Source organism: Pseudopipra pipra, chromosome 18 (genome assembly GCF_036250125.1).
Source record: "Pseudopipra pipra isolate bDixPip1 chromosome 18, bDixPip1.hap1, whole genome shotgun sequence".
Lineage (NCBI taxonomy): Eukaryota > Metazoa > Chordata > Aves > Passeriformes > Pipridae > Pseudopipra > Pseudopipra pipra.
Genome location: NC_087566.1, coordinates 9,254,239 through 9,534,075, shown reverse-complemented (window position 1 = coordinate 9,534,075; position 279,837 = coordinate 9,254,239). Strand labels below are relative to the sequence as shown.

The window sequence follows — 279,837 nt, the reverse complement described above, 5'->3', positions numbered from 1 at the left end:
CCAGAAGGTGCGGGCGGGGGTCGCGGGGACGCGGCGGGGCAGCGCTGCCCCCGCAGAACGCAGCCGGTCCGGGGGGAGCCCCCCCCGCCGCCCAAACCCCCCGCAGCCGCCGGGAAAACAAAGAGGGAGCCGGGATGCCGGGGGGAGCGGGCGGGGCACGGCCCGGGCGGGCCGATGCTGCCTTAGCGTCGCTGAGGGTTTGGGCGTGTTGTTGTTTTGTGTTTCCTTCCCTCCTGGAAGTTTCCTCCCTCCTTCCCATTCTCCTCCTCTTCCCCAGCATTTCCTTCCCCTTGTGTCTCCCCGATTAGGATTCCTGCTCCATCCCCTGTCCTGACGAGAGGGTAGTGCTGCTTCCTGCTAGGCCAGGAAAGGTCACTGACAAGAATACACTTTCCTCTCCGGAGCTGGGAATGATTTAGCACTCTAGTTTTCCTGGCACGCGCATTGGGTAGGCAAGTCATGGGAGAGAGATGGAGGACCAAGTGATTTCAGGGCAGTGTTAGAGCTGGAGAGTGAGGAAGAGCACTCTCCCAAATTCCTGCTCCATCCTCTGATGGCAAGATGTCCCTTGGCTTGTTCTGGGGAGGTCACAGTGTTCCCCGACCCCACTCCCATGAAAGCCCAAGGTGGAGATCATTTCCCATATCCTGTTACCCTCCTGTGGCAGGACAGCACACTCCAGTCACTGCAGTGGCAGATCCAATCTTTAAACCATCGGGATAACTGATTTAAAGGAATGGTTCTTCCAGTGACTGTGCTAAATCATCACTGCTGCCTCATGCCATTCCTGCTCCCACACATGGAATCAGAGTGAGCAGGAGACAGAATTTCTGGAAGAGAGACCCCAAACTTCAAGATTTACCTTTAATTTAAATAAATTCAATTTTTATGTTTTTAAATGAGTAATCTAGGGGTCTTTCACTTAGCATGTGGAAAATCCAGGATAATCCCTGCAACATTTTGCAGAGGAAGTTTTTAGGGCAATGTCTCTGAAAAGGATGGTGAAAGATCTTTAATGTACAAAGCCTTGATAAGCCTCCAGAGTATGAAGGAAGGAGGTCTGGAGAACAGATAAAGTGTGTTGGATATTTCCCAAATGCTGCAGAGTGAAGTGGATACTGAACTGACCCATTGTACAAGTTGTTCTGTGTAGATGTTTCTGAAGTTCTTGTAAGTGTTAAAAAGTTTCCTAAATGTGTCAGCTGATCTCCCTGCAGTCAAACACCTCTGCTCTGGCAGCTTCTCTGAGTCCTGAAGGGGCTCAGGGAGTGTTCAGACAATCCACGTGAAACTTTGGTGGAACCGTATTTTAACAACAAAATAAAGTACAAGATACATACATGTATTTTTTTAATCAACTTGATTCCCAGTGCACCAGGTCCCTGTAGAACTGTGGTGTGGCATCATCTCTGTTCCAGTGTGAGGGTTTGCAGAGTCTTTCACAGGGCAGGTGCTGATAAAGCGCAAAAAGTCAGACTGGGAAATAGTTCTGGCCCAAAAGCCTCAAAACCCCCTACCCAGACAAGCTTTTAGTGACCCTTGCAAGCATCAGTTTATGAGATTTTAGCACTTAAACTTTAAGTGTAGATCTGTTTTGCCTATAAACCTGGCTTAGCACCCCCTGCCTGGGGTTCCCTGAGCTGGCACCAATTGTAGATTTGCCTTCTCTGGCTGGTACTTCCACTAATGAGGAGTCAGAAGTTAATCTCTGCTCCAATTCACTGGGCTCTGCAGTAACAATAAAATAACAAAGTTTGCCTGGGCAAACCTTAGGATAGCTGTGTGTTTACAGTGCAGCCACACCTAAATGATACAAGTTTAGATATTTTGGGGGGTTGCGAGCATTCTGGCTTGGTTTTATCTGTATTCTCATATCTGATGAATGTGCTGTTTTACTGCTAAATTAGGTCACTGCGTTATTTTAGCTCCAGAGTTGTAACAGGCAGCATCACTGTAAATAGTGCAGGTGTTTGGCAATATCAGTTTCATTACAGATGTGCTTTTTTCTCAAGATAGTTTTAAGCAAAATAGGTGATTAATGACATTTTCTTTCCTTTTTAATAGTTAAACCTGCACAGCTTACCACACCTTTATGTAACTCATTGTCTCTTTGCCATACAGTGTTTTCCGCAGAAATTTTAGCAGCAACACAGTAATAAATGCCAGGATAAAATGGCATTTGGACCCAAAAGTCACCAGGAACACGACTTCCCATTATCAGAGCATACAGTCAAAGCAGAGAGCTGTCCTTTAATCTCTCAGCAGAGCTTATTTTAGCCTGGAGCTGTGCTTGGCTGGGTTGTTGTCTGAATGTGTTTTGTTGTTAGGTAGGAAAGGGGCCTGTGGATGGATGTGAGAGTCAGCAGTGACTCAGCCTGGCTCCAGGGATTTGCATGGAGCTTTCTGTTTGGAGCACATACGTGAACACGGAGCAGGGAATGCCCCCCACTGCAGGAGTGGGAAATACAGAGAAGCTTTTGGAACAAGCAAAGCTCTAAATACAACTGTTTTCCTTGAGGACTTTATACTTTTTGTCCTAATTTGACCTTTGTGAGGATTGGTGACAGCTGCTCTTGACACGGAGTGTCCCGACAAATGGGAGCTGTTTTGCCCGGCCCCACAGCCGCTAACACAGATGCCACTCAGACATTCCAGAGGGAACCATTTGCATAGGAAGCACCACGGTTTGGGCTTGTGTTTACCACGTGGATCAGGAGCTCTGGCCTTGCTGCACTGGATCACACACGTTAATTTACACTTGTGTTTCATAACAGAAATTTAGAGCAGAGACGCTGCTGGGTCTAACCCTGACTGCCTGATCCTCACTCTGGGGTGGGTTTGGGGCATTTGGAACAGCTTTGCAGCTGCTTCCTCGGGTGCAGGAGGGAATTGTTGCTCGTGTTTGGTTGTCTAACACAGCACCTCCTTAATCTGGTCCTCACAGCAGAACAGGGCACTAAGGAGCCATCCTCTGGGTAACTTGCACGGCACAAATGTTTGCACCAGGAATGATCTCCTCGTGTGTTTACATTCAGCATATCCCAAAAGGGCACTTGGATGATTCGTTTCCTCATGGTGGCATTAGAAAAGCGGGTGTCTTCTAAGAAACTCAAAGTAGCCTTATTTAATTGTTTTCCATAGGAATCATAGTAGGATTGTTACTGTAAATAGTCCAGTCAAAGACTCTTAACATGCTTTAAAATGTGAATGTGTTGTCCTGGTCTACCCTATAGGAATTAGAACTGGTGGAGGATGTCTGGAGAGGGGAAGCACAGGACCTTCTTACCCAAATTGCACAGCTGCAGGAGGAGAATAAACAGCTGATGACAAACTTGTCTCACAAAGACATTAATTTCACAGAAGAGGAATTTCAGAAGCATGAAGGCAAGTTTGACACTTCAAATTCAATACTTGCTTTGTTATAAAAAGCAATACCTTATCAAAATATTTTGACTGGATATTCTAGTGTGGTTTTTTCCCTTGTAGATTAATGCAGGTCTGGGGTTTGGAGTCTTGTTTGTTTGTTTATTTGGTTTTTTTACCTGAATAGAAAAATCTCTGAATACATGATGACACTGAAGACATGATAAGAGGCAAAGGTACGAGGGAAAGAAAAGCCTGAACAACTTTTTGTTTATCTGAGAAGCATCTCTGAAAGTAAAGTCTAGATACACTTTTTGGTCTATCACTTTTTAGTTCTCATTTTGCAAAAAACACTCTTAAGCCCTGTTTATGTTTTTTCATACAAACAGAATAATCCATTCAGTGTGTTTATTTCACACCATCATGGACAGAAACAAGTGCAACTGTTGATCCATTCAGGAGAACTGTTGGTAAATCAAGATTTCTTTTTCTGAACTGTATCAGTCCCTGTATGGAGATATTCTAGGAGAAATCACTATATTCTGCTAGAAGAGGAGACACTGGTTTTACTTGGTTTACCTGCTTTTAGGCTTTCCTCACTTTTTGGGGACTTACAGCCAATTAAAATAAGTGAAGAGATTTGTAGTCCAGGGAGTGGGTGAATCCTGAAGAGCTGAAACAACCCATTTGAGGGCACCTTCCTTGCAGCAGAAGGAAGTACAAGACATACCTGCAAGTGCAGCAACTGAAAAAATTGCCAGGCTCAGCTCCCACCTACAGCTCAGCCAACAGCTCTTTCCCAGGAGCAGAGGAACAGATTCCCATTTGCTCCACTGTTCCCAGCACAGAATTCGAGATCCCAAGTCCATTCCATGATGTCCTGGGTGTGAGTGCAAAGTGACAGGCCAGTCTGAAAACAGAGCACCCAGCTGAGCCACTGCAGCTCTCCAGTAAAGCTTTAGGAACAAAGGGATATCCTTTTCCAGACACCAGAGGCTGGGATTAAGTGGAGCTTTGCTGTAGGAGGATGGCAGTGTCCCACACTGTGGAAGCTGCACTTGCTGTCGCCCCGAGGCTGAGCACTGCACTGCTCACCTGCCCTGGGGAGAGCATAATGAAACCTTCAAAAAGCAAAAATTGTTAAACCTCTCAAGATGACCACTTTTGAAAACCAAATGCAGTGCTTTCAATTTAGGAGTCAGCGAGTGGCAAAGAAGCAGCTCAGCATCAGGCTTTTAAACTCCCGTTTAAAATTCAGAATGGCAGCAGTGAGTCATGGGCCGTGGAGACTGACATCTCGTTATAAAGAACCAGCTTCCCCTTTCTTTTCTTTTCTTTTTTTTTTTTTTCTTCTTTTTCCCTTCCAGGGGCTATCTAGCTCACTGCAGCTCATGTACTTGCATTTAAATATAGCCATACTCCTCACATCCAGCCAGCCAAGCAAATGCCAGACGTGCTTTTCATGTTATTTTTACTGTGTCAACTCAAGTATAACAACACAAACAAAACCCATAAGCCCATTCCAGACTTCAGATTCTGGGATCACTGATATTCTTCAACCAAAATCATCAGTTTAAGTCAAATCACATTAATTTATATCAGCCTGATCTTATTATTGGGATCTATCATAACAAACCCAACTGGTTTGCTTTTAGAAAATGTTGTCATTAATGAGCAGGGACAGATTTGTCTCAAATGACTTGTTTGGATAGTGTCAGCAAGCAGTCCTGCTGCTCTTTTGCAGTCTCCATCCTGTGATGCCTCCAGAGAGGCAGGTTTTCAAGCTGAATACTGTGTTAGCTGCTGCTCTGCCCAGACTCTGGTGTTCTCACCTCCGCATGGTTTAGTATTGTGATCATGTCTCCCCTCAGCACTGGCCCCAGGGATCAGCAGCTCCTGCTTACTCACCACACATTTTTCTGGCACAAGCAACAGAGGCCACTGATTTGGGTGTGCATGATCCAAACAGTCTGAGCAGAGCAGGGTTCCTGTGAAAGGACCTGTGGCACAACACAAACCACACAGGAGGGGTTAAAGATGACTCTGTAACAGCCATTAATGCGACTCCTCCCAAGCTCAAGCTGGGCACTGCCTGATGGTGCTGACTGAGTGGAATATCCCAGGAAAATGCCACAAGCAAACTTGATCCAAGTGTGTCAGACAGGACGAGCAGGCTGTGTGTCAGTGCAGCAGGGAGCTGCTGTCTCAGCCTGGCTGTGGTATGGGACAGGCAGCAGTTGTGTGACCCTCCTGTGCTGCAGAACCTACAATTCCCTTCAGAGGTGGAGTTGAACTTGTTCCAAGTATTCAGGTGGTGGTACAGTGTGCCACAAGCCCTCCCTGGCACTTTGGCCTGTCGTGAGAGATGTGTGAACACAACACTAAACAGATCCCTAAGCATAAAGGATGGGGTTTTTTTTCCTTTTTTTTTTCCCCCCAGTTTCTTTTCTTTTTTCCTTTGGTGTTCCCCTCCTGGCTGCTTTCCTTTCTCCTGCTGGAACAATGCTGTGATCACAGCAATCCACAGGAAGCTGCTCATAGGATGTGCCTGGGGAAGCTGGCTGGGTGTGCCATTTAAGATCTTGCAGTTATTAGAATTTGAATCATTTAGAGATAATTATTTTACATTTAGGGCATTTAGTGATTTCCCTGTCCTCCTTCCCAGTGCCTGAGGAAATGGAAGGAGATGTGACTGTTTCGCAAACGCTTCCCACCTTTCCTTTCCCCTCCTCTTGAAATAAAAATCATAGCAATTTGTGCACACAGTTGAAGTTTTTTAGGTTCACCAAGTGTTAGGGAGAAAAATGAGCCCAGTGGGAGGAAAAGTAGTCAGCACTGAAATGGTACTTTATTCTTTAAATAGCACCTGCTATCTAGAGATCTAAAGCACCTCACAAGTTCTTATGAATAGAGCTGCACTCACTAGTCCTGCCTCCTTCTGGGTGAAACCACCAGTCTAAAGTGTCACTGCAGTTCCTCCACTTCAAGGCAAAGTTTGGGGATTTTTTTGTTTTTAAATAGAGCTGATGTTTCAGGCCCCAGGCCTGAGACTGGCAGCACTGGGTGGATCCAGGAACCTGCAGTGAGTTTTGGGGACACAGTGATGTGTCAGACCTGTGTGTGACAGGAGAGTTAAGTAGCAGGATGTCCTTGTCCTCCCTGGTGGGTATGAGCTGGTAACACAGCAGAGAATCAAAATTACCCTTCAAAGAAGTAGAACCCAGAGCACAGGGATGATAAGGACCATGGTCCAGAAATAGAGCAGGAAAATGCACCACAGAATTAAAAGAGATGAGAATGTAACACTAGAATGAGAACACCATGTCACTGACTGTTCTTGTCTGGGGTTTGACAGGAACATGCCCTGTGAACCAAATTCCCAGCCAGCCATGACCACCAGTCCTTTTCCCAGCAGGGCAGTTCCCTGTTCTCTGCAGTTCCACAGCCTGGTCCTTTGGCAGTGAGGGATCAGAGCTGCTGTATCCCATTTCCCTGGTACACACAGGAGCCCACAGCTGCTGCAGGAGAGCACAGCCACCAGTTACTCCCTCTCTGAGGTTTGTCCTGCCCTGCTGTGTTATCCATCAGTTCTCACTGTAGCTGACCTGTGAGCTGGAGTTCCTACAGGCATGCAGCCAAATTCTTTTACGGACCAACTCTGAATTTCTCTGATGAGGGAAGAACAAAACCAGAAAGTCTGAGCTGATGTTAGAAAGTAGAGACCTGCCTGGCTGCATGCATTTGATGCACAAAGAGCATATTTCTGATGTGGGAACTGCTTTACTATATTAAAAAGGAAGAGGCTTTCCAGCCACACCAGAGTGGAGAGTGAATTATCACCAGCCACAGTTCATAAATGGAAGAAGATGAGGACCTACATAATAAAATACTTTGCCAAAGATAACAGAATTAGCAGCAGCCCCTGGATTTGAGTTCCTGCTTGGGCTGGGCTTTGGCCAGAGCAGACAGACACTGCCCTGGTCACAGGGTTTCATCTTCCAAGGATGTTGTGCAGCGTGACTTTATGTGATAATTTAGGACTGTCAGACCACACGTCTCTGTGTCACTGTCAGGGAAGGCCAGAGCAGGGGATTCATCATCTCACCAAGTTAAATCCTCTGCTCTGTGTCTGCCCCAAGAGCCCATCACTGCAGTGCCAGATCCCAGTTATCTCCATAATGGCACATGGAAGAATGCTTCCTGTTTTGTGGTTTCTGACAATTCCTAATGATTCACTGGTCAGATTTCAGGTTAATCTAACCCTTTATTTACTTTCAGACAGGATAAGTGTTGGATTCTTGGCAATGTTCAGAACATCTTTCACTAGTGAAATCCCATGTAGTATTTTTCTCTCAAGTACAGTTATTCTAAAAATGAATCATTACACAATAGGATAGTGGCAAAACATGAGGATAAAATATGTGAGCATAATTCAGATTAAAGTTCTGTTCTGGATTCGAGGGGGGTACTCTCTGAAGGTCCTGCTTTCACCCAACACAACACTGAGTTTCAACAAAAAAATCATTCTAGTCCAGTGCTCCTCAGCTGATTTAGATCCAGACACTATCCACGACAGTGACTGTTGTTTACATCTTGCTGAGGATCCAGACCATCTTTTTTACAATTTTCACAAGGGCTTGGCCAGCTGATTCCACGGATTTTCACACAGATAACTAAGCTCCCTGAGGCATAATGTGAACATTGATGTAAAACTACTGAGGCAGCAACATGCAGCAGTGGCACTTCACTGTTACAAATGTTTCTGAGGACTGTCAGTTCCTTTTTTAAGGAGTTTCTGTGCAGTGGCTTTATGGAGTGGATTGTGTTATCTGTGTTCTCTGTTACCCTTGAAGTAACCTTTAAAGCATCTTCCAGCAGCTCTGTAATTTTACCAGCAGGCAACTGCCAGAGTCTTTACCTAAATATCTCTCACTGCTATTGTTCTCAGCCTCAGCAGCTTCTAAATGTCCTTGGTTTGTTTTCTGTGTTTGTTTTTTAACCAGGGATGTCAGAGAGAGAGCGGCAAGTCATGAAGAAACTGAAGGAAGTGGTTGATAAACAGAGGGATGAAATCAGGGCAAAGGACCGGGAACTCGGACTTAAAAATGAGGATGTAGAGGCTGTAAGTGGCTCTTGGCCTTCCTATTTCTCTTCTTTCTCACCCATGCTTCCATAGCCTGGTTTCAAGTTCGAAGTTAATGTAAAAGTATAAGCAATGCCAGATTCTTAGTCCTGCAGCTGAAGTGTCCAGCAGAGCTCTGCAGTGCCCAGAATGGTCAGGCAGGATGGGCTGCAGGGCACACACACCGCTGTGTCCTGGGCCAGACACTTGGCATGGGAACAGGGCAGGTAATTTTCTCTGGCTGCTTGAATGTCTCTCAGCTTTGGCAGTGCAAACTCAGCACCCTGTGCCTCACCCAGGGATCCCTGCTGTGGGTGAGTGGGCTGCTGTCTGTTTTGCATATTCTGTCTGCAGAGGTGGCAGCAGGGACTCCACACACACATTCCCACTGCAGGGATGCTGTGTGGATTACCTCTGCATGGGAAGGGGCTGGGAGGAAAGGGCCTGAGCTCAGCCCACTGCTGCCAGCAGTGACCTTCTGTTCCAGGTTTAGTCTCAGATGAATCACAGACTCCACGGTGACTCCGGGATCACACGACATCTTGGCACTTTCTGTGTCAGGAGGAATGACCTCCTCACCCATATTTTGCTTCCCATCCTCACACTGCCTCATCTCCTTAGACCACGGGACTTTTCTGCCCTAGTGAGGGCCAGGCCTAGGTGATCTCTGCTCTGCTCAAGTGCCTCCTGCAGGTGCTGCAGCCCTTGGAACTGGGGCTGTCCATACACACCCAGCAGGTCACATCCTGCCCTGGGAGGGCCCCAGAGCTCAAAGCAAGGGACTTGTCACCTGAATACTAGGGATTCCTCTACCTTGTCTCTTCTGCTCTGGGTTAAGATTTGATCCAGAATTCCATAAGCCACCCTATCCTTCAACCTGGCTTTTTTTGAAACTATAAGAAGTGATGGATTTGCTTTTAGCTGGAGAATTCCCTGTCCTGTGGGAAAAATGCCTCTTTCCTCTAGAAACCAATTAAATTTGGGTGACTGAAGCTGTAGCAGGTAATTAGATATTAACAAACTAATCTGGAGCTGAGGAGAATCTTCCAGATTAAATCCAACCCACTATTTCTCTAACATGATGTTTGGGACTTGGCCACCACAGCTGATGGCTGAGGGGACACTGACCTCTTGCACTGATGTTTTACAGCTTCAGCAGCAACAGAACAGGTTAATGAAGATTAACCACGACCTGCGGCACCGGATCACGGTGGTGGAGGCTCAGGGGAAGGCCCTGATCGAGCAGAAGGTGGAGTTGGAAGCGTATCTGCAAACCAAGGAGCAGGAGATGGGCAGCCTGAGGGCAGAGCTGGGGAAGCTCCGAGAGAAACTGCAGGGTGAGGACAGCCAGGAGAGCCAGAATGGGGAGGAAGTGAAGGTAAGGGGCACTTTAAATCACTTTTAAACTGGCTTTTAAAAAGCTTTGGACTCCATACAAAGTACCTCTTTGGATAAAGATAAATGGGATTGATACCCACCAGAGGCAGTGGTGGGACTTGAGGACAGCACTTTGTGTTCAGGTGTGACATGAGCTATGTCACTCACTGCACTGTGCAGGAAAGACCCTGTCGGGGTGGATGATGATCCAGTGGAACAAACCCCTCTTTCCTAAAGGAGGGAACCAGTCCTGCAGAAGGCAGAGTGGCAGCACAAGTCAGCAGTGAGGGAACAGCTCTCCACTTAGACTTGGCTACTCATCCTACATCCTTTGGGTCACACACTAGAGAACAGAGTTTGCCAGATATCAGAACAAATCTTTGCTTCAAAAGAGGGTGTGAAACACCCACTTCACTGGTAGTGGGCAGAATATACATCAAGAAGCAGAGGCAGAGGCTGTGGGGTACCTTGGTCCCCCCTGGAATGTGAGAGCCAGCGTTGTGTTAACATGTCTCTGCTGAATTGGCCAAGCACTGCATTAATGATGAAAGGGGTTATTTCATTGCTGTTAATTCAGCCAGGACACCCAGCTTCGTAAATGGGGCTGGGGAGCCCAGGCCTGGAGCCAGCAGGAGTGAAAGTGTCCTCAGTGTCTGGAGAGAAAGGATTCATTCTTCACCTCTCCCCAGCTCATCAGTTCCATGGCAATGGCAACTCCTCTAATTAGAGCCGTTCCCGCTCCCTTTGCCAGGACAGTGCTCAGACAGGAATTGCAGTGGCAAGCAGAAAGCTGGAATAGCTGCATGTTCCTGAATGGACATTGCTTGTTGGCTTCAGTCAAGGACATTTGTGTTGGCTACAGGCTGCTCAGTCTCTGCTGATTTGAGCAAAATCTAGCAAAAATAGCTTATTTGGGCAATGGTGTGGGGCAAATATACAACCAAAACAAGACACATCAGCTCAGACCATAACCTAGGGAGTGAAGAGGAGGAAAAGCGTTTGGGTAAAGCTCTTGTTAGGTTGCATCAATCTTTATTCCCTGTAGTGTGTGCAAAGGTATGTGTTTGGATGAAACAGTGCCCAAGTGAGCATCTCTCTGCTGCCTCATCCCTGCAGGACAGGGACTGCAGTCCTGCTCTGGGAATTCCCATTGCACCAACCTGAGCCAGGTTCCACCTGAAACCACAGATAAGCAGATGGCAAAACTGCTTCACAAACACAACCTTAAAAGAGGGTGGGATCAGGCTTAAAAAAATGGACTGTTTAGGAATTTCAGTCCTTAGCTCCTCAAATTTCCAGCTTGTATCCCACACAGGAGCTCGGAGACTCTGATCTCTGCATCCTGCAAGGAGAGCTGGTGTCTGACCTGGCAGCTCTGATTTCCTGTGCTGGCCTCTATCAGTCCTTGCAAAAAGCAGCACATTTCAAATGGACTTTGCTACATTTCAAATGCACTTCTGTGGAACAGAGTGTCCTGCATTTATCTGTATTGTTATAAATCCTGCAGCATTTCTAATCTAAAGGCTTGGAGCTGCTCTTCAGCATCTCAGTTCCAAGCACCCTTGTCATTAACTGGTCCTCCGCTCTCTGTGCAGCCACTGAGTGGAACAACAGCAGAGGACCTGAGTGATGGTGTCCTGTGTGCTGTGCTTACACAGACCACGTTTTCACAAGCAGTTTGTGCCACAGAGTTCTGAGCAAGTGCTAGAGGGGACAGGAAGCAGCCCCAGAGGCCTGGGAATCCAGACATGTGCCTAGAGAGCAAGGGCTGGCTTGTTGGGAACCCCAGAAACTCAGTGGGGGGAGATAAAATTCCTTCAAGCTCCCAGTGAACTCTTCTTGGAGGACAAGAAGAGACAAGGTTACAGGTGTGTAACCCCCTCATCTGCAGCTTTCTTCCACTTTGTATCCAGATCTGGTGCTAACACCATTCCTGCTTTTTAAATGAAGGCATTAGAGGGATATAAACTTAAACCTCCACATGTTTACGTCCAAAGGAGCCATCTCTTTGAGGGAGGAGCTGGAAGGAACTGTATGACCTTTGCTATGTTTTTTTTTTTTCAGTGTTTATGTAAAAGGCTGATGTTTGATTTACCTCATTTGTTAAAAGAATGAATTCTTAAAACTGGCTTGTTTATCAAGCATTGGACATTTTCAGTGGACTTTCTGGCAGGAATTTCTCCACAGAAAAGCTTTATCACCTCTAAGGTGGCTCAGATTGGACTCTGTGTCCAGGCCTGCCTGTCTCACCTGTCCCATGTGCCCAGGGAAAAACAAAGGGATCAGATCCCTGAGCTGTTCTTGCTGAAAGTCTTTAACATGAAAAACAAATTCCTGGTACACTTTTTTTTCCTTCTTCCAATTTCTGGATTTAATAGGGCTGAAAGGAAGAAGCTGGGAATATTCTGATAAATACTTCAGACTCCTCCAACCTGCACTCACATGATGAATTTAAAGCCCATGTTTCACTCCCCAGGCAGAACCAAACAATGATGACTGTCTGTCAGAGTCAGAAAAGATGGCACTGGACTTAAAAGATCCGAATCGGCCGAGGTTCACCTTGCAGGAGCTCCGGGATGTCCTTCACGAGAGGAATGAATTGAAATCCAGAGTGTTTTTACTTCAAGAGGAGCTTTTATATTACAAAAGGTAGGTCAGATCCCCTCTCCTGTTGCATGAAATGCACAGGGGAGCCATAGGGCAGGTCTGGAAACAATAAATGTGCTCTGAAATAGTGTCCAACAAGCTCTAGTTTCTGCAAAGGCTTAGGTAGTGATTGCAGGGATATGGCTTTGGTTTGGTCCTGGTACCTCAAATTTGGGAAAAACCATGTCCTTCCCTAACTCTCAGGTTTTCCCTGAACCTTAGAAAGATTACAAACATTTAATCCTTTTGAACTTCAAATATGAGGATAAGAGTGGGTCTATAATGAAAATAATAGATGTTTTATTCAATCCATTCCTCTTCTCCCTCTCTTTGTGACAATGGGAAGAAAATATTGAACAAAGAGCCAGTTCTAGATGCTGTTCCTTTTTGAAGAGAAAAATCTTCAGTTGAATGAGTTTTGAACAGATCCTTTTGCATTCCTTCATCCCCAGTACCACCTCAGATTGAATTGTAGACCTTAAAGTGGCTTGGAAGGAGAACATTAATTATCTTTTCTTTCTTTCAAGTGAGGAAATGGAAGAAGAAACTAGACCTCCTCAACCTCCCCCCATAATTCAGTCAAAACCCTCAACTCAACCTGAATCTGGAATCAAACGACTGTAAGTAGCATATTTTCTATGGATACTGGGTATAGTCTGCAAATACTGAATGTTTCTTATGGGTAGGACAATTTTAAAGACTTTAAAAATTAAGATAACCACATTCCTACTGTATATGGGAGAGACATTGAAGGAGCACTTGGCTTTGGCCAAAACTTGTGCCTGGATCTGGGACAACTTTCAGTCTGGGATTATATTTCCCTGTGACCTCACTGTGCCCATTTCCCTGTTGATCAAAGTCTTTAGACCCTGATTTGCATTGTGGGAGCAGCACAAAAACCTTCTGTTTGCTGAGCAAATTCACTGCTGGAGAGGATGTACAAAAGAACCCCACCTTCTTCTGATGTGTTTCATGTTGCTGTCTGAAACTAAAGCTCACTGCCAGAGGTGTGCAGTTACCAGTGCATCACTCCATTAGGAAATCACAGGGTTAACTAATCCATTTGTCTGTGGAAACTCCCTCCTGTACATTTATTTATTCCAGATTAAGTCTTCCACCCTTATAGCAAACAACTCTTTGAATTTTTGTGCCACGGAAGCTTAACTTTTTTAACAGCATAAATGACTTTGGAACGGGCATTTGATTCCACATAAGAAGCTCTTCCATCCTGTCCCCAGTCCTTGTTCAGTAACACCAGCAGCCCTGTGAGAATAAGTTCCACTGGAAGATCTGGACTGACCCAAAACACCATGAAGTCAGGAGGGCACTGTTGATTATTTTCAGTAGACTCCAACTTCTGCCTGTGCTCAGAGAACCCTTCCTCTCACATGACTGGGAAATACACTTTGAGTTTGGACTTCAGTTTTCATTCTGCAACTGTGATGGTATAAAAATAGTAACTTTGTGACACAAGATCTCCACTGGAAAGCTTCTCTTTCCTTTTACATTTATTTTAGTACTTTTTAAAGCTGGGAATGGCTGCTTTCAGCTCATGCAGTTTGTGTTTGATTTGAAATGCTGCCTTTGATGAAGCAAAGGCAGCATAAAAATGTAAATAGAGGCTGTAAGACAGAGCCCATGTTGGTGAGAAATTAGCTTTGACTCTGCCTAAGTTGAAATGACTTCTTTTAGCTGTCATGCTCTCTGCTCTCTCTCTCTTTAGCCATGATATTAAATAAGGGAAGAGAAAACTGTCTACCTGAGTAATCTGAAGGGTGATAGTAGTTTTCATGTTTGTCTTATTCTTGCAGCCTGTCTGGACAGGATTTGTCTGGTGTGGGTTTATTTTCTTCCCTCTCCCCTCTCTGTGTGTTGTCAACAGTGTCCTTGTTAGATGGGCTTTAAAAAGACAGGAAATGTCACTGCTGGGAAAAGCAAAGAACCCAAATGTAGCATCTCTCCTGTCCTGTCGTGTCCTATCCTGTCCTGTCTGAACCCCTCCTGCCCCACTGCAGTCCCTGCCTGCTGGTCCAGAGCTCCCTTCTCCCTCTCCCACCAGGTTACCTATGGATGCCTGGGGAACAAACACACTGGCACAGAAACTCTCTGCACCTAAAGTTGTGATGAAAACTTGGAGTGCTGCTGTCTTTGTGCAGAGTGCCTTCACAGAGCAAAGTGGGGTTGTTTTTCCCTCTGTTTCAGACTTTTCTTCCTGATTAAAGCTGAAGTACAAAACCAGGAGGCCCTGTTGGTCGTCTCATGGGAAGTTTTATCCTTACCTGTGCAATGTGCCCTTTTTCCCTTCACCACACAGTGTCTGAGGAAAGGAGCCACGTGTAAATGCAGCCTGTGCCATCCAGGATGTGCTCAGGTGATTCTCTGTAAAGAAAGGAAACCACAAGTTACAGAAATCAGCATTTTTTCTGTGTTGGCTCGTTTGGGGCAAACTCTGAGTTCTATCTCCAAGTGACTTCTACATTTGTCTCTCCCCCATCACATGACAGTTTTAATGAAATAATGTAACCAGGAGGCTTTACTGAGGAGGAAAAGTCCAAGGCTTAAAAATGCTCCCTCTGTTTGGAGCAGAAAACGTCCTTTTGTTTTCTCCTTAAGGCTACGTGCTTATCTGTCACTGATGTCATGCCTCAAACTGCCAGGAGTTTTCTCCCTATTCTCATACTCTACAAAAGCTGGTGTGTGTATGTGTGTGTGTGTGTCAGTTTTGCAGCTCAGGATGTGCCACATGGCATAAAAATAGAAATCCTGGCTGCTGCCAGTGATCCAATGGTGTTTGCTCGTTTGGTTTTGGTTTTAACCTCAGAATAGGAGTTAGGGATTGTTGGGGAGAGCTGCTTTTGGTCACAAGTGAAATGTCTCTCATGATTTCAACCTAATCTTTAATTGACATTAGTCCACAGTTCAAAAAATTATTTGGCACAAGGGAGAACCTGTGAGGAGAATCCTTAGGAAGGCAGAGGGTGTTGCAGGTACGGTGGAGGTGTGTTGGCAGGGGGGTGTGGGGCTGGCTGGGCACAGAGCTCTCAGCTCTCTCAGCCTCTCAGCTGCATGGATTGTCTAATGCTCAGTAAGTGCTGAACCCTCACAAAGAGCCAGTCTTGCTGTGAGCAGCTCCCCAGTGTCCCTGCCAGGGCAGTTGCAGGGTCTCCCTTCAGCATCCAGTGCCTGCAGTTGGCATCTTCCTGCATGTGAAGCAGTGCAGGTTCCTTTGGAACAGACACACAGGCCCTTTAACCACTGGGATTCTCAGGGGGTTATTTCAACATTTCACCTGCAATGTTGGTTTTTAACTTGAAACTATCAACTGTAATTTCTGTAAACTCTTTTAACAGTGATGCTGGTCCTCTAACCCTGTTTTCCTGCGAACACCCAGTAGTCACAGCAGAGTTTTGTATTCCTTAACATGCACCTTCATCCTCCATTTCATTGTGTCTGTGCCTGTTTGTCTCTTGGGAAACGAAACGTGCACTCTGCTCTGCATTGCTGGAGGTGGTAACACCCTGATGGAATCCAAGCCAGGTTGCAGGCTGCCTCACACCAGAAAAGTGGTATCTTTTAAAAATCCAAAAGCAATTGGAACTGTTACCATGGCTGGTCTTTCTAAAGGAGAGTTTTCCCTGAGGAAGAGCTGTCTTGGGTGATGCAGATCCGCCTCTCCCTGTCACGTGTCCTGTGTTGTAATTCCAAGTAACCCTATGTATCATGTTTGCCTTTTCTTTTTAATGGAATGCTTTTCTTTCCCTTGCTCCAGTCTCACCTCTTCTGTGTCTGTACTTTCCTGACCAGGATCTTTACAGCCATAATGCCCATGGTAGCAGCTGGATTGATTCCAGACGATCCCACATTGCAGCCCATAAGAAGACTTGTGTCCCTTGTAGGAATTTTTTTTTAAAATGCTTGGTACTGTGGTTTCCTCCTGCATGACCCCCTGTTAACACTCACTGCTGGTTGCATTCTCCTGGCTGCCTGTGGGATCCCAGAGGATCCAAGTGCCCATCAGAATGACCAGTCAGTCCTCGACTCATCACAGTCCCCAACTCATCCTCAATATTGACATTTTATCCCCTTTTGCCTTAATGTTACCATGCTAAACCAACCAGTATTCCTTGGAAAATTGGTGCAATATGCAGTTTTAACCAGCATCTGTTAATTCTGCTTCCTAAGCGTGGCTACTCCCAGTTCTCACCAATGCCTTTTAAGAAACTCATTGCTAATGATTTGTTACAGTTAGTTGGAGTTACAGAATGGAGTGGCTGATTTCTACATTAATTTCCAGTGTTAATTACAGGCTGTTGCTTCCATGTCTTTCTATCTATGCCCTGTATATTTTGTCTTCAATTATGTATTTTGGAATAGAGTGTACACTCCATAACCCATTCTGTCATCCAGTTCTTGGCTCTCCCTGGAAGATGTACTGAGAATTGTTAATGCAAAGTCTCTTTGCCTTAGAACTGCTGCTTTAGTGATCTTTATATTTACAGCAGTACCCCAGTATTCAAATTCCCTTCCTCTCCACACAGACAGGCTTTTCCCAAACATCCTCCATGAGAATTTTCTAGGCATAAACACAATTGTCATTGTTTCAGGAGGAATTTAAAAAGCTGAACCCTTTAGGGATCCTACAAACATATTTTTCTCTTGCTTAATTTCATGATAAAGTGAAAAATTGCTGAACTCTGACATTTAAGACTTGCTGCATAAACACAGCAGTTCTTTGTGTGGCCTTCCAGACAGTGACCCTGCCCAGGAGCACACGTGTTCAGCACAAAGCCTTGGTCACTAAAAGCTTCTTCTATCAGCTGGAAGTGGCTCTGTCCCTGAAAAGACATTCCATATGTGTGTGAATTCATGGGCTCCTGGGATGGAGGTGGTAGAAAAGTATGAGGTTAATTAAGTGCCACAGACTTCCTTCACTATTAAGGCTGCACATTTGAAGCCAGGAAATGCAAAAGTTCAGGTCCTGCTGGCAACATTAATTGTCTGGCATTGCACTCGTGGGGTGTTTTGTATCACTTTCTTGTCAGCAAATAATTCTTCCTAACATTCTCAATAATTATCATCACGCTTACCTGCACATACTACAGGGTATTTTTCAGGAAAGCTGCCTTAAACCTCACCCAACACAAATCCAGCCTCCTGTGTGACTGGAGACATGGAAGGCAGAATTCCCTGGTCTGCACAAGGCAGCTGGGATGGGTGGGATCGTGGTGCTGAGAGGGATGGAAGAGAGAGTGGGAGGAGGGAGAACGCTGAGGATGGTGGGGCATGAACTCAGGCTCAGGTTTATGCCCTGACCAATATTCCACCACCTGCCAAAGCTGAGTTTATATTTGCACAGTCCCTGCCTGTGGAAGCATTTAGGAGTTCCTGACCTGGATCACTGTACCTGTGTTACACTTGGTACAGTGCAGCCAAAACAATCTTTGCCCCCTGAAAGCAAAAGGATGCTCAGCCAAGTCAGTCCTTTGGGAGCTGGAACCACAACTTTTGCATTTCTCAGCAGACCCAAACACTGCACTAACACCCCTTGTGCTGAACTCACAGCAAACATTGACTTTGCCTAATCAAGTAACTTCATCCCATACAAATAAAACAATACTAAGGATTTTCCCAACTGTATTTTTAGCTGGCAGTTTGTTGTTGTATGAAGTGGCTGTTGGTTCATGTACGTCATTCTCTGAGAGCACCAGGCCGTGGGACAGGGAATGACGTGCACACTCAGGTGCATTTCTTTAGCCTTCATCCTGCAAACCTTTGTGCACATTGGTGCCCTTATTCCTTTATTTTTGCAGGAATCAAGTCTATGTATCAAAATCTGTGCACTGGGAAAAAAAAATGTGAAGACTTATTTTCTTATGAATAAGATCCTTTGACACCCTTCAAAAAAATTTCTATGCACAAATACACAGATTTAATGCAAAGATACCACTTTACTTATGCCAAGGAACTAACCTGTATCGTGTTGCTTCGTTACCTGAGGGCTGGGGAGGGGGGATGTACATCTGAATGGTACCTGCACCTTGTAGAGTCAACAGCATTTAGAGCTTATCTGAAGCTTCCTCAGCCAAACTGCTCGAGATTGCAATGACTCCACTCCTAACAACATCCTGACTGCGCTCCTGCGGGCTGCTCTGCCTTGAGTTTGTGCAGATGCAACAGATTTTTTTGCTCTGTGTTTGGTTGTGTATCTGGGGGGGTGTGTTGGAAGTGCTTTCAGGATGGTAACCAGTCTCCTTTCTTTTCTGTCCTCTCCCCTGCTGGAAGGTTTAGTTTCTTCTCTCGCGACAAGAAACGTTTGCAGGCGTCGCAGAAAAATGTCCACTTCCAGGGAACTTTTGGAGAATGGTCAAATTCAAGTAGGGATGACTCCTACATGGAACAAGGCCAGGAAGCCCTGCAGCACCTGTGACTGAAGCCCTGAGGTGTCCTGTTTGCTGCAGTAGATCCGACAGAGTCGTGACAAGAAGCTCCTGTAAAGCACCGCGGCAGCTCGTCACTGGTTTTGCCTCGCACACCTCGGGGTTGTTCCAGACCCTCCCAAAGGGATCCCTCGCTGTTCACTTGGGGACTGTTTGCTGCAAACAGAGCCCAAGCTTTGTAGTAACAGTTGCTGCCACCCTGGGACGTGGAAGCTTCTAGATGACTTGTTTTGTGCTGAATAACAAGTCCACGGTCTTGTTCTTGCATTAACTACAGTAACACAAGCTTCTTTAAACCAAAAAAGGACCCGTGCCATTATTAGAAGTTTGTTTGCAGTGTACAGTATCTAGTACAGGGCAAAGACTCTTCCACCCTGTTTGTTAACACTATTGGTTGTTTGCTTTTTATTTCTGTGAGAATTTTTTCAAGAGGGACACGACAGCTGGACACCCTCCGTGGCAGCCCAGAGCTCTGCTGTGTCCTGTCAGTGCCGCTGGCATCGGCATCCTGCGGAGGAACCCCTTGGAAACCCACCTGGCACAGTGAGAAACTGGAGTAGCCTTGAGAGGGACAGTGAGTGTACATTTCCCCTGTGCTTATAGTGCCTAAAGCATGAAGAACCCTTGTATGAGGTGAGCGTGCCTTGTGTTTTGCCATGAGTTCTGCAGTATTAGTGGAATACAAATTGCTTACAGGGAGGAATCCTAACTCTTGGATTTTTTCCTTCTTACTGGGGACTTCCCCCCAGAGTAGCAGGCAGCTGCTGGAAAGGAATTAGAGCTTTCCCACAGAGAGGTTTTTAATTAAGTCACACTCCATTTTCCTGTCTAGGTAAAACTGCCCAACTTGAGAGGGACACACGTCCTCAGCTGGCTGACACGAGCTGTTAAACTGACCTAGAGATGGCCCCAACTGCAAACTAAACACTAAACTCTGTGGGAGCAGAGCAATGAATTCTGTGTGCAGGCTGCTCCCCTGGTGTTGGCTCATGTCTGGGCAGCCCGTGTTACTGGGCTTAACTTGCCAGCCCAGCCCAACTGCCAGGGGCTGGGATTTAATCTGCTCTGCAGTCGGATTGTGAGAGCCCGGGTCTGACCGAGGTCAGACCTACAACACTAAAACCCCACAGAGCATAACTGCTGTGTCCAGCCCATGTCAGAGCATCCCCCCTGCACCACACACTCCACAGGCACCCCCCAGGTGGGAGAGGGCGAGGACAGAGCTGAGGGGTCTTTGTGTTCTGGAAGGTCTGTGCTGGGGCACCGCTGCTGCTGAGGAGCATCTGGTGGTGGCAGGGCCAGGGGCAGCTCCTGCTCGTGCAGCTCAGTGCCAGGGGCTGGAGCTCTTGGTACCACACCCCCAGCAGCTCCACCTGCTCTGTAAAGAGCCTCCTCTCAGGAGTGGCACCAAGGATAGGAAATACTGCTCAGGCTGGAGTAAAGCTCCAACTGCTCCAGGTACTGAGTGCAGGAGGAACTGTTGAAGGACTCCTAGATGGGTTTAGTGCAGGCCAGTTGATTTTATTACAGGGTGATCCAAGACTGGATTCTTTGATGTGTGTGAGCACAGCAAATGGTTCTCAGCCTGTCTGTAGTGAAAGCCTGACAGGGAACTGTTCCCTCTGTGCTGCTCTGCTCCTGGCTGCAACTGCTTCATTCCAAACACAAATCTTCCATATGTTCTAGGTAGGGAAAGTGTTTACTGTGCCCCCCTGGTGTTCCTGCAGCTCAGGGTGGGGGGGACATGTGGCCTTACATGAGACACCTGCATTAGACACAGCGATGGCAGCGGCTGACACGGGAATTGGGCAGATGAGCTTTTGCCTGGTTGTGTTTTGGTAACACCCGTGAAACAGCAGCACTTCCCCCACTGAGTGAAAAGCAATCCTTAAATGGGGGGAGTGTCTTAATTTAATGAGACTTAAGTTGCGAAGATCTGGATTCACTTCCAGATATGAGAAAACCAGAAGTTGTCCAGTTGAATTGTGAGTGACCCCGTGGAGTCTCTGCTGGGCGCAGTCCAGTCGTGTGGCACATCCAGAAGGGATGCAGTGAGCAGAAACAATGCCAGAGTAAGCACATCCCTTTGGAAATGAGCTGAGAGCAATGAGCTGGGATAATGGAACTGCACAGACTGAGCCTAAGCCTGTGCTCCTGGTGCAGTAAAGCCCGGCCCAGAGCCCGGGGCACCACTGCCAGGCCAGATCTGCAGCAACATCAAAGCACAGCACTAAGCAGGACAAGCTTCCCCCACTCATCTCTGTAGCCCATTACCTCAAAAACCTCATTAGTTCCTCCTGACCTGCTGCCATTAACCACTCGTTGTCATGTTGGAAGTGCTGAGTTCACAAGTGCCATCGGGAAGGATGGCCCAGAGGGAAGCAATTGTAAAGATTTTAGATCTGTCATGTGTTGGTCCTCTGTATTCAAGGAACATCTGCTTTTAGAAAAGGGGCCAGGATGGTGGCAGGTGAGGGGTGTCACAGTCCTGCCTGCCAAGTGCAGGATCAGACATTTTATGGGTTGGTTTATTTTATTTTTTTTTTTGGTTGGACAGTAAATCATTTTAACAGTTTAATAAATATTTCTGAAAAACACGTATTTCTGCAACAGTTGTGTCCTTTTTTTTTTTTCCTGTGGAAAGTTAATACCATCCCTTCTTGGGGATGCAGCCTGTGGATCTGTCTGTGTACAACTCTTCATGGAAATACAGCGTCAAACTGGGCAAGGTTTAGGACAGGGCCATTCAAAGGCTTACAAAATATAGTTTAAAATATGTTATCTATCTGGCTTATGATGACAAAGAACATGACAGAGCCCTTTCTAGAAAGCACTGTAAGCTCCCCAACAGGAGATGTGTGTCTGTACATACATATCCTGGCTCTGAAAAAGGTGCTTGACATCTGTTTTCCCCAAATCAGCAGCAAACCCACTTTCCAGAATGGATTTAAACCCTGTGCAGGCAGGACTTCACTGGCAGAGAGGAGAGAACAGAGTGGGTGCAGCTGCAACATTTACCCATGACACCATCCCTCAGTGAACATCCATGGATTCATCAGGAACATGAGGCATTTTCTGACCTGTTTACTGCTCTGTGGTGCACATTCCTCGTGTACAAAGGAGTCACATCCTCCCATGACATACAAAATGGATTGGTCACATGCTTCTCTCTCACCTGGCAGAACTAATTAAGGACACAGCACCACTAAAGGTCCTACCTGTCCCAGCATCTTCAAGAAAATGAAGTCACTTTCCTTCAGCTTCTGTTTTGGGGCCCATTTTTCAGAAGCTTTAGTTTGTTCCTGTATTTCCAATAAATGAGTGTTTCATGGTCACCTATCTGTACTTATCATCATCTCTTTGCTTCTTGGGCTCTCTCTCCCTGCTCCGGTCTCTATCCCTGTCCTTCCTGTCTCTGTCCTTCCTGTCCCTCCCTCTGCTCCGCTCCTCTCTGGAGTCCCTCTCTCTCTCACTGTCGCCCCAAGCCCACGACCGCTCCCTTTCTCCCCAGCGCTTGTCCCTGCTCCTCTCCTGGTCCCGGTCCCTCGTTCTCCAGTCCCTCGTTCCCTCACGAGACCAGTTTCTTTTCTCCGATGATCCTTCTCCATAGAAATCATTTTTCACATTCGGCAAATTGATGGGCTTTCGGAAAGGTCTGTCCCGTCCTCCGAACCGCAGCTGCCCGGATTCTTTTTTGCCTCCAAAGCCACCTCCGAGCCTCCGGGGAATCCATCCTTTGAGAGTCCTTTCCAGCTCAAAGTCCACAAAGATCTCGTGCTGGTCGATGACCAGCCTGTTGGCATCTCTGTGGGCCTTCAGGAGCGCACGCTCCTCCTTGTACTCAATGAAGGCATAACCCTTGGAAAATCCCGTGACCAGGTCCCGAACCAGACGGATCTTCCTGATGTCTCCATACCGGGAAAAGACCTCCTTTAACTTCTCCTCTGTGGTCTGAAGGTTGAGTCTCGCCACGAAGAGGGTGAGGTGAGGATCTCCCGTCACTCCTTTGTTGGGCACGTACCGCGCCAGCATCGCCCGCCAGATGGCCCGGTCGTGGGGCTCCTCATCCGTGCCGTCGATGCTGCCGGCCTTGAGCGGGTCGTACTCCTTCGCTATGGGGGCCCAGTCAGCCATGGCCTGCTGGGGGAAACACACGTCGCACAGGCTCACAGGAGCAGGCACGGGCTGTGCAAGGAGCGCTCCCAGCCCCGATGTACTGTGCCTTCATTCAAAAATCCCCCAAAGTGAGATAAACGCAAATAAAGCGGCCGCGTGGCTGTTGCCTGGGTTCCCCTCGCGGGGCAGGGCCGTGCCGGGAGCCGGAGCCGCCCCCGGCCGTGGGGAGCCCGCGGGCCTGGCCCGGCCCGTTCCCCGCCCGAGGAGGCCCCTCAGCCCCGTCCCCGCCGCCGCCTCTCCCCTCCCCTCCCCTCCCCTCCTGTCCCGGTCCTTCGGGCCGGGGCAGCCGCGGCCGCTCCCGCCGGGCTCCATTTCAGCCCCTTTCCCAGCTCCCGCCCGGCCGGAGCCCTCCCGTCCCCCGGCCCAGCCCCGCTCCCGGAGGGCGCTGCGGAACCGGCTCGGTGCCGGCTCCCGGGGCTGACCGAGAGCCCCCCGTCTCTTACCGGCAGCGGCGGGCGGGCGGTGCCTCCTCAGGGGAAGGGGCAGGGCGGGAAGCGCGGCCGGGCCGCGGCCACGGGCCCGCCGGGGGCAGGAGGGGCCGCTCCGCCCGCGCCAGCGCCGCCCGGGCCGGCGGGAGGGAGGGAGCGGCGGGAATGCAGCGGGGCCGGCAGGAGGAGGAGGAGGAGCTGGACGACGAGGAGGAGGAGGATGGGGATGGCGGCCTGGAGAGCGCTCTGGAGAAGAGCCCGTTCCAGCTGACGGCCGCCGATGTGTACGACATCTCGGCCGTGGTGGGCCGGGACCTGCTGCAGCTCCGCGCCGGGCCCGAGCTCCCCGCCGCCCGCGCGCGGCTGCAGTTCAGGATCGTGCGGGTGCTGGAGATGCTGGAGGCGCTGGTGAGCGAGAGCAGCGTGGCCGAGGAGCAGCTGCGGCGGGAGCGGGACAGTCTGCGGCGGGAGCTGGAGCAGCTCCGGGCGGCGGCGGCCCCAGGCAGCGCCCCACAGGTGGGTGCGGGACAGGCCGGGCACAGGGACACGGGCCGGACGCGTGCGGGTCGTGCAGCCCACCCCGAGCAACACCAGAGGGGCCGGAGGATACTCGTGGTCTCTTTTGTCGCAGCAGAACGAGTCTCACAATGTCAGTTCCCGTCTTTGGCCATGAAGCCTTGGAGCTCTTCCCGTGGGGTGTTACAGGTCACAGTGCTGTGGATCCCCCGCTCCCGTTTCACCGCTTTATCTCAGCAACGTGCGGTGCCAGCAGAGTTGTTCAGGCGCTCACAGAGTTCACCGAGTACAAACCCACCGTGTTCAGTTCTCGCACAGCACCGGCCCCACATGAGACAACTTGCCATTTAAGCAAACGCTAGAGCTTTGTTACTCTGTGCAAGAGAAACTGTGACCCAAAAAAGCCATTACCACAGAGGTCTTAAATTAGGAAAGGAGAATTCATTTCTCACCTATCTCTGCCACAGATGTGATGTTAGATTGCTTGGCTTCTCCCACCATCAGAAAAGCTGATAAAAGCAGCTTCTTGGCAAACTAAATTGCAAACACTTTGGGACAGAGACATTGCTTTTAGCTGTGGTCAGAGCCTGTCACAGTTGGGGCTGGAAATGCAGTCACCAAGGGAATACAAAATATGAAGAACTATAATTAAGTGCTTAGAAAAAAAGTCAGGATTGTGATCAACTTGTACTAGTCCTACAAATTACTCCATGGTTTTGAGAGGTTACAAGATCATGACCAGCACTGTTTCTTTTCCAGATCAGCCTTGGACCAGATAAAATGGTGATCGACCTCACAGATCCCAACCGGCCACGATTCACGTTGCAGGAGCTCAAAGATGTGTTGCAAGAGAGAAACCAGCTGAAAGCTCAGCTTCTGGTGGTGCAAGAGGAGCTACAGTGCTATAAGAGGTACAGCATGAAGGCACCAAAGAATTAATAACTACTAATAACAATTAATTAATTCTTGTCTGGGGAGCTTATCAGACGAGAGCACGGCAGGCTCGGGCCAGGCACTGCCCAGGCGTGTAAGAGACACCTGTGCTCCCGAAAGCATTCAAAGAAAAACAGGGGAACAATGAAGTCTCTATGCAACATAATTTTAAAACTAAACTCCCTTTTGCTCTGCACAGTTCTCAGCCTGTTCCCAGAGTTGTCCCCTACGCACAGTTACTCCCACTTCCCATCCAGTGGGTTCCCATGCACAGGAATCCATCTGTGCAGTCACAGCAGTTGCACACACACAATGTCCAAAGCCACACCACACACGGAAGAGCACGGGGGTTTCCAGCTCAGCTTGAGTCAAAGTTTCCTTCCTCCTGCAGTGTGGGGACACTGCCTTATCTCTGGTCCTGCGCTCCCATGGGGGTATGGACTGCTCTAGGGACAGAATATCGAGCTCTGTCATCATTCAAGAGAAGCTGTGGGGGTTTAGGACTGCCAGCAGAGGGTTGTGTAAGGCACTTGAACTGTGCAGAACAAGTGCTTTGAGAGGAGGGTTTGGTCTTTCTCAAAGGGACCAGCCTGGGAGAACCGGTGTGAGCCAGAGGGTAGGATGAGGGAAGGGTCTTGCTCTTGGTGCTACAAATTCATTCACCCCCAAGGCTGCTCTCTTCAACCCTTGCCCATCCTCAGATTAGATTATAAACTCTTTGGAGCAAGAAACTACTTCTTAATCTGGACACAAAGTAAGCACATCAGATTTCAGTTGAGGTATCTCAGCAACAGCCTCCTGGATACAGTGAGCCTGCCCTTTGTCTGGTCTGTAACAGGCAGGTTAAGCCAAGAAGTTAAAAGTTAAATCCAAGAATTTACAAACTGCCTGACAGCACTTCCCCAGCTCAGCTGAATGCTTTGCTGTGCAGCCAGTGAAACGGCTTCTTGCTTTGATTTCCCAGCTGTTACACAGCTTAATACAGGCCAAGTTAAAAATTAACAGTGGGAATGTTTTCAGGTTTTGAGTGATTTCAGTCACAGTGCTGTGCACTGAGTGTGTCAGGGCTGCTTTTCAGTTCAAGTAATTTATGAGGTTATCTCCTTGTAGACTGCTATAGCTTAAGCCAAAATCCATCTTCCCTTTAAACAGTCACATAAAATTCTAATTGTAATTGTACAGCCATAAAGAGGAGCTGTGCAGGGGAAGGGGATAAATATGATCTAAAATGTCTTGTGTATATTGGAAATAAGCTCTATTATGCACATTGGAAATAAGCTCAGTTTAGCACAAGGTACCAAACATCCTCCCAAGGATTGGCTCACACTCACTGATGGTGTTTGGGGATTGCAGTTTTCATGGTGATTTCTAGGTAGAAGTTGTGCAGATATTACAGCTCTGCAGTGTCACCAAACAGCTCATAGTCCTTTCTCTCCAAGAGGAGAATCTGCCCCAGAATTACCCCATTCCTGATGTCACACCATTTCTAGATACTCTGTGTTTGTGCTTCCAAACCCAGCCAAATATTGCTTGGCTGCTCTCAGCCTTTGGCTCCTGCAGGCACAGGCTTTGATCCACTCAGCTCTCCCAGCAAATGAGGTCAGCTCAGGACAGTGACTGGCAGGCTGTGAAAACACTGAGTGTGCAGCCTGGGAAAGTCCAATCTGGTTCCAAGCAGGGAAAACTCCTTTGGTAAAGCTGAAACTGGTGCCTGAAGCAGGAGGTTACAACCTGTGGAGTGTAAGAAGAGCCAAGTAGGATCACACAATCGAGAGCTGAGGCAAAGCCTTTCTTTTCTCCTCTGTAGGGTGGAAAGAGGAACAGGCACCTGCCTTGCAGGGGAGCTGGGAATATCCCATGTGTTCCCAGCCTTGGTGGCTGCGCTGAAGGTACCACAAATCCACCCATGCAGGAATTCACTTTTTGTGTCTGCACCATCCTGTTATCCTTGGACCTCTCTACATATCCAATGTGTAATTCCACATCCCTTTCACTCCCATTATGATTTGCCATTTTATTTCTGGGGGAAAGTCAGCTTGTTACTTTAGTGTTCCCACAAAAGCATAGCCCCATTGCAATACTTAGGGATAACAATTCATTATTTTCCATTCACTACAAGGAAGAGTCTGGGCTGCCATCCCTGTCCCATGAACTCCCATTCATCCATGTCCCAGCTCACAGGGTTTAACATGTACACACTGTCACTATGCACAAACCCATGAAAAATAAACAAACCCCTTTCTTTTCCCAGTGGGATCATCTCACAGAGAAAGGACCAAACTGAAGAACTGGAAAAAGAAAGCAGTGGCAGCAGCGCTGGCACCAGCAAGGACAGTGAGAAGACAATCATCAAACGGCTGTAAGTTTGTCTGCAGCTTTTTGGGCAGAATTTGGGAGAACATGGCACCCTCAACCACAGGGAATCCAGGGAGGGATGCTGAACTCCAGCCCAGTTGGCTGGATATTGTTTTCTCTTGCTCCCCTTGTGAAGTTAAAAACCTGATAAGGAAATCTTTTCCTGTGGAAAAAGCACTCCACAGGAAGGCAACCTCCACCCAGGCAAGCAGGGAGTCACTTTTTTTTAGGAAAAACAAGTATTTCAGAGCAAAGCATGCAATATTTTCCTCCCCTGCCAGCACCTCAGGCCTGTGCTGTGGGAACACACTGGCCCTGGAGGTTTGTTTTCATTGTACACAGTACCCACAAGCTCAGGCCGTGTCCCTAAAGTTCCCCAAAATAGCAGAGCACATTGACACAGCCACCTCACAGCATTTCCAACTGCTTTTCTGCTTGTACATTATTGTTTCCTTGCTCTTGTTGATTTTTTTAGGTTTTCTTTTAAACATGGAAAATGAGCATCCTCAAGGACTCCTGCTAAGCACGGCACTGATGAGGGAGGAGACAAGGGCTGGGAGAAGCAGCACCATTCCTGCTGCAGAGAATGAGCAACCTCATCAAAATTGTGTTGTATAATATTCTTTCAGAATAGTTTTTACTCTGCTTTTTCAGAAACTGTTTAAAACAGACACTTTTTGTATTTCTTAGATTCCTGTCAGATATTACCCACGTGTAGAAATAAACCTTTATACACAGGTGGGGTTTATTCTTATTAAAGGAGCCTGTGATGATCAGTATAACATATTTACCCTGTCTAGCTATCAAAGCACTCAGCCCAAGTGATTTTGCAAGATGGAGATGATATTTAAGAGATACATGGCATTCCCAAGTGGCTGTTTGGGGTTGAGATGAATGATAGTGGAGAAGAGCACAGCAAGGGAAGGAAAGCTGCTGCCTCGTGCTCTGCCCACATGAAGGTCTGAGGTGCAGAAATGCTCAGACTGGAACAGATGCACCAAACACCTCATTTCTGACAGCTGAAGGGCTCCTGGGGAAGGCAGCTGTGTTTTGCATAAGCTCTCTTCTTCCCATCAACTGCCACAAGCTGTGTGTTGGCCCCAGTAATGAGATTTATCACCAGTGGAAGGATATAGGGCAAACAGAGGAGTGGGAAAAGAAGCCTGAAAGACACCAGTTAGGTTCCCCATTTAGAAAGGTAGAATATCCAGAGCAGAAAAGCCTGAATAGACATAAAAGGAGCAGTGACAGGTATCAAACTCTGATCTTACTCTCTTCAGAAGTGAAAGCAGGCTCCGAAGTCTTTTGATTCCCTCTCACACACTGGCAGCATGAGAAATATAGGACACTTCACACAACTGCTGGGATGCACAATGTGAGTGTGGCTCAGCAGAAGGCAGAGCTGCAGCCTCCCTTCAGAGTTCCTTGGCAACTGTGCATGAGAAGGCACCACCACAGAGGTCTGACCTCAGCCACCTGGTATAGGCAGGGTATGAACTGCTGAAGTCATTTTGCCATCCTCAAAATATCAATCTTAGCCATGCCCTCATGATGTATTTTGTAAAGCAGGGCAGCAGGGAAGGAGGTTACTGCATTGCCTGAGCAGAGGCTTTGTGTTCAAAAATAAATAAATAATCACGAATTAACAACAGCCAGGATACACCTCTGAGCTGAAAAGAGATGTGCTCTGAACTCCATCCTCCTGTGGTTTATCCAGGAATGTATTTTCCAATCTCCTTCAAAAAGGGCAGTTTAGCTCCCAACCCAAGGACATCTTGTAAGCACCGAGAAGTGCTTTACACCATATTAGAAGATGAAATCTTCCTAACAGGGACAGAGATAAACATCCAAATGGCAGTTTCTGTGAGAAATATATTGATACCTCAGTTCCTAGGAAAGTCAAGGATACATATGCAGTGCAACATCAGCTTTATTTCCATCTGACCCAGTGCTACTCCATTATCAGTTAAGCCTTTCAGAGAAGACAACTTTGTTTTTATGTAAAACAGGGAGATCATTCCCTTTTTTGTTTACAGAAGTGATGCTGAAGAACAGAGGTTTTAAGCTATTCAACCTGATAAAGGACAAGTAAACGTTTAAATAAAATAAAAAGAATCATTTTACTCTAATCTTGACTTAAGGGAAGTGCTCTAGTTTAAGGGAATACTGTACACACTGCTGAGGTCTCTGCTACTGAGACCAGAGAAAAATCAGTGCCAACTCAGCTAAGTTGGCCTTATCTTACCTGAAACTCAGTACATGGAAGGTAACAGGTCTCCAGTTACTCCTTCAGAAACGTGAACATACCCAGGCTGGCTCTGCCGAGTTTGCCTTGTGTTAAGCAGTAAATATCAAGCATTTAATAGCTAATGATTTTCACAGCTTTCTTTCCAATGCTCATGAACTGCAATGGAGACAGGTAGTATAGCAGCCACTTCATCAATAATAAATATATTCTTTATTTTACAGAGACATTGTCTTCAAGTTTTTAATTTAAAAAATACATCACTAAGCCACCTCTCTTGCTGCTGGAGCACACAACCAGGATGTTGTTGCTATCTGACCTATCACATAGGCAAGCATAAGATTGTCCTAGAGGGCATTCAGCTGGAACAGCAGCAGCCTTCAAGACATGAGGAATAGAAGACATTAACAGAGCCACAGATTCCTTGCTGACATCTTCCAGCAGCAAGTGTGGCTGATGGCTCACAGCCATTTTCATCTACACACATGCCAAGCCTGCCTTGGCAAAAATTCCAACTGGTAAGAATTCATCTTTAACATAAAGGACCTGCATTGTATTGCCTGCCTATATCCCAGATTTGGTTCTCCAACAGTAACATTCCAACATCCATGAGATGCCAAGCGCTTGACTCCCACGTAACACAGTGGGACCAGACCATGCTGGACAGACCTACAGGACCAGGCAATAAGGAATCTACTTTCTTCACTGTGTGAACTTCATTGTTACACTTTGAAGCTGCACATGAAGAGGACTCCTATTTTTGGAACCGCTATGCTCTACTTCAAGCATTCACAGTAAATAAATAGCTTCTGATGTGGCTAATTAGCATAGGAAGGTAATACAAAAATTTTTGGAGAGAGCTTTTACTTCTTTAAAATCCTCTGGGAGACACCTCCAACAATCAGCCATCAATATAAAAAGGTACCTTCTTAAATTTTAGAAAATAAGTAATGTCAAACATTGATTCTCACTGTGAAGTTCTATCTCCACATTTGTACTCAGTATCCACCCAGACTATCAAAATCCATCCTTGTTTGGCTGGGAGTCATTTCTCCAAAGAAAGCAGCCAATCTGACCATCCTTTTTTCCTCAGTGCCAGTGCATTTAAAGTTCATTGCCAACAGATTATACGACACCGAAAAAACTGGATTCCTACCACAAATTATTGGAGAATGATAGTAGCATCCATGCCAGAGAAGCCTGTCAGCACTGGGCTGGGAACAGCAGTGTGACAGGCAGTCAAGCCACTGCATGAACAGAGTACAGAAGTACTTCTGCTGTCAAAGTTAACGCCGAGTTCATCACCCCAAAGCGGAGCGTGAGATTTTCTTGCAAAAGCAGAAGCACAACCCCAGTGATTAAGTTTCTGTGCAAGTCTTTGACTGCTCAAGTGGCACTGGTCACTGTGCAGAAGCATTCAGATTTTAGGGAGGGTTTCCTTTTATGATACAAAAGGTTTGGCAATCTAAGATCAATTATTGAAGCCTGCCTGGAAAACTGTAATAGGTGTTTAAATACTGCAAAGCAAAAAGGTAGTTTGTAAGGAGCTCGGAAGACCGTAAGCAGTCCACTAAGAAAGCTGAGGGACATGAGGGCAGGAGAAGTAAATCCAGACTCCTTGTAGAACACTCAGTCCAGGAAAAAAAAAACAAAACAAAGAAGATGAATTAGTGTTTCAGCCATGGATGAGCTTCAATGGAAGCTTTGCTCCTGTCTCCATAGTCGTACAAGAGTTCTTCACCTGCTTTAATGTCCCTGGAAGCAATGAGGATGAGATGAGGAACACCATCAATGTCATGGAGCTTAGTCTGACAGTTGCCACATTTGCTGTGATTAATGAGCCTTCCCAGACGATTCGTTTCCTTTGTAGCATCGACACTGAAAGAACAAGAACAGTTTTTGTGGACCAAAACCCAAGTGCAAACAGGATAAAGAATGAGGAATCCCCACAAGGCTTGGAAAATGAAGGAGAAACAGAACATTACAGACCAACCATGATTAAACAGACAGCAATAAATACGGTAATGCAGGGAAACTAAAACAATCTGGGAGATTTTTAATTTAGCACAAAACTGAAAACTCTAGACTGTTTGAGCTCCTCTTTTCAGGAATAGCTGAATCCAGACGTAAGACACCATCAGAAAGGCTGGATACCTTAAATATCCTCCCCTCAAGAAAGCTGTGTCCAAGCTAAGTATATTTACTGAGTAAACCAGCAAAAGTAAATCAGCAAAAGGAAGGCTGAGAATGCCTAAATACTACATCCCCAAATTCCAGAGACCTGGATACTCCAGCTCTAGTGCCCCTCATTGCACAAAGAAGTGTTATGGCAGCTATCAAGCCACTTAGAATATAGGGCACTTCCAGGTAATTAATAGGTCACACACGTGGTTAAGTGACCTACGCTCCAGTATCCAGTAGGATCAGCCAAGGAGGAAAGAAGGTAGTCAGAGTAGTTACCTTTAGAGACCTGGAGTTTGGGGCAAATGAAACAGCAAATACATAAAGCATGAATCTGGGGTGGGTGTTAGGTGCTGGGAAAACAAGGACACCCACTCAAAGACACTTGAAGGAAATGCTTCTCTTCCAGAGAGTTTGTCCATCCTGCTTTTCAAACCAAATCCTTGCAACTCAGAAAAAGGAGTTAGTTTTAGAAGAGAATAAGCAGGGCTAGAAATCTCATCCAAGTAGATGCAACTCTCCATACAGCTTGTGCTGCACTTCAGAGAAAACTGCTCTGAGTCAACCACCAGCCCAGACTTGGAGGGGGATCAGTGCTCCCCAAGATTTTCATAATTCACGGTTCTCACTAAAAACACAAAACTTGCATGAAAACAAGAAAGGGTTTAGTGACATCCAAAGCCTCTGTGAGCCAACACTTGAGGGAAGAGGAGCTTACCAGTAGGTTTTGCTGAGGTACTGGAAATAGTACATGTAGCAGCCCGTGGATGGATCCTGAGCATACACAGCCTCCCGTTTCTTGGCATCAGTGATCTCTATGAGATCCCCGTGATACTCCACCACAAACTCTCCTCGATTAAAATGTTTAGTAGCAATGACTCCTCTCCCCTTGCCATCGATGTAATCAATCTGGAGAGTTGAAAAGAAAATCAGCTGGGAAATTAGAAAGTATTTACATGATTGCAAATATGCTGATTATGAGGAAATGAGTGATTTGTCATTACAAAATGCTGTCAAAGGGAATTCAAACAAATTCTGTCTACAGCAGACAAAGCTGTAGAAGCTGCCTGGCATTGTGGAATAAACACAGGACGAGTTTGGGATACATCCAGGTTACCAGGTAGTTTGATACAAAGGCTTCTAGTTAGAGAAATAAGAATTACTTTAAATAAACCCTAACTCTTCTCTTTGTGTCTGTTTTTTCTTTTAAACTCCCTATGAGCTGGGGCAGTGAGCTTTTCCATTTCATGTGCACGTTAGCATACGCAGGTTAGAAAGTTAAAGGAACAACAAGATTGATTACAAAAATTACATTTATCAGCCACCAGTACACTTTAGTATTCCTGTCTCCCCCCGTAAATTGGACAACTCCAAGGAAGTCCTATCACTGTCACAGGTGTGACAATATTGATCTACAGGCTGCTGCTTTTCAAGAATCACAGCTCTTCTGCACTTCCAGGGGCCATTTCTGCTTTAAATTCTAAAAGGGGTGATCAGAACAACCCAAATGTAAGCTCTTGGTCTCAATAACTGCATTTGACAGCAGTGGGAGGAAAACCAGTACAACCCATTATCCCAAGAGCCAGATTGCAAACCCACAGCAATGGGCTGTACACAGACTAAGAGCATTTGTTGGCTGACACTGCAGTTACCTTCATTCCTTCTTCTTTCCCACTTGTAATCAGCTCATCTATTTTCCTCCTCTCCTCAGTCTGCAGAATAAACAAGAACAAACAAAACCACAACTTTTGTAGTGTGTTCTAGAGCTGAAAGGCATTACTAGCCAGTGACACTCATTGTTCCAAACCACCCCATATTTCCAGCAAAACTGAATGGCAGAGAGACAGATTTCTACATAAGCAGCTGCATTCTGTCCAAGAACTGGACCAGCATTTCCAAATTTTAAGCATGTTCTTAACAGTACTTCCAGTGCACAGTGTTATTTGTACTTGGAATGGAAACCATTTACACACTTCCTCAAATCTTCAACTAACCAGCCATGTTAGAAGTAATGTCATTTAAACAAGATGCACTACCTCCAATTCAGATTTGCTCTTCCTGGAACTTCTCCTAACTGGGTAATAATCTGTCACTTTTCGGTTTGGTGTCCTTCCTTGTGTTCTAAGGGATAAGAAAGAGAGAACACACACACTTTTCAGACTATTTGTGAAGTTACACCTCTAGGACAGAGGTATGTGCAAGAAATTTTTATTTTCAGCTTGGTGTGTTGAAAGGTGACCAAGATGAATCAGTAGCCAAAGCTACATTCCCATTTTCCCCCATGCTACTTCCACTGCTCCAGTACTAATAACAATAAAAATGAGATACCACTGGAAATAAACTGAAGGTCACATCACAAGTCTGGAGCCCCCTGTGTGCCTTGCTAGAAGGCACTCAAAAATTTAGGTCATGAAAACTGCTTGGCAAGGAATTCATTAATGTTAGGTCACATTACTCTGATACCATGAGAAAGAGGATCAGCTCAGCCAGGAAACCTCCAACTGTTCTGTTTCTGACAAGATACATTCCCATTTGTCCATAGAAAAGTAGGTCTTAATGGCTCATTAATTTCTTTTTCCACAGGTGATCAGCAAATATTTCACTTGTGATAAAATACCCTGACCTTGCTTTCAAGAAAAACAAGAACCTCTGCAATGTAGATCAATACTTTGATGTGATTTTGTGGGTTTTTTTAAGTCCAATATTCCCAAGAAAACAAGGAGCTCTCCTTTTACGATTCCACAAGTCACTTACTTTTTCCTTGGTCCACGTTTTGCTTTTACCATCTTTTTCTGAGCTGGCTTTGCATTGGCCTCCTCAGCACAGTCTGCAGGCAGGGGGGGCTTCTGGGATTCTGCAGTTTCTTGGTTTTGATCAGAGGGCACTGAAGGATTGCACCCACTCTCCTTATCCTTCTGCTCTTCTGCTTTCATAGCACCTTCAACTATTTTGCCACCATTCTTTTTTCCTGCTGACAGGAAAATAAAGTAAGGCTCTGAGCTCAGGACCAGCTATACCAGAGTGCTTTAAGTGAATTCCAGTGGTTTATAGTTCTGCTCCTACCCTGACACCACATCCTCCTGCTCAGACAGCTGCTGCAGAGGCAGGTGAGAGTGGCTTAAAGCTGAATAAGGTTTTCATGGAGAGCAAATGCCCAGGTTGAACAGTCCCATCTGCTGAGCCAGATGTTTCAGACTCCCTGGAGAAGTGAAGCACAGCTGCAAGGCCTCAGCACAGAGACAAGCCAAAGCCATCTTCACTTCCTTGTCAAAACTGGGGAGCCAAATCAGGAGCTAAAGGCCCTGAGTTTGCAGAAAACCTGGCACTTGCCATGTTGAGAGGGACTTACAATACCTGCTGGCTAAAAGCATTTGCATCAAAATGTTTTGACCAATTACCAAGGTTATTAAAAATACATGTTTAAACACAAGCCAGCTGAGTTTTATTTCCTCTCCACAAACTTATGGAACATTCCCATTTCCAGTCACTGCAATGAAGCCCCTATGAACCCTGGCACTCAGCATTCACAGCCTGTGCTCCTCCTTCCCACTGCTTTTACTTCTTCCTGAAAATTTGACAATTGTTGTTTCTTCTCCTACCAGCACCTCAGCCTCATACTCGATAAATTAGTCAAATTACAGAATAAGCCAGTTTTAGGTAATAAAGCAGATCCCAAAAAATTAGACAAACTGCCAAGCACCGACCCGAAGAAGCAGAGTATTAACAGAATTGCAGGGAAATTGGGGCATATTGACAACACAAGCATTAGTTTTTTATATCCAGACAAAACAAACATGGCCAGACAAAAGCCATAGGGAAAAATTGCCTGGTAAACCTATGACTGAAGTTTTGAAAAGGATCAGGACACACCCATCTTTGTAGAGTCCCAGTTTGCCAACAGAGTTGGCAATGGAGGACTGGGAAAGCTGCTGGGCCCGGGGAGCTGCCCAGCCTTGTTCACTGTGTATTAAAGCTTTCAAACTGTAGGTGGGGGGAACACATGTAACAAGATAAGAATCCAAAACTCAGTCTTACCAGCTCCTTTCCTGTAGGTTTCCTTTAGTGTTTTGCCCTGACATTTCACCTCGTGATACATGACAGAGTTTTCCTCTTGAAGTGGGGGGCGAGCACCAGGAGCTTTGTTAGGGTTCAGGTAGCTGTAGATTTTGGATTGACCAATAAACACATTCTCCTAAAACAGACCCACACAAAAATCAGGACATCACAGAGATTGGAGGAAATTCAGCTTGGCATCCACAGGGCTGACAGCTGACTGTGCTGATGCAAATTATGCTGCTTTAATGCTGCAGTTGCTGTTTCTAAGTAAAAATATAGCAGTGGTGAGCACCGTGAGAACTTCACTGGTACAAACTCTCAGTCTGAGAGAGCTTTCACATGAAATGTGGCAGGATGAGGTAGTCAGAACTAACTCCAGCCTCCGCCCTGTGCTTCACAGCATGAACTCTGGTGCTAAAAAAAACCCCAAGCCCGAGCTCCTCGGAAGGAAGGCGGCTCAGAGAGCACAAGCCAAATAAAATACAGAGACACAGCAAAAATTGCCCAAGCCCAGTACAGACCCCTCATAGCCAGAGACTGTGAGCTACCAGCTACTCCCAGGAGGTGTCAAATGTTACTGCAGCTCTGTATGCTCTACTGAGCAGCACAGAAGACAGGAATCAGTTTTACACTCTACCTTGAGTGACACCTCTCAGGGAAGCCTGGGAGATAAACAGTGCTATTTATTTATCCATTATATGTCACAAAATAAAGTGTAAAAGTTGTTAATGAAAAAAACAACATTGAAGAGTGGCAAGCCCAGTGAGGAAAATGGCAAAGCCCTCTGGCATCCAAACACCAGAGCCTGGGGTTTGTTCCCTGGCTCAGGCTCCAAGACACTGCCAGGGAACAGTGTCAAATTCAGCAAAGTTTAGTGGAGTTGTGTCGCCTTTGCTTTTCCAGCCTCCTGCCACCTGGCTCCCTTTGCCTGGACAGTGTATGTCAGATTTCAACCCTGAAATCTCAGAGTCTGGGCAAACAGATGCAACTTGGCCAAAATGAGCTTTGCTTGGCTATAGTTTGACTCCATTAAAAGCAATTTTCAGACATTGCAAACCAGTGAAAACAACAAAAACATGCTTCCGTTTTTTTAGGAAAGTAAGGAACAATGGTTTCCATTAGTTAAAAAGAATAACTCAAATATAGCAGACTAAACAAACATCTCTGATACCTGGGCACACATGCACTGAAAAAACAGAGCACACAATACATAGGATAATTTTAATAATTAACATAATTGTGAATAACAAACTTCATGTGTACATAATTGACACACAAAATAAGACCAGTTAAAGGCTCAAACCTTAGTCCACCAATAAACTTTACTGAAGATTAGCATTATAGAGAACAGTGTGATAAAAAGCGAGGTGGACACACCCTGACCCCCCCATATTTCTCAGACCTATGAAACACAAAACCTGCTTATTAAAAAACTGGGGCTTTGAAGCACGAAATACTACAAAAACACTCCATTTTATCAACTGCAAGCAATATATCTTGTGCTGCAAAGTTCTCAAGATTTAGTGAGGAGTTTAAATATGGGCATTTTGAGAGAAAGCCCGGAGCAGCGAAGTGCAGCGTCCACCTGCCAGCTGAGCCTTCAGGCTTTGAACACACAGGAAACCAACAACTATTTTCCCAGCGCAGCTTCCTCCCCTCATTCCCAGCTCCCTGCCCGCTGCGCTCCGGGCGCTACCGAGACGCGGCTGCCACGTCTTTGTCTCTGCCAGGCTGGAGACCCTGGAGAGCAGAGATTCTCTCAGCACAGCAGAGCACACGAAGGGCTCTCAGTGGCTCTGGGGTTTAATGCAACAGCCGCAAATTATCTCCATTGGGCCTTAAATGCAAAGCGACCATCAAAGCTCCAGCCAGCTGCCTATGACAGAACTGCAGGACGGGGGAGATGGCACGGAGGGAGTGCCGGGGCTCGGGCCTGGCTGCTCGCAGGGGAACCACGGGAAGACACCGACTCTACCTAAAGTTACCCGATTTCTCAATGACTGCAGGACCCCAGAATCCCGGGGTTCCACGGTTCCCCGGGGCAGCCGCCCGCCGATTCCCAACTCCCCGGGGGGCAGCGGAGAGCGCAGGAGCCCCCCGGGAATGGCCCGCCCCGTTCCGCCCGCCCAGGCCCGGGCACTGCTTACCCCGCCGGCCCGGGGGCGGCCGGGGCCCTTCCTGTCGGCGCTCTCGGGACTCGCCTTCTCCGCGCCGCCCGCCCTGGTCTTGGGCATGTTCTTCCCTAGGAGCGAGGGGGGAAGGTCTGCGCCTGAGCCATGTCCGGCGCGGCCGCCCGCGGTCATCGCCCGGCCGCCCCGGCCTGCGCCATGTTTAAAGGGCTGGATGCGGCAGGGCGAGCCGCGGCGGCCCAGCCCCTTCCCGGCGAGCTGCGCACACCGCGCGGGGGAGGAGTCCCGCCGGCCCCGGCGCCCCGCACCTCCCGGGAGGAGCTTCCGCGCCGCGGAGATGCCCCGCGCCGCGCGGCCCCCGCCCCGCGCCCGCCGCGCCCTGGCCCCGCTCCGCTCGCCCCCGCTCCGCCCCGCGCACCTCCGGCCATAGCGGCGGCGGCGGCCCCGCAGCCCCGCGCCGGGCGGGCCCCGCTGTCCCCGCGGGGCGGTTGGCGGCGGCGGCCCGGACTCCGCGGGGAGACGCCGCGCTGCCCCTGGCAACCCCATTGGCCCAACCGCCTGCCGATCACCCGCCCCGCGCCTCTGATTGGCGCGCGGAGCCGCGGCCCGCCCTCTCCCTGTCACCCCGCGGTGGCGGGAGCTCCCGGGAACGGGGTTTGAACGCGCGTTCCCCGGGCGCTGATTGGCCCGCACGGAGAGCACGCGGCGCTCTGATTGGCAGCCCCGCGGGGAACGCCCCGCCCTCGTCCGGGCCGCGCCACGTGCGTTGGATCGAGCGGGAGCAGCGGGAGCGGGACCCGCTGGGCCGGGGGTGGGTCCTGTCCTGGACCCCCCCCGAAACCCCCGTCCCGTCCGGTCTGACCGGGCACCGGCACCTCCTGCAGCGACCCCGCCAGCGCCTCCTCCCTCCTGTGCCTCTCCGGGCACACACAGCTCCCGCCACCTCGCAGCGGGGATCCAGGGGACCGCTGTTCCCGGCGGGATTGTAAAACTTTGCTCTCTGAAATTATTAGGCTGCTTTACGCAATTTCTATCTTAAATCGCTCTGTTTGAAATTTAAGTCTATTAATTCCATCTTCAAAAATTGCCTGGAGAGCAGATAATACTCAAGTGTCGCATCAAAGCTCTTCCCATGTCGTCTCCTACTCCATAAGGAGGGCACCTAAAGCTTGGCAAAACCACAAGGTGGGACATCAACGGAGCCGCCCCTATCACCAGGAGAACTGGAATGGCCTCCAGCATCGATGCCCTGGTCAGAAGCTGCCAACAGGACCAGCGTGAACACTTGGAAATTAGGAAAGTGCAAATGCAATGAGTAACAGCAATGAGGCAAGAGCACACACAGATCAGGGATCTGGGTGGATGTCAAGTGGATGCCATCATGAATATCAGGATATTACCACTTTGGTGCTCCCTGATAAGTAGAATAACTACATTGAGCAACAGCAGATGACTATTGTTTCTTCTTATCCATCTCAGCCCTTCTCCAACAGCACCTGTGTGTGCTCAGGACGTGGGGTGGTGGCACAGGAGCTGCCCCAAGTGTATCACCACACGGGTGGCCTCCCACCCAACGCTTATCTGCAGCCACAGGCTGCTGCTTGTCTCTTGGGCATTCCCAGAGTGACATAATCTGCTGGTTTGGGATGGTGATACACCTGAAAACTCTCCTTTTCCTTGAGAACAGAAAAAAACCCTGTCAACTTCAGCAAGAACTGCCCAGAGGGGGCCTCATTCTTCCCAGGCTGTCCCTTGGCAGTTGGGGGCTCACAAAACAGGAATGTGGTGTGACTGCACAGAAGGAGGCACTTGGAGAGACAAACAACCCCAGGTCTGCATGGGCTCTGTCATTTGTTACATCTCTGTCTTCCCTAACATATGAGTTTTACAGAAGGGCAACCAAAACACACCAGGTGTTTCCCTGTTGACATCCACTGGGCATCGTGTCCATGACCATCCATGTCCATTGTACTCCTCCATCAAGGCAGGTCCACCAAGCTCTCCACAAAAGCACCACTGCAGACACTGCTCGCATTTTTCCACCCCAATTAATGCTGTCCTTATCTTGGATGCAACTGGAAAAAATCTTCATCAATTACTAATGATGATTTCCTTTTGCAGTAATTAAGGAACGTTGTTCCTAATATCTTGGAAAAGCTGCGGGAAACACCCTCGCTGTGGTTTTGCTCAGCTTTTGGATATTTTTTAATATTTATTTTATATATATATATTATATATGTATATTAAACAAAGCAACCGAATTGGCATCGAAGCCACGCGGGCCACCAGTAGAGGGCAAAGGAAGCCAAGGAATTCTCTTCCCCAGAGCAACAAAGAAAACAACGTCATCTCTAACTGGCCTCTGCTCCCGGCGCGGTGGGATCGCACCGTGAATTAGCAAAACACGTTGGCTTTGCTGCAAGGAGCTGCGACCAAACGCCAGTGCCGAGGGGAAGTTAAAACGTTACATATAGAGCCCGAAAGAGACGCCTCTGATCGGAGCCGCCCGTCCCCGGGACTCAGGACAGCACATGGGAGAGCGCTGCCGATCCCTGAGCTCCAGAGGGAGCAGCGCGACTCCCACGAGAGCCAGCGCTAAAACCCAGTGACCTAAATATTCTCTCCCGTAGTGCCGCATGAGCAGCTCCCGGGAGCACCACGTTTTACTGCGGAAATGTGAAATTGTTTTGTGGGGGAAGGGAAGGACGAGCAAACGGAGCGTCGATTTGCTCAGAAAGGATAAATCCCTTCGTTCTATATGAACGCTTCACCTGGTTTAAAAAAATCTTATTTTTTAGGACTGGTTGCCTTTGAAATAATAGTTTCAATTTCTTTCAGATATACCAACAAGATGCTTGTTAGATATTCCCACGTGAGAGCAAGTTCTCACACAGCACCTGTCATATTTGCAGTTGAATAAACATGACAGCATTTGCACAAATTTCTCGTTCACAAGATGAAATCCCCACAATTTGTGCTTCAGACGCTGGAAATCAAGTGAGAACAATGCCCTGACAGTACCTGCTGAGAGTTACATTAAGTAACATTATTTTACAAAGTCATACAGTGAAATGCCAATAGGTGCTAACTGCATTTCACAGATTATAAAATAAAAATACACTCAGAATAAAATGTACCAATTATAAAAAATATCATCCCTGACTAAAAAGTGCGGTGAGATCTGTGAATTATGTGCACAATCCTCTGAAACAGGGTCGTGCAGACAGCTCTGTGTGTGCTAATTCCACACTGCCAATGGAAAGCAGCATTTTCACCAGTGGGATTTACTCACCTCTCCCAGGCGAGGATGATCACAAACTCTGCTCACAGGCCTCACAGGGAACTCTCTTTTCAACTCAAGACATCAAACCCCTCACTTTCTTGTCATGATTGAACAGAGCTGTTGAGATTTAATGTTCCTTTCAGCACACTTGAGCTGTACTTCATCCTGCCTTCCTCTGAAGTGTGGAGAGGGCAATAACCAAAATGAAAGCTGCCATTTCAGTTGTTCTTCTCATCTCTGGCCACACTTCTGGCGTCTTTTTCTCCATCCAAAGCATCACAGATTAATCTGAATTACTTAAATCAGTTTAATTAACATTGCTTTGTCTTTAAATAGCTTAGCCTTAATCTGTCTAATCCTTTATTGGTTATTTTAATCCTTGTTAAGTTTGTCTCATGATAAAATAAGCAAACTTGCATAAAATTTAAATGATCGGTATTGAACATTCTAAGGAATTTAGTGATTGCCCACACTTCATTCATGTCTTGCTTCAATCCAGTGTGAAAGTTCTTACAAATTTTCCTATTCTTACACAACTGGGAAAGCATTTTAATGGAAGGCTGTCTCTTTTGGCAAAAATCCTGTCAGTCTGAGGGCCTCAAGATTTGAAAAGATCTCTCCAAATGTAAAACTAGCATGAAGTGATCACCGGGTTTCCACTCTGCAGCAGCAAATTTCACATCAGCAGCTTGCAAGATGTTTGAAAGGGGAAACTCCTGTGCCAGCACATCTTCAGATATGCGGCATTCCCAGGGGGAGGGGGGCCAGCAGGGATGTCCCTCTGTCCTGGGGCAGCCCAGGGAGCTCCTGTGACCGAACACCGCGGTTGTTGGCCCTGAGGGGACGGTGTGGAGGTGCCCTCAGGGCGGGGCGGCACCGGCCGCACTGGGGGACTCGGAGCCGACTCAACGCGTTCGCACCAACCGCGGCGGGACGGGACGGGACGGAGCGGCCGCCTGACGTGAGCAGGGCCGGGGGGAGGCTGAGGTAACACCATTTTCCCCTCACGCAGCAGCTCCCGTACCCGCTCCCGCCATCGCCGCCTCAGGCGGGGGCGCGCGTACCCCCCCCCCCCCTCACGGACACGCGCACGCGCGGTCTCGTCACGCCCCCCCCGCCCGTGATGCAGCGAGAAACGCCAAATCTCGCGAGAACGCGCCGCCGCGTTCTCGCCGCCGGCCGCCATCTTGGAGCGGCAGCTGTCACGTGACCGCTCGCAGCCGTTCGCCTCCGCCTTCCCCTCCCCCCCCCACACCCCCTCACCCGCCGGGAACCGGGCCCGGAGCGCCGAGGCTCGACTGCGGGCGGGGCTCGCCCGCGGGGACATCGCTTATTTTAAGGACGGTTGATACGCCGGGTTTTTTTTATTTTTTTAGAGGGTGGAGAAACTTGCTGCGTTCGCGTTGCTGGAAGCACGGAACCCCCGTGTCGCGGCATGTCCGGTGGCGGGGGAGAGCGGGCAACGCGCGGCGGGGCCCGGCGGTGGGAGGCGGGGGGTGAAAGAGGGGGGGGCGGGCGCGAGACGACGGCGGCGGCGGCCACGTGACCGGGGAGGCCGCGCGGGGGGGGGAGGCGGGGAGGGTCACGTGGCGGCGCCGAGCGCGCGCCAGCGGCGGGGCGGTGGCTCGCGGGGTCACGTGGAAGGGGGGAGCGCGCGTGGGGGGGGAGGTGCGGCGCGGGTCACGTGGTGCGGGCGGCCACGGCCCCCCCCCCCCCTCCCTGTGAGGGGAGGGAGGGCAAAGATGGCGGCCGTGAGTTAGAAAGCGGCGGGCGGCGGGGCCGGCGGCGGACACTTCCAGGAGCCCACGGGAGGACCGAGCGCCACAGAGAGTGAGTCCCGCGCCACCCTTCGCGCCTGGTGCCCCGCCCGCTTGGCTGCCTCCGGCCGCGCTCCGCGGCAGCCCCGCGGGGTTTCCTCCCCTCAACCCCTCAGCGCGGCCCGCGGGGGTGTCCGGGGTGGGGGGGGACGCGCCGCGTCGGGAGCGGCCCCGCGTCTCGCTCGGCGCCTCAGCCCCGGGGAGGCCGCGTCGCCGCCCCCGCGGGGGTCCCGGCGGGCCGGGGGCGGCCCCAGGGCGGGGGAGACGCCGCCGCCGCCCCGGCCGAGCCCCGGGAGTCCCGCGAACTTCGCGCCCGGGGCCGTGCGGGGGTGGGCGGCGGAGCCCCCCGGGGTCCCGCGGAGCCCGTTCTGTGGCAGGGGCGGAGGCGGCGGGGGGGTTTGGCCGCCCCCCCGCCCCGCAGAGCCCCCCGCCCGGCCCGCGCCTTTGTGCGCTCCTTGCGCGGCCAGTGATTGTCGGGGCTGGCAACGGGGGGATGGGGGGGTTTGATTTATGGAGCCGGAGCGGCTCCGAGAGCCGCCGTGAGACGGAGCCCTCCCGCCCTCCCCCGCGATCGCGGCTTTGCTGGAGGGACGTTCAAAGAGGTGAAGGTCTGGAAACAAAAAAGTCGCGCCTGGGACACGATTACGCAGCCGATTCTGGCCCCAACCCGGAAGTTTATGTCGCGAACACGTGTTGGTGGGAAGGTGGCAGGGCTACAGCCGCCGACCCTCCGGCCCTCCCGCCGCCTCCCCTGGGGCTTCCCCGCCTGGCAGAGCCCTCCCGGGGCCCCGCAGCCTCAGGGGAGCTGAACCGCAGCGACAGACACGGCCTCAAAGTCCAGGGACTCAAACACAGGTTGCTAGGGTGAGTAATTATTTAACGTAGAAATGCCCCTATAGTCAGTCTGAAGGGGAAGAGGCCTTGTGGGTTTTTCTTCCTTGTGGGGTTTTTTCTTCTATTTTTTTTAGGTTGTTTCTTTATTATTTTTAGCTGAGCAAGTTCCACACTGAGTTGGAGAGTGTAAATTGTACTTCCTTCCAGGTACTCATAGGTTGGTTTTAGATGTTTGGTATCTCTTACAGATGAGGTTAATTTTTTAAATGCTTAAAAAATACCTCTAAATTGATCTATTAGATAACTCCAAAGCAAGTAAATAAAATTATTGGTGTAACCAAATGACACGATCTAAAGTTAAGAATTAACTCAGTGATAACCTGTTTGGCTTTAGACTACCAGCACTGTGTCTGGATTAAAATTATTTCAATACCTGAGTGTTTTGCAAGCTGCACTCCCTGAAAATTGAAGAACTGTAGTTGATGTAAAGCAAAGAATTTATTATGGCAGAAATTGTGTAACAACATGACATTTGGATTGGTTTTCTGTATCTGCCTTACAGCCATGAGATGTTCTATTTGTATGCAATCTTAGTCTTTAGGCAAAAAATGTGGGCAGTTTGTCTTGTTGTCCAGACAATTTCTTTGCTTTCAGAACTGGCTGAGAGCTGCTCTAAAAGCCATTGGAGCAGGTCAGGGATATAGGGAATGCATTTTTCGTGCTCTGAGGTGCACCTGGAACTGGCTCCCAGGCCAGAACTAAGGAGGGGTTGTAGTGCTCTCATGCTGCTCTTATCTCCTTGACTTTTCATTTCTTAAAAACTTTTGCTACTGGTTAAATCATCACCTCCAGCCATTTAGTCTAAAAGCTGATTTCATGCCAAATCATTGCATTGTAAAGTCTCTTAATATTTGAAGAACTTCTGAATTCCACGTTTTCAGACAGTGTATCCTGACTGCTGTAAGTTTTGCAGAACAGTCATTAAAGAGCTTTGAGGCAGAGTGTAATCCCACAGCACCCTGAACTATCCCTTGTGTCCTTGCAAGCTTTGGCTTTAGAGAGGTAACCAACATTGGAAAGATGGGCAGGATTTTTTCCGGGATTGGATTAACTTCTGATTTTTGCGAAAACAACCTTGCACATGTAAATGAAACGTTGACTGCTGGTCTTGGGGTTATGGCAGGGAAGGATGAGCGAGTTCAGTAATTAGGGTTTTACTCTTTGATTGGATGGGGACTTGGAAAGGGCCAGGAGGGGTTGGGCTGGTTGGGTTTTTTCTTTTGTTGTTGCCCAGGTTGCCTTCTGGAGCCAAAAGCTGGGAGATGAGCAGAACCCACGTGGATATCCAGAGAATCCTGTTGTGTGGGGTGGGGGTTAACAGCCCTTAAACCTCTGTTGGGAGAGGCTGCAAAGGAAGATGTGAAACTTTCAGATCATTAATAACTCACAGTTTAGACTAGCAGGGAATTTGGGGGGTGTGTCTGTCTTGTCTCTACAACTGCAGTATTTGTGTGCTTTTTTAAATGGCTTCCAGGTGACATGTATTCCTCCAAAAGCCAGTGGGATAAACCCTTCCAATAAAATGAGAACAGGAGTTGCCAACTCCATTGGTGTCCCAGGCCAAGCACTAGCACCCAAGTTTGCAGCTGGATTCAGGACAGAGCCCAGGTGTCCAGAGGGTTTGGGAATAGCTGTGCCTGGTTGATTGTGATGTTTGATTTGGACTAACCTGTGATTCTATAATTGATTATGGTTTTTAAATAAGCACTTCAGGCATACAGTGTTACAGTGTGTAACTCACAGACCTGAAAATCAGAAGCCACTTCATTGTTTGGGATTCAACCATTATCTTTCTCAGGGCAAACAGAGCAGGTTGCTCGACATGTGTTTTAAAATCTTTTTTTCTTCTTTTTTGTTTTGCTTTTTGTACCAAAGCTAAAATGGAAGGAAGGAGAGAGCCAGGTTGGCATGGATACATGACATAGTATTAAACATGGCATTCTGGTTTTGTGTCTTTAAATCAGAAATTATTTACATAATACCAAACAGTGGTAGCAAAACTGTCTTTTTATCAAAGTTTTGGGCTGTATTCTTCAGCAGCAGAGAACCTTATAGAAATGCTTGATGTGTTTTGGTAGCACTTCTTGAAATGGCAGCAGTTTACATTTTTTCTTAATACAAGGAAAATAATTGAGAAACTACTGCTGTTGACATTTTATAAATACTTTTTTTTAGTTTTATTTCATAGGTTGATTTTTGCTCAGTGACATTGAACAACCTCACTAAACATAGACAATCTTATCTGCAAGATTCTGCACACTCAAAACAGTTCTTGGAGTGATGAAATGCTGAGGGAACAGCTTGTAATATTCACAACTTTTTAATAAGTATTTTCTTTTGGAGATTTTGAAGATGTGGCAAACAGGTCCTTATATAGTATTGCCAAGGCTGAGCTGCAGAGCTTGATAAAGTCACTTTTCACTTAACTGAGGAGCCTCCTACCTTGCAAGATTATGGAGCTGTTTCAGCCTGATAATGTTTTAGGCTTAACCAGCATGTGTTACAGAAAATAAACTCAGCTACCACAATGCAGCTTCTCCTGTATTTTTCTCCTCATTTAATTTCCTTGCTAAATTAAAACAGGGAGGGTGGGCAGCAGTGGGGCTTGGAAGTTACACAAAGCCTAAAATTGGTGCTAAGTATTCAGACTTTTAATGTAAAAATTCTGGAAGTTCAGAATTCCTTTTGTTCCAAACAATGCAGCTTTGTTCCTAGTGTACAGAAACAAAATAACTGAAACTAGTCAAACTTTCATTGTCCAAACTGACAGACAAACAATTGCAGTTGTTTTACTGAACTTTTTGCTGGATTGTGAGCAACCACAAATTTTTAAGACTTAAAATTGGGGTTATCATGAGAGAGATGCAGCTGGGGGATTTCTCAGTGATAAGGGATGCCTCTGGAGATACCCTGGAATTGTAGAAATTGCTTTGCTGGTTCCCCTCACCAGTCATCTAGTGAAAACTTGGAAATAAGGAATTAAAGCATTACTTCTGAACTCTGTGAAACTGTCTTAAGATATGAGCCATCATGGTTTTAAAGGTTAAAAATGTCGAGCTCAGTGTCATCATGGGTACGTTAAACTTGACTTAAAAGAGACTTGATGGGTGGTGACACCATTTTAGGATGGCTGGGGAAGATGTGTTTGTGTGGTGTTGGTGTGAGGGGTTTTTTCTAGCCTTGGTTTTGTTTTGAGTCTCAACTTCATAGAAAGGCCTTTCCTTTGTACATTGCGAGAGTAGACTGGAAATCATCTGGAGTAATTCTTTTTCTCCTAGTTCTCTTGAAGTAAACAACCCCAGGCTTCAGACTTTCTGTGCCTCTATTCAGTGCAGCCACTTATCTCTCAACCAAGTTTTGGTCATCTGTCTTTGGAGATCAAAACTCCATCCAGACCAAAGAATGACACAAGTGACTTTTTCTTCTCTTGGACACTGAAAGATTTTAGTTTATTCATCCTTTGAGCACTTTGTGGAAGGGTGTTCATGCCTCTTCCTAATGGATACTGTAAAGTTATGATTGTGGAGCGTTTTGGAGCTTCTGTTTGATGGGGTGACTTGTGTGAATTCCCCTTCTGTGGAGAAATTCACCTTCAGTGGCTGCCCTGAGTTCTGAACACCAAAATTACTGATAAGCAAAAACTTCCTCTGCACACTTGAGCCTTTCTCCCCTCACCTGTTTCTAGTTAGTAAACAATGCTGTAAGTGTCTAAACTTAGATGGGGTGGTCACTGGTAGGATTTTAGCCTGATGAAAATGAAGGCTTTATCTTACCCCATTAATATATAATCCCCTTTTTTGAGATGGGAACCTCAATCCTTCTGAAAGGTGAAGCTAAATGTCAGTTCTTAATCATTTTTCTTGACCAGTCAGGCTTCCAGGAGACAGGCTGGTGGGTTCATTAAATCTGCTAGGTGTCTTAATGTTTCTTAATGTCTTCTGTACCTGGTAACTACAAACCAGGCTATTCTGCCAATTTATCTGATCACCTGAAATGCCTTTAAAAACAGAGTCTGGTTCTGACAAGCAAGTGGTGTTTGATGGGGTTGTGTGTGGTCAGTAGCAATCCTGCCAAGTGTTTGTTACTTAGATACTCTTTTGGGTATCTTTAAATGTTTGCTTAAAAGTGTATCTTCCCCTTGTCCCAGTACCTCAGATCCACTGCTTCATTGTGGTGCCATCATCTTGGTGTGAATCCACTGAAGGAAGGTTTCTCCCTGCCATTGGACAGACTAAAACTAGGAAGAATAAGAATTAAGTGCCCCAGGCTTAACTTATTACAAGAATTACCTGTTCTGCCAAACGTGCTGAGGAATATGTGTGACCAGCCAGCTGGATGTGCTGAGCTGTGCCTGTACAAAGGAGAAGCAAGGGAATGCTGTTCGGGAGGCTTGGGAAGGAATATCTAAAATGCCAACAAATATTCTTGTCTTCTTTACCTGCTTTAGAGTAGGTGTTTGGCTTCGGTGGGGTTTGGCATTTTGTTGTTTGTTACCAGTGGGTGTAAAGGGGGTGTGGAGAGTGAGTGAAGTGAAGACCTACTTGAGGTGCATCTTAACCTGTAAAGGCAGCAGCTCAAGTTCTGTGGAATCATTTAATTTTTGTCTTAATACTCGGGCAGGGTTTCTTTCTTAAGCAAGTGAAGCACGTTATCTTCCTTCTTCATCTTTAAACATGGACTATTTGGCTTTTTAATAAGTTTTTACATTGTCTAGAATAGCTTTTTGAAATTAATTTTGCTTGTCCTCCACATAAAGGAGCCTGTGACCTGCTGGTGGTGTCCTATTTAATATATAGTTACACACTATAATAGTGGCACGTTTGCTCTTTCCACCACGCCAAACAAAATTTCTCCAGTGAATGAATGTAACCTAATGTAGCAGCAAGCAAGAAATAAAAGCTTTCCTTAAGCTCTTTATCACTAACTTGTTACAAGATAAAGTAAATGAGTTTTAATTGTGCTTCCCTCCTGCCGTTGCTTCACTGACAAAGACAGTTCATTAGCATAACACAGTCTCACCATTTCTGCTTTTGGTGTGTCTTGTGATGCTTGAAAATGACGTGCAACAAAGACTAGAAAAGGTGCTTTTTTAAGTTTATGGCTATGATAACATTGGAGTAAACTGTTTAATTCTTCCTGCTTGTAAATGTGGTGGGTATATTAAAAATATTTTTAAAAACAAAACAGAGGAAAAACCTACAAACAAAAGAACCAGCAAATCTAGAAAGTGAAACTCTGTGTACAAGAGGCTGCACCTAAATCCGGGAAAGGGAGTGCTGTGCAGGCGAAAAAATAGATCAAAATTAAATGTAACTTGTATTTACAGTTCTGTTTCTTTTTTCTTTTCAGAGATGGTGGAGCCAGGACAAGATCTGTTGCTTGCTGCTTTGAGTGAGAGTGGAATCAGTCCAAATGATCTCTTTGATATTGACTCTCCGGACGTGGTTCTTGCAAATCCAGCACCAACTCCAGCTGTTCAGCAGGTTAAAACAAGAACAGGGGTTTGCTAGAGGACATGAGAGCTTGGGCTTGGTGTGTTGGGAGGGGTGGGGAGGGTGGTGTTCACAGCGAATGCTTGAAGAATGTGGAGTTTTCATAGACTTCTTGTTTCATAGTACTGAGTTGGGAAAATGACTTGCTATTAATTTTAAACCTTTATACAAAAAAGCAATTTGAAACACTTTAGGTCAGCACAAACATAAATAAGCTTAATTTGTGGACATGAGGTGGAGGATACTGTCATGTGTGAGAACTTTTCTGTCACTGGAGTCTGGCCTCTCTACTATAAAATGCACCAAAACTGTAACACAATACCGGGTTTAAGGTCCAAGATAGCCTTCAATCTGCCAGACTGTAACAGTTTCAGCCTGGGAACAGAAGCCTTGAGGTTTTATTCCTGCTAACTTGTTTCCTGATGCTTTGTTTCTGCAGTCAGTACCTCTTAGTGCATTAGAACTGGGCCTGGAGGCTGAGGCTGCATCTGCTGTGAAACAAGAACCAGAGACTGTTTCTACTCCAGCCTTATTAAATGTTCGGGTAAGAACTGGTGCTGCAGGATCTGTGTGTGATGTGGTGGGTTCCCCTGGGCTGGACATCAGGTGCCCACTAAGCTCCTTTATCACGCCCCCTCCTCAGCTGGACAAAGGCTGAAAACGTGAGGTGAAGGGCTCCTGGGCTGAGATAGGCACAGGGAGATCAGCAATTTGTCTTGGGCAGACCAGCCTCAGCTTGGGGAAATGAATTTATTGCCAGCTAACAATGGAGTAAGATAATGAGAAATAAGAACAAATCTAAAAATACCTTCCCTCCACTCCTCCCTTTGTCCTGGGCTCAACTTCAATCCTGACATCATCATATGTTGTCTTTGCCGCTCCTCGTTCCTCGCGCTTCTCCTCTGCTTCTGCAGCTCCTTCACAAACTTTCCAAATGTGGGTCCTTCCCATGGGCTGCGGTTCTTGATGAGCTGCTCCAGCTGTGTCTCCTGTATGGCCACAGGTGCTGCCAGAAAGCCTGTTCTGGCATGGACTCCTCTCCATGGGGTCACAGTGTCCTTTGGGCACATCCACCTGCCCTGGGCTGCCGGTGGATCTCTGCTCCACCATCACCTCCATGGGCTGCAGGCAGACATCCTGCCTCACCATGGGCTCCAGGGGAATCCCTGCTCCAGCACCTGGAGCACCTCCTCCCTCTCCTTCACTGACCTTGGTGTCTGCAGTTTATGTATTGGGAATTCTCTTTAGCTCAGGGTTCCTGTACCTGTAGTAGTCATGTCTTGTACCTGGATGATGAATCCTTCATCCTGGTTTTTTTTTTATTTTCCTTACCTTAAAATAACATTTAAAAATAACTTTCCTAAATATGTGCAGCGATATATTGAAAGACACTTCTTGCAGCACAAGATAATTACTCTGGCACCTTCAACATGTTATTTGAAGTCATTTCTTATTACAAGTGTCTTCTAAAACCTGGTATCTCCTGTTGATGAAAGGCTAATAAAGTCTGCTTGGTTTTTTTTATTGTTTTCTGAAAATCTCCCTGTTTCTCTGTTGCCAGCAACCACCATCCACCACAACCTTTGTGCTGAATCAAATAAATCAGCTTCCAACCTTGGGGACTACAATTGTGATGACAAAAACGACGCCTGTCACGACCACCAGACAGACCATCACTGTAGCAAAGATCATCCAGACCAGCACAACCACCCGGCCCTCGGTGGCAGCACCAGCAGTAAGAAATGCCTTGACCACTGCACCTTCCAAGGACCAGATTCAGCTGAAAGATCTGCTCAAGAATAATAGTCTTAATGAACTCATGAAACTGAAGCCACCTCCTAATATTGCCCAACCAGTAGCAACAGCAGCAAGTGAGTTTTCTTCTTTTTTTCACCGTTACAGTATTTTAAACAGTAAAATAATGATCTTTGCACATCTTGGATTTTCACTGATTAGTACAATACCATGGTAAAATGAAGTGATTGAGAAAAATTATAAAATTCATTCTAACTTTAATAGTGTTCAATTCAATAGTATAAAATAACAGGCTTCTTAAAAAATTAAGCTCTTGATTTACTTCATGGAATGAGGAAAATGACATTTTTGATTGCAGCTGGAAAATTGGTAAAATTACTCTATGAGCATTACTGAAATCAATTAACTGTCTTACTGGAGTCTGCATCAGTTCCTGTTGTACTGTGTACTTGCTGTGCAACTGTAACAAACTAGTACCTTGTTTGGCATCTTCCAAACTAGATTTGTAGCACATGCTACAAATGGTGCTCCTGGGATAAGGTGTTTCTGTAAAGTATCTCCTGCAAAAGAAAAATCTGTCCCTCTGTTTCATTAGAGGCATCAGATCTATTGTTTAAAAAAAATTTAAATCCTAAAAACTTGCTGTTCATTTTCATGTCATCTCTGAAATGTTGTGTTGACTTAAGTGCCACAACTGTTTTGTTACCACACTCCCAATCTTTGTTTTATGATTCCTTTCATAATACTTCCTTGTATGTTATTTCTAACATGTCCTCAACTTAATATAAGGGAAAAGCTGCGTGTGTGTGAAATTCTGATTTAATTCTTTCCTGTTACTCTGATTTCAGCATGAGGTTAAGGCCAGACTAGTTAGTTAGAAAATATCTTTATTGCTGTTGTTTTTCTGTAAGGTACACAGGCTTTTTCTGGATTTCTTTATTTTCATTGTCTGAAATGAGCTTTGCTGATTTTATAGGTGTGGTTGGCATAACCTATTTTCCATCTGCAGATCGAGAGTGCAGTGAATGAGCTGCCTGAGAGGACTGAAACAAAAAGCAGAATGTGCCTCCTCATTTCATTGCCTTCTGTTAGGGAGTGGTTGACAAAACTTAAAGTTCAGACCCGAAATGAAGTTGGGGTGGGGGTAAAGGAGTGAGGAAGAGGAGAGAAGGTTTTACAGGACTGACTTATCCCCTTGGTGCAAAGTGAAAATTCACAGAAGCACAGAATAGGTGACATCAATCCACAAATTGTTATAGTGGCACAGCTGTAGAAAATATTGAATCTGTAGCATCTGTATGAAGTAAAAAGGAGACATGCAACTTCCAGAACTGCATTTCTAATCTTATTTGTGTTCTTATGTTTCTTTAATTTTTTTCATGTTTATAAAAAAAAATTGACAATACTTGTGGCAAATTGAAAGGCAGAGAAGCTCTTGAAAAGAAACATGGTCTTTTTGTATAATTCAGGCAGCAGGAGTTCTAGATTGGAAAATATTAAAAAGTTGAATTATGCAATGTCTTTGAGGAAAATTTTTATTTGTGCAAGTGCCTTAATTGGTTTTTTTGGGCAATTATGCTAAATTTATTACACAATGGAAGCTTGACAGCCGGTTTCAATGTTTTACATATATCCTTGTGTAAATCACTTTTGTTCTGTACTGAGCCCCATTGCCAGTTGCTTCCAAATGTGACTGAGGACAGGAAAGTTAATAAATGGTCTTCTTAAAGGATCCTGTTATAAACTTTAAACAATTGAGTCCAAAGTGTTGACTTTTTGTTTTACAGTACTAATTGTAGTTTCTCCTAAGGTGGTAAATGCCACCAGACCAGGTAAGTTCATTTCTGTTGAAACTCTGAGTTTTTTGCTTTGTTGTTAAACTTCAAAGGCTCACTAGGTGGAGTAGCTGTAAATCCTGTGTGTAGATTTGGTGAAGGTGAAAGATAATTTTTATTAAATATTGAAACATACACAACTGTGAGACACAGTGGCATTGCGTGGGGAGGTCCTTCAGTCAAAAGAGTAACAGGATTTAACTCCTTGGACTTGTTACTTTGCCCAGAAGCATTGATTGTGTTGAAGCATTGGTGTGCTACTTGATATTTTAAACTTCTAAATGTTAATTTGAGTTGCTGTTTGGAGGGAATTCCTGTAAACCACAGCTTTCCTTTTGTAGCTGACCTAAGCAATGGTGCAGTGAAGAAGGAGGCTTCCACAAAAGAGGTAGCAAGAATATGGATAAATGACATTAAAATGAGAAGTTTCTCACCTACTGTGGTAAGTGGTACAGATAATTTGCCAAATGAGTGTGTTACTGGCCACAAGCACCTGGGGCCAGTTTCAGGGGTTACTCATCCGTGCCTTGTGTGTGGTGGAATTGTCAAGTGCAGCTGTTTTGTCCAAAAGCTCAGTTTCTCCACTAAAAACTTGGTTAAATGACTAAGACTAACAGCTGTGTGGAGCAGAGACTACTGAGTAAATGACAATTTCAAGAAATTACTGTTCTTGACAGAACCTCATTGTATGTGTGAAGAAGGGTGTGCTGACTAAAGGTGATAAGCACATCCCTTGCTCTGGGGTAAGGCTTTTTCTTTTGAAATAACTGTTTTCCAATGAGGAAAGCCAGAGGAGTTGCTCTGGCACGGCTGTCCTTCTGGGCCGTTGGATTGAAGATGTAAATTGAGTATCTTTCAATTTTCTAAATGTAATAAAATTACATTCTGATGCTGTAATTGAGTTTTGGCATCTTCACTGATAGCTGGACTCAGACTGAATTTGGGAAGAGCTGTGCTCCTCAGTCACTGGCATATAGAAGCCTTTTGAGATCACTTTTGTATTAAACATTAATAATTGTGGAAGATGTTTGATTTGTCATCTAGCAAGTACTTTACAAATATTCAAATACTTCCATTGATCAAGGGCACAGTAAAAAATGGGTAACTATCAGGCTTCAGAGAGTACTGGGTAGAGCTGTGACTATTGTAACTATTCCCCAAAGTTGTAAAATTACATCATGAGTGTGAAACTGCTCATGACTTCAGGGGAGTACTTGGAAATTAGGGCTGTTGTGTTTTCAGGACAGTTTTCTTTAAGTCATAGTCCGGTTTTCATATGCTGTAAGAAGAGTTCCTTTTTAATTCTGCTTATGCAAGTTTGGGGTACTTGATCTCTTTGCAAAGGAGAGGAAGTTCCCTGACTTGGTGTCTCTGAAGGTTTGTTCAGAGTGTGAGGAATCTACATTCCTGTCTGTAGTTTTCCCACCTATTCCCTAGTTCAGCCAGCCCATGTGTTAAAACTCTCAAGTCCAAGTTTGTCCTCATTTCCTTTCAGTTCTTCGTTTTCAGGACACGGAATATTGACAATGTGCTGTTTGACTAACAGGAGTATTTCTCTCTTGCAGAAAGTGCCAGCAGTAAAAGAGGAGGAGGAACCTGAGGAAGAAGATGAGGAAGAAATGGGCCATGCAGAGACTTATGCTGAGTATATGCCAATAAAATGTACGACCTGCTGTTTAGTTACATCAAAAGGCTGAAATGCTTTCAAAGCTAATTTGTTTTGTGATTACTAACAGCAGAAAACAGATAAGTTACTGTCTGAGTCAAGTTAAAAGAACTTAAATATGTTGTAGGTTTTCCTAGGAAATTTTTTGTCTTCTACAGTGCTTAGTTTTGGAAGATATGGATTTTTTTAATAGAAGGGGAATTCTTTAGTGTATCTTTGAGCAGTACTTGTTTCACAGATATGACTGATGAACCAAGATAGGCATTTTTTTTACCTATGTTAAGATGCCTTGTGCCTCAGCAGAGGAAATTTTGTGAGGGGATTAAGTGCTCACTGCTACATTTAAAAATCTACTTTGAGTCTTTTGGTGTGAAATCACCCTGAGCACATTCTTCCTGCATTGTTCCTGGCTGACTACTTAGAACTGGTTCTTGGTTAGTTTTCTTTTAAGTGAATCTTTTACTGCTGTTAATTGCCATCTTCTGTTTTTTCTCCTTTCTCTTTATTGTACCCATTGACAGAAAGCTGTTATCTTGTTTCCTAAGTACATTGTTGACCTGCTGTATAAGCAAGGCAACAAATTTTACATGGAGTTTGTAGCTAAACAGTTAATTTTTATTGTCACTGATGAGATCTGTCAGCAATTAAACCATGTCTGTTCTAAATCTTTTCTCCTCTCATTCTGCTTAAAAACAGCACTATATAAATAGAGAGAAGAATGTTGCTTTTGTGATTCTGGCATCCTGAGGCTGCCTCTGGCCTTTTGGGAAGACAAGGTCCAGACTGGTTTTTCTCAAACATGTCAAGTCCCCAAATAATTTAATTTTCTATTAAGTGACTTTTATATAACTTCACAAAAATTGGGGGAAGGTGGTGAGAAGAGAAAGTATGATTGCAGTTAAAAATTCAGATTAATGTGTTCCTTGGTTTAACACTTGACAGACTGTTGCAATGAAACGTTGCTGACTTCGGACTTTGCAATCACAGTTGTAATCTGTTTTGGTAAATATAATAACTTGTGCTGCAGCACCAGAGCTTCTGGATCACGTTTTCATCTTCTCCCTTCCTTTTCACCCAGTAAAAATTGGGCTACGTCATCCTGACCCAGTAGTGGAAACCAGCTCGTTATCCAGCGTGACTCCTCCTGATGTGTGGTACCAGACATCAATATCAGAAGAAACAATTGATAGTGGCTGGTTGTCAGCTTTGCAACTTGAAGCAATCACTTATGCAGCCCAGGTATGCCAGATATCAGTGCAGCTTAAAAGCTAACAGAGAATTTAAGAAGAAAAACTACTGTCTGACAAGCATAGCTATGTCAGTTTTACGAGATAAAATAATAAGAGCTTAAAGGTTTGAGTTGCATTAGGAGGTGGCAGGTGAGCTTCAGTTCAGATAAATGGGAGGTAATACACCTAGGAAAGCTTTTTCTAAACCACTTCCATAATGCTGATCTCAAACTGTCTTAAAACTCAGGAAGAACAAGTTAGTCATTTTTATTTCTCTGAAATAACTTAATGGCTGCAGCAGCAGCAGGCTGAGAAACTGAGCCCTGTTTGACGTCACTGGGAGGGGTATGGAGAGCAAGGCTGGGTGTTATTTTGCTGCTGAATTACACTTCAGTGTGCCCACAGCAGATGTGTGTGCAGCACTCTGTGTGTTGGAGAGGGAGATAGTGCAATTGAACTAAAATTGTCACAGGAGGGAAGTTGCCTCTTGAAAAAAAGACTAATGTGGCTGGGCCACCTGGGGCTGGAGAGGAGAAAAGGAATGGGAATGAAATATAGGTTTACATAACCAGGAAGTCAGTGATAGCCCACAAAACCCAAGAACAAAACCGAACTTGGTGAAAGGAGATTTGGTTTAAAATGGGCAGAACAACATTGCTGTTCACAGGCTCTGGGTGTCTGGGTCTTGCTGCTGTGAAAGGCTGTGGAAGTGCTTATTGGGGTGTTAGGAAAAGGCACTGAAAGAATTACACAGATCTGTAGAACAGTCATAGGTGTGCTGAGGGAAGAAGGGAGAATGGGTCACAAAAAGCAGTTAAATTCATATGCTTTCCTTAAATAAAATCCCCTTTTCCTGCTGCCAGGAATTTGCTTGGACCACTGGTCTTCTCCAATAGGATGTTTCTTATGTTTGCTCATTTCTGACAATCCCCAGTGATGTGTTCTGGAGAATGGGTACAAGTTTTTTGTTCTTTCTCCTACAGCAACATGAAACATTCCTGCCCAATGGAGACAGAGCTGGATTCTTGATAGGTGATGGTGCTGGTGTAGGAAAAGGAAGGACCATAGCTGGAATAATCTATGAAAATTACTTGTTAGGCAGAAAAAGAGCAGTCTGGTAAGTGTGTGAGGATTTGTTAGAGCAGACACTCCAGTGACTGTATGACTTCAATTCAGGGTCATCTGTCTTCTGACAAAAGTTGTAGCAACTGCTTTTTGAGCTTCTGCTGTACTTACAGAACTTGCCTTGTTTTCTGTCCTCAGGTTTAGTGTGTCAAACGATCTGAAATACGATGCTGAAAGAGATTTGAGAGATATTGGAGCAAAAAACATATTGGTTCATTCATTAAACAAGGTGTGGAAACTTTTTACTATGTACGGTTGAGGCAAAGCCTTAGGTACGCTGGTGTGACGGGTTGTGCATGTTGACTGTTTTAAGAGCAAGAATGTACTAATTTCAATAAATGTGCTGCCTAGGCCTTGTTTGACAGGCCTTAATCTTACAAAGAACCACACAGAGCTTTAAGTTAATCATGTAAATAGGCCCCTTGTAGGATTAAGTCTTAGCATGTGCTTTTTTTTAATTACTCTTCAAGCCACTACTGACACTGCTAGTAGAGTATTTTCTAGGAAGTTGAAGTATTCTTTAAATCTTTAAAGCTTTGTAGCATTTGATTTTTTTCCTTTCTATCTCTCAGTGCACATTTTAGATGTAATACATTTTGTGTGTAATACTTGAATAATGGACTTGCTCAGTGACTTGTTAAAGCAGCAGTGGTGTGAGCAGTTATTTTTGGATACTGTGCCTCTGCTCAGGATTAGCCACTTAAATTGTGAAGTGTGATTGCTGGTTGAATTCACTGAACTTAAAGTTTGATTTAAGTTATATTTTTGCTTTGTGAGTTCTTAATTTCTAAACTAAAGCTTTAGAAATCATCACTTGTGGTAGCAGCAGTAAATACACTTGAGGTATTGGCTTTAAAGGGATACATTGGAACTAAAATCTCAGTTGTATTTAAATTAAGGAAAGCGTGTAGCCAAAGAATGTGTCTGTTAAGCTTCTGAAGCCTCAGCTCTAGTCTTCCTTAAGTGTGTATTTAAATAGGGCCCTGTATAACCCCTTAACCACATTGCCATGTGCCAGCTGTGCCCTGAATCAGGATGTGGGATATGGGTGGGTCACCGTGTTCACACCTTTAAGGTTGAGACCACCAGCATCCCATAATCATCTGGGAGGTGGGATTGAGGAGGGATCTCTTTTGAGTAATTTCTGTAATTTCTTTTTATTGCAGTTCAAATATGGGAAAATCTCTTCCAAACATAATGGAAGTGTGAAGAAAGGTGTCATCTTTGCTACCTATTCTTCTCTTATTGGAGAAAGTCAGTCTGGAGGGAAATACAAAACCAGATTAAAGCAGCTGCTTCACTGGTGTGGTGAAGACTTTGATGGTGTTGTATCCTTTGTCTGGAGTTCAGTTTATTCTAACCAAACTTCTATTTAAACTTAAATCTTTACAGATAATAATGTATTTGTAGGTGTTGTTCTTTATTTGTGTTGGCAATCAGTTGTGTGCATGCTCTGACACGAGACTTGAAGTTTTATAAACTGTGTGCCAGAAGTATTATCATTATCTTGTTGCCACACAACTCAGGTACAAGAAGGAAGCTTCTGCTTTTTCTATAACAAGCACATAAGATTCTTAAGCATCATATTTTAATTTTACACTAAAATTCTCTCCAGTGAACTATTAAAAAAATTCGAGTATCAACAGCATTCTCAAGAACTCACATGTTGGCCATTGTGTTCTTAAACACTGAACTAGTAGCTAAATGTTTTCCCAAGATTTTTAGTGAAAAAACACTAGTGTCTTCTTGAGTCAACCTGTTGAAATTAGCAGTTTTTCTTGCCTTCTGTTTGAGATCCTCACTCTAAAAATGTGGGACGAAGTTTTCCTTAATTACAGTTCAGATTGTATTTGATGAGTGTCATAAAGCAAAGAACCTGTGTCCTGTTGGTTCCTCAAAACCAACAAAGACAGGTCTGGCCGTACTGGAGCTTCAAAATAAACTTCCCAAAGCCAGGGTTGTTTATGCCAGTGCCACAGGTATGTGCTGCTGGGTTTGCACTCGGTGTCTCTGTGTGTCTTTGCTGGCACTGGTTCAGACTCTGTTCTTCTCCTCAGGTGCATCTGAGCCAAGAAACATGGCATATATGAACCGTCTTGGAATTTGGGGTGAAGGAACTCCCTTTAGGGAATTCAGTGATTTTATTCAGGCTGTTGAAAGAAGGTAATATTTCATTTCAAAGACCTACAGCAGGAACACATGTAGTTGTGCCTGACTGTGCTCTGCAGTTCCTTGTCTTCACTCAGTCCTCTGCAGACATGTCCTGTCACACCAAGAACTTTCTAGCTCTAGCAGAAATGTACTTTATCTTAGGTGATGAAAAATAGGATGTTTCTCTTGCTCACAGAAAAATTGGAGGGCTTTAGAAGCTTGTTGGGGAAAAACCTTAATGTAGGTGTTAGGAAAGGAAAAGACTGCTCCCCATGAAAACACCCTGCATGTGCTGTCTGCTCAGTGCAGTTGATGGCTCACTGCAGAAGGCCTCTGTTTATGCATCAGCTCAGCAATTTAATAGGAGGAAATCTCATTCTTGTCCTTACTGGCATAAGAACCCAGCTGAGGGAAATTGTATCTGCTGTGGCAGAATACTTCATGCTTCAGAATGTGTCAATAAAACTAAATGTGAGGGGTCAGAAAAAAACCACTGCTGCATTCTTTGGTAGGCAAGCATCTTAATATGTTTTGTCTACTTAAAGAATTTTGAACACTTCAGAAAGCTTAGTATGCATTTTATTTACCATCTGCATGATGCATGACTCTTCTAGACTGTGCAAGTGTAGTCTCACTTCATTACTGAGTATGGATCAAATGAGCAATAATGAAATTACAGCCCCAAGCCTGTGAGTAGCAAAGCTTTGTGGGTGACTTCAGTGCTCTCAAGGTATTGCTAGAGGTGTGTTGCTGCTGAAGAGAACTGAAGTTACCTACTAATTAAATAATTTTCATGCCAGCATAAATTCGAATGGCTCACTGCAGTTTGTATTAATTATTTTAAATCTTCAGTGGAATCTATAAAATTACAATACAAGATTCTGTTAACGTTTGGACCAACTCCATTATCCACGTACAGTTTGTAAGGTGCTGTCTCCTTATGCTTCCTGGGTCATTTGGGAAAAAAAATAACTGAGTTTTACCTCTTGGGATGCACTTAATTCTCACAAGGCAGGGATACAGTTTTATATAAAGGCTAAATTTCACACCCTGACTGGATGTGTTTAACAAAAGAGTACTAATGATTTCAAAAACATATTCCTTCACATTTGTAAGCTCACTGTTTTTTTCTAGAGCACTTGAGGTTGTGGGTTTGGGTTTTCTTAACAAATCCTTGCTCTTGAAAATTCTAATATGGACTTAATTTGTTCCCTTATTTTAGAGGTGTTGGTGCCATGGAAATAGTTGCTATGGATATGAAGCTGAGAGGAATGTACATAGCAAGGCAGTTGAGCTTTTCAGGTGTAACTTTCAAAATCGACGAAGTTCTGCTTTCACAGGAATATGTTAAAATGTACAATAAATCTGTGAAACTGGTAAGAACCCCTTTCTAAATTTGCTTTCTGTATTGAGTTCTGAGAGGTTGAAGTTGGTTGAAACTTGAATGCTCCTGAAACAACCTGTTGAGAGATGGGAATGGCATCTCCTTGTGTCTTTTAATATAAAGATTTCTCCTTTTAAGGCTTGGCAAAAGCTGTTAATTTTTGTTCTGAGTCATCAAAGGTGCAGTTTTGGTTGTATCTTCCAGTACCTGCCAAAATCCACTGCCTTCTAGCAGTACTTCAGACACTTTGGTCACTGTTGCCCAAGATGAAGCTGTTCTATTGGTCCTACTCTTGTGCTCCTCTGCCTCCATTTAGGCAAACCAAGGCAGTGGGTTTTTCTCTTCTTGGGATGGTGCTTAATAATTAATTATGGGCAGTGCTCTCTGCTTTCTTAACCTTAATGTATTAATGGAGAAGCTAGATAATTAGAAAATACTGTGTATGTTTGCTCTGGTTATAATGCAAATGTATCTGCTTTTTATGGAGAGTAATTGCTTAATTTACTAAGCCATAGCTGGGGTTTTTTTGTGAGCTTTGCTGTCTGATGAGTTTCCTTAAAGTGCAGTGTCATAATACTGTAGCTTTAAACTCTCCTGTCTTTATTTGGATGTTAAACAATGTATCTCTGAGCCTTCAAATACAACCTGTAAAGCCATTCACGATGTCTCGTTCAGTGGGTCAGTGCTCGGGAGAGGTTTCAGCAGGCGGCCGATCTCATCGACGCGGAGCAGCGCATGAAAAAGTCCATGTGGGGGCAGTTTTGGTCAGCACACCAGAGGTTTTTCAAGTACCTTTGCATAGCTTCCAAGGTGAAGAGAGTGGTGCAGCTTGCTCGGGAGGAAATCAAGAATGGCAAAGTAAGTCGACCACAACCTATTTTTAAATATTTTTCTTAATTGTAAAGCTATTAAATGATTTTTTTATATATATAATGCAAATGTTTTCAGCCATGTTTTTGTACTTTATGGTATTGAAGCTATTTAATGAGCAGAAATTCAGGCAAAATAAACTTGCAGCTCAGACCTAGTGACAGTGTGTGGTGTTCATTTGTCCCTTAGTGTGTTGTCATTGGCCTGCAGTCAACAGGGGAAGCGAGAACATTGGAAGCTTTGGAGGAAGGTGGAGGTGAACTGAACGACTTTGTTTCCACAGCAAAGTAAGACTGAAGTTTTAGAACTGTTCTTTACAAAACTAACATTCATCTGGTTTTGTATGTGTGTATGTCATTTGTCCTTTTATGTGTCAAAAGTTCATCAGTGCACAGAAAGTTGGGAATCCTTTAGTACTGATGTTCTTTACTGCAGCTTCCTGTACCTAAGATCTGACAGTGTTGCTCAGGTGACCCCTTGGTTAGTTCCTAGTTCTTCTGTCATTCCAGAATGTTTTCAGGTGTGAACAGCTCGTGCTATTCTACTCAAACTGGGAGGAGGGGAAGACTTGCTGAGTGTGCACTGCACTTAAACCAGAGCAGGTTGCAAACCATGACTTCCTTCTATGAGATGAGCCAGAGCCAATCCCAAGGCTGCCTTGCTGGAAATCTTAATAAATTAAATTAATCTCTTACTTAAACCGAGCAATAAAAACATAGCAGTAGCAAATACCACTTACTATCAAAACCAGATTTAGTAGATTTTATGTAACAATGCTGTAAAATAAATGTCTCCTGCTTTCAAGGTGACAAATACAGCAATACAGGTGATAATATTCAGAGTGCTCCTGTGCACTCATAAGGAATCATTCTTCAGAGAGCTGAAGCAGTTAAAATGTTACAGCTTTGTATTTTAAATAAATGCAAATTCCACTGAAGAACTCTTTCTTTTCTTACACAGAGGAGTATTCCAGTCTCTTATTGAAAAGCACTTTCCAGCTCCCGACAGGAAGAAGCTGTTTAGCTTGTTGGGAATTGACTTGACTGCTCAAAGTAACAACAATTCACCCCGAGACAGCCCTTGCAAGGAGAACAAGATAAAGAAACGAAAAGGTAATGCTGATGTTCTTACACTAATGCCACAGTGGAAATGGCAACTTCAGAGCTGCCTAGGAGTGAACTTTGGATAAAATATGGGAATATCTGTACAGTCATTCATGTAAGAGCGTGTATTGCGGGTCTCTGAGACTTTTGTTGGAGACTCCCATTATTAGATTTAAAACTGCTGCTGAAGCACTATATCCTGTACATTTTGGGTACTTTTTGCTCAAAATTGGATTGAGCTGTTATGGGTGCAAAATGCTTTGCACAAGCCATTTCCTGATGCAGTCACACAAATAATTGCTTTCTTTTCTTGAGGCTCAGTAAAGAGAAGCCTAATACACCCCATTCCCAAACTGATTATCTTCTTGCCCAAAAGTAGGTGATGATAAAAAACTTGGGAGAGAGATTTTGCTTAGAACTTAGATTCTTTCAAACAGTTCTGTTTTTAGAAATTGAGTATTTTTCTAGTTTGTGTGCAGCAGTGGTAACACAAACCTCAAAGTGTTGACTACAAGCTTTAAACTAAGTTCTTTTTCTTCTGGGGTGATGGATCAGGTGAGGAGATAAGCAGAGAAGCCAAGAAAGCTCGCAAGACAGGGGGCCTTGCAGGCAGCAGCTCTGATGAGAGTGAGAGTGAGTCTGATGCTTCAGATAATGAAGAAAGTGACAATGAGAGCTCCAAATTCTTGAGTTCTGGAGATGATGATGACTTCAACCCATTCAGAGATGAATCCAGTGAGGATGATGAAGATGGTAAGACAGCTTGTGTTTCATCAAGCAAGTAGCTGTATTTGCAAATAATAAGCAGAAAATCTTTCCTAACCATTTCAATGAAGAACAAATAAGTGTTTGCTAATCACGTAGTTTAGTCCTAATGAGACTGGAATTAGCATTAGAATGTAAATCTTCAATTAGATTTTACACACTGGAGTTCAGACTTCTGTAAGTCACTTTTTGCAATGAGTATGTATTTCCTTCAAAGGGAAGTATTGGCTGTTCAGTAAATGTTTGAAATTTTTAACTTTAGATCCCTGGCTCATTAGAAAAGAGCATAAAAAAAATAAAGAAAAGAAAAAGAAGAAAAGCATAGACCCAGACTCCATTCAAAGTGCCTTACTAGCCTCTGGCCTGGGATCCAAACGACCCAGCTGCTTCACTTCCACTGTTGGTACCACCACCTCGAGTACCAACACGTCTGGTAAGAAGTTTTTGATGTTGATTCACTTTCTTAGCAGTTGGGCAATAAAATTCTAAATCTCAAAGAGTCTCTCTTAAATTTCAGCAAACAGCAACACAAACAGCAGCTTTGTAACGAGTCAGGATGCTGTTGAAAGGGCCCAACAAATGAAAAAAGAACTGCTGGATAAACTGGAAAAGCTGGCTGAAGATCTTCCACCTAATACACTGGATGAGCTTATAGATGAACTGGGTGGTCCTGAAAATGTTGCAGAGGTAGGCTGATGTTCACATGTAGAAAAATGTGTGTTTTTAAAGAGCTTGCTCATCAGTTTTAGGCAGTAATCTCACAGGTGGTGAGAACAGAGGTTACCTTGCTGGGTGGCTCTGAATTAGAGAAAGTTGAAGATTGTTTTAGAATACAGAGAGGAGTTCTGAATGGATGAACAGGTCATTTCAGAGCCTGATAGTTTCCTGTTGGGTAAATCACACCAGTTTCTCTTGCTTTATAGTGGTCTGTTTCTCTAACTAGCTGCAGTCAATTTGAAGCTTTAGTTCATCCTCTAAGACAATGGAGATGAAGGACCTGGATGTGTTAATGAAAAGCTTGATTAATTATTTTCTCTTTCTCAATAACTTCAGAAATATGTCTTCAAGCTGCCTGTCTCTATCAAGTAGAAACATCATTGTGATTTAAAAGGCCCTGTCAAAATTAATGACACTCTAAGCTATCTGTTGAGTTTATTTTCTTAGTACTGCTGGTAAATCCCTTATGAACAGTAGCATAATATGACATTTTTACATAGATATGCTTTGTTATGCTTTTTTTGGTTCCCTGAGTTACCTCTAAATCAGTGTTCCACATAGCGGGTCACGGCATCAACCAAAAAATAACCCAGGTTCTCTAATGTACTTTTGCACTTGGAGTAAATTGCTGACTCTATTTTGAGGTTGGGACACGAATAAATAGCAATATTGCTTGGGGCTTTTGGTCATGGAGTGGTTTTGATATTGCCACAATGAGCTTGTGTTCCCTTTTCCTTTGGAAGATGACGGGCCGCAAAGGGCGGGTTGTGAGCAACGACGACGGCAGCATTTCCTACGAGTCCAGGTCTGAGCTGGACGTGCCTGTGGAAATCCTGAACATCACAGAAAAGCAGAGGTTCATGGATGGAGATAAGGTAATCCTTAAAGAGATAAAACATGCCAGATGCCATGGCAACACCAAGCTTTTGAGTTGTGGCTCAGCCATCATTGCACAGTGACTCGTAGTAGCATTGGGATAAAGTATTGCCTAATTATGAAAGAAGGAGTGAAAAATTGTGGTTTCTTCTTTCTCACTATGCTTTCATTAGCAATGGGAGGAGAAGGAATGAAAAATTGCACTGGAATGCTGAGACATCTTTGTTATATGTCAATTTTAAATCAAAATACATTACAGAAATATGTCTAAGAGTTATCCTTTCTCTGAAGAAGAGAAGTTCCAGTGACCTTATTGTGGTCTTTCAGTACCTGAAGGGAGCTACAGGAGAGCTGGAGAGGGCCTATACTATAAGTACTAGTTAATAAGCATTTTCTGTTCACTGCTGTGTGTTTTGTTTTTCAAATCAGTGTGTTCCACTGTGCTTGAAAGGTCAGACAGTAGTTTGGGTAACCTCAGAGGCTTGTCCTTGAGGTGTGCACCCATGTGCCAAACCAAAAGCTTGCACCTTTAAGCTGATCTTGTAAAACAAAACATGTTTAAAAGGCAGATTTGTGGTTCATATCTCTGATTCATTGATCTGGATAACTGTGTACCTCTCCTTCCAAGAGGTAATAGTGAAACTGGGAAATGGGGAAAACCACTGACTTGGTATGAAAAAACTTTCAGAGACAAGGTGAGGTTGTTAACCCTAACAAGGATTGAGAAGTAATGCTGGGAAGAGTGATGGCTTTTGTCCTTTACATTGCAATCTGAAAGAAAATCCTGACTGGAATGATGGTAGGATTGAAGGTGATAAAGAAGGAGGGGGGAAAAACCCTTCCCAGTGGTTCACTTGGGCCTTGCTGCCACAAGAGGGCAAATGGAGTACATGTCACTGTGTGGGACTTGTGTGGTCTGTTGTGACACTTGAGGGTAAAGACTCAGTTCTTGTAAGTGACTTGTGCACAGTCCAAACACGTACATTCTTTGAAGGCACCAGAGTGTCCAGATCCTCCTCCTTATACAGCAATAGCAGCAACTTTTTGTCTTCTGTGTTACTATTGGAACAAGTTTCTGTGTCCCCTCCCTTCTTTCTGAAGTGCTGGCCAATGTCAGAGCAACCTGCTCTCTGGGATGGCAAGACTGCAGCATGTACCACCTGTTTTCATTTGTACAGAGATGATGTTGAAAAGTAAAGAAGCAAAACCCACTCCTTTCAGTCAAAAAAAATTAATTAACATTTCTAACTGATAAAGGGAACCACACCTTGTCTCCCCTCCCTCCTACTTGCGATAGGAAGACCAAGTAACAGTGACACCACTCCACTCTAATGTTTGCTAATAGCTGTATAATGAGATTTTTCTTGGACACTGAAAACTGAAGCTTGATTTTGGGTTTATATTTTTCTTCCTCCAAGAACATTGCCATCATCTCAGAGGCTGCCAGCTCTGGGATATCATTGCAAGCAGATCGGAGAGCCAAGAACCAGAGACGGAGAGTTCACATGACCCTGGAGCTGCCCTGGAGTGCAGACAGAGCAATACAGCAGTTTGGTAAAGACTTCTTTTTGTATCCTTTCTCTGGCAAACTTAGTAATACTGCCTCAGTTTACTGCTGACTCACGGGAGATCAGATTGAGTAGGTGACCTCTTAAGGACCCCTCCAGTCTTCTTTACTCATGAGCAGAATCTGCTTTTTCTGCAGTCATAGCTAATTGTCTTGAAAGTTTTGAAAGAAACCTTGCAAACAAGCCTGTGCTGCAGCTTTGGAGTTTTATTCATGTATCCAGTGTCTTTAAAAGTTGCCACAGCTCTAGAGCATCTGTGCTGCCTTCTGTTGGCTGTAATATGGCACAAACTTAATTTTCAGCAGGATTAAGTTCTAGCTTTTTTCCTCACTCTACACAATTCATAGTTTATTAGAAATATTCCGCGAAGTGGAGTTTATTTAACATACGTGCTTCTGTTTAATTATCCAGGAAGAACTCACAGATCCAACCAAGTGACTGCTCCAGAGTATGTGTTCCTCATTTCTGAACTGGCAGGAGAGCAAAGATTTGCATCCATAGTCGCAAAAAGACTGGAGAGCTTGGTAAGATTGTTTCAAGTGGTCTGAACCTTCATTTGAGAAAATGCAAATTAGATTTCTTTTTCTTAAAATTCTGTTTAATGACAACTGTGTGTCTTAACAGGGAGCCCTCACTCACGGGGACAGAAGGGCCACAGAAACTCGAGACCTCAGCAGATTCAATTTTGACAACAAGGTGATGGTTCTATTTTTGTTGGAAAACCTGTGCTGTGGTGCTTATTCCACAAATGACCTGTTGAGGAAGGATCTTTCCCATCTCCTACCTTTGACTGTATCATTTTCTGAGGTAGCCAGTAACATTCTTAATTCTGTTTGCCAAGCCATGTAGAACACAGATGTGTGTAAATCACTGTTCTGCCTTGGCAAAGTCTTAACTAAATGGTGTGTCCTTTCCATCACAGCTGAAAGATTGATTTGGCAGTTCTAATTAGAAATTAAGACTGCTTTGTTTTCAATTATAAGCCACACTACATAAAGGTAATAACCAATTCCCTTTACTATTGCAGAGAAAAATGTTTTATTTTGAATCAAAGTACATGTGCTTGGGGCACAAAGACTGGATCCCATTGATAGAATAACTTTCTTTTCCTTTCACAGTATGGCAGAAATGCTTTGGAGATTGTTATGAAATCCATTGTGAACTTGGACTCCCCAATGGTCTCACCTCCTCCTGATTTTCCTGGAGACTTCTTCAAAGGTAAGATAATTCACTGGCTGCAATAGCTTTCTTTTGATCCTTTTCCAGTAGGCAGAAAATGCAAATAATTTGAGAGCTGTAAAACATTGTTACTATTTAAACTGATCAGCTGGGACAGATGGGAATAACAGCCAGGGAGAGTCTGTGCACGTTGCTTGAATGTTGAAGTTCACGTATGAAACAAGATCCGTGAACTCTCAATAAAAGGAATGTTCTGTATCTGCTTGGCCTGACTATTATATACAGTTCTTTAACTACACTTTCCCATTATCCATTGTGATATCTTGTTCTCATCCATGGTGCCACTGGTGGTTTTCACTGCCTCTGCTTCCTGGAGGGACAGAAGGCAAAGTCCTGTCTTGCTTATTGATGTATTAGGTAGAAATTGTAAGTAATGGAATCGAGGGGTGTCACAGTTTTGGAATTGGATCCCATTGCTAAACAAGCTGTTACTTCATTGGGTTATTTTTAGATGGCAAAGCAGCTCTGATTGAACTTCCTTCTCTTTCCTAGATGTTCGTCAGGGATTGATCGGCGTGGGCTTGATAAATGTAGAAGACAGATCTGGAATACTGACACTTGATAAAGGTACTGGTGTGTTCAGTGTATCTTTGGGATGCTGCTGGGAATATCATATGCCATGACAGTGGATTCCTAGCAACAGGACTGAACTTATTCTATCTTCAACTATCTAAGAAGTTACTCTTTTGAAGAGCGTAATGTTTTCTCCATTTCTGAAAGAATGGATTTAAATAGTCTTTGAGACTCTTTGAGTAGTGATTAAGAGCTTGTTATTATCAAACTTAATTTTTGTTGACCTAAAACATGTATTTCTTTTTTTTTTAAGATTATAACAATATAGGGAAGTTTCTGAATCGAATTCTTGGAATGGAAGTCCATCAGCAGAACGCTTTGTTCCAGTACTTCTCTGACACGTTAAATGCAGTTATTCAAAATGCTAAAAAGAATGGGAGATATGACATGGGCATCTTAGGTGAGTAAATGATTTGTCAGTACTCTTGTACTTGTGTGAGAACAGAGAAACAGAATAAAACTGTGCTTTCCTTTTCAGATTTGGGCTCTGGGGATGAGAAAGTAAGGAAGGCAGATGTTAAGAAGTTTTTAACTCCTGGATATTCTACCTCTGGACATGTAGAGCTGTACACAGTAAGTTAATTCTGTATCATCTTTATCAAAACTGACATACTAAAAGCTTTTACAACATGTTTAGTTCCTGTGTGTATAACTGTTTTAAAGTCTGTTCCCACTCAAGTACTCCCACTCTCTTGTAGATCAGTGTGGAGAGAGGAATGTCTTGGGATGAAGCAACAAAGCTCTGGGCTGAACAGACAGGTCCAGATGATGGATTTTATTTATCACTACAGGTAAGGTTCTTCTGTCTCTTGGTTTATGTTCAGGGAAATGTAACCTGAAAAATTTACTGTTCAAAGTAATCACAGCTCAGTTTTGCAAGATACTTTTTGAGTCTTACAAATTCATTTTAAATTTGTTTTTAATGATGAGTATGAAGTGCTCCTTTTAGCTGCTCGGGATATTTTTTGATAGGAATATGAGCCCAAAATAATAGCTCTTATTTAAACCTGTATCAAAAAACTAGATGCTTTCACTGTGAGGGAAAAGCTGGGAGGTTAATGTGGATCACTGTGTTCTAGAGGTGTATTATTATTCCTGGTTGTAGTATTACAAACTCTTACTACTCTGTAAAGAACACAGAATGGAATCACTTAAGACACTGTCATCATGTTTAAATTTAGGAAGTTTTTGGTTTGTCTTTCTTTTTGCAGATAAGAAATAACAAGAAAACAGCAATTCTAGTAAAAGAAGTGAATCCTAAAAAGAAGCTTTTTTTAATATACAGACCAAATACTGGGAAACAACTCAAACTAGAAACATGTGCAGACCTGAAAAAGAAATATAAGAAGGTAACCATTAAAATTATGTTTGTTTTAAACTGGAAAAAAATTGAAAATAAGTATAAGGGCTTTCTTATTCTGGTATTTTTATATAATTCTGGCAAGTCAAAAACTAGGCTTCTTTCTCCAGAGCAGGGCTTGTATTTAGGTCTTTTTAAGCAGGTCTACATGGTTTTGGCATTCCTAAATCCAAAATTCTCTGAATATAAATTATCTGTGGTGTGGTAATACAAAAAGAGGTTCTCTAGCAAGTGTTGAATTTGTAAAAACTTGAGGAAGCAGTTCAGGTTGATTTACTGAAAAAGCTCTGAGGTTCTGCTGCATTTGAGCATTTTGCTCATTCTTTGGGATGGACAGTTTTTGAAGTTAGGCTGTAGGATGCTGTACCTCTGCACCATCATAGTGTTGGTGCTCCCTCTTTTCTCACAGTAATGAACAAATTGCTTGTGTTCTGTGTAAGTGTTGATGTGTTTTCCTTTTTTCCCACTCTTCCAGGTGCCCTCTGAGGATGCTCTGCCACACTGGTTGGAGCAGTACAATTCCTCTGCAGACACCTGCACCCACGCCTACTGGTCAGTGTTTGTGTGCACACCAGGGCTTTCATTCTAACTGGTTTATCACTTCTTCTCTTACTCTTGTGAAATCTTCCTTAAGAGAAATTGTCCCATGACCAGTCAAATGACCCAACTTTCAAGTGAAAACATGAAGCTTTGCACTCACCCTAAAGTCCTAATGTATGAGATGAATGCTCTTGTATAAATTACACTCAGTAGAAGTGCAATGACCCAGGAGTAGCTTGTGCTCGAAGTGTCTTGAGCTGAGCTGTTATTGTGATCTGATAGTTCAGATGTTATTTGGGGGGGAAATGTTTATACTTTGGGTAGAGATGAGATGGATGGGAGAAACAGCTGTTCCTGTGCTGCCTGTTGTGTGTCTGAACTCAGCTATGGCTGAATTCCTGAGGAACAGCACAACTGGTAGAAGTTTCAGATTGATATTGGAGCTTCTGAAATGCACTGATCAGATCCCAGTGTTGTTTCACATACCATCATGCAGGTCACCTGAGAATGGCAGTGTCTCTGACTCTGTACATTTTGAAGAGCACTTCACCCTCAGAGCCCTGGTGTCCCTTAGTGTGTCTCACAGCCCTCACTTGACTCTGAATAACATCTTAAATAACTTCAGGTCTCATTTTTAATGAAATTAGATACTTTCTGTTTTGCAGAATTGTTTTGAAAGCTTTTTTTCCCCCTCTGTCTGTAGGAGAGGCAATTGTAAGAAGGCAGGTCTGGGACTGGTGTGTGAGGTGGGACTGCGCTGCCGGACCTACTACGTCCTGTGTGGCTCCGTGCTGAGCGTGTGGACAAAGGTGGAAGGAGTTCTGGCCTCTGTGAGTGGGACAAATGTGAAGATGCAGATTGTTCGCCTGAGGACAGAGGATGGGCAGAGGATCGTAGGTAAGTGCACTGCTCCTCCTTTACTGCCAGCTTGGAGGAGAAGGAAGTTGTCACTTTGTCCCAGACTTGTGTAAAAGATGCTTCTGAGACAACAGGCTTGTCAGAGTGTCTGTTGGGGAGGGGCAGAACTACAGCTGTTGACATCTGTATTTCAGCAGTGTAATACAAACAGTGTTTGGAGGCAGGTTAAAGAAGGAAGAATTTGTTTTCAGCCAGGCTTTGAGACACTTATTCTCTCAGTTCTTTTGATTTACTCGGAACAAAAACATCATATTTGGTCTCTGCCAGCCAAGCTACCTTGAAATCATAATGGCTCCACTTTCCTCCCTACTCTTGAAAGAGATGAGTAGGCACTTGAAATAATTGTTTTCATAGTTTTTGGACTACTGAAAGTGTGCAGAATGACTTCAAGATTGTCTTCTCACTAAACCTCTTAGTGAAGCCCTCAGAGCAGGGACCTCAGAAACTGAAATGTCCGTATTTTTTTAAATGTGGATTTCCTCTGGATATGCAATATCCTGGCAACTCCTCCTCTAGGAACAGTTTTCTAGGATGTTGGAACTAGGTTTAAACTTCCTTGATGGTGTAAGTTCTGTGAGACTAGAAAAGCCAAAATAGCCTATATCTGGTTTCATGTGAGAGTGAGTGACATAAGAATAAATTTTGTCACCGGGTCAAAATTTTTAAGGTCGTGAAGCAGGAGAAAGGATGAACCTCTGAGAAGCAGAACTTGTGGCTGTGCTGATTAGACTTGACATTGCAAACGCTCACTGGCTGTTGCATAAATTACGTGGTGGAATCACCAGCCCGAGGTTTTAACGAACAAAGTGTTCATGAAACAACTGATTGGTTGCTGTTCCCAGGTTTGATCATTCCTGCAAATTGTGTGTCGCCCCTCGTGAACCTCCTGTCGACGTCCGACCAGTCGCAGCAGCTCGCGGTGCAGCAGCAGCAGATCTGGCAGCAGCACCACCCCCAGAGCATCACCAACCTCAGCAACGCATAGGAGGAGGACAAGCTACAGGTGTTGACTCTGGTGTTTTGAGGAAAAGGCTGTAAAAGCATATCACTTGCATAAAAATCAGGGACAGATTCCAAAGAAATATAACTTTTTCAGTTCAGTTGTGTGCTCTCAAATACTTTGGGAATAAAGAGATCTAAAAAGGTTGGTAGAACTGAAAGCCAGCAGTTGTTTATGGTGGTGCATCTGTCTTTCCTTATGCTCTCTGTAGTGCTTCCTGTTTGCTTTTACTTTTGGCCTTTTAAGCTACAAACCACGATTTGTTTGAAAACGCTTGAAAATCCCCAAGCAGGCTTTATTTTTATCTTGTCATACAGTGCTCAGGGTTTAACGCAGTGCATCGATGCCATTGCTGTGGGAGATCTCGAATGCATGTATTGAGTATATATATAGAAAACATATATTGGGTTTTTCTCTTCAATTTGAGTTTATAAAAGCATGAAACCTAGAGATTGCACATCATGCATTCAGGTTCCTTCCCAGTTTCTGTTTGACAGTGCATGTCTTTGGAAACGGGCATGGACAGGATAAACACACGAGGCAGGAATTCAGAGAGAAACACAATCTTAGTTGTACAGCATTGGTTATTGCATTTTTATAGTGTTTATACCCAGGTGTTGCATTTTTTCTGGTTCTCTCCTGGGGGTTATATATTTGAGTCTACAACATGTTCTTTTTGTGATAAACATCTTAAATTAAAATTAATTCATTTTTAATGTATTAATGGTATTCCTAATGTGTACTGCAAAGATGGCTGGATGCCTGTTTTTCCTTAAATTGAAGCATTTCCTTAATCTGAGGTGGTTATGGAAACTTAAGTGCAAATTCACTTCCATCTCGCATACAATCTTCTATTTTTTACTTCATTAACGTAATTTAATTTGTCACTTGTAAGATGAAACCTTACTTGAGCTGTAAATTAGAGAATGGGAAACACTTGAGGGTTCCGCTGTATGTGCTGTTTCTGTTACCCAGTAACTTGAATACTGTTTAATATGTTGTAAGACATTGTAGAGTTTATCTGGAGCTGTTTAAAAGAAATTGTAATGTACAAATGTGAATAGTCACTTATCTATAATATGGGTAAGTTTTGTTTTGCCTATAATAGTAGATGTTTATAAGAAAGTGAAGGACAATGTTTGTCATTTCTTGCTTGCACAGGTTGCACTATTGAAAAATTGAGATTGTATAAACCTGTCCAAAAAAACTACAAGATAATGATCTTGTAGATGTCAAATAAAAGTTATTGTACTAACAAGAAGTGGAGTCTTGTTTAGGCAATCACGGTATTCCAAAAAAACTAACAAGTCTGTGCAATTGGAATTTGACAGGACTTGGCATGTTCTAGGCTGCTCTAACCAGGCTTCTGTCTTGCAGCCCAAATCTCTCAGCTGAACTCGCTAATGAGGCAAGAACTAAACTCTGTTTAAAGCTCCAAATGTGTGTTTTAAGGAAGGCTCAGCTGCCAGAGCAGGATCACTGCAGGGGTGGCACCTCCCGAGGGTCAGAAGGAGCTTCTCCGTAAATAACGGGGCAGAAGTTCCACAGCTTGAGGCCAGAGTGTGTTCCCTTATGGGAATTGTCCTCTTGAGGCTGCAGTGTGTTCCCTTATGGAATTGTCCTCTTGAGGCTGCAGTGTGTTCCCTAATGGAATTGTTTCCCTTGAGGCTCAGTTAACTCTGCCTGTGCCACCAGCCCAGTGCTCACGGAGCCCCTGCTCGGCAGGGAAGGGAGTGTGCCCACCTCCCTCAGCTCCAGCCTGAGCTGGTTGGGAGATTAAACCCCTGCTCATGTTTGGGACTAACTGGGAATACAGACCTGGAATAAATCCTCTGCTCCCTGTTGCTGTAGCACCTGCTGCATCTCTGTAAATCCTTGGGATGCAGGTGGTGGGTGTTGGGAGCAAGGGAAGTGTGCCGGAGTGCCATCAGAGCCCTGGCAAACTGTGGAGCACAGGGTGTGGGGAGGGATGTTCCTGTGTTCCATACCCCCAAGTGCATGGATTTGGCATCCATTCCAAGAGCAGAGATGGGATTTTTGAGGAGTGTGTTGACGGATCACAACTGCAGCAGACAGGGAACCAAAGTGCCAGTGAGGGCAGGCTGGGTGGGGACTGCCCTGGCTCTGGCTCTTAATTGTTATTTGATGTAGAAACTTCTGGGATCTGAGATGGTAACAATGATTTAGGTCTTGATTGTTAATGAGATGGTTCTAAAAGTCCCAGGTTCACAATTAGTGATTTTTTTTTCAATTTTTTATCGTTTGAAAAAAATTACTTAGACTTGCTCAGTTCCTAGGTGCTCTTCTCAGCCTGATGTTGCTGGGATGAGCAAATGCTGGATATTCCCTGTATTGATAAGCAAACCAAGCTGAAATTTTATTTCAGCCTCTTAAACTTTCCACAGACTTGTGTCCCTTGGAGGGGGAAAAAAGCTGACAGTACTTCCAAGATCCATAAGAACCGTTCCCATTCCAGAAATCTATTCCTCCACTTGCTGTCCTTTGCCTGCTCTCTGCTACTTGCCACCATCACTGCCTTGGCTTTGCCACCCAGTTACTAACACAGCTGCAGCCACGGCTCTGGACTGTTAAACATCTTAAAGGTTAACAGCAAAAAAAGAAAAAAAAAACAGCCTTCAAGCTCCAGCAATGTTTTCTCTCTTGAAAATTCCTGCTCAGGTGGTTGGGATGGGGGTTTGGGGCAGTTTGTTCTCTGCATGAGCTGCTGCTCCAGCTTGGGGAGAAAAGGAGTATAAATAGCACTGGATGGGGTGAGGAACAGTGAGTGGTGTCCCTTTGCAGCACTGCCCCTGAGACAAACATCCTCCTGGGCAGGAAAGGAGACCAATTGTCACTATAAATTACCAGGCAAGGACGGTCTCTGTATTTTCCTGCTTGTGGGGTATTGATCTGCTTTGTAAAAATGAAGTACAAAATGTTCAGTGGAGTGGGTATAAAACTTACAGAGGGCAGATGTCTCTGATAAAGGGGCAAAGCCACGTGTAAAATGGTGTCAACTTCTGTGCCATGGGAGTTTTGGACTCATGCTGCAGAAGGGGAAGGTACATAATTAAGTTGACTTGAGAACTGAAACCCAAATTTTGGGGTTTCTTTTTTAAACTGTCCCCTGACAGCAACTAAATTATGACTTGTTAACTATGTCTGACACATTAAATGCAGTTGTAACCTCCTAGAATCCTCCTCCCACAGCAAGTTTTCCACTATTTCCAGTGGTTCATTGGGAACACACACCTCTTGTAAGGACTTCCAAGTTCCCTGAAGATGCGAGTTGTCTACTCTGTGTGTAGTATTTTCTTTGTAAATGAAGAAATCTCTGCAACCTGTAAACGCTTGTCCAGTGAATTACCCAGGGAATTTGTATTTTCCTTTTGCATTTGGAATAACTTCCCTCTGCTCCAGCGCAGTCTGTACATATATAGAGTCTGTATGTATATAGAGGTGTTAAAGGCTACTGAATATTGAATGTAAATAACTCCTGTTTTCCTGTGGTTTTTTTTCCTTCATTCCCTTCCCAAGATGTATTCCTATTTTCTCAACCTGCCACATGGGCAGTTTGTGTGTACTTTGAAATATATAGAGATCATATATAAACCTCCCAGGGTGTGTGTGTGCATTGGGGATGTTCCGTGTTGTCATCAGTATTTTAAAAGCTCGGTGTCCGTGTTCCGTGATCCTTTTGATGCTCTGTGGTTTTATTCTATATTTTTAGTGTATAATGCATTTTTTTGAGAGAACTGATGTCTTTCAGTGACACAGCGAAACAAATATTTGACTTTTTTACAGAGTTTGTTTCCTTTAATCTTTTCAGTGCATTTCAGATCTTGAGCTTTAGTCCTAGAAACATTTCCATTTTCTTCCAATTATTTTTATCTCCAGTTGTGCATTCAGGGAGCTCCTACAATCAGAGTTCTAGAATTAAATTCTATCCCGTCCTAACATGTCAAAGTGTATACTACATTCAGATTAAATGTGAACTGTGTCTTAAAAGCACTCTAGAAGGGTGAGGATTTCATAGAATCTTAGAACGTTAAGGGGTTGGAAGGGACCTTAAAGACCATTCAGTGCCAACCCCTCTGTCATGGGCAGGGGCACATCCCACTAGACCAGGTGTTGGTAAACTGTTCTATTTGCTAGTTTGGGAGTGGAAATGATGCATGTGTTGTAGAATATTTCCTGGGAAAACTTTGAGCGTCCTGTCATGTCTAAATGTGCAAAATGAAGGTAGTGGAACTTTCTTACCTTAGAAAAAATGATGCATTTCTTAATTGTCAGGTAAAAACACATATATTTACCTCAGAGTTGGAGATAAATGAGAATCCTTAGCTGGTCCTTTCTGTGGTCAGTCAGGCTTTGAACAGTGAAGGTGGAGAACGAAGGGGGGTGGTTTGCTCAGTGCTGCAGCTCCAGGGTTTGGCTCTGTGTCATGGGCTCGTGGGGATGGAGGGGGTTGGCAGGAGGAACAAAGTAACACAACCTCCTTAGGTTGGGTATTGAGTTTGAAAAAACGCTGGTTTTGAGGAGAAAAACATGAAAGAGGGAAGAAAAGGCTGTAAACAGCTGAGGGCAGGTTGCCCCTAAAAACTTGTGCTGAAGAGAACAAGATGTAAAAACCTCAAGAACTTCCTTGATCTGATGTGCTTTGCTATTTCTTTATGGATCCAAAATAATTTTGGAATAAAGTTTGAGGCACTAATAAGATTCAAGAGTAGGAACTGGACAGGTTTAAGATGAAGCCAAAACTCATGTAAGTTTTTCACCTGAACGGATCCTGCAGGTTTCTGTTGTCCTGCACCCCACATGTGAAGGATCTGAGACATCTGTGTGGAGAGCACAGGCTGAAAGGAAAGGATCTGGTGCAGCTAAACCAGAATACGGAAATACATTCGGATTTAAGGGATGTCCTGCAGCGTTAAATACCTGAACCAACGTGAGTTCCATTTTATTTCATAAGAACTAAGTTTGGTTGGTGTCTCTGAACTCAGCTGTGCTCAGGGCATCACTTCCATGAGAGGGGTCACTGTGGAGGAATAGCCTTCCTACACTTGATCTTCCCTGGGAAGGATAAAGAGACATTTCTACTGCCATTTCTGATGACATATTGATGCCTCTAATCCTGATTTGGAGAGGATAACGTGGAAAATGCCAGATTCATTGCAGGCACAGAATCACATTTTTATTTGCCAAGTCATTCGATTTATTTATCAGCCACTGACATATTGAATTTTATTGGAAGTGGGTGTTTGCTGCCTTGGCACCTTCCAGCAGCCCTGGGGAGGGTCTGTACTCCCCTGCAATAACCCACTGTGAGCCTGCCCTGGCACAAAGGACATGCTCAGCTTTTAAAGGAGGACTTTGCTGTTGGTACTTCTTCAGTCACACCTTTGACAGTCCAACGTGACAGAATTCCAGAGACACGCAGGATTTAAGCTGAATTGTAGGAGTTCTTTTTATTGCCTGCCCTAATTGGAAAGCTTTGCCACCCTTAGAGCCTCCATCCTGCAGGAGTTGTGCTGCACATCCCCACGTTCTCCGTGCCAGCAACCAAAACCTGCGTGTGCCAACTGTCCAAGAGTGGCAGAACTTGGAGTGCCTGGCAAGAAAATATCACAGCAGTGTGCAGAAAGAGTTATACTCCCCAAAATGACAAACTGAACACGATGAGTTCTGTACTGAGTTCTTTCCTTTTTGGTAAAAAATTGTTAAACAAATTAAACTGACTACTATGTTGGGACTTTTTTTCCCTCTTTTAATTTTCTGCTGTGGAATTTGCCCATCCAGAGATGCTGGAACACCTTTCAGCAACACATCTGCATACCTTAAACGTACTCATCGTCCCTCCATTTTAGGATCCTCCAGACCAGCAGAAGTCTTGTTGTAATGATCCAAACAGCTTTTCTTTCAATCCCCTTGAATCCCCAGCACTTAACCTGGTTAATGTCACTAGTTAATTATATATATATATAATGGCCAGTCTTCGCAAGCGAAGATTTGGGAAAGGTCATAAACCCTTTGAGCCTGCGCAATGGATTTTTTAGGTGAGACACAGCGTGCGCTGAACTGAGCCCACCCTTTAATCCTGAGGTTCATCTGCCGGGGCCGAGCAAAGCTTGGACAGTGGCAGTGAGGTCCCCAGGACGTAGCTGGATTGCCATACAAGGCTGACGAGCTCCAGCTGCCCGGGGGGCCTCTGGTCTAGTGGTTAGAGTGCAGGACTCGCACTAGTTAATTAAACTGCCTTTATTAGCAGTTGAGAACAAATTCACAACATTCTCTGAATGTTAATTGCAATGATCTTAAAAAAGGGAGGAGGGCTTATAAAAACTGTATCAAGATTGGAAAGTATCAACTTCTTCATGTTTTATGCAGAGCATGCAAATGTCTTTCCTTTATCCAAAGACTTAGTTTGGGATAAACAGACTAATCTACTCTTATGTTTGTACATCTTCTTATATTGACTTTTATTCTCATTTTCCCCAAATTTGGAAAAGTGTTGATGCCAAGTTCTCAGCAATAAATGAAGATGCCCAAACCTCAGAATTTAATTATTCATTTTCACAAAGCAGTAGACTTTGTTCTGCAAGTAAGGGAGAAATGTCTTAAGAGAAGTTTTGGTTGGCTCCTTTCCAGTACGTAAATAATACACCTTAAAAATGCCAGCGAGGCAGCTCGTGAGCTGACAGCTCCTTCCTTTGGAAGTCCAGGTCTGCTTTGTGTGCTCCTTCCTTCCACGTTTATGAAGTGGAAGGACTGACTGTGTCTGGTAAATGCACAATGAATTGCAGGGCATGAAACCAAGATCTGTATCGGTTTAACCAGAGAAAGTTAAATCACAAACCGAAGTGCAAGTGGTTTAATTCCTCCTGGGTGAGGTCTCCCCTGAAGTCACCTGGAGGGAATACGAATGGGAGCAATGGAACAGTGAAGATCCTGTAGCTGGGCTCCACAATCTCCACAAACTGCTTCACGCAGTCGGTGCTTGGGATTGGGATTGGGATTTTCCTGGCGACAGCTCCTGCCTGCTTTTGTGAGCGGCCCCCCAGCTCTGCCATCCCAGCTCAGGCTGCTGAGCCTCCTGCATCCCACTGGCCCCTCGCTGCTTCCCAGGGTGGACTCAGCAAAGCGCCCGTGTTTCGTCCCTTCTCTGGCAAGAGGAAAGCCCATCCCAGCCCCACGAGCTGCTGGGGAGGGGAGGATGCCCTGGCCTGCTCTGCCCTCCCGCAGCCCTTTGGGGCAGGTGGGTCAGGGCCTCGGGGCTCCTCCTTTGGCTGGAGCCTCCCTGTGCTGGGTCTGAGCCTGGCAAGTCTCGGGCTCAGACTGCGCTGCTTAAATCGCCAACGCTGCCGCCCGTGAGGAGCGTCTGCCAGGGCTGTAAATCCTTCACATCCGGGATTGTCCCTCCCTTTCTGTGCACGCACAGACTCTGACACAGAGGGACAGCGAGGCGGCTGCCAGGATGCAGCATCTGCCGGGGGAGCTGCCTGGCCACGGCTCCGTGGGGAAAACCCACAGCCTGTCCACTCCAGAGGGAGCTGGGGGGACCCCACGGCCTCCCCTCTTCACTTTGGGAGGGGGAAGGATGGGCTCGTAGGCACTGCTCCAGGGCAGGAGGCTGCTGCTGTCACTCCTCAGGTACATGTTTAGGGAGAATTTGATTATTTGGCTGCTAAAAATACTTGGTGTTTCCAAGCCCTGATGCTGTGGGATCACCCTGTCCCGCTGCCTCCGCTGGGAGAGAGAACTGGCACTGCAAGTCTCTGCACCCACTCAGAGCTGGGCACAGGGGCTTCACACCAGCCATCCTCGTGCACAGACGTCACTTGGCAAGAGACTTCAGGGCTCTCCCTCCTGCTCCAAGCAGTGTCCTGGGGCAGGAACTCAGCAGGCGTGTTAGACTCACCCTGGCAAAACCTGTGTCTGGGCTCTGGGCTGGCCCAGGGACAGAACTGCTGTGCCTGGCAGTGCCAGCCCAGGGCTCCACAACACCGACAGAGACCACCAAGGAGCTGCCCGTGCCACACTCAGCACTCCAGAGACTGATGCTGCTTCACTGTGATTTACCTCCTTTCCCCTGTTCCTCTCCCCCCCCTACTCTGAGTTGCTGTGAAGCTCCACATTCCTTTCCTCGCAGTCATTTCCATTTTCCAGCTCTGGGCTTTGCTTTCACTCTCTCCTCCACTTCCTTTGCTCAGATGACCAGTAACAAAACAATCAGGGATGCTCCCATCAGGATCCAGAGCTCTGATCCCATCAGGCTCTGAGGGACAGAGGTGTTTGTGCTTCTGGTTATTTGTTTCAGGAACACGCCACTGGTCTGGTGACACTTGGTTTGCACTTGGAAGGTTTTCTGTGATGCTCAACCCCAGTGTGTCCCAGCAAACTGTGATTTGACTCTGCAGCCATGGCAGGTGCCACGTGGATGATTATTTCACGTGGTGTTTGATGCCAGCCTGCCTTCAGGAATCACTCCAGGTGAGCCAGCACTCAGCTTTGCTGTGGATTCCTGTGCTCCCAGACGCAGAGCAGGTTCAGGAGCTTTCCCAGACAGGGCTGGGATGAAAGCAGGTCTCTGAGGCTCCTCTGCCCCAGCCAAAGGGTGGGGTATTCCCTGCCCCGGGCCCGCAGCCACGCAGGGGGAGGCAGAGGCAGAGGGCCGTGCCCCAGCCCAGCAGTGCCAGCTCACGCCTTGGCACAGCCTTCAAGGGCTCGGGAGTGGGAGGAAAACAAGAGTCCAGCCTGCAGGGCAACAAGGGAGAGTCCTTCCAGGCAAACCAAAGGAATCAGGCAGGGTGGAGCACTCGTTTGTCTGGAAAGATGATGCAGGGAAGCCCTGTAATGTGGGCATAACGTGATAATCCATTGCTGCAAGCAACAGCAAGGAAGGATGAGCCCCTTGGCCCAAGCCCCCATCCTCTCCTCTCTCCTCTTTCCTCTCTTCCCATCTCCTCTCCTCGCTGAGGGCAGCTCCATAGCTTTATTTGCCTGTTCTTACCAAGCAAAATGAAGTGGTTTCCTTTCTGCTCTTATTTTTCTTTGCTGGTTTTCATTGGAATCTGGGCTGGTTTTGATATTGGTGCCTGGTGCTTGTTTGCCTGGCAAACTGCAAAGAGGAAAACTCTCATTAGAGAGATTCCAGGCCTGTGCTTTTGTGGCTGAGGGCTTGGAAACTTCTCATTCCTGCTCTGTGGTTCTCCAGGGAGACCTCCAGACAGAGCAGGAGAGAACAGGCTTGCTACTCGCGCTATCTCAGAGGTAAACCCAGAGTAGCATAAAGGCCTCTTTATTTTAAACATTTCCAGTCTCTTCCGACAGCTTTACAGGTGCTATTTGCTTTTTCTCCTCCTGGTACATGACATCCCTAAGGCAGAGCGTCCCCCTCGGAGATGGAACGGGCCTGGAATGGGCTCGGGAGCCCACGGGGCAGCGCCCGTGCGATGCGGAGCAGCTGTCGGCCTGGCAGGGCTGCTCCTCTTGGCAGCCAGACAAAGGACTCAGGAGCAGGAGGAAAACAAGGCTGGGAGGGAAAGTCGCTCCAGATAATATGGCATCTGGCCTGAGAGGAACCATCTTGAGGTGGGGAGCAGGGCTAGACTGGGAAAGTTTGTCCGGAATAGGCATCCAAGCCTCGATCCGGAATTGTTGCAAGGCTGTCTGGAGACCTGAGCCAGGAGCTGGGAGAGGATTTCCTGGCACTCTGTATCACAGCCCCTCTCACAGAGGGTCTCAGAGGGCTCTTTCTCGTGGAGGGGGGACCAATGCAGAGCTTCTAGAGGGATCTCGAGGTGTGAGAAGAAAAGGCAACAGGGTGGAGCTGCAGAATCTGTATTTTTATTCAGCATTGGGTGTTTCTCTTGCATTTTGGTGAGGATGGGGCAATAGGCAGCAAACATCAGCCAAAAATTAGATCACAGAGGAGGGACACCAAGGGCTGTCAGATTTCTCTCGGGAACAAAAAGAGCAGGAGGGAAATGTCGTAGCATCAGTAGGAAGCAGTTGTGGGGAACAGAGACAGGAATGTAAGGAGCTGCAGCAAGGCGATAAGAAAAGAGCAACAATGATGCCAAAAAGCATGAAATGCACAATTTTCCCTCTGTGCCAGTGTCCCACACTGCCCCTGGAGTGTACAAGGTGTCCTTGGAGCAGGGCCTGGGGAAGGAGGTGTTCTGCACCAGGAGGTGCTGGCTCTTTACTCTCCCAGTGAGAAAGGCACTCAGCTCTGTAAAGCATCTTTGAAAATGCTATTTGTTAGAGCCACTTGCCTCTACTTGTGCTCTTCACAGAGGTTAAAACTTCCTTCATTCAAGACTTAGAAAGCTTAATTTTCAGCCTAGGCCTACCAGAGACTTTTCACTTCATTTTTAGCAGAAGAGCAGTTTGGAGACTTGCAGATTAAATTAGTGCTCAGAAACTTGTACGAACATCTGTGATTATTTTATGTATGATGCTGGATCCCCAGAAATGTGGAGAGAAGTATTTGAATATAAAGTCTCTCCAGGAAAAGGAAAAAACTTCCCATCCCCTTGCTGCTACACAGGTCTCTGCGTTGGGTAAAGGACGGAACTTCCCCAGTCACTCAATTCATTAAACCTGACAACAATTAATTACATTGAAATTAATGCGCAAATGTAATGTTTTACACATGTCAAAGACATGCCAGGAAAAAGGAGGGTCTTGCTGAGCCATCTTTAATTCTTCTCATTGTTGATTTAACCCAAGATGATGAGGAACAAGCCTAGTTTGTGCTCTCCATTTGCAGGTCCCCTCGAGTGTTACAGCTCTGCAATGACTAATTCACTTTGTTTCCAGATAAAAGGGGACAAACAAGTTTGTTTTAAAGCATGGCCCAAGGCCCCTGGCTCTATGGCAGAGCCATCCTACAACCAGCTGCCAGCACCTTCCAACATCCCACTTTGCATGTGTGTTCCTTACACCCTGGCCTGAGGGGCACGGCACCAACCCCGCAGAGCTTTGGGAAGGGAAAACCTCCTTCAGATCAGTCAGAGCTCTGGCGAAGCAGGGGCTGGAGGCAAACTCTGTGGAAATGCTGGCTGATGAGTATTCCCAGTGGTTTGGGAGGAGCAGAGGTGAGGAAGTCAAACCAGCAGAGGGAACAGAAAATGCCAAGAAAAGAAAGAGAAGGGGGACAGGGTAAATGGTAGAGATCTCACACAACTGAGAAGAGACGGCTGTACCTGGAAAATACATCATTGGTGCTTGCTGTGACTGAAGAGCCTGATTTCACAGAATCAAGGTTTCACTGAATATTCTGAGTTGGAAGGAACCCACAAGAATCATCAAGCCCAACTCTTAAGTGCATGGCCCATACAGGGATCAAACCTTGGTGTTCTTAGAACCATGCTCTAACCACTGAGCTCTTCCTGTCCATCCTCCCTTGTGAAAAACAAGCACACACATTTATTTTCAAATTACCTCTTAGTGTGGAGAGGGCTTGAAAATGTCACCTGCGTGATAAAATGGCTCTGCTGTATTTCCTGCTCTATGACTTGGCCACTTGGTGCTGAAGAGCTGCTTTTGATGTCAGTGAACACGACAGAGCCATGAGCAGTGTGCTGCACAAGACGGGGCATGTGGGCTCTGGGAGATGGAGCTGCTGCACTCAGGGCAGGGTTTGCATGTGCAGAGCACAACTCCAGCACTGCTTGGGACATCAAACAAGGTGAAAGCACAGGCAGTCCCTCTGAGGGAGCTCACTCTGTGGTCACCCCACTGAGCAGTCAACCCAGGGCCCCAGCACGGTGGTGGTTCTGTTCTTGTGGCCACACCTGGTTGAAAACAACTGAAGTGAACCCTCAGAGCACATGGCAGATGGGAAGAATTTGCAGGTACTTCCTACCCAAGCCAACTCCTGCAGTGTCTGCAAAAAAAACCCCCCAAGAGTAAAGTCAGTTGAAGCTTAAATAGTGTCTGAGGCCAAGCAGTGAGGTTGTCACAGGGTCTTGTGTCTCATGCCACCACTGCTCCCTGTGCCCAGAGAACTGCAGAGCAAATGTCAAAAAATAATCTCACCCTACAAGCCTGACCATCTCATCAAGCCTGACCCCCACAGTTTGCTTCAAAGCTCGCAGTGCCTTTTGCTGAAGAAAAAGATAATCTTTATAGGACTCCTTCCTTATCCCCCTTCCCTCCTGGAATATTGTATATTTTGAAGCTGTCATTATAAAACTCGAGCAAAACACGGGGGATCTTGTTCTGCAGAGTGTTGCTCTGAGAGCAGTTTTGTAGAGTTGGTGCAAAGCCGTGAAAAACACGGCAAGCTCGGAACGCTCCCATTTCGCACTCACTTGGTGTGACTGTAAACAACCACACAGCGATGGAAAATCCCGGAGCAGCGTGCAGGACTTCACTGGCCTTCCAGGGATTCAACAGAAAGGCTGTTATTTATAAATCTGGAAGTGAAGCGTTAGGGATGCGAAGTTCTCACTCACACAGTGCTGGACAGGAGGGTTTACCAGTGCAATCTTTCAGGACTCTAAGGAGAATTACACAGTTATAGTTGCAAGCACCAGTGTGAAAATATTGTCACTGAGCGTGTAATTCTGTGCCTGAGGCTCTCAGGACCCCTCTCTAACAGACCAGAGTGTGGATCAGTTGTAAGGAAGACTCTGTACCACTCTGGGTTTTGTAGGATCACTGCAGTCATGCACTTGGCCCAGAGATAAAATACAACTGTGTTTCATCTGGTACTAGTCATAATTTTCAGATGTTTCTTCCGTGCAGCATGCAGTCGCTAGGGCATGAGCCAGGGGCTCAAAGGCTGCCTCGCTTTTCCCATTCTCCCTCAATTTTCCTTTATTTGGAAGAAATCATCTGATTGCTCCGTGACTGTTTCTGTGTCCCTGTGATGGAGCTGTTACCTGCTTCCCTCTGCAGAGCCGTCCACTATGGGCCTGAATCATGTCACTTAAAAGAAATGTGCCCCTGAGTTTCAAGGAGCAGGATCAGGCTCTCTCAGTTTGCCGTCACTGGCATTAAGAGCGATAAAAAGCCTTGGACAGACTTCAATTAACACATGCAATAAAATTTCCAGATCTCAGAGTGGCCTCTGGTAAAATGTATGTGTGGGTCCGATCTTGTGGGTCTCAGGCTAAGCTGTGCACCTAAGGAGAGCTTGTCCAGCTCCCAAGCAGTTTTATTTGTATAAATCTGGAGTAATTTAACAATTGTAGAGTGTGTTTGAGATTAATTGACAGAAAGAGCAAACCTGAGTATCTTGCAGTGAAAAGGGTGAACTTTGAAGTGGAAGATGCATGTGGAAAGTGTCATCATTTAACCTGAAAATTAATATGTTTTTAAATTTTTTTTTGTGGGGAAGTTTTACTGCTGCTTGCAAGCAGAAAATGTGTCAATTACCAACGAGATCCGTATTTTTTTTTTAGCCCCTCAGAAGCTGCAATCTACATTAACCCTCCACCTTCAAGTGGAAACAGTGGCTTAAAAAAAAAATAGAAGCAAAAGAAAAAAAAAAAAGGAGATTTTTTTTCCTCGGCGGCATCTAGGGGGAAGAAAAAAAAAATATCTTTTATTCTAAAATTATCAACAGGTATTTTCCATCGAAATTCGCGGGGGGAGACGGGGAATAACGAACGCGACTGAACGCCCGGTGTGAGGTGAGGGGGAGGCGGGAAGGCGGCGGCGCGCGGGCCGCCCTGAGGGACGGCCGGGGCGCTCCGGGCTGGCGAGGGGCCGCCGCCCGCCGCGGGCACAGCCCGGTGGAAAAAAAAGCGAAGTTGTGCCAAAACTTTCCGAAGTTAATTAAAACAGCCCCCCCGCGCCGCCGCCGCCGGGGCTCTGCCGCCGCCGCCGCCGCCGCCCGCCCGCCCGCCCCGCTCCCTCCCGGCGGCTCCCTGAGGGGAGCTCCATTGTCTGTGAGGGGATGGCCGCGCACCCCCGCCCGCCGCGCCCCCGCCCTCCGCGCCGCGGTGCGCGGGGCGCCGGGCGGCCGCGGCGGGGTGGCTGCCGGCTCTCCCCCAAAGTTTTTGGATCCGCGTCTCCTCATGATGTATGGATGATATATTGCATTGTGGGTGTCAATATAACTGACGGCCATATTTGCCGGTGCTGCTACTGCTGTAAACAACCCAAAGTGTCTGGGAGACACGGAGACGCTTCGCTGAATTTCAGGACGCTTCTCCTCCTCCCGCTGGCCATGTCTCTGGGAATGTCTTACAAGCCCAACTTGAACGCCCACATCCCCGGGACTCCCCTCAACCCGGGTAAGTCCGCGGCGGCAACTGGGTGGCAAGTTTGGGGAGGCGAGCGGCGGGTGCCGCACCGGCACCTGGGGGAAGTCCCGGACTCGAGTTTGTGCCCAGTCCGGTATGGCGGGGCAGCGGCTCCTCCGCGCCGCCATTACCCGCGCCCGCCCGCCCCGCCGGCCGGCACCGCCAGCCCCGCACCGCGCCCGCCCCCGCGCCGGGCACCGCGCCCGCCCGGCCCCGCGCCGCCGCCGCCGCCGCCGCTCCGGGGCTCCGGCCGCCGGGTTTCCTCCATGCTCGGCTCCCCGGGGCGGCTGATTGATCTGGATCAGGAATATTCCGGCGGCGCCTCAGCGAGGACCGCTGCTGGCGGGACGCCGCAAGTGCGGCCGCTCGCCCCGCGCCTCAGCCTCGCCTCACGCCTCCTCAGCGCCGGGGCCGCCCCGGGGCCGCGCTCCGCGGGGCCGAGGGGTCGCCCCGGACGCCGGAGCTCCGCCGGAGGCACCGGCATCGCCTCGAGGAGACTCCCAGCCCCGCTCCCCCCTCAGAGTCTCCCCCTCATCCCGGGCGCGGGAGCCCTGTCCGCTCGCCGGAGATTTGGAGATGGGGAAGGAGGGGGGGTGTGGTGCACACGGGAATTGCACTGTTTCTTAAAAAGCTCCTTTTTCAAAATCAGTCCCTCGTCCTTGGATCTGTACGCGAGCAGTTTCAACTTTCCTCTCTAAAAAGTTTCCTTGACAGCATTAACTTTCTGTCTTTATTTTTTTTTGCTCCATCCCCTCGCTTTTCCCTTCCCTCCGCGGTTTCCGAAGGCACCGGCCGGGGGTTTTTGCCGGCGCTGAGGTGCTGCCGTACATCGGGTCCCCGTGTGCGAGTCGGTGCAGCCTGAACAAAGCCGCAGCAGCAATTGCTTCGCTGTGGGATATTTGGAGGGGATCTCGCTAATCTCTGCGCGTTGGCTCGAGTTAAACAGCACGAAAATGGAGAAGTTGCTTCTGACTTAAAAAAACCGTATTCCCGTCTCCCATTCCCGATGCCTGCAGGGCTGGCATCGGACCATCCCCAGCCACAAATCAGGCTGATTTTTTTTATTTTTTCCCCCCCCCCCGAGAAAAAGTTTTGGAGTTGGGTTTCAGAGGGAGACAAATCAGCCTGGGTGATTTTTACGGCACCGTTAGTGGCTGTAATCCTGGGAGGCTGATGAGCGAAAGGGATCACCGAGATGCACCTCTGTTCTAGCTGCCAGGAGAGCAACAATCTTATTTTACTGCAAGGAATCGTCGCCAGCTGGTGGATGAGCCGAGGTGCCGGTGCCTCAGACACTTTGATCCTGCGTGGAGCTGAGCTCGGTGGGGCTGTGAGCTGGAAAGGCTCCGTGTGCCGGGGTCGTGTGTGGGGAGTGCCGTGGGCCCCAGCGCTGCTCTGTGGAAGGGGATGTGCCGAGGATTTTTGACAAAAAGCAGAAGTGTCACCGGAGGGGGAAAAAAAATAAAAAAGAAACAAAACAAAGCCGAGCAAGGGAAACCGTTCTCCTGTCGGCTCCCACGAGAACCTGTGCCTTGCTCTCCGGAACAGCCGTAAAATTGCAGGGAAAACAAAGGTGGTATTTTGCGATGGTGGGTGAGGGGTGGGGATTAGGTCATGCTGTGGGGGGGATCCGAGTCTGGCTGCTCTGCGAGCGGGGACTGCGAAATCCCGGCTCAGACATGCCGCGCACAATGCGAGCCGAGCGGGGAAGTTTCTGTCTCCAGCCCTCTCGCTGCCGTGTCGGTGCTTTCCAACGCTCCGGCTGCGAGCAGGGCTTTAGATTCTTTCATGCAGTTTTATCTTCCCCTTCCCCCCCAGTCCTCCTTTTTGCCTCGTAACGGCAAGTTAGCAGCAGTTTGCTGTCATGCTGGAACTATTCCTGTCTAAGTTGTCCTCTCTTCTGAGTTCGGATCATCCTCAACACCCCCAGAATCTTTTCAATGAAAGAACGTCCTCCTCTGAATCCAAAATGGGCTCTCTCTTCCCTCCCTGTCTTCTGCCATTATCCTCACGCACCAGCTCTTCCTCTAGCTGGTGGTATTGCCAGCACCGTGGCCTAAGGCCAAGGGACTTAGACAAAGCAGTCCTTGCAGTTGCACATATCGCATTCAGAGTGATATGACTGCAAATGGCCCCCTCCTTTCTGGAGCTTAATTCTGATTTGGAGGAGACCGCTTCTCTATTGTGCTTAAATTAAATGCCCCCCAGCCAGGGGGATAAATCCTAGGTCTGCTTCCAAACCTGGGGTGAAGGACCCCCCCCGCCCCGTCCTGCAGAGGAGAGGAAAACAGGAAATCTGTCCCTTTTGGCCTGAAATCAGCCCTGCAGAAGCCTCTCTGTATGAATGCTGAATATTTTGGTCTCGGCCGACGGAGGGCTCTGGGCAGCTGTGGATCTCACAGGGATTTTCCTCTGGGAGGTAATGCTGCTTCCCTGCAGTGCAGGGCTTCTGGTGCAGGAGTATTTGGGAAGACAGTGTCGACTCAGCTCCCGGAGCTGCGTCCTTGCTGCAGAGCAAACTCCTTTCAAGTTTAGGCTGAGTGGCCACTCTGCAAAATTCTGTTTAAGCTGCACATCAGTGAGATGAAGCAGTTGTGCTTGGTGGGTGACTGGGCTCTGTTCTTGCACGGGAGCATGTTTTGGGAATCCAATCCTAGACTGAAGTCCAGAGGGAGTGGAGCTGTGTGTGGGAGGAAATATGGGGAGGAAGCCTTCGTGGGTTGTCGGCAGATCTGGGGATGACTGTGGGTGAGGAAAATGCAGCTGCTCCACAAGTGACTCAGGATGCTGGAAGTATCCGGGTGCTGACTCCTCTGCCTTGCACCAGGCTGAGGGAACGAGATAGTGTTGTCACAGCAGAATTTGGTGCCTGTTCCTCTTCCCCAATGCCCAGAGCAGTGCTGACACTTGGCCCAGGGTGGCTGCACTGGGCTTACAGTGTTTTGTCTGATTTACCAGTCATCTTCCTGGAGGGGCTGAGCTCAGGAATTGGGCTCTGGCTGTAGCATCCCAGGCTGTCAGATCCAAGCTGCCTGTGCTGGGGGAGCCCCATTTAATCTCCTGCACAAGCACCTTCTCTGCCTGGGCTACAAAAGGTTGTTCTGGGAGGGACTTGCAGTGCTGTGGCTCTACCTTCCCAACCTCACCTGACCCTGCAGTGTCGCAGGGGAACCTTTATTACCTTTTCTAATAACCATTTGTTTTGTTTCTGTTTTCTTCCTTATCATGCTGAATCTTAGGAAGTGCTGTTTCCTCCTCATCTGTCTTGCGTTTCATATTGTTTGACTGTTTCTCTGTACGGGACCAGCTGCTGAGCTGAGGTGAAGTAGTGCATCTCCATTGACTTAAGTGGAATAGAGACATTTACACCAGCTGTGAACTGATCTGTAGTTTGTTTTTCACCCTGTTTCCATGTGTTTTCTGGCTCAGTGGATATTCAGCATTCCTATTTTGTTCAGAGTATGCACAGGTCAGAGAAAAGGAGTTTTAAGATCCAGAAGCTACAGCAGGAGAAACTACTTGGGATTTTCCTTTAGTTTTATTGTCATTCTTGCAGGAACGTCAGGTTTTGAGACAAAATCCTGTTTGTGTAATAAAGCCTAAAAACTGTTGTCTGTAGGATCTGGAAGCACAGATTCCAGCAGGCTGGGACAAGGGAAGGAGCTGTGTCTTGGCTCCACAGGAACAAGCGGTGACCTGTCCAACAGACACTGCTGGATCTGGGGACCAGCAGGGCTGTGGGTGCACCTGCCACACCTCCCAGCAACCAGCAGCTTCTTGGGAAAAGTGCAAATTCTCACTGAGAGGTGAAACATAATAACTTCCCTGGCTGGGGCTGTAGGTTACAGCTGGAGAGACCAGTCCCATTCAGTCCTGAGAAACGGTTCCAGCACAGGAGGCCGGTCCTTGTGTTATTACACTGCAGTGCAGACTTGTATGAGCACGTGGCTTGCTTGTCGCCCTTTACAGAGACAGCTTCTGTTTGATATTGTTGTCCATATTGAGAGGTTGTTTTTGGAGTGGGAGTACTGGAAAGAATACTCTTTGTAGGCAGAACAGAGAGCAAAGTGTTCATGCCTGAGCAGAGGAGATAATTTCTAGGAAATATAGTCCCCTCTCTCATTCAAACTGAAATTTGCTGGATCCCTGATCTCTTGGAAGTCCATGAGAAGTTGAAAATGGTCTGAAAAGAAGCTCGCTAAACGTGTTTCAGAATTAGCAATTTTCAGGTGGACTTGTTTGGGCATTTAGAAAACTGGCATTTTTGGCTTTGTCTACCTGAGTGTTTTACTTCAGAGCAACAGTGTGGTTTCCACAGTCAGCAAATCCTCACATGGTCCCCGCCCATCACATGCTGGTTGAGTTGCAGAATGGTTTTGGTCCATGCTAACTTGATTCCTTTCGGATAAAAATGATCCAGAAGCTCTACTCCAATTGTGCAGTGCTGATGCTGCATCCCTTTTAATGGGGACACAAGGATCCAAACCAAAGATTGGACAGCTTGGAACCATACCCCCATAGTCTGGGGGACCAGACTAAAATCTAACCTTAAGTCATACCCCCTCAGGCCAACTACATGTGGTGTACACGTACCAAATGCTTTCATCTTTTGATCTGTTCCTTGTTGTGCCAAATAACTTGCTCATGTAGAAATAGCTTAAGCTGGAAAAGAAGAATGGTGGGGAGTCCAAGGGACTGGCTTTTGTTTTTCTGATAAAAAAAGAAGACAGGAGGGTAGGAAGAGGAGACATAAAACATGACCATTATCCACATGGAAAGATTTAATAGCACAAGAGTACTCGAGGAAAGGCCCAGAGTGTGACAGATCAAAAGAGCAAGGCCTCTGGCTGTTCTGATAAAGAATGTCCCAGTTCTTGAGAACATATTTATGTGTCTGCGCACTGCGCTTTTTTAAAAGGAAATAGTTTTATTCAAAGAAAGGTCTGTTTCTTCCAGAAGGGCTGCTTAAAGGAGAAATAGTGGGTGAAAATACATTTTTCACAGCTAGTGCTATAAGGAATGTTTTGTGCAAATGAGAACAGGGTCCATTATTTTAAATTAAAAAATTTATGAGAAGGTTGGGGGAAATGGGGGCTGTGTGTTTGCACTCTGGGTTGGCAAGTCCTGTTAGAATTCAGTGTGTGGCTTGGCTGTGCAGTGGATATACTTGTGTAGACATGTGGTGTCCATGGATGGCAAGGAGTTCTTGTTGAACTTACACCAAAGTGCGTGGAGGGCTCAGGAATAAAATATTCCTGCAGTCAGCCAAAGCACTCCAGCTGTGCTGAGATCTGCACTGCAGAAATGGCTGTGCTGGTTGAGGCTTTACCTCTGCCCTGGTGCTCGAGGATGCCTCACAATGTGCATTGTCAGAGCAGATTACAGGAGCATTTCTCATGTGTTTTCTTGCAAAGTTGTCCAGCTTAGGACAGACCAATTTATATCCTCTCAGTTAAACTATTCCAGCCTTGTTGTCTTGTACCTCATAGGGTCAGGAATCCAACTGCCACCACCTGAAGCAGATGAAGTCCCCCAGGTGTGGCAGAGGCAGTGACCTCCAGCACTGGGCTATATAGGGCTGTATACTGGGCTATATAGGGCTGTATACTGGGCTATATAGACTATATATGACCACGAGCCACCAAAATGGCAACAGCCTTGATGCTGCCGACAGCCTCAGCTTGAAGGGTCTGTGAAATACAGGGAGAAGTGTTGAGACTCCACAGCCTGTGCCATGAACCTTGGATAAACTCCAGGTACAGGTGTCTCTTCTTACACACTGTCATGTTCGTGTGGGGAAAGAGTCTGTAAAATGGCAGTTTGCCTTTGCAGTTTTATAGGACCTTTCAAAGTACAGGGCAGTAGAGAAACACAATCCAGTGGGATTGGCCCTTGATTTGTCTCAGTCAGTTCTCCATGAGTAACTAACTCAGTGAGTTGTGTGACTATTCCTGATTTTCCTTTGCTGTCTGTGAAACAGGGTGGCAGTTGAGCTGTGTAGATGCATCTGATGGAAGTGGATCAGGTGAGTGTGTCCTGGTGTTCCTGCTCCTGCTGCTTCCTTGCAGGGTGCTCAGCAAGGTGCCTTCCCAGTTATTTTCCAGCAAGTAGCAGTAAGAGAATTAAGAATTAAAACTTGGATCAGCAAATTGATCATCATTGTTTAGGCTTGGAGATAGTAGCAAAGGAGCTGAAGGGATCCCTACAAACCTAGCAGGAATTAACGACAAGATTCCTGGTCAGTGGGAGTTAAGGCAAGCAAAGATTGATTTGAGATCCTTTGTCTCTTAGGGTGTTAATTTGGGCTCAGAGAGAGGGGTGGAAGGAAGAGATTTGGATACCAAAATCTCGTTTCTATTTGCTGTACCTCCCCTCAATTAATATAGATTAATATTGATTAACAAGAAAATCACTATATTTCTGTGAGAAAAATGCTTGTGGCAGTCTTCTGCTTGAATACAGAAATAAAAGACATTGTTGGTACAAGAATAAATGGGGATCTACAAGGTTTTGTGTACATTTAATTAGGAAAGTGGAGGGAGGAAAGTATGTGTATTAATTTAGGTTTTAAACAACAGCAAGCACTAAGACAATTTGGGATGTGATACAGGGTGTCAGTGAAATTCAGTACCAAGCACACTCCCTTTTCGATTCTGTCAGTTCTTAACTGTCTCCATTGTCATTTTAACGTGAGAGAGCAAACCACGATTTAGATCCCCCCTCCTTTTTTTCTCTCCAGTGAATACCTAATCATCACACTGATTTTTGACTGGGTATTGACTGTGAGACTTCCTGGCCTAATTTTTCTTTCTAGCTATAATAGCAATATCTGGTGATTTATTTTTTTTTTAAGCTGAGATATACAGGCTGTTCAGACACGCAGCTGAATTTTGGGTTAATTGAGTAATAGTCAGCCAAGACCCAGGGCTTCTCCTCGAGGTTAACATACAAAGTGATAGGTCAGAAAGCTCAGGGTCTGTTGCCCTGTGAGATACTAATACCCCCCCAATTAATTTCATTTTCATGATTGCATCATCTTAAATTGAGGTGAAATCAAGGATTTTTCCTTTCCCCCCTCCTTCAGCTGAGTTTGACTGGCACAACTTCTGACATGGATGTGTGGAGGCTGGTGCTGCGGCCAAGCCAAATCCTTTCCTTTGTTCTCAGGGCCTGCTGCTGCTGCTGATAAAGTGGTCGGCGCATGGCATTATGTCTTATTACATTTTTGATGCAGACTGCAAAGAAACGGGTAAACTCACCATGGTTACCACGCTCTGTCACTTGGCAGGGCACGGCGCACTCAGCGATGGCCTCTAGTGTCTGCAGCACAGCTCTGCACCGCCCGGGCACGGCACAGCCGCGGCTCCTGCGCTGCTCCTTCCCACCGGGAGCCACAGCCAGCCCCGGCCGCAGCTCCTTACTCAGCCTTGGGAGTTCCTGTTTGCTTTTATGCCTCCGTGTTGACTGACTCCCTGCTGGATTCATGCTCCCGTGCTGACACCAGCCCAGCGCTGTCCTGCTTCCACAGCTGTGAAACTTCCTTGGTCAGCCCCAGATCTGTGAAACTTTCTTGCTCAGCCCCTGGATCCATTCACTGCTTTGTCCTGGCACATCACATTTCTAACAGAGCTTCTCTCTAACCCACACAAACCCTGCTGTGTTATTTCCTACAGACCAAGCTCGTGTCATTGCTTAAACGTAACCTGAAACAGTCACTGAATTATCTGGACTGTGTTATCATAAAATCATAGAATAGGCTGAGTTGGATCCCATCAGGATCATCGAGTCCAAATCCTGGCCCTGCACAGACATCGGCACAGCTCAGCTGCCACCCTGGTTCACAGGCACCAAAGGAAAATCAGGAATAGTTACCCAACTCACCCCAACAATCCCCCATGTGCTTGAGAGCGTTGTCCAAACGCTTCTTGAGCTCAGACAGCCTTGGTGCTGTGACCACTGCCCTGGGGAGCCTGTTCAGTGCCCAACCGCCCTCTGGGTGAAAAACCTTTTCCTGATGTCATTAATCAGTGTGTTATCATTAACCAATATGGGATCAATAAGTTGCTCTTTGTTTTGCATGGGCTGCAGCTCAGCTTTGCTGGCTGAGTAGAGCAGGATTCCTGAGCCGGGTCACTGCCTTGTTCTGAACCAGTTTGGAGCATCCAGGTCTTGGATGTGACTGCTTCCAACAGCAGTTTGGGAACAAGTCTTTGCAGGATAGGTCTTTTGCTTTATTGTACATGAGGAAAAATCGCTTAAGCCTTTCTCTGCTTAATTGAGGTAATTAAACCTTCTTACCTTGCAGCACAAGGGGCTCATTAATGTTTTTGAAGCATTTTGAAGTCCTTGGAAAAAAAGATGCGGTTTGTTGTTGTGCCATGTTTGGGAACTGTTGAAATTCAGTCATCTGGACTTGAAATACTGAGTTGCACACACAGAAATCTTACACTGGTGTGTGTATTTTGAGCTGATAATGTGAAGAACTAACTGAGAGAGTAGCTGACAACTGTGGTGTTCCTTCCCAGTGCCCTGCTCTGTGGGTGTGGTGTTTAGTTTTTTGGGGGTTTTACTGTGCTTAAGCAAAATTCGCTCCATGTGAAACCTCAGCAATGAAAATGCAGGTCTGTAATGCCATAACATTCAGCAGCTCAGTTAAAGACAGAGAAATGTTGCTTCTTTAAGGTGACCTACTGACCAGCCCAATCTGCCTTTCTGGAGGGGATTTCACATCTGGTTAACAAGTAAAAATTAGAGAACACACTCTCTTCTTGTAATGAAGAAAACACCCCAGTGATATCCTGTGGTAATTCTGAAATGGAAAGAGACTTCCCAACTGAGGACAAGAGTCTATTCCACTATGATCAGAGCTTTCTACAGAGTAACTGCTGGCCCTTTCTTTTTGTAGTGAGGGGAAAATAGGAATGAAATCACTTGTAACTTTAAAACAAAGCTAGAGATTTACATAGTACTGAGCCCCAGTGACTTTTAGCATCAGTTTAATTTAGATTTAAATGAAGGCTGGTAAATGAGATCTGTTCCTCTTACGAAAGGCAGTTGGGAATTTTCAGCAGAGGAGTTTGTGAGGGGGGAGATTTTTCCAGACAGCAGGCAGTCTGTGTCTCTGCCTACAGGCAAAGGCAGCAGCATCCGTGGATGCAAGGGCACGGGAGCTGCAGGAGTGAAGAAGTTCAGTGCTGTGGTGCTCCCTTGCTCCTGAGTGTAAGTCCAGAACCAGCAGGCCCTCCAGCACAGTTGTGATATGGGCAGCATAATTAAGCCCCCTAAGAAAAACCTAGAAGTTGTTTCTCAGACCCAAATTTTTCCCACTGCAGGGCAAGGGGGAGGAAGTGTTTTGTTTCTGAAGCAGTTTGTCAATGAAGACATGAGTCAGTTTCTGGAACTCCGGATTCAAAACTCGTTAGATGTGAATATAATGTTTTATAACTTTAGAACCCGAAGCGATGTTGTTTTTCCTTTGATTTGCTTATATAGCACAGTTTGACTGGCTAAAAACGTTTGATATCACACAAAGAGGAATAATGGCAGCACTGCTCGGCTCTGGTGTCACACAATGAGCAGCAGATCTGATCCACCTCAACTGACTGTTCCCTAGGAATGGTTTTGGCATTGGCTGAAAATAGTACTGAGGGTAACTTGCTTTGACCATGTAATGACACTTTGAGTTGCAAAATTACTTTCAGATAACTTGCACTGAAAAAGTAAAAATAGCCCAGTACATCAGACTCATCTGTGTGGAATGTATATATGCAAAAATAGGGCTCCTTAATATTTACAGTTTGTCTGGGCAGAACAACCTGTCATGCTACACTCGGCTTCACTTTTAGGCAAACAGTTTGCACTGATACTGTTGCAGGCTGTGTCATTTCCCAGTGTGCAGCAAACATTAGAGAGGCATTAATTTAATCATTCTTTTCCTCACAGTGACACTCAGAAATGTCATTAGTGATCCCAGACAAAGGTGAGAGGTCACAGCTTTAGAAACAAGTGATTAAAACGTGTCCCAATGTAGCAGACTAATTGATCTTTAGATAATAATAGATTTTTTTCTCTCTTTTCTCTCTACAGCTGGGAGTGTTCACTCTCCCTCCACGAGTATGGCAACGTCTGCACAATACAGACAGCTCATAAATGACTATGGACCCCCATCTCTAGGCTATACACAAGGGATGCAGGTATAGCTCTGCTTATTTTCCTTTAATCAGATCACTGACCCCACGTTTGCACAGTAGCACGGATTGTGGCCTGTAATCTGAGGTGTTCCTCCCTCCCACCAAGGTTTGAAATCAAACCCAAATGGCAGGACTGCTTCCTCACACATGTCTGGGGATCAAATTAGACTAAGCAGAGTGCTGAGGGAGGTTGTTACTAATTAACTGTTAGTCCCATCCTGTGTGAGTCACAGAGAAACATGTCTTGAATTATGTTAGTAAGGGCTCTAACATATTTTAAAGTTATTTGTTAAAAAATGAATATTTCTGTACAGTTTTCTTCTCACTCTCCCTGCCCAGCTAACTTCTCCCCAAAATATACACCTCACCACTGAAAAAGCAGGAACAAGGTTAATGGTTGCTGTTTGTTGTAATTGTTTTGTTTTTACAGTATTTGATTGAGATTAATCTACTTTCAACCACAGGGTACCAGCAGCAGTCAAGTACCACAGAGCAAATATGCAGAACTTCTAGCTATCATAGAAGAATTAGGAAAAGAGATTAGACCCACATATGCTGGGAGTAAAAGTGCGATGGAGAGGCTAAAAAGAGGTAACTTTTAAACTTATTTTAAAACAATAATCGTGTCCCCTACACTTTGTGCACTGACTGCTTGTGTCCAACTGCATGACAACTGTGTCCTTTGAAAGGAGACAGCCTGAGCTCCTCATGGAACTGGAAGTATTAACCTGCAGCTGAAACCTTGGGATGCTCTATCTGTGCTGTATTTGATAGATAAACAGTGACAAAATGTGTTTCATGTGCACACAGAGAGTTCCAGTTATTAACTCGACTCCTATTGTGGAACCCTTAATGGATACATTCTTTCAGGGTCCCGGTGACTTACTTGCCCCTTCAATTCCCTTTTCTCCCCAGTCTCCAAAATACACAGCCAAGCATTGTTTACTTCTTCTCATACACATCTCCCACCTACTTGGCCCAGAAATCTTCACTGAAGTGCATTTTGCCTAAAGAAATACAACATTGTGGAAATTCACGCTGGGGCTGGTGGAGAGAAGGTGTCAGGGAAGGCTGTTCAGACTGAGATGTCAAACATAAACGTTCTGTTACCTGCTGTCGAGTGATTGTGGTGTCATTAAGAGTCCACTAGAAAGGGCCAGAGAAGCTTTTAGGGCTGGCTGATGAGTCTCTGTGGCTTTGCTTTGTCAGCTAAAAGGGGTAATAAATGCCCTTTCCTTGCAGTGTAAAAGAAACCCCTGCATGCCCCACTGGTGACATCAGCCTGACATTGTCCTCTGCAGGGGACGTGCAGGGATATTTCTGAAGGAGCAGTGGGACATTCCAGTGCTCCAGCTCCTGAAATGACCCTGAAAGGCCATGGACAACAGTTGTGCTGCCAGTTCAGTCCTTTGCCAGTGTAACATGGTTACCTTTTCCTCCCTTCCCGTGGTCCTTGTGCTGAGATTGGCTCATGCATTTGACCCGGAATGGGAATGTTATTGTAACAGAGTAACTTCACCACCTTGCAAATCCTTTACATTTATCCAAGACTACAAAGCTTTATTTAAGGCTCAACCATTATGGGAGAGTAATATATCTGCCGTGACATGCAATAAAATGACTAGTAGCTGTTCTGGGAAAGGATGCAATAAAGTCTGCTGATGAGTGGTAAGTGGAATCTGGCCCAGCTAAAATCAATGTTGCTGGAGTCTCTCTTTATTGCATTGCCTGAGTCAGTATTAATAGATCATGAATGGCAATAGGCTAATGGGGACAGCTTGAGAGAGACCAGGGGAGATGCAGACCTTCTCTGAGCTGGATGGTTCAGTTTGGGGAGGAAAAGTTGTTTTGTTGCTTCTTGAAGCGAGTATTTAATTTGTTGGTTAATGTAGGTTTAAGATTCAGTGCTGCCACTGTGACTTGCCTGTGTTGCAAAGAATCCCAAATAAATACTTTTTGCTGCCATCTTTTGGTCACAAACGTACCTCTCTTTCCATTTTGGGAGCCTGATGGCTGAAGGAGCATGTGCAAGTGTGAGAGCAAAAGTGACTGAGGGGAACCACGTGACTGCTGCCTCCATGGCCATGGAGGTTATTCCTGAATAAAGTCCCTGTCCCCAGCTCCACTCGCTCCTACTGACCTCTAAAATTGGCCAAAGTCCCAGTGTTCTACATTATTCAGAGTAGTTCTGCTGCATAAACTGGGCGTCCTGCCACCACATCCAGGTCTGACACACTGCTGTGAGTAGGAGTTTCTGGATCCCACAGCTGCAGCTTTACTCCTCTGTGGCAGTTTAACCCTCTGCAAAGCCCTGCACTCATCATGTCCCAGGTCAGTCCTCCTTGGATGGAAAGGCAGTTGCTGTGACCTGGGCTAGCAGCCTTCTAGAAACAGAAGCCATTATCTCTAGAGACTAACCCCCATCTATTGCCTCACTGCCCTTTTTCCACCTTGTTAAGGAGCATGATTGAGCAGAGAAATCACCTTCTATCCTGCCCTGTCAGCAAAACAGAACCTCCTTTGTTGTAGAAAAATCTGTCCATCTCCCATTTTAAAATCTATCTCAAGCTCTGTTCTTTCAGCAGCTCTGTGAACACAAATCTACATTTAGTTCCAGAATCAAGGTCCAGATTGCTGGAACTTCAAGGCAACAGGACTTGTAGTGGAAAATTCCACATTCTGTCTCTCAGATGAGAGTAGATGTAAAGTGGTGATGATTTCCACTGGGAGCTGAGCCAGTGTTAGGAGGTAACTTTTTGCACACACCATAAAAAAAAAATCTCTTATTTTTACAAGAGACAAAACTTGTCTTTAAGCAGCATTATGATGCTTGGATTTTGATGCATCCTTAAGGAGAATTATCCCAAGGGACTAATACTTTCAGAGCTTGCTACAATGACTCCCCAAATAACTTTGTAATTTGTGTCACTCCACTGTAGCAAAATAACTCCCTGGTAGGCAAGATTTTTTTTTCCTTTAAGTCTTTGATTTTAAGTAGGTCCACACTGCACATGAAGATCTGCCTGTCACTGCAGACCTATAAATCTTACTGTGCTCTGCTTTAGTCCCTTTTCAATTTATGATGCGAGTTTGGGAGAGCAAACTTCTTTAGGAGCAGCTGATGTTTGGGGCACGAGGGCTGTCTCCCTTTTCTGAGGCCTGCTCTGGTAGCCTTGGCAACTTGGGACAGAAATACATAAACCTTCCTGTGGGCTGTCATTGCAAGTGTGACCTGAATGGGATGATTTAAAACATGTCCAATTCTTTTGCAGGCATTATTCATGCCAGAGGATTAGTTCGGGAATGCCTGGCTGAGACGGAACGAAACGCACGATCTTAGCCCCCTAATTCAGCTGCAAGATTTTCCATCTCTTCATGAAGAAAAAGTAACACTTATTCCTTTTGACTCTTGAAACATTCAGACAAATTCCTTTATTTTGAATGTTTTACCTTTCTTGTTTTGCCCTTGCAAAAATGTATAGTTAAGAATGAAAAAAAAAAAAAAAACAACCAAGGATTTTTCAACTTACTGAGGGTTTGCATTTTGTAAAGATTTAAAACTCCCTAAAATGTTTCTAAAACATGGAAACTGAAGTGCATGCAGAGGAATGCTCTCTCTCTCCCAGGCTATATTTCAGTTCTCTTCTTATCCAGCCACAGCCTCATTCTGTTTTTTCCTTCAACTATATTCACTTATCCCCAAACTGTCAATCTTTCAAAGTTTGACATAAGCTCTAAGGATTTTTTTAATAAATGCAGAATAGCATGCTGTACCTAGTAGTCTGCTAAGTCACAATTTGTCATACAGCATAGACCCTGCTTAGAAATAACCTCCCCCTTCTCTTATTTTCCCTTTTTTTGTTCATTTTGCATAAACATTTGCATGACTGTTAGTGCTTTGAAGTCCATTTAAAGTGCATGAGCTATATGGAAAATAGGGAAACCTATTAAATAATAACAAGGTCCTGGAAAGCTAATTCCTACATTAAGGCTGGAGATTTCAGTTTAAAGTTTGCCAAAAAAAAAAAAAAAAAGGAAAATTCTGGATAAATTACTAAAACTGTTATTTGCATCTTTGTATGTATTTATTACTTGACGTAATAAAGCTTATTTTCATTAACAGTTTGTATTAAAACTATGTACAGTCACTTTAATCAGATTCACACTCCACAAATAAGAACTGTCAAACAGATAAAAATTGACCCTTCATGCAGGAGTTCAGGAAAGGACAAGGGAAGGGGCTGCAGTTTGCTGCTGAGTTTCCATCCATGGCACCGTTGGGATGCAGTCAGTCTCTGGGAAAAGGAGGTGGAGTTCAAGGTCTCTGTTTTCAAAATCCATACTCTGGCTTTGGGTCTTTGGTGAAGGCCAAAACTTGGTGGCAGCTGGTGAGGGTGCTGTCCAAAAATGAATGAGAAGTTCTGGTTAAGCAGGTGGGAGTTGTTAACAGGGTAAAACCAGGAAATTGCACCTCAGCAGTGACTTCAGAGTAGGTGAGAAAGGAAATGCAGCTGCATTTGTTTGTTTAAAACGGGAAACTCAAAATGAGTGAAGATACCAGCATGCCCAAATTCGACTGCAGCATGGCATAAACATAGTAAATGACTAATTCACTATTATAAAATAAAATAAAAATCTAAATCTTAAAGAAAATGGGATGGCTAATACATACAGACCTATGGATACCTGAACAAAATACAGTATTAAGAGGCAAACTTAAAAAAGAGTTAATTAATTCACAGCTTGGATGAAGTGGACTCTGTTGCCTTGGGAGGCAGCTTCCAAAAACATTGTTCCTTATCTGTAATGACCCAGTTTTACCTCTGAACTGGAAGAAATGACTGCCCTGCCCTCACTTGAGGAGAGACCCTCCTTCCTGCACCCAGTGCTCAGCACCACTGCAGGTAAGGTCTGTAAAGCTGCTGTTTAAACTTTGCTCAGAGCTGAGCAGGACAGAGCATTTGTTCAGCTGACACATCTGGAGGAGGCAGCCAGTGACTGGTGTCTCTTCCATCAGCAGGTCAGTTCACACCAGCACAACCAGTACCTAAACCTGGTTTATAAAGGATTTATGTCACTGAGTAAGTATGGGAAGTGAGAACCTTTTAGTGCTGTTTCCCTCGTGTGCTGGAGCCCCTACAAAGCATCCCAAGGTGTCACCTGGGCAGAAGGAAATCTACTGATTTTTTTTTTTGTCTCCCTTAACAACAGTGGAAAGTTTATAGTTCCTTTTTAACAAGGATTCTTTTATCTTCTGAACTTGGCAGAACAACTGATTGCTAAGTGTGATTAATGAGATGATGGCAGAGAGAAGCAGGAATACCTGAGTGCTTTTATCCCTTTACAGCAACAGCAGGTCAGCACTGGGTGTTTCAGCTGTGCCTCTGAAGCCCCACATCGTGTTAGTCTGAAAGGTGTGTTCAGGTCTAATGACACATTTCCCTTACCCCACTAGGGCAAGTCAGTATTTCACATGTTCATTTCTTATCCAGTTGTTGCACCTCTTTAAAAAGCTTTTTCCTTTCCAGGTTTTCCTTTGCTCTTCTTTTTTTCTCCTGCTTCTTCTTCTCTGATGCTTTTTTCTCTTTATAAACATCACTCTCTTCACCTTTGTAGAAAAGATCAACTTTTTCCTGCAGGATTTCTCTGGCAATCTTTCTGTTCTTCTCCACTGATCTTGTTTGATGACACTGAAGAAATACAACAGGATGTTTTTACTGGAACTTTAACCTGTTTATTCTTCTGCTTTCCCTCTCAGTCTGTATATTCCTGCCATTACAGCAAAGAAACTCCCCTTCTCCCGAAGCCAAGAGCATCCTCCCACCAATAACAGCTGGAACTTTTATGTCCAGATGATATATTTTAATAATTATTGCTACTGCACTTGTCAGACTGGCTTTTGCATTAATCTTTAATGCTTCCATATTACCTTGGAAAGCTGCTTGAGTTTAACTTAACTGTGTCTTCCCCTTGTGACAGGAAGCAAAGATTAATTTCAAGGTATTAATTCACAGGAAGTAGGTAAGGGAAATGCTTAAAAAGGATCTGCAGAGTGTGAGCAACTTGTTAAAGGAGAGATTCTCATTCCCATGGGGGACAGGAATGTGACAGCTACAATGAAGATTCATTTACCTGAAAACTACAAACCAGTAAATTCATGGCAAAGCCAGGAAGATCAGCTCTGCCCCCAGTTTATTTATCTGCTGACAGCCAGAGGTGCTTCTTGCTGAGATTCTTTACCATAAATATAAACTTTTCCTCATGCCATGCACACTGTGATTGTGCTTTACTCTGAAAGGAGGCCTGGAAGTCGTGATGCAATTTGTGCCTTAACAAAATAGAACATAATTACCTTCACTACAATCCCAGATGGAATATGCTTCAGGACAACACAGTTGTTTGTCTTATTTGTGGCTTGACCCCCTGGGCCATCACCTCTCACAAACTGTTCTTCCAGTTCTGCCTCAGTGAGTCCAAGGAGATTCAGGGAGTTCCTCTTTCTTGCTGCCTGAAGCATGGGAATGCTGGGCAGGGAAAGCTGCTGCTTCCTCAAAATCCAGGGGGTCCATGCTGACAATTCTCTCAGTAAGAATGGAAAATGAAAGAAACCTGGAACATTCATACAGGAGTGAGGACAGGCTTCTCTGGGATGAAACCTGGAATGGAAGTGGAGGGTGGAGTTTACTATGAGAATCCTTGTTTTCAGATGATCCAGTTTGGCTGCACATCTTATGCAATATTTTCACAATCAGGTTTGTTTACAAGGATATCTGAACTGTTTCACTGGCATTTGCCCTGGAATATTTACCATTCTGAATGGAATTTTGGTTCTTAATGTTATTAGGTTTCTTAAAATAGTTGGATTATTTTGAAAGGGATCTGGAAAACAGTAAGTCAATAAGCACTCCTACCAACACTTGGGAAACACTAAAGGTATCAAATATTAAAAAAAGAGAGGGAAGAGAGGTTATTTCTACCTTGGAGTCTGACCTGACCTGGATAATGAGGAATGTCAAGTCCTACTGCTTTCAAATCTCACTCTGCAATAATCAATTAAAACAGTACATCCTGTCATGCTTAAAGTAGAAAGAAAATACTTCAGCATGTGAATAAATATTCATAAGAAATTGAACATAAGTTGAAATAATTAAATGATAATAAAAATAATTGAAAATATTTTTAAGCAAACTTTTATTGGCACCCACTGAAGAAGTTAGTAATTTTTTAACGAAAAATACATGCAGAAAAACCGGAATAAGCCTTTATTTAGCCGGTTTCATACGACTCTGCCCGCTTTGAAAGCAGGACTGACAGCTCTTCATAGACAGGGTTAAAAACCCACGTTCCCTCGGCCTGTTCCCGCTGTTCGACCCCACAACGGTGACATAAGAGGAAACACAGAAATCCCGGACAATTCACTCACCTCCGCCGGCCCGGCCGCGCCTGCGCTGCGCATGCGCGCGCCGGGAGGGAGGGGCGGTACACTGCGCTGATTGGCACGTGGGACAGCCAATCGCTGCGCGAGGGGGGCGGGCTTTAGGCGCACCGTCCCCTTCCTTGCCAATGGGGCTCTTCGGGAACCCGCGCGGCGGCGCGCGCCAATCTCCGCGCGGCGGCGCGCGGGCTCTGCCGCGCAGCGAATCAGCGCGGGAGGCGCGGGCCGGCGCGCGCTCGAGGCGGCCAATCAGCGCGCGGCGCTCGGTCCGGAGCGCCCTCTACCCTTCCCACGGTTCGAAACTCGGGGCCGCCAATCGCCGGGCGGGCGGCGCAGGGCCCGCGCCTCTCCATCGCCTCACGGCCGCGGCGGGACGCGGCTGGCCGGGCGCCGCGGGTTCCCAGCGATGCGGGTAAGGAACCGGGCGGGCCCGCGGGGCCAGCGCCGCCGCGTTTGGCCCCGTCCCAGCGCCGCGTCCCGGAGCCGCGGAGCCGCCCCCGTGGCCCCGCCCCTTCGCCCGGAGAGTGGCGGGCGCTCCAACCAATCAGAGGAGGCGGCGCTGTCAACACCGGAGCGCGGGGGGGGGGCTTGGGCCGAAGGGGGCGGAGTCGAGGGGGGGATGCTGGGGAAGGGATGGGAGCGTGAGGGGGGCGGGAGGTGCCCGGGGACGGGTGTGGGGGCACCGCGGGAGAGACGCGGTGCTTGTGAGAGCAGGAGGCCCACACGGGGCCGAGGAGGGGGCACGGGCTGAAGGGAGGCGGTCCCGGGGGCGCATATGTGGCAAGAGGGGTCCCCACGGGGGCTGAGCCCTTGAGGTCGGGGCCGTTCCTGAGGACACCGCGGCGCTGCGGCCCCGGCTCGTTGTCCCGTCGCGGGGTCCCGCAGAAGGTTCCTGGGGACGCGGGGCCTGGCGGCGAGGGTGCTCCGAGGAGCCCTGAGGGACCTGCGAGGGATCGGAAGGGAGCGGGTCTGGCTCGGGGGGCGATGCGGAACCTCCCGGGCTCCGGGGCTGTGCCGGCCCCGGCGTTTGCGGCGAAACCGGCGCTGATATTTCAGAGTTAAAACACCTCACGGGTTGTTTTTTCCGAGCCTGCCCCTTTATGCAGCGACGTGGCCGTATAAGGACCGTGCTGTGCTGCGGAGTCGAGGGATGGCGGCTCAGCGCTCCCGCAGCCCCGTTATAGCTCACTAAATATTGTTTTTTTTGCGAACAGACTTGTAATGAGGTTATGAAACGAGCCTGTGTCACAGCTAAGTCCCACCCATTGCTGTGCTGCTGAGATAGGCCGCCCATGGTTCCATCCTGGGGGGGGACTGATCCCACATCCAGCTGCTCCAGAGACACTCCCAGCATCAGCTTTAGCTGCCAAGTCTGATAACCTCCAAGTTTTCCAGACTTCTGACCGCTAGAAAAAGAAGAAAGCTTTTTTTTTTTTTCTCCTTCTTTATCCCAAGAAGCTCTGCCAAAGGGATATATATGTGTGTCTCTAGTAACTTCCTTTGAATTCTGGCGTTTTCAGCCCTACCCAGAGGAGATGGTGTGAGTGAGTACCCAAAAAACATTTCTGCTGAGCCAAACAGGCTCCAAGAAAACAGGGAAAAATGAGACAGTTGTCTCTAAGTTTCCTTCTGGTGGAAATATTTTATATTTCTGTAGCTATCTATTAGAGATACATCTCTATGCACTTAAAAATTATGAAAACATGAGTCTGTACAACCCATCAGCATGTCTTTGTAAGGCCTGTAAAGAGGAATGGTCAAGAGGAAGGTGTTGTGCTTCTTTAAGGCAGCAGGAATTTGTTCTTGGCATTTTCACAGGATATTTCCTAATGTCTCTTTTTACTGTCCATCTGTGAAATGATCATAAGGTTTTTCTTCAGTGTTATAACAAGGGCTGAATTCACCAGGGTGTAGAACATGCTGAAATAAGCACTATATAAGAACTGATTAATTAATATCTTTCAAGTGTTTTCTTGGTGAAAGTAGAAGAATCTTTTAGTCTCTCTACAGCCACCCTACTTTGAGTGCTGTAAGACTGTGGCACAAGTATTGTGTGTTTATTTATTTATGATGCTTTCAGTTAACCAGCTGCTGTTTTGAACTGCTGTGGGATTCCTGTCTGACTGCTTTTTTTGTTGTTTTATTAATCTCTAAGAAATGTAGCTCAGAACAGTTTCAAAGCTTTCTGAATTAGTGTTATATAATAACAATGAAGCAAGTGATCTGTGAAAAAAGCAAGCCAGATATTAGACACAGAAATGGCAAAATTGGTCAAGTGCATTTTATTTAACTCAGTGGGTCTTGTGTTTATTATTTTTGGTGAGTGTGTTTCTCCCAGTGAAGTTGCAGATCCTTGATCAATTTAAATATATTGATAGTAGGTGTTTTCACACAAGTCTTGAAAATGCCCTGTGGAGCCTCAGATTTAAAAAAACAACCAACCAAACCCCAACAACACTGTTTTACCTGGAACATTTTGCAGTGACACCCTTTCCAGTCCAGTCCAGAGGTGTGATGCACAGTTAGGAGTATCTTTGACTCGTAGGAGTCCCAGGAGGCACGAAGTTAACTGAGGAGCTCCTGTTGGCAGGTGTAGCCCAGGGGAAGGGAGAGGGGCTGGTTGTGGAATATTTGCACTTTCTGGGGTGGTTTAGCTGAAACAACTGTCTCTTTAATTCTGTTTCTTCATGCAACAAAGTCAAATGGTTTTTTAAAGTAAGAAGGTGATTCTTATTTCTGTCTGTTCTCAGGTTAACGTACTTGGGACCAAGATATGGAAAACTGGGATGTGGTGAATTCTGTACAGGAAATCCCTTCGTCTTCTGCAGACTCTGATGTCAGAAACACCCACAGCTCTGTCTGTAACTTGAACTGTAACAGGTAATGTGCTGAAGGAATTCCTAACAAATATATTTTTATTATTTTGGGTTTGCTTAGTTCGAATGGTTTTAGAGTACTGTTGTTATTAAGGTGAAATAATATGTAAGATTGCAATATATTTCAGGGTTCTTTTTACTTTCACAGGTATAATCTTGATGAAAGATTTCTTTTTAGAGGAAAGCCTTACTGAAAGAACTGTGAAGTCTTCCTTAAATTCTTAGTTAATTTCCATTGCCTCGTGTCTCTTAGAATGGGGGAGGAAGGAGGGAACCTGTCTTGGCCAAATTGTAAGAGATCATTTTTTGGAAAGCTCATGCGTTGTGTGAAGTCATTTTTGGAGAGCAGCAGCTTAGGAAAACTGAGTTGTTTTTCTGTTTAATGCCTGAGGTATTCCCAGGGAATAAGAAGTGCAAACATGGCCTGATGGCCTAAGTGAGAGGTGGTTCTTGACTGCCCTGTTAAGATGAGAGTTACAAGTCACTCCTGCCCATGTCGCTTCTCCAAGAGGCCTCAGTCCTGCCCTTCCTAAACCATTGCTCCACAGAAGCTCAGCTCTGGGAGCTTCTGACCTCAGGCTCTCTGAGGAATCACAGGAGTTTGCTGCAAAGCTGTATTTGTTGATGTTTGTACCAGTGAGCAGCAATATCTGTGCTGATGATCCTGTCTCTCTCCTTGGAAAGCTACTGCATTTCATAGTGTGTAGGATAAGAGTGAAGCACACTGTGGATTCTTTGACATTGGCTTGAAAAATCTCCTTGTGAATTTATCATTTTTATTTCAAGATGATGAGAGGCTCGGTGTAAATTAAGTGTATAATTCTTTTCTGGCTGCCCAGCATATGTAGTGTATTGTTTTGGCCACTGTGTTGCACAACTGACACAATAAATAATTGAGCTGTTTTTCCTCATGTTTCACTAGAAGTCCTTCATGCAATCCCAATGGAGTTTCTGGTTACTCAGGGAATACCAGGTCCTCATTAAAGCCTGGTTCTGTTGAACTGTTTGCCTCCTTTATGCAAGACATCCAGGCCATTGGAAATGCTGACACGGAAATTGTGAAGAACTGTGAGGTAACTGATGTTCAGGTTTATTTAAAAAAAGTTGTATTAATGTATTTGCTCTGCATTTTGGAAGGCAAATCTAATGATGTAGTTCAGCAGCAAGATCCATATATGGATTTATATAAACACATATATGTGTTTATTCTTCTTGATGGGACAGATCCTCTTACACGTATGAACTAATCACCTGGCTGGATTTTATTGCAATTTTATCTTAGCATTTTCCACTATTTTATCTCTCTCTCTTATGTTTTACAATACAGATGTGAATATTTTCCCCCCAAAGTTTTTGAACTGAAAAATTTAAACCTTTAAAACTGTAGCACTTCAAACTGATCTAAAGTGATCCTAGAAAATAGAATTTTTCTTTCTAAAAATGGTTCTGTTTTGCTTGATTTATTTACATGTTCCATTTGTAAAGATGTGTAGGTGATTAGTTTGATTCCAGATTTAAAACAACACAAAAAAAATAATGATGTAGTTTCAATGAACTTATTCTCCCGAACACTTTTCTGAATGTTTTTGTTCTTTTTTGTTTTATATGTTATCATTATATTTAGTCATCATAAGGAACATTAGTTTTCCACACCACGGGCTTGTTCCTGCAGAATTTTTGAGCTTTCTGGCTGTGATCCATCACAGTGTCTCTTGGCAGATGCTTAATTTGGGTTCTCTTTAACACCTCCAGAAACAGAATATTGATGTCTGTGTCCTGTGCTTCAAGCACCAGGCTCCATAAACATTGGCATAAAATAGTTTTTAAACATCAGATTTTACCATGTTTTAGGAATACTATACATTTGATTTTTTTAATTATTTTTTTTATTGCATATTTGTGCATCATGGCCTTCAGCTGGATTGCTGAAGAGTTTCTTATTGAAGTGAATGGTTCCCTGGACAGAGGAATGTTTAATTCTCAATTTTAAAATTGCCTTTAATTAATTGAACTGGATCAGCCTTTCCAAAATTCGACTGTACTTTCCTGCCAGCTGTTTCTTCTTTTAGTTCCCATTGATTGACACATTGGGGGCTGCAGGGGTGGTGGGGTGGGAAACCACAGTGCTGTTACTCAGCTTTGCATTATGTCAACACCTAAGTATAGGATTGCAAAGCTATTTGTAGCTACAGGAAGAGGTGAGAGATGCAATATGACTGTGCTTTAATTATTTTACTTTGTGATTTAATAGACAAGGTGGCTACAGCTGCTGAGACTGGTAGAAAAGCAATGTCAGCAACAAATAGTTGCCCAGCAAGAGCAGTTCCACCATCAAATCCAAGTAAGTAATGATTTGGCCATGTGGGTAGATGAGGCTGAATGTTTCTTTTCTCCCTCCAACCCCACACCCCTCCAAAACAATGCAGAGAGGCAGGTAATGGAAGTGGACGACTGGAATGCTGTTTACTGGGTGCATGTTTGAGACAACCTTGGCTAATTAGCAGAGTAACTGGTAGGAACCATTTCAGAAGAGATTTGTTGATTATCTGTTTTCAATTGTTTTGTTTTCACAAGCATTTGGTTCAGAATGCCCACGTGATAACTGGATTTTGTAGGTACAAGATGGTTTTTATTAACTGTTAGACTGTTTAATTTCTGATTCTGAGCCATCGTAGCTTTCTTTTCATTAGAAAATGTTGTACTGCTTGTCCAGACAGCATAGCATAGGAAAACCATCACTGTAACAGCTGAACACTTATTTCACCCTTCAGTTGAACAGTCTCCTTTCTAATAATGAAAAATGACTCCTGTGAAGGTTCACATTTTTGCTGAACCACATTTATCCTTTAGAACAGGAGAAATGTCTTTGTATGTATAAGAGACAGTAAGACTATAAATATACAATGCTTAATATCCTCATCATTTTGGTTGCTGTTTTTCCCTTCCCTTTCCTGGTGCCCTCCACACTAGTAATAATCAGCAGTTCCTGAGTTAACAAGAGGTACTGTCCTTTTATCCTGTTTCTCCTGCCTCACCTCCTCCCCTGTGCCTCCCATCTTGGCATTTTCGTCCCACCAGTGTTTTGTTACCTTGTTATTCCCTTCCTCTTACTGTAGTGGTTTGATTCACTTGTTGATCATAGTCTTTACTAATCCATTGTGTTGGCTTGGCTGGTTTTTGTCTTTTTTAATAGGAAAGGCTACCTCTGGAAGAGCTGAGGGCGTGGTGCCAGCAGGGACTTACTAACTGCATGAATTGCCACACTAAATACAAAATTAACAGCTACCACTCAGTTGTATGAGTGCATTAGATAAAATAAATGGAGCTGTTCCAAACTTTAACTGCTGTGCCAGAGACCTGCTGAAAACACAGGCAACTCAACACATTCTACTAAGAATAATAAAAAGACAAAAATAATAATCTATTTGGGGTAGAAAAGCAAGATGCTGCATCAGCATTGACATGCCTGAGATAAGGCTTGCTCGAGGCTGGGTTTCAAGACCAACTGTGCTTATAAAAGTACATCTTCATCCTTGTGAAAATAGGGATCAAAAGACCTTGAGTTCATTTTGGAATCAGTGGGGTCAGTCCTTGGCTTGTGTGACCTAAACAATAGGAGATGAGCTGTCACCACCTGTGGATCATCCCAAGATCAGACTTCATGAAAAGGATTTAAAACCAAATTTTCCTACAATCCCAAAACTTTAGAAACCTTATCTTATTTTTCCCAGGTTTTTCCATCTCTTGCAATTATTTGTGACTAAGCAAAGAGAAGTTAAAATGCACTTTAGCTGGAATTGTAGCCTTTCACTTTTCCAACACAGGGTATTAATGACAAAGATTAAATGTCAGCAGGGAATCTGATCTCCCTCCTCACCCCCAGTTCTGTTTTTTCCCTTTTGTTCTCCCTTCCCTACCTTTCTGACAGAGTTCAGTCACAGAATTAAAGTGCAAACAATTGCTGCACTCATGATTGAAATCACTAATAGAACAAAAAACTTTGTTATGGAAGAAAACTTCATCCCAAGCTTTTTGTTTGTTGGTTGGTTTTGGCATAGAAAGACTGAGCTGAAATTCAGTTGTTAATTTTATTGCAAGTCAATAAAACATCTGAGGCTTGGTCCTGACTAGAGTTACAAGTAGGTTCCTCTGAAATTGTCTTATTTTTTTATTTCTTACTTTAAGAGAACAAATGATTTTTGTTCAGTTCGTGCTTCCCAGTTGCTGTTCACGTGTGAGTGATGTCCTGTAGTCCTGTGAAAAGACAGGAGTTCCATGTTCTCAAAAATTATTGCAAGGTCTTTTTTTTTTTGCCTTTCCTGAGGGAATTAGTTTGAAATATGTTATTGAAAGGAACTCTATACACTGGTCTTGTCACATGTAAGAAGAGTTGTGTGCTCCTGCAGTTCAGTAATCTCGAGATAACTCCGGGGAAGTGCTGCCCACGGGCACTAATGGGAAATCCTTCCATAGCCCTTGGCAAAGGCATCACTTGTTTCTCAGAGCTGTTTCAGTACTTCCAGTGCACAACTGTAAAACTTAAAAAAAAATTACTTATGTACTGAAATAACTCTCTGCAGACATTGTAAACTAAGTAACCTGTTAAATGGAGTGATCCAGTCATAGGTTTGTTCCATTCCATCGGACACCAGGGCAATCTAAATGTAGATCTTTGTATTATCCCATAATATCTAAATTGGGTATTTTAAAGTCAAGTTTTATGCAAATAATCTTACAGAGGTACATTATTCCTATTAGCATAATAGAGGAATGGTTAATCCTTCCAGTGAGGCATCCTTGCAATCTTTAAAAGTGTATATCCAAGTTAAAAATTGGTTTAGACCTAAATTCAGCAAAACATTTCTGTCCCACCTTTGTGGATAGTTTGTATTTCTTCAGCTGGCTGGGAGGTGACTGTAGTTCTGAAGGCAGTCAGTGAATACATTCATGCATGTTTTTTACATGAATTAATGACTCCTGAGACCTGGAATTCACTGCATGGAATGAAGGGTTGTTCCCATGGACATTTGACTGTTGCGCGCGGTACGTACTGATCTCCTTCATGCATGAGGTGTCTGCACATCTTGGAGTCCTATGAAACAAGTGCTCTAATTCTGTCACTAATCACATGAAGCATCAAAATATGGATGTGATTTGTGCCACCATCTCATGGCAATCCTGCCTTTCCCTTTTGTGCAGCTGATTCAGGCTGAGATCAGGCAGCTGGTGAAGTTTGGGAGCAGCAGTTGGGGAGCCGGCAGGAGCCGGGGTTTGCCTGCCACGCTTCCAGCCGCTTTTCCACCGCTAGCAATTCCAATGGGGATGCGATCTGAGCTCTTGGAGGAACAGGAGAGCATTGTCCATCAGCTCACATCCAGTGAAGCAGAGAGCCAGCCCAGTGCATCCGACCTGCAGCAGGAATGTTGCGGGAGCGACGCCTCCATGAACAGCGGGTATGGAACGCTCTCCACCTCCGAGCTGAACCCTGGCACGGCCAACAGCACCAGCAGGGCCACAGATTCCATGGAGAAAACTTCCCAAGGACACAGGGATGGAGCAGGGTTGCAGAGTGATGCAATTGTAGCCAGTGTTCAAAATAAAACAGAACTTTTACCAAAAAGAATAGAGGAAAATTGTTCACCGGGAAGAAGCAACATTTTAGTTTTTCCTGCTGAATTTGAGCATAAAGTTGATGAAGCTCCATGTGGGAAGAAACCCAGGTGAGTGATAAACTTTCCAAGTATGTTAATTTATTGTAGACAGTTCCCATTGAGTAAACAGCTGTTGGTAACTGGGAACATGCAAGAACTGAATGGAACCTCTTGATTGTAAAAAACTTTGCTGCTTGGTACATAAATATATTTGTTTAGCCTGATGTCTCTGCGTGATGCAGGTTTGCATCTGCAGTGTTTATTTCTTGTAGATGTGTTGGGGGAAATACCTTCCTTATATGTGTGTTTCTTACCATCCAGTAAATCTTTAACGTCGTGGGCACAAAAGTTGAAACAAAACCAACCAAAAAGGATAACTGCAGATGAAGTGTGTGTGAACTCTATGCAAGAAAATGAGAAAGTGAAGAAATCACCACTTGAGAATGTAAGCCTCTTTTTATTTTCTTGTGTTTTTCTAATGTTATTCTTGTCACTGGTATTTTTGCAGAGTTACAGTATGTTCTCATCCAGCATATCCTTTCATATTTAGCATTTAGCAATTCTCATTCATATATTTAAAGTTCACGTGGGCAAAGTTTACTTCTTGGATCATTCCATACTCAGGCACACAGTGATTTTGGCTTATTTTATTCATTTCCTAATCTTTGTCTCAACCTCCCCAAGTGGCACATGTTCTTTCCTTGTGGAGATAATGGCCACATTTTCAATTGAAGCTTCAGGTCATGGCAATTTATGGTGCCCTGTAATTTTTTGAAGGATCTTTTGAAGGATCTGTCAGCTGCTGATGCCTCTTTTGGCACATAAAATTCTTTGTGTTGTTAAGGCTTTAACCACTTTACCCAGGACAAACATTCTTCCAGACTGGGATTTTAAGTTGCAGAGATTTTTTTGTTTAGTTTGGTTTGGGCTTTTTTAGTGTTCTCAGCAGTCTCAGTTTGAATCAGCTCAAAATACTTCTTATGAGAAGAGTTTGGGTTCCCCCTCTCTCATACTTTTCAGTTAATAATTGTGTATGTCCACAAATCTGATTATTTTGAGGAGGGATGTTTAATCACATATAATATTTCTGATCCAAAAGTATGTTATGCAACATGATTGCATGAGTAATCATCATACACGACTAGGAAGCTTTAGAATGACTTCCAGCATATTCAATGTCACAAACCTCTCTCCTTATGCCATTTCTAAGGAAATAATTACTGAAACTCTGTGAATGGCTTCTACAAGAGAACAGAACTAGCAAATAGGAATCACTTGATTCAAGGCAGGGTCTGTTTTTTTTTTTCCCTGTGGTCACTTGGAGGATGATCCAGGAAGGGTGAGAGCAGCTCTTTGGGTTTGCTCTCTTCAGTCTTCTGTTGTCAGAGGAAACAAGATATTCCTCTAAGGGGATTTTTCAAACCAGGAGTCCAATGCATCTGCTGTGGTGGTTTTCTTTCCTCTCTCTGCTACAGGAGAGGGTGCATAAGGAAATTAGTGCCAGAAACTCAGATTTTGAAAAGAGCTTTATCTTTCTGTTCCTTTGTAAGAATGCAGTTGCTACTCCTTCATTTTCCTTTCTTCCTCCTTAGGCAAAGGAAATACCTAAATAAAAACATTAAGAGGGACAAAATAGCCTTGAGGTGAGATGGTAATTCCTGCAAAAACTTGAACAGCTTTAGTTCTGATTTTTTTCTCTCTTATTTTGTTAACTCAATGGTTTCTATCCTCATATGTACAGTCCTCACTTGTATGAAGTGTGTGGATTTGTACAATTCTTGAGCTGCACTAATGGAACAAAAAGCCCCAAGCAGAGCAGAAAAGAGCAATGTGAGATGACCATTTTTAAGCAGCTGCCCTTCCTCAGTTTCTCTGCTGTTATATCAGTGCCACTTCTTCCTTTGGTTAAGGCAGAGGAGAGTTGTGGCAAATCTTAAATAATATGAATTTTTTTTTTCCTGTGTTGGTCCCACCCTTTTCAAAGTTTTGCTTTAATTAGCTGGGGATGTTTGGAAAGTTGGGAGTGATGAGCAGAAGGATGTGGAATACCTTGTCTGTCTGAGATGACAGACAGTGGTACCTCCACATTTGGGATAGGTGGAGTCATAACAACTGAATATATGAAATTCCAATCTTAGGATGAGGAAGGAAGTAGCTCTTTATTGTTAAGTCATCTCTATATACTTGTACCTCTTAAGGAACAAGAAAGTTGAGATGACTGTCCAAAATGTGTATTTCTGTAACAGCTAATCCCAAAAATGCTCCACAAGCACACAGGCACTTTAGAGAAAATAGAAATATGTATATAAAAATATATAAATATGTCATATATCTGTATAAATATGTATAAAAATATAAATATTTTAAAGTTATGAGGCATATCTTAGCTTCCCTTTCAACTGTGATTGCTCTCAATATAAATTGTGTAGGTTTGGATCATGCTCTATTTAATCTCTTTGCTTAAAAAGAGTAGTAACATTTATGTGCAATTTAAAAAAAAATATACCCTTGATTTTTTTTTTTCCTTGCCTTGTGATTTTCCTTATAAATATATTTTCCCATTGTAATTTTAGACTAACCTTACTGATGCTGCTTTGCCACCTTACACTTTTTACCTCAACCAACCGAAGGAAAGTCCCAATTCCTTGGTGTCTGAAGCTTCAGGTAGAGTTAATTTCTTGTACTTAAATTTCCTTTTCTTTGGAATTCTCATTTTTCAGTGCTCTTACTGGAATGCATCTCCAGTAACTCCGGGGAGGTGAGGAGGATTTAAGCACTGACAGGCTTTGATTTAGCATAATTCTGCTTTTCTTGCACCTCTTTTCAAACTGATGCAGCTCCTTTGTATCACTGCTGGCAGATGTAGGACATGCAGCAGTTGTTTTTTTTTTTCCAAATTTCCCAAGATTCAAAGCTGAGCTTTGTGTTTAAAACTGTTTCATAACATAATTACTGTTAAAATCATGGCAAGGTATCAAATGATGCTTCAAATGTGAGCATCACTGACCTGGTAATGTGGTGATTCTTAGATTGCTTTTTTGTGTTCATGGTTTGGCTTTGTTGTTCTGGGGGCTGGATATGGGGGTGGTGGTTTTTCATGGTTTGGGGGTTATGTTTTTTTTTTTTTTTTTGATGAAAGCCAAAAAACTAATTCCCATATTTTGATCATAACAGGGTGGATTCCTGTCAGTAACAAACAGGGGCACAAAGATGCAGCCCTGCAAACTGTGTATAATTATTGCTGCTTCACAAGCCACTGAGAGAGGGACACACATAAAAAACTGAAGTGGGGTTGAGTCTGTGTCTGTTCCTCTTGTGCCACCCCTTAGTCCTGGCAGTCTGTCCTTTTGCATGTTACAGAGAGCTGTTCAACACCAAACTGAGGAGTCTGCAGTATCCAGTGGCTGCCTGGGATTATCCCTTGGGTGATACCAGTTTTAAGTGCTACACTGGAATCATTAGAAATATGAAAGTCTGTGATAATTGAGGATTTTTCCCCTCAACACCCCTCAGTGACTGTGGTGCTGTGTGATGTGATGCTGGTTATGTTGCCTGTGCCTTGCATTGAGATTTTTGTCACTCCTGGTAACAAATGCTCTAATAAGATCCTTAAGCAATAGATGCAAATAACTAACACAGCATTCTTGTTCAAGACAAAATAACATTTCACTAATGGATTTTGGGATTCCTGTTCTATAGCCTCGAGCTTGAAATTTGTCTTTTTTTTTTCCTTTTGATGTTTCTTCTTGCCAGGACTTTCATACTGGAAGTTAGATGAAAAGGAGATGTATCACACTCTACCAGAGAATTTCAGAAGTGAGTTTGCTGATGTTTTCTCCACAAAAGTATCACCAGATCAGGTAAACTTTGTATGTGGTTAAAAGTTGTCATGTAATTCCTTGTCATCTTTGTTTTTTTTTTCCTATGATGGAAAGAACCAGCCCTCCAGAATTTAACTTCTCTGTGAGAACTCTATTGTTAACTCAGTCTTTCCTACTCTGCTCCTTCATTATTCCTGTACCCCAACTAACCTCCCTTGGAATTTATTGACCTTCTTTTGTTATTCAAAAGAAACTCTGTAGGACATGAAAAGTGACTCACTAGTGTATTAAAGGTGCCTCCTTAAAGACCCTTTTTTTAGCCTGGGTGCATTGAATAAAGCTGCCTTCTGTCCTGAACTGCTTTGTTAGCTAAACCCACCCCAAAACTTTTTTATTTATTTATTTTGGGGATGGAGGATTGTGTTCAGAAAAAGTAATGTAGCAATTTTGCCTGTTGAAGTTGTCTTCTGCTGAGGAAAGGAAGTTGTCATCCCTGAAGGATATTTATCATAAAAGACAAAGGGAAAACAAGCAGATGCCAGACCAGAATGTTTTGCCTTCTTCCCAGTCAAGTCACCCACCAGAGGTAACATGAATTTCTTTACTTCCCATCTCAGTTGAGGATGTGTTGAATACAGGCTGGTTTCACATGAACTGGCCCCTGCTGCCACCTCCAGTGTTTTGCTGGAACAGCAGTTTGAGCAGCCGAGGGATGAACCAGCCCGGGAAAGGATCCAGCTGAAAAGAACCTCTGAGAACACCCTGAGTGAAGAGGCACCTTTGCAGCACAACCTTGAGGATGGTGCAGGGACGGCTCTGCCTGTGCTGAGGCTGCAGCTCCTGGAATGCACTGGAACTGCAGTGGCACAAGCGGGATTTTCTTAGTGCTTCCCATGAAACAGGACAGGCACGGGTTGTGGCAATGATTCTTTATCATCTCTCTTTTTTTATACAGCTCTCAGTCCTGTACATAATCCAGTAATGATGTGACTGTATTGTGTAGATAATTCATGAATTGCTTTTGTAACCTACAAAGTTATTGTTTCAACATATAAACAGATATGTAGACCTTCTGTTTGTGTAAGTGAAATTTCAAAGGTTTTCTAGACAGCTACAGATGTTGGATATGTTCTTTATTAATGGAAACTTAGAAATTTGGGAATGTGTATTGTCATTGAGTGTTACAGGCACCTTCTTATTGTCACTACCAAATGACTGCAGTAATATTCAGTGTAATGCCTGCAGTGTTATATGCTTTACTGGTGTCTTCAGATCAACTCCATTTCAAAGAAGAAAAATTAAATCACAGTTTTTTAGCATTGTAACTTATTTCCTAGATCTTGACGTTGGACCCAACCCTGCACATGAAACCAGGTCAGCAGAACCAGGGACGCTGTTTTTTCAGTATTCCTGAAGAGATTACTCCCTTTTCTCCAGACTCTATGGCAGAGCCAGGATTTTCAAGTCATTGTGACACAGACTCTTTCTCCCAGACAAGTCACTCTTCTCAGTTAGATGATCCTCCCAAACACCCTGCCAGCAGCAGAGCTGTGCACTTGGACTTCTGGAGAAATCACCCCTTCCAAAGTGAAAACAAGAGCAGCTCCCCTTTTCCAAAGGCATACAGGGATGCTGACCGTGACAGTTCAGTCAGCACTGAGGAGGAAGAAACACTGACTTTAACTCCATCCTCTGTTACTCAGTGTGCTGACAACACTTTGCCAGATTATAGTCTTTCAGTAGCACCTGTTGAAGACCCTGTGGTAATGTCACAGTAAGTAATTTTTCCTTTTTTAAAAGTCAGAGTTGTTACTTTCATGGAAGAAATGAAACAACAATAGTAGTGAACCAAAGAAAATATGTGAATTCAGTTTGCTTAGAACAGAGCTGGACATTTCTGCTTTTTTTCTCCTTTTTTCTTCTTTTTCCCCCCCTTAAAATATAGCTGGAGTGTAAATAGAACAGTCATTTTCCACTTCTTACTTCTTTCTTTAACCATTCTATTAATTTTCTTTAGACCACAATATTTAGTCTTCTTTAGACCATACAATTTATTCCAAGGCACAGTATTTGTGTTTTGTCTTCCTTGGACGTCAAAGCCTTAACTGGAAGGCAAAACAATTTCCTAGGTTTAATTTGGTTATTTCTCTTTATACATAAAAATAAAAATACATCCTTCCTTTACAGACTGCATGAGGGGGTTTATTTAGGCAGAGAAAAGTTTGGGAGGGGGATCTGTTTTCTTCTTTAGAGTCAAATGGTGGGAGAAGCACAGAACTACTGGACTTAGGAAAAATAAATATTCACTGTTGAAGCTCTCGTGCTTTGCACATGGACAGGCAGACAGGGCATATGTTCCATGTGTCAGGCCCTGTAAGCTTTGTATTGTGTTTGTATGTATTATTTGTATATAATAATCATAATTTCTAGTTGTATTAATGCAAAGAATTCTCTGCCTTAGATGACAAAACTTTCTTTGCTTTAATTCGAATGGAAAAAAGTTTTGTGAGAGAGATTTGTACTCTGAATGAAATATCCAAATGATTACATATAGATAGCTGGATTTATTTTTTTTTTTTTTTAATTCTTAATTTTAAAAACAGGATTAGGCAGAACCTGAGGGAGAAACACGCTCGACACATCGCTGATCTCCGAGCTTACTATGACTCGGAGATCCAGAGCTTAAAGCAGCAGCTGGAGGCAAGTCAGAGAACTGCTTCTGCTGAGGACCTGAAGAGAATCAATCAAAGTCTTGCTGACAGGTGCTGTTTGGCCTTCCTTGTTGTCTTCCTCTTTTGGTGGTGTTCTTTACACTTGCAAAACTGGGCATCCTTGTGTTAGAATGTCTTGAAAAGTTTACGTCACTCTTCAGTTCTGAAGATTTCCTGGATCTGTGATACTAATATTTCCCTATTAAATGTAACTTTTGCATTATTTAATGCAGCTGTTCAAGCTGTGGCTGCCCCGTCCCTGGAAGTGTCCAAGGCCAGGTTGGATGGGGCTTGGAGGAACTTGGGATAGTGGAAGGTGTCCCTGCCCATGGCAGGGGGTGGAACTGGATGATCTTTAAGGTCCCTTCCAACCTAAACCACTCCATGATTCTATGAAAATCAGTTTATTTGGCCTGATTGTTGCTGGAGCCAGTACAAGCTTTCCTCGGGAATGGCTGGCAGGCAGAGGTATCCTAAGCAATTTGAATAGGAATGATCTATCTTGTCCTCCTTTACCCTTCATGTGAAAACTCCAGATGATACAGGACCAATGTTGAATTCACTGGGGGGTTTGTGCTGCCCTCTGTGTGCCCCACCTGTGTATTCCATTAGACAGAGCTTGAAAGGTTGCTATATATAGAATATTGATGACATTTTGGTATCATTATTGCCAGTCAAAATACATATTGCAAATTTAGACAGCTAAAATACTTCACAGAGTTTATGTCCTTCAGAATAATTGAGAAAGTGTGTGGGTAGCTGGGACTCTTTTGTACTTCCAGCACTAATGTCTACTTTCAAAGCTGACCTCTGGGCAGTCTTACTGAGTCAAAGTAGGAGGAGGTCACAGGCTGGGCACCAAAATTCATGGGGTGGCTTGAGGAAGGAAATAAGGCTATAAAATGTGGATTTGTTATTTGAAGATTTGTGTAATCTGTATGTTCTCAATAGGTGTGAGCAATTGGATGCAGCTCTGAATGAAGCCAGTGCTCGCATAAAAGCCCTGGAAAATAAGAATAATCTGCTGGAAAAGCAAGTGGTAAGTCTGTGTTCTTAAATCAAGTTGCTTTTTAAGTGAAAGAGTGAGAGAAAAGCTTGTTCACTGTTAAGCTGATCTGTGTTTCTATGCTTTTGTCTTTTTATTTTCAACCTTTGTCTTACTATGTGACATCAGCCAGTGTGTTACACCAGTGATTTTCCCAGCTGAGTTTCTTGGGATTCCCTACCTGAATCCTCAGCACTTTTACTCATGAACCTTTTTCCAGGTTAGAAAGGATCAAACAGAGTTCAAGAGTGAAATATTGTGATGTGTTTATCATGTTTCTCTCTCAATTTCCTAATTTATTGATTTGGTTTTAACTACTTTCTTATTCAAGCTGTGATAAAAGCAAATCTCACCTGTGCTGGGGCAACAATACTCTTTTTCTAAGTATATTTACACTGGTTTTGGCTAGGCCAGACCTCTTTGGGTATGCATAAATAAATGCTGGATTTGTTAGTCAAATCACAGGACACTTTGTCTTGTAAGTTGGACACCTGCAGAGACCAATTCCACCTTTCTTAGACATTTTTCTATGCTGAGAAGCAAATCAATCATCTGAGATTAGAGGCTTCATCTCTAGACATTATAAGTCCTGTAAAATAAATACATCTTTGGTGTTTCCAGTCTTCACTTTCATTCTTGAAGCATCACAGAAATGAGCAAAAAAATCCTGTTTAATTCATGTCCAGGTGTACCCTTGTTTTCTGTTTACATGATTTCAGGTTGCACTTTGCACTGAAATAAATGATCTGCTGGGGAAGTGTTTGTAAAGGATGTTTTCTCCCCTCCAGGCAGAGTGGAGGGAGCGTTTCCAGGCCCTCAGCAGCACTTCCAAGGTTCTGCAGGAGCGGATCGAGGAGATGCGGACGACCCACAAGGAGAAGGACAACACCATCAGCCGCCTGCAGTCCAGGCTCAAGGAGCTGGAGGAAGCTTTTGAGAAGGCCTACAAGTTATCTGATAATAAAAACACGAGGCTAAAGGAAGAAAACAAAATGTTTCAGAATGTAAGTGAGAAAATGGACAACAGGAATTCCGTCCTGGGTGTGGAAACTGCTGCTAGTTTCCAACTGGAAAGTCTTAATGCACAACTAACCCAGCAGAAATGACTCAGCTGACTCCTTGTAGGCTGGGTGACACTAATAGATATTCAAAAACAATTATTTAAGGCAGCTTATGTGTACTTGATAACCCTTCCTGTAGTCAGTCTCAGGTATTTATTACTCTAGGTGCTCTTAGTTAAATTTTTGAAGATAGTACGTGAAATTATTTTAGAAAGTTATTTTTTTCCTCTCTTAAGTTTGTTGGAGATGGACTAAATTTCTCATACCTCATCACAGCTTGATAAAACTCTTCATTGTGTATGATTTTAGGCTGAATCAAAGGAATTGTTCCTCCAATTCTTCAGGAATAGCTTTATGGAATGTTTAAATGAGTTGGCCAAATTGGTATTAGCTGGAAAAGCTACTTCATGCTCTAACTTCTTTTTTACAATTGAGATTTCAAAATACAAAGTCAGTTTTAAGGTCAATGAGGAATTTTACTGGTTCATTCATTCAGTTTCTTTAGAGAGAGAGAATTTGAAAATTAGAAATACATTCTGTAAGTAGCTCTGTCTCCTCTTGTCCCATCTATAACTTCTTGTTCCAATTAGAAGATGATAAGAAGAACTTACAGAATGTCCTTTAATAGTATTTGTTATCCCCTGTAGTGCTTCTGCATGTGGTAGACAAGCAGTTGGGATGATTTTACAGCAGTCTGTTAATTGTGGATGGTCTCAGTGTGAGTTTTTGTGTTCTTTTGTTCTGTTTTAGCTTTTAGGAGAATACGAGTCCCTTGGAAAAGAACATGAAAGAGTAAAGGTAGGTGCACTCCAGTTAATTAAAAAACCAAATGTGATAATGTGCCACAGAATTTGCTGTATTAACTGATGCATTTTGAAAAAAGCTCAGATGGAAAGATCCATGTTTATTTTTACTGAGAGCTTCTTACTCCATCTGCAGAGCCCTGGAGGGAAAAGGGGGAATTTGGAATGTATTATTTTCCAATCACAGACAGCAAAAATACTGCAAAATCAAAGCCAAGGAAATTTAATGGACCCTTTGAAGGTGTATTTAATGGAGTGTTCTTGAGACTGATGTGGAGTTACTTGTTTTTCTTTTAGTGCACTTCTGGGCTTTTCACTTTTTTCTTTGTGTCCTTGTAGGATACATTAAATACAACTGAAAACAAATTGCTTGATGCAAACACACAGATTTCTGATTTAAAAAGGTAACTGTGAAACTTATTATTCTTTTACCAATATGAAATACAGACTATGGCCTAAACAGCTACTCCTAGATAATGAAGGCTGTAGATCTTGCCAGTTTAATTACATTTTATGAAGCATTCCCGTTGTTTGATGTTACTTGTACACACTAAAAATCTTGTTATTTTAGGATATGTGTTTTTTTTCTACTTCTTCTGCTTCCACAGCAACATCTCCTGGTCCTGTCTTTCTAGCCAGGTTACCTGATTTATTTAACTTGGAATTCCAATCCATATTTATATCTGTACTTAGATAGATACAGAGATACATAGAAATGCAGCAGTTTCTCTTGTTCTCCTGCTTCATCCAGGATATCTGAATAAAAATGAGTAAACTAAGAAATATGGTATATCTTTTGTGTCATTGAAATCATCTCCTAATGCATCTTTACTGCTTCCCCTTTAGGACAATTTTAAAACTTGAAGCTCAGCTCAAGCAGGTGGAACATGAAAATATGTTGAAACTTCGCCACATCACCGAGAACCGTTTGAGAACCTCTTGTGCCAAGTGAGTGAATGTTCCAACAGCAGGAAAACAGGTCCTGTGTTTGGAATACTTTTTAACATGTGTTGGCTAAAAGTGGATCAACATGAGGTCAGTCCATAGGCTGAACTGGATTAAACATATGTAACATAATCCAGAGACTGCACTGTCTCTGGTCTTCCCAGATGAGTGTTAGATGGGTCTCAGTTGCTCAGCTGAGTAGGGATTTCCACACTCACTGAAGAATTTGGGAATAAAATCTAATACTCCAACAAGACATTGGAGGTTTTCCATGTGTGTCATTGATTTGAAAGGCTGATCACAACTTTTTATGGTTTTAAATATAGTTTGTAGTTTAATTTATTTAATTCTCTTAACATATCCTGAGAGTAGGGTGGGAGTTCAGTGACAATGCACACTCCAGTTTGAATTGGGAATTTATATTAAGAGAATTAAAATTGATCTGTGTTCTTTTGTTTGTTTGTTTCTTTGGGTTTTTTTGTTTGTTTGTTTGTTTGTTTTTTTCAGGGTTTTTTTGTTTTAAAGACCTGAAAAACTTTGTCCCCCTTCTGTTTTATTTACTTAGTTATGGTTTCTTCAGTGTCTCTCCCAGTTCAGCACTGATGCTGTGAAGCTCAAAATGATAATTAATGTGATTTGTGGACATCCACTTGTATGTGTTTTGGTAGATCTGATTTTTGTTGATTACAAAGATGCAAGTAATTTATGTATTAAGATATTAGAGGGACAGATTTCTGTTTAGAGCTCTTTTAATATTTCTGAACCAGATCCCTCAACAATGAACAGGAAAAAGGAAGACCTGGGCAGGGCAGCCCATGTTCATCAGGGAGGGGGATGTAAGAGCCAGTATGGATTTAGAAGTTTAATCTGTCCCTAACTGATCTCAGAGGCTCAAGGAAAGCCTCATTCCAATTGAATGCCCAGCAGGATAGATTTACACAATAGTACTTATGGTTCATAGCTTGGGTAAACAAGACCCTTTTTTTCTAATTATCTACTTTGCTGTGTGTAAAAATCACATTGTTCTTTTGACTTTTCAAGGTAAGAATATAGAAACAGATGCTTATTAGTCAATATTTATCACTCTCACATCATCAATGGTGGCTTTTTCTTGGTTTTTGTTTTTTGTGTTTTCTTTTTCTAATATTTGGTGTCCAAAGGAAAGCTGGGATCAGATGCTCTGAACTACTGCAATAATCTCCACCAAATGTTTTCATGTAATTGGTTGGGAACTACTGTTACCCAAACCTTGGTCTGAGTAAGCAGCATTACATTACAGGAAGATCATTGTGGAGCTTTGCATTCTGAGCATATTGTGTAATTTAGACTGAAACCTCAACATGGGACTTTTTTTTAAAAAATATTTCACTTTTACTTTACAAACATGTTTTAAAAAGCAGTTATTTTTTCCCACGGTATTTACAAGTTTATTGTATATTTCTTTCTGTTTACTGGAATAAAATAGCAGCTTTTTCTTTAAAATAAAAAACAAACAACAAAAAAAACCCAAAGAAAAACTCCAGAGCCTTTTGTAATTTTGAAGCTTTTTGTTCCCACAGCAAGTTGGGAACTCCTGATGTCAGCAGGAGAAAGTGGCTGATACCAGGAGCTGAATATTCCATCTTCACTGGCCAGCCTTTGGAAGGCCAGGAAAGCCCCAAAGATAACAGATTAGAAGAAAACTATATTCCTTCCAGGTGAGTTGGTTTCCTTCAGTATTCACTATGAGGGAAAGTGGAACACTTCTAAAATTAATAAAGTAGAACACTTGTAAAAACTTGTATTGACTAGATTTCTATTTCTAGATTTTGTATTTGTTAAATAGAATTAAAAAAAAATTCTCAGTGTTGTAGGTGCTGAACAATTACTTAAAAACAAAACACTCCATTAAAAATTTGATCATTTTTTTTCCCTCCACTGCTTCACATCCTTTAAGGTATCACTCTCCTCCTGAAAAAGATTCTTCACAGGAAGACTCTTCAACAAACACAATAGAAAAGAAAGAAAATGAGATGTCAGAAGCACCAATTATAAAAGCCTTTAAAGAACTTGAAGAAGGAAAAGTATTTAAAGACTGGGGGACACAGACAGACAAAGAAGACACACCAGCCAGTAACTCTTATTTTTATATTCCTGGGCATGTTTTACTTTGCATATCTTTTAGTTTTGGTATTCTCAGCATTCAAGTCCATCAGGCTTCAGCGAAGGGATAAAAACAGTGTTAACATGCAAACTGCTGGAGTTTTTCTAAGAAAATTCAAAATTAGATAGTTAAGTGACTTGTTTAGAATAGAGGGAAGGCAAAGGTTGCTGTTGGGTCTCAAGCTGGAGACTCATCAATGTCCTCTTTTCTAAGAATATCTCAGTATTTATAAACAGTTAATGGAGCCCTAAGAAAGCTCTGGCTGTACATCCACTTGAGTTTTGTTCTCATGGTGTTGTATTGGAATGTTATTAAGGAAGCTGGTGTGTGTGGGACTGCACTGAGCTGTTGTAACAGCAGGGATTTAGGAGCCTTGTCGTGAGAAAACATCAACTCTTTCTTAAATGCTTGTACTCTTGGCTCAGGCAGGTACTCCAGCTTTCTTTCTCAAAAGATGCTTTTGTCTGATTTCCACTGTTTCTCTATTAAAAAAAGGAAAGAAAGGCCCCCACTCTGCAAAGATCCTTTTCCATGAGTTAAGCTGTCTATTCTGTGAGTAGAAGAGAGACTGGAACAAAACAGCACAAATATGTTGATGTGAGGGAGACTTTAGTGCAGCCTTTGTCATTTGTTATTCAGGAGAATATTTATGAGTTCTCATATTGAAAAAGATTGATTAATATAACAACTTATTTTTTTTTTAACTAGAAACATCAAATCGACGTCAAACTGTTGGGTTTGTTGAAGCTTCTTTAGTTGCCACCCCAGAGAAAGGGAAGGACCAACACAGACCCAAAAGGTTCAGCTCCCCTTCAGGCCAGAGGTCATCGTCCCTTCCTCCTTCCAACAGGAAACCCAACACTCCAAGTCAGTGCTTTTCTCAAGTTTGCTTTGTGTTACTTGAAAAGTAGGAGCAAACAATGACAGGCTGCTCTAGGAGAGAGCAAAATAGAGGCAGGATTCCTGCATTACTCTGACAGTCTGAAAAGGAGACTGTCTGTAATCACAGCAAATGTGAGAGCTCTGAGTTTATTTTCATTTCTCCGTGTTGTGATGCACTTTTCATCAAATTTAAATAAACACGTAGACAGCTTTGAAAAGCATTCTTTCAAGCTGTAAGCACATGAGTGGGAGGTACTGCACTGGGAGGTTTAAGGTAGATAAACATAATTTGTCTTTTGCAGCAAGAAGAGAGATAATGTTGGCACCAGTGTCTGTGACGTACAGCCCAAAACGATCTCCAAAAGAAAACCTTTCCCCTGGATTCAGCCATTTGCTTGGCAGGAATGAAAACACAGTGACAAGGTACAAGTGTGGTGATTACAGTTGTGTTCTGATCATTACTAGAGCAGGAGGATGTTTATTATAGAGGCTCAGTGCTGCTGGTTCTTGTCTAGAAAGTGAGTCATGTGAAGTTTTCTGAATATAAAGCTGAGTTTTACTTTTTAAAATCTGGCAAGGAAAATGTAGAAGGGATGTTGGGTTTGTTAGTGACACAACATTGATCAGTGACAAGTAGTTAAAGAAGAATTGTTCTGTAGAGTAAGTGCAGATCAGATGTGAATAAAAGTTGAAAGTAGGACCTTCCTACTTGTCCTGGTACCTACAAGCATTTTAAAATACACATAAACTTACCTTTCTGCTAACTTCCTAAATACTATGGTTTCTATCAAAATCTTTGCTTGGCAAAGCTTACAGAGTTTGAGAACACACTTAGCTGTGAGATTAAAGTGTAGGACGTGTGTGAGGAATAAGAAATGTCCAGCACCACTCTTGAGAGTTCCTGAGGATGATGAAACAGGAGCTCAGGGTGTTCAGGAGCAACAGCTTGGTGAGGCTCTGAGAGAAAGTCACACAAATGAGAGGTTTTGGTGTGTGCAAATAGGAGGACATTGGGGTATGGTGCTATGAACAGGAATCAGAAGACTTGCAGTGGCTGTGGGATATAAATGGTTTTATAAAAAAAATTGTTTGTTTAACCAAAAGGTGAAAAAGTAGAAAATTCTGTATTGCCTGATCCCTGATTTCTAACAAGTCATTGCTGTGTCTGTAGGTTTGATATACTTCTAGATGACCTGGAAACTGGTGCTACATCTACTTTACAGCACAATAACCCAAGGAAAAGGCTCCAGTTTCTCTCACTAGATGATGCAGAAGGTAATCTGTCAAAGTGGGGGGAAAATCTGCTATATTTTTGTACCACAGTTCCTTCCACAGTGGTAACAGCTGCTTAACTGGAAAGCTGACCCTTGATTTGACAAAGTCCAACTTATAAAAATCCTCTTTTAAAAATCTTGTCTTATCCCTGGAGCCAGAGATATACCATTCATACAGTATTTTATTTTTATGTATATATGTGTGCACAAACGTGGCAGAACAAGAAAAATAATTAAATTGAGGAAGAAGGGCAATACATTTCCCTGTGCTTAACTCAGTTATCCAATGCATATCTTAGGGGGGGTCTATATTAAGATGTACCTGAGTCATACTAATAAAATTTTATTGCTAAACATTGCATTACAGATAGCAAAGAGTAACTCTAATAAAACCAGCTCTTTCAGATTTTTAAATGATTGACTGAAGCAAATCTTTTCTCACTTTTCTAATCCTTGTCACAATGTTCTGCTTTTGTTTTTATTGATGCATTTATTTAGCCTGGTGTTTGCCTGACAGCTGCTCTGCTTGGTGATATTTAGAAATGTACCAGTAAAAGTAATTCCTAATTAGCACAATAGAGGAATCTGTTTGTTAGCCAAAAAAATATGTTGTGCTACAAAGATCACTTGAAAGATGACCCCTACAAATGTTTTGCATTCTTCTGGGAAGTTGTTTAAGGCAAGGGACTGAGGCTTTGCTTCACTGTCCTTGGTTCCCATACCGCCACGATCGTGCTGCTTGTGCTGTTATTACTTTGTTTTTCTGTCCTATGCAATCATTTCCCAGACAATCACAAATATAAAAATATAAAAATCCCCCTGCTTTGTTGCTAGGAAGGCAGCATTCAGGTGTCAGACACAGCTCTTGTGCTGAATCCATCAACAGCGGGCTGAAGAAGGCGGCAGCTTGGGACGAGAGGAGCACAGCTCAAAAATATGAGCCGCTGGCGTCGCCCGGGGAGGAGGACTTCAAATACACAGCAAGGATCACGACTCTGGCTGAAACAGAGAGGCTTTTTGATGAGCTGACTCAAGAAAAGCAACAGGCAAAGATTATTTTTGTTTTCAAGTTGTGACAAAACGTAATTGTTGTACGAGAGGGGAGGGATGGAGCCGGATGTCCACGCAGTGCGTGGCTGAAATTCGTGCACAATTTTAGTGTCACGCTGGGAATGTGCCATTATCCTTCCCTGCTCTACTTCCAGACCTTCTCTGTCCCTAATTTCATTAAAGGACAGTCACTGGAATGGCAACACAGTGTGAGTGGGGATTGGCACATTATTATGGTCACAGAAGTGAGTGTTAAAGGACAAAACTGTAGCTGTATCAGTAATCCATACACCTCACCTCTCTTCTTGTAAGAGGAGTTGGGCAGGCTCATATTGGCTCTTGAAACTCTCATTTACAGCTGAAGTGTTTTCTGTTATTAGATTGAGGCTGCACTGAGTCGAATACCTTGTTCTGGTGGAAGAATGACCTTGCAAGCAAGACTGAATCAGGTGAAAAAGCTTCTACATCTGACTGTCCTGTTAAATTGCTCTTCCACAACTTGAGAATATGTAGAGGAAAGTTCTGCTGTGTAGTGTGATTTCTGTGGCAATTTTTAGATTGGTTTTGGGTCTTATGTTATTGTTTTATATTGTTCATATCTTCTATTTTTTGTACATGGGATGAATTTTGCCAACTTGCTGCAAGAGTAGTCTGTTCTTGTGATAACACTGAGAGGTAGATAAAGGCAATAAATTAACAGCATGCAGTTCCTATGGAATAGATCCCTGAAACTGTGGAGAGGATGTTGTGCTGTAGGAGAAATTGCAAAGTTTAGGTTTTGGTTGGTTGTTTTTTGTCTCCTTGAAAGTATAAAAAAGAAAGTAAGAAGGTAAAAATAAGTAGTGTGGGTGGAATACAGGAAAGTGCCTTCTTTGGGAAGCTCTGCAGACTCTTTTAATAGAAACAGGTGTCTCAAAGTTGTGTTTTAAAGGTCTCTGTGAAGCCTTCAGCTTCAGCATTTCCTAAATTCTAATCCTTGTTAGCAATTAATCAGTTTGAAATTAAAAAATCAATACTGCCACTCACTGTAGTGATCAGCTCTTTGCTAAATGTGTCTCCCTAATTATCAGCCTGTCCCAATTCATGTCAAGTTTATCTCCTGGAGTTTCATAAATCATGTGGCCAAAAAAACAACAACCTACAAATACACACATAAAAATTCTATGGAAAGTTTGGAGGTCTGGCTCTAGTTTTTGGGTGGTAACTGAATACTGATAATGCCTCAAAAAGGATACCAGGAATACAGGAATAACAGGAGTTTCTTAATTTTAGAAGGATCATTGAATTTTTTATATTATTAATGTTTTTTTCTCTTTCTTGTCTTTAACTCTTCCTTTTAGGAAGCCCTGGAAGATCGTTTGGAAAGAATTAATAGGGATTTGGGGTTGATAAGAATGACTCTGAAAAGATTCCATGTTTTACGGACCTCTGCCAATCTCTGACAGTTCTCTCCTGACTGCAAATATACTCTTTTCCTTTTGGTTTTTTTTTTGCACTAATATATAATTATGCACTCAGTAAATGCAAATTGTTTTGTATTTTTATAAGCCCTCAAAAGTAGTTTTACAACCATGTTACCCTTTACAAACAGCAATATTTTGTACTTGGAACCGCAACCTCTATTTTAAACATATTTTTATTACACCTGAGAAATCAATGTTTATCCTGTATTGTAATATTTTTAGAAATATTAATTATTTTTAAATAGTGATATTGAATTTATAATAAGAATAAGAAACTAAAAGGCAGCTTGTTTTCAGAAAATGATAGTGTTACCCTTTTGCACTTGGTTTTCCTCCACCATTTTATAAATATTTAGGGTGTGATGTAAATATTAGCCAAGAGGAGATTTTGAACTTTAATACAAAAAGCAACATGAGTTACCTGTGTTAAAGAGAACTGCTGTTCTGTGGTAAATCCTTTCAGCTGAACCCATGGATATTTTTCATCGTGACAGAACTGTGAGCAATACTTTCACGCTGGCTGTGGCAGGAAAATACTGCTCTGAATTCCCTCATGTCTCCAGCAGTCACAGTGAGTAGTGTTTGATACTGTGAGTACCAGGATTCACCTGACAGCAGCCTCCCTGTCTCCCAGTGAACAGCTCCACTCCAGCTGACTCTCCAGGACTGGAACTCCTTCCCTGAAGTTACTGGTTTCCTGTGCCAGGCTGGGTTTCGTGCCAGTGTTCCCATCGTGAACATTTCATGTATTTGTGAACAGAAATGCATTTTTCTTGGTGAAAAATCCAGATTTGCCAGTTGACATGTTGCTGCATTACTGTCCAACATTGATACTTTGGTTTGTATTTTAATATTAAATAAATGTTTAATTAGATTCTTTCCTCCTGCCCAAGTACAATAATAGGTTCTGGGATATTACATCAGCCATAATGTAGGTTTTAATCATATTGTGTGTTTCATATTCTGTCCTTGTTCAAGATGTTTAGCCACCAATGATGTGATTATAGGGCCAGAGGAGCTGTCATAAAGGAAGCTTGAAAAGGTCTGATTCTAAAATTAGAGTGCTGTGGTTTCAGATATTTCATGAAGAACTGCCCTACCCATGCAGAGTCTTGAAAATCTTGTGGTTTTTGCAACCCTTGTGCCCTGTGGGTCCTTTCAGTACAAGACCAGAGCTGGGGAGGTGTCAGGGATGTTTTAGTTCCTCATTTCCCCTTTACTCTAAAATGTAGAAATTGGGTCTGAATGCATGGACATGACTTCCTTAAATATATATCCAGTCCCCACAAAGAGATGCACAATTTTTATGTCATTCCGTGTTCTTACTGGTAATTTTTACTTAAAAGGGGTGGAGGTAGGAAAAAAGAATCTTTGACTTCCCTGCTCAGCTCTATTTAGCCAAAGTTTTCCCAGCATTTTTTTATTAACAGGCACAATTTGAAAGTATTCTTCAGAAGTACCACTCAGCCAGCAGGGTTTTTCCATGGAATCCATCACAGGAAAATTTCATGAGTCCACTGATGGCCTTGTTTTCTTTCATCAGTGCTACAGCAAAACCAAAGAATTTTCCTGACAGGCATTAGAGGCAAGTAGGTAAATCAGCTCAGCTCTTTCAGTGCCTTTCCCTCTCACCTCCCTTCATCTCCACTCCATTCTTTCCAGCACTATTCATATTCATGGACTGTTTTTTTATTACATCCAGAAAACTGAATCGTGAGTCAGAATTTATTCTTTAATCAAAAGTCCTCCTCCATCTGTTGGAACTCTTTAGGCTATTTCTGTTCTATTATAACACTGAAGGGGAAAAAAAAAAAGTGTTGCTTTTGGTAAACTTCTAGGACAACCTTCTGAAATACCTGTGTGACACGGGGTGACCTGTTCAGTGTGGTACCTTCAGCCTGATTCATCAGAGGGGCAGAGGCTCTGCAGTTCCAGATTAAAGCAGTGGGAGGCCTGAATGCTCAGTGCTCCTGAAAATCACACCCGAAGCACCAAAAACTGGGACACAGGGAGCGTCTTTACTGTGGGAACCAGGACTGTGCCGGCCCTGCCCTTTGCTGGACACTGTCCATTTTTTAAATCCCTTTTAAATTTCCCCTTAACATGAGAAAATTGCCTTGTTCTCTATTTGGGGATAAATAAGGACTTCCAGAGAAGGAGAGGAAGCTTATGCCTTCTCTGTGAAGGACTTTAATCATCTTCCCCTTGTCTCCCCTGACACATCCCAGCTATGTAGGCATTTACTGCCTTTCCAGATCTACTTGGTCCTGCCTGGAGCCCCAGGCTCTCCTTGCCTCACACTGCCCTTGGAAGACACTCCCATGCATAGTTTTCTCTATGATAATAAACATTACAACACCTTCAGCTCTGAGATTTAACCTTTGGAAAATAAAACTTCTATTTGTTCAAATTTCCAGAAAGCAAATTAAAAAAAAAAAAAAAAAGGTGTCTTGGAGCAGTGGAAGGTTTGAGTGTAATCTGCTTTGCACGGGGAACTTTGTCCCTAAAAAGAGCTGTGATATGAACTAGAATTTACTGTAGCAGTGCAGGGAACGTTTACAAAACAAACGGGGAGGGACAGAAGGGCTGGAACGATGCATCCTGGAAAAAAACCCCGGGAACAACTGCAGGAAACGAACGAAGGTTCCAAAGGCCACGGCAAATTATTTTTCCTGCGGTTTCTGAATAAAGCGATCGCTAAACTTTTAGAGATTTTTTTTTTCCCCCCCAGTCTTCGCAGGGAGTGAAGCTGGGGAGTCCCCAGCGCTGCTGCGGGAGGGGCAGGTGAGCGCAGGGACCGGGCTGGGGGTCGGGACGCGCCGATACCGAGCGGGGAAAGGCGGGCCGGGCCCGGGGCAGCCCCGCACCGGCCCCGCACACCCCGCCGCGCCCGCCAGGCGGCGCCGCCGCCCCGCCCGCGCGGGTGCGGGAGCGCCGGGGGCGCGGGGAAGGAAGTGGCGGCTCCCGGCGCTCCCGGGGCGCGGGGCTCGGCTCGGCTCGGCGGGCGGAGAAAGCTGCGGGGCCGCCGTGCCAGGGCAGCGCCGGCGCGGGGCTCCTCGCCTTCCCCGCTGCCCCCTCCCCCGCAGCTGCGGCGGCCCGCCCGCCTCGCCTCTCCCCCCCACCCCGCCTCCGCCGTCCCCGCAGCGCCGGCGGGCGAGGAGCTGCTGCTGCCCGCGCCCGGCCCGCCCGCGCCGGGGATTATGCGAGCGGCGCGCGGGCAATGTCGGCAGGCAGAGGCAGCGACCCGTAGGCAACGGCAGCCGCCGAGCCGCGGCGGCACCGGCAGCACCGGCAGCAGCGAGAGCAGCAGCAGCAGCGGGAGCCGCGGCCGCCGCGCCGGGAGCAGCCGGTGCGTGGCGGGGGGCGGCGGGGCGAGCCCCGGCACCTGGCGGTGCCTCGGCGGGGGCGGGAACGGCGGCGGGCCCGAGGGCGGCGCGGGGTTGGGGGGGCGGCCGGGCCCGCGGAGCGGCTGCGGCTCCGCCGAGGGGCCGGTGCGGCGCGGGGGCCCCTCCCCGGGAACGCGGCGGCGGAACGGCCCCCGCGGGCCGCGGAGGGTCCCCGGCGGTGCCTCGGGGCTGCCGCAGCCTGAGCGGGGCCGGGCGGTCCGTCCCCTCCCGGGATGCGGCGGTAAAAGTTTCCCGGTGGAGCGGCCGGTGAGCGCGAGGGCCCCGCGGCCATGGCAGCGCCCGGTCCCGCACAGCGGCACCGCAGCCCCGCGCCGTGCAGGTCCGGCGGGGACACCGCCGTGCTCGGGGCTCGCCCGCCGGCGGGTTGTGGCAGCGGACACCGCGCTGTGCCCGCGGGGACGGACGGACAGACGGACGGGGACCCTCCGCGCCGGGTTACGGCACAGGGAGCGTTCGGGGTCGGTCGGGGCTCGAGGCCAGACCAGCCCGTCCCCGGCGGAGCCGCCGGCCCGGCTTCCTCCTGCCTCGATGCCGCATCTCCCGGGCTTGGATGTCCCCGAGCTGGGCTCTGGCAGAGGCCCCGGGGGCAGGTTTGTCGTGCGGTCGCCCCGCGAGCCCCTCGGATGAGGCCGGGCCTTGGGGAGGAGTGAAGGTGCTGCCCGGGGTGACCCCCCGTCCCTGTGGTGGGAGAAGAGGGTGAGACCCGCAGCAGCATCATAGAGAAACAGCCTTGACTCAGTACAGCGAGGGAGAACCTCGTGGGCTTTTGGGCTGGAGATCCCCCTGCGCTCAGGGAACTGCTGGGTTCTGGTTCCTCCCTGGAAACCGGCCGTGCTCCTGAGGCGGTGCTTCCCCCTGGGAGGGTGGGAGGAAGAGGTTTTTTCCCTTTGGAAAGAGCAGGATGCCCGTTCCTTAGGTGGATGATGGGCTGCGAGAGGGGATTCTCTTTGCTGGGCCCGGCAGTCCCTTCTTCTGGCCTCCCCATTCCTTGACAGAAGGGGTCCTGCCTAATGTTCCCAAACAACCCTGGGCTCCATCCTGGAGTGCACTGATGCCTCGTGGCTACAGCGTGAACAACTCCAGCGTTTTGTCCAGCTGTGGGAGGGTTAAATCCCTTACTTCACCTCCTCCCCAGGCTCTCTCACTCTGCTGAAGGAGCTGAAGCACAGAGTGCACTGAGGTGCTCAGCCTGGGGCTGGAGCATCCTTAGGGAGCCCTTCAGAGCAGTGCCCTGCTCAGTCAGCCACACAAGTCAGCACTATCACCTTTTGTGTTAAAATGCCGTGACAGAGGCAAAGTTTACTTGAATTATTTAAGAAAAAAAAAGTTCCTTTCTGTGTTAGTACCTGCTCTAAAGTGAGAACTTCCATCTCCTGTGTGCCCTCTGCATCTGGAAGCTGCTTGGATGTCAGGGAGTGTCTTCAGTCTGTGAAGACATAATCTATGTGTGCTCAGCTCTGCCCCTGACAGTGGTTCAGCAGGACAGTGGCAGTAGATTAGTCTTTGTGGACATCAGGACTTAAATATGTGGTCTGAGCGCACGTGGGAATATCTGTGGCTGTAGGGCTCCTTATCCTCCGATGGCTCCCCGGTCCTGCTCCCTGCCCACATCTTTCTGCTCGTGCTGTATTTTTATCACGCAGTTTATTTTTGTCGTGACTGTGACTGTGTTGTGCTCCCGAGTAACACAAGCCGCCTGACTGTGTTACAGAGTTCAGCACTGGCTCCTGGGCAGTTTGTTTTCCACTGGTCAATAGGAGACTGCTGTTTGTAGGGCAGCCTTTTTCCCTCTTTTCCCTTGGCAGACCCCGTGCCTCTGGTGCTGGATGGATGGCCGAGTGCCTGGCTGTTCTGACAGGTAACTCGGTAATTGAAACGCCTCCTCGGGATGTACAAAATAGAGAATGGCCAGGCATGAAAGCACCGCTGCAGACTTGTCCTGGCTTGCTGTTTTTTCTCAGGAATTTTGCTTCGTGGTCCTTGCAGTGTGTTCTGGTTGTGGTAGCATCTCTGGGAGGGAAAGAGAAACGAGCAGCAAGGGCTGGAACGCAGCTCGTGCTGCTTCCTTTTGATGGAGCGGAGTTCTGGTGGGCTGCTGGGTCCATTAATCATGTTTAAGTTTCTGTCACTAACTTTTAATTAAAAGCATAGTTGATACCACTTTAATGAACGTACAGATGTTAGCCATCTTCATGCATAAAAATGCTTTTTAATTCCCTTACTATTCCCTTTATGGCCCTTAGATGCTTTTGTTACCATCTAATCCGTGTACAGTAGCAGCTGTTTATCTTCTTAATAAAACTTTTTCTCGCATCTGTGTTCAGGAAACAATAATGCTTTGAGTAAACAATTCCCTGGTATCCTTTAGTGGTATTTTTTTTAAAGGAACTTGGCAGAAGGGCTTTTAAGTGATGTCTAAATAGTGAACTCCAAGGCTGACAGTCTCCCCGAGCCTCACGTAACTCTGCTTGTTGGTGGTTGTTCCTCAGCTTATGTGAGAAAAATAAGTATCCCTCAGTGTATGACTTTTGATTCTGATGAGCTTCCTGAGGATCTTTCCCCCAAATGATAACTTCTTATTAAAATACCCTGTCTATTTTGGGTTTGCTGGTGTGTGTCAGTGCATTTGTCGCTTGTTGTGCATCTGACAGCCCGGGCATTTATTGTAATTTACCAGCTGGCACGGGGGAGTTTTATCTAACTTCTCATTTTGCTTGACAGCAACCAGTTTGGAAAGACCTGGCCCTGATTTTTTTTTTTTTTTAATAGAAATTCTCAAAAACTTATAATTGACAGTGAGGCTAAAAGGCTTTGAATTTAAATAATTAGTTTGATTTTATTCAGAATTTGTCACTGTTTCTGTGAGTTGGCCAAATAGAGAAGCAGCACATCCTTCAAGTGTGCTGCTCCAATTAGCACTCCTCCAATTAGTCCTAAAGAGCTTTAATCTCCCCCCAACATTCAAATAAAAAATCTTGTCATTCAGTTGCTGTCTTGGCAGCCTGAGTGGAAGGCTTTGGAAATGGCAAGTGAAAGCTGATGCTCGTTCCCCAGTGCAGTTTGACTCATGCCTCTCATGCATATTCACCGTAATGTCCTGTTCCAGGACCAGCAGGATCCCTCTAGAAAACACTTTTGGCTTTTTTTTTTTTTTTTTTAATGTGTTTTTCTTTCAGGATTACTCTTGAGAGGGTAGAAACAGGCTTCAGTGTCTCTCTTCTCTTTATTTTTATTTTCTTAGGAGGGAAAAGCAACATCTAAACCCCATGGTTTTGTTAATGGCCAGTTTCTCTACATGGTGAAGATGCCTCCTCATTTAATTTTAAAGCTGGCTGACATGGAGTGTGATGCAATTAGTATTTCTTATTATCCCCCCAAATTAGTAAAATATGTCTAAATTCAATTTTGAGCCTGAATTATTAGAAATAAAAGTGTTCTGTATTATGCAGTGTGACTGGAAATGGAGTAATTAATGCGGGGGGAGGGAATAAATAAAACACTTTTATTTATAACTTTGTTTCCTGGGTATTGGAGGAAATCCAAATGCCACAAGATTGTGCTGGGGCAGAGTCTGTCTGAGCTCACCCACAGACTGAAAGGGAATGTGGCTTCTGGAGTTGTGGTGTCCATGCCAAGAGTCCTACGAAATTTTAAATGAACAAAGTAATGAATGATATTTGGATGTTCTTAATGTAAGAAGAAGAAAGCAATTTAGCCTGGGGCTGACCCAGATCCTGACACTACGGGGAGTTTTAATCAGCACGATGCCAAGTGAGTACACAGAGCTCCTGAAGTCAGGCTTGTGAGTTTTCCATAGGGAAGAGGTTTTGCTGGTGTGACTGTCTTTGATGGTGATTTTTATTTTTTTTAATTAAAAAAAAAAATTCTTAGAAACTCACAGCAAAATGTTTCAGTAAATCCCACTGGCAACTTAAAAACCAGTTGGGAGAAAAGTATCTTTAATTTTGAAGGGTTGGTGGGGGTCCAGGGGACCTCCTGAGAGATGGCAGGATCTGGAGATGGAGCTGCTTCCCACTCCTGCAGCCCTTCCTGAGTGTGTCTGACACAGGATTGGGCTCCAGAGGTGAGAAGAAATGAGAGGTTGCTCAGGGAAGTGGAGGTAAATAGTTATGGAGCAAATCTGGGTGCAGGGGAGAAATCCAGTCAGCACAGAGCTAAAACCTGCCCTGGAGAGCTGAGGCACATCAAAGTTGATCCCAGAGAGACCATCCAGGAGGAGAAAAGAGAGAAAACAGCATCTGCTGCATGTGGGCTTCCATGTGCAGGGGATGGTAACAAGGATAGCGGGGATCTTGGGTTGGTGGTTGAGGCAGCCCAGGTCAAGGGTGTGGAAAAGGTGTGGAAAGCCACAGCCGAGAACCTGGCACAGCTCTGGAGTGTGGGAGTGACGGTGCTGGGGTCATTGCTCCGGTGTTGCCAGGGCTGGAGCCTGGCAGGATGCACATGCCAGCACCCAGGAGGGCAGGGACAGAAAGCAAACACCTTGGGTGAGTCAGGAGTGCTGGGCAGGACGCAGCTTTCCAGGCAGGAGTGGCGCCCACAGCAGTGCCTGGAGCTTCCGAAAACCCCTCGTGGCAAAAGCTGATCCTCGGCTTCTCCTTTCTGAGGTGGTGCTTGAGAACTCCCAATAAGACAGATTTGAAGACCTTCAACATCCAGAAGTCTGCATCCTTGTGGACATCAAGTTTTCCACAAAAAAATCCCCAAGCCTGAGCACTGAGTCTCTTGGACAGCGAGGACTCTGCGCAGGTTTGACAGTCCTGACTCGGTGTTTGGCCAGCTGAGGTTGGTGGGTGCTGTGGCGTTGGGAGCAGGAATCTTAGAGCTCTCCTCGATGGGAAAACTGTTGGGATTGGGTAAATTGGGGAGACTCCTTTGATGGGATGAGGAAAAGTGATTTGCCACTCATCCTTTTCTGTACCTTTAAACAGTTCAGTCTCCTCTCGGAGATCAGATACTGGGATTTCTCCCTGGGATTTTCCATCGGTTTCCATAGTCTTGTCGTGGCAGGGGGAGGGAACAGAGGTCTGGACAATCCAGTTAGGGAACAAGAGGTAGTTTGCTGTGAGCTGGGAAGGCACATCTGGGCATGGAAGTGAACTGTGAGGACCTGGGGAGGAAAACAGTGAATGAACTGCTGAGGGTTTCGTAGGCAACGGGGATTCCTGTAACAGACAGGGAAGTTAACTCTGATTTGTTTGGATTGCCGGCACTTACATAATGACCTTCGGGACACTAATTCAGGCGTATTAGCTGACTTAACCCCCAGAGCAGTGACCTGAGAAAGCATTTCTCTCTAACAGCACCATAACCAGTTTGGAGGGTGGGGAGGTGTAATCACATCAGCACCTTGAGGGCTGTGTTGGATCTTTAGGGGCGAGGCCGCGTTATCTGCAGCTCCAAAGAAGTTTGGTATGTCCGTGACCTGACTCTGGACGTGAAGTGGGGCCTTAATTCCATTATGTGCTTTAAAAGGTTATGGAAGGATTGCAGGTTTTTGTAGGACAGCCCTGGTAAACAACAGTTCGGCTCTGGCTGTGGGTTACTCATACAGGGTCTGGTTTGGGATGTGGGGCATCACTTTGGGGCTCTTTTCAGATATTTGGGTTGGAGTTGGAGTTACCTCTCTGTGGGCATTTTGCAAGAGGTGAAAAAAGGATGGGCTGCCATCAGCCACTGCACATTTGGAATGAACAGCAAAACAATTTCATGTATGTATTTGTATATAAATGTGGTGTAATTATGTTTCATATTCATCAGAAGACAATGCAATGGGAATAATTTCACTTGTGGTTATAATTTGTTTCAAGATCGATACCATAAGTTAAATAGCCTCCTCCTGAAGGTAGAAATACAGCAGAATCCTGTTCTCTATGTGGGTGGCTTACCTATTTTAATGCTACTTTCTTTTTCTTTTTTTTTTTTAAAGAAGGAAATAGGGATTTTATATTTATCATATCAGATGAAATTGAAATCTAAATATTTACATCTTTTCACTGGATCTGAGGTTGAGCACCAGCTGTAGGCGTTGCCAAGCTGTTTAGTTGTCTCCTTCCCTGAGTAGGTTGAGTTCTCCAGGGTGGTGGAGGGATGGAGCCTCATGTTTTTGTGTGTTATTTCCTAGCCAGTCTCTGCATCTGGAAATCCTTCCCTCTGTGGGCTTGGTGACCCGGCCTCACGTTCAGAGGGTGTTCCAGCCTAAACATGCTGAAAGCTAAACATGTGTTATCTCCAGCAGGATGCAGAGTTAACTGCAAGCTGTGAAAGTGGAGGGGGAGTTCAGGATATGAGGATGTAAATAACTCGCAGATATTTGGTGGGGAAGAGCAGAAGGGGAAGGAGGCCTCTGCTTGCTGTTTCTCTGCCATCCCCATCTCAGTAACACTTTGAGTGCTCTTCACAAGCAGAGGTGGAGGATCACTTCTGTTTTTAACAAGGGTAAAACAGAAACACACGTATGGAGTGTTGCAGGACACAGTTCAGCAGAAGAGACAGTAAAATCCCAGTTTTCTGTCTCCAGTTTTGTTTTGTTTTCCTTGTTTCCAGGCAGGCTGTTATTTCTGAGCGGGCTTAATATGGGGCTTTTTGGCTTCTGATGCACCAAAGCCAACTGGTAGAGAAGAACATATAGCCTGTTTTGTTTTCCCTCTCTCCCTTGTTTTCAAACATAATTTATCCAGACTCTTGGGACCCATTATTTGTCTAACCTGTATCTGGATTGTAAAACATTGTGCCAGGTTTTAACTTCAAGAAACAGTAAACATCTTCCATCAAATATCCTCAAAACTGTGTTTAGCACAGGCCCGGTGTGTCCTTTATTTCTTTTGAGACTGTGCAGTAATTTTAATGCTGTCTTTTGCTTACATTTAATGCCTGTAAATAAGTTTTTCCAAAGGCCACCTTTAACATGCTGCCTGTGTGAGAGGGAAGAGCATATTTGGGCAAGCCTGCTTGAAGGATTAACAGCTGTAGTCCAATTCTCTGTGTTGCTCTGCCTTCCCAGTTTTTGTTTATGCTTTTGTTTAGAAGAGATGGTTTTACTTGCCTTGCTGAGAGTGGGCACTTTGGTACCATTAGGTCAGATCTTCTGCATCATGTCTGCAAAACATCAGGGCAGAGAGGATGGAGAGCAAAGAGCTTTCTGTCCTCCTCCTGCCCATTTCTTCATACAGTTGTCCCAGCAGAAAAAGGAGCTTGACAGAAAGGGGAGATTTCATTGTCTAGTGGAGCATCTGTATTATCAAAGGCAGATATGTCAGAGCACTTCCCCCCCCTGCTCTGTCTTTTGTTCTCTGTATGTCATTTTGCTGACAGAACTTGTGTTTTATTCCTTGTTGTCAAAGTAAAACTGAAAAGAGGTATTGTCTTATCTTGAACATGGTTACCCAAATCATCAGCTAAACCATGTTGAGAGAGAATTTTAATTCCTGATTTGAAGGCTGAGTATAATTTGGCTTTTAGACCTCCCATTCTTCCTAAATCAAGTTTATGGTACCAGCAGCCAGGAGTGTCAGCTTCTGATTAGAAACATGTTTGGAGCCACTAAAAAACTCCTTGAAATCAGTTTGACAACTGTTTGAGAACCACCTTTTTAATATTCCCTTCAAGTTCCCTGCTGAGGTCTCTTGCAGCAAACTTGTAGATCTTGTAGATATCTGTCTTTGCTGCATATTTTATTGAACTTGCTCCTAAGCTTCCTAGAGGAATGCACAGAGATAAGCTTTTCAAAGCTTTTTAAAAAATTTAGTTTTACATGAAAACCTGGAATCAGCAAGATGAGAGTTAAACTGGCTGCGCTCAGAGCACCTTGCAAGGAAGTTCTTTTTCCTTTTGTGTATTTTTTTTTTTTTTGGAGGTTAAATCTCAATTTCTCCCCAGAATTTCTGGTTGTATAGCCCAGGTGGGTGTCTCTGGACCTGCAGGGTGTCAGAGGGTGCAGCCAGGTGAGGCAAATCCACCCCACCAGCACCATGGGTGACAGTTGGGGTGGGCTCAGGGGTCTTGGAATGCACAGATTGAGGTTGGGAGAAGGGAAGGGAGACTGAGTGGTGCTTTTCAAGCTTCATTCCTGCAGCCTGTGTGGCCTGAACCACCTGGCTTGGAGAACTTGAGCAGTTCCTCAAGGCAGCATCAACACAGGCGCCCCGGGGCTCCACGTTGCAGGAATCAGAAGGAATTCCATCTGGAGGTGGGAGAAACAGCCCTTACAGCCTTTCTTTACTCCAGGCTGGCACGGAGAGCAGAGTGAGTGACACATTTCCATTTGACTCATCCCTTGTCAAAGTGGTGACACCCTTGAGTCACATCAAAAAGGAGCCCTTGAAGCTGAATTGGCACATCACAGAGCAGGTGTTTGCTGGGGTTTTTTTGGGTTTTGTCCTTGTTGAGAAAATTATTTTCCCCTTCCCTGAGATGGAATGAAGTTGATTAATGCTTTCCCTAATGTTCTGGGTTAAAAATAACAGGAAAACCTGATTCAGGTGGAATGTTGGATGTTGGCTGTAGAGATGGTCAAACAACCTGCTTGGAATAGTTGTGAAGCCCTAAAAAAATAAAATAAAATAATAAAAAAAATGAGTGCCCAGTAGCCAGATGGTTGGAAAAGAACACCCCACGATCAATGAGGCAATATGTAAATATTTTCAATCATTACCACAGTACTGCTGTGTTGACATTGAAATTCAGAGTGTTATTCCCTGGGACTCCTCATTGATCAGCAGATGAGCTCTGATAAAACAGAGGATAAAAGCACAATACTGAGCATTATTATGGATCGTGGGTTTCGTTGACAAGGACAGGCTTCCATCAAGGGCTGGGAATGGATTTCAGACCCTATTTAAGCATGTTACTGAGCCACTGTTTCTTCCCTGGCTGTCAGCTACCAATTAAATGGTGTTTTATTTCTTGAGCTGCCTTATTTAAGGTGAAATACTGCAGAGTTGACTAATTTTTCTGTGCTAATTAGCACATTTGTATGGGCAGGGGCAAGGTGGAAGCTGACGTCGAGTTCTCTGTTTGAAATATTCCTGGCTAGAAATGACTGGAAAATAATATAAATCAAACAGTTGAATTAAAATAGTTTTTTTGGGGAAAAAAATTCTCCTGAAAACAGGCTGAGGAGACCCTGTGTGGCTGATTCACTTCGAAATTGTCACGGGGTGATGGCATTGTCATCCATAAAACATGGAGTGCCTTTGGCATACACAGGTGCTGAACCCACCCAGAGGCTTTTTCTTTTTCTTTAATTTTTTTTTTTTTTTTAATTTTCTCTCCTCCTCCACTTTTATGCTCCTGGAAGAAACAAATCCTGTAGGGTTTACTGCTCTCAGAGGGGAGTTTGAAGCTTGGCTCTAAATAAGATTCTTTTAAAAGCTGCTTTTTAAGCTCTGCTCACCTCAAAGCAGTTCCATGCCAGGGTGAAGCAGGTGCTGCTGGTAGTGGTTCCTGGGATCCCACCATGGAAGCAGGAGGTCTCCTCTGTTTGGGAAGGTGATGTGTGTAGGGGACAGGTTGCCACCTTGGATATTTGGTATTAAATATGACTGTTCCTTTGTTAGACCGATGTGATGTTCCTAAAAATCTTGAGTGTAGGGGTTATTTTTAATATTTTTTTCTTGCAGTCTGATCAGAGCAATGTGTTGTAATACTTTCCACTCCAATCTCTGCTTTAATACAAAGGAATAATGACTTTTAAGCAAGGAATAATGACTTTTAAGGAAGGAAGGAGGGAGAGGGCTTTGCGAATGAAAAGGTCATTACAGCTACAGCAGGGTCCAGAACCCAGGCAGCTTCTGGAAACATTTTGCTGTTTGTTTTCTGTCCCTTCCCCTTGGGTCTGGCTGCTTGCAGTGAGGCCAGGACCTTGTGCTCCTTTGGGAATGTTACTCCAGGGCATTTTGGAGGGGCCAGATGCTACAAACATCAGAGAGGGGAAAATGGTCCGGGTGCCTTTCCAAGCTGTTCGTGTTTTCCAGTTTAACTGCTGCATTTATCCTGCATGTTGATTAATTTCCTGGCACGTCCTGGAGCCTGTTCCTACAATTAGAGTTCTTCAAGATTTGGAATTTTTTCTCTCTGGTTTGTTGATTTTCATTTGCTCCCTTATATATCCCCTTATTTTTTTAGGGCAACTTATAGGAGAGCAGAAACCACCTTCTCTGAGGATAAAGGGCTCTGGAGACTCTCTGTGGTCTCAAACTGATGCTTCCAAGCCATGGCCGTGTGGGGTTTGACCACAGCTGACACTTGTTAGGGCTTAGTATTTATTAATGCAGATTGAGCTGAGCTGAACCAGCTGTGGTGTTGTTGAGGGAGAGTTTTGCTGCTTCATTTCTCCCTGTAAGACAGTGCTCTCAGTGGCTCTGGCTTTGCAGAAGCAGCATGTGAGTCTTGCTTTTTATTGCCAGTGCTTGGCAGGCCTCTGGTTTGAGGTGTGAGGCCTCTGTGTTGTGGTCTGTGGTGGTCACCAGGTGTGTCTGTGGGAGCTCTGCCCATCCCACCAATATAAAGGGTTTTAGTGGTGGCAGTGATGGTGCCTCTCGGGGAAGGACTGGAAGGTGAAGTGCAGCACATCAGTTCAGCAGAGAAGCCTTCAGAAGCCAGCAGAAAGCATCTTATAACTGATTAATCATCCTCTTTGGAAAGGTAAATGTCAGCTCTGTTAGTGCAATGTGGTGTGTGCAGCATTTGTGATAAAAATGAGCCGTGTGGCACCTCTGCCTCCTTGCAAAACATATTTCTGTGTGAATGTGTCTATTAATAGCTGGGGTCTGCTTTCATGGACCTGTGTGATGGGCTGTTGTGCTGCTCCAGAACAAACTGGGCTTTGATTTGGGTCTGAGCTGCTGTATGCTCAGAGACTTCCTTAGGGAGATGCTTCCCTGGAAGCCTTGTGAGGAAGGGAGGGAGTTTGAAACGTTCCTCTTTGCAAATCGCCCATAAGAAAACTGTTGTTGTAGCCTTTTGGGAGCCCTTGCATTAACTCACGTTTCTCTGTTTTTGTTGTGTGGCTTTTTCCTGATGCTTTGGACAAATGTGCCCCTTCTTTAACAGTGCTGGAGCCTCCCACACTTGAGCAGTTTAATTTTGAAGCAGAAGCAGTTTTAACTGAGTATTTGAGTTCCACACAGCACAAAATGCTTCTGAAATGCAGCCAGAGTTAATGATTGTAAAGCTACAAGAGGCTTAAAACCTGACAATTTTCAAGTTTCAGTTTTGCCTTGGTATTCTGTTCTCACACCTAAAAATAAATAAATTAAGAATAGCAGCAGCAGTGGCTTTAAAAAGTGATGACTTGGGAATACAGTCAAGGTGAATTCTTTATGATTATTCCAGAAAACAAGTTTTAGAAATATGTCATAATTTCCTAGGCTGCATTAATTATCTATTACTTTCAGTGTTTGCTGACGGTGTTTCTGCTTCCCAGAGGCAATACTTTCAGTTTCTGTTGTGCTCAAATGGTTTTGCTTTTAATCACTTTCGATTTCAGTACCATTAGCAGGGGTGCAGAGAGCTGTCTTTCTGTTTGGAACGATTGTTACAGGCTTCAGGTCACTGAAAATGAGAACTTCTGTCATCCTTCCCCGGTCTACAACCCAGGGGAAAAAAAACCAGTCCTAAAATAAGAAAGAATAAAGCATGTGGGAAGATTGATTTTCTTAGATTGAGGAGGCTTTGTGACTGCTCTTCAGGTACCTGGGGGGCTTTTGAAGTTGCCCTCACCCCAAGACTGAAACTCTGAACCCCTGGATCCAGGCCCTGCTAATTCTGAGAACTCTGCTCCACAGAACCAGGGAGACAGAGCAGGGCCTGGGTTGACTCAGATTTTTACAATTTATTTACTGAAATGTAGGTTGTGGTGGATGGTTCTTTTGGGAGGATGTTGTCTGGCGTATCCAGTGTCTATAGAAATGTGTCTAGCCTGTGGAAAATGTAGAAAGAAAGGATATGGACAAATCCCAGCGTGCCCGAGGAATGAATTATTGTATAACATGTAAAAAGTGGTCAGACTCAGACAGACTAGATGTATATTGAGTTAAAAACTATGTATCTATGATAAGTCCTTATAAAAAAGAAAGGTAATATGAGGATTCTTGTTTACTTGCGAATCAGAGTGGTAGAATAGCTGAAAGGACTAATGAGATACTCGCTTTTCTGAAAAAGTGTTTAAAAATTCAAAGGCAAAGCAAGATTAAAATGTTGTATTTCAATACATTTCCATCGTGCACATTTGAATAGTTGCTTTAGAGAGAAAATCCTTTGGGCTTTGAATCATTGCATTGTGTCTAACAGTAGGGGAAGAAATATTTTAAATTTTCTTTCACAAAAAGAATTTTTTTCTTAAAGGATTCCTTAAGAATTTGGTGGGTTAATTCTGCCCTAAAGCACACAAAGAAATTCTTGACATGGGTTTGCGTATATCAAATATTTCTGTTCGGTTGTAAAGATGTAATTTTAAAAGTTGTGATGATTTTCAGTGTTAATTTTGTTGTGAGCCTGAAGAATCAATTTTATTTATGAGCTGGTCTTGACTGTGTTAACGTTGGCAACAAGATCAATAGTCAGTGAAAGAGAAGAAAACTAAGATTCGGTTTCAGATAAACTCGGATCAGATCGTAAACCACAGGACCACAGACTGGACCTGAAGTTTCCACCACAAATAGATCCACATTTATTAGTTGCATGACAGAAGGTTTTGAGATAGGTGAAGCAACTTGATGCCTGACACTTTTGACTGTTTTTTCATTATTATTATTATTTTAAACCCAGCCTGGGAAAGCAGAAGTGGCATTTGGGCTCCATGTGCCTGGCTCAGCTGTGAATCAGCAAATGACGTTAATAAGCATTTGTGGACTAAATATATTTTTAAGCTGTCTGGCTGCTGCTCTTGGTGAGATAGCTGAGATTAATGGGCCTTCAGTGTTACTCACGTTTGCTCTTCCTCCAGGACGAATCTGACCCGTGCAAGCACTATTATATTTTTTAAATTGCTGTGCAAGAAGGTACAAGAGGAAAGAGCAGTTAGTGTTTTTTTAAACACTTGCTGAGACATAAATCTATCTGTTAACTGAAGCAGCGTTTGCAGCTAAAGGCAGCAGCGGTTTCTCCACACGTTTCAGGGTGTTTGGTGCAGGGAGCAGAGCATGTTGGTGTTTTAGTTATTTTTGTGTATAGCCCTTCATTTTTGGGTGCTGGTCTTAAGGCTTGGATCCAGGTTCTAATCAAGGAGATGAGCTTTTATTTGTGGGGTTGTGGACTCAGATTTCCATGTTCTGATGCAAAACACAGCTCCTGCTGCTGGGAAGGACAACTGTGCCTTCCTGACCTGAAGGGGAAAGGACTGTTTCTGCTGATGGGGAGTTGAGTGAGTTAGAGGCAGTTTTAATCTGAATGTGTGGTTTTTTGGGGGGATGTGGGAGCTGCTGAGGCCTGTGGGTGACTTGTAGGGGAATGGCTGCATGAACCCCAACCTTCCCTGCTCCATCACCCTGGCAGACCGTGTGCTATGGAGAGCCCTGGCTCTGCTCTGGTTGCTGCTTGGAGAACAGCATGGCAGAGAAACCAGGATAAGGCAGGAAGACCTAAAGAAACTTGAATATACTTGGGGGGATGATGGCTGGTAGTGGGGAGCACATGTGCATGCCTTAAAGTGCAACCCAGCTGCTTTGAAAGCATAATTAAAACCAGTGTTTGGAGGTAAAGATGAGACTCCGCCTGAAGGAATCTCTTAGAAAGACAAGGGGCTGCTTGGAATAAGGAAGCAAACCACATAACCTGCTCAGCTGGGAGTGGTTACAGGTTCCTTCTGGCTCTCAGCCCTCCTGACAAAAATCAGCCTTGGGGGAGAGCAGGTGGCTGGAATACGAGTGTGGATGGGCTGCCTGGGGTTGTGTGGGAAGGGCTCTGGATCTGTCCTCCTGGGGGCTGTTGGTTCACCATCCCTCGGGCCTGGCTGCTCCAGCAGCAATGCTGTGATGTGCCAGGATGATGATTTGTCTCTGTGGAAGTTTTTCAGCACCCAAATTAGAAGGGAATGCTTTAAAGGGAAGTGTTTTACAGAGGGAGCACGTGAGGGTGGTCAGTGCAATGCGCGTGTGTGTTTTCTCCTCTCTCTCTCTTTTTTCCTTCTTAATTTCCATGAGTTAGAGATGATGATGACTCATGGCTTGGAAGGCACTTTAAATCCCTGAGGTGCTCATTGCCGCCTACTATCACGTATTGAATTTCTGACATACCGGAGGGATGTCTGCACAGAAACTCTGATGTGCAATTAGAAAATGTTGTAGCTTTATGTTGTTTGCATAGAAGCCGTTAGCATGGAGTAACTGGGAAAAGAATGCAGCTTTATTCCTGCTCTTGATTTCCCATGGGCATGGCAGTTAAGCAACTGTGTTTTGTCTTTCTCTAGGATGTTGACACATGTGGACCAACAGTGACATCCTTTCTCAGCAATGCTGTCTTTACTCCCTCCTGCATTCAGAAGCATCTAGAGAGATATTTTGCAGAAGGTAGGTGCTGACATTTCAGCTGAATGGCTATTCTTTTGCTTCTGGATTAGGAAAAAAGCCCCATTTAGATGTTACTAGGGAGAATGGTAATTAATCTGAAGGTTACTAACTTGCTGCTGGTGAGAGGGGATTAACCTGAGCTTGGGTTCCACTTGAATAGATGCTCGGGGAAAACGTGCTAAAATGGAGTCTGGAAGAATGGCTGCATGAGCTCTTTGGGAAGGGCTTGGCACTCACAGGACATGGTTGGCTTAAATTGCATAGACGTGTGCGCTGGTAATAAACCTCTTTTTAAAGAAAGCTCCCTGCCTTTTTCTTAGTCAGCATATTTGTTTCTTTAAAATCTTTGAAATAAATTCATTACAAGGGAGAATGGCTGCACAGGATGTGCAATTAACAGAATTTTTAATGGATATTTAAATCTTAGATGTCTGAGTTTCCCCCCTCCAAAAAAATCTTAACCATGTTGATTTTATTTGTGTTGTAATAAACAGCTGTGCAGCCTCTGGTACTACCATCAAATTGTTGTTTCTACCTTTTTTTTGCCCTCTGAACTTTAAATTTGCCAAGAGGATTGAAATGCAGCACTTCCTAATGAAGAGTGTAGGAGGGAAGCAGTAAGCCTGTGGTGCTTTTTAGCAATTAAATGTGAAGAGGTTGTGTTTTTTATGAATGTTGTTTGGGGGTTCAGTGTGTGTGCCTGGCTCCCACCAAACCTCTTTTGTGTGAGTTCTAGAAATGTGGATCATAGTGTGAAGTCTCCCTACAAAATTAGTGGCTGAAGAGGAGGTTTTTGATAGATGGGGTGCCAACCTTTAGACTGACTGCATAGTTTTGCATCTTCTTACTGTCCTCCAGTACATTCCTCAGCACTAAGCTTTTTTTTCTTTTCCCTTATCAGAAAGGGTGTTTTCAACTCCCCCGAATGTCTCTTTGGGGTGATACTGTGGTGTAGCAACTTTGCATTTTTGCTGCTGGATGCTAAAACCCCAAAATTGATGGGTTTTGCTTCAGGAGCAACGAATTGCTGGGAAGAAGAGAAAGAATAAATGAGTTTGGATCCGGGGCTGTTCACTTACCAGAATGAAATGTGATTTCAGTTTGTGTGGATTTATCGCTCAGGGTCGCAGCAGTTGCACTGAGCCCACAGTGACACCAGCCCTGTGTTAACATGAAATATCTTTGTTGAAAACTAAGGGTGATTTGAATACCTTAATTATCTCCTGGCGGGGAACTGGCTCCCAGTGAATTCATTGCCGTTCCCCATGTTGATTCCCTTCCTGAAGCCTCTCTTCAGGATTAGCAGAGCCAGGCTGTTCCCAGTGCTTTGTCTTGTCCCTCAGGAATACCTAATTTCCTTGGGAGAGAGCCCAGCAGCTCCTGCCTGCCCTCGCTGAAGGAGCTGTGGACGGGTCTCTCTGGGAGCGAAAGCTGCCGTCAGCAGCTTTAACAGAGGAGTTTATGCTCGTAGAGGCATTAATTGCCATGTGAATTTGTGCTCCTGTGCTGAGGAGGAACATCTGTATCCCGAGAGCTTTCCCTCCTTGTGTTAGGTCACGAAATCCCCCTCGGGCCGTTGTAGAGGGGAGTGTTTTTCTGGGAATTAGCGGTAACAGCAAAGAAGAAATGCAATCCTTAGCAGTGCTCAGGGTTTGCTTTGCCCCGAGGTTGAGGCTCCTCTCGTTTCACTTGCCTAGAGGATTTAGCAGGGCTGATGAGGTGCCCAAATGGTCATTAATTTCCTGGGCAGGTGAGGGGAAACTGCCTTTGGAATGGTGTTCACAGCAAAATGAATCCAGGCTGTTTGCGTCAGCAGAGAGCCAGGAACGTCTGTGGATTGGCAGGTAGGGAATGTAGGGAGAAAAATGGGTTTTAAACCTTGTCAGGGAGTGCAGTGTTTGTGAAGACAAGAAGCTGAATAGCAGTGTTCAGGAAAATGCTGTAGGCACTGGGTAATATTCCCCTCTCTCCTGCCAGCAGCCCTGTGTTTTTCCAAACCTGGAGGCTTTGAATCCAAACTGCTGGACAGAGTTGAAATGTTGGGAGAAGGCTTCTCTGCAAGTTATGCCTGGGAGTATTTTGGGTGGAATAACTTGAAAATCTAGGAAAGTGTCCTCAATCCCTGGGATGTGTGTGTGTATGCAAGCCCTAAATGCTGGTGATTCTGGAAGTTGTGGGACCTGGGCAAGGAGCTGGTGGGGGAAGCAGTGGGATGGGGAGATGGAGGATGCTGATGCAGAGTGAGGAGGTACCTGCAGCTCTGCATCCTCCCTTCCACCTGTCCAAGGGCACTGTGCTGCCTTTTTGTGTTTCCACTGGTCCTGCAGCTGCAGAATCCTGGGTGGGATGAGGAATTTCTCTCTTTAAGAAGCAGAGGCTGATGTTGGGCAGGAGGATAATATGTAGGAGAGGGGAAAGTAAATGAGGTGGAATCACAGGGTGCCTTAGCCTGAGAAGATGTGAGGCAGGTGGGGACAGGGGACTTGTGCACTGGGGAGGTGATGTCCCCTCCAAGCAATTTGTACAAACATACAAGGAGTGTGTGGTGTCCTGTCAAAAGGAAGCACAGGTTTGCTTTGCAGTTGGGTCCTTCTAATGCCCTTCCAGGACCCCCTGCCTTGCCTGCAGCACCTGTCTCTGCCTGTGCCATGCTGGGCTGTGATTTTCCACCCCTGGCTGTGTAATGTGATCAGCTTTTCTCCTTCCAGAGCCTTATGTCCTTTTATGTGGACACAAATTGGGGCTGAATCTTACTTTTCCTGCATCCTGTACTTACCAGGGGAGTTACTGTGGGATCCATGACGTGAGAACTGAATGTAGAGAAATCTGTCCTCGTGTTGGATCCTTCATCAACTATATCACAGAACTCACTGTAAGGAGTTAGATCGAGGTGATAACACTCCAGAGAGCTGGGTGATGGCTGCTCTTGTACTGGCAAGGAGAGGAACCCTGTTTGGCAGCACAGTTGTGACATTCCCTCTCTGAGTGTGTAAAGGTGGTGGGTTAGTGTGGCACTTTTAACTGTGCCAGGCTGGGAGAAGAGGGAACTGCTGATAGGGAGAGGAGGGGGAATGGGATCTTTTAAAGGTGGGAGATAGTTCCAGGTAAACTGAGTTAGACCTGGCAGAGCAGGACATAAATATTTGAAAAGGTACAGAAAGATCCCTTTTCAAAAGAAGAGATCTTTGTAGTCCCCCTGTATAGTCTGGCACTATGAAATTTTTAGTGGAACATGGGTGAGTTTGTCTTTTGGTGCTTTTCCTCCTTTTACAGTAGGAACACCAGACATGAGGAACTGTTTGGACACACGTATTTAACTGGGAGGAAAGAACTGTGACGCTGGTGTGGTTGTAACCACAGACTAACTGACAGTTTCCTGCTGCAAGAAACTTTCTATAGATCTAAACCTCCTTCGTTTGTGTTTGTTTTTCTGTGCTGTTTAAATATCTGAGGAAGATTCCACTGCTTCGAGGCTTCTATTTTTTGATCAAGTCTTTGTTTTAGTAATTTGGGGGGATGGTGGTGTGAAGAGGGATCATTACAGCACTAATACAAAATCAGGTGAAGTCCAGAAGGTTTTCCTATATTTTACAGTCTGGTTTAGTGTAAAAGTCAAGAAGTAACCCCATTAAATGTGTGTCAGACTGGTTTTACAATTACATTTGCATGTACAAAGCTCAGTTTATTTCTGAGGAGAAAGGATGTAATCATGTGAACCTACTTGTTCAGGCTCAGACTCTTCATCCAATATTTTCATGGCATCATTAGTGGCTTCCAACTTTCCTGCCTCCTTCCCAGTCTTCTCCCCTGTGATGTGTTAAATATCACAGCTGCAAAAATGAGGGCACGTTTTTTCCCTGCTGTTCCCATTCCAGCTGGAAAACTTGGACAGATCCTTCCCTTGTGGTTTGTGATACTGTAAATAAAGGCTTGAGAGGTCACACGTTTTCCATCTCAAGTTATTTTGATTCCAGTGCTGGAATGGGAGGGGAGGAGAGGAATAAAAATAAAAACAAAAACAAAACCTCCGACTGTTGTGGCTTGTTGTGGGAAAAAGAGCTCATTAATGCAAAGGGAAAGCAGTTGGAAGAAAGGCCTTTGCAAGGAGGACTTAGTCTTTGACTGAAGCTGAGACTGGGATAATTAGGGTCAAAGATTTCAAAGGAATCTTCCATTAAGCTTTGAAATAAAAGTGATCTACAAAGGAAGGCTCTGAACACGAGGCTCCTGTGATCTGGTGCTGTTGCTGGGCAGTTGCTGTGTGGCTTTAAAGGTGTACTGGCGTGACTCTGGAGGCATTTTGGTGAGTAATTTCACTGGGTTCCTGTGAATATGGTTACTCATGGGCTGAAATGTCAGTTAAGTGGGCTTTTAAACGTGGAGCTGAGAAGTTGTGGTTGTAGGTCTCACTGGCTGTGATGCATTTTGTGGTTGGGTGACCCAGAGTCGCTGCTCACAGCCCCGGGGCAGCACCCCTTGATCTGGGCACGGGGGTTGGAAAACATGTTTGTGCCATTTACCTTGAGTAAATGTGCAGTTCAGCCTTCTGAAAATCACCACAGGATCGTGGCTGTTACTGCTGCTGTTCACAGCTGGTGTCCTACATCTGCAGGCTTGGTCTCCTCAGCTGTGTCCCTTTTCATGTTGGTGTTTGAGGCTTTGAATACTCACAGAAAACGCTGTTTAGGCTTAACCCTATACACGATATTTTTCCTTTTGATATTTGTATAATCGTGTTTTGGATTTGCTAAGAAAGGAGCTCGGGACAAGGTCCACTGGGCTTTACTGCTGGGTGGTGTGATGTGCTGAGTGGGGTGAATATTGGCTTACAGGGGAGGAACTAACACGTACTGGCAACTGTGTCCCTCACTTTTGTTGCGTTCTGAAGAGACCTTTTCCTGGTAAAGATTTTTTTTTTGTTAGTTTTTTATCAAAACAGGATACAAAAGTGAATATAATTTGTCACTGCAGAACTCGTGTTGTACCTTGACAGAAGTATTTCTTTTTCCATAAACTGTTATAAATGTACAGCAGGAGCAAAAGAGAAACATTCCACATCTAGATACTAATCTCTGCACAGGGTAGTCTTTTGATTCAATAACTTTTCTTTTCTTTCTTGATCTTCTTTTGCATTTTTTTTCTTTAATGGGCACAGGACATATGGACATAAAAAATAATGGCCCAATTTCACCCCTGCTGTAGCTCATTGACGTCATTAAAGCTACAGCAGGGATGACTTGGCCCAGATTCTTTAAAAATAAGACCTGATGAACAACCCCTCATGGAAAAGCTCCGTGGAGAAGGTTGTCCTGAGCACAGCATAGAGCAGATGTGATGTGACTCACTGTGACATTCAGTAACATTCCCATTGGTGCCAATCCAGGGAAATGGAGGTGGGACCCTTCCTGGAGGGGAAAGAAGGCTGCAGATGTGCTGCAGATCTGCTTCTGTCGTGGCTTAATAGAGGGATGGAAAGGGGTGATTACTGAGGTGAGAGGAGGGCACTTAAAGCAGAGGCAGATCTGGGTGGAGACCTCACTCGCTTGGAAGTTGTCTGCCTGAGGGCTGGGATTGCATGTGGGAGCCAAAAGATGGGAACCATGGTAGAAAGGATCCATGGAAAAACTTGGTTTGAGTAGGTTTTCAGGAAGATGGTTTGGGTCTGGTTTGTATTTTTGTACTTTTTCCTCACTGCTGCCCAGAGGTTTTCTGTGACATCCAAGCGTTGCCACACAAGGATCTGCCATCTGAACACGGCAGCTCTCTCTTCCCTGGCATAAAGGGGCACTCCAAGGTTCAGTATCCTGAGGTAGGTCTGAGGTGCAGCTGCTTTTACAGGGCATATTTCCCTCCTTACGACTGTGGAATAGAAATTCCAGGTAATGGAGGTGAAAGAGGGCAATGCAGATCATGGGTGAAAATAGTAGATTTGACCTTTACTTAAATGCTCATTCTGAATTAAGATGAAAAATGCACTTTCAGATCTGAACACGCTGGAAACAGAGACAAATGTGAAAGGTTCTCAAGAGCTGTTGACTACTTTCCATTTACTAAAATAGTAGTAGCGATTCATGGATGGTGGCTCTGAAAATCTTTACACCAACATACAAAGCGAGTGTTTTGCTCACTGTTATTTATAACTGCAGGAAGAAACACCCTTTACAGAGCAGTCAAAGCCCCAAAGCTGCATCTGAGGTGTGTGAATGCTTGATCCCTGTTTGTACAGCCAATATTCGTTGCCCGGGGTAGCTTTAATTTAACCGAGTTCTTGGTGGTGATAACTGTATCTGGCCAAGACAGGTTCTCTTGCAGTGAGTCCAAGAAATCAGATAGTTCTTTTTCTGATGCCAGACTCTTCTGGTCCACTGAATATAACTGCAAGAACACATAGTTCCTAAGAAGGAAAATGCTTACTGTGTTTTTGGTGACAGCTGAAGCTGACTTGGGGGAGGGCAAGATGGAGCCAATACCAATCCTGTCTGTTGCTGAGAGCGTGTTCATTTTAAGGGAATTTAAGTTGGAAAGTTTTTTGCTGTGGAAAGCCAGAACAGTGTCAAAGTGACATTGCCTAGTATAAATAGTGAAGGGAGAATTAAATCTTTAAAATATATTCAGTTGTTTGATTAGTCATCCAAAACTCTACTGGTGAGACAGGGAAAGAAATCTGGGCTTAACCTGATAAATGTCCTTCTAACGGTGGAAAAAGTCATAAAACCCAAAAATTCATGATATCCAGAGAGACCATGCAGCAGCTGGCAGCAGACTTCCAAGGAAGAGTATTAATCCGAGAGGAAGTGGGGGGGAAAAGGTAACCAAAAACTGCAGCCTTAAGGGCTTTTGGAAGCAAAAGGTATTTGATGTAATGCAGATAAGGACAATTATCTTCTTTTATTGCACAGAACACACCCTTGTCTGATGAAACTGTCCTGCTTTGAGGTTCTCTTTCCTCGTATTGTCTTCCTTCATCCCATTCAAGCCCCCTTGTGTCAGTGTGGTGGACCTATTTAGGATCTAATTCTGCTTCCACTGAGGCCAAAAGCAAAATGTTATAGGTGTGAAGAGAACCTGCCCTAGAACTGCAGATGAACCCCCACCAGACTGATGAACAGCATATTTATGCCAGATCCAATAAATGCATGATGACTGGAGAGAAGGGTTGAAGAGAAGATTCCATCTAAGAGAATGTAAGAAAATTCTAAATTGCATGTCTTTGACTGACCTGTAGCAGTTAATTTTCCAGAGCCAAGGCTACATTGTCATGGATCTTAGCAGACTACAGGAATGATTAATTTCTGGGGTATATAGAGATCCTTCTTAATAATCAGAAGTGTGTCTTGTGGTTGAAAAAACAATTTTTCAGCAGGGTGGAAAATTGTAAATAGGCAGCAGCACAGGGTTATGGATGTACTTACACAGCACACACCCCTCTGGAAATCAAATCCAGCTTCCTTTCCACAGGGTGAGCAAGCAGCACTTGGGCAGTGCTGGGAAATGATGTGCTCCAGCCAAGTTTTGGTTCGTGTCCTCTGGAACAGCAGCACGTGGGTGTCACGTTGCACAGTCCCCAGGGTGTGGGGGTTATCAGGGAGATAACCCAGGCTCAGCCCCAGCACTCAGAGGGTGTTTCTGGGACCATTGCTGATGCATCCCAGCTTTACAGCCTCGAGTGGAAACTCCAAAAAATCCCAGTTCTCTCTGAAGCAACGTGTTCTGCAGTCCAGGTGTGTGTTAGTCCCTGTGCACAGAGTGGATTCACCAGTGGATATATTGACAGACTCTTGTGGATCTGTTTTGTTTATGAAGAATTATGAGTTGAAATCAATATGCAGATCAGGAGTGCTCTGAGTATCTAAAGAAAATCCTTCCAATGTGTGTTTCTGCACCATGTCAGCAGGAAGGAAAAAAGAAAAAGAGAGCGATGCAAATACCGTCTGTATTTATTCAGATTAAAAAGCAATGTGGGGATGGAGCCCTAGAGAACAAGGGAACTGTTCAGTGCTGAAGGAGAACTTTCAATTTATTTGATGGGAAATTTTAATCTCTTCTGGATGATTTAACTGCTAAGCTCTAGAGCAACAGACTCACTGCAGTTCATCACCTGCTGAGTGCTGGAGTTCCAATGGGTGCTCTCGAGTCCTGTAGAGGTCTCTAAGGTTGAGCTGCTTCTTCAGAGCTCACAGAGTAGCAAGGAATGAGGAAATGGGAACTTTGAAACAGCACTACTTGTGTTTATAAAGGAACTGAGGAAATAACCTTGAAATTGATTTGAGCTTGATCAGTGGCTCTGGTTTGTCCACGAACTCTTCTGTACGTAGCTAGAACACAAGCAGCCAATAAAAGTTCCTTTTAGTTTCTTACTATTTTGAGGTTTATTTTGATGGATTATGTTTCTAGGTAACTGTTGAAGGTTATTTCTGGGAAATGCTGCCAGAATGTTTATTAACATGTGACTAGACCCAGGTAGAGTCCCTTTAGAAAATGTGGCTGTGCTGTGCACCCTCAGTGAGGGACAGTGACTGTGCTCAAGGGTGAGTCCTCCCAGTTCCCTGCCCACGCTGGGCCTGGAAATAACTCTGTCAGTAGTAGAAATGTCACAGCAGGAGTGACTCTCTGGATGTGCCCAATTCCATATATCTAAATGAGCTGTGATCCTGGATTTAAAGTGCTGTTTCATAGCTAAGAGTCACATGAATTAGATTATTGTTGGGGAAAAAAAATAGAGGGGTGCTGATATAAATACTTCTGTGGGAAGTTTAGAGAGCATTAGCAGGTCTTTTTACATTTATGAACAGCAGTGGTCAAAGCAGAATCCTGCAAGAGATGCTTTCCACATCATAGGAAGTCCAGTCATTAAAAAAGTATGTATCGGATTAAGAAGCATAGGGTTATTTTAATTTGCCTTTGAGTCTTCAGATGTCAGTGTAAGCTTTAATCAGCAGCTGTGCCAGTGAGGAACTACCACATGAAATGGAAACAGAGGATATGGACAGAAATGCTCCTGTCTGAGTGATTTAGGGGCTCCCCAGCACCCCAGGAGGTTACTGCCCCACAGGTATTCACCTCTCGAGCACTCTTGTCCCTTTTGTAGCTGTGTCAGCAGCAGACAAGGGTGGTGTCCCTGTGGTTTGTGGAGCTGGATGGTGCTGGTGGGTGCCCAAGAGCATCCTCCCAGAGTGGGAGACCCCTGCATAAGAACGTGCAGCACCTGAGCAGAGACAGTGCAAGTCTTGTGATAGAAACAGCTGGCACCTGCCTGCCTCTTGGGCTTTAAAATGCTATTTCCTTTCCCTTCTGGGAGTTTCCTCTGCATATGAAACAAACTCCTTGAGCTCTTTGTCTCATTTCTCATCACCCTTTTGGTCTGTGTTCCCCGTTGCTTTGAGGACCCTGCTGTGTTCCCTGGGGCTCAGAGGGAGGTACAGCAATGACAAATGTTAACAGCTCAAATTTGTGTTTCCACGTGTGCTTAATATGCAAAACATCACCTGTGTCGTGTCAGAGGCAGTGATGAGCAGTTCTCTCCCTCCCTGTGTTCTGAGATGCTCAGTTTTGGCCTGGTACCAGTGATTTCTGTCCTGAGGAGCCAGAAGCAGCGGGGCAGGGAGGGTGTCCATTCTCAAGGTGGTGAGTCCAGCACTGCTGAACTTCTGAAGACCTGGAGGGAAGGGACTTGGCTGAGGGGATTTCTTAATGCTCATGGCTGGGCAGATGGCTGTTTTCTGCAGGTCTCATGGTCAGGGACAAAGGCGTATTCCCTGGACAGGATGGCAGGAAGTTCAGGAGGTGGGACGGCAGGAAGCGGTTTTGTGATCCCGAGCTACTGCTGGTGGAAGAGCTGCCCTTGCTTTTAAATCTGCTCTGCCTCTGCATGGGTGAAGTTTGTGTTGAATTTCATGGGGTGTTCAGGGCAGTACCTGCTGTCTCTCTAGAGAGCTGTACTTACTCCTGTTGTTATCAGCGTGGCTGTTCACTAGTGATAAAGGACGAACGGAAGAGGACCAGGATACTCATACTTGGGAACTGGGTAAACTTATATTTGGGTTTGTCTCCTGTAGCGGAGAGTCAAGGCAGTTGTGGTCTCTCTTGAAGGCCTAAAATGTGCTTTTATTGACTCCTTGGGCTTTGTGAAATCATGATGTGAGAATGTAGCAAAACCACTGGGAAAGCTTCCTTTCCCCACATTTTAGCACTGACTTAATAGCTGCCTCTTATGAATTGAAATAGCTCCCTATGCCATTCCCTTTCTTTTAAATATAAGCTAGTCTGTATTACTAATAAATATGTTAACTTAATAATACAGTTGCTTTAAATCAAGTGGCTCCAGTGTTGCCAACTCTGGTAGCTCAAGGAGATATTCTGCCCAGCAGAGACACGGTGATGAGCTGGTGTTGCATCTTCTGTGTCGTGACCACCTGACGTTGCAGAAATGCAGGATTTGGTAACTCACCTTACACTACCCACTAACAACCTTTCATCATTCTGCCTGCCGTGGTGATTTAAGAGAAAGTGTCAATTCTCCATCTCCTTTCACACGTCATCGTACACACCCTGACTGTTCCACTCACCGGCTTCCCTTGCCTGCGGAATCTGCCTCTTTCCCTTAGCAAAGCCTGGCATGGAAGTGGAGCTTGGGGCACTGCTGCCCCCTGGGTTTGCTGAGGTGTCACCTGGGCTGTTCCCAACTCACCCCTGAGCTCTCAGGTGCTGCTTCCTGACCTAAAAACAGATAAGAAGTTCTGGGCAGGGGCTGAGCTCCATCAGGCTGCACTTTCAGGGGTTAAGCTGATTGCAGATCTCTCATAAATAAATCTCTCTGTATAAATAAATAGTTACATTATTACAGTTCATGGAAACTGTCAGAAAGAAAAATTTCCCGACTGAGCCGTTTGTGCAGCCTCTGCTGGCTTTCAGAGATTGGTGTCATTAATTGAATTTTGGCTTTTCCATTACGATGGAGCGTGTGCTTTTTGCTCGATGCACTTGAAAGAGTGTGAAGAGACAGAATATTCAGAGCTACTTGCGTGGCTTCTGTGGCTGTCGGAGACTGTGCAGCCGTTCCATGGAACTGCCTTATCCTTGGGTCTTTGGGAGTGTGAGGGTTTCCCCACTGGAGCCCATGCTGTGGTTGTTGGTTGGCTGTAGAGACCTGGCTGTTTGTGTGCTGCTGACTCATTCTTCCTGCAAAATTTCTCTTAAAAACCCCAAAACCTGTCTGTATGTTACAAGTAGCCAGATTCTTCTTTCTGCAGGGAGTGATCCTTGCTGGAAATCGATCTTGCCTAATCCAAAGCATAGCAAATGTAATAATTAAGTTCTGTTTAATTTCCATACTCATTTGGTGGGGAGACAATAGCTTGTTCTTAGAAGCTGGGCTTTGTCTTTTGAAAATACTCTTACCAGTGTTACATAAACACCATATTGCAGCCCACCCTTATTAGCCACTGATTAGAGGGTCCTTTGTGAAGTGTTGTCTGTTTCTGACATAAATTAATTAACATGGGACCAGTAAAATTCCTATGGAAACAGAACAGGATAAAACCAGATAAATATGTGTTCTGGGCTATGAAAGTGATCACAAAACTCATTTCTTAATGGGACCACTAGAAGAACAAACAAATCTACAGAGACGTGGTTGTAAGCCTCAGCTAGAAATGTGTCTTTGTGGATATAATTAAACTTTAGTTAATAACATATTGTCCTCAGTCTTGGCAAAGAACTGCATTTGGGCTGTGGCTACACGTCCAAAGCATTTTTACCAGATTAACTTCGTGGTCTGGAGCTTTCAGAGCACTGGCAGCTCTTGGGTTGCTGCTTTGCATCTCAGCTCGTTCCTCGCACGGCTCCAAGAGCACATGAACCTTTTCCTACAGAAATGGGTGATTTTCCCTGTCCCTGACCTGCTCTAGAGGAGGCAGTGGGTGAGTTGGAGTGAGTGTTCCCCAGCAGTGCGTGAGGAAGGGTGAAGGGTGTGAAGGTGATGCTTCATGATTCACTTTTTGCATTGCAAATCCCGTTCCGTAAGTAACCCTCTCCCGTTAAATGATTTATTATCTCTCAGAGCTTTTCTTCACCCTGGAAAAAAACAAAAGATGATCAGTGTGTTGGAAAGCTCTGTGCTGAGTGTTATATGATTAAGTTGTAATTTTGAAGTGACGCATTTGGGCATATAATTCTCAAGACCATCTTTGCTTTTCAGGGGTCATAAATACTGGTTCCAGCTGTAATGAAGTGCTGTTCTACTTACTATGTTCCTATCGTTGTGTGTGTGTCTTTTGTTTAAATTATTAAATCACAGTGGCAATGACCATAATAATGTGGTTGTTTTATGTCTTGGAACAGGGGAAAATAATTTTATTTAGTTGGGATAATGTAATTGTAACATGCCTCTGGGTTTGAGTTGAAGGGGGAGGTGGTGCAGGTGGCTGGCAAGACAGTGCTGTTCTCTTGGTGATTTTCTGCAGCAAATTCCACAGCCGTGGAGTGGCAGCATATTTGTTTTTAATGGAACAATTTGTGAGCAAACACTGGGATGTTTATGATGACAAGGAAAGCACTAGAAAAGTAGAGGCTATAAAATCCCACTCGTTAAGGGCAGCAGCACGGGGAATTGGCTCAGTCAGGTGCATCTCGGGGGAGGAGGTGTGGAGCTGAGATCTGGCCCAAGCCATTATAGGCAAAACACTGGAGTTCTTTGCACCTCTGAAGGGCCATGTGTAGGGTAGGCAGCTGTCTGCCTGGGTGGTTTTGCGAGGCAAAGTGCCAGGGAAGGACTCGGAGATCCTCTGATGCAAACTGCTTTGCAGATAAAGTCTTTATTTCCCCTTTTGAAGGGAAAAGATGCGTGATGGTTTCTTGAATCAGGATGACTGCACCAATTCAGATCCAATTTGATAAATGAAGTATAAAGGCCCAGTGAATGACCTTCTGTAAAATACAAGAGTGCCTGAACCATTTGTGCTTTAAATCTTGCTTCACATCTCTGTATTTCCTGCTCATGCTGTTCATTAGTCTCCTGTGCCTTGTTGTTTTGGGGCTGATAATGGATAGCTGAGTGGTGCATGCTGAAAAGAAAGCTCCTGAATAAGTAACCTGCTTGTCTTGGCGTAAATACCTTGTGGATGTGGGACACAAATTCTTCTGTTTCCCCCTCTTTTGCATTTGTAGCTGGGCCCTGACGTGTCCTAGTGCTCCTTAGGTATCCCCCGAAATCCAGTTTATTGAAGCATCCCTTCCTCCCAGTGAAACCTTACCCTGCTGTGGCTGCAGCACAGACTGTGGTTTCTTTCCAAATGAATCATGAGGGGTTTACAAGCTGTAGAACTTCTCTGGAGAGCTTAAGGGTGTGACCAGCTTACAAGCGTGGGTGAACTTTTTTTTCCTCCTTTTCTGGTTTGGGGCTGAATATATCCTGACTATATCCTGAATATCTGCTTGATGCTTTTGATTGCCAGCAGGATTTGCTTTTCCCCTTCAGATGGGGTGCAACACTATCCCAGGGTCTTGTGGCTGCCCATGAAGCTTTCCTGGGAACTGGATGTAGGGAGTGATAAAATTTATTAGTGTTGGTTCCTCTGCTCAAGGTAAACTTTTTATGAGCAATGAGCTTATGTATTTGGAGGACAAAATTGCCCATTCCTCTGGCTGGGCTTTGCTTAAGGAAAATGTGTCTTTTTGCCACCCCAGCTCCAGGGCTGCTGCCCTGTTCCCTGTGGAGGCTGATTTGACCAGTCCAGCTTAGTCCAAGCCACTTCTCTCCACATCCGTTTGTTCTCCTGGTGTTCCCTACTAGGGAGTGTGGTGCAAGAGCCCTGCAAAGGGGACAGTGGGTGGGCAGAGCTTGTTCCCTTGGGCTCATCCCTGTGCCTGGGGGCTCTGCTGGCAGTGGGGTCACAGCTGGGAGGCTTTGCTTGCTGACAGTGCAGTGCTGAGCTCTGAGATGTGCTGTCCTGCTCTGTCCCTACCTGGGCTTGGAATGCGTAGGCATTCCTGGAGGGAGCTGGCACATCCTCTCTTATCTCTGGCATGTGTGCTGGGCTGGGAAAGTCTGGAAATCAAGGGTGTTTGCAGTAGTTTGGAGCTCTGGGTTGGAGCACTCCTTGCACAGTGTCCTCTGTGGCTCCTCCTGGGTCTCAGCAGCTGGTTCTGCAGCTGGAAAGGGAGTTGGCTGCTCCAAAGAGAGATTTTCTCCAGAGCAGGGCCCTGGCTAACAAATCTGCAGCTGGCAGTGACATAGATCTGGCAGAGGACAAACCAAGCAGGTAGGAACTGTCAGGAGCTCTGGGAAATTAGAGGGGAAGTTTTCTTTTTTTAATTTTTCAGACATATGCCAAGAGTGGGTGGTTCAGAAAGGGAATACCTGGCACAGCGTGATGGCAACATACTCAGCTGCCCTGTCAGGATGCTTTTGCCAGGAACCTTTGGACCTATTCTTCTTGGTGTAAATAAAATCAAATAAATAAAATACCTGTTACTATAAATAAAACTGAATGAGAATGATTACCTTGAGTCTTTGGATGCACCTCACATGGTCAGCATTTGTTCCTTTCTCCCTCTGCAAGCAATTAGTGGAGAAAGAGGGAACCATCCATGGGCACAGGCATCAGCCAGGCAGCAATGAAGGCTCATAATAACTTTCTCCTATGATAAAAAAAGATATTTTTGTAGTCTGAATTTTTTATTTTACTTTCCCCCTGGTGGGAGAGAATTACTGGTGATGATAGTTGGTAGACCAGCTCCTGTTGGGAAGCACTGAATGGAGGAAGGATTTATTGAAGGAAATGTGTGGCAAATTCCTTTATGATGCACTTTTTTTTCCCCCCTTATTTAAAGAGGTTGTTTATAACTAAGAGACCATTAGTGCCCAGGAGGTAATTTTGTTGTAGCAGTACCTTATTGAATGAAAGCTTGGGAATCTGATCTGTTTCTGGATGGAAGCCTTGGGAACAGCTCCTGCATAATACTGTACCTAAGCTTTTTTTGCCTTTCTCCTTTTTTCTACTTTAAATTGAGGTTGGTGCAGTTCCTTCCCATGTAGTTTAAGGAACAGCTTTGTGAAGAACATGTCAGCATTTGAATTATGCTTTTCATTTCCCGTAGCCAATTCCCATCCTCTCCTTTCTCCCCCAGGGTTTCTAGAAGGTTTCTTGACAAATCTTCCCCCTCACCCCCTGCAACCCAGAGACAAAAACCCAGGAGCTCCTTTATGTGCTGCCTGGCTGCTTTGCCTCACTCTCTGATGCTGTTAGAGAAATTCTGGGACTTTTGTAAAGGATACTAAAATTGGGGGGTGGCAGAACTGTGCTCTAGAGAATCTTGCTCAGGTTACTGCCCCCAGCTCTGCCTGTGCTAAGGAGCAGTCAGAACTCATCAGTGTGAAACCTTCCCCACCAAGGGAGTAAACAACATGGATTAACTGGTAAGGGATGCTGAGCACTCTGCATCCTTTATGTGAAGTGGGATTTGTTACTTCTGGCTTGAATACTGACCTCATACTAATCCTATATTTAAACAACCTGCCAGATTTTCCCCGTGGCAGCAGTTAAGAGATAGGAGGGAGAAGTGTGTGGCAAAGATTGCGGCTCATTGCAGGAGCAGAGTACCTGTTTGGTTTAAAATAATCTTCCATGTGATCAAAAGAAAGGGGAATGTGTTCCTAATTATCTCCCCTGTAAGATCTTTTGAGCTGTTGCTGCAGAATGTCTAATGCCAAAGCTTCTTTCAGTGATAAAAATGGTGAGGGATGGTCATGTGTATTTTACATCTTCCCCCTTTTCCCCTCCCTCCAGTTAAAGCACATTTGGGCTGGAGTGCACTGAGCTACCCAGGTGCAGAGGATATTACAGATTTCCATATTGCAAGCCCTAATTTTAGCTGCACTCTGCAGGGTTCATGCCAATACTCACCCCCTTGCATTTGCACTTTGGGTAGCACTCATTACACAGTGTGAGCTTCGCACATGTGCCGCTCCTCCTGCGGCTCCGCTGGCAGGGGATTTGTATTCCCGCAGGAAAATAGTGGGGTTTGCGTGGGGAAGGGGCTGGGAGGAGGAGGAGGATGCTGTACTGGGCTTGTTGCAGCCTGTTGGAGGCAGTTGGATGGGAGGAAGGGGGAGAGAGCTCTGTAATTCCCTTCTGCTCTTCAGTGAAGTGGAGGAATGGCTCGGCGTTGCCTGTTGTGCACCTTCGCTGTGAAAGGACTCCCAGTCCAATTTGTCCAGGCAGAGACTTGACGTGAGTCCAAATGTACTTGACAATAGTCTCTCTGCTGTCAAAACCTCTCCTCCTTCCGTGATAAAAACAAAGCTCCAAGAAGCATTCCTCTCCTTCCTTCCTGTGGCTCTTAAGCAGGACTCTGCATCCCGGAGTTGCTCAGGGGAGGAAGTTTTTTACTGGATTCGAAGCACTTACCCATTTTCCATTAAAAAATTTGACAGAGCAGCGCGTTCAAAGCAAGATAGCCACAGAGAATTTGGATTTATGCTTTCTTTAATTGGCCCACATAAGATTTTATTTACTGAGAGTGTCCAAAGGGAGCTGTCGAAACATTGCAGAAAGAGTGAATGTGTCCATTGTGGTAATGTGCTTTTGATAAATGCATTATGGCATAGTTATGAAGTCAGGAAGAAGCCTTAATTACTGTTATGAAGCCATTAGAGTCTAAAGCAGCAATTTGTGCTCTTGTTGCAATTGTGTTTTATATTTCTTCACTGAAGACTTCGGCACCGAAAAGTGCTTGTTTTAGGAGATAATTTATGCCTTTTATTTCCTTTGCCTTTTTAAAATGGTGCAGCAGTGACTGTGATAGCAGTGAGCTCCATGGATTCACGTAAATAAAAACCCCCACAACCTTTACATGGAGCACCTTCTGGGAATTCATACAGGGAAGTGATGCCATATGACCTGCTGATGGTTTTCTCCTGCTAGCCATACCCAGATGGCAGAAAAAAATACTCAGCTTGATTCTCCCATTGTAAGGAAAAAAACAAAAGAGGGAGAGAGGGCGTGATTGGTCTCCAGGAATCTTGTGTAAATCTTCCTCTGGGGCTAGGGAAGGAGAAAAGCTGGTCTTGGAAACTTTTTATTAATGAAAATTGCTTTGGGAGATCAGTCAGTGTTATAATAACCTACAGATGGGGTCAACAAATCGTCTGTCCCTGGAAGCCTTTGCTTTCCACATCAGCTGCTCCTCAGCACAGCAAGAGCCTGAGCTGTCTCACTCGAGGCCCTCCTGACAGCCACAAAAAGCAAATTATTTGGAGCTGACTGTTCTTCTACCAAAAATGTGTGTAAAGAGTTTTGTTTTCAGGTGTTTGTTATCTTTTTATCTTTTAAGTTATTCAGAGAAAGGCTGTTTAATGCTCACTTACCTGTTTTTAGTGCTTTGTAGATGTTCATTGACTCGAATAGCACATTATTTATAGCAGATGTTAATTTAAAAGCCTGAACTTTGTTACCCTTCAGCATATAAACATCTTAATTTCAAAACCAAAAGTGACAAACGGAGTTGTAAATCAAAGGTTAACAGGCATAGTTACACGAAGGCATTGTTTGCTCAGTTGTTAAACTGATTCTGTGCTGCTTTCTTAAATGGAATATTTCTTTAGTGACAGGAAGGTTAAGTACAAGTTGTACTGTTATGAGAAAGGAGGAATTAACATTATTTAGTGTTTTTCCAAAGCTGATTGCTTAAAATAATCACAGGTGCAACACGGTAGCACTGATCCTGTTTACAGCAGCTCTGGAAGCAGCTGTGGCTGCCTCTGGCCACCTCAGAGGGCTCCAAACTGCCCCTCATTGGCCTCAGTTTGGGCTCTGACTCTTGGCTTGGCAGCAGGTTGTCCAGAGAAGCTGTGGCTGCCTCATCCCTGGAAGTGTCCAAGGCCAGGCTGGACGGGGCTTGGAGCAAGCTGGGCTAGTGGAAGGTGTCCATGGCAGTGGATTGGAACTGGATGGTCTTTAAGGTCCCCTCCAAACCAAACCATTCAGTGATTTCTAGAGGGCAGTGTGGCTTGTTGTTCATAAGCTTTTGGCAAAGAAAACACTTTTTGAAAGAGCCCTTCTCAAGAATGGGGATATATATCCTCAGTGCACCAAATGGCGGCCTCCACGTCCGGCGTTTTGGGGTGTCTGAGTCATGTTCTTCATGCCCAGTTTGGGTTTGAGCCTCTTCAGTTGCCACTCACAAAGATAACTAGAGATGTCAAGAATGTCTGTTCAATATGTTGGAGCAGCTTTTTTCCTTTGCAAGTATGTGTTTATCTTTGCTGTCTAGTGTGGTCTGTGAGGGCTGTGCTCTTGGGCTGTTTTTCTGGTTTGAGTAATTTTTAAAAAAAAAAGCAAAACCCTCACAGACTACACCCCCCCAGCTGCCTCCATCCCCAACACTTAACTATTCCAAGGCTGTGTGTTTTTTTTTTTCTCTGTGTGCTTTCAGCATACTGAGCTGGGGAAGGTGATGATGATAAATATTACTGCCTTGTTTCCCAAAGCTGTTGGGTAAGATCTCTCACTGCAGCATCTGAAGTATTACTGGAAATAGTCAGAACTGTTATAACAACATCTCTGGCGTAATTCTTCTTTTCCAAAAGTCTTTCCCTTCCCTTTATTTCTGGGTAGAAGACACTAATTAGGGAGAATCAGGTGTCAGCAAATGTTCCAGGCTCCTGAATCAGAGCGAGCACTGAGACATTCCCCTTCCCTTCAGATGGCAGCATTAATTCTCAGGGTGCACTGGTAGTGCTGCTGCACTTGTCATCGCGTTTGTGTATTTCCAAACTTAAAATGCTTCCAGTGATGATGTTTGCCCTGATTGACTGTCGTTAGAGGCTTTGGTACTCTGAAATTTGGGTTGAGTTCTTGAAGTCTGACACGCGGCATAAAAATTCTCGGAGTGCTACGTTTCTGTGGAGTGACAACACTTGAGATTAAACCTAAGCATTACTACTCCCAAGGAGATAGGCTGAGTATTTTTTTCCTCTCCAGAGTGCTCTACACTGAATAGCTCTACAATTAAAATTGATATATCTTCACTTGCTTAATCTAATAGCTATTATTTCCTCTTTGTTTCAAATTTGAGTAGTTTGGGCCAGTTCATGCTCCAGAGATCTAATTGCAATGAAGTTGTTCACAGCTGTGAGCTTGTAGATGTGTTAATGGGATAATATGAAGCTCTAAAGAACCGCTTGATGAGTCCAGAGGAATTTAACGGGATGACTCCCCCGCTCTCCGTGTCTGCCCAGGCACGGTTCTGTCAGGTTGTCATCATTCCAGCTGCTCTCACAGCCTTCAGCACAGCCCTTCCAAAACTGTGTGTGTATTTATTTGTTCAGAGGATTTGGTGTTGATGTCTAACTTGCAGCCTGGTGCTGTTTCACTGGTTTTGGTTTGTTAAAATGTTCCCCAGAAGGTGCCTGGTGTTGCTGGATCTGCGTTTCCACTGGCAGGTTTGAGGGCAGGTCTGTGTCTGCTCAACTTGTCCCTGCCCCAGGGAGGGGGTTTTAACCAGTTCAGCTCTGTCCCTTGCAGAGTTTCCTGGGAAGTGTTTGACCCCAGCTACACACACACACATTCACAGACACTGAAACCACCCATTCCTCTTCAGGCATTTGGGGCAAATGCCGCCAGAAAATGGCACAGAGGACAAAAAGTATATTTGCCTTCTAAAATCCTTTCAGCTTTTAACTATTACAGATATAATTAGAAACGCAGGCAAGGATTATTATCCTATAAATGCCTTTCTAGTCTGTTCTGCTTTTGTAACCTTTTTTTTTTTTCATCTGTCATCCTGCTTTGCTGCGTGTTCTCCTCACAGCCTGGCGTCTCCACCACCATGGCCCATCGCTGCCCTAGTGCTTTGCACTGGCTCTGTTTGCTTTTTCCCTCTATTTACGTCAGAGCTGTCGTCGTTTGGCTCTGCACTGGTGTTCTCCTGAAGCCACCATCATTCAAACAAATAGGTAGTTCTTATTGCTGCAGGAAAATGAAGAGCCGCCCTCTGCAACTGCACATCTTCTCCCTCTGCTGCTCGGTAGATGAAGATTTTTGGCGTGGTTTGTTTTGTTTTTCAAGTGCCTCAGAAGCAGAAAGTTGAAGCTTTGTGTGAATTAGGCCCTGCAGGGGCTGATTTGGGAGGCACAACAGGTCCCTTGGAACAGGGGTGCAACTCCATGCTGGGAAACCTGCTGTCAGGCAGGAGCTGCCTGGGCAAGGTCAGAAGGAAAGGCACTGCTTTCCTGTGAGAACACACCACAGTTTGTCCAAAAACCCCAAACAAGATGCCTGAGAGACCCTGAGTGGGAAGGTGAGTCAGCCCCTGGAAGTGCACCTGAGCCCTTCCCTGCCTGCACACTATGGTGTCCTGGAGAGCTGGAGAACCTGGGAGAGGAGTCATCTGACATGGTGTGAAGGTGGCCTCAATAAACCTTTGTTGGGACCACACAGCATTTCCTTCCACAGGTGATCCCCTCAGGCAGGACCACAAGTGGGGGTTATGCCCCATAGTATCATTTTATATATGCATTTATATGTGTCTGTATCAGTGACTGCTGAGGATGCTCAGCAGCTCCAGGACTGGGATCCAAGGCACGTGGGCTTGGGCACCCACAGAGCAGTGGCAGCAGCTTGTAAAACAAACAAACCCCCCTAAAACTCAGGCTCATCCTTTCTCAGACACAACTGAGCTGTTCAGCCCTGCCCAGAGGGAAATCGATGCTGTGTTTGGGCTCCCTGTTGCTTTCCGTGGAGGTGAGCGTGTTTATTTTATTTGAGGAGTTGGTACATAATCAGTCTTAAAATTAACTGAGTGCCTGTTGACTTGTCACCCTGTGAATGAAAACACATTGCTGGTAATTTGTTTGACATTATTCTGTCCTGTTGTCAGGCTTCTAATTACATTTAGAACATAACCCAGATGTCTGTCTGTCTCCTTCTGTCTCTTTTTTTTTTTTAATTATCATTATTATTATTTATCTTTTTTATTGTCAAACTTGGAAGGGAACATTTCTCTGAAGTGATGGAAGTCTGTTTGCTCCTCTCTCTTTAGATTAGTAGGTGGTTGCAGGCTTATCTCTTAAAACTGTTCCTTTTAAAAGAGGGTGTCACTTTGGGCATCCAAAATTGCTGTTCTCTTGCGACTTTGGATTGACCTTCTGTATGCTTTAGGGGTATTGAAATATGTTTCTATCTCCATTAAAATGTTTCTCTAGGTACTGCTTTCTAAATATGATCACATTCCCAACCTTATTTATTTTTAAAGAAGAGATAAATTGCTTGTGCTTTCAGGGGATTAAAATATTAATGTATTTAAATATAACAGTGAAAGAGAGGCAAGGCAGAAGGGGTTGCCCTTTCAAAATGTGCACAAGTGAGCAGTTTTTTATGGGATCCATTGGATAAGCATGTAATATTCCTTGCCAACACTAGCTTTTGATAATTAGCAAAGGAAAACTCAAGCTGCTCAGTGTGAGGTTTTATTGCTCCAAGTCTATCCTGTGGCTTGAATTTTCCTTGAATCACAAGATTTTAAGCACCAGAAACCCGATTTTTGTATAGAATATTGGATCACCAATGTATTCAAGCCTGGTTTTCCGAAACCATTAAGGCACTTAAAACATCAAAGGGCTTCTGCTTCCTTAATGGGACTTCTGTACACTTCACCTCTGTTCCCACTTGGAGAAAGCCGTGTTGGCCACTGAACAAGCTCTGTTCCCCTTGTGATGGTTCTTTTTTAGCTGATCTAAATTTGCAAGGCAACAGGGGTTTGTGGAGACTGTTTTTAAGGATTAGAAACTTGACTCTTGGTCCCTGCTGACTTGGGTTTTTTTGTGTTATCGATCACCAGCTATTGGAGCTCTGAGCTGTGGAGGGTCACTATTATATTTAAGGGCTGTTTCCTTAGGCAAAAAGTCAGGTCTGGCTGGTTCCAGCAGGGGACAGATCTTTTCTGTTCTGCAAAACTTTGTTCAAACAGAGCTCATGGTAGGGGAGAAGGTAAAAGTGTATGAAAGGCACAGTGGGTTGCTGTAAGAAAGAAAAACTGACAAGTAAGAATAAAGGAAATAAAGCAAGCGTTCAATACATGTGAGCCTCGGGCACAGAGACTGCAAATTATTATGTGGTCCCAGCCATTAGTACAAATACATCTCTGATTTTCCCCTCTGCATCCCAGCCAACAGGATCTTAATGAAGGACAAACCATGCAAACAAATTCCCTGAACTACTTCTGCCTCAGCTTGAAGCAAGTCATGTTCCATATCACTGGTGTGTTCCATGTTGGTGTGATGGTGCTTTTTGATCCACTGCTGTTGTTATGTGGGGTCTGGGCATCTGTCAGACCTGCCACCTGCAGAGAGGGCTCCTGGCTGGAGTCTGGAGTAAAAGTGCACCAGGGACAGAAACTAAACCTTGGGTTCTCATGATGGAAGAGCCGCTTCCCTGGAGGGACAGAACTGCAGGGCAGAGTTGGGCTTGGCTAAAATATTGCTGGCGTTTGCAGTTGGGAGAGAGGCTGGAGGGGAGGATGTTGTCACTTAAAATTCCTCTCTGATCCCTTCCTGCTTTTGTTGGCAGACAACAGTTAAAGGGGGAAAAGGCATTTTGGCTCTGGGCATCTGGGCCCAAGCCTGGCTGCCATCTCAGTTGGCCTCAGCTGCCTTTGAGGATCTTGGCCCTTATAGGAGCTGACAAACAAGAATTAATCGATGACTCACCAGCACAATAATGTCAGAAATGCTAGCTTTGTTTTGCTGTTACTGCATGTTCTTCAACCTGTAACTATTTAATGCATTTTTTAGCCTGAAGAGAGTTGTCATGGCCATGTACAGCAGAGGATAAAAATGGGGAGTGGGTGCCTTTGGAAGAAAAGTGCCTGTGGTGCAGTGCAGGTGGATAAGTTGGCTTCCACCAAGAGAGGGGGGATTGCCAAAGCCTGGCTGTGCAAAGCTGATTTTAGTCCAAGTGTTCGATGGAGCAAAAAATGGGTTTCTCTAAAGGTTTGGTGTTTGGTTTTTACTCTTGTTTTTTCTCCTGAAGCAGCACAAAACAGGATTGTGCTGCCCAGCTAGAATTTGTAATCTCAAGTTCAGGAAAACTCTGTCTATGCATGGTTTCACATGTTGGGGCTTAAAGGGACAAGTTAATTCTTGGACTGAGGTGGGGGAGAAATCCTTGGAACAGCAGTGAAGCTGTAATGCAGTATGTCAGTTATGGGGAGGGGAAGAAGAAAAATATGCTGGTTTATAGTTCAGTTAATGAGGTAAGAAATGAACATAAATTTCTTGAGTTGGCTTCTTATTCATTAGTTGCTGAGTTCACTGAGTGTGGTTTCCAGTGGGTATGGCTTTTTTTTTTCCTATGCTGAGAAGTTATCTTAATAAATTAGGGGATTTATTAGCAGGAGCCATGTGTTTTCCAGCCTCCAGCCAGGAGCAGGTGTGGAGGAAGTGTGAACCCCCTCATGTTTCTGTTGGAGCATCGCTCCTCGGTGTGAGCACATCGCACCCTGCACGGGTCCCTCCTCAGCTCTGGGGCTTTCTTCTGGGCAATCTGTCCTCTGTGACAATATGTAAACTATCTAAACTTGATTGTGTGTGTCTGTGGTTCTGTGGGGTTTTTTTCCCCTAGTTTGACTTTCCTTCTCCTTTTAGCCCTAGACTTTCTTGTTGTTCCACAGTAAGCTTCGATATTAATCATATAGTATTCATTCTCTCCCTACCCTCTTTCACTCCCACTGTGACAGAAACAGTTGCTTGATCTTTTTTGTAAGAATTTTACCTTTGCAACTGCAACTTTCAAATGAAAAAACACCCAAGGAACCCCCCCCCCCGACTATGCAAAACCCAATGAGGCTTTGAGGAAATGTGGGTGTCATTTAAATATGTAACACACACACTCAGGTTTTCTCCCTGTACCTGCTGTCTAATTTCCCTTCTCTCAATAGCTTTGGCTAATGCTGGGATCTTTCTCTGTTGGAGCTCTGCTATTTATGAATAGGACCAGTCCTATCTGTAGGCTGGGGAATGCTCACAAGTACAAGGAGTGCTCAGATTAACAATGTGCATAAATAGCAAATAGTTGAAGGACCGAGTCCTGGGAATAACAATCAGGAGGAGATGACCCTGTTGAATATGTGATGAAGGAAACAGCTTTCCTGCTTGTCAGCCCTTTGGTTGCTGGCCCCACTAACAGTAAGGGTATATTTTTATTGCAGTCAAGTTCAGCTGGGCACCCAGAGATGATCTCCTCCCAAATTCTGCTGATCTTACCAGGCTGAAGAGGTGCTTTCAGTGGGGTAGTTTTTTGAAATGATGCTGGGGTCACCTGCAACAGAAACAGTGATTTATTTTCCTTTACAATCACAGAATCATAGAATGGCCTGGGTTGCAAGGGACCTTAGAGATCATCCAGTTCCATCCCCCTTGATACCTTCCACAGGTTGCTCCAAGCCCCATACAGCCTGGCCTGGAACACTTCCAGGGATGGGGCATCCACAATTTCTCTGGACAACCTGTTCAGTGCTGCTGACTGAGTTATCCTGCTACTGCTGCTGTACTTTCTTCTCTACAGCAGGCTGATTTTTCAGGGTAATGCTTAGTGCACTCATTTGCAAAAAGCCTGCAGTACTGGTTCTGTCTTTGACACAATTATCTCTAATGCTCTTCCTCCTCTTATTGCAGCCCTCCTGTGTGTGTTCACCAGATGTTCCCATCACACTTCATGTTTCCCTGTATCCCTGAGCTATAAGGGAGAAAACAAGAGGGCTTGTTAACCTGTGTAGTGCTCCTGTGGAAATGGAGAGCTGCCTCTCTGTCCTCACCAGGAGGAGAGAGCAAAGCTGCACCTACACAGTTGCCTCACAAAGGCTTCAAGTGCTTTCCAACCCTTCAGTGGGAAAAATCCTGGGAGCAAATGTTGTTGCTTATTTAATTACTGTTACTACCTGGTATGTTTGGGGCAGCCTTTTAAGTGAAACTGCCATAAGGGATTTGGTGAACTCATTACTTGTTCTGCGTGTAACAATTTCTGGGTCTCCCTGGCCCTACCTGGGGAAAAAAATCCACTTGCAGCATCTTGAAAGAAGAGGCTGCTGAGGCCAGGGCAGTTCAAAGTATGTGGTGGTAATGTTGATGCTCATTTTCTGCTGGGTGTCTGGAACTTCTGTAAGCATGAAAGATTTAATACACTGCTTTCAGTGCAGAATAAGCATAAAAGTGCCCTTAGCTGCGTTTTCAGGAGGTGGCCAACACGCAGCCCTTATCTCTGTAACATTTCAGCGATGATAAGGCATCTGTAGCTCTTTCCGTGACACAGTTTAGTAAATCCAGCAGCCCTTTTCCTGGCTGACTTGCAGAGAAGCTGTGGAGCTGCTTTTTGACTTTGCTGCACAAAGTGGTGGGTAATGAGCACTGTAAAACCAGGTCATTTGTATATGAAGCATGAACTCTGATTTTAGTCTTACTGGGCTCTGGCTGCTCAGGTTTAGTCTTCCTTGGTCATCCCTGTTCTGGGCACCTGCTTCACAAGGATAGAGGCCAGAACATGTTTCTTTTTGGTTCTCATCTCTTGTGTAGGTAATGGGGGGAATGTGCTCCTGATGTGCACAGGGAGCACAGCACAGGGATGCTGCTGCCAGGGAAGTTGGGAGCAGTGGTGGCTCAGTGTGGTCTCAGGCAGGTGAGGGCTGTTCTCACGCCTGTGCTGATCACACTGCAGTAAAGATGAGTATCTCTACATGGTATTTCTGGGACTGTCACGAACTGGTACAGCTTCATTATTAATGTTGACCTTTTCCCTGCCCGATGAGACATCCATCTGCAGCATCCACTGGAGAGGCTCAGGAGAGCAGTATCGTGGCACCTGTTGTCAAAGATGGTCCCTTTTCCCTTTGCTGTAAACTGTCTCTTGTGATGTTTTCCACATGGCAGTCCCAAGTATGTAAAGATGTGTGTGTTTTCTGTGAACACAACTGCTGCTCTTGACCCATCTGCCAGGAATTCTGCTCTTCAGACACAGCTTGTTTCCTCCTGGTGTCTGTCTCCCTGTTCCATCAGAAACAAACAGTTTAACACAGCTTTTTTAAATGCAAAAGAATAACTGACTCTCCTTTTAAGGGCATGGTTCAGAGCATGAATGATTCCAAGGAAGGGCTGAATCTCCTGTCAAATGGGTATTTTAATTTGGACAACTGTATAAAGTATTCGTCGCTGTAGAAAATCTCTTCTTCCACTGCATAAAAATTCCTTAAGCAAGCGTGTCTGGGCAATGCCAAACCTGGTTAGTGGAGGGTGAAGCTTCTTGAGAGTCTCTGTCCTTTGTGCTCAAAAGAAAACCTAATCCATGCTTCATCTTTAATTGAGTTGGGTATGGCTCTGTTACAAGAGCTTTCTCAGCAGCACAACCAATATTGGTACAAGAGAAAGAACAGCCATTTGTTTTACTATTTAAAGGAAATGAGGGAGGAACAAAGAAAAAAAATTAAAAAAACTCAAACACAAAACAAACTGAAGAGCAGGGTGCTTTTAAAACACCTGCCTCTCACCTCTGCTAAAAAGGGCATGTAACTGAATTAGGGAGGGCCTGGATCGTGCAGTCAGGAGTCTTTCCACATCATGGGCATCGTGCTGCCGAGGGCGTGCTCACGAGATGTCCTCTAATTCAGTTAGAAGTGCTCTTCCAGGAACCATGTCGTTATAGAGGTGGAAGTCCTGGGAGCTGAGTGGGTGCAGTAATACAGGGCGGCCACCGCACTCTTTCCTTCTCCCTGCTAAAAATGTCTGTGGAATGAGCCGTGTCCTGGTGTGGCTCTGCTCCTGCCATCTGGGACAGCGGCCTCCAAAGGGCTTCTGTCCTGTCCTGGTGCCCCAGCTCCTGGCAGGATGCAGTGGGAAGGGCTCTGCAGAGTTGGATCAAGTCTCCTCTATCCTGCTGCACCTCTCTTCTCTTCAGGACCATCTTCCCCAACACTGGAGGCCTTCTGATCTTTCCATCTTGGACGTTAAATTTTTAGCATGGATGGATCTGCTTTGGTCCATAGGTGGTGTGTTGCCTCTGCCTGGCTCTAAACAAGGAGAGCATCTGGTTGTGGTGGTTGGGATGTCTGCCTTACAGGGCTGTAATTTGATGGGAATAGAGACAGGCACAGGATGAAAATCAGCTCAGTGTTTGGGCTCTCAGTTGGCACCTCTTAATTGTGCTGTTAATTTTTTGGGGGGATTTTTTGTGTGAGCTGTGATCTGGACAGTCTGCTGAGCTACCCCTGCTGTTTGGTAAATTCTCTTTTAAAGAGAAGCATGTTTGACACTGGAATGTTTGACAGCTTCCAAAATTCCTCCTGCACAGTGATCCTTCCTGCAAAGGGGCAGCATTGCAGGACGGGCAGTGACTCCAAGGGAGCTGCCTTCATTCCCTTGGGAGACCTTCCTCGGAGCGTGCTCTCTGCACTGTGATGTTGCTGTGTCCAGAAAACATCTGGGCCTTTTTGTTGTAATCGTGTTTGTACATTCAGACCAATTTTGATGGTTATGAAGGTTCAAAAAAATCCCAGAGATCTTAATAAGCTAATTCAGTAACTGTTTGTGGCTTTTGTTGTTCCTCTTTGTTGTGAGGACAGACCTGGTTCATGCTGATGAGTGCTGCATGAAAATTATATTATTAGTAATTACTGGTAATTTCTTGTCTGGAAGCTTCAGGTTTGTGGGAGCACTTAAATCCATTTGCTTCCGTATTCCCTCTGGCTTTGCTGTGGCGTCTCTCGGCACCGGGTACCTCAAGTTCCCTTTTCTTCATGGCAACTTCTCACGCTGGTTCTGTGTGGAAGAGGCACTTCTCCCTCTGTCCTGGTGTGTTTTTTCTGCCCCATCAGTGCATCACCAACCCATAGAGGCCTCCCTGAAGCAAAGGGAGCAGCACCAGCCGTGGATCATTAGGGATGTCGGTGCAGGGCGATGCACCCTCAGGGGTGAGGGGAAGGCAGAGGACCAGCGAGTGCTTCCCATTTTCCCCTCCCCCAAAGAGAAATTGTAATTTACTTTTTATTTTAAATGTGCTGTGGTAATGCAGTGGTTCTTGTCAGCTGGCAAAGCTAAGGATTAGTCATAGAGGCTTGTTTTGTTTTCTTCTAGGGAAGCTGGCAGAGAGGTAAAAAGAAAAAAGTGTACCCTCAAATAAAAAATCCCTGGAAAAAAACAGCCCTAAACTGACAGCTTTTCAAAGAGAATGACAGTATTGCTGTATTTGCTCTTCATGGGGAGCATCACTTGGCTCAAATCCCTCTTTTAGATTTAGATTAGGGATATTTCTGATTTTTGAGCTGTGCAGGGAAACATGCAATGGAGGTAATCTCACCTGGCATAGCTGAGGAAATGGGAATAAATGGGAGTACTGATTAGTTGTTCAGTTTGAGAGTTATTTTTTCCCTATACCAAATACTGAGTTTTTTTCTTCAAAGATCATCATTGGAATAGAAACATTTTTATCACCCTCTCAGGCTGAGATTAATAGAGGGGGACTCCTTAAAAGCTGTATCTTCTGTTTTGATTTGGTTTCCAACATCCTAATTACTTCTACTTCCAACCATGCTGCTGGATCTGCTTTCCTTTCATCTTCCTGCCTCTGATTGGAAGTAGCCTTAGACCAGAAAAGAAAGAAATCTTTGCTGTAGGTGAGATAAGCAGCATTTGTGGAGGAGGAGTGCCGGTGACTGGCACCTTTCACAGGACCTGGAGCCTGGGAACACTTGGGATTGCTTGGGAACGCAGCTGAAGGTGGGCAGGCACAGGGTCACCTTCTCAGCCAGCTCTGGAAAAGGGTGGTGGCTTGAAATTTGCCTGGGAATAAACAGTAAGTAAACCCTGGGATGTGTTGGTGAGGCAGTTCCTGCAGAGGTTCCAAGCTCTTGTGAAAGGTGCAGGCAGGAAAAGCAGAGGGGTTTGTTCCTTTTTTAAAAATCTTTTTCTTTTCCTAAGCTGTAGTAAATTTATCTAATTTTTTTTGTTGTTGTTGGTTTAATGTAGAATCCTAATGACCAGATATTCTTGATAAATTTTGAGTTCCTCACTGGGTGGAGATGCTGGAAGGGTGGGAGCTCTGTGGAACAAGCCTGTGGCTCCTGCGTCCAGGGAATAAGGTGGCAGCAACTTCGATTCCATGTGTCAGCATCTGTTAATGAGTTGTTGTTTAGGAAGATCAGTAAAGCTTAAGAGCAAATAACTTGTTCCCTAAGCAGTGGGCTCACAGGCCAGGTTGAGTTTATATTTGTAGCTTTGTTTTGCATTTTGTTTTTACTGGATAAAGAAACACTTATGCTCCTCTGGTGCTCTGCAAACTCAACTGCTGGGATGCCCTTCAGTGCCTCTGGATTGGGAGAGGGAGGAATGTTTGTTATTCAGTGGGATGGCAGTGCCTGTCTGTTTTCAGACTCTCAGATGGTGTGTAAAACCTTCAAACACCAAAATATTGGTAGGGTGATGCTAAACTTTCTTCTTGTCCAGATAAGCAATGGGAGGTTTGCTCTGTTTTGTAAAATAAGAATTTCTCACTGGTTACTTCATGGAAATGCTGACAGGTTTTTTTATGAATTGATTCTCTCTCTGCCCCCTCCTCCCCCCCACCCCCTTTTGCAAGAGATATTTAGCAGCACATGGAAAATGTGACTGACCCTTAAAGGTCAGATTCTAGCCTACCACTCTGCTTTTCTTATCCTGCTTGTCTCAGAGAACACAACTCATTTGCTCTACCTCCTGTCCAGATTTGCTTTTTTTTTGTGTATATCTAATTTTTTTCCATGTGTGAATTTTAAATAGAATTTCTATAAAATATGGTGGCAGTAGAGCTGTTTTCAAAATGTAATTTACTGTGTTTTGTGATTTCTGCTGATCTTTTTTTAGTTTCTTGCTCCTGATGCAATTGATTGGAGCACAGAAGTTTTTATGCAGCTGAAGGGAAAGGTTGTGCTATTACAGATTGTATTTTTTTTGAAGACTCTTTTACAATAATAAACATATACAGTTACCAGAACTCATTATTGAGTAGCTGTAAAACCACTAACAGGATAAACCATTTAATGTATTGACTTGTTAGTGTCTTTAGATCTGTTTTTGATGGTGTAGTAGGTGGAGTTTATATTTAGAAACTAATTCCAGAAAAAAAACATCCATCAGACTAAAGTATTTTTCAAGACCTGAAAAACAATCATGTGAGTTTTTTTTCCCCTAAGCAGAAAGTCATGTGCTCCTCATGAAAGATGCTGCTGGTGGTTTTCCAAAGGTAAAAACAAGGAAGTTGGGCTCGTAACATCCCAGCTGGAACAGGGGAGTGAGAAGCACGGGTTACATTCCTGCTCCTGTAGCTCCCCATTTAATGACTGCTGGGATGGAGACTTGGATGAGCTGAACAGAGGGAACAGCAGAGGTGCAGTGGTGTGTAATTTCCATGTGATTTAAGTGTGCCTGGAGCAGGGGGTGTTGATTTGAGCAGTGTCTCAGCACCGCAGGCACCGGCAGCTGCGTGTCCTGGTGTGCAGGTGCATGGAGACGATGCTTGTCCCGGGAATTTCTGCACAGTCCCGGTGACAGTCACACTAAAATGTGTTGTTCTTTGAGCTAATGAGCCTGAACCAAACATCTCTGACCTTTTGAAGAGTGTTCATGTCCAGATTCGCTTCCAAACCTCCTGGATTTTGGCTTGGCCCTCCTGGAAGGGCTCTGTGGTGTGCAGTCAGTGGAGCTCAGCACCAGGCAGGCTGTGGATGTTATTCCTCTGTCTGGCAGGGGTTTGGGGGTGGATCAGGCATCTCACTGAATGATTCAGTTTGTACCAACCAACCTCCTTCCGTGCATGTTTGCATCTCTCCGGGTAGAGCTGTCCTGCTCCTGCCAGGCACTGGAATATCACTAGTTTTCCAGAGCAAGAGCAGAGCATCCCAAGTGATTTAAAAGTCATTGCTTAGCATTCTTGGCTTTTTTTTTATTCATCTCTTTTCCTTTCTTTGATGTCACACAAAAACACTTGTCTGGGAGGATGTAATGGAACATTTAACTCTTTTTGTGTGTGTGTGTGTGTGTGTGTGTGTGCTAGGAGCACAGCTCAGAGCTGAATTTGTGTGCTTTTGGTAGTAATGTAGTTTTCTTGTTGAGTGTTTTTTCTCCACAGGAAGGTTTGTTTAACTGAAAGAATAAATTGCTTTTCTTGCACATTCCAATATTTATTTGCTTAATTGATCCTGGTAATGAGGAAAATGTATGTTCTGAAAGGCTTTACCCACTCAAAGGAAAAGTTGCATAGTGTTTAGTGACAGAAACCATCAGAACACCCCTGTAAGTAAACAGAGAAGAAAGTTACTTGTAATGTCCAACAGCTTTGTCTTCTGAAATATCACCACTGGGAATGTGTGGTTATTCCCATCAGGCAGCCTGAGGGATCTGGGGAAAAAAGCTTTATTGGTGTCAGTTTGGTGTTACTTGTGTTACCTCTGAGCTGCTGGAGAACTGGGAAGGAACTTCTTCCACAAGTAGATTTTTTCCAGCAGTTACTCATTTCACCATTTGTGTTTTATCTTGTCAGCTTTTTGAGGCTTTCGCTTTCCCACTGTGGTTTCTATGGGAATGTCATGAGTTTGGTGGTGTGTGTGACCCTCCTGACTGCAGCACAGTCACTCTCTGGATTGCTTAACTTGTGCTAATCTTGTGCCTCAGGACAGGGCAGAGGGTGTTTGACATGAACTGGGGTGCCAGTTACAGGAATGGCAACCAGAGATGACTTCTCCATCCTCTGAAGGTGAGAAGATTGAGCCAAAAAGCTGCAGAAATTGGTGTTTCCAGACAGGCTTGAGGATGGACCTTACCATCCCCAGTCCCTTGGGATGTGGTGCAAGATGGGAGCAGTCCCAGGGGTGGGAAAGTTGGTTTGGGGACTGAAGGAGTAGAGGGGCTTCTGTGACTGACCCCGGGAAGGGCATTATTGAGTGAACGTTTGTCTACCACCTTTTTCAGAAGAATTCGTACTAAAGTGCTAAAACATCAGAGGGAACTGGGAGTGTTCCTGGCCCTGCTCACAGAGCTCCATGCATTTAAAAATAAAAACTGCTGACATTTCTTTCAGCTGTCCTTAGTGTGAATCAGAGCACTCTGGTTTCCAGTGTTTCTCAACACTGACGACACCAGGCTGGGCAGCAGAGGTATTTTAGCCCTGCATACAGGATTAGTGGTGTCTTAGGGGGGAAAAGAGGCACCTTGTGTTCCAGCAGACAGCAGTTTACCATTCACAGAAAAATATTGTCTAGCTGGTGGTTCTGTGTTGAACAAGGCTTTTGAGCTGGAAATACTGTCAATCACCTTCACAGCTGAGGAGCTGTAAGAGGGTTGTGCTTGCTGTTACCATAACTTTGTGTTCATCTGCTCTACTGGCTCAGGGAGCTTCTTCCAAAGACTGTCCAGTGTAGGTGGTGGGAGTGTCTTTGGGTGTAAGAACTGAATTCTAAAAGTGTAAAGGAATCTAGTTACCTAATCCTCTTCCACTTTCAGAACTTAAGTGATAACTTAGGCTTTGGTCCTAGGGCACCCCAAACCCTAAAATAGGGGCTGAGGTAGGATTTTGGAGACAGTTGCCTTTGGTGTAAATACCACTTTTCAGTTCACTCTGTTCTTTCATGTGGGACTTTTAAAACCTCCTTATGCTCCATACCTTTCTTCCTGGAGCTCCCATTGCCCTTGGTCTGGCAGCATTTCAGAAGTAAGAGATGTTGGGCCACTTGAGGTGAAAGATGCTACAGGAACACAGTAAATCATCTGCTTTGTCCTTGGCCTGGGATCTCCCCTTGTGCTGCCCCCAGCACGTGTTGGTTTGGGTGAAGAGAGTGGAAGAGCCTCTCCCAGGAGGGTTTTTGTAGCCAATCCCAAAAATGCTTTTGGAGAACATGGCTGGAGGTGTGGATAAAGCTGTAGGTATTAATGCAGGCTTTTACCACATCCTCTTAGCAAACCATTTTCTCCAGTAAATGTGACAAGATAACCCAGGGCTTCCAGAGAAGTTTGCCTCTGAATCCCAGAGGAGCTCAGTACTGGGAAGTGTTTGGGAGGCTGACAGAGCTGTTTTGAAAATCTTGGGGGTGATTGCCAGGGAGAGGAATATGAGAAAATGACTTCCTTCTCCTTCAGATATGGCCAATTTGTAACTGCTTGGCTAATCTGATTATCACCTCTTGCCTGGGATGATGGATGGGACAGAACCTGTTAGGTGGGTCCTTTTGTGCTAAAGGAGCACATGACCTTATTTTGAGAGAGTAAACTTTTGCAGGAATAATCACTGTAAGGAGGAAAATGCAGCTTTCTCTACTTTCCCCCATGACAGGCTTCAAAAATTCAGTCATTATTCTGTAACATGGTGTAGTTACAGTCCTGCCTGTCTGTGGAAGTGGAAAATATTTCCAGCTCAAAATAAACTCCACAAAGAAAATAGCTTCCATGTGATTCCCTGTTCAGAGGAAAGCTGCTGGACATTAGTCCTAAATAAAGATTTCAGCCAACTTTGGTGTTTTGAAGAGCAGTAGTGAGTGGTTGTCCTAAATTTGACCTCTGGCTTAACAAGTTCACTCCTCTGCATCACTCCTTGCATTCACCAAGTCAACAGAGCGAGTTTCACATTGACTTCTCAGTGTTACTGGTGCTTTGGGAGTGGCTTCAGTGGTGTAAAATGCAAGGAAAGCTTTCCAAAATGTAATTACTGAGCCATCATTTTCAAAGCTTGCCATTGTCCTTTTGTCCTCTTTATCATCGCTGGGAAAAAATGCATTAACCTGTGCTTGAGAAGGCAACAAACGCTTTTCTTGGTTTTGATACTGTTTGTTTTGTCAGTGGGAGATGCTTCTGATGTATTTAGCAGTAAATCATCCTCCAAGCCGAGGCTCTGAACAGCCCTTGCTCTTGTTCTGTCTGCTGATGGGGCTGTCTGGATCTTGTTGCTGAATCTGCAGAAGAGAATGGCCAATTTCCATAGACTTTTCTAATTTTAGTGATCAGCAGGGATCGACTGCATCTCTCATTTCTGCTGCAGTTTTAGAAGTAGCAATTCTGCTTAGTTTGGAACTTGGAAGTTTTCTCTCCCTTTAGCTAATTATGGCTATTACACTCTTATTGCCATTATTGTCACTCAGGGTATTTTTGAAAATTAAGGGTGAAAAGTGACTGAATAACAATGAAACTCATCAACGAGGCTCCCTGAGCTTGTTGTGAGTCACCCTTGCTGATTCTGGTGACAAAAATAAGTTTTCTATTACAACTGTTGACTGCTGCAAACCCTGCAGTTACTCATCGAGCTGGAGCTGGTTTATGTTCTGGCTCGTGCCTTGGGAAGAGCCACTGCCACCAGCACGTGGCTTTGATCTTTATCAATTTTATTAAAAATGCTGAAGCTGAGTACTGCAGTCCTGAGGAAGGAGGGACAGCTAGTCTTGGCAAAAGCTTGTGTTTTCCTGGGAGAACAGAGAGGATTAAGCCCTGGATTTACATAATTGATGCCTTTTCTTTTTGAAAAAAAAGCTCAACACAGAAATTGCACACCTGAACGACTGAGACAAACTTCTAGAAGTGGTCTGTGTAATGAAAAAAAAATGCAGGTCATCACTAAAAGTCGGGATTGTTAGTGCTGCCATTGTTTATGCTTTGCATTTCTCCCTTGTAATTATCGTGACTGGTATTTTTAGGGCAGCTTTGCAGCTTGTCTATTTTCTCCCAACTTGGCTAAAAATGTTGGTCTCACGTGACATGATAAATATTCTCCTGGAAACCAATCCTGAACTTCCCCTTCTGCTGATGCCTGGATTCATTCCCCAAGGTTGCAGCATCAGGAGCTGGAGGAAAGGTGTCTCTTCCTCTTGAAGGCTGTGCATGTGGCTGTTACTGTCTTAGGAGGAGCTTGAATGGTCCTTGCAGATCAATGTTAGACTGGAATGTTTTTGCTGTAGGTTTTCGGTGGTGTTAGCCTTAGTTGTAACCTCTTTCAGCTTCTATTATCTTTTAAGATGGACTTCCTAGAACTCTGATTCTGCAGTGAAATCCATGCAGATTCAATGTGAGATGAGCTCTGAGGTTGCAGCAATGAGGCAAACATGGAGCTGCCTTTCTGCTTTCATGGGGTGCCTTCTTCACTCAGTAGTGTTCAAACTTCCCTCTTGGAGTCAGAGGGCTCTACTTGTTTTATTTATCTACTTATTTTAGGGTTACCCTTTCGGGAGTTTCAGCATCTCTCCTCTGTGTTCATAAGATCTGATGTACATTTTCTCGGAGGTGTTGAGGGTTGCACATTGCTGGTTCCCAGCCCCAGGACCTGTCCCTGCTGTCCTGCCCAAGCTCCCACCTGCTCCTGGTCAGGTCTGTGGAGCCTCAGCACAGGTTGAACATCTCCATCCAGAACAACGTGTCTACCTGTGTCTTACATGTGTGATGACAAAGCTTAAACTGAAAACTCAAGATTGTACTGGGAACCAGTACTGGAAATTGCTTTATATCATCTTTTCAACAACACCCTGCACTTCCAGGTGGGCCAGGTAGTCCTTGGAGTGATATCCAGGTGCTGCTTGGTAGTCCTGGGGTAGAAAAAAGGCACAATTTGGGGCTGCTCCAGACAAGGTACAGCTCATGGATGCTTGTTTGGGCCTTGTGTTTGGGCAGCCTTGCTCAAGTAGATCCCAGGGTTTCCTACCTGGCTCCTGGCAGCAGTTGGCTGAATGTGCTGTCACAGCTGGAATTGCTGGGAATGCTGCATCAAAATACCAAGGCCCTATTTGTGTTATTGATTTCTGGACTTTGCTGTCAGTCAGGATTTTTGCTTACTGACAGAAGCAAAATAAAAGCAAATCTGTTGAAGGGCAGAAATTGAAGTTTTAGGCTAATGAAGCTGTATTGTGTCTGACAAATGGGTGGCTAATCTGCTGGAAAAGGGGGAGGGTTGATTTTTAATGAGAAGTTATTACATATTGAATAGCTGTTAAATTGCTGTTTTAATAAAATGGACAATCCTCCTCTAGCTTGTCTCCTCAAAGTCTTCTTTTAATTGAGAACCCCCTCTAATACATTCTTTTAGAAATTAATTAACATTTTCAAAAACACTTCTTAGACTGTAGTGACCTGGTTCAGAATTAATTGGGGTTATGTCATGACTGCTTCCTATGTACTTTAGCAGCAATTTATGGGCTCAGTGGATAGCACTAACTTCATATAGAAGGGCTTAATACTTCTAAGAACAAGTCTAATTGGCTGATTTTTTTTTTCTTTTTTTTTTTTTTTTTTGTCCTCGTGCTTTGAATTGGCAGCAAATAGAAGAATAGAAATGAGATGAGAAAACAGGCTCTGGTGCCTGCAGAGTGAGAACTTGGATATTATTTTCGGTTCAGCTACTGATTGTTTTGACTTTGAGCCAGAATTTGCAGGGAATTTTGGACTAAACTATCCAAACTTTGCTGTCCCTCAGACACTTGCTTTGCTTGTAGACTGCAGGTAACTTTTATTGCCCAGACTAATTCTCCTTTTCTTCATGCCATGTTGTGATCAAGTTGAAATGTTGGAGCCCTTTGGCTCCTCTGTCTGCAAGGCACTGTTGGATTTTGTGGACATGCCAAAACCTCCAGCTTTTGGTGGTTTTCACTTTCCACCTGCCATTTGCAGAGGCTTTGAGAGCAGCATCTCCTCTGGTGGTCAGGCAGGTCTGGTGCTGTGGGTCAGGGCCATCAGACACGTGTCCTTGTGGCCGTCTAAGAAAGTCCCGGTCCTGAATCAGGTCACTGTTTACAAAGCAGATTTATGTCAGATATAAATACAGCTGTAATGCCCTTTAACAAAGGGCATGTGGGGCTGTGCAGAGCTCCTGGCACCCAGCAGCTGACAGGGAGAGCTGGATCAGTGGCCATGGAGGAATTCCCAAGGTGTGAAACAACTGGCCAGGCCATAACGAGAACTGGAAAGCCAGGCCAGGGAACTGCTCCACTCAGTCCCTGAAATCTGAACTGATGGAGTTTGACACTCTCTGCTCTGGGCTTTGCTCCCTCAGCTGGTGCCAGGCTGGAACAAGGTTTCCATCCTATGGTGCATTGAATGAAATAAAAATGTGGTGCCACAACCCTTTGTGAACTTTCTTTTTAAACAGTTTCTTATAAGGGACACTTCAAAAAAGAACACCCTCAAAACAATTCGGGTATTTGTTGGGGAATGGAGGAAAAAAGTTTATTTGAACAGGCCTCAGAGCGTCAGGAAACAGATTTTGTTTCTTTTGTTTTGATTTACATTAAATTGCTTTCTTTTGACCCATATGTGCAGAATGACATGGCGTGTGTTTCACGACACCCTTATTTACTTGTAAAGTTGAATTTGTAGTTGGAGAAGGCAGTTGAAATCTGATTTAATTTGAGGAATAAAACCACGAGTCCTCAAGGAAGATGAGAAATCTGCCCTTGGGAAAGCTCTCTGCTTGCCTTGTTGGGCTGAAACCACAATATGTACTCTGGCTGTTAAATGGTTTGTTACATCCAGAAATTTTCTGTAGAAAAGAGAATTGTTTCCTGGAGAGGAGTCTGAGTGAAGCCAAATCATGGCTCTCTGAAACCAGTGGCAGTGGGAGAGGCTGTGGGAGGGGTTCTGGAGCAAAATGGATCAGAATAAAAGGCCAAAGGTTCTGTTTCACTTTTGTCTTGTGAATTTGACAGCTGAAAAGTGAGTTTGGTTTAAGATTCCCAAGATATTAATGCAAATATTGGGTTCAGAGCACAATGTAATTACAGCTAAGAATGTTATCCCCAGCAAGGATTATTTCCATGAGATTTGGAGGATACCGTTGTGAGGGTTTGAGCATCTTTTGATCTTGAGTAATTTCTTGTCAGCTGTAGAAACAGAAGATCTGTAGCCCTTCTAGAAGAGGGAGGGGTGAATGTTTGGTTGTAGCCATGGAGTGTCTTGAAGCCACGCATGGTGACAGTTCTGCCAGCCAGTCTTTATTCAATTTACTGCATCAATCAAACCTGGATCTACCCAGACTTCAAAAAAACAGAAAAGTTCTTGAAGCTTCCAGGTGCTTTCCAGCAGGAAAAGGGTTTGTCTGTGAGCAACAGGAGGTGGGGTGGGATTTGTGCAGAGAACCTCTGGGCTCTCGGAGAAATTCGGTATTTTCGGGAGTTATTTTATTTTCTGCAGAAATTACTGATAGCCTGAAAGGTAGTTGGTAAGAGGAAAAAAGAAATTTCACATCTTTTTCTTGCAGAATGGGGCTAGTTAGTTATCAGGGCAACTGAATTTACTTGAGCTACTCCACTCCTTCCTCTATTTGCAAAAAAAAGTATTTAGTGGCAAAAGTTGGGCTTAGAACCTCTTGAATCTGCTCTGTCACTGATTCTCTCTTGGATGTTGGACCAGATAATTTTTTTCTCTGTATCTTAATTTCCCCCAAATGAGGGATAATGATGGTTGTCCCTGAGGCCGGGGCAGAGCTTTAGTGCATCTCTCAAGCACTGGGAGCTGCTGCAAGGAGTGCCCAGCCAGGCTCTCCTGCTCCTGGGTTTCTGTGCTTGCTCAGGCTGGGTGACTCAGATAGTGCTGCTTCCTCTTTTCTTGCCAGTACCTGCATTTCTCTCTTAGGCTCTGCTCCTGTCCTTGGCTTGTGGCGAATTCATCATTTATTCCTACTTTTTTTGGAGCCTGCCCTGGTGGGAGTTGTGTTTGTTCAGCTGGGGGTGTCCAGGCTGGCTGGGGGAGTTCGTGTTCCTTCCAAGGTGCCATTTCCTTTCCCCGTTCTATCACATCTTTGTTTCACACTGAGTCTGCAAAATGTTGGAAATAATTAAATTGCACGTCAAGAAAACCAAACAAATGCAAGAGGGCACAGCTGGCCCCGAGTTTAATCTAGAGAAGGGTTTAGAAATATTATGTAGAAACACGCCACACTTTGTGTTCAGGAAAGCTTGAACAGAAGTTAAATATCCAGAGGGGCAGGAGGTTCCCTCTGGGAGTGACAGTGGCACTGTGGGCTCTGTAATCAGCCTCCTCCAGCCTGTCTCAGCACCCAGGTGTTTTATTAGGATTGACTTCGCTCCAGGTGTCCTCTGCCTTGAGGTCCCTGAGGTTTCTTCTCTGATTTGTGGGAATTCCAAAGATGGATGGCTGGGGTGGTACAGAAGGTGGTTGGTACATTCTGAGAAGGAATCGAAGAGGTGATTAAAAAAGAAAAAAAGTAGCAAGAAGCTGAAACCAAGTGTGTGTGCTTGGGTTTTTTTGTAGCACTTTAAATGCTTTGCAGGTATCTGTTGTGGATGCTTTGAAAACTTCATTCCCGGGGTTTTTGCATTGAAGGTATAGATATAATTTGACTCTTCTTTTTGCTTCCAATACCATGTGGCAGGGCATCCTATATTTTGTCTTTTATGACTCCAGCCTGTGTCTAGCTGTTCACTTTGCCTCCTGCACTGTGTGTGTGTGTAACAGACTGTCCACTCCCATTTCTTTGCCATGAAAACTTGGTTATTTAAAAGAAAAAACAAAGGCACCAATAAATAGTGAGTTTTTTCCAAGTCTCTAGCTAAACTAATAAATCAAGGTTTTATGGGATTTGGGGGGTGACAGTGGGCGCTTTGATGTCTCAGGCAGATTTCCATTTGATTCCACTCTCATCTTAAGGGTTTGATTTTCTTCAAGGGAGAACTGTCTCTTGTGGTGGCTGCTTTTCCTCTGCTTATGCTTGTGGAAAGTGAGAGTAGTCTGATGGATTCATCCGTGTGCCTTTCTCAAACTTCCCAAGTCTTTGATTCAGTTTCCAGCTTCAGTTGTACTTTAAGTGATCACAGTGTGTCCTTTGGGTGGGGGGGAGTGAGGAGTGAATGTGTTGGGGCTTCCCAGAGGAGGTGAGAATTGGGGATGTGGGTAACATTGGTAGTATCCCTGGGAGTCTCTCATTGCCTGAGGTGGCCATTGCACCTGGTTTGGCAGCATGTGCAAAGGTCCTGAGTGTTGAGGATGTGCAGCTGTGACTCCAGTGCTGCAGCAGCAGCACCAGCTCCCCAGGGAGGAGCCTGGAGCTGGGAGTGTCCAAGTGACTTGAAACAAAAACTTTACCCTTCTTTAGACTTCTTAAAAAGGCACTTCTTAAAAATTGCACAGCAATTTGTTACCCAGACTAAGGAAGAAACAGAACTGATCTGGCATGTCATTCACTTTGGCCTCCTCTGCCTTGGCTGGCTCAGCTGAAAACACCCTGGAACCCTCTAAATGATGTAGGTGGTATTTAGAGGCTGGATGCTCCATGTTGTGGTTAACATAAAGGATAATTTGCAAAAACTGTAATATCTGATGGTTTAAAAACGCACCATCGCTCTGTATGTGGGATGTGAAATGGCAGAGGGGAAGAAATAACCCCAGCCCAAAATGTGCTGAATAATGAACAGAAAGTGGTTATTGATTAGCTGTGCACTTTTATTACCCTGCTGCAGTCGGAGAGCGGTGAGCGATTCTTTTTTCTTTATTAAAAAAGAAACAAAACTTTCAAAGGAGCTTATGAAATATTTACTGTAATTATTTCCAAGATCAAAACTCCAAAGCCACAGAAACCTTGTTAATCTGTTGGTGTTATGGATGAAAGACGCAACAGAGACATTAAACATTTACTGCTCTTGTGCAAAATGGCCTCTCAATTGCACCATTTTTCATGGCCCTCACTGCCGTGTCTGTCTCGCTTCCCATGTAAGAATTTTAGGTGTCATTCCAAGTTTCTTCTGATGGAGTAGGACTTATTTTCTCCATCCCTACTTTGCCCTTAGGCAAGGCAAATCTCAGCCTAATGAAACCAGTGTGAAGTATTATGGTGCTATGACACTGCCTTTGCAATCACAGTGTTTTCCTTGGTGAAATTGTCTTTCTTAAAGCAGCTTCGAATGCTCGTTTCCTTTTCCACATGGTATTTGCAGAAGCGAGGTAATCAAATGTTATTTCTGCCAGGACTGTAACTACTGAAAAAGTGGAGTAGCTGTTGATGTCCTTTTCAGTTTGAGTAGGGAGTTACTGAGGAAGCAATCCAGGGTCTGTCCAATCTCGACTCAAATCCTAAAATTGCATTTTTGTGGCTCAAAAGCAAGTTTAGTGGATCTGTGAGTATTTGGAGATAAAAATTCAAATTAACCTCAAGAAATAGTCTGAAATGGGCTGTAAGTTGGAAAAGATGAGTGTAAAGGGCCATGATTAAGCTATAAAATGGGGAATGAGTTGAGTGGTTGCCATTCTGTGGGAGGTGAGATTACAGCTGCAATGGGTTTAGGACTGAGTGGCCCCAACTGCCTTCTGCTGTTGGCAAATATCGTGCAGAGGGGTGTGAACAGGAGTCAGAGGAAAGACTTGAAGTTATCCTGCTCATTGCTCAGGAATGCTGTGGCTCACACCAGTCTTACACATGTGGATTGAAGGGAGGAGGGTTGTAGACAGACAGGGAAAAGAGGCATCACATGTGTCTTTGAACATGAAAACGAGGAACTGGGGAAGAACATAGTTAATGAACCATTTACTGGCTCTCCTGAGCTCAGCACAAGGGAGGGGCTTGAACTGTAGTGAGGATAACTGAGGTTAGACAGCAAAAGCCTTTTATGTCTGTAAACAATCCGGAGACATTCCTTGTTTCTGCAGCTTGAAGTGGTTTTCTTCATTCATAATGTTTTCTTTTTTAAAAGATAGATAGTCCTGTTTCCTGATGATTTTTAGCTGTAAGGCCATTTGTCTTATGGGTCTGGGCAGGATTTGTGCTCTGCTGGGTACCTGGGGACCCTTTGGGTGAGCTGGTCACCAGCTCAATTTCTTATTTTCATGCTTAGTGACTGGCAAGATGAAGGAGTGGGAGTTTTCATGACTTTCTGCTCTTGCCATTGTAATAAAAAAGTGTAATTTCCAGTGCAGCAGCTCACAGAGAGAAAGAAAGAACAGAGGCGGTCTAGACATGGACATTAAGAGCCTGATTGGATTTGTTGTTGGCATTTTACTACTTGATAGAAGTGAAGCCTTGCCCAACCTGTGGGAACTGCACCAAGCTCCCTTCTGCTCCCTCTCTTCTGAGTTCCATCAGGAAGAGGGATTGTAGCACCCAGAGCTGTGAAGTGTAAATGCAGTAACCTCCCAGGGAGGCTACCTTGGAAATAAGATGTGTTTATTTTGTTTTTTAAATTTGGCCAGCCTCCCACCTCCCTGCTCCTGCGTGACAGTGGCCTTTCAGCTAAAGGACGTGTCACCAGCAAAAGGAAAATCCTGACCATGCTCTTGCCTGTGGCATTGCATAGATTTTTCTTTACAGTAATTTAATGAGCTGCCAGCAATTTTCAGTCTGTTTTCAGCCAACACGCTGCACTCACCACATTCAGTGCTGCTTTTATTTTTGTTTCCCTGTGCGTATATATATATATATGCTTATATATATTTGTCTATATATATACATTACACATCTATATTTATATGTGTGTGTGTAATTGTTGCTTGTCTTCAGGGTGTGATGCTGAGAGACTTGGACTAAGAGCAACCCCTTTAAAAGCACAGCTGCTTTAGCTCTTCTGGCTCTGCAGTGAGGCCACGGGACTTTGGGGTTTATGGCTGCTCTCTTCATGCAGACAACTTGAAAATGTTTAACCTTTCATGTCAGGTGCTTTTTAATATTCATCTTTATCCCCAGTACAGCAAAAGGATTAAAGGCTGGTTTGTCTTTCCCTCCGAACTCATCTGTGACTTGAGTGTGCTTATTAGTTCTTTTAATGGCTTCTTTATTAGTTCATTACTGTGTAACCTCCAGGCATGGCAGGACTTGAAATGTTAATTTTCCAGCCAAAGTTCAGCTGATGGACTTCACCTGATCCCCTTGGTGTGTGCGTGGAAAGGGCTTGGCTGGCTTTGCACAGCATCACTTACAACGCAGAAGGCAGGCAGTCAAGTTTTCCTCTCCGAGTTAAAGGAGTAAGAACAATGGAAAGTACAAAGAAACAGTTACAGTATCCTAGAATATTTAAGGAGAGAAGGTGGTGGGTGTGTGCACGCTTTACTGTGGTGTTACTTCCCCCCCTCCCCTCTCCCTCAGGTTGCTTCGAGCCACTGTTTGGCTGCCCAGTGAACTATAACAAGATTTAATAGCTCCAGTGTCGCTGTATTGCATTTGGACTGCTTCCATCCTTCACTTGGAATAAATGTCTGCTTTACAATGAGCTCTTAAATTCTATAAGTGACGTCAAATTGTATCTAATAATGGAAAAAAGACCGAATACTGTAAATGTGACTTGTTCGCCCTGTCTCACCAAGCAGTATTTATCCTCAGCCCCTCGCAGTGCCTTTGAGAGCTTTGGAGCTTGCCCTGAGCTTTACACCTGAGGAGGGCTGATTTCCACATATGTTGTGCTTTTCTCTTCCCTTTTCCCTGGCTGTGTGACAGTGGCCAGCCCATGGAAGCAGGCACGGGGAGCTCCCCAGCTCCAGCTGCTGTGGCGCTGGGAGGACTGTTGGGGTTTTGTGATGTGGGCACATGTTCATTAGCTGCTGATTCACTGTCAGATGGGATCTAAGCTCAGTCATGAAACTCAGCTGTGTAAGCATCTGCATGAAAATGTCTCTCTGAAGGAGCTGTGGCAGATGAGATGTGTGATTAGGATCTACGACTGCACTGAACGTCACTTACTGACACAGTGGCCTTGGAGCTGTGAGCGTGTGAACTGTGCACTTTTAAGGAGATTTAACTTTTGATCTATTTTTTTTTCCCAAGGCCTGATGAGTTTTTAAATCTGCTTAGCTGTCAGTTAGTAGGTATGACCCACACTATGAAAACTAAGAACAGCTAATTCCAAAAAGCTCTTCTGTCTCATCAGTTTATCGCACGTGCTTGTGTGTGTGAGACAGTTTTGAGTGTAGTGATGAGTGTCATGGCAAATAACGATGGCCACAAAGCTACTAAATAGAAATGTTGGGGCTTTTTAACCTTTCAATGTAAACATGGCTTAAAACAACCCCACTGGAGAGATCACTTTGGCAGGGCTGGGAGAAGAGGGGAGAGAAGGGGATGGTAAAATACGAGCACTTGCTATGCATCTTGGAAAACCCTCATAAACTGTGTTTTCTCTTTGGTGGTCATTCGTGAGGGATTCATGGAGGCAGTTGTGGTCCGTTTGTGATACTGTGCAATCTGTAGTTCCTCTGTGTCCTGTGGTCCTTCCCAATGAGATGGCAGCGGGACACGGGCAGGACAGTTATGGGTCCATGTGACGGATCACAGGCTGCGTGTGGTGGAGTAAGGGCTGAGCAGGGTTTGACAGCCATGTTCTGTAGATACTGATGAAAGACTCCTGAGAGGCAGGGATGCTGTGGACACGCGGGATACGAGTGGCAGATAAAGGAAATGGTCTTTGCAGCAGAGCTACTGTGGGTAGATAAAGCTGAGCCAAACTGCTCTGGGCCAGGAGCGAAACTGCCGCATTAATCACGGTGTGAGAGGTGAGGCTGCTGTTAAAAACTGCTGACTTGGGCCCCAGAAATCTGTTTCACATTTATGCTGCTGCCTCTAAAGGCATAAATAAATGCAAATGCAGTATGGATGCAGTGCTTCCAGTCGTAGGAGGGCACTGCATCCTCCTCCAGGGAACTCTGCAGGAGAGGGAAGGTGGCTGGGTTTCTAAGCCTTGTGTTGCTTCCCAAAGTCCAAGTGTTTGATACACTTGGGACCAAGAGCTAACATCTCTTTGATATCCCTTTCTTAAAGGAGGCATCTTCTTGGGGGATAAAGGTGATGTTGAGAACCTAAGGAAGGTCTTTAGGGAGGTAGGTGAGGTCTCCAGGTAATGCCTTTGCTCATCCTTTTGCCACTAAGTGTTTGGCTTGGTTTTCTTATGGTTGGTTGTTAATTATCTTTCGTTTCTCAGTTATGGGACAGTATTACCAGGAAAATTGTTCAATAGCTGAGTCAAGGGTATTGAGCTCAGGAGTTCATTCTTTCATCTGGGAGATTTTTCTCAACTTCTGCAGGCAGTGTGTGATCAGAACCTGAGGTTGGTACCTGCCTCTGCTCCTGGCTGCTGTGTGACCCTCCATAATGGGTTTTAATTTAACTTTATAATAGTGTAAAATGAACCTCCTGCATGAGACTGGAAGAAGCTCATTATAGTTGCTCTCTGCGTTTCAGGCTTTTTCCTCTCTGTAGAAAATGGGCTATGACAGCCATGGCATGGGGGGGTTCCTGCTCCTCACTGCAGCCCTGAAAAGCCTGTGCTCAGCAAGCTGAGCACTGAAAATGTGAGCTGGTCAAAAATTAGTCATTGAGGTGACAGTTAGGAGAGCTGTAACAGCCCTTTTGTAGCCTGAACCCACACTAGGAGTGGTTCTCCTGCCCTGGAGCTGGGATTTCTGCTGTCATACTCAGTTTCCATCCCCTCAGGGCCAGCCTGGGAAGCCTGGCTGGGGTTTGGCCTCCAGCACTCCAGGAGCACAGTTTAACCACTGATTCTTACTCCTTAATTACAAGCTGTCAGTTGTCATCAGTCCTCTGCTCCCTCCTTTAGTACCAGGGAGGCTGCCCTGATGCTCCCAAAGTGAACACCAAGTTCATGGGCTAAATTGAGAGATTCTGCTGGGTCTCTTGATCTGTTCAGCTTCTGCAGATCCTGATAGTCCTCCCCTGCTTTTAAACCAAGGGCCCTTTTTCAGGAAGTTTGTTGTTGAGAGGTAAACTGTTAAAATTGGCAGTAAATGCAGTAGGCTGTGCTGAGCCTTCAGACAGCCTGGAGCAATGGCTCCGAGGTGGACCTGACTCATCGCAGCAGGATATTGACTCTGCAGCCTAATTATGATGCTTTGAGAACCTGATTTTAAAATAATTGAGGTATAAAATTATGTGCCTGGTTCTCACAGTTACTACAGCTCTGGGTATAAATTGAATAACAGGCTGTACAAATGTGCCACTTGGCTATAGCAGGAATAGCAGCCAGTCTGGAAATGTCCTGCGTCACCGCTGTTTTCCTCTTGCTGGGAAGCTGCCTGCAGGCTGAGGTTTGCAAACAGCCTCTGGATGCCACTGGTCCCAGTTGTTTGGCAAACCCATGGAAAGTCCTGCAGCTGGGCAGCCAAAATGCAGTGGTGAAACACTGGCTGCTTGCTAATCCCAGCACGTGGGGCATCTCCAACACCTCTGGCTGCTCGGAGCAATGTCCTGGCTGTGGGGAAGTGCCAGGGACACAGCTGGTGTTTTGACACCCGTCTTCCCAAGCTGTGGTGGCTCCCTGACTTCCATAAGGGCTTTCTCTTTTCTCTGTCATGTCTGCAGACAAACTTATGTGTTTTGTTTGGCCTTGGTGAACTTTGGTTGTGTGTGAAGTCCCAAGAGTTTGGAAGGAGGCTGCTGCCCTCAGGGTGATTTTGTCACTTCTGTCCCACTTGGAATGGTGTTCCCCCAGGCTGAACCTGGTGATAACCTGTGTTTGTCTTTCCTGGTTTGCCACCGGGACTCCACTGCTCTTGGAAGGGTTAGGATGTATTATTTTCAGTTCAAAGGCAGCCCAAACTGCAAACTTACTTTGAATTTTTTTTTTTTCACCAGTCTAACTAAAAGCCAGACAAGTCAGGTTTGTTCTCTGTGCTTCCCTTAGAGTCAGGCTGCTGCTCCCAGGCTTTCCTTGCTGGCCCTCTTGATTTGAGATTGAGATTTTGTCCTTGCTCAGTGTGTTTCCAGAGTTGTTTTCCACCCAGCTTCAGGGGGACTGGTTGAAGCCACTGGAGTGGGCGGCTGCTGGAGGAGGTTTTTGGGAGCATGATCTTTCTAATGGGCACATCATCAGGACCTACTGCTGCTCAGAGACCTGGGGGCTGAGCCCAAACTCTACTTTTAATCATCAACCACAGGGAATAAACCTGCAGGGGAAGATCCCAGCAAATCCTCAGCTCCTGTAAAAGCTGAGCAGGAGCCACTGCTGTGACCAGACACGCTGGGCACTGTGAGGCTGCTGCTGTGCCTGCTTGGGGCCAAAATGTTGGGCTTTTTAGTCTGTAATAAAATAAACCTTCTGTTTCTCAGCCATCTGAATTATTACCTGACTGGCACTTCATTATAAACACAATTTTTCCATCTTGATACTGGTTTCCTGCCATTTTATTGCTTTTTAGGTTCTATTTTTTGTTTTATTCATCTCTTCCAATCGATAGAAATATCCTGGTTTTAGCAAGCAGCAGAGGCAGATGTGACTGATGTCCTGATGGTGGAGCAGAATCACTCTCAGAGCATTTGGGGAACAGAGGGAGAAGCTTTTAAATCTAATTTTCAAAGATCTCTAAAGCATAACAAACTACTCCAGACGTGTAGCTGAGTCTCCCAGTGCCATTAGCTCAAAAAGTTGGGATTCTTTTGTTGTCCCATTGCAGATCTGGTGCTTTATATCCCTCCTCTGGTGGTAACTGTTGTTCTTTGCCATGACACTAATTAAAACCCACTTAATGAGATTATCTCCACCTGTTCTGGAGGATTAGTTTGATGGAGGAAATCCTGCACGTGCGTGTGGATGCACATAGGCACAGCAATGTTGGGAAGCACAGTCTTCCCAGAATTATTCTCTTCAGGATTCACCATGGCAAGGAGTTTTTTGTGCCCCCCTCCACATGCGCAAATTGCTCTGACAGCACTGAAATGCAACAGAGAATAGAATTTGAGAATAAATTGTTTAGATGACGCAGCACCAGAAGAGTCAGTCCGGGATGGATTTGCTTTAGTGCCAAATTAGAACTGTGGCAATCAAAGGGAAGCGAGCTGGGAGCACCGTGGCACAGCCCTGGGTCAGGAAAGCCTTGGCTGGGATGCTGTGGGCAGTGTCCCCACGTGTCCCCACCAGGGAGATGTTGCAGTAAACCTGGGTTACAAACACTGGGGTTTGTCCCCAGTTGCCCTGTGACCATGGGCATGTGTTTTAACCTCTCTAAACCTCGTAAAAGGTTGGTGAAGTGTTGTGCAAACACTGACTGGCACTAAGGGCTGTTGATATTGGTGTGGTTTCCTGGTTCCCACATCACAGTTTAATCCACTGGATCAATTGGTTGGGTTTATTCTGTTGGGTTTTTTCACCAGCTGTAGAGTTTGGGGCTGGTTTTTCTTCAGGAGCTCTATCTGAAGACTTCCACTAAGCAGGCACAGCGGAAAGGTGGATTTTGGTGATGAGAAGGAACCAAGCAAATGCTTTGTGTGCTGTGAGTGGTCACCAGATCCTGCTGAGGCTGACTGGGCCTGATAACAGACACTTTTTGCTTCTGGTGTCCTCTTTTCCTCACCAGTCATCCTTTCCACACCCCCCCCCCCCCAGTTTCTTACATGATGTTATTGTCTTTATCCACAGCCCATAGAGAGTCTTGAAAATATTTGAAAATATCCTGCTTTGCTCTGTGGTGTAGTAAATGCTGTATTCCCTGAATTGTTCAGCAATAATTTTGTTAAATTGCCTCGAGGTGGGGTGTGATGGGATTATTTTGTGTTGCAGTTTGACTGTATTCTCATGCAGTGGGAATGTAAAAATGAGCCTGGCGTTGACACCAGCGGCAGGAGGATCTTGCCTGGGTTTAGAGGTGCAAGAGAAGGGATCCTACCAAGACAGTAATTCAGAGTAAAGCAGGGAAGAAAAGTACATTTCTGATGTCTTTATTGTTAGAATCCAAATGACTTCCTTCGTTATAGTGCTACTGAGGGCTGAGCAAGTCTAATTATTGCCTTTTCTTGCTGCTAAATGAATCTAGAGGATAAAACCTGATGCCTTTGAGTGGATGCATCTCTGGTGTGTTGCTGACACTGGAGAGAGACTTTGTTGTCTGGCAGCAGAAGGTCTGGCTATTCATTTGGAGCTTTTGTCACATCTCTTCCGTGGAGATGCTGCTGCATATGAAAGTCTGAGTGATGCAGTGGCAAAGGTCAGGAGGGTAATAGCTTTGATGGTATCCCCTGAAGCAAATCAAAATTCTTCTCAAAGATTCTGTTTAATTTGATACCAAGGGTCCAGTAGCACTCCAGGGATTCTTCTCTCTGCTAGTAAGCTCAGAGCTATTACAAAAATTAATGTTTGTCTGTTGTTTTGGTTTTTTGTTTTTTGTTTTTTTTTTTTTTTTCTAAGAGGATATTCTGCACTAAGAATGGAAAATAAACACTTCTCTCCTTTTATATCCCCTTTCTCTGTTTCAGGGATCCTCGATGCATTTCCTTGCCATTATTTAGGGAGCCTTTACTAAAAGCTTCTGGATTGTGTTTCTGAGCGGGCAAAAGATTTTTGTATCCAAAATGCTCATAAAGGAATATCGGATCCCTCTTCCCATGAGTGTGGAGGAATATCGGATCGCCCAGCTGTACATGATACAGGTCAGTGACATTTGGGGCCATGCAGGGGAGTGGAGGCTGGAATGGGGACACGTGTGGAATGGGGGAGTCTTGCTGGAGAATTCCTTATTTTAAATTTGAGGTTTGCTGTGTGCTTGCAAAGGAGAAGTAGGGAAAGTCACGAACTTCAGTTTATGACTTGCTTCCTCTTAAATTAGAGAACCTTTGTTTGACCGACCTGTGGAAGCAGCCACGGCTTCCCAGGTGGGCTGTGGTTACTGGTCTTGCCAATTCCAGCTGCAAACCGAAGGATTGTGTTCTTTTCTTGGGAAGGAACAGTCTAATATAGATTTGGGAGAGTAAACCAAAGGCTTAATTTTGAATGTAGTGTGGGAAAAATCTAGATGTAATATTTCTGTGCTTACATACCACCGTGAAACAGATACTAATCAGTTTAGGCATAAAATGTAGATTATTTTTAACAGGCTTCTGAATACTGATGGGAATTTTTGTTGAGTTCCCTCTCTTCAATAAAGCAGTTAATTAAAATGTTGGGGTTTTGTAACTGAAATCCTCTGTGCCCATATTCTCCCAGTGTTTGAAATCCAACCAGGAGCAGTTTTAAAAGGAAATGAATCTGAAGTGCTATTTCATTGTCCCACACTTTAAATAAAATTTAATTCTGCTCATCCAGCAAAGAACACATCTAATATTGAGTTTGCAGGAGAACTCTACTTGTCAATGCAATGCTAAAAAAAATCTGCTTTGGCTTTAAAACCTGAAATGAGTTAAGGAAAAAAGTAGACCCCAAAGCAAAAGCACAACTCCCCCATTTCTCTCTCAGCCATCCAACTGTGTTCCTTAAGAATTCATGCACTTGGACTTGACTGTTACAACGATGCGTGTTGTGTGTTTTCTGGTAATAATGGTCAAATTCCTTTTTCTGACACAAATATTTTGTCTTTGTGTGTTTAACCTAAATGTTTAATGTTGGCATAAGCAAGTAAACACTTTTCTTAGGTGGCTGCATTTTTCTGTACCTCTTCCTGATGCTGTAGCTGCTTTGAATATCGTTGTAATTAATTTGTTAACAACTTTGTCTTCCTAATCTGGCTCTGCTGCTTTGAATGCAGAGCTGGTGGATGGCAGCAGAGTATTGGCTGTGCAGAACTTGTCAGGAGCAGTGGAGCGAGGGGAAAGGGATTTGATTAGGGAGGAGCCGCCCACCTGATTTAACAGAGGATGAATCCTTAACTGGGGAGTGTCTCTGGGGCCTCCTGGGATGTGGAGGACTTGGTCAGGGTGATGAATTTGCTTTTTGATTTCAGGAGTTAAATTGCTTATTTTTATTTCATTACAGCAGAACACTGGGTTCTGCTCTGTTACTTGACAGTGATTTTGGCCATATCTGAATGTCAAAAGGACATGATAAGCCATTAAGGTTTCATGCAAGGGGAAGTTCACCAGCCCAGGAAACCACTTGAGAAACTACAGCTCCAAATTGCCATCCGGCCCTGCTCTGATTTTCTACTGCATTGATAAGCAGCAAAATAAGGTTTGGTTTTAGATCAGGTGCAACAGCTGGTGCAAGTCAGGTCTCTGATCTCCTCCCACTTACCTGGAGCAGGGAGCTGAGCTGGAAACAGTGCCTGGAGCCCAAGGTACAGTGGAGCTGGAGAAGTGCATGACAAGCAAGTGACTTTACTGTGTTACTCGTACAAGTAGTACAAGAGGAAAAGTTAGCTGTGCTTTTCCTGGAGAATACTAATTTCAATTCAGATTTGAAAGAAACAAAAAGCAATAACAAAACCAGAAAGTCCACTTAAGGTAGAGTTTGGAGTTTGGTAGCAATTTGCTTCAGTTGTTCCTGAAATTGGTGGAAAGATTCCTGCTGGTTTCAATCGGAGCTTTTCCTAGACCAGGATGTTGAATGTCCTTTTTCTTCAGTGTGATTTAAAAGTGGAGGGTTTGTCTCTGAGACAGGCACTGGGGAGGGAGCAGTGGGGAGCGTGGCTTCCTCTTCAGAGAATGAGAAAGTGCTTCGTGTCTGTCTTTTTATTTTCCCTCTGAAACGCCAGAAGGGGCCACAGGAGAAGGAAGGTCTGCTTGTTGAACCCCCTTAGAGGAACAAGCTGAAATATCAGTATAAAACAGCAGTGAAGAGGCATTTCTTAGAAATCTTTGGCTGAAATATAGAACAGAATGATTTAAGGTATTTCCTGGGGAGAGGAGCAATTCCTAAAAGCAAAAGGTTCATTTCAAAGACGTTTGTTGTGTGCAGTATGGGGATGTTATTGCTGGAGACACCAGGCAGCCAGGTCCTGGAAGAAGCACTTCTCCAGCAGTGTAAAAGATGCCACAGTTATTCCTCAAGGGTTTTGGGGAGCCTCAAGCACATACTTGAGGTTGATCACTTGTTTAACTTTGAGCTCATGAGTAAAATTCCTACTAAACTCCAAACCACTTGGTATAAAACTCCCTAGTTTTTTTGGTCCAGGTATAAATTTTCCCAGATTTCAGCATTGTCCAATTGGAAGTTTTCCAAAAGGCCTTTTTCACCTGAGCCCTTTTGGTGGAAGTGGTGCCTCAAAGCCATGTGGGCAGGGATGTTGACACTCAAGCTGTGCTCACTTTTCAAAGGCATTTTCATGGAGGGTTTTGCTTTGCAGTAGAAGGGTCCATCATCTCCTTTCATGAGAGAACAGTCCCTCCTTCTTCTTAGAAGTCTTAACAAAAATTTCCACCAGATTTGATGTAAGCAGCATCATGCCCAAGTAGCAAAGGATCCTTGCATTAAATGGGAACAGGCTGTACTCATATTTGCTGTGTTTACTGGATGGGAGAACTAAAATTGTGTGGTGGATAACCCGGCATCTCTCTCGGTTCTCTGCGCCACTGGGCAGGCGAGACGTGCAATAAATCATCGTGTGTGTGCCCATGTTGCTCTGTAATTCCTCTTATACCTCAATTCTCCAGGCTGGTGTATAAAGCTGTGAAAACTGAGGTGAGTGGCTTGCTCTTTTACTTTTTAATTTGATTTTTTTTTTTAAATTTGAGGCGAGAGAGCAAAAAGTCTCATAAGTTGCTTTCTGCTGGCTTCTGAAATATTATCTACAGTCAGTGGTTTCAGTACTTTAAGCAGCACTTAAATTCTTCCCTAAATAAATTAATTTTACATTACAGCAAGGGCTTAATGTACCCTTGACTTGCTTGAAGCCTAGCAGATCTGAACTGAATTGTTTTTCTCTATTAAATTTTAGACTCTCAATATCCATATTTTCATGGGAAACCTCTCACACAGCATTGTCAGCATCTCCAGGTTGGGAGCCCTTGCTGTGTTGGCTGCAGAGCAGTTGGGTTTTAGCTTTTCCATAGGCACAAGGGCCTTCTTGCATCATTGCTGCATTTTTGTCTCTTTTGATGTCCAAATTAAAACATACTTATTTTTATATCTGAGCTCAAAACCAGTGATCTTCCTTCCTACTGTGACCTGGTTTTATTCTTGTGCAAAAAACAGGTATATTTTTCAAAACAGTGAAATTACTCTTTGTACCTCTTTTGATGTAACTTTTTCCTAAAATCTATATACACATTTAAAAGCCTGTCCTGCTTCCAAGGGTGAGAGATTTCTTGATAAACTCGGCCTGGAGAGTTGTCCTTGGGACTGGGAGAGCTGTGGTCTGGTGTGGTGAAGCTGCAGCCTCCTGTCCTAAGCAGAGGGGAACTGGAGTTGAGCACTGGAATGAGTTTCATGAAGCACAAACCATTTATGGAGGGGACAACTGTAACCATCTCTAGGGATTTCTTTTTTCCTGCAGAAGTTTTGAGCCAGGGATTTCTCAGACACATCACACCAAAGGCATGTGGGCTGTTTCAGTCTCTGTGAGGTGAAGCCTGTTGGACACAAAGGGGCAGGATCATCTGTGTTACACACCAGGGAGTTCTTGTTAAAGGGTCTCTTCATTCTTCCTCTCCTAAGAGGCCTGCATGTTTTTGTCTCAGCAGGTATCCTTTCCTGGAACACTGGCATCCTTTTCTTGTGTGTTCAGGGAACCTTCCTTTCTGTGCACCTCCCCCTCACTCCAGAAACAATGCACACGTTAAGTCCCTGTTTCATAAAAGCCTGGAATACGAGATCTGAATGCATTTGTCAGAAAGATCAAGATCTTATTAGCCAAAGGTCAGGCCATTTATCATCTTAATAACGTTCGTTACTGTGGTTCCATATGCCATGAGATTCCGAGAGACCATTGCCCTTCTGACCCTTTCATAAGACAAGAGAATTCCTCTTGTTATTAAAACTTATTTTTATATCACTGTGCATAGCTTACTTGTCTGCTCTAAATAACTCTGGTCCTCATTTTGTCCATACTGATTTCTCTGAGTATCTGTGACCTTCCTCCAAAGCGTGCCTTAAAAATATTCTTCTGGATGCAGTGATTACCTTTTGAGGATGACACTTATTTTAAGATGTGGTGTCACCCTTCCCAGTTAATAAAGTTAATGCTTTGTTGTTCATCAGTTTGAGGGTCTGTGACGGGGGAAGGCCTCTGGCCCCTGTTTGAGGCAATCCATGAAAGATAACCCATCTGTTCCTGGGAATTTAGGGCTTCTCTCATCTGTTAACGTGACCTTTCTTCTACAGTCCTCCAGGGCTTTGCATTTATTGCCTTCCCTGAAAAATCAGAGTGCATTCCAAGCATCTGCAGTGTGCTGTACTCACCTGTCCTGACTGCTGATGGAGAATCCTGATTTCCATCGCTTTCCTCCTTTGCAAAGGTTTGTCCATCATTTCACTCTCCACACCCCTGCACCGTCCTGTTTTCTCCTTCATTTCTGTGTAGCTCTCTGGAAGAACCTCTGAGAACAGACTTAAAAACCTGCTTGGGGTGGTAATTCCAGAGGCCCTGTCCTGATACCCAGTACAGAAGTCGTGTCCCTTAAACCCTCAGCTCCACTTGGCAGCCACGGGCAGGCTCAGCAGATGGTGAAGGATTGATTGAGTGGGGGAAAGCAAACTAACCCTTCATCTCTGGACACTGAAGAAGCGGGTGGCTGATTATTTTTCTTTCATATGCAGATGCCTTGGCCATCTGGACAGACACGTATATGCTTTAATTTTAAAGCAGGTGACACTGCTGACAGCTCCAGAGAACTCTGGAAGACTTGCAAGTCTAAAAGCAAAGCCTGGTTCGAAGCTTTTCCCCCCAGCAGCATTAAAAAACTTGTGGCTTCTATATTTTTTTTCTTCTTCTGGTTTTCATAAGCTTTTCTTTGTGATCATGCGACTTGCATCCTTGTGGAAGAGGAGAATAAGACCCTTGCAGATGTTTAGCTTTGAGAACAGAGGTGGTAAGTACAGGCACATTCAGTGCTACCAGATGCGGGGTCTCATTTGCACAGGTGGCAGTTACACCCCTACAAGTTTCATTTGGGGAAACCACACAGAAAATAGAGAACACCTTTTCTACATTTCCTTTTTTCTGGTTTTGAAGCCTTTTTGTAGCTTTGGTTATCCTGGAACAGTTTTTACACTGTCTGTGATTCCATACAGTATTCCAAAAAAGATAGATGTTAGGGCAGTGAACTTTCTGTTGCCTTGACAGTTCCCATGTGTTCTCTTTCTCTTAACAAAATTGAATGAAGCTGAGATAAGGTTTATAACACAAACGTTATTTTAAACTTCAGATTTGCTCTGGTTTTAATACAGGATGCAGCACTGCTAATCCTACTGAGCTTGTTGGCTGTCAAAAATCCTTTTTCCTTCTTTATTTTTTTTTATTTTTATGAAAGAAGGCTTCTGATGTGTGGACAAAATCCTGACTGTTGACTGAGATTAGGTTCTCACTTTTTCAGATACCCAAAGGCAAGTAATGAATTAAGTGTTAAGAAAACTATGGGGATTTCTTTAAGCCAGTCCTCTGGCACTTTAGGATACAGCCTATTGTTAATGAACAATTGCACTGTGTTCCTAAAATCTAAGGGATGTAGTCAGAGGATTAGAATTGATCCAAAACACCCCGAGTTGAAATTCTGTCTCTGACTCACAATATACTAATGGGCAACTCGCTTTGCCTCCCTCTAAAGCAGGGACAGTAATTCACAATGTCTGTGGAATAGTTAATACAGTGAAAAATCAGTTTAAAGACACAGAAGGAAATACTTAAAGTAGATGAAATACTGAGCTGGAAGTGTAGAAGACATTTTGAAAGATTGAGCATGTGGCATAAACAAGTTTGAGGTATCTCCATAATCAAGTGATTCCTAATTCATGTGCCTCTGGCACATCCAGCCCTGACTCTAAAGGAGTATGACTGGGCATCTTTGTAAGGTGAAGTGATTAATGAGTGGCGATGAGAACTGTTCTCTTAATGCTGTAAATTATTTATGATCCTGCACAATTGATTGTCCCCAAAATATCCTGTTTTTGTACGAGCAGCTTCATTAATATCTGGCCCTGACTCTAAATAATGCAGTTCCTACAACACTGGTACAAATTGATGCTGTGCGTGTTTCTGCTCCATCTCGTGCGACTCTGCTGCTGACAGTCTGTCCTGCCTTTAACTTTTAGGGCTTTTTTAAAAAAAAAAATGTTTTACATTGCAAGAAAAGCAGCCAAGGGTGATGGAGCTGCAGATGCAGCTGGGGTGAGAGTGGTTCCTTCTCCAGGGCCTTCTGCACATCCAGCTTTGCTTCTGCAGCTCTACATGTGCCTCTCTCTGGCAAGAAGAGCCTCCTGCTGACATTCTCTTCTCCTTGTGTGCCTAATTTCTCCTTGGAGGCAGTGTTATGCAGTTATTGAAGCACGGGACAACAGGCTGGCAATTCCTGGGTGATATCCCAATTCTTGCTTGGTAAACTTGAGGGAAGATTCCCCCTCCATAATATCCCTGCTGCAGACTGGAGCGATCAGATGGCAGCTCCCTACAGAGCTTGGAAGGACCCAAAGGGGAAATTTCCTGGAAATTGCAGCTGCTCAGTGCCATATTGTGAAGATAGATGATAATTCCATTATGGTTACTATCAGAAGGGTGTTCAGCTGGTGAAGCATCAGTGTTTTGGGGACAGGAGGGTACCTGCATGGAATGAAGCACTGCACATTGCCCAGCCATTGATCAAACCTAGAAAGGAGATGTTTAAAACAGCTGCTATTTTCACTTTATTAATGAAGCCATTGATGAGGAACGGATTTTTTTCCTCTTTCCCCAGAGTGTCAGGTCATTCCTATGTGTTCGATGCAACGAGCCTCAGAGTCAAAGTGCTATTGTAAAGCCCCGTGTTCTGATGATTATCTTGTTGACTCAAACTAACCTTCCTTCCCTAAATAAGTATTGACACTGGCCCTTCATGTATTTTATTTTTTTTTAACAACAGTAATTGGATTAAAGTACTTGTCACCCATGAAGGATGTGAGAGCACAAAGGGCACAGGGACAGCTCAGCTGTGGGCACCATGGATACTGGTGACATCACTGGTGTGCTGCTGGTGTGCAGAGCTGGAGCCTGGGTGAGGATGGCCTGAACTAAACCCAGGGATTGCTGATGCAGCCCCATTGCCATGGAAACAGATGTTGCAGTCTAAAGTTGCCTGCATGCATAACGTGGTGCACGTGGTGTGAACACGTGGCCCTGTGGTGGCCACAACTTCTGAAAGGGCAGGAATAGCCTTACTGGTGGGAGGGCTTGGAGTTGGTTTCCCATTAACTTAACTGTGCACAATGAGGTAGAGCAAGCCTTGCTTTGAGTAACAAAAGCAAAACTCAAATCCCTTGCTGTTCTCCAGCAGTTTTGTTGTTGAAGGACTGTCAGTCTGACTTGGTGTGGATTGTTTCTGATTGTACCTACAAAGTGCAGGCTCAAAAGTACTAATTAAACCCATTCCTGGGGCAGCAGTGTTCCCATTATTAAAGGTAAGCTCCTGCCTACCCTTAAAATTGTCTTTCCAATGTAACCATTAAGGCTGTGCTTGACTACTGCAAAACAGGAGTAGAGAAGCTTCCCTGTCTGAGGACTGTTCTGGATTTTGGTAAAGGTCCCTACTCAAGCCCAATAAAGAAGACTTGCATCATGGTTAGGATGCTGAAATGGGGATTGAAAGATCTGGGTATTAGATTGTAGCCCTGCCAGCAGCTCTGTGTCTTAAGGTTATTTTCTCCTTCTTCAAAATGGTGCTCTCACGTTGATTCCATCAACTTTAATGTGAGAGGACTCAGCTCTTCTGACTGGGGCACAAAAACCTTTGACAGCAAGAAGCTGTGTGTGCTGTTCCACTTCAGCACTCTCCTGCAGTAATAACAGTAAAGGTGATTTTTATTTTTAATTTAATTTGTGTAGCTTCCTGTTTGCTCTTAGAACATGTTGTGCACTGATAAAATTATGTTGGTTTTGATGTGATGGGAAGTTCTGCATCTTGGCTTCCATAAGAGTGGACCAGTACCATCTTCTTGTTCCCTTTGTTCACTCTGAACAGAGCTTTTTGCTTTGGTATCACCCTGGTTTTGGTGATCTGATTTTTATTGAGTGTTTCAGGTCTTTGGCACAAGTTTTGAAAAGAAAAGAAAAAAGCAACAAAAAACAACTTGGGAATTATGACCCTACTGTACTTTCAGGGTAAACCAACATCTTTGTTTTTGTAGTCAAAGATCTGGGTTTTGATTACCTGCAGTAAATCCTGCCTGTGGATGGGGCCTGGTCTATCAGATATCTGCATCAGCAGGCAGAAGGTTGGTGGTAGTGAAAGCAGATTGCTCGTAATGAATTAGATGTCAGCTCAAATGCTCAGAAAGGAGTGGTTAACAGAACCCAGAGCTGAGTCATACACAGCAAGAGGCACCTGAGGGCAGGGCAGATACACCCATGAGTATGAACATCCTCACTGGTCGTTATCCGTGTGCAGAAATGCTGTGCTGGGAAAATGTGGTAAGAATACATCAGGTATTAATTCCAGGACCTTTTGGTATTTCCCAGTGTCTCCGTCGTTGGCTTTTTGGTTTTAGGTGCACATCGAGGAAGGCTGTGGGTGATGGGAAGAAGGCAGCACTTTGGAAAATCAGTTATAAGAATGAAATATCCCTCAACCTAAATAATGTCCAGCTGGAGACAGCTGGAAGTATTTTTCCCTTGGCGTATGGAAGCGATTGAAAACAAGGAGTTTGTCCCTCTCCCAGCCCAAATTTTGTTATTCAACCCTTTATACTTTGGCTATGACTTTGTACTTCCTTTCTAGAACTGAACAGAATAGGTGTGATTAGTGAAACCAGATATTCCAAGCTGTCCAGTGATGGCAGGAGTCCTCCTTCCTAAGCAGCTTCAGACATTTCTGTGGTCTGGTGCATTGCGTGAGGCACTTCAGGCTTTCTCTGGTTCCCAGAGGACAGATCTGTTTCTGGACACTTAATTGGCATTTGTGGTAGCCTTAGCATCCAAAACAATAAAAAAAATAGTAATTGGTTGTAAGGAATGTTTTCTCAACCTCCCTTGCCACAATATGAGCAAGTATGTTAGGGATCCTCTGGGGATATTTGCTGTCATGTTCTTGTTCCGTGGTTACATAGATGCCTTTGCTGTCATTGCTGTCATTGTTAAGTGAAACCATCAGCTGGCTGGAAACTTCTTGTGTGCATATCTGTGTCTAAGTGGGCTAAAAAAATCCCAAGAGTTCAGTGTTATTTTAATGCATTCTCCCAGAAGAATTTGTCTGGACTGTCAAAATACCCTGTTTCCAACTGAGAGCTGGAGGATAAAACACCAGAAAAAAAATCTTTTGGTTATTGTTTCCAGACAATGATTTGTGTCTTCATTATCTGTGGATGATAGGTCTGTCAAGTGCTGTCAGTCTCCATAATTGGAGTAATCTCAAACCAAAACTCTCGTGGGCCCTCAGAGTCGGCCGCCGTGTAACTGCATTGCAGTGGGGATGTGAGAACTTCAGTGGGAAGCTAAAGCATCTCAGCCTTTTGTAACCACTATCTCACTTATTTAGATTGAGAGGTTGTACTGTAAACAATAATCAGTGGTAAACAAGGTAAGATTATAGCTATAATCTATTTTTGAAAGCTAGAACAACGCCTGGATCACCCATTTTCACCGGGCAACCTTTACTGTTCTCTGCAGTATCATTGCAGTGCTCAAAGGAGTAAGTTACAATAAAAAGAAGACAACTTCAGGAGAAACTAAACCCCTGAGCTGTTTGCAGTGCTGCTGTTGGCTTTGCAGAGATTCCCTGCTTATGCACCTGAGCCCATGTGCAGCCTGGGCTGGAACACAAGGAGAAGGATTCTGGTTTAGGATAATATTCTTGGTGTTCTTCTGAGTTGATTTATGGGGCTGCTTTTTCTTCTAATTCACCAAAAGCAAAACACTACAAGCCAAGCTTAGTTTACACAGGCTAACTTCTGTATTTCTCCAGCTGATCCAGTAAGCCACATCCTGACTGTTTCACCCAGCATTGTGCATTCTGGTGTGAGTGCCATTCCTCCAGCTGTGGTGAGACTCCTCAGGTCGTGTGGGTTTCTGTTGCCATCCATCATCATTCCTTTAGGGAGCTGTGTCCCCCTAGAACAACATCCATGCTGCTTTTCTCCTGTTGTGAAGGGCAGATGATAAATGGGGTTAGGCTTGCCCAGTGGTTAAATGACATTCATGGGAATTATTCATCTATGATTGCTGTGCTGAGGTCATGTGCTGTGTCCCATGCTATGCTGCTGTGCCAAGAGATTTATTTTAATAGAAGCCTTTAAGTAACTGGCATTCTTGCTAATCATGGTGCATCTGCTTCTCTGGGTTCCCTGTTATGAGTAATTTAATGCTATTACTTTAGCTAGAAGGGATCTGTGTCACCATCTGTCCTGAAAAGCTATTGATGGGGCCGTGCAGAACATGGAGTGTCATCAGCACAAGAGAGGGACTTCTAAAGGGATGACTGGATTTCCTGTTGTAATACAATATAAGATGGTTTACTGTGATTATGGCTTAGATAACCTGCATATAAAGGCTGTCAGCTACTCTTTGATTTCGTTGGGGACCATTCCTCAGATATTTATAGAGGGAAGATGCTGTGTCAGTTAGTAGTGAGTAGTAATGACACAGGAAATCTGCTAAATAAAGTCTCTACTTCTCACAGGGACATGTGTCTATGAGGCTGAAACCTGAGAGACTGATCCTAAAATGCTTGCACATCTGCCCCCCCCCGCAGATATTCTTTGGAGAGGCCTTCCCAGACACTTCTCACACCAAATGCTTTCCTAATCAATGGTTATTTTTTAATTGTTGTTTACAGACCACTTCTTGTAACAAGCCCCCTCCAGGCTGTGGCTCAGTCACAATAGGCATGAAAAGGCTCTATGGCTGAAGAGCAAATTGCTCTTCACTCCCAGAAGTGCTTCACTTTTGCAGCACCACTTACACCCAGAGTATCATCCTGGTCTCTCAAGTGAATGTGGCTGATGTCTTTATTTCTATTATATGAGAAAGAAATCTTTTTGTCTTTGTGACTGGTCAGTAATTGTACTGTTCATCATCTAACCTCTTTTGGCTCTTCCTTACCTCACTTGTTGCCTTCTCAACAAACCAACTGGTAAGTATGAGGGTGTGAAGGGCTGGGAAGCAGCTTTGTGTGGGTTTATCATGTGGAGTTTCTCTGTGATCATACTATCCTTCCCAGCAATGTGTTGTGTTTTGAGTATAAATTTGGCCTGACTCAAAAGTCCTGGCTCTAAAGATAGTTTGGGATATAATCTTTGATTATTTTTTTTTGTCAGCAGAGCTGCAGCTCTTATTTCACATTCATCTAAGAAAATGCTCTTGCTGCCCTTGTCACATCTTATGTGGATAAAGTGACAAGTAGGAGGAATGTGTAGGGCCAAAATTTGCTTAAGGTTTGAAACTGGATGACAGAGGCTGTGGGTTGGAGTTGGTCACCTGGAAAGGCTGAAGGAGGAAGCACGCTCTGCTCTCAGAATAGGGCTTGCAGTCTGCTGCAGGTGCAGAAGTAAATAAAATCAGGAATCAGAAGTGGGATGTGAACTGACTTTCACAAAGAGTTTCAGAGGACTTGCGTTTTTCCCTTCTTTGTCTCCTCACAAAGTGTTGGGGCCAGAACACGGTGCCACCCTCACATCTCCCATCACCAGACAGCTCTGGCTGAGAACCTCAGTGTTACCAGGGCATGTGGGAAAAGCTCCTTATGGAAGTATTCATGCAAAAAAAAAAATTGGCTGGTATGGCAGGTCACCAGGGTTCCAGCTGTAGGATGAGAACCAGGCAGCTCATCTTCATGCAGAGAGATTTTTGTTAAAAACTGGCTGAATAGGGAAGAGCCAAGTGGAGAATGTCAGTGCTGGCTCTGTGTGTGGATGTAATACTGCTCAGGATGTTTTGGTCCCAAATGAGGACTTGCAGAATAGATTGGGCTCTAGAATGGAGTTTTAAATCCATCTGATGTCCAATTCTACTGTGATAACTTGGCATGAAGAGAACCCATCTTCCCTTTGCTTATGATTTCCATGTGCCTCTGCCATGTAATAAAACTCTAGATCTCCATAATTTGTATAAACTGTTCAGAGTAGATGCTGTACTGCTATTCTGTCTGACACATTCACTGTGCTGGTTGAGCTACTGCCTTTTCCAAGACCTTTGAATTAACCAGATTTTGGGGTCATCAAGATTATTTAATGTTATTGTCATAAATATTTGTACAGGACTTGGTCAGTGCTTATATAAGAACTGAAAGTCAGTAATTTGTTTGAAGAGGATGTGTGCTTTAATGAACTGCCAGCTGAGTGGTAGAAACAAACTGTAAAAAAAGTACTTTTCTATTTTTTTCTATTGCAGTTTATAGAGTGAGAAAAAACTTACTGTTTAGATTGTCAGTTGTTTAGGTTTGTTGGTTATGGCTGTTTAAATTTTAAATCACTTGAAAGCTCTTTAAAAACAGAGCTATTTACTTCTAAATAGCTCTGTTGGCTTATCATATTGTTTTCAAAAGATGAGAAGCTTATCTCTTGCATCTTATTAATAATTTTCTGTTAAACTGTGTTATCCTTTGAATTGTTTGTATGCCAGAAATGAGAAGTTGTTATTGTGTTACATTTCACGGTTGATTCTTGGTATAAAATTCCTTTTTTCCCCCCTTAATTTTCAAAGTACTATGCTCTCAGATACAAACAATGAACTCAAAATGATAACAGTATGAATCTGTTGTTTGGAAATGATGAAGGTTATACATCATCCAATCTGCTGAAGTGTGTTAGAAATTAATAAATATTTGGTTTGCCTCTAGCTCTTCTTAGAAGCACTGAAATTTTTAATTGAAGGAATTTTTGCCAGGTTTCTCAGTGAAGGACAATCCAACAAATAAGCCCAAATTCGGAGGTTGCCAAGGGGTGCAATGTGCATTCTGGCAAACTTGGGTTGTTTCTTCTAAATATCTTAATTAGCAGAGCATAATCTCTTCTGGGAGAGCTGCTGCCAGGCCAGATCACGTGCAACAAGCCCCCAAATCCTGTGGGATTAGGTCATAGAATAGTCTTTAGCACTGTGATCATACAGTCGTTTAGGTTGGAAAAGACCTCCAAGATCATCGAGTTCAACCTGTGACCAATCACCCCCTTGTCAGCCAGACCCAGAGCACTGAGTGCCCCATCCAGCCCTTTCTTGAACACCTCCAGGGATGGGGATTCCACCACCTCCCTGGGCAGCCCCTCCCAATGTCTGACCACCCTTTCAGTAAAGAAGTTCCTCCTCATGTCCAGCCTGAGATGATGCTGTGTCAAGTTTGTGTACAGTTCTTCATGCTGATACACCACCAGCAGCGTGCCAGGCTGAACAAGCTCTCTTTTTGCTGTGCCATCTGCTGATGTAAAAGATTTTTGTGCTGTTGGGTGATTCACAGCTGGAGCCAAGTTTTGGGGTGTGATATGTAAACCTGTTACAGGAGCAGGAACTGAGGTGTCAGTAGATCTCCATTCAAACTTAGTATCCAAATCAAAATTTTCACAAGATTTCTAATAGATCAGTTCTCTGTGTTGGCCAGATGAGTCTCTAAATTTTTCCTTTATAATCTCTAGGTTTGGTAACCTTAGTGCCAGGGTGCTGCTACAATTCTTTGTTTCAAAGGAGTCCTAGAAACCATCCCCAGGGTCCATGTGCTTTGAGAACCTGGTACGTACAATAACCTGGAAAAATTAACTATGTAAGACTTTTCCCTTTCAGAAAAAGAGCAGAGAGGAGACATGTGGGGAAGGCAGTGGGGTGGAGATCCTGGAGAACAGGCCCTACGTGGATGGGCCAGGAGGCAACGGGCAATACACTCACAAGGTGTATCACATTGGGATGCACATCCCCAGCTGGTTCCGCTCAATACTGCCCAAGGCAGCTCTGCGAGTCGAAGAGGAATCATGGAATGCTTATCCTTACACAAGGACAAGGTAAAAATGAGCCACTCCTCCCTCCCCAGGAATATCCTTTAGAAAAACCAGGGTCAAGTCCTAAAATTCTTCGGCAGTGTTTAATCTCCGGAGCGCGAGCGTTGCCTGGGCTGACTGCAAACATTGCTGGAGAATTTGTGGCTCGTTGCTCTAAAATGTTGAGCTGTTTTGTCCATCAAAGCGTGGGAAATCTTGAATGGTTTTTATTTTAGTCTTGTATCCTGCACTGCATGTTCTGCTTAACATTGCAGATATCTGCTAGCTCAGGGAAGTTATAAATGTACCCAGTGCTGGGACAGATGTCACGCTGAATACTGTCAGGGAAGACAGGATTCGTTTGTTCTACAGGGGAAGAAAAAATATTAATAAATATATAAATAAATTTGGTACTTCTTTTCTGGGAACTGTCTTTCTGTCATTTAGCTAGAATCTAACAAACCTACATCCTATGGTTTTCACCCTGAGGAGGGAAGAGAGCCAGAGGCTCTGTGGAGCCCTCTGGGACCTCCTTGTTTCAGCTGATTTTGTCTGGGAGGACTTCAGATACCCTGGAATAAACAGCCTTTATGCTAGTTGCTCTAGTTTAGAGCATTTGCACTTTGCCAGATTTATAAGTCTGGTATTGCTGTCATCTTTCATAATAAAAGGGCTTTAATGCATATTTTTATCAAAAAACCTGGAAAAGTTTCCTAGTTCTGTTTTAGCTGGTCTGTCCGAGTGCCATCGGTCCTGGGAAAGGTGAGGAGTCAGTGTTTGCCATTGGGCCATTGCCAATGACTGAATATAGTGGAGCTGCCTGACTTTCAAGTGATTAAAGTCCACTTCCACTCAGGTTTTATCTCTTCCCTTGAAATGCCCATGAGTCAATCAGTTGACCAGGAAACCTGTGCTGCACAGAACCAGTCCATATTTTATTCTGGCATAGATTTCAGACAAGAGCTCTGCTTTTCTTTGCTTTTCTCTGCTTTTCTCCTTGCACAGGAGCATTTCCAGGGTGTCCTTGTATGTGTTTCATAACATCACTTTTTAGTATAGTGGGCCCAAAATTTATCTCCTTGCTGAAAACCAGTGAGCTCTAGTCTTAAGGAGTTATTAAAGAACAATCTCTTTAATCTGTCCAGTCGGTATTTTAAGCATATCTGAGGTAAAACATGAGTGAAGGCTGGCTGGGATTTGAGGCTGATTTACTCTAAGCTGTTGTTCTGCCTTTCAGGTACACGTGTCCTTTTGTGGAGAAGTTCTCTATTGATATTGAGACGTACTACAAAACTGATCCAGGAGACCATAGCAACGTGTTCAACCTTTCTGCTGCAGAAAAAAGGCAAACTATTTTAGGTAAATAGCCTTTTTCTTTTACTTTTTCTTTCATTCTGGCTTTTTTTTCTTTGGCTTAGTGTGTCCTATCTGCCTTTCCATCCCTGCTAAACACAAACCTGCACCCCCGTGGTGTCACTGTGGGTAGGGTTACATCAAGTAAAGTGAGGACACCTGGGTTCTCTTCCAGGCTTGATGTAAATCACATGGAAATAATTTGAATCCCCCATCTGTAAATTGGAGCTGCTGCTTTTCCATCTTATTTATGCAGCTCCAGAGAGGAGTAAGACATCTAATAAATTTGAGGGTAATAAGTAGAAATAACCAGAGAAGAGGAAAATATTGCTGTGTAATTGTAAAAGTATTGCTGTATACTTGTGAGGCTCCCTTGTGGATGTGCACTTTTGAAGCAGGAAGGTGCATTTTGGTTTTGCTCCCTCTCTTTTAGTCTTGTCCTTGTGCAGGTTAATACTCAGCTTCTCAGCTGGCCTTAGAAAATTAACTTCTAAAGGCAAAAGGCAACATCATAAAAAGGCAGAGAATGACAACACTATGTTGTAGCAGTTCCTCTGTCCTGCCATTCCATCCTGGTCCATGCCCATGGTGTTTTCCATGGCTGTGTGACAGAGAGTGCTGGCAATGACAGCCATGCAGGACTGAAGCGTCCCTGGGATGGAAACATCCCTTGCTCTGGAACTGCTGAGGCTGGAGAAGTGTTAAGCTGGAGCTGAGTCCTGGCAGCCCAGGGAAAGGACATCCTGAGGCTGTGTGGCTCCTGGAGCCTTGTGGGACAGGGCCATAACCCTGAGCAGTTTCATTGGAGAGTTACATGATTTCGACTCCTTTGTTTTGTAGACGGGCCTCATTCCTGAGCCTGTCTAATCAGGCTTGCAGTGCTGAACAAACAGGCTCAAGCCATGCTGCCTCCCTGGGAGGTGTCAGCAGAGCTGTCATTCCTTGGGAAGTGTGATCCCGCCCTTCAATCCAAACTTCAGATGCTTCTGCTGAGCTCTGGGGTGGGGGTTGCAGATCGTTAAAATATGTTCATTCACTGCACTCCCAGTTTCCACTTTTCCACTGTTGGATTGATAATTAGGACTTAAGTTTTCTGCCTTCCTCAGTACATCTGGTCTAACAATAGCAGGTGAGGAGTTCCCAGTACCCTCATTTGATGGATATTCCATGGGTAGTGCCTATTCCATAGCAGGGCAGGTGTATTTAACTGTCTTGGATGAGACAACTGGAGCACTGTGAGTGATACTAGAAAAGCTGAAAGATGGAATGTGCAACAGATCTTTATGGAGCTGGAAAGACGGAGTGTGCAGAGCTGCCAGAGTGGATCTGCAGCCACTGTGGGCAGAAACATCTATTTGGAGCAAAGCCTCTGTTTGCAGGAACTGTGTGTGCTCGTTCCTCTGGCAGAGCTGATCTCTGCCCGGCAGCAGTGTATAAACAATTAAAATATCAGTTGTTTAAGTGTAAGTAAAAAGAAACTAAATTGCTCTAGTGTTTCTGGTACCTAGTAAAACAGAGATAACTCATGAAAAATGATGTTTTCTTCTTTTGTGCAGCAATAGAAAAGGTCTTACTGTTTTCATTCTCTTTCTGTAGATCCTATTGATATTGTTAAGGATCCTATCCCTCCACATGAATACAAAGCTGAGGAGGATCCAAAGCTGTATAAATCAGTAAAGACTAAAAGAGGGCCCCTCTCAGAAGATTGGATTCAAGAGTACAAGAACAACCCTGGGAAATACCCCATCATGTGTGCATACAAACTGTGTAAAGTGGAGTTCAGATACTGGGGGATGCAGTCGAAGATTGAGCGGTTTATCCACGATGTTGGTGAGCATTTGTAGCCCTGCAAAGTTCACTGTCAGCTCCTTGATGTTGTTTCTGAATCAGAACACAAAGGTGAGGTGTGTGCAATGCATCATATCCCGAGACATGTCTGTGAGAGTCTCAGATCTGATGACTCTGTGTCAGCTCAGACAAAACCCTGTTATTCTATCATTTATAATTGTGGTATGTACAAATCCAAAGCACGTGTACCCACTGAAAGAGCTTCAAGTCTTGTGTAGGCAAGAACTTGCATTCTCTTTTTTTTTTATTAGATAAGGATTTGTCTGTTAAACTTGCCAGATCATTTTCAAAATCTGCCAGTTTTCCTTATTGTGACCAAAATCCATCCTGAAGGACTGCCTAAAGAAATGAGCTTCACTCCTGAGACCTGAGTGGTTCCAGACAACCACTCCTGGAGCATCTCTAGTTTCTACCTGCCTTGTGACAGGGCCTGTGGGTCTCTGTGTGGCCATACATCTCTGGGACGTTCAGAGCCCTGCACATCACTGTGCTGTTACCTGTGGTGGGTCACTGACAGCTATGAGTTGTGACTAAATGTGCTGCTCTAAAGGATCCATCATTCTTAGGTCAGGGCTTTTAGGGAGGAATTGGTTGAGCAGTAACTGAATGGTGGCAATGCTGGCAGTAATTTGTTCTTTGCAGAAAATCTGTAGCACAGCTGATACAGTTTGTGAGCAGTACCACAAACAACTGGATCTATGGCCAGGTGAAAAACCTAAAGAGTGTGTTAAAGAAGCATTTCCATCTCAAAAAAAAGGCAGAGCTATGGCTGTGCGCTGGCAAAGAGAAGCCCAAAGAAGGGCTGTGTAGAGGATGATACCTGCTTTCTGTATACAGTAAATCCTCCTACGTGACCTCTACAACTCTCCTTTTGATAAGCAAATCTTCCATGAAGTACCTGAGTGTAGCATAAGTAATTTTATAGCTCTTTACAGTCATATCATGCTCCTGAGAGTTAATGTGGAAAACACTGATAGAGCAGTGGAGAATGGTGTTCACCTCTCTCTGAATGCTCACAGGTTGTTTTCCTAAAGCTCTTTTGCTTTTCCTTTACCCACAGATGGAAGTTTTACCTGGTGTAGGCTGTATTACAAGTGCCTCTCTGCAATGAGCTCCCTCGACGTTTCGGTGACATGGGTTAATTTAGTGTATGCTGGAAAACACGAGGGCAGAATAACAACTCCATTGTATCTGTTAAATGGAAAAGCAGCACGTGACTCTTCCAGTTGTTCAGAGGTGTTTGGCATAGATTAAACTGTGGTCCCTTAGAAACATTTCTTTTGTATTCTGTGAAAGATTGCCTGCCATTTCCCTCTTGATTGAGGTTTCGCAGAGAGCAGAGCCAGCTCATTGTCTGCCTTTCAAAAGCTTTTCCACTCTGTTATAATGATGGCAAATACTGTTTTTCAGAGTGGTTAAGATGCATAAAATCAGAAAAGCCTTTAAGGCAAGACAAAGTAGAGTGAGTGAAAAGTGAAAGCAAAAGCTTTGGGTATCTACAGGAGCTGCGTGGCCTCCCCCTGCCCTGGGAGAGCCGTGGGGAAGCCATTTGCCCAGTGAGTGGGCAAAGTGCCACAGCATTTGTACCACAGCCAGCAAGGTATGAGGGTGTTGAAGTTGGAAGGATGTGGCTACAACAGGACTGACCAGGCTTAGATGCTGATCCCAGTTTGGGGCTTTCAGCTGGTGACCAAAAGCAGATGGAGACCTTTGTGCATTGTACAGCTGATGGTGGACCAAGCTCCCAGGAGGCAGATATGTTCTGGTGGCTCAGCCCCTCCTTCCTTGGCATTTTCCTCCTGGCTCCTCTGTTCCTAAGCCCTGCAGATTTATTTCTTGGAGAACCAGCCAGCTCTGTGTGGGGTCACCAAGTCGGCAAGAGAACAGAGGCAGAAGCAAACAGCAGGATCCAAACTCTGCCCGAGGAGGGGAACAGAACTTAGTGGTGCAAACTAAAATTAGAGAATGGGTTGAAAAAAGAACAGGTCTGAGGTAAGTGATGGATGGATTGTACAATGTGGAAAGGCTGCTGAGCACAGAGGGAGTAACTCTGGGGGGTGGTGTTGAAACGTTCTCAGTCGCACTGAGTGCAACAGCCATTCTTTCCTATGACTAATTGGACAGTTACTCAGTGCTTTGACAGCCTAAGACACAGACAAAAATTGTGATTGTGGGCTATTAGTCTACTTGGCTGTAATATTTGTATGCTTTTTTACTCCTTTCCCATAGATTTTAAGTTTAATTGGACTGGCACTGCATAATGTTCTGCTCCCACTTGCTTCCTAATGGTGCACGTGGGCTCTGAGTCTTTTGTTGTTAAACAAGTGTGTTGACTGTGTATGGGTTATTAATTATATACTGTGGCAAAGGGTGTTCCATCCCAGTAACCGGAGCTTTGTCTAAGCCACTGTCTTAGGCTAAATATGCCCAAATTGCTGCACAGTGATGAAGTGGTTTTAGAAACTACTTTTGCAGAACTTTTGCTTCACTAAAGCACTCGAATGACTAAGGTCATCCGCTGCTTGTTGGAGCCCAAAGGCAGAGTTTTATCTTTCCAAGGGGAGGCAGGTTGCAGTTGGGATAATGTGGATGTGACCACAGGCTTTTCTTTGTGATGCAGGGAAGCAAGGAGGTAACTGCAGGTGGCCTTTGATGGGGTACTTTCAGACAACCAGAACCTACTGACAAGGTTATGGGATCTGTTGTGACTGTCAGGGAAATGGTGTTGCACAGGGAAAATCAGGCATCCTTTACTTGCTGCCAGGAAACTGTGAAAGTGTGTTATAAAATGCTTTGGGATGTTGCCACTGGGTACAGAATCAATGGATATCTGAACAGTTGTTTTATATGGATATTGAGGTGGTTTGGAGCAGGATTTGTTGGTGAGTTTTCTGATTTATTTGAGGGTTTTTTTTTGCATTGAGTTTTTGTTACATTTACTATTTTTACTTCACGTTGAAAAGCAAACTCAGAACTACAGACCAAAGCTTTTTAAATTCAGATGAAGACTCCTCTCTGTCCTGGCTTGTCTCATGGTCATTTGCACTTCCTTTTATATGATGAAGTTCAACACCACAAATCATTTACAAGAGTCAACACCTCATGTTTGCAACCAGCTTCTGAGGTGGTGAGCTGAAAGCCAAGTGATTTACATGTTTGCACCCTGCTCAACTCTTCACAGATGATCTCTCTCCACAGAGCAGTGGGAAATGTTATAATTAAATCAATGTACAGTGACCGGTACTCTGAAATCAATCTGCACGTGAATGTTTGTGCATGTGTGGTTTTCTTGTTTGTTTGCTTCTTTTTTTCTTTAAAGCTACAAAAATGCTTTAAGACTTGATTTTTTCCATTGCACAGGGAGGGAAGCAGTGTCTGGACAAGTGAGGTCAGTCATTAGTAGCTGGTTCCTGAACTCCTGTAGCTGTGTGGGGCCCTCAGTGTGTCCCCTGTGTCCCTCCTGCCTGCTGGAAGGCTGCAGCTGAGGCTGAACAGGAAATCAGTGATATTCTCACTGCTGTGCACGGAGGAGCTGCTAAGTTCTCTTCCCTAACACTGAAGACTTTCTCTCCAAGCCATGACTTTTATTTTTCCATTTCTTTTGTACCTGCACAGCCTCATTCTCCTCCAGGTTTTCTCCCTGTGTTTAAGGAAGAGAAATGGCACATCCCAGTGAAGGCCAGAGGCTGGGAAAGTAATCTGTCTTTTTGACTTCATGACTAACCTGGAAGGGTAGAGGCATAACAGCTGTGAAGCCCTGTAGTGCCATCCTATTTTCAAAGGAACAAGGTTTTAAGGAAGGATGATTTGGGATGTCTAATCAAAGCAGTGTGAGCAGGGCACACGGGGAGGTCTGTGGGTTGGCAGGAAGCAGCACAGGCGATTTTTTTTGAGATCTGAGGAGGCAGAGAGGAACTTCAAGAGACTTTTTCTTTACCCCCAAGTGGTTTTCATGTTCCCTGTGATGTTAGTCCAATAAAACACAAGTATGTGGTTGGTGGCATCCATGCCTCTACACAGAGAATTTCTGAGGAGTTGGTGCACTGATAGATCAAGGCTGAATCCGGGAGCATGAGTGGAGCCTGCTGAGTCCTGGAGCGGAGGAAGCCTTGGGATGAGAGCAAGGGGGACATTCACTTCTGTGTCTGATCACAGTCTGTTTTCAAGGTGTTCCAAGCAAGGCAGAAGTGGACATCTTGGATGTGGAAGTCCAAAGGATGGTTGTGGTGTTAGGGAATTAGAGGGAGAGAAATGTTCCCTTGGCTTTCAGTGTGGGTGTGATGGGAGTTTAATCTTCGTAGTTAAGCTCTGCTGGTTGTCAATCATAACAGGAGGTGAAGAGGCTAAAACATCCTCCTGTAGTTCTGCAAAAAGTAATCTGATATGGGAAATAACTCTGAATCTCGACATAGTCTGAACACAATTAAGTTGCTTGTTCTGCCCCCAGAAGGTTGCAGTCTGCTGGCTCATACTTCCCTCTCCCACAGGGAGCTCCCTTCTGAAAGTCAGGCAGAGAAATGCATCAAATATTGATAAATTTAATCTTACTGTGCAAATGAAGTTCAGGTTTCGCTGGTCCACGACATTAGTGCTGATCTCAGAAGCCATTTCCTCTTGATAGCTTGGCTTGGGAGGGCATTAAGAACTGACCAAAGAGCAGAGCAGACAATAAAGTACTCAGACCTGGAAGGAGATAAACATAAAAATACGCTCTTTGTTTGTTTAAAAAAATCCATCAAACAAACAAACACAAAAAAACCCAAACCAAAAGAAGTGATTGCTGAAAACAAAAGGGATATTTAGGCTGAACATCATAGAAACTGTGACAGTAATGAGATCTAAAATTTTTTGTACAACAGTGAAGCAGATGTTGCTGGAAACACCTCAGAAACCCTGCACACAGTGGCACCATCCCACTTTGGCTGTGCTCCTGGAGGTGGAGGGTGGCTTATGAGGGATGTGTTTCCTCATGGTGGTGTTTAGGGAGCTTGATCTGCAGCTCCCAAAACCTGAATGGTTTCAGGGTAGCTCGTTGATTGCTCTCTATCTTGTAATACTATAATCCCACTGACAACAAATCCCACTGCTGCTTTTGGCATGTCCTTCAGCCCATCTCTGCCTCAGTTTCCCAGTAATTAAAGGGGGGACAATATTGACTAAGTATTTATTTTCAAAGGGCTCCTGAAAATCAGTTGGTCAGTATTTACAGAAGCTTTTAAAGCACCATTACTGCTGTGTGCTACAATAAATAACAGTTTGGAGCTTTGACCTGTTGTGACCTGATGTGCTTTTAAGGAATAGTATCAGTGAAAAACCTAAGTGACTATAATGTTTTAAAAGTCTCAGTGGTATTGTGATGTTGACCAGTGAGTCTAACTCTTGAGGAAAGTATCTGTTGCCTGGTTAGGTGCATTGTGTGTTGATACTGAGGCATTTCTTCCTTTCAGATATGTGATACATTGAAATATTTTAAATTGGCTTTGCTCACTCTGTTTCTCTCCTACAGCAGAAGGCAGATGGTATCTGCAAAATAAAGCATCTTTATTCTCTCCCTTACTTTGCTTTCTATCCCATTATCTCAGAAGCTCATATTTATAATGCTGTTTCACTGATATATAGAAATAAGGTGCAAAACCAGGTTTCCAAGGAAAGGAAAGGTTTTAGGCTTAGCACTGCTGGTGTGGGATGTGCTTCTGTCATGTAACAATTGGGGTGGGCTGTGTAGTGTTCATCAAGGAATGACTTGAAACTCTTCTGGATTAAAAAAAAAAAATCAGTGGGTTTTTGTTGTTGATGCTGGCTTTTTTTTTTTTTTTTTGTCTGTGAACATACTTGCCTTTAAAGGTTGGATCTAAATGTTACAACTTGCCAGAAATTCAAGGGGGTTGCAATTACAGTCTGTATGTGGCTCCTCCTCAGTAGAGCAGGCACTCACAGGGGGACAAAGTCCTTAATCCAGAATTAGGAAATCCCTTCCCTAGTTAAAAACAGTCACAGTAGATTTGTCTAATTTCACAGTGCATGGTTGGTTAGCAAGAATTTAGGAGATAAAGCACACAAAGTGACCGAGTTGCCACCCTGCCTGTGTGAAGGTCCTTCACTGCAGCGTTGCGGGTTTGATGTCGCTGTAATATCCTGGCCACAGTGTCCTGAGGTTCTGGGAAGGGAAAATGTTGAATCCTGCTGTTTGTAGCCCTGGTGACGGGGGTGTTTGCCTTTGCAGGCCTGCGGAAGGTCATGGTGCGAGCCCACCGCCAGGCGTGGTGCTGGCAGGACGAGTGGTACGGGCTCACCATCGAGGACATCCGGCGGCTGGAGAAGGAGGCCCAGCTGATGCTGGCTCAGAAAATGGCCCAGTTCTGCGGGGAAAGTGACCCCGAGCAGCACGGTGTCAAAGACACTCCTGGGGAGAAGGAAGTGGAAGCCAACACAGTTTCACCTGCTGACACTGAGGATTCTGCTGCCAACAGTGAACCAGCCTCTGGGAGGTCGCTCACCAAGCAATGGTCAACCTCTTCCAAGTCCTCACGGTCTTCAAAGAGAGGAGGTAAGATGACTTGCTCTTCTGAACTGTGTGGAGGTTGGGCTTTGGGGAGGTCAGACCGTATCTCCTTGTGTCGGGTACCTTTGGGACAACGTGTTTTTCTCCTGTGGGTGCTGTTAACTCAGAGGCTTTTTCTGCTGGTGTCACAGGCTCAGTCTTCTCAGGTGGCTTGTTTTGGGTTTGAGAATGTCATCCCATAACTGTGACTCAGTGTCACGTGGCAGAGTTCTTGCCAATGTCAAAAGCAGAGAAACTATGAAAACACCACAGAGGAGCAGGCAGGAGCCTGCTGGCAGTGTGGAGTGTCAGAAGACAGCCAGTAGCGCAGAGAGAGAGTTCTTGCTACCCATGAGCCCTTCAGTGATGCTCCCTGGATATATCTGCTTGTCTGCTGTATCACAGCAGGTACATTGTGTCACAGTGCTCCTTGGCCGGGGTTATTTATTCATTTCAGAAGGGTGTTTGGCTCCATGGGTGCTGCAGTGTAGCTCACACAGCAAAGCACCTCTTCAGCTACCGTGGAGATTGAGACAGGAACCCCAAAAGGCAGCTGCTGCTTTCCTCTGGTGATGACATGCAGTAGCTGTTTGGAGATGACACCTCACCCTGGGATTAGGTGGGACCATGGAGTACAGTTATATTCCCTTTGAAACACCATTCAGGAAGATTTCAGGATTTTGATGTTAAAGCTCCCTTGTGGATGCCCTGTAAAGACTCAGCTTTGAGCCTTGGATTTTGTCCCTCCCCTCTCCCTTGGCAGTCACCTTGTTTTGCTGTATTGAACTTTTCCCTTCCTCAGACCGTTCTGTACAAAGGGGTGAATCCCCAGTGAGTTACAGCCAGAAGGTTTGAACCCTCAGCAATTCCCTCTCCTTTTAGTCAAGCACAGCTGGTTAACAGGGTTATAGCAGCTCTCACTGCAAGAGGGAAAAACAGAAGTCTTGATTTTTCTGAAAACCCCAAGGGGCAGAATTTCTTCAGTGACGGTGGAAGGGAACATTTGGGTGAGTGAAGCTTCTCTGTCTCTCATATGCACTAAATATTGTGAGTTGATTCTCCATTTTTATTTCCCACTCCATCACTGATTTCATCACGGGGTGAATGAGAGAGGAGCAGTAGTTTTACCTTGCGATGACTCACTCGAGTGAGCCCCAGGGAAGAACCTACCAGATGCTTCATAAATCACTGCATAAAGATAAAAATGCTGGCTACTTTGCCTGCACCAGGATTTTATATTGATGCACCCATCTCCCATTATGCTCTTTGTACAAACCCCCTCTTCCACTGCTGCCATGTTCACTGGGAGCTGGAGTTTTCAGACCTCTCAGGATTTCACTAGAAGGTTTTCACTGGGAGCAAAGCATGAATTTCTTTTCAACTGCAGAATGTCTCAGCTTTTACAAGAAAAAGTAATGAAAGAAATTAATGGTGATGTGCTGGGAAGTACGTCATGCAGATATTTTAATCCTCCTCCATGCTGGCAGTATATTACCATATGGAAGCAAGGAGGGCTGTCGCGATGTGCCGCCACCTCCAGCTGAAAAAAATGCCTTTTCTCCCAAAGATCTCAGTCCTTTCCCTACCACCCGAGTGAGACTTCTGATAGCAGGACCCTTGTCACCATTCCATATGTTATTATATGCTCTATTTTTAGCCACTATTATGCGAGTGCCTTGACGTCACTCCGGCGTGAATTAGCTCTGCTCTGCCAGCCTCCTCCTTGCTGCTCCCCGAGAGGTGGGCGGTGGGTGCTGGGGGCTGCTGAGCTGCAATTAGATGACTCTGCACAGGGTCTCCCTCCTCTTTCCATCTGACAACCAGATAAAAAATTAGAAGAATTTTACTTGTATATTTAACGCTGTTGGAACAATAGCGTGAAAGTGCTCGTGCAGCTGTCACAGTCACCAGAGTATTTCAGTGTCTTGCATATGCTAAATGAGAATTTGTCAGTCTCCTCAGGTTTTTGCTGGGTTAGGTGGCTGCTGCAAGTGCTTTGTGTGCTCTGTGTGACAGGCACGAGGGGAGAAACCCTCTCTCTCATCGTTCTCTGGACAGTGCTCCCTTCAGCAGGCGGCTGATCTGTGACAAGTTCAGCCCAGAAGAGCTCAGGCTGGATTGTTGCTAAATTATATCTGAAAAAAATACAAGAAAAAAGCCATAATATGATCATATTTGGCACAGGGAACTCTGGAGGGTAAAGTGAAAGGGAGCAGGTAGGTGTGAGAACAGGAGGGCAAACAGCACCCAAAGGACTGTTGGGTTTCTCTTCACTCTGTCAGGACCGTGCTCTGACAGCTCCCGATGAAGTAGTTGCATGGCATGTTGTTTAAATCATTCAAGTTTAAAGTTTAAATAGATCTCTAATCCAATTTGTGTGGAAGCAATTTCCTTCCAGAAAACAGATTATTTCTCTCCAGGCTGCTCTGCTTAGCTACCCACCCGAAAGTTAGCGAAGCAGAGGCACGGTCTGTGTGCTGATGAGAGGCACAGAGAAAGCCTCCAATCATCCTGCTTCCTTCCTAATTGCAAACTTTAAAACCCAGCTGATTTTACACGTCCTACTAACAATTATAAATAGCTGCCATTCAAAATAGCAGAAGAGTGATCCAAGCAGCAGCTTGCTTTAATGTAGCATCTTGCTGGCAGGTTCCAACAACAGTAAACAGACAGGATCTGTAAAGCGGTACACTGACATCACACCAGCATCATCGGGGTTTAGGGTTTTTAATATTGCAGCAGGGAATTTTCATAGAGAACACATGATTCTCCCTCCAGCAAAGATCATGTTGGGAACTCTCCGTGTTGCCGCTGTAGCGTATCGCATCAGGCTTCTCTGTTTTTTCCAGCAAGTCCCTCGCGCCATAGTATCTCCGAGTGGAGGATGCAGAGCATTGCCAGGGATTCAGATGACAGCTCAGATGATGAATTCTTTGATGCACATGGTACGTGGAGCCTCAATCACCATCATTTCTCCCCTGAAATGGTGGGGTAAGGGAGTGGAAGGCATGAGGGTGGGGGGTGAGCAGGGAAGGAAGCGAGACTTTCTGCTTTGAAGTCTTTTCCTTTCTCACCATGACACGGTGCAGCTTCTTCCAGCATCACCCAGCAGACTCTTACACTTAACACAGCAACATTTCAGATTCTGATCTGTTTGAAGGGATCTTGAACAGTCTTAGCCCTTGGAGCTGTATTTTATGTTGTGCAAATGAGTGTGGGTAAAATCCACAATGGTAACTGCGCTGTGGGTGTGTCCTAATGATTCACTGTGACTGATTATTTTTCTAATTTGTTTTTTAATCAGTAAGAGGTATGATTAATTATCCTGTCTGGACCTGAAGAAACCCAAATTTGCCTTTATTAACTCCTTATTCTCATGTTCCAAGAAATACAATAGTGAATGCAGCGAGGTACTTCAGGTGCCAGAATTAATCAGTGTTGATTCCAGAATCCTCAAAGTAATTTTGATTACCTGTATTAAGAGAAAGCTGTTATTTTTTTTTACTCTGTGCATGTGTGTGTGGAGAAGCTTTGTTCCACTGCACTCTTTTTGTATGTGGTAGTTAATGCAAATTTAAGCGTGAAGGGCTCCATCTCTACTGACAACAGATGGACTCTTCTCCCAGCTTGTCTGATGGAAGTGAGATGTGCAATATGTGCTGATGAAGTTGGTGACCTTTCTGTGAAATGCAGTTGTTAGAAGAATGACACCCCAGTTTTGTGAAGCTCGATTTCACTGATGTTCAGCTAAAGTTCAGTCTCCAAAAATTGGTAGTATTGTGTTCCAGAAGAGCTCTCCCATCAGTATTTAGGCACGGATCTCAAATTCTGCGGTGGGAAATGGCATGTTGGTGTAGTGACTTGTACAGTAGCAGCTGAAATGGTTGGGACACGTGTAAGTCAGGGGATGAACATGTGTCTCTTGCCTGGAAGAAGGGCCAACTTAGTTTAAGTGTCTCTATTTATTAACTTATGTAGCATTTACACAAAGTATGCAAGGGATTTATTGTGGCAATATAAGTGCAAGAGAAGAGGAGTGAGCCATGGAAACGGCATCCTTGCTATCCACTGCTTTTTGCCTCTTTAATTACTCAGTAATAGAATTGAGATGGAGATGGCTCTGCCTGGGATCCAGGGCCCCAGGGAATCCCTGGCATGCTCCTAACAGGCCTGGGAGGGGGAATTAACAAAAATGAGCCTTGTGCACCTCTGTTGCAATACTTCTAGGAGCTTGCTAAGTGTAGAAGCAGCTCCTCTCCTGCAACAGTGAGTCTCCGTGTACGTACAGTTTGTCCTCTGCAATCCACACAGTTGGGCTGAAAAGCATGCTCAGATCTGGTGGGATTTTGGTTCAGGAATCAAAGCCTTGATGTGTGTGCAGTTGAACACAGCCCTGTCCCTGGGAGGGATCTCTTGATGCCCCTTGGCCTGCAGATGACATGTCCCAGCTCCAGCTCTGAGAACAGGGATGAAGCTCTGCTTGCAGCTCATCCTGCAGGATCGGTGCCATGGGAACTGGCACGGATCAGGATGTGAGTCAACACCGAGCAGGGTTCCTCAGAAGTGCTTCCCAAACACACATTTCCTCACAGTGCAGTGGGCGTAACCCGAGCCCGAGAAGATTCCTTGTCTCCAGCTTCCCACTCACCCTCATTCACTGCCGCGCTCTGGTAAAGATAGTGACAAGTGCAGTAATATCGAATATCTATCCTGTAATAAATGCTAATAATGGGAGTAATATCCCATTCAGGGATCACTTGAGCAGCAGTAAGGGCTGTAATTAAACCTCTCAAAGAATTAAGTTTAATATTTAGATGAAGTTGCTGGAGGAGCTTTGAGTACAATTGTCCTCTTAATTCTCTGCCAGCACGTGAGTCTTTCCACTTGCTCTGGACAGGTAGCTCCACAGTGCCTTGTGCAGGGAAATTGGGATTTACTCAGATTTTTTCCATAGCTGAAAAAGGAAATGGCATGCTGATGCAAAATTTCCAGGTTGCTCTCTTTTTATGGTCAAAGTTGAAATAGAAACTCCTAAAAATAATCGGCCTTTGCTTGGATCTGCACTAAATCCCCTTCATATAATTTGGTTTTTAAGCTATTACTCAGATTTCCTGAAAAGATGAGTATATTTCATAATCTTTTGGTTCCACATTGTAGGATTTTTCCAACTAATTATTTTAGTAACTGTACAGCAGTAAGAAAGGGGAAATCCTAGTCTGGGACTCTGAAGATTACAGCTTTTAGATCTGCAAGACATCTGTAATTACTGCTGTTATTACATTTGTAACTCTTTATTAAATTTACAAGCTCAAAATTTTCAGGAAAGAAATACTAAGCACAGAACAATAAATAAATTAGAAGGCACTTAACCTTCGTAACAGTACAAGATACATCCTCAATGGAAAAAAGGAAAAGAGAAAGATGAATGTCTCCTTTGTATTACACTGTCATTTTAATTACACTTCTGGGAACATAATATTTTTAAGACCCTTATTCTTTATCAACTGTAGTTGAACTGAGCCAGGGGATTGAGAAGACCCTGAAGTAGGAGGAAAATGGCAGATAAGTGTAATCAGTGTGATCAAACAAATCTCATCTCCTGAGCAAATCAGCCTGGGGAGTTCACATTTCCTTTACTGCTCCTGCCTTTTTAGGTGTTTGGTCCTATTAACAACAGTGATCTTTGTCCCTGCTTCCCCCAAAGACATCCCAGAGCTCTCAAACAGGTCTGGGAGGATCCCAGTGACAAACCTTGCTTTGTCCTGTACAGGAGCATTCTGGCTGCTTTAGCACCATCAGAAAGACTGGCAAGAAAAAGGGCAAGCTTGGTACCTGAGATGGTAGCATTAAAAACCCATGTTACTTTGTCCATGCTTTAGGAGTTCTGTTTGTTAGACGCATGCAACTAAAACATTTTGTTTACTTTTCAAAAGATGGTTTGGTTTCTATGTAACGAAAGCTGGTAAAGTATTGCGGTTTATTATGACTTAAGCCATCCAAATGTTTATAGATAACATAGAGTTATGAGGCCTTAGTTTTATTTAAAACTCTGTTCTGTGCTCTTGTCTGTGTACATATTTTTGTGTGTGTGACTCTCAAAAAATCTCTGTTTTTTAAAGAGGACCTGTCTGACAATGAGGAAATGTTCCCGAAAGAAATAACCAAATGGAGTTCCAATGATCTGATGGATAAAATTGAAACCCCCGAATGCGATGATGTCCAGGGTAATTTTTTTTAAGTACAAACTACATGTGCTATTTTACAGTATTTCCAGGAGATTGTTACAGCCACATTCTGAGCAAGGTAAAAACTTGTTATCCTCATCTCACAAAAGCTGAGACAGAGCATAAAAATGACTGCCCAGTGCTGCTGAAAAAGAATTGCTCAGTGGGAGCTGGGATAGCTCTTGATTCTCTTTTATTTTCCTCGTTGGCTCCTTTGTGTGACAGTCAGGATTCTCTTGTATAATGAAATATTCCAGCTCTGTCTCGAATGACTTGAATTTCTCCTGACTTCTTTCCTTTTGCTCCATCCTTTGTTCTTGACTGTATATCTGCCTCAGTTTTATTTTCTGCTCATCATTATGAAATGGTGAAAGGAAGCTGCAGCTCCTCAGCCAGAGCGATTCATGTGGCAGCACAGTGGAAGATGACACTGGTACAAAGTCAGTCTGTGTAGGTGCAGACATAGCAACACATCAGATTTCTGCTCCCCAGCACAGTTCAAACAATTCCTTTTCTTTTCCAACAAACCAGTCATTTCTGACAATTGTGCAGGGATTTCCCATTGTTGCCATGCATAATAAAGCAGCAATACTGGATTGCTGTAATGAGAGAAGAGCTCACTAATGTCTTCAGCTCTTACCAAGGTTAGGAGAAATCGCTGGAAAATAAATGACCCAGCATTGCCCAGGCTTCTCAGGTGGAAGGAGGCAAGAGGGAGGGAGAGGGCAGTTTGGTGAAATAATGAAGGAGATGTGAGGCAGAAGAGACTGAGAGGCATTGGAACAGTGTCTTTATGGAGGAGTGTCTTTGCCAAAGAGAATCTTGCAGCGCTGACATTTTACACCTCTGCTTCCAGGTGACTTGTACCACGAGACATCAGCAGAGTACCACGTTGGCTCCAGTGTGGAGAGGCTCAGCATCATCGAAGTAAGTGCTTTGGTTTTTTGGAATGAGATCCTTTGTTGCTGGAATATGTCTGCGTGGGATAAACGGGGTAAACGTTTAAAACTCTTTTCTGTGAGTGACATTTTGTCTCCGTGTGTCACTGAGCTGCACTGGCACCCGTGTGCTTCAGATTTAAGGGACTATTTCACCCACTTTTTGAACATCATGTAGAAAATTCTCTGTAGTTTGCAGGCAGCATCAGGTATCCAGCTGGAAAAAACTACTAATCCTGTGGGGATAAGTGTAGCCCGAGGCACTGCTGGGTAGAGGTAATGCTGGATGGTAATGGAACTGGGAGAATATGTTCCTGCAGCACCAAGGGGCAGGGGGCATCGTTTGGCTGCAGCCCACGACGACGTGGAGCTGCTCAGGGTCTTGTTTGGAAACCAGTTACAGCACAGCCTGTGTCAGTGCTTGGGTAAAATAATAAATAACAACACTCCCACCCACCCCAGCTTTCTAGACTTGCATATTCAGGCTTCTGTAACTCAGAGTCTTGGTGAGACATCAAGGAGCAGCTGTACTTGTCCTGCCTGTGAACCATCTGCCTGTCAGTGCTGCAGAGGTGGTGTTGCTGATTTGCAGAGTGCCTACATTATGTCTAAGTGGTCCCTCAAAGACCATGAACATGGTTTTGAAATTACTCTCTGTGCCAGGCTCTAAGTTCATGGTGATTTGGCTTTTCCATAATAGATTCAGAGCTCAAGGGCCATGGGGAGAGTGGGTGGCTGGGATGGCAACGGCTGTGGCTGCCTCAAGATAAGCAAGTCACAGCCCTAAAATTTCTCTTGGAGCTCAAGGTAGTGTGGAGAACTTGTCTTCCTCAGAGGACTGTACAAACTCAACACCCCCCCCATTTCTGCCTTCATTTTAGGAAAAGAACAGACTTCAAAGTGAGATGAAAAAGACAGTTATTTGTAGTTGTTCACAAGCTGTCTGCTAAAATGGTATGAAATTAATGCCACCATGGCAGTGATTTTTCAGGTTAAGAGCTTCCTCACCATAAGGTGGTTCCGGGTATCTTAAGACGCCAGATCTTACAAGGAAGTCACCTCCACCCATCAACTAATCAGCAGTTCCCCATTCCCTTCAAGGACAGAGGTTAATGAACTGAAAGGGAAAGGTGCCTCCAAATGACTGCTGATAAACTTCTGCATGCCCTGAGCCTGGTGACTCATGTTGTTTTCGAAATGAGCACTTAGAGCAGTTTGTCTGGAAGCAGAAGAGGTGCTGAGATGCTGGGAGAGCTCCTCCCGTGCCTCCAGCCGGGTACAAAGTTCACTGTGCAGGCACTGAAAACTGGAGTCAGAGGAGGTTTTAAGAGCAGACATTAATACAGTGGAATGGTGCTGAATAATTAATGGCCATTCTTATGCAGGAGGTCTGGAAAATCTTTATTACAGATTTGGATGTGAATTTTAGTACTTCTGGTGGGCTGTGTATTAAGACATGCTTTAACATTATCTGGTAAAAATGTGAGCTCGTTGTTAGGTTGCTAATGTGTGCCTGGGCATGCTTTCCTCCCACCAGCAGGGACTGTGAGGGACTCAGTCACTGCTCAAAGGACAACAGGGGACTAAAAATGCTAAAATTAGAAGAATTTGCCAAATGGAAATACCGCTGCCCTCTACCCCTTCTGCACCCCCTCCCAGTGGCTATTTCTCTGCCTCAACAGGGAGTTGCTCAGGATGTTCTCAGATGTTGTCTCTGTGAGCACAGGGGTCAGGCACAGGAGTGTTTGCACATATTTCAGTGTGGCATGGAGGATTTGAGTCTGTATGGGAGCTGTAAACACTGAAAGCCCTGTTAGCAAATAGATATTAAAAATAGTTACTGCTCTGTTGTGTTATGTCAAATGGATGCTCTTGTACCTGCTCCTGGGGCATCAGGATTGGGCTTTCAGCTGGTCTGGCAGGTCATTTAATGATAACCCTGGATACAGTTTTAATGATACTCTGGATACAGTTCCCTCCTTCCCCCAAGCTACAGCCTGTCTGTTTAGGCAGGAATTGGTTCAGCACAGTAAGCAAAGTGACCTGAAAAGCCAAGTTAAAATCCTTCTCTGGGTTCTTGCATCCCAGCCAGATGTTGGCCGGTCCTTGGGTTATGGAGTCATGAAGTTTTTTTATTTCCAGTTCCTCTTTTGCACCAGTTTAAGCAAATATGAAGTCTTATTTATAACTTCTGTTGTAGGCAAACATGCAATGACTGGTCTTCCTACAGCTTTTCTCAGTAACTTGCCACTTGCTGACCTTTCGATCTCATTTGTTAGTTTTGCTGAATGTGTTTCACTGCCAACGGCTGCAGCTGAGCTCAGCACCCCACAGAAAGCAACACCCATCTCTTAGTTCTGTACTTTTCCACCCTGATGCACACAAGTAATGTCTTTACTCTTGCCATGTTTTACCTGGATACAATTTTATGCAGGTTTTTTTTTTTAATTTCCAGCATTCCTTCTGCTTGAGACAGTCAGTTGCACTGAGGCTGTGTGTGGATTTGTGCATGGACATGTGTAGGATAAGAGACCTGAAAGGAGTAGTCAGGTTGTCAGGTGTTGTATTCAAGTGTATCTAATGGCCTTTGCCATAAATTAAGCACAAGTCAAACCTCTTTGCAAAATGAGCCTTTCCCTGTGCTCTCTTCCATCCCCACCTAGGATGAATCGGTGCAGCCATTAATGCAGCCAAGTAAAATCCATGTCCTCCTCTTGGTCCTCCATGGAGGGAACATCCTGGACTCAGGAAGTGGTGACCAGAGCTCCAAGCAAGGGGATGTCAACACCATCACAACAGTGTTTGACACAGTGATGAGGGTGCATTACCCAGCTGCTCTTGGCCACATTGCCATCAAGCTTGTCCCCTGCCCAGCCATCTGCTCCGAAGCATTTTCCCTGGTGTCCAGGTAAATTGATGCTACTTTGTCATGGAGGGACACATCTACAATTTCACTCCTGTTTTTGGGGGGGGGGTGGCTTTTTTGTTTGTTTGGTTGGTTTGGTTTTTGTTTTGTTTTGTTTTTTGATTGGTTTGGGTTTTTTTGGTTTTTTTTTTTTGCGGGGGGGGTTGTTTTATTTGTTTCCCTAAAATATTCTGCATGTGTTATGGAAAGCTCTGACCATGCTTTGAGGATGCACTTATTAATGTACCAGCAAGGCATTCAGTCTCGATTTCATACTGTGCTGCAGTGAATACAGGAATCATGCAGCACAAGTTCTGAGATTGATTTATTCTAATTAATCCAATAAATACTAAGGATTTAATTCCTTGTCTGAGGGTTGTTCTGCCAGTGTAAGTATGTTGTCCTTGAAGATTTACGTTTGATGGGAGAGAAAGATTTATTAAGCTCTCACCCATTCACAGAGGAATAAATGGCCTTTCTGTCTTGAGGCTTTTTTTTTTTTTTCAATGAACCACAACACTGACTGTACTGTCTGCAAATTGTTTTCCCCACCTTTTATGTTAGGCTGAGTATTTCCAATGTCTCTTGCCCTTTCCAGCCTCAGCCCATACAGTTATGATGAAGGCTGCCTGTCCAACAGCCAGGACCACATTCCCCTCGCTGCACTCCCTCTGTTGGCAACATCCTCCCCTCAGTACCAAGAAGCAGTGGCCACAGTCATTGTCAGAGCCAACCAGGCCTACAGTGAGTTCATCAGATCCCAGGAGGGCACGTCATTCAATGGCCAGGTGAGCCAGGGGCTGTTTATGAACACAGTGAGGGGAACAGCAAGAGAAGCAATTTCCTTCTGAAACTCTCTTTACCATTAATCTCTCAGGAGGGATGGAAATATGACAGTGCTGAGCTGCAGTAAGTGTTGTGCTTTCCATTTCTCTCTTTCTGAGAGAGAGATTATTGCTTACGTTCTGTCTTGAACCTTTGGGATTCAAAGCAAAGCCTGAGTTTGTGTTCAGAAATGGAGCTGCAAAGCTGTGAAGTTAATCAATTTTCAGCGTGACACACCTTTCTGAAGCAGGAATGCTACTTTTGTTACTAAACACGTGGTCTCTTCTCCATTGCAAACCAAGGCTGTTTAAGCATTCCTGTCCTGAATGGGCCTTCAGCAGCTCGTGCTGGAGCTGTCACAGCAGCGGGTTTATTTTTTGAGGCTGTGCAGCTGCTGCACCCCGCAAAAGACCATGACTGAGCTTCCCACCTCTGAGCAAAGGGACTTTCCAGCCCCACGAGGGCAGAGACATTGGACTGGCTGTCACATTCCTCTGCTGTGATGTGATTTATCCACCCTGAGCTTCTTCCCAGCCAGTGTTGTGCCCAGGACCCAGCCAGCCTTCTGCTACCCAGTGGTGCTTTACTGTGCCTGTCTGCTCAGTACCCTTGGAAGCAGGACAGTGTTACCCCTCGGGATACTAATGGGCAGAAGCACAGGGAAGCTTCCCTAAAGTAGCACAGACAGCTGGCAAGGGAGGAATCCAGCTTTGGTTTCCTGAGGCTGGAGTAAGCCCTGGGATCAGGGTGCTGTGTTGCTCTCCCTGTGTTCCAGTTGGCTGGTGGGGACAGCCAGGACACATCAGCTGTGTGAGATAATGGGAGTCTGCAGGCTCTGATGGATATTCATTGACTGAGTAGTTTTCCTGATGAAAGCACTGGGCATTCTGTTATTCCAGCTTCCGTAGGTGTAATCCAGCATCCATTTACCCGTCGGCTTGGAGCTGAAGTCAAGGGGTGCTTTTCTTTTATTTCCTTTTTATTTCTCCCCCCTCTCCTCTCCTGCTTTTGTTACCTTTCTCAGGTCTGCTTGGTAGGGGACTGTGTTGGAGGAATCCTGGGATTTGATGCCTTATGCTACAGCAATCAGACCGTGTCCGAGAGCCAGAACAGCAGCCGGCGAGGAAGCGTTGTGAGTGTCCAGGTAATGCTGGCTCCCAGTGGCTACTGGGAACAGGTCTGCTGGCCAGAGCACCTCCATGGCTCCTGCTTTTAGTAAGGATCTTCTCCTGAAAAAACAAAGACTCGATTCCTTACCAATGGCAAACGTGTGCATATGTGTCACAGTTTGGGTGCGTTTGCTCTGAACAGGGATGTTTCACCCTCTGGTGGGAAGCAACACCCACACCCTCAGAAGGTGGTTTGGCCTAAGGTACTTTATGATCCTCAACTGGATCTTGGGGTAGATGGGGAAAGGAGGGTGGAAGGAGAAGGTTGTAGTGTCAGTCTATTCCTGATTCAGCTGTTAGAGTGCCAAATCCATATATTTCAAATCCCAGGATACGGACCTTCTGTCTCCTGGAATAACGGTGAACAACAGCTATTGTTCCAGTGGCTCTAATCTGGAAGCCAGCAGACACCTCAGCAGGAGCAACATTGATATTCCTCGTAGCAACGGAGAAGATCCAAAGAAGCAGCTGCCACGGAAAAGGAGTGATTCATCAACCTATGAACTGGACACGATAAAGCAGCATCAAGCCTTTCTCTCAAGGTAAGATTTAAGACTTGGAAGGAACAGAACCAGTAATATTCTGGAGCTGAGGCTGCTGCATCTGTGAAGCCTGAGTGTTGCTCTGTCATCCTGCGATAAGCAAGGTGGAGGAAAACATTTAATTTAATTTAGATTAGAGGGGTATTGATTCCAGTGTGTTGTATATGCAAAAAAATTAACAGCTTTCTTGCTGAGTAGCACTGAGAGAATCCAGGTTCTTTACTGCATCCATAATTCAATGGCACGAAGCCCTTCGTGCTGTTGTGTGACAGCCAAGGCTGTCAGGGAGCTGCTTCTCTGCTGTGCTGCGAGTGTGGGATGGGGGTCATAAAGCAAATGTAGAAATCGTGCGAGTGGAGTTGGTGAAGCAGAACTGGGAATCCAGCATTGGATTAATTTTAAAGCATCTCTGAAGCCTGATTTTGAGCTATTCTGTCCCCTGCCAGGGCTGCTCCATTGCACCAAGGACGTGTTTCAGATTTGTTACTCAGCTGTTGACGCCCCTGATATCACATTCCTAAGCTTCTTCAAATGGACCTTCAGAAATGTATCCGTTAACATAACCAATGGAATTTTAATAGCAGCCTTTCCATGGCCACCGGTCGTTCAGGGATTACTTCTGTAAGCCCAGAGGATTTTTCTGACTGAATCATCTTCTTCGACCTGTGGAACTGGACAGCCCAGACTTTTTTCCTCCATCAGGCCTGTAGGAACTGCAGTAAATATCCTCTTAATCCCTCTTCCCCCACATCTCAGGAATTGGGGAGCAATGTCCCCCCACAGCGAACACACTGCCTGCATTGCAGCTGTGTCCAAGGCCGCTCCTTTTTCCTTGTGCTGAGCTGGAGGCTTCTCCTGCATTTTTCCCCCTCCTTCACTACTTGGAATCATTCTTTCAGCACAGGGATTCATGTTGTCCTGCCATGTCAGGGGCCTTTTGTAAATGATTTATAGGAGAGAGAAGGTATCAAAGTGAATGTTGTTGGTGCACAGAGATACAATATTCGGAAAGACAGCTGCATTTACAAAAACCACAATAAGCTTCCTGGCTATTTCCAGCAGGTTAATGAGAGGCAAACAGGCTCTTGGTCTTACCTCCTCAAAACAGCCTCCTGTACTACAGGAGAAAATATGAGTCGTGCAAAAATGTGCTCATTCTCCTTCTTGTTATTGACCTCAGGGGCACAGACTCAGTTAATGGAAGCGAGCTGGCGTCTTGATGCAGTTTTACACCTATTTTAGAATAAGTGCTGGGCCTGACATGGATAATGGATTGCACAGTTTTATTTTCCAAATTGCTTTGTGCTGATTCTTCGTGTTCCATCTCTGAAGGATTGTGCCTGCTCCCAATATGAAGTACTTGTGGGTCCCTGGCAAAAGCTGTCAGTATTCAGTGGGCTGATGGATTGGTGCATCTGTACTTCTTTAGAGATTTAAATCTTTTTAAATCTCCTTTTAGACCTTCGGTTGAAAATTAGTCTCTTCCCAGAGCTCAAGAGCAGGATTCCCTCAGGGAAAGGGGCAGGTTGAAGCTGCTGTATGAGCTCTGTCCCTGGTGCAGGGAAGGCTGGGGAGCAGGGATTCACCTCATCCCCTCCTGCTTGTCCCACACCAGTCCTGGACCTTGTGCTCACAGCCATTGATACAGAGCAGCACCTTCCTCAGCAGAAAGTCCTGTCAGCTTCTATCACCAAGGAATGATTTTTCCCATACAAAACCCAAGCCCTGATGTGACGTGGCTTCGGGCAGGAGATCAGCAGAATAGAGCCAAGTTTCCCTAATGGGCTCGACAGACGGGCAGCCTGGCACACAGGGACCTTTCTGTCCGTGCCCACTGCAGATTCCAGCCTGTGCCAAAGACACTCATTTTTATTCATGTATCAGACCTACCCACTTCTCTGGGATAATGCCCAGCAAGCCAGAGCAGCATCTGGAGATTACAATCACACATTTATTTTTAAATTCAGTCCTTCTGCGCAACTACATTATTTCTGGCTGTGCTGTACTTGTATTATTGTAAATGAGTTGATTTGCTTCTGAAATCCATAAGCTCTTGTTTAATTAATGCACACAGTACATCTGCTGCTTTTTAAAGGGAGAACAGGGCACTGTAGGTTGTTTGGAGCATGACAGATTCTGAGTTCCCCTTGGCTCTCATTTCTTTTGATTGCTGAAAAGACTATCAAGTTCGCAGCAAAAGGAGAGAACTCTCCAAATTGCTTAGTGCTGTAAGTGCTCTCATTCTTCCCTTCCTCAGGAAGAGATGCTATGGGAAGCCGGGTGGGATACACCAAAGACACCTTGTACCCATCCTGCCATAACACATTTGCCATCGGAGTAGTCTTTCCTTTGTGCCTTTGTCGGAACCCTGTTGCTGTTGCCTTGTCTTCTGCAAACCTGACCATGTTCTAAGTGACTTTGCATTCCTCACACACAGCAAACTTGCTGCGTTGCAGTCTTGTTAGCGAAAGTAATTTAAGCTCCGCCGAAGGTGGCTTGTTTTAGCCGTGTTTGAGCGTCGTACATGTCGGCACTGCCATCTCAGGGAAGCTCCTTTGCATCCCAGAAACGGGAACATGCTCATTTTCGCTGTCACTGCTGTAACCCCCCGTTCCTCTCGCTTTTGACATCACTGTTTTGACTTCCCGTGATCTGTGTGTCTGGCATAAGCGAGCTTATCATCTCCCTGTGGTTGGGAAGCGGGAGAGCCGTGCATGTGCCTGTGTGCAGCTCCAGAGGATACATGACAGCGCAGCAGGAGCAGACGGCGCTTCAGCATCCCTTGGGAATGGCGCTCGGCAGAGGAGCTGTCTCTGGGATGATGCGTTATTTGCCATAGCAGGAAAACAAAGTCTGGGTGAAACCTGGGTTTCTTCCCAAAAGTGCGAGCTTTTCCAGCTGCTCATTGCCTGACTGGAGGATGTGTGTGAGCAACTTCTCTGGTGCTGGGGATGGTGGGGAGGGAACAGCCCAGTTCCAGTGAGCACAGCAGAGCTGGGGTGTCCCTGCCCTTGATGAGCAAGTGCTGTTGCATGTGAGGACACAGCAAGTGCTGCTCACCACCTGGGGCTTTGACTTGGGGCCACAGAGCCGGCAGGAGATTTGTTGGATTTGTGTCAGTCCTGATTCCGGGCCAGTAAACCTTTTATCCAACCCAACTGTTGTGATATCCATTTACCCTACATATTTTATAGAACCTGTTCTGATGTTTTTTAAACTGTTTGCAAACGGCCTGTTAAGGCACTGCTGCTACTCTGTCTTCAACTCCCTGCTTCTAATTACAATGAGATAACCCAGAGTGTGGCTGCCATCGGGATCTGCACAACCTGGAGAGCAAAGGAAATTGCAGCTTAGTGCTTTTGGGTGGTAACAGAGGAGTCTCAGAAACTGCTTTGTAAACAAGCTTGTTGGTGTTACACACCTGTCCTTTCGCAATTCCACATCTAGATTGCAAAGAAGCAACTCTCCCTAACGTGGGGGTGGATTCCCAGATCCGTCTAAGAGCTCCTGCTGCTTCTTCTGAGTGTCCAGGGGAAACGTGAATTTAAATCTCTGTGTTAAACCTGTGTATTGCCCAGCCTGCATCGCATACTGTTGGAGTTTTGCAACAGATTTGAAACCTGAGAGAGGGGAGAGGAAACTGGGCATGTTTTATGTAGTTATTCTTTGTAAATTCAGTTACCTGGAGTTGTTGGGCTGAGGTTGAGAGGTAGTTTGGTAATAACTTGACAGATATGGCTTCATGGGCAGAAGAGAAGTGGGAGAGTCCTGGTTGCAGGATAAATACAATTTACCACATGGCCACTGAGTGAATTACCCCGAATTCTCATTCCCAGTGAGTGCCATCCACACACATGGAATCTGTGGCGCAAACTTGATGCACGAAGGTATCAGAAATCCTCCTGCAGATTTTGATGTTTCTTCTTCTCTTTTCTCTTCTTTCTTCTTTTTTTTTTTTTTATTTTCAATCCAATAACATTTGTCCAACTGCTTCCACGAGGTAGAAATGGGTGAGCACAGCTTTCCATAACATTTGAGAATGAGGTGAAGGAACAGCCAGAAAGCACAGCAGTAATGTGTGTCATGGAGTGAATCACTGTAAACCCCCTGCTTTTTCCCTGCTACTCTAGTAATTTTAGCTTGTTGGTTGTTTTCTCTTGCAAATAAGTGTCCTACTAGCAGCAACCAAGATTTGGACTCCTCAAAAGAAAAACATTTTGAGGACATAGTGTGTAAATGAACCCACTTGAAGCTTGGATTTGTACAGTGATGCCAGTGGAATGGGGTCATTGTGGGTTGATTAGCACAGTTCCTTCACTGAAGAGATAGAAATTATATTCACTGTCAATCAGTAATCCAGGCTTTACTTATGAAAACACAGCATGAATGAAATTTTGACTTTATTTTCTTGTCCCAGTTTACATTCTAGTGTTCTGAGAAACGACCCTGGATCCAGGCGATCGAGTAGCTCCACTATGCTGGATGGAGGAAATATTGGGAAGTTTGAATTTGAGATCACAGACTTCTTCCTCTTTGGTTCTCCCTTGGGCCTGGTTCTTGCACTGAGAAAAACTGTAATTCCAGCTCTTGACAGTAAGTTCTGGTGCAAACTGCTGAGCTCCCTTAGTGGATGCTGGATGCAGGAATTTGGTTAAACCCAAACATTCCTCTATAATATTTATGCACTGTAAGGAAGCAGATCACTCTGTGCTCTGGCCAGTACTGATTATACTGTTTATTTGCATTGTATTTCCAAGCATTAAAAATGCTGGACAATTCTTGAGTCTATAAGTAATGAATAAATTGTTTCGGTTGACTAAACTGTGAGATGAGGGAGATGATAAATCCTTAGCACTTTCTTTAACCCAACAGTTGTCCTTTTTACACACAAATGTTTACAATATTCTAACTAATAATCTTTTGATACTTGAGTTGGCTTTTTTTTTTTTCTTCTTCATCTTTTTAGTCTTTCAGCTCAGACCAGCTTGTCAGCAGGTCTATAACCTGTTCCACCCTGCAGACCCATCTGCTTCACGCCTCGAGCCTCTTCTGGAGAAGAAGTTCTACCTTTTGCCCCCCTTTAATATTCCCCGGTACCAGAGATTCCCACTTGGTGATGGCAATTCTGCTGTTTTGGGTAAGTCACTCTGGGGCCATACTTGCTGTTTAAAGGGCTGTATCCACATTTTACATGAAGTTATCAAAGCAGTTGGCCCTGCAGCATTAGCCTTGTTCCTGGTTTACCAGAAAAGGAGAGTTTTCTTCCAACAAAATCAGTGCCTTGTGTCCCTCATGCCCTTTGTTTGTCACACAAGGGCCTTCAGCTGCTGAGAGCCACAATGAGGTGACCTCTCTGTGAAGGTCCCTGTTTTACACCCAAGCTGGTGCTTGTGACTGGGACTGAAGGAAACAGGATTAACTTGGCAGAGTTTAGGACTTCAATGCTTGGAGGGCCAGTGAAGACTGGAAGGCACCAAGAAAACAATGAGATGATGAGATGATTTCTTTGGTTCTATCCTATGCTTTTTCATAGGACAGGCTCCTGCAGGTCAGTGGGCTGGTGACAGTGCCTTGCCCTTCCCACCGTGCCAATGAGACATTATGTCTTCCTAGGAAACCTAGATTTCCTCTGCTGTCTGTGGCCTCCCCACTTGCTCTGCCCCAACTGCAGCTGTAATAAGGTCCAAAACACTTGTGTTCATGCCCTTCCTGACCATGCCCTGCCTCAGCTCCCATTTCATCAGTGCTCTTGCAGTTGGTCTAGTAAAATAAATTCCGTTTCCTGCCATCCTCACCTCACTTCTGTGCCTGGACTCTCATAGGCTCTTGATATTTCAGTGCAGGCTCTCATTGCAAGGAGCTCTCAGGGAAACTCAACACTGTGCATATCTAAATTTGACTTTTTTGCTTACCTAAAGCTTTAGTTCCCTGCAGGGGCCAGAACTTTGGGACAATTGCAAGAACAATTCACCATAATTTTTTCCCCGGATAGAGGTTGTTAGTCTGTGACTGATTAAATTGCAACTAAGAGTCACTACTGTAAAACTAGACTTAAAACACACAAGAAATCCTGCCAGCAAACTAGAGGAGAAAAACAAAGCCACTAGCTAGAAAGTTTGGGATTTGGTGGTTGTTTTTCCCCAAGCTCTGGGGGGAGCATTCCATTTGTTTAATACTTGAATCATGCAGGACTAAATGAAGAAGACTCTCTTATGTCTAGAGCTGAATAATTCTGGTCACACTATGCATCATCTTAAAAGTGAAAATCCAAAGCAGTGGTCTTCTGTGTATCAGTGTCTTTAGAGGTTGTAATTGCTGAATCCTGAGGTCTGGGTTGTTAAACAGGCACAAACTAAACCCCATGTTTAAAAAAAAGCGACTAAAATACTTTCTGCAGGCCCCACTCACTTGTCAGATTTAGCAAAGATCTTGCTGCAACACTTCTCAAAAATGGATCCACCCACAATTACATTTGTACCCAGGCCAGTTACAACAACTCAGGGAATCTATAGCAACTTGAAAAGCAACTTGCTTTTTGGGTGTATTCTGCTGCAAGGGGCTGCTTAAAAAAATTATGCCTGAACATCTTACTTTGTTTCTCTTAAATAATACCTTCCAAAGCCCCTGTTCTCACTGAACCCAGAGGCAGAGGCCCCACTGACACTAAACAGCCTGTGTTCTGGTTATCATTCTGTGCAGCAGCAGGGATTTTAGTAGAGTGCTGTGTCTGCCTGGACCTCTGAGTTGGCTGTGTTTGGAGAGACACTTGTTATGTGGTGGAGAAGAGTTAAACAGCAATTAGCTCAACTTAGGAGAGGGGCAGAGCGATTGCAAAACCTTCTCCAGGTTTGAGCCTGGTTATTTTAAGAGACACTGCTCTGCCTTAATGAATAAAAGTGACAAAAACCAACTTAAAATTCATTTCCTGTAAGACAAAACCTCTTCATTTGCTTATCATAAAGGAACAGGCTATTCCTTCCCATCAGGGTCCAAATTTCAGTGTGATGTACACATTACCCAGAAGGACTGACCATGATTCACCAAGCCTCTACTGAAGTTGTGTTCACTGTAGGGCGCTCCAGAAAAGTTAATTGCTGCTATAATTAAGCTGTATGTTTTGTTGATCACGTAAAATTCAGGTGCTCCATTATAATTAGTTCTGTACCAAACCTTCTGTAACACTGCTCATGCACATCTGCTCTTGCACATCTGCTCATGCAGGTAGTTTTTTTTTAAAGTCCACAATTCAGAAATCTTCTTAGACTGTTTCTCCCCCCCCTTCATTTTCCCATCTGTACTAAATGCTGGTCTCTGTTTCATTTCAGTGAATTTGCAGAGTAAAATCAAACTCACATTCCTGGTTATTCCTGTGCTTTGCACTATGTAGGCTGTGAGTCTGATTCTCCCATTACATGTTTTTTTCCCCTCATAGTAAAAAGATTTCTCTGGATCTGCTGGGTATTTATGGATTTGGCTCATTGGAGAAGCGGGTTAAGAGGACTCCCTTTTGTTGTTGAAATGCCATTGTTGTGTTCTCCTCTGCTCCCAGTTAATCTCTGATGTGAGTCTGTTTGGAAAGTCACCCCTGTTTTGTTTCTTTTACTCTATTTGGAAGTTGTCTGTTCATTGAAGACTCATAGTTAAGTGCTGGGGTGTAACTGTTTGTATGTTTAACACTTTGTGGCCGCATGTCTGTTGTTCTTTGTCCTTCTGTTATGTTTTTTTTTCCCCATCTGCTTCCAGTTGAGACAATCCAGAACAATCCCATCCTCCTCATGGAAAGTAGCCCTCTGGGTGCTCTCCAGCACCAGGACAGCTTCATGGAAACAAGTATCCCCGTTCCCGTACTGAATTGGCAAGATGTTTCCAATAAAAGTGCTGGTTTTGCTGAGTGTGTGTAATCTACACTTTTGTATTGTCTGTGGTGTTGGGTTTTTGGGGTGTTTCTTGGAGATCATACTGTTGCCTCCTGGGGTTGAAATCCTCACGCTGTGTCTCGGGCTGTGCCGCATGAAATAACCAGTTGGGATCATGCTTGGAGCTGGGAGACCCACCATGGAAACAACAGGCTGGGATTACAGACTGTCCCGTGCTGGTGTTGATGCTGAAGGAGTCCCTGGTGGCCCTGCTTGTGTGGTACTAACATGGGCAGATCCCTTGGGAAAGGGTTGTCAGCAGTCACCATGTTGCACCATGCCCAGAAGTCCAATTAATGCCCGTGTCACTCCAGATTTTGTCCCTTTGAGTCTTTCATGTTTGGACACTCCTCGTGGCTCCGCCCAACACAGTGACTGAGGCTTTCGGATCCCAGGGTGGCTCTATGTGTTGGCTTTTTAAAATTAATTTCTCGTCTTCTGCCTTAAAAGCAAAGTTTGATGCATTTGTTTTGCCTTATCTTCCATCGCAAATGCTGCATGGCCTCGTTTATTCTGGTTGTGGCTGGTGCTGCATCTTCAGTTTTGATGACACTTGACTTTGGTTTGGTTTCTTCTCCCCTTTATATCTCACTTGCCCCTTCTCGTCCCTTTCTTGGTGTTTTGCATCGAGAGCTGGGTTTGCTGCCCTGTTGTCTTTAACAAGCTGATCCTGTGGGATGTTATGTGGTCATACAGGATGGCGACACTTCTGGCCATCCCTCGTCGTCTCTCCCTTTGTCTCTTGAAGGTGCAGATGATTTTTGGGTGTGCACTTGCCACATTGCCTGTGCTGTGAGGTTCTGTTACCAAGCAGAGGGAAAAGATCTGGTACTATTAATTAATCACTTTGGAGGTCATTAATGAAATGCCATTTAGCTGTCAGCTGATATTGCCTGTGGTCAGGACAGAGAAGCATCCCTTGCCTGTGGCGGGGGAGTTAGAATTAGGTGATCTTTGAAGTCCCTTCCAACCCAAACCATTCTAGGATTTGATGATTCTCTGCTCTTTACCTTGTGTGTCAAGAGCACAGTGTGGCCAAGCAGTGCTTGGCTTGATGGTGGCAAGTGCTGAATTCCAGTTCAGCCACTGGACTGCAGGAAATTTCCAGAATTGTGAAAAAATATGGGTAACAGAAATCTGTAGCTCTTGATCTCAGGGTAGCAACTGCAGAGTTCCCAGCACTGAGCAGTGACTCCAGTGCAAGCGAGGTCTGGCCTGTGCTGAGCAGCTGGCTGGCTTTTCTATTTTTTATTTTTATTGAACTGTACATATTTTTTGATTGCTTTAAGTATTTCTTTGTTGCTTTGCTGCAACAGTTCACCCTGCAGATAGCACATATCAAAATCTGTCATTCAGGTACCCCAAGGACTGACATGAGAGGATGGCCCAAGGCTGTTCACTTAGTGGGGAACAGTGAGAACACTGACAAATGAGTCCATAAATGAAGAGGCACAGCCCTGAAATGAGTATTAAAGATCTATTGTAGGCCAAAAGAAAGGAAAAAGGTGATTTGGCTGCCTATGTTCCCTCTTAAGGAAGTGCAGTTTAATCTCAGGTTATGGTTGTGCTGTGTGGTTTGAGCAGCAGCAGGTGCTTTGCTGGCAGGGAGGGTGTTCAGGGCACTGCTCCAGCCACGTCTCCTTGTGTTCACTCTGATAAAGTCTGCCCTGAGTCACAGTACAAAGTGCACTTCAGCCAGTGCAGTAAACCAGGGCACCTCTGTCCTTATCTAGTGATGAAGGAACAGCTAATCTTGATCAAAGTCTTGCTGCTGCTGGGCCTTCTGACCTCACCCTGGCCTTTCCTGAAAAACCTCCCCGTGGTTGTCAGGACCTGAGTTGTGGCTGGGGATGCACCTTTGCAGTGCAGCAGAGTTCAGATGGCTCCCTTTAGGAGTCTCTGCTGGCATGGCAGCATCTGTGACATCCCACCCTGGTCACTACACTCCCCAAGAAAGCCCCCTTAGTTTCACAATTGCTACATAAGGGATTTGGTGCAAGGAATACACAGAGTTAGGAAATACATTGTTATGTTTGGGGGTTTTTTCTGCTAGTGAGGTCCCAGGATTTTCTTTGGAAGTCACATATTTGGGGTGGAGGAAGCTTGCCTCAGGGAGCAGTAATGCATAAAACGGGTTTTTCTCCACATTTCCTACCCTGCCTGTTCCTGGCCCTTGTTTTTCTTAGAAACTGTCTTTTTTCAGGGACCGAGGGTGTGTAGCTTGGGAAAAGTGAGAAACACAAGAGCAACCTGAGTGGGCTGGAGCACAGGAGCACTGCTGTTGAGTGGCACCTCGTGCCCTGCAGAGCAGCCACTAGTGTGGGTGACACTGAACTGAACAGTTCAGTAATGCTAAAACACTTCAGGTTTTTATAGGAGTGAGAATTATTCCTCTGGTGGCTCTAGGATGGGATTGGAAGAGCTGTTCAGGTTGGGTGTTTTTCCTGCAAACTCATTATATTCCAAAATCCCCAGTCAGGCCCAGGAAAGCGAGATTGGCTAAGAAGAGCAAGCCCAAAATACCACTGTTTCTTCCTTTATTCACTTTCTGGGTTCTGCCCAGGCAGCACCATTTTTGGCCCTGATTTTTCTCCTGTGGAGCGTTACTGTAACACCCTTCATTGTGTCTTCCAGCTGCTTCCTAATTCAAGCCACAGATGCTTTAGGTTGAGGGAGAGGAAGAAGTTCAGTCTTCTCTGGTAGTTAAACCTGAACCTGGCATTTTTCCTAGTACAGACAAAGCCAAACCTCTCCTTGCATCTGAGCAGGTTCAGGGAAGCTGATGGTCATTGCCTCTGTTGGGGCACCCACTGAGTGACACAAATGCAGAAGGATCTCACAGGCCACAGAAAGGAGAGGGAGGGGTAATCAGGGAAGAGATGAGAGGGTTGTCCCAGGTCCTGCAGCAATGGGAATGAGACCCTTTACACTTGAGACCTTTATGGGGTTCAATGCAGCTCCTGTTCAATGCAGCTTGAATTGTCTCCTCTTGCTCGAGCTGGTGCTTTGTACAGTCAGAAAACAGCACTGGGTTGTGGATACTGATCACAGCCTTGACAGGCAGCAGCTCGAAGCAAGGTGAAAAGAGGGGGAAAGTGCTGAGAAAGTGATGCTGCTAATGGCCTTTCAGGCACAACGTGGGCAGTGTGTGCAGCTCATCATCAGGTCAGGCTCCCGCTAAGGCTCAGATCTTGCAGTCCACAAAGCTTTTACACAGAGCAGCTTGTGGCCTGATTTTCCCTGCAGAGAACAGAACTCTTTTACCAACACTTAGCCACACATTTTCAGCTTCATACATTCCCTCTCCCTCGGCTGCAGCAGGATTTGTGTGGGCACAGGCACTGCTGCTGTGAACTGAGAGATGGGAGGGAGAAAATCAGTAGCCCCAAGCAAAAAAAGATCGATATTAAAATAAACCAGTTGCCAAAACAACGCCCTGTGTCAGCTCCACACTGAGATTAATCCAGGGATATCTAAACTGGCTGAAATAGGTGAAGGATGTTGGTGTGTGGGAGTGATGTCCTCACGTTCCCCATGGCATCTCCTGCCCGGCTGAGAGCACAGACCTGTGCCCTGTCAGATACCCGGGGATAAAGTTCAGGTGCTGCTCCTCAGGTGCAGCAGAGATGGGCAACCTTAAAACCTTAAAAAATTAAGTAAATGGCTTTGCTTTTGCATGTTCCTGCCATACTGGTGCTGCCTGCTATGAAGCACCTGGTATTGGCATTACAAACCTCTGCAGTGCAGGAGCTTGGGATGTCCCATTTAATTGGGCCTCGTGACATCCACAGAGGGGTGGATGTTCTTACCACTGTTACAGAGAGAAAACTGAAATGCAGAGATTTTGTTGTGACTTTCAGCATCTCTCGGTTTGCCATTTGAGGTCCTTTTCCCTCCAATCCATACGTAAAGTCCGTATGAGCATGATTTTAAACCTTCCTCTTCTGTATTTATGTACTAAGGGATTAGGCCACACTTGGTAAACCTCAGATTGGAATCTAAAACTCCAGACATGGTACCCGAGAAGCTCTGTTTTCACAGAGACTGAGCATTCCCGGATCCGCCAGCTCCAAAGGGAGAAGCAGGTGCTGAGCACCAGGCTCCTTTCACTAGCCCTTACTTCAGTTTAACGAGTGTTGGCTGTATCCATTAGCAATAAAATACAGGTTCAAATTAGTCCCTGCCAGGCATGAAGATGTTTTCTTGATTTTTCTTTTTTTTCATTACTGTTTTTATCTTGGAGAAGTTCATTTAAATCTCAATATTTCAAGAAAACAAATATCCCCTTTCTAAGGTTGTTTTCTGTTGTTCTCCTTACCTTGGTTATTTTGTCTTGATGTGAATATATAAAATTGTGTATATTCACATCTGTTTGTATGACACATGCTTGTTATTGCTGCTTGAATAAGTCTGCCTGGGTTTTTCTTTGGATCTGATTTTTGAGCTACTTATTTTGCTTCTCTCAATCAAAGACTGCTTCTCCAGCCACATGTCTCTGCCTGCTGTGCTCTTTGCTTTCTTTTCAAACCAGAGCTCCGATGATACGTGGGGGTTTTTTTTCATTCCAATCCATTCTGAAAGGTTTTTGCACCTCCCAGCTTTGTTTGCCTCCTTCCTCTTCCCTGAGTTCATCTTGCCCAGCCTCTGTCTGTTGGTCTAATATTTTGATTTCCCTGTTTCAACTTTGTAGCAGATGTTGTTCAGTCTCATGGTGCCGTCTTCATGGAAAACGCGTCCCTGTCCACCCCCATTTCAGCCCCTCAGTTCAGGGGCTTCCGGAGAGCCAGTGAGATCAGCATTGCCAGCCAGGTCTCAGGAATGGCAGACAGTTACACTGCTTCCAACATAGCCAACAGTAAGTGTTCCACCCCTCCGAGACCCCGCTCGCTGCCGCTCCGCTCTCCGACGCACCGGGCCAAGCCACACAGCTTCTGTCTGTCTGTCTGTCCGGGGCTGTGCTTCCCATTAATCACCACAAGTTGGAATTATTCCGCCTTCGCCCGGTTTTGCCCCAGGCAGTGCCATCCGTTATCACATCCCCTGGAAGAACAGGTGATATATTTGATGGTCACGCAGGGACCACCGCTGTGTTTTGCATGTTGGACTGTGCTGGTGATAAATTGTTTAAAAAAATCTAATAACTGCTAATTCTGAGCACTGTTTGGCTGTTGTGTGTGGTGAAGGTTAATCCAAAGGGATGTTTCTGTGCTGCTGTGATAAGTTGTGCAGAACTGGTCAGGATCAGCACTTCCAGATTGGTAATGCAGGATTTAGCTTGATGCAGATCCCTTAACTGTGGCCCATGAAAATAGGGATGAGTGAGCCCCTCTGTAAGAGAGCAAGGACAGGTTTGTTCAGAACAGAACATTTATTACTTTGCATTAGAAATTCAGCTCTTCTGTAGCCTGCAGGGCAGCTCACAGCCAGCCAGTTGTGACCCATATCCCAGAGCCAAATGAGGAATTAAAGGGATTTTATTTGTTATTTTTCCCCAAGACTGTATGATTTGCCAACTAATACAGTGGAGAAGAACAGACTTTGTTAACAGTTCAGCCCCTTCTTTGTTTCAGCTGAGGTGTGAGATGAACACTCTGTACCCTCAGGGACCTCTGATAATTTGGACCCAAAAAGGCTGAAAACTTAAATTAAAAAAACAAGCAAAACACAACAAACAAACAAACAAACCCATATGAAAAAATCTTCAGCCCAAACTCTATTCCCAGAAGGTGGCTAAAATTTAGAGATATTCCATTCCTGGCATGGGCTGTGAATTACTCACTCCGTAATTAATTGCTGAGGTTAATAATGCTCCCTGAAGCAGGTGTGAGTTGCTGAAAGTCTGTGGGTGCTGCTCAGGGGCTGCTGTAACCTCTTGCCCTGTTTGAGGCAATGCTCAGCAGCAGGAAAAAATAAATACCTGGGCTCTGACAAATGAGGTTTTCCTTCCCAAAGTGCATCCGAGAGCCGATCCTGCACTCCCAGAGTGTGTCCCCTTACTTGTCCTGGTAAGACATCTTGCCAGGTGCTTGCTAAATATGAATCTGCTCAGGAGAAAGCTCCTGGGGGAGAAGGTGCTTGTTTTGTGGTAGTTTGTGGTGGGGTGGTTTTGCTGGGGTGATGCCCCAAGGCCGACGTGTCGCGACAGAGGGATCCTGCCAGAGCTACGGCAGGGCCAGGCCCACACAGCGCTCGCCTCTCTGCTTTCCCCGTGCTCCCCCCTCCTCGTGTAGCTTCTGCTTCGTGTAATTCATTCCTCCACGCATTTCACAGCCGTCAAAACCTGTTTCAGAGATCAGCGAGGACGAGCGTGGCCGCAGCACGGGCTGCAGGTGCTCCCTGTCCCCGTGTGCCAGCTCCTCACAGCCGTCACGGCCCCTTCCCTCAGCTCCCGAGTGCCGGCGTGTCCCCTGAGCCCCAGCTCTGCCTTCGCAGCTCTTGCTCTCGACCTCATTAGTGTGGTGGTAACGTGAAGCCGTGGCATTGAGGGTTGGATGCGATCTGTGTTTGTCCCCAGGGAGAGCCGGAGAAGGTCCACAGGGGCACCACAAAACCATGGCTCCCTTCAGGGAGCCTCCCTAGGGTGCAGCTTCTCTTGTACTGTGAATTTCTGAAGGATGAAATCAGTGTGTGCCATAATAATGTGCAATTTCTGCTTTTTTTCTATATTTTATTTTTCCTTTTAGAAACCAAACACCACTTTAATCATTGTAGAGGGTTTAGCCTTCTGTCCCAACTTGCTCTCCCTCACAAATCCCCCACCCAAACCTTCAAGAGACGTAGGCAGCATAAACATGAAATCCCTGCGAAGGGAAGAAAGCTCAAAGGGTCACGGAGTGGGGCTGCAGGCTGTGCTCATCGGATACCCGACCTGGACATCAAGACAGGTATTCTGGGGAGATCCGCTCCAGTCCACTTCCTCTCTGATTCCATAGCCACAGAACTTCACAACAAATCTCTGCGCTTTCACTGAGGCACTTGCAATTTCTAATTGCATTTTAACAAGTATTTCTGTCCCTTTGCTCCGAAGATCGATCATAACACAGCTAACAACTTGGCAGGAGCATGAATTCTTCTGGGCCAGAGCTGTGGGGACAACGCTTCTGCCTCTCCACTGTCTTTTGAGCATGGAAGAGTCGATCCTGTCCGCTTCCTGCAAAGAATCTGAAATTACCCAAGCTGGGGACTTGCATGAGAAATGAAAGACTGGGACGTGACCAGGAGCTGTCAGTTTGGAAGACAGGGAATCAGAAATGGCTGCGAGGAGGTGCCTGTGTGCTCTGGAAAAGCCATGTTGATCCATCAAATCCTCCTCCTCCTTCCCATGGCTCTTCAGAAAAGCAAGGACCATCAGGGTGAGGGTGGCCTGGGCACTTGACACAACAGGGCTGGGCCACAGGGATGTGCTAATGCCATATCCCTCTGCATGTCTTTGTGGTGGGAGCTTTGTGCAGGTCTCTGTAAGGAACTGGTGGATCTATCTTTTCAGTTCAGCATCCTTGCTCATCACCAGCCAGATTTCCCATAACTGAGAGATGTGTTGGATCATACCTTAAACCTGGCAGCTTTCCTGGAAGTCCTTAAAAAGGGAACATTGTCACAGAGAAAAACAAAGCTTGAGGAAGCCCTTGTCAAAGCCCCAGCTTGCGTCCTGCATGCAAACACAGCTCTTCCTGCTGCTCTCTCGATCTGATCCATCTTCTCTTTCCTTGGCTGCTTTTCCAGGCCAGAGCGCACGGGTGTGGAGGACTCCTCAGTGCTGGGAAAGCAGCCCATGGCTTTGGGGTCTGAGGCTTTGGGCTGAGACCTGCTCATTTCCAGGGATTCAGACAGGATGCGTGTATGGGCAGAGTTTGGGGCACCGTTGAGGTGTGGGAAGGTTCCAGGGGTGAACAGAAGCTGTCGGACACTTGTGAGCGAGTTGGTGGCTCCCTGAGGAAGAAGCTCCTCTGTGGTGTTTGTAACCCTGCCCCTCCAAATCCCAGTGTATTTTTCAGTCCCCCATGCAGTGAAGTCCCGATGCTCCCAGATACCTGTCTGGTTGTCCACCCCAGAGGCTGTGCTCCCAGGGAGGCTGGGCTGGACATCTTGCTTACCTACAATGTGGTAGCCCAAGAAGGCAACAAGGACTTGTTGGGGACTGCCATCAGCACATGCCATATACCTTGTGGTGCCTTTTAACATCTCACATGGATTCCCAATACTCAGATCCTCTTTAGTGTGGCCAAAACCTGGATGCTATTCCTTGGTGAAAGCTAAAGGAGTTGGAAGCAGGTCTGGAGATGGCCTGGGCATGTACTGTAGTGGGCAAAACACACACATCCTTCCTCCCACAGCTCCAGGGAGACGTGTTTCTGTCTTACGTTTTGGCATATGGATTCCCAGGCTTATTGTACATGAGCCTTGGACCCCTTAATGCCTGCCCTCCAGTGCCTTCTTATTTGCTTAAATAAAGGAGACCTCACATAGTGGTGCCTGTGTGTGTTCCTCTCTTGGTCTGAGCAAACCCTGAGCCCCGGGTTGGCTGTTCCCTCTCAGCAGTGTGACCAGCCAGGGAGCAGCCTCAGGTGCACCTGCAGTGAGGAGCCAGAGCCCTGAGATCCCGTTTGTGATGGAGACCGTGTGTGCATGTGAACCCCCCTTTGTCTGAACAAGTCTTTTACTTCCAGTTGCTGCCAAGTGGTGGGGAACCAAACGGATCGACTACGCCCTGTACTGCCCCGACGCCCTGACGGCTTTCCCGACAGTGGCCTTGCCTCACCTCTTCCATGCAAGCTACTGGGAGTCCACAGACGTTGTCTCCTTCCTGCTCAGACAGGTAGGGTTGTCCTCCCTCCCTTGATCTCCCTTGGGCTGGAAAATATTTTGGGCTCTTTGTTCTTTTTTTACTGCACCTTCCATAACAATCGTTGATGCGTAGAGGTGAAAAAATACCCTTTGCCTCCCCCAGATACATTTTCTTCCCCTTCTTTTTGTTCCTTACCTGTGGTGGTGGTGGTGGAGCTGCACACATGCAGACTTCATGGATGTGCTGTCACACCTGGTTGGTTTGGGTCTGGGTTTTAACAGCAGAGCAGGTTTCAGATTGGGTTCACTGGGGATCCGTGGAGAGAGCCCGGGGCAATTTCATTATCAGATCAGTGGCAAAGGTCAGTGGCACTTGTTTCTTGAAGTGATCTATGCTCTCTGTGTGCAAAGTTGGATCTCAAGACTGAAACTGAAAGGGAAACTTCTCAAAGTACAAATAAAAATAGCATCAAGTACAATAAAACCAAAGGAGAAGTTTTATATTAATTTAATACAAATTGATAGGCAAAATTCAGTTTTCCATTTTGCCTTGCTAAGTTGTTGTGGTTTCCTCTGGGAACTCATTGGGATTTAGTTCATGTTCCTGCAGCAGAAAGCAGTTCTGGAGCCAGGAAAATGGGGATTGCTGGTGTCTGGAGTCTAACACCTCAGATTTTATCAACATATATTTGACCTGAGATTCAAATTTACTGTTTAAAATGTATTTTTTCCTAAAAGAAATATTTTCCCTTCAGTTCCTTGGGGATGAGGGGGAGTTATTTGCCTTACAAAGTATGAACTCCCCAGGGAACAATAGTTAGAGCATGGAATTGGAAAAACCAAAACTCAAAGCAACTCTGTGGATCGTGTTGCCCACTCCAGCGCTGGGTTTGCTTTGTGTCAGCTCAGCTGTTAAATCCTCCCCGCTCCCTTCCAGCCTCCTCTGCTGCAGCTCTCAATTATTTATGACTCTGTTGGCAAACTTTCTGTCAGTGTTATCTTCCAAATAGTGTGAGAACCATAAACAGCAGAGATGTCAGTGCTGGTGGCAGCTGAGCAGCAGCGATAATCCAGGGAGACCCTTTCTTCCCGGGCTGTGTCCAGCCCAGTGAGACATCTCTGTGCTTGCACAGACCTTGCTGGATAGACCCACATCAAACTCAGCCTAACAGGGCTGAAAAGAAGAGAGAACTGTAATTGTACATGAGGGAGAACAGTCACAACAGTCTCATACACAAAATGTTCCACTCAGGAAACAGCTCAGGCTTCAGCTCAGGCTTCAGTTGGAATCTGAAGTGGTGCTTCAAATCTTGTAGCTTGAGTACCTGGAGGTACCTGCCCATGCATTCTAAGCCTGGGTGGTCTGGCACGCCCTTCCCCAGTGCCTGTCTCTGCTCACTCGTCTCTGCCTCAAAACCAGGGTTTTTCTCATCCCCTGTCTTCTCTCTGTCCTTCCTGAGCACCACACCACTGCTTCCCCTAATAAGGAGTTGTTTCTAATGGCCTTGGACAGTCACCTCTGGGCAAAATGTAAAAAGAAGCTGTTGAATACTTTTAGCCTCCAAAGATTAAATCTTGTTAAAACAAGCCCACATAGGACTCAAAATAGATTCACGATTTAAATAATTTTCAGTAGAACTTGTTATTTTGTTTACATTGGATTTCCATGAACTGCCTCCCCAGCAGGCTCATCCTCCCTGGGGTCCTTTTTCCATTTCCCTGGATGAAAACCAGCTTCAGCTCTGCAAATGGAGCTGGCCCGTGTCAGCCAAGCTCAGCTGGAGAGCTGCTGACCTCACAAAACATGTTCAAGACCTTGTAAAAGAGCACACATTTAAGAGACTTGTTAATTTTTGGTCACCAAGGACCACTGCCAGTTTTGGAGTTCTGTGTGTGCAGGGTCACCTCCCGGTCCCACATCAGTCTTTGAAGTGTCCCCTCGCCTTTGAGTGTTATTCTTCCTTTTCCCTTCTAGAGCAACCTAGGTAGGATTTAACCCTCCTCCCTCCAGGTTCCTGCTTCCCATCCCTGACTGTGCCCTGGTGACAGACAGGAATTGCCCCAAAAGCTGGCTGGTGGGCATCACCTTGCCCCTTCTCTGATCCTTGTGCTGGCACAGTGACATTCCACTGGCACAAAGTTCTGGAACTCTGTGAGCCTTGGAGATGAGGCCAGGATGGACAGACACCCTGGGCTCTGCCTCGCATGTGGCCAAGCCAGACCCCTGTGTGTCTCCACCAGGGTCAAATCAGTGAGAGAAGCAAAAGCCATGGGACAAGAGCAGTCTGGGATGTGTTTTGGGAGGAATAAGAAATGAGGTGAAGGAACAGCATGTGGCTGGTGCTGGGTCTGTCATGGAATGGGAGAAGGCTCGTGTTCAAAGGAGGAGACCAGTCCCTTGCAGACTGTGGGAAGGGACTAATGAATCCCTGCAGGAAGGGCAGGTATCTTAAGTGCAGAGCTTGTCCTGCTGTGTTTGAGGCAGCTTTGTACCTCCAGATGGACTAAAAAACCTTCATCCCAGCCAGGATTAAGTCAGTGTCGGCCACAGGCTTTGCTAGTTCATGAGAGGCCACTTATCCTGTAAAACCTGCAGGCTTGCCCAGCAGCAAACTCAGGGACCTCCCTCCAGGTGTTGCCCTTCCTCGGTGATGGCTCGGGAAATGTGGAACAGCGTAGGCAGGAGGAGGGGGGTCACCACACAGGTGGTGATGCCTTGGTGGGATCTGTCCTCCCACAGGTGATGAGACATGAGAACTCGAGCGTTCTGGAGCTGGACGGGAAGGAGGTGTCTGTGTTCACCCCCTCCAAGCCTCGGGAGAAGTGGCTCCGCAAGAGGACACACGTGAAGCTCCGGGTGAGGGGGTTTGGGGCTGTCACATAGAGGGGGGTCAGTTTGGGCTGCACAAATTGCTCTGAGGGTGGATGGCGTGGGCACAGTGTGGACAGAGGGTCACGTTGCATTGCTGGTCTATGTTAGTGCTTATGTCCTACCTGTGTGGAGCAACCCAAAAGATCTGCATCGGCAAAGTCTCCTCTTGGCCTTGAGTCTGTAAAACACTCGCAAAAACCTGAGTCTGTTGGCTGTGGGTCAGAGAAGGAGCCAGAATGGAACATCTTTCAAAGTCCAATAATACCAGTTCTCTGCTCCGTAAAGGCCTTTCTCTCCCAGTAAAGTCTCTAGTTCCTGAGAAGGCAATTCTGTGCTAGAACTGAAACAAAGTCAGCAGATTTCTCTGGCAGCTGTTTGTATGTCCTCTTAATTCCAAAGTGTAAGAGTCAATAGGCAGTATCAGAATTGCACGTACAGCCTGCCATGGAAATTGGCTCTCCAGCCATGTGTACTCCAGCCCGCCCATCAGTGCAGGGCACAGAACCTCACCTCTGCCACAGGTCAAATTCTTTCCCAGAGCAGAGTGGAGGAATGACACAGAGAAACCCACGCTCCAATTTGCCTGGTTATATTTGGCATTTCCCTGTGAGGCTGTCCATTGCTGCAGACTTTTTTCCTTTATTTTTTCTTTCCTCTTTCCCTCCTGCCTCGTGCAGAACGTCACAGCCAACCACAGGATAAACGACACCATCGCTAACGAAGATGGGCCCCAGACCTTAACGGGGAGGTTCATGTACGGCCCTTTAGACATGGTCACGCTCACGGGAGAAAAGGTACCGTGTGTGCTCTGGGGACTGTGCATCATGTGGTGAGGAGGACAAAGGTGGTGCTGGTTGGTGCTCTCTTGGTCCCTGACAGTGTTTGCTGCCCTTGTGTCTTTGTCATTTTGCCCTGCTCAGACTTGTGGGTGCGTCCCACCAGGAACAGCATTTGTTATGAGATTCTTCACCACTGGAGCTGGGTTTCACTCCAGCACCCTGATGTTTGGGTGTTTCTCAGCTCAGATCCATGAGGTGCAGAGGGTGGGAGCAAGACCCAGCCCTGCTGCCGTCCAGAGGTGCTTGGGTGGGATGTCCTGGTGCTTGGCCTGTTTTACTTGTCTGTGTCTTTAATGCTGTGGTGACCCAGCCTTGCTGTCTCCCCAGGTGGACATTCACATCATGACCCAGCCACCCTCGGGAGAGTGGGTTTACTTTGACACAGAGATCAGCAACAGCAGTGGCAGGATTTCCTACGTCATCCCCGAGCACCGGCGCCTGGGCATCGGCGTGTACCCCGTCAAGATGGTGGTCAGGTGAGGTACCCTGGGCTTTGCAAGAGGAACATGAGGAATTTCATGACTGTCGAACGTGGTCCCTCCTTGTAGGGCAGCTCTGTTGGGTGGGATCAGAGCCTGGTTTGCCAGCAATAGGGGCCACTTGTGCTCTGCAGCTGTAAGAGGAAGATCCATGTTTTATTCTGGCTCGTGCATCACCACCAGCACAGGAACAGAGCTCCCACTGCAGGAGCAGTGCACCACAGGGTATGGCCTCACGGTCATCTGCAAAACTGCACAGCTGAGCAGATTTTAAAGACCATAAACTTGTCCTTGAGGGACAGAACTTTGTACTCGTGATGATTCACAGCCCAGAGGAGCATCTTCTCAGTGGTGAGCCCAGAAATGGTTTTCTGGGGTTACTTCTTTGAATCACTGATGCCAAGGCTCCAGAGCACTATTCCATCCCCACTTTAACACAGAGACCCTCACACAGTGCCTGTAACCAAGGGTGTCATCACTGTTGGAGCCTTTGGGCCAGATTTGGGTGCTGTTTTCGGCTCGTGGTGCTCCGCAGGACTTGGTGATGCCTTCTGAGTATCTCACTGTCTCTAAATACCTGCATCCCTCTCTCCAGGGGTGACCACACGTTTGCAGACAGCTACATCACAGTCCTGCCGAAGGGGACGGAGTTCGTGGTGTTCAGCATCGACGGCTCCTTCGCAGCCAGCGTGTCCATCATGGGCAGCGACCCCAAAGTCCGGGCTGGAGCAGTGGATGTTGTAAGGTCAGGGCAGGGGCCGGGGCAGCCGGTCTGTTTGACACTGGTGTTTCTCAAGGCCTGCAACCCATTGACTCTTGGCTTTCCTTCCAGGCACTGGCAAGACCTTGGCTACCTCATTATCTATGTCACAGGCCGCCCTGACATGCAGAAGCAGAGGGTGGTAGCATGGTTAGCACAGCACAACTTCCCCCACGGGATCGTCTCCTTCTGCGATGGGCTCGTTCACGACCCGCTGCGGCACAAGGCCAACTTCCTGAAATCCCTCATCACGGACGTAAGCCTGGCAATGCTGAAATAGGACCGTGGCGTGGGTTTAAATTGCTCCTTGTCCAACTGCCCCTGTCAGCACCAGTCTCTTGGCAGCAATGTGACCTGCAGTGGAAGATTAATCTCTTAATTTTATTTTCATCCTCTTATTGCTCTACAAAAATGTCTATACTGCTAAATTGTCGCCTCTGCTCTGCGACTGCTGCCTCTTCCATTAGGCCTTTGGTGCTGGTCAGATCCTCCCTTCCCCACACATGCACTTTTTTTCATCTATTTGGTGACTTTCTGGCAGCCTGTGGTGCAGCCAGCAGGTCTGAGAGGGGATGGAGCTGCTGCAGAAATGGCCTTGCACCACACAGCCTTCATGGGAGACTCCACAGAGAATCTTCCAAGCTTTTGATGCCTGGGAGGTCTAAAAGTTGCTCAGCCCAGAGGCTCCAGATAGAACAACATTTTCTGTGGCTGGCAGGTGAAGGAGCTGCCAGTGTCCCAAGCACTTGCCCTGCCTTGATTAGCAAGGAAAGCCTGTCCTTAACTCTCTTGGGCTCTTGTTTTGGCCGGAGTTGCAGTGGCAGGAGCAGCTCCTTGCTCACTTGCTCCCTTGTCCTCCAGAAGAACCTGGACCAGGGTCAAAAATTCCCTTTCCATTTCTGTGACCTTTGGTTTCAGGCACAAAGCTGGCCAGTCTGTGGTGGCACCAGTGGCCACAACTCCTTTGCCAGCCCCTGTTTCAAGCCCAGCAAGGAAAGGGTTGGCCAGGAGCTGCTCTCTGCTCAGAGTGGAGGCAGACATATCCCTGCCTAGCAGATGACAGCAGTGGCTCTCAGAGGGGAACATTCCTGACTAATGATTCCTGTATGGGGGGGTTGGAGCTCCTCTCCCCCAGTGACAACAGGCAGCAAAGTGTGTGGCATCCTTGGCCTTGCCTTGAGGTCCGTGGGGGGCGTGGATCAGCAAGTGGAAATCTGCTCTTGTATCACTGTTACTCCTCTTGTTCTGGCCAGTAAACATCCCAGCTCATTAATTAGTGCTTTGCTCAGTGGTTCATTATCCAGCTGGGAACTTGTATAAGTTCCAGTGACCTGAGATTCCCACAGATGCTCTTGGAAACCCAGAGCCCTGCCTGTTGAGCAGCACGGGGTGCCTGTGTGTTCTGACTGCGTGTTGCTTTCCCTCTCCACAGCTCCACATGAGGATCCATGCGGCGTATGGATCCACAAAGGACATCTCTGTGTACAGCTCCATCAGCCTCCCGCCCACGCACATCTACATCGTTGGCCGACCCACCAAGAAGCTGCAGAGCCAGTGTCAGGTAGGAGGGGGCTTGTCTGAGCCCAAGGGCCTCCCATGGGAGGGAGATGGGAATTTGGTCATCTCAAGACTGGTGGCTGAGCTGTGTTCACCAACAGAACGGGAGCTGTCCCGCACAGCTGGACCACATCGGACTGAGAGAACCTGTCACACCAAACACGTTCGGTGGCCAGTGGCTCTCAGGGCAACGTGTCCCATCCCTCTAACCCGTACCCTGACCCCTCTCGCCCTGCAGTTCATCACGGAGGGTTACGCGGCCCACCTGGCGCAGCTGGAGTACAACCACCGTGCGCGCCCCGCCAAGAACACCACGCGCATGGCCCTGCGCAAGGGCAGCTTTGGGCTGCCCAGCCAGGCCGAGTTCCTGCGCAAGAGGAACCACCTGCTCCGCACCATCTCCTCCCAGCCTTCGGCCGGCGGCCACCGCCCCGAGCGCACCCAGAGCCAGTCTGACAGCGACAAGGAGAGGGACAGGGAGCGCAGCCAGCGGAGCATGAGCATCGCCACGGGGTGCTGGGGCCGGAGCGCCGCGTCCCGGCTGGAGTCTGGCCTCTTGGGGCAGAAGTAGCCAGGCCAGAGCCAGGATTGTCAGCTGCAGCCACCAGAGGAGAAAACAAAAGGAAAGAGGGACGAGATCGCCGTTTCAGGCTGGAAGGGTAAATATGGTGCTACTCCAATAACATCGTGGTGTTCTGGGAAGAGATGGGATGTTTCCCACGCAGAACGTGCAGGCCTTGCAGCGAGAGCGTCGGGTTTGTGCAGCAGGAGCCCAAGGAACAGCTGGAAATCAGGGGGGGATGTCTCCAGATCAAGATGGCGCTCTCTCCTGCCTCCTTCTCTTATCCAGGTTTAGTGACTGTAAATATGTGCCTCCTCGCCTCGTTAGCCATTGCTCCGATCCGCGCGACCGAGTGCTGTCCTCAGAGCCACACAACAGGGCGTGGGGCTGGGGAACCTTGTCCTTGGCTGTCCCAGGAGTCAGACTGAGGGGCTCTGCCGGCATGGGGCAGGCTGGGGGTCGATAACACGGCAGCCCTGAGTGAGGGATTGATGGTGGGCTGTGCCAGGCAGAGTGACCGAGAGCTTTATCTGTACAAAGAGCTCCGAGGGCAGCTGCTTTCTCAAGGAGTTGGTGCAGTGCAAAGCTAAAGCTGTATCGATGCTCTTGGCAGAGGCAGAATGTTGGCAGATTCATGCCCAAGACAGCGGGGTCGTTATTGTTATTACTGTTATTTTTTAAAGAGACCTTTTAGAAGCTGATGGAATTTAATGTGTTGACCTATTAAAAGAGGAATACAAGCTATTTTGTTTGAGCTGTTACAAACCTCAGACACTTAATTTGCTGTTAAAGTCTCCAAATAGTCTCGCTATATATTGTTTCCAACAGTAACCACCGTATATTTGGAAGCAGCTGAAGGCACTCAGCTAGATTGCATTGCAGTTCTTCTCATCCAAATGCAGGGTCTGACTCTCTCAACACCCACCTCTGAGACGTTTTCTTCTTCCCAGGTTCTCTCCAAGTTCAGTAGCAGCTTTCATGGGAACTAGACTCGCTTCTTTTACCTGTAGTTACTGAACTGTAAAACCTCATTGTTTTTTGCACTGATGATTTTTAGAATGGAAACCTGTTACCATCTCATGTAGCTACACCAGTGTTTGTAGTGCATGACAATGAAATATTGCTAAGCCAGGGTGTGTGTGTATATCTATATGTATATGCACACACACATATATATATGTATATATTTAAAAAAACAATCTGTGCAGAAGTTTTTCCAGCAGTAAGGAGACTGTAAGGAAGTGTGCCAGCAATGTCAGGCAACCTTAAAAGGCCATATCTTAATTTTCCTGGTGTGTTTCTCAGTGGATGTGCCTGAGGTGATGGTTTTGTGCTGCTGGAGTGGGCGGGTGGGGTGCGTGGCAGAGGGGAGCTGGCACCCGGTGACACCGAGACAGGGACAGAGAACAGTGCCTAGAGCCAGGGCTTGCCAAAAAGCTCCTTAGTCCTGTCCCTCCTGGGGCCGGTGAAGGTTCCCTCCTTGCACACAGCTCCTGGGGTGGAGGGGCACCCACACCAGGGGGTCCCAGGGTGCCCATTCAGACTCCAGTTGGCCTCTTCACGTGGAGATTTTATAGTCCTACCTGACTACGTGTAACCCCTGCTTTTCCCCACCACACTTCCCTGTCTTTATATCACTTTCTACTTATGAATATCTTATTTATAACAAAGAATTTTTTAGACTGGCTGCTTCATTTTATTACCTGTTTCAATAAGAAGTGCAGGACGGCCGCACTGAGATACACAGCACTGTGAACACTGCTCTGCTCACTGGCTCTGGGCCACAGTAGGCAAATCCCAACTCATCCGACACCCAAGGTCGATCTCCTGTGTTCGTGGCGCTGGAGGGCCCGAGGGAGGCAGAGGAGGGACAGTGCTGATCCAACCCGACTGCCGCCCGCCCAGTGCGTCCCCCACGTCTTGCAGCCCGGCTGCAAAATGTGTAACCACTTCTCTTTGATAATTATCCAATTACAGAATGTACCTGACGACTTTTGTTACCGAAAACTGACTTCCCTTTCTGCCAGCTCAGCTTGGCTCTCTCCGAATGTACATCCAGAGCTTACTGGGTTCGAAAACAATGTGAAGTGTCCCAGCTTTTTGCTAGTTGAATGTTCTATCAAACAGATGCCATCTGAGTAGGAAGCCAAGCCACAATCCATCCTGTGAAGTCACCAAACCACATCACTAAATCATTTCTGCAAATTTGGATATGGCCTTTGCAAAAATCACCTTTCCTCCAAGTCCACAACCAAGGCATGATCTGTACATTTTCCAGTGTTGATGAGATGTTCACATTTTCTTATGTGTAGATAGTGTAAAACAGAGGCGAATGTAAATGTTCAACATAAAAAGTGGATATATAAAACTGAAAGTTATTTATTTATGTAGAGGGGAAAAAAGTGTCTGGAGGGACTGGAACCTTCAGGGTTTATTAATATTTAAAAATGTAGCTTTTTGTTTCAGGCATTATGTACAAAGCAATTATTTTATGGACCAAGTTTAATGTAACTGTCAATGAATGCAGAAGTGCAATATGATACTCACCTCTCCATCACTTCATGTTTTAAACAACTACTACCCAGTTAACCTGACAATCATAACACCTCCGTCCTCATCCTTTGTTGAGCTTCTTGAACCTTGCCTGGGTCCTTTCCCTGGCCCCCCATCTGTTGCCATTGTACAGATCCAACACGGAGAAGCAATTGTAGAGCTGGACCTTTATTGCTGCAATAATACCAGAGGAGGTGGGTGTAGTTACCAGGAAAAATGCCAATAAGTTTTTCTTCACCTTTTCAGTCCATCCCTGTCTCCATCGCTCTGTCCTCAGCCGCCCCCATCTGGCACTCATCCCTCCGAAGCAAAGATCAACGTGCTACTCACTCACAGAACAATAGCAATAGTTTAACTCTGTGTTTATAACCTGTTTGTTCCGAGCTGTTTTGGAGAGCAATGCATGTGACCCGATGCCTTTCCACGTGTATGGAAGAGGATCCGTTGGGATGCGGTGAGGGAAAAGATGAATGTATATTCCATCCTTACTAAAGGGGCACTGTCAGGTTAAAGACCTAATTTATCTTTGCTACCAATAACTTGTTTGCTTTGAAATGAAAAGAATATGAAGTTTCTCGTGCTCCTCCCTCGGCTGTTGTCCGGGCAGCCCCCGGCACAGCCCACGTCCTGTTCTGCACACAGCACAACACAGCCTGCACCACACAGGCTGCCTCGGGCTTTGGGGTTGGTTTTTCGTTTCCATGGGAATCAAACTCTGCTGCAGAGCTCAGATTTTTTATAAAAAGCAGCTTTTTCTATTCCTGCACCCTCGGGCCAGACTTTCTACCTGACGCTGTCCCTTTAAAGTCTTTTAAAACCCGTCAGAGGAGCCCATGCGTTCCCTCCGAGCTGTTTTCCTGGGTTTGCTCAGATCACTCAAGTCAGATGAGGCGAAATTCTCATACCAAAAACAGTTTACAGTGTTGGATCGTGAGCAGTAACGAGCCAAAGGGTCACCAACACCCTCCCACCCGCCCAGCAGCCGCCGTGCTTGCTGTAGCAGCCCCTTCTTCAGGTATCGCCACTGTTTGCTGCATTTCCTATTAGTTCTAGAAGCCTTACGGTCCCCTCCCCTCTGCCTGTTGATACCCTCGACTGTCAATTTTATATTCCGACAATGTTAGTTATATTTTATTTATAAAAAACGGCTTTAGGGGTACCAGCCCTGCGTGGGGAGCCACCGGAGGGGATGCCCGACCCTGTGTGTACAGTCACCGTGCCGACGACCCGCTTGTGTGTGGCAAACCTTCTGTACAACTTCCTTCTCCTCCTTGCTGTTAGTGCATCGTTCCAATGCCTGGTGTGCTTTGTGTACAGTATCATTGTGAGTTACACAGATTAAAGAAATGGGAAGGCTCTTCTCTGTCTGCTTTTTTTGGGGGGGGGAGACTAGAGACAGACAAGTCGCAAAACCCGAGACGTGAGCAGGCGCCAGTTTAATGGGGTTACAGCGATGATCAGAACGTGGAAACCCTCCGTGCACATCAGTCCTATTAGTCCTTTAACTCATTTTCTCCATTTCTTTTTTACAGTTTGTAGATTTATGGACTTTGCAGTGGGGGAAAGGCTTCTCTGTTTGCTTCAGAGCAGCCATGGGCTGAGAGGTCCAGAGCCCCAACGCTGCCCAGGGCCTGTGCTGTGGGGCAGGGACATGAGTTGCATGCAGGAGCAGACAGCAAGGTAAAGCCACTCCTCCACAAAGCACACCTGCACACATCTCAGTGCAGTGTGCCAGCTCAGTGCTCCCCAGTGCCACCCCAGAGATGAAGCTGCAGGAAAGCTGAGAAAAGACCCGGGGCACAGTGGAGGGTGACACTTAAGGGTGCAGGGGAGAGCTGCAGCCTGAGTAGAGCCACAGCTGCTCCTCTCTGAGCAGGAGGGTTGGTGAGCCTGAAGGGCCCATGAGCCACATCCAGCAAGGAAGGGGCCACAAGCAGCCCCTGAAGGGAAGAAGTGGCAGCCATTTGTGTATTTTGTGGCCACAGTGTTGGTTCCTGCCAACCAGAGCCTGGAGCTGAGGGGCAGCAGCACTTTGAGGTGCTCAGCACCCTCGAGCCTGTCCCCTGGGTGCTGCTGAGCTCCTCCAGCATCCAAAGGCGCATTGGGGCATAGAGGGCTCAGGTGCATTACAGCCACACTGGCCTCAGCTGGGAGAGGGAGGGGAAAAGCTGTTTGGTGGGAGATGAACCACTAAAGTCACTCTCCTTCCCAGTCAGTAACTTACAGAGCAGCTGCAAAGTGCCCCTGGGGAACATGTTGACATGGTGCTGTCTGCGTGGTCCAGAGACAGAGGCTCCTACCTGAGCTGGCACTGGCAGCAGGATGGGCTCCTGGCCTGGCTGGTGCACACTCACTGCAGCATCCCTGTCCTCACCTGGAAGGCCAGCCCGTCCCCCCGTGTGGCTTGCTGCAAAGGGACACAGGTGATCACAGCATTGTCTGAGGATGGAGGACCACCAGCACCACCCGTGGTGAACATACACCACCTCTGGGTGCAGCAGCTCCTTGGCTGTGCCCAGCAGCTCATGCTGGTGGCCAGTTCCCACTACCTTGTTAATCTCCTTGTGTCTCTCCTTGCTGACAATTTCTTCCAGAATTTCTCCGTCTCCCTTAATGAGCCTGGAAGACAAGCACAAGCCCACGAGCCTTGAGAGCTACTGGCAAGTTCCTGCAGCTGCAGAAGGTGCTGACCCCCACCCCACCCTGAGCCCCCAGCTCCCTCACAGCCCAGGACCAGGTGCTGGGCTGATGCACCTCTAGGCAAAGCCAGTGATGACCTACCCTTGACATTGCATTATGTGATTTTTTTTTTTTGGCTGTATCAAGCTTAAATAGCACAGCAGGCTTTTCCATTGCTCCCATGGGATTAATGTCACCATGCTACAGTAAGGACAGGTGCAGTCCCCTGAGAAATCAGCATGGGCCAGCCAGCCCTGCCCCAGGCTGTGGGCACTGCCTGCTGTGTGCAGTCACACTGCCATGAGAAAACACATAATAAAAGCATCTCTTGCCACCCCAAAAATCTGCAGGCTTCACTGTCAACAGCAGTGCCCCAACCCCTGCAAAGCCTTTTCCTTTTTTTAGAGAGTTCAGGTGTGGTCCTGGCTGCCCCAGGAAACTGCAGAGCCATTGAGAAACAGGAGCCAGTTTGGGCCTGAAATGCAGCCAGGCCAGGGAGCATCTTGCTAAGCAAATTCCAAGCAGTGTTGGAGGCAGCTCACACCTCCAAACACGAACAGAAATTTAATTGTCTTCATTACGTGCCTTACAGGGAACCGACCTTTGTTCCACACCTCCCTGAGCCCTGCAGGCTGCCTTCTATTTTAAGACTGGACTTGTCATACCCAATTCTCTTCAGCATGATGTTTTCTGCTGGCTGAGAAGACTCAGTTTATTAAAAACTGGGTCATTTCTATTTGGCAGCTAAATGAACTTGGGTTTGATTGTTGTCTGTAACCCCACAGGGCACACACTCCTTCCTCACTTGCACCCGGAGCTGAAAGGTGAGTGGATGCAGCAGTGGGATGCCAGGACACAGCCCAGTGTCCCTTGTGTGGAGCCCCAGTACAATTTGATAATTTGGTGTCACTTTCTGGGTAAGTTACACCAGGTCTGACAGGAGGGGACCTGTGAGGGGTCAGCTCAAGCCTTTGCTGCTCAAGGGGACCTGAGTCCACACATGGTACTGCAGTGCCATGGACAGGCGTTCTCCAGAACTCCAACCCACACAGCATGGATAGGGAAGGACAACCCCCCTCCTTTCTCCCCAGGGATCATACCTGGTTCTCCCTGTTTCGGGATCCACGACTCTCCTTATGACACTCTGCCTCGCATCCCATTCTTCCTTTGTCATTGGCTTCATAGCCTGGATCCGGGATTTCTGTTCATCTGTCAAAACTGGAATGCACTGGTCAGTCAGAGCCAGCTCCCAGGGCCAAATCCAGGCACAGCCCTGCGGCTGCAGCCATTGGATACACGTCCCACACCAGATTCCTGGTGGTACTTGGGGATCAGTGGTGAACCTCTCAAAGGAAGGGCCACTTCACATCCCAAAGGCAGGACCAGCTCTGCCAGGATGTTACTGCTGACTCTGTCCTTCTATCTTTGTTCCCCACTCACACCTATGAACTACATCTGAACACTTCACAAAAGAACATCTCAGCGTGGCTCCTACATTTACCTGGTATGGCTCAAAGGTGGCCACAGTATGTAGGAGGGAAGAGAGCCTGGGGCTCCTCCCTGTACACAGCCCTGCTTCTCTCAGACACCTCACAGGGTCCCAGGAAGGGATCAGCACAACTCCAGTGTGCACAGGCTTCCAGGAGGGAAACACTGTCATTACCTGGCCCAGAGTCCTCCACTGATTCCTTCTGCCACTGCTCCAGCGAGGGGCCAGGCACCTCTTCTCCCTTGGCTTTCTCCTCCTTAGCCTTTTCCTTTGCCTTCTTTTTTAATTTCCTTTTTAATTTCTTCTTCTTTTTCTTCTTCTTCTTTTTCTTGTCTTTCTGTTTCACTTGCTTTTTTTTGCCATGTTGACTCTTCTTTGTTTTGGAGTCACTGTCACTGGAGTCATCAGAAGAGGGGCTGGAGGAAGAGGAGGATGAGGAAGAGCTGGTGGATGAAGATGCTGTCTCAGAGGAAGAGGTACTGGCCTTCCTCTTCTTTTTGTCCTTTCCTTCCTTCTTCTTCTCTGCAATACATAACCAGAGGGTGAGTGGAGCAGCTCTGGCCCTGCAGCAGCAATGGTGGTTACCCCCCTCCCAGCCTGGTTTCTTTCTTGCCTGGAAGACCCTTCTGTGCCAACACTTTTACCACATGATGGTGTGTGGTGCTGCAGTGCCAGATCAGCATGTGGAGGGGCTGCAGGGCTCTGCACTTGTCAGAGTGAGACCAAAATGGGCACAAAGTGCAGGGCAAGGTGACAGGGACCGATTTAGCTTAACCCAGGGACCTTCTTCCCCCATCTGGGCCCCTCTGTGCACCCACCCCAGGAAAAACATGGAGTCATGGGCCTTCCCCACCTTCCCTGGCTGCTGCCAAGCTCGACTTGTGTCCATGAGAGCCAGCGTTCCTCTTCCTTGGAGGAGAGCTGCTGCCCTGCTGTGAGTCCTTGCTGCTTTTCCTCCTTTTCTTCTCCTTCCTCTCCTGCCTGCTCCGAGAGCTGCTTTTGCTCCTGCTCCGTGACCGCTTCCGAGACTGGCTGTGGGCCATGGTCAGCCTGGAGGGGACAGGGACATCAGTGCCATGGGGGACCAACCCCCAAAAACCTTAAATCCACCTCTGAGCCAACCAGCCCTGCTCCTGTCGAACTCCCTCCCTTGGATATCCCCTTGGAGAGATGGGTCAGGGTCCCCTCACGAAGCCACAGCCAAAAGGAATTTCACCAATCCACAACATGGAGCCCTCGGGGTAGAGCCAGCACAGGGACAGCACTGCTGTCCCCAGGCAGCCCTTTCCACCTCAGACAACCTGTCCCCAAGCAGGTTTTCCACTAGGAAAAGCCTCCATTGGGTTTTCCCCCCACTTTTCCTATTTATCCCCAGAGAATCAGGCTGATCCCTGCTATGGGCAGGCACTGAGGGGCCTGAGGTTGGTGTCTGCAGGCCCTGCTGTGCCCCACAGTCACCCCCCAGCCCTGGGAGCCGTTGGGAAGACGCTGCACCACAGCCAGACTCTGGGAAGGGATGATGGATGCTGCAGCCACAGCCATCAGGACTAAACATCCTCCCAAGCTGAACACGGAGTCAATCACCCCATTATTTAAAATGCTGAGAGCAGGCACAAGCCAAGGGGAAGAATGAATTTTTAATATTCCAATTTGCTTTTAGAAAACAGATTATGCACCGAGCTGGCACCCCCGTCCGTCAGCCCGAGGGTTCCTGGCAGCCACAGGCCAGAGCCAGAGTGATTCCTGCTCCCATTAATTTAGAAAACAAACTGGCACTGTGGGCAGAGCAGGAGCTGGGAAATGCTTCCTCACAGCCACCTTCCAACTACCACATCTAATTAATTGTTTGTTTACCATCCTGACGCTCCCAGGCAACAACTTGCTCCCAAAGGAATCAGAATTTTGATTGATTTACAAAGGGAAATTTCAGTCGGGAAAAAAAACAAACCAAAACAATTAAGGGCAGGCAGGGAAGGTCCAGAGGGTGAGAGTCCTCCATGGACACACATCCAGCAGCCATTCCCTCGACCCCTTGTGCAGGATGGGGTCTGGGACTCGAGGCAGCAGGACCCACATTATCCAATCCCAGCAACTGGATCCATGGATATGGCAATACCTCAGACAGGAGCATCCCGGTGAGTGCAGGGCGATACTGCGGGAAGGGGACGAATCCCAAATCCACCCCACAGCACCTCAGGCTGTCTGTGCCCCAAAGCTGTGCTCTCATCTGAATGGGGGCACTTTGGGGCAGCTTCTCCTGCCCACGCGGCTCTGCCCGGCCCGGCTGCTGCTCTGCCCCTGCCCTCCTGCCCCAGCACGGGGAGCCTGGGAAATACAAGGCGTGCTGGCCCTTTAAGAGCTCAGCATGAGGTGTACTGGCCCTTTAAGAGCTCAGCATGAGGTGCACTGGCCCTTTAAGAGCTCCCCACAAGGTGCGCTGGCCCTTTGAGAGCTCAGCACAAGGCGCAGTGGCTCTTTAAGCACCCGCGCAAGGCGCGCTGACTCTTTACGAGCTCAGCAAGAGGCGCTCTGGCCCTTTAAGGATTTAAACGCTCACGGCGCGGCCCCTTTAAGAGCGCGGCTCTTTATCGGCCCCCCTGGGCCCAGGTGCCGCCGCAGCGCGGGGGGCTGTGTCCACCACAGCACCCCGGTGTCTCCAGCCCCGTGCAGGTGCGAGGAGCCGCAGGGAGGGAAAGAGGGAGGGCAGGAAGGAAGGACGGACGGACGGACTCACCGGGCAGGGCCGGTCCCGCTCCCGCCGCAGGGTCCGCGCCTGCCGTCCCCCGCTCCCGTCCGCCGCGCGCGGGGCCGGGCGGCAGCCGGGCCGCGCTCTTTGGTTCCGGGGGGCGCTGGGACCGCACTGTAGCTCAATTTTGGGGGGGAATTCGGGCGGGCGGGGAGCGCGCGCGCGTTCGCTGCTGAAAGAGGTGAAACCTTCGAGACTGAGTTTCTTGATATCGGCTCTAGGCACAAATACAGCAGCCGGTTTCCTTGCCCAGGTGCGATTTTAATGGGCTTTGCTAACGAGCAGCTCATCAGCCGTGTGCCAATGGCACCCCCAGCCAAAAATCCAGCGGGTCCCTCGCGAGGGCTTAAAATAACACCCTGTACCCGCTCACGTCCAGCCCTTCTCGGTTCTCGATGTGATTATCCACGTGCTCTAATTACTGCAGGGAACAGGTGAATGAAACAGTCCCTTACAAATCCAGCAGTCTCTGTGCACATCATATACAATTAATTTGCTACAGAGGCAAATGCAGCCACCAAATCAAAACATATTTGGCTTCTTTAATTTGTTTTGTAGGCACGAGAGTCCCAAGCTTTCAGCCAGCTGGAAGTAAGACAGGGGAAGCACTTGACCCTCCTAATCCATCATCTGTTGGGGGATGTTGGTGCCAAATTAAGAAGCCCCAGGTCTACCTGATGTACCCAGCTTGGGAGAGTTACTTTGTATTTTCATTTGCTCATATAGCTAAAGCAAAGGGAGTTAAATGTAAAGTTTTGCTGTGCTGCAGGTCACTCCCAGAGCTTTGTCTCTGTTTCTGCCTACTGGAAATTTGTGCTCAGAAGAGCTTGTGGAAGCCTGTGGAAATCCTCTCAGCCACCCTGTGGGATCAGCTCTCCCTATATATTGCTCCTGATGGATTCTTCTGAGCCTGGGCTAGGCAAACCTCCAGTGATAGTAATTCCCTGTCATTCCCAGCAGCCTATTGTGAATCACCTGGATCTCATTTCTGAGCAGATCCTTCTCTGTCACTCAGCAATAAAAACCTCTTCCCCTGCCCCTGGAAGAGGACAGGAGGCCACTGAGAACAGCAGAGAGTGGTAAGTGTAGGGCTTTAATCACCATTCCTTCCCATTTCCAGCAGGACCTGGGATGCTGCTATTGGCACAGAGGCCAAGGATCTTCAGGTGTTTTCCCTGTACACCTGAAAATATTTACTGAGTCTCTGTAGTGCACCAAAGTGTTGGGGCTTTCTCTGTCTTACAGTCCTGTAGCCCCAGAGTGAGCCCTGGTGAGCTGAGTTCCAGCTCTCCAAGCTCCCCTAACCCTGGCAGGGCTGGCTTTGTATCCTTTTCCATGGTGAGAGCTACTTCTTACAGGACTCCTGCATCTATCAGAGTCTGTTAGTGCAGTCTGAGAGGTCAGAGAGGAGTTTTAGGCAACGTGGTCTGCAGAAATTGTGTTTTCCCATCCCCTACCACAGGGCACAGACATCCACAGTCTCGGGCACGTCCTCTTCCAGGGTTCCTGTGAACCCATCCCCAAATCCCTCTGCTTCCACCAGCTGGGGTTTGCTGTTGCACATGGGGCAGAGCTGGTTTCGGATGAGGGATGATCTCATCCACACGATGAGGTTCCAGCGCTCCCCAGAGCCGATGGGAAGCGCCCCATGGATCTGCCCTCCCCGGTGGAGCAGCCCCTGGGCTCCCACGTGTTCCACCTCCAGGTACTTCGGCACAGGACTGGGATCCTGGAACAAAGGGAGGTGGATTCATAATTGCACCAGAAAGTACCTGGCAGAACAGCACTCACATAGTTGACACTTATCACCTTTTCCCCCAGGGAGCAACATAGAGAGGACAAACTGCACCTCTGAAACACTTCAATGGTGGCTTGGCAGCAGATGGGTACGACTGTTTTCCAGTAAGACATTCCCAGTTTCAATCAAAACAACCTGTTTCACTTGTGTATGAGAGCTATTACCCTCTCTTGCCCTAGAAACAGGTGCTACAGATTTAGCTTTAAGTCTCATTTGAAATAAATCTCTCTCTCAGGACCTCCCTGCTCACTGTTTCAGCTGTGGAAAGATGGGCTGGTTTGTTTACTCCAACTTCTACTACAAGCTGCCTCTGTGCTCTCTTTGAAACCTGAATATTGGAACAGAAAAGGCTTCTGTATAACCAAAACATGTAAAAAAGAGGGAAGGGACAGAGCAGGTCTGACTGTCAGAAGTGAATAATTGTTTTTTAGAACACAGTTTATACCTTGAAACTGCGGGGGGAAGGGTGAGGAGGTAGAGGGGAATGGAATGGAATGGGGGTCCAGAGTGGGAATGTGCTCAGTACCTTGTAGAAATCCCCAAAGTACAAGTTGCCTTCTGTGAAGTCTTTCCCCAGTGAGACATTTAAGGTGACTTCTGCATTGTCATAGTGGGAGCTCAGATCCAGGTCCTCGTGCAGGGAGTACTTGACCACAAAGGCTCTGTGGCTGTCCAGGCAGGATCCCCCCAGCTCAGGGTACAGCAGGGCCGTGATGGGCCGCAGGAACTGCTCCCTCAGGGGGGTCAGGAAGCCCTCATCCATCCCAAGCTCGTTCAGCAAAACCTGTGTCAAAGAGAGGAGGTGGGAACAGCTGAGCAACATTATCAGAGCTGTCCTCCTCCTCCAGCCCTGCTGCTGGCTCAGAGCAAGAACTTTAGAGCAAAGGCTCCAGCTACAGGAGAAAGGAGGAAGATCAAGGTGGAAAGGGATGGGGGAAAGACAGAGCAAGATCAAAAGGTGAGTGTTCTTTAAAAACTGACTCCTTGATTTAAATGGGTATTGCTTAAAAATACAAGGTGCTCTTTGCTCTGAGGTACCAACTCCCATCCCCTTTCCCTGCATTCCCATGTCCTTTTGTCTGTGTAACACTCCCTCAACCCTTTCCCTCCAAGGGGGTACTGGAACTCCAACTGCTCTGTGTAAAATGACAGACACTTTGGAAGTGAAAGGAGAAGTGAGGAGGTGAACAGAGTGAACACTCCCCCAAAGAAGCACAGGAGACAAATCCTACCCCGTAGTTATTCATGGTGTTGGGCCTGCCTTTGGGCATATCCGACTGCTCAAAGTTCTCCAGCTCATCCACAAAGGTCTGGCAGAACTCCTCTGTGAACACTGGGAGTCGATAGATCCTCTTATCTGTCAGGAGAAGGGAGACACCATTTGCTGGGAAAGATCACAGGTGAGTGTTCCTGCCTGCCTGTCCAGCTCCACTGTGCTGGTGGCAGTGAGAGCACAGGACCCTCGTGCTTCACTTTGTGCTCAGGCTGCTCGAAGGGCTGGAACCATTCCCCAGGATGTATTTGTTATTTTTCATGTTGGTCCCTCGTTTCCAGGCTCACCCATCCAGTCAGGAGATCTGGCACTGGTTTAAATGACAGATGTAGTGCCAAGGAAGTGTTTTGAGTCTGGAGGGAGGGTGGTGAATCAACCACTCATCACAGGCAGGCTGGAAGGACACTCAAGGTCATTTAGGGGCTGTGGGACTCACTCATCTGGTGCCAACCTTCTGGGAGTACCAGGTCTGAGCTGCCTCTCAGGGTAGAGCCCTAAAGGTCTGTGTGAGGGGAGCTCAGGACTGAGGATACAGAAGCTGAGATTAAGACAGCAGGAGAAGGCTGGAAATCGTGCCTTGGACAAATTCAGGAGCTCTGCACAGACACATTTGGGTCTCTCTTTTCATCTTGAGAAAAGGAGGAAACTTTGCCTCTTCCCCTCTACATTTTGTCAGCATTTCTGGTAGGCAGAGAGTTTCACAGATGCCTCCAGAGAAGCTTAAAACCCAGAATTCTTTTTAGAAGACTGAAATTATTTCAGCCCAGACTAACCCACAGGGATTGTCTGAAATGGCAAAGCACTTGGGAAGGGATAAACAAGTTCCCCAGGCTAACAGTGTTCCTTCAGGCTCCCTGGTGAGGTGGTGGTACAGCCAAAAGCCCCAGCCTTGCTGCAGCTGAAGCCTCTGGTGAGACATCAGCAGACTGGGATGGGATGGGAAGGCAGAAAAGAGTGTCTGCTCCAGAGCAGAACTGCTGCACAGCACTGCCCCTCCAGAGACCCGTCTGGCAGAGAATAACATCCTGTTTGCCTCAGCCTGTGTCAAATCCGAGCTACTAAAGACAGGGCTTGGGAACAGCTGTCACCAGGGAAGCTGCAGCGTCACAGAGGGAGATCTGTGTGACTGAGGAGTTGTTTCCTTTACCTGAGAAGGACTCGAGGTAGCCCAGGAGGCCCTGGAGATGAGCTCCCGGTGATGTGCAGTATCGCACGATCTCCAGGAAATCTGGGGCCAGGAAGGAATCCTGGTGGCAAGGAGGGAAAAAAACATACAGAAACACAATTAGCCAGTACAGCCTTTTATGACCCCAGAGAGAAATGGATTTCCAGGGAGCCACAAGGGAAATGTGCAGTCTCTAGGGAGAGGGCTGATAGTCACACTGGGGTTACTTCTGCGGCAGGAACTGCAGAATGTTCCTGTGTTTTACTTGGGGGTTTAGGTAAGTTTGAGGGTTTCTACATAAAACTGGCCAGATTTTTTATAGGCATGACAGGAAAGAGCCTGGCTCACAATATGGATTCCTAACAAGTAAGTGCAAAATCTTTCCTAGTGGATTTTAGCCTCTTGTCATGGAATCAGCACAACGGAGTGACTGGGCTCTGCTTTGAGCACTTCCCCACACTGATGATAACAAACAACAGCAGCACTTATTGCTGGAGGATCACAGTAAATCTGTGTGAACTTGGTTGTGCATTACTGCTATCTGTGGGAACTATCCAGCTGGTAAGTCTTGAGTCTGGCAAGCATGAGGAAATTCAAAGCAAAGCAGCCCATAAAGGCTGTTTTCTGTGACTCCTCATTAGACCTGATCGAGCCTGTTTGGTGCAATGATGCTTTATGTTTAAATTACTAATGGTATTTCAAGTCCAGTACCAGGTGCTGGAGCAGCTTCCATATGGAATGACCCTTTCCTGGCTGTAAACCAGGTGGAATCTTGCCTGGAGAACATGCTGTGCTGTCAAAGTTTTAAATTCAGTTTTAATATGCTACACACGGGTTTAAATTCCGTCCAGCTTTAGCACTGCATGATCCCGAGGAGAAGAGAGAAAAATAAACTGCAAAAATAAACTCTCAGGTAATTCCTTGGGTGCAAAAGAGACTCCAAACACACTGTGTACCTGCAGAGTGTACACCTCTGGGTGTTTTGGTTTGTAGCACTTGGAGATGATGGCTCTGCGTTCCACTGACTGATGGACTAACTGTTTTCTTCTCTGCACTTCTGCCTCAATCTGCAAATAAACAACAGAGCATATTGTGAGAAAATCAAAAGGGACAACTAAAACAATTCCAGGAATTGGCTCATTGTTTTAAACCAGTTATTTTTGTTTCAGGCACCTCTGGGAAGTGGAGTCTGCGCTTTTGTTTTTCTGTAGTCAAGACAAGTCCAATAAATATCTGAAAAGCCAAATGCCTGAGAGGGTTTGGAGAGACTTTCTCTTTACAGATGGCTTAAAAAAAATAACTGAAGCCTTTCTATGGAAGTGCCAAGTGGAGCTGTGAGGTTTCAGCCCTTTCAGGCATCCTGACACCTCCTGAATTGTCAGTGGAGGCTTTAAGAGCCTTGGCTTGTGTTCTGACAATATAAGCATTGTCCAAAATAAAGACACTTGCTGGGAGGGAGACAAGTCTTGTCATGAAGGGATTACTGCTAAGTGTGGTGGAGACAGGCTAATCTGTCCTTTCAGAGCAAACAGCTGTTTTAGCGGCTGATTCAGCCAGCCCTTCCTGTTTAATTCCCCTTCATAAGATTAATTTATAACATTCCTCACTAAAGAAGGAAGGAGAGTGTGACCAGTTTCCCTCCTGACCCCTGGTTAACATCACTAATGCATTTTATGAGGTGAGCAGCCATTCTCTGGTCATCTATTCATTCCCTTTCCCTCATTATCAGGCCTTGAAGGTCTTGTGAACCAAGCAGACAAACCAAACAGATTCCTTCTCCTCCTCCTTCCCAGCCTCAAGGCCAATCACTCCCTTCCTTGCTGGCCTTGAAGGGCCCAGTCCCCTGGTCACCAGGTGCTGTTGGTGACCTTGACAGGGAACAGGGAACTGTAACAGCCCCCAGCACTGCCTACAAAATCAGGCAGTTACAAGTCCTAAGTGGGAAACTTCGACTGGAACAGCTGCTGGACAGTGAGAGCCATGACCTCCCACAGCCAGGGGCACCTCTGATGGCAGGAGACATACTCCTCTGAGGGCTGAGTGAGTAAATCCTATTCTTTTATATTATTTTTGAGTCTACATTATGTTTATATTGATACAGCAAACCTTAGTATTAAGATCTTAGCAGATTTGCAGAGTCCAGGTGATTAGGGCGTTATTAGGATCTAGGTGATATTAAATTACAACTAAAGTTTGAATCTAGAAATCCTGAGAGAAGTTGTATGGTAAATCCTGCTTGTTGTGCTGCATTGATTCTGCCTGTAGAAATCCTGTGCTGTCCTACTCATAAATTCTATGCTATATGAATCATAATATCCTGTTCATAAAGCTTTAATTATGATTTACTGCCATCATCACTCTGCCAAAAATCCCTAAAGGAACCTGTCTGTCCTCCAGGTGAAATTAGAGCTGGTTGTGTGACAGATCTCTGTCCCTGGCCTGGGAAGGGGCACAGATTCCTTAATAAAGGGTGTCCTGGGGGGGAGTGTGAACCTGTAGGACCCCTGGGTGATCCCATCTCAGGGCACTCTTTAAAAACAATCGGCAAAAGAAAGGACAAGGAAAGGCAAACTAGAAGGGGGCTGGGAGCCAACTGACTAAATCCAAGGAGGGAGCAGCACAGAGGCCACTGGGACAAAGTGTTTGGTGACAGTATTTAATTCCAGGGTGTTGGCTGTGTAAACAGCTCCCCAGCATTGCCTGGGGAGAATTCTTTCCTCTGACCTCTGTCCAGCACTGGAGTTGACTGGGATGAGGTGCTGGGGAGCTGTGCCCCAATTCTGTCTGGGCTTGTGGCTTCAGCAAGTCCCAAACTCCCTTTAGGGTTGACCCCGGCCCCAGGACCCCTGGGAGTGTGGAAATGGCCCTGGGGTCCCAGCATGGGAAGGACATGGAGCTGTTGGAGAGAGTCCAGAGGAGGCACCAAGGTGATCAGAGGGCTGGAGCAGCTCTGCTGTGACGGAAAGCTAGGAGAATTGGGATTGTTCAGCCTGGAGAAGAGAAGCTCTGGGATGACCTAAATGCGGATTTTCCATACCCGAACGAACTACAAGAAAAATGGAGACTGTTTACAAGGCTCTGAAGTTGAGGACAAAGGGGAATGGCTTCACACTGACAGAGAGTTGGGTTAGATGGGATATTAGAAAGAAATTCCTCCCTGTGAGGGTGGGGAGGCCCTGGCACAGGTCGTCCAGAGAAGCTGTGGCTGCCCCATCCCTACAAGTGTCCAAGGCCAGGTTGGACAGGGCTCGGAGCAACCTGGGCTAGTGGGAGGTGTCCCTGCCCATGGCAGGGGGTGGAACTCGATGACGTTTAAGGTCCCTTCCAACCCAAACTCTTCTTTGCCCCGAATCCCCCTCCCGGCAGGTGTAAGGGGGGTCCCCGCGCTCACCTCCCTCAGCACAGCCTGGAACTGCTCCTCGCTCCGGCAGCCGCGCTCCTGTAGCGCCTGCAACACACGGGACACCGCCGTCACCCGGTACCGCCCGTGTCACCGGGCAGGGCCACCCGCCCACCCCGCTCTCGGGGGAGACCCTCCCGGCCGCGCTCCCGGGGCAGCCCCGCCCGCCCCCGGCGGTACCCGGCCGTGTTCCCGGCGGAGCTGCCGCCGGTCCCGGTACCGCACGTGGAGCCCGTAGCGGCCCAGGAAGATGTTGTCGGTGAAGAAGCAGGCGCACGCCAGGAACGGCCGCGCCCCGGACATGTTTCCCGCCGGCGCTGCGCGCGCGGGGTCCGGCCCTCAAAACGGCTCCGCTTCCTCCCGCGCGAGGGCGCGTCGGCAAATTCCCAACCGGGGCGGAAAACGGGGAGAGGCGAAAAGCGCCCGTTTCTTTCCCCAGTTTTGTGCCTTTTTTTTTGCTGTTGTTTTTCATTTGAGCTTTCCGTGACGTCACCGCGGGTGGGTTCCGCAGCGGCGCCGCGGCCGCACGGCCCTCCCCCGCTGGGCCGGCCGGGCCCGCTCGGGGCCGCCAAGGGGTGTTTGCAGACGGTCCCTGGGAGCGCCCGCCCCGGCCGGCGGGGGCGCGCCCGGGGGCGCGCCCGGTGGGGTCAGCGCGGCCCCGGCCCCGGCCCAGATCCCGGTCCTGGACCAGCCCGGCCATGGACGCGGCGCTGCCCGAGGCCGAGCGGGAGGTGGTGGTGGCGGCCGAGCCCTGCGGCCACGGCAGCAAGTTCGAGGACATCTACCGGCTGCTGGCCGAGGGCTGCTTCCCGCCCAGCTTCTGCTCCATCAAGAGGAAGAACCTCAAGCGCTACGCCCAGAAGTTCGTCGTGGACGGTGGGGACCCTGGTGGGGGGCACCTCGGCCGTGGCATACCCCCGAGGGATCGGGCTGGGAAGATGCCATGGGAGGAGGGATGCGCCGGACCTGCGGCTGGGGAGGGGATGTGGCTCCTTGGCAGCCGTGGGATGCACCATGACTGCCTCCATCACTGTCACCATCACTGTCACCATCGCTGCCGCCCCCCTGCTGTGCCTTAGCGTCATTTTTGGGGCGCAGAGTGGGGGTTGTGTCACCGCGGGTGGCACCGGTGCCCCGTGGGGACCGCAGTGGTTTTATTGTAGCAGAGGATTTCGCGCAGCCCTGCCTGCAGAAAAGCTCTCCCTGGGCTTGTTTAAGGGTGTTTCCAGGTCAGCAGCTTCTCCAGGGGCGCTGCAGGAGCTCCCAAGGCAAAAACCCCGAGGTTGTGTCTCTCTTCCCGTGTTTCCCACTGTGGAAAATGAGCCTTTTTCTGGGGCTGAGCAGCTGGAGTGGCGTGAGAGGGGGGTGTTGGACACAAACCTCTGGTGCCCACAGGTGGGTGTCTCTACTACGTGGGGCCCAAGAAGGAGGAGAAGCGGGAGGTGATCGTGGATCCCGAGCGGAGGCGGCAGGTCTTCCTGGAAAGCCACTTCACCGAAATCGGGAACCACCTGGGCCAGAAAAAGACCGTGCACCGGATCCAGAGCCGGTACTACTGGCTGGGGATTGTGAAGGATGTCGTGGACTGGGTGAGTTGAGAGCACTGACCGTGTCGGTGACACCGGTGCTGGCAGCAGTCCTAAGTAAGCAGCTCCAGGAGTGCAGGGGTGATGTCATCTCTAGTGCCTGCTGCTTTGAAACCACAAACTGAGTAACTCTGCAGGTGAATCTTGGAATGCCCCGAGGCAGCTGGATAGTTTAGATGTCTTTCCTTGAGCGTCAGGAAACCTCCTGGTGCAGGGCAGTTTTGGCCAGCATGGGAACATGGGATTGTTTCAGACAAGTTGCTGAGCCCAGCTTCGGATTGCTCCCAGAGCTGCCCAATTCTCTAAACTATGGTAAGGGGAGGATCTCAGTGTTTCCACTGGCTCTGCTCAGCTGCTTTGCCTCACCTGTTCTGTTGCTGACAGTCTCCTGCAGCAGGGCTCTGCAGCGGTGTGGTTTGGAGTAGTGTGGTTGCATTACATGGTCTGAGCTCCTCCGGCATCCTTGGGCTGATGATTTTTCTAACCAGTAGTAGGAGGTTAAAATGCAATAAATATCTGCCTGGAAACAGGGTGAGAAATAGCTTAGCTGTAGGCCACGTTGAGAAAATTGGTTATTGTGTCAGAGGAAGCTGTCAGGTGAGTTTTGGGAGAGGTGAGATGTGTCAGCCTGTTGTGTTTCGTCCTCTTTCTCCTGTGCCTCGCTGTTTTCATTGGGTAGAGGGAACCTGCTCAGCCCTGCTGTCTGTCTCACCCCTTCATAATCCATGCAGTCTGAGTCTGACAGAATCCATCAGCATATTCCCAAGCCTTTTGATCTGCCTTTTCCCTTTCCAGATCAAAATGTGTGAGACCTGCCAGAACGCCGAGCACAACAAGAACGTGTCGCGGAAAGCACGGCCCGTCAGAGTGGAATCTCCCTGGGAAGTGCTGGGATTAGACATTCACGGTGAGTGTGTGTGGCTGGCAGGCTCTCCAGGGCTCCAGGAGCGTGGCAGACCTGCTGCCACACGCCGGGAGTGAGAGCTGCCTGTGGGGAAGTGCCAAGGAGGCCAGGGTGCAACCTGATCCCTGTGCTTGGCTCGGCTCCCTCCCCACACACAATGGGAGCTGTGGGCGTGTGTTACTTCCCAGAACTGAAGCTCTGATGGGGTGTATTTTTGCTGACAAAGGTCACCCAAATGTTCTGGCCAGATGACATTGCAGAAGGGAGTTGTGGTGGGTTTTGCAGCAGCGGTTTTGCTGGGCTGGGTTTTTGACTGTGCCCATTTGGGTGATATTACGGCATCACATTGATTTTTTGGATGGTTGTTTGCGCAGGTCCTTTTCCCGAGACGAGTCAGAGCAACACACACGTCCTCCTTGTGACTGACTACTTCACCAAGTGGGTGGAGGCTGCTCCTCTGCAGAAGAAAGATCCCTTGTCCGTGGCTAAAGCCCTGGCTACCATTTTTTACAGGTGGGCTCCTCTGTTGTTGGTTACATTGCACTTCTGCAGTGAGATGGGGAGCGCTGGGAGCTGTGTTGAAAAAATAGTGTCCTCAAGATGTTTCCCCACGAGAGCAGGAACTCCCCCTTCTACAGGAGAGACCATGCAGTGCCTCTCAGTTGCTCTTTATAGGAGAGCCTCTTATCCTCGTTACAGGGAGGGGAGAAAGAAGCAGAATTGGCTCTCCGAGTAGCCCTGAGGCCAAGAGAGCTGTGCCCCAGTTCTCTGCAGGAGCTTTAAAGCCATTCCCTCATCCCTCCTGGAAAGTGTTCATTTTGCATTCACACGGCACATGCCACCACGTGACATTGTCCTTGTGGAAAACTCACGGGGCCAGTGGAGATTTGCATTCAGAGCAAGAAACTTCTCTTGCTTCTCCTGCTGCCCTATCATTCAAAGGCAAACAGGCTTGGCTGGTTTGGAACAGATGGAGCCAGCAGACCCCTCTCTGCTCGTGGGGAAGTGGGGTCATGCCAGCCTCATTAGCACCAGCCCCACTGGAGGGTCTCTGTCCCTTTCATATCCCATTTGCATCCATGAAGAGCAAAATCCTCTGGCTCTGCCTCAGCTGATGGAATAAAACCAGTTGTGTGTCCTCTTCTTGTTCAGGTTTGGTGCATCCAAGAACATTTACACCAGTCAGAGCTGGGACTTCTGTGAGGAGGTAGGTCAGGGGCTGGGTGGTTCAGGGAGAAGCCACGTGACCTGCAGCAGGTTTTTTGGGCAGCAGGTCCTGAAGGCAGAGTTGCAATGTGCCATGTAGTGGGGGTGAGGAGCTGATGGTGCCTTATCCTTGTCCCAGCCCTGTTGGGAGTGGGAGGTGATTTGCCAGGTGATTTTCACCCTGGCAGGGATTTAAGGCAGTGGTTCTGTGGTGTAAGACCTCCACCCTCTCTGCTGAGAAGGAAAGGTCCTGTGAGACCATGTGCATGAAATCCTGCCCTACCCTGGGATTAACCCAGCTTCACAGTGCTGTGGAAAGCTTCAGGTGTAGAAACAGTCGTTGCAAAACCTTTTCTCTGGCTCTAAATTTTCTGGAGAGCTGTTTGTGCTGCGCAGCATCCCCTGGCATGGGGAGGGGGCCGTGGGGGCTGTGGAGGCTGCTGTGGTGCTGATGGGCCGTGTTCTCCGGCGGGCCTGGCCCTGCCTTTGCAGGTCAGCCGGCAGCTGTGCGAGCACTGGAACATCTCACAGGTCCTCACCCCTGCAGACCCCACCGACAGCCTGGATGACCCCAGTGCTGAGGTGCTCAAGTCCTCCATCTGCAACATAGTGAACGAGAAGCCCAGTGAGTGGGATGCCCACCTGGACCCCGTGCTCTTCCATTTCCGCACCTCGGTCAACTCGGCCACCAAGTACAGCCCCTTCTTCCTCATGTTCAACAGATACGTGTGCCTGTCCTCAGAGGTAACTGCTCGGCCCAGGAGAGTCTGGCAGGAGGTTTGTCACTGGTGTGGTTACAGAGTAACACCCAGATCTGTACCTTGCAGGTGGATTTTGTCAAGGACTCTAAAGAGCAGGGGTCTGGTAAAGCCGACGGCCTCCCACCCTTCACAGCCACGGTGCAGGAGCAGCAGAACATGGTGAAAGAAATTGTAAGTTTTGTGGTGCCTTGAAATCATTTTGTGGCCAAGTCCATTTTGTGGCAGGCCTGAGAGGAGAGGTGGCAGGTGGCACCTCGATGTGGTCCAAGGGCAGCAGGAGCAGAGCTGGACCCTCTGAGGCAGCACCACAGGGAAGCTGGTGGTGTTGCTGCTCAGAGGTGGGTGATGAAAGACGAGGGACTGGCTTTCCCCATCAAGAGCTGTGTTCCAGCCTGCTCAGCTCTCTGCCTTGTAATCTGCATCTCAAATCAGCCAAGGGAGTCCCTCCTCAGGCGGGGACAAGGAGCCTTCAGGGACACGCTGTGTAATTACAAAGGTTAAAAGAAACCCTGCCTCAAAATGGGAGGAGTTTGGGGCTGCCATGAGGACTAGTGGGCCAGCGGGCAAGGAGAAACAAGATCACCATTCACTTCCTGACTGTCTCTGACATGCTGAGTGACCTTGGACAGCTTGTTTAGTCTCTCTGTTTCTTGGTTTCCTAACTTAAAAAATTACCTCAGTGTCCCCTGTAAAGGGCTTGGTGAGCTGTGTGCCAAAAAAATCACAGGCAGGGCTCAAGTGCTTTGTTTGCTCAGTCATTTCTTACACTCAGGCAGGGTTATGTGGTT

General features: G+C 45.6%; 11 protein-coding genes and 1 long non-coding RNA gene across 34 annotated transcripts in view; 6 read left to right on the top strand and 6 right to left on the bottom strand.

The window, feature by feature from the left end:
• RILPL1 (Rab interacting lysosomal protein like 1) overlaps positions 1–21,546 on the top strand; it is a 22,089-nt gene extending 543 nt beyond the window's left edge. Inside the window, 7 exon segments of the mRNA XM_064675155.1 lie at positions 1–7; positions 3,234–3,384; positions 8,367–8,485; positions 9,636–9,863; positions 12,339–12,511; positions 13,036–13,128; positions 18,791–21,546. The exon segment at positions 1–7 is cut by the window's left edge and continues 494 nt beyond it. Of these exon segments, the coding sequence (XP_064531225.1) occupies positions 1–7; positions 3,234–3,384; positions 8,367–8,485; positions 9,636–9,863; positions 12,339–12,511; positions 13,036–13,128; positions 18,791–18,935 (916 nt within the window). The 3' untranslated portion in view covers positions 18,936–21,546.
• Positions 19,381–23,699, bottom strand: SNRNP35 (small nuclear ribonucleoprotein U11/U12 subunit 35). 2 transcript variants are annotated; one of them, XM_064675169.1, is made up of 2 exons: positions 23,565–23,699; positions 19,381–23,085 (listed from the first exon to the last, which is right to left on the bottom strand). In XM_064675169.1, exon 2 carries the CDS (start codon positions 23,077–23,079, stop codon positions 22,282–22,284), a length of 798 nt encoding a protein of 265 aa, XP_064531239.1. In that variant the 5' UTR covers positions 23,080–23,085; positions 23,565–23,699; the 3' UTR covers positions 19,381–22,281. The 2 variants fall into 2 exon arrangements, with proteins under 2 accessions (XP_064531239.1, XP_064531240.1); XM_064675170.1 differs by having other exon boundaries at positions 19,381–23,082; positions 23,565–23,673.
• A 15-nt stretch (positions 23,700–23,714) lies between these two features.
• RILPL2 (Rab interacting lysosomal protein like 2) lies at positions 23,715–30,091 on the top strand. Of its 2 annotated transcripts, XR_010435104.1 has the most exons (5): positions 23,715–24,065; positions 24,825–24,976; positions 26,806–26,887; positions 27,250–27,357; positions 27,829–28,090. XR_010435104.1 is itself a non-coding variant. In XM_064675171.1 (4 exons), exons 1-4 carry the CDS (start codon positions 23,715–23,717, stop codon positions 27,851–27,853), a joined length of 636 nt encoding a protein of 211 aa, XP_064531241.1. In that variant the 3' UTR covers positions 27,854–30,091. The 2 variants fall into 2 exon arrangements, 1 of the variants encoding a protein (XP_064531241.1); XM_064675171.1 differs by lacking the exon at positions 26,806–26,887 and having other exon boundaries at positions 27,829–30,091.
• On the bottom strand, positions 26,232–38,492 carry KMT5A (lysine methyltransferase 5A). 4 transcript variants are annotated; one of them, XM_064675158.1, is made up of 8 exons: positions 38,383–38,492; positions 37,983–38,077; positions 35,815–35,971; positions 34,534–34,750; positions 33,816–33,900; positions 33,432–33,491; positions 32,498–32,688; positions 29,266–31,476 (listed from the first exon to the last, which is right to left on the bottom strand). In XM_064675158.1, the coding sequence occupies exons 1-8, from the start codon at positions 38,390–38,392 to the stop codon at positions 31,266–31,268; spliced, it is 1,026 nt and encodes a 341-aa protein (XP_064531228.1). In that variant the 5' UTR covers positions 38,393–38,492; the 3' UTR covers positions 29,266–31,265. The 4 variants fall into 4 exon arrangements, with proteins under 4 accessions (XP_064531229.1, XP_064531228.1, XP_064531226.1 ...); XM_064675159.1 differs by lacking the exons at positions 29,266–31,476; positions 38,383–38,492 and adding an exon at positions 26,232–26,729 and having other exon boundaries at positions 37,983–38,226; XM_064675156.1 differs by lacking the exon at positions 38,383–38,492 and having other exon boundaries at positions 37,983–38,223.
• Positions 38,493–42,961: 4,469 nt separating this feature from the next.
• SBNO1 (strawberry notch homolog 1) lies at positions 42,962–75,741 on the top strand. 2 transcript variants are annotated; one of them, XM_064675148.1, is made up of 32 exons: positions 42,962–43,077; positions 49,308–49,441; positions 49,890–49,994; positions 51,012–51,321; positions 53,382–53,482; positions 54,606–54,702; positions 55,785–55,945; positions 56,919–57,052; positions 57,199–57,289; positions 58,227–58,388; positions 58,904–59,039; positions 59,118–59,223; positions 60,434–60,587; positions 61,271–61,453; positions 61,655–61,752; positions 62,426–62,577; positions 63,124–63,321; positions 63,596–63,766; positions 63,851–64,020; positions 64,794–64,925; positions 66,345–66,480; positions 66,906–67,018; positions 67,119–67,190; positions 67,613–67,712; positions 68,226–68,300; positions 68,560–68,706; positions 68,785–68,879; positions 69,005–69,097; positions 69,518–69,655; positions 70,142–70,218; positions 70,910–71,103; positions 71,967–75,741. In XM_064675148.1, exons 2-32 carry the CDS (start codon positions 49,310–49,312, stop codon positions 72,107–72,109), a joined length of 4,176 nt encoding a protein of 1,391 aa, XP_064531218.1. In that variant the 5' UTR covers positions 42,962–43,077; positions 49,308–49,309; the 3' UTR covers positions 72,110–75,741. The 2 variants fall into 2 exon arrangements, with proteins under 2 accessions (XP_064531218.1, XP_064531219.1); XM_064675149.1 differs by lacking the exon at positions 42,962–43,077 and adding an exon at positions 43,657–43,928.
• A 10,296-nt stretch (positions 75,742–86,037) lies between these two features.
• On the top strand, positions 86,038–100,695 carry CDK2AP1 (cyclin dependent kinase 2 associated protein 1). 3 transcript variants are annotated; one of them, XM_064675141.1, is made up of 4 exons: positions 86,038–86,376; positions 96,472–96,578; positions 97,040–97,166; positions 99,848–100,695. In XM_064675141.1, the coding sequence occupies exons 1-4, from the start codon at positions 86,169–86,171 to the stop codon at positions 99,913–99,915; spliced, it is 510 nt and encodes a 169-aa protein (XP_064531211.1). In that variant the 5' UTR covers positions 86,038–86,168; the 3' UTR covers positions 99,916–100,695. The 3 variants fall into 3 exon arrangements, with proteins under 3 accessions (XP_064531211.1, XP_064531212.1, XP_064531213.1); XM_064675142.1 differs by lacking the exon at positions 86,038–86,376 and adding an exon at positions 88,508–88,804; XM_064675143.1 differs by lacking the exon at positions 86,038–86,376 and adding an exon at positions 96,249–96,364.
• MTRFR (mitochondrial translation release factor in rescue) lies at positions 100,639–104,097 on the bottom strand. 2 transcript variants are annotated; one of them, XR_010435102.1, is made up of 4 exons: positions 103,999–104,096; positions 102,928–103,231; positions 101,899–102,265; positions 100,639–100,972 (listed from the first exon to the last, which is right to left on the bottom strand). XR_010435102.1 is itself a non-coding variant. In XM_064675144.1 (4 exons), exons 2-3 carry the CDS (start codon positions 103,195–103,197, stop codon positions 102,053–102,055), a joined length of 483 nt encoding a protein of 160 aa, XP_064531214.1. In that variant the 5' UTR covers positions 103,198–103,231; positions 103,999–104,097; the 3' UTR covers positions 100,639–100,972; positions 102,023–102,052. The 2 variants fall into 2 exon arrangements, 1 of the variants encoding a protein (XP_064531214.1); XM_064675144.1 differs by having other exon boundaries at positions 102,023–102,265; positions 103,999–104,097.
• Positions 104,098–104,738: 641 nt separating this feature from the next.
• On the top strand, positions 104,739–126,367 carry MPHOSPH9 (M-phase phosphoprotein 9). The gene is made up of 20 exons (XM_064675136.1): positions 104,739–105,554; positions 106,761–106,890; positions 107,809–107,959; positions 109,138–109,227; positions 112,086–112,606; positions 112,859–112,982; positions 115,111–115,201; positions 116,291–116,397; positions 116,819–116,944; positions 117,696–118,132; positions 118,962–119,120; positions 120,021–120,108; positions 120,903–121,118; positions 121,926–121,973; positions 122,318–122,382; positions 122,825–122,926; positions 124,483–124,620; positions 124,860–125,035; positions 125,775–125,933; positions 126,255–126,367. The coding sequence occupies exons 2-20, from the start codon at positions 106,784–106,786 to the stop codon at positions 126,263–126,265; spliced, it is 2,916 nt and encodes a 971-aa protein (XP_064531206.1). The 5' UTR covers positions 104,739–105,554; positions 106,761–106,783; the 3' UTR covers positions 126,266–126,367.
• A 6,346-nt stretch (positions 126,368–132,713) lies between these two features.
• On the top strand, positions 132,714–261,400 carry PITPNM2 (phosphatidylinositol transfer protein membrane associated 2). 13 transcript variants are annotated; one of them, XM_064675128.1, is made up of 27 exons: positions 132,717–133,084; positions 147,571–147,670; positions 196,843–197,016; positions 211,185–211,399; positions 212,613–212,734; positions 214,325–214,558; positions 220,800–221,123; positions 223,967–224,062; positions 227,237–227,341; positions 228,198–228,268; positions 230,943–231,187; positions 231,783–231,972; positions 233,034–233,141; positions 233,509–233,720; positions 238,138–238,313; positions 238,687–238,857; positions 241,464–241,613; positions 246,327–246,491; positions 248,320–248,520; positions 250,303–250,451; positions 253,161–253,277; positions 253,970–254,086; positions 254,459–254,607; positions 255,206–255,355; positions 255,443–255,626; positions 256,803–256,931; positions 257,166–261,400. In XM_064675128.1, exons 3-27 carry the CDS (start codon positions 196,939–196,941, stop codon positions 257,496–257,498), a joined length of 4,191 nt encoding a protein of 1,396 aa, XP_064531198.1. In that variant the 5' UTR covers positions 132,717–133,084; positions 147,571–147,670; positions 196,843–196,938; the 3' UTR covers positions 257,499–261,400. The 13 variants fall into 13 exon arrangements, with proteins under 13 accessions (XP_064531205.1, XP_064531198.1, XP_064531197.1 ...); XM_064675127.1 differs by having other exon boundaries at positions 233,034–233,153; positions 246,330–246,491; XM_064675122.1 differs by having other exon boundaries at positions 233,034–233,153.
• Positions 246,135–253,163, bottom strand: LOC135424177 (uncharacterized). Its single transcript, XR_010435103.1, has 2 exons — positions 250,617–253,163; positions 246,135–246,964 (listed from the first exon to the last, which is right to left on the bottom strand). It is a non-coding gene; the product is annotated as an uncharacterized LOC135424177 (long non-coding RNA).
• A 63-nt stretch (positions 261,401–261,463) lies between the features above and the next one.
• On the bottom strand, positions 261,464–267,352 carry ARL6IP4 (ADP ribosylation factor like GTPase 6 interacting protein 4). 2 transcript variants are annotated; one of them, XM_064675137.1, is made up of 6 exons: positions 266,945–267,352; positions 265,064–265,260; positions 264,385–264,732; positions 263,822–263,939; positions 262,592–262,661; positions 261,464–262,449 (listed from the first exon to the last, which is right to left on the bottom strand). In XM_064675137.1, the coding sequence occupies exons 1-6, from the start codon at positions 267,244–267,246 to the stop codon at positions 262,393–262,395; spliced, it is 1,092 nt and encodes a 363-aa protein (XP_064531207.1). In that variant the 5' UTR covers positions 267,247–267,352; the 3' UTR covers positions 261,464–262,392. The 2 variants fall into 2 exon arrangements, with proteins under 2 accessions (XP_064531207.1, XP_064531209.1); XM_064675139.1 differs by lacking the exon at positions 266,945–267,352 and adding an exon at positions 266,327–266,457.
• Positions 267,353–268,030: 678 nt separating this feature from the next.
• OGFOD2 (2-oxoglutarate and iron dependent oxygenase domain containing 2) lies at positions 268,031–274,988 on the bottom strand. Its single transcript, XM_064675140.1, has 7 exons — positions 274,773–274,988; positions 274,584–274,640; positions 272,149–272,259; positions 271,175–271,274; positions 269,987–270,111; positions 269,281–269,538; positions 268,031–268,685 (listed from the first exon to the last, which is right to left on the bottom strand). Exons 1-7 carry the CDS (start codon positions 274,893–274,895, stop codon positions 268,410–268,412), a joined length of 1,050 nt encoding a protein of 349 aa, XP_064531210.1. The 5' UTR covers positions 274,896–274,988; the 3' UTR covers positions 268,031–268,409.
• Between the last annotated feature and the right edge of the window lie 4,849 nt (positions 274,989–279,837).

Coding starts and splice junctions, on each gene's coding strand:
- SNRNP35 (XM_064675169.1), bottom strand. CDS start 23,079: ATGGCTGACTGGGCCCCCATAGCGAAGGAGTACGACCCGCTCAAGGCC.
- CDK2AP1 (XM_064675141.1), top strand. CDS start 86,169: ATGATATATTGCATTGTGGGTGTCAATATAACTGACGGCCATATTTGC. Junction 86,377..96,471: donor CGGGACTCCCCTCAACCCGG/GTAAGTCCGCGG, acceptor TTCTCTCTACAG/CTGGGAGTGTTCACTCTCCC. Junction 97,167..99,847: donor GATGGAGAGGCTAAAAAGAG/GTAACTTTTAAA, acceptor ATTCTTTTGCAG/GCATTATTCATGCCAGAGGA.
- PITPNM2 (XM_064675125.1), top strand. CDS start 196,939: ATGCTCATAAAGGAATATCGGATCCCTCTTCCCATGAGTGTGGAGGAA. Junction 211,400..212,612: donor TATCCTTACACAAGGACAAG/GTAAAAATGAGC, acceptor TCTGCCTTTCAG/GTACACGTGTCCTTTTGTGG. Junction 228,269..230,942: donor AGAGGCTCAGCATCATCGAA/GTAAGTGCTTTG, acceptor ATCCCCACCTAG/GATGAATCGGTGCAGCCATT.
- ARL6IP4 (XM_064675137.1), bottom strand. CDS start 267,246: ATGAGCTGCTCGTTAGCAAAGCCCATTAAAATCGCACCTGGGCAAGGA. Junction 265,261..266,944: donor AGCGGGACCGGCCCTGCCCG/GTGAGTCCGTCC, acceptor TGTCCCCTCCAG/GCTGACCATGGCCCACAGCC. Junction 262,450..262,591: donor GACACAAGGAGATTAACAAG/GTAGTGGGAACT, acceptor GTCCCTTTGCAG/CAAGCCACACGGGGGGACGG.
- MPHOSPH9 (XM_064675136.1), top strand. CDS start 106,784: ATGGAAAACTGGGATGTGGTGAATTCTGTACAGGAAATCCCTTCGTCT. Junction 107,960..109,137: donor AAATTGTGAAGAACTGTGAG/GTAACTGATGTT, acceptor GTGATTTAATAG/ACAAGGTGGCTACAGCTGCT. Junction 116,398..116,818: donor CAAAAGTATCACCAGATCAG/GTAAACTTTGTA, acceptor TGCCTGTTGAAG/TTGTCTTCTGCTGAGGAAAG.
- OGFOD2 (XM_064675140.1), bottom strand. CDS start 274,895: ATGTCCGGGGCGCGGCCGTTCCTGGCGTGCGCCTGCTTCTTCACCGAC. Junction 271,275..272,148: donor CAGAGGTGTACACTCTGCAG/GTACACAGTGTG, acceptor CCTTGCCACCAG/GATTCCTTCCTGGCCCCAGA. Junction 270,112..271,174: donor CTACCTCGAGTCCTTCTCAG/GTAAAGGAAACA, acceptor TTCTCCTGACAG/ATAAGAGGATCTATCGACTC.
- SBNO1 (XM_064675148.1), top strand. CDS start 49,310: ATGGTGGAGCCAGGACAAGATCTGTTGCTTGCTGCTTTGAGTGAGAGT. Junction 61,753..62,425: donor GACTTTGTTTCCACAGCAAA/GTAAGACTGAAG, acceptor TTTCTTACACAG/AGGAGTATTCCAGTCTCTTA. Junction 69,656..70,141: donor TGAAAAAGAAATATAAGAAG/GTAACCATTAAA, acceptor CCACTCTTCCAG/GTGCCCTCTGAGGATGCTCT.
- KMT5A (XM_064675156.1), bottom strand. CDS start 38,138: ATGACCGCGGGCGGCCGCGCCGGACATGGCTCAGGCGCAGACCTTCCC. Junction 34,751..35,814: donor AACCTACAGGAAAGGAGCTG/GTAAGACTGAGT, acceptor TTTTCCTGTCAG/CAGGAAAAAAGAATGGTGGC. Junction 32,689..33,431: donor GGAAAGAAGAAGGAATGAAG/GTAACTGCAGTG, acceptor TCAACTCTCCAG/ATTGATTACATCGATGGCAA.
- RILPL2 (XM_064675171.1), top strand. CDS start 23,715: ATGCAGCGGGGCCGGCAGGAGGAGGAGGAGGAGCTGGACGACGAGGAG. Junction 24,977..27,249: donor GAGCTACAGTGCTATAAGAG/GTACAGCATGAA, acceptor TTCTTTTCCCAG/TGGGATCATCTCACAGAGAA. Junction 27,358..27,828: donor AAGACAATCATCAAACGGCT/GTAAGTTTGTCT, acceptor TGATTTTTTTAG/GTTTTCTTTTAAACATGGAA.
- MTRFR (XM_064675144.1), bottom strand. CDS start 103,197: ATGAATGTTCCAGGTTTCTTTCATTTTCCATTCTTACTGAGAGAATTG. Junction 102,266..102,927: donor CATCTGGGATTGTAGTGAAG/GTAATTATGTTC, acceptor GTATTTCTTCAG/TGTCATCAAACAAGATCAGT.